General features: G+C 40.8%; 2 protein-coding genes across 2 annotated transcripts; both read left to right on the top strand.

Annotated features, from left to right (window-relative positions):
- Nucleotides 1-3,865: 3,865 nt before the first annotated feature.
- Nucleotides 3,866-136,296, top strand: AP3D1 (adaptor related protein complex 3 subunit delta 1). The gene is made up of 32 exons (XM_027853140.1): nt 3,866-3,984; nt 51,982-52,077; nt 55,494-55,574; nt 56,843-56,923; nt 61,061-61,168; nt 65,995-66,124; nt 67,297-67,436; nt 67,923-67,996; nt 73,885-73,934; nt 77,531-77,580; nt 78,094-78,142; nt 86,285-86,430; nt 87,204-87,352; nt 87,445-87,675; nt 89,249-89,480; nt 102,356-102,501; nt 102,839-102,980; nt 105,283-105,354; nt 108,321-108,396; nt 111,362-111,561; nt 112,380-112,453; nt 116,898-117,084; nt 119,000-119,062; nt 120,150-120,245; nt 121,750-121,899; nt 123,314-123,361; nt 124,326-124,515; nt 126,789-126,877; nt 127,619-127,704; nt 128,302-128,423; nt 133,673-133,752; nt 134,090-136,296. Exons 1-32 carry the CDS (start codon nt 3,889-3,891, stop codon nt 134,183-134,185), a joined length of 3,630 nt encoding a protein of 1,209 aa, XP_027708941.1. The 5' UTR covers nt 3,866-3,888; the 3' UTR covers nt 134,186-136,296.
- A 25,146-nt stretch (nt 136,297-161,442) lies between these two features.
- MOB3A (MOB kinase activator 3A) lies at nt 161,443-204,293 on the top strand. The gene is made up of 4 exons (XM_027853228.1): nt 161,443-161,558; nt 185,069-185,601; nt 197,931-198,133; nt 201,819-204,293. The coding sequence occupies exons 2-4, from the start codon at nt 185,181-185,183 to the stop codon at nt 201,846-201,848; spliced, it is 654 nt and encodes a 217-aa protein (XP_027709029.1). The 5' UTR covers nt 161,443-161,558; nt 185,069-185,180; the 3' UTR covers nt 201,849-204,293.
- The last annotated feature ends 42,494 nt before the right edge of the window (nt 204,294-246,787 follow it).

Here is a 246,787-nt window from a genome sequence, read left to right as displayed (position 1 = left end):
GTGTGTGTGTGTGTGTGTGTGTGTGTGTGTGTGTGTGTGTGTGTGTGAATTCAGCTGAGACATAAAAGATTTTGTTCCAACCTCTTATTTTAACTTTTTTTGAGTCTTTGTATTTCAAATGTATTTCTTGTAAACAATATATCATCAGATTTTGTTTTCTAATGCATTCTGGTAACCTCCCATTTTATAGATTAGTTTATCTCATTCACATTCACAGTTATGAAGTTTAATTGTTTGTTTCTCTCCGTTCTATTTTCTTAGACTCTTTTCTTCTGTATACTCTTTGTTTCCCATTTTTTTCAAGTCATAAACCTTTCTTTTTTTTTTTTCTTTTCTTTTTCTTTTTGGGCAATTGGGGTTAAGTGACTTGCCCAGGGTCACCCAGCTAGTAAGTGCCAAGTGTTTGGTCTGAGACCAGATTTGAACTCAGGTCCTCCTGATTTCAGGGTTGGTGCTCTATCTACTGTGCCACCTAGCTGCCCCCCCCCCTTTTTTTCTTTTTAATCTTTTCTTCACTATCCCTTCTCCATGCTTAGGCTTTCTTTTGTTTATGACCAATCCCTCTCTGAGTCTACCTTCCCTCTTATATTCCCCTTCCCCCACTTCCTATTTCTATCTGTATCTTTGTTTAGTTGAATATATATTTTTAATTAATTAATTTTTAGCTTTCAATGTTCACTTCCATAAGATTTTAAGTTCCAAATTTTCTCCCCATCCCTCTCTTCCCCCTACCCCAACATGGTATGCAATTTTATATAGGCTCTACATATACATAGTTGAATATATTTCTATATCACATTCTTTGTGTATCTATGTGTGTTTTGCCCTTTTTTCATCACTTTAGATGAAAGTGAAGTTCAGGTGATTCCTCTTCCCACTCCCTCAATGTTTATATATAGCTCTCCTAGCACAACCCAATTATACAGTAACAAATTCCCCTATCTTTTCTCCTAATTTCTCCTAATGTGTCCTTCTCTCCTCCTTCATTTTTCTTTTTCTTACAGCATCCTCAAAATATAACTATCCATAGGTCTTCTGTCTTAATTGACTACCTCTATGATTCTTTGTGACATCAAGGTTATGAAAGAGCTTTTTAAATACCTCTCCTGTTAGAATGTAAACAGTTTGTTCTTATAAAGTTCTGATTGTTCATTTGTAGTTACATTTTTACTTTTCTCATCCCCTATATTTGCATTTCAAAGTTTCTTTTCAATTCTAGTTTTTTCATCAGGAATGTTTGAAAGTTCTCTATTTCATCAAAGATCTATTTTTCGTCTTGCAGTATTATACTCAATTATGGTTGGTAATTTTTGATTATAAATCTTTATCTTTTGCAATACCTCATTCCATATTCTCCATTCCTGTGTTGTGATAGTTGCTAAATCTTATGTGATCCAGATTGTGGTTTCTTGATATTTGATTTTTTTTTTCTGGCTGTTTGCAGTGTTTTTTCTTCTGTTTGAAAGTTCTGGATTTTGACAATGACATTCCTTGGAGTTTCATTTTAAGGTATCTTTTGAAGAGTGATTAGTGGATTCTTTTTTTTTTTCTCAAGAACCTCTCTCCCTCCTCCCCCCTTCCTCTGTGCCCCAGTGACTAGCAAAATGCCTGGCACATAGACACTTAATAAATGATTGTTGATTAATTGAATGGAAGGAAGCTACAAGGATATTGATTGCCAGTTAGTCAACTAGCATTTTTTGTTTGTTTGTTTGTTTTTGCTTTTTGGTGAGGCAATTGGGGTTAAGTGACTTGCCCAGGGTCACTCAGCTAGTAAGTGCCAAGTGTCTGAGGCCAGATATGAACTCAGGTCCTCCTGACTCCAAGGCCAGAGCTCTATCCACTGTGCCACGAAGCTGCCCCTCAACTAGCATTTTGTTTTTGTTTTTGTTTTTGTTAGGTAATGGGGTTAAGTGACCTGCCCAGGGTCACACAGCTAGTAAGTATTATGTGTCCAAAACTGGATTTGAACTCAGGTCCTCCTGACTCCAGAGCCGTTGCTCTATTCACTGTGCCACCTAGCTGCCCCTCAGCTAGCATTTCTTAAGCACCTACTATGTGTCAAGTGCTGTGCTAAGCCCTGAAAATGCACAGAAAAGCAAAATCAATTTCTCTTTCTCTTTCTCTACTTCTCTATCTTTATCTATCTAAAACCTCAAGCAGAAGGAACAAATTTCTAACCGTTTGAGCTGTCCAGTAATGGTACAGGGTGCTTCTAGGTAAGGAACTCATCATTGGAGGGGTAAAAGAGATGACTCCATCAATTAAAAAAAAAAATAGAGGAGGCTTCTTGCACTTAGCAGAAAGTTAAAACAGGAGACATCTAAGGTACTTTCAATAGGTTCCCTGATTTAGGCTCAGAAGCCCTTTTGAGAGGCTTCATTGCTTTGCTCACTATGTAAGGTTCAGTCTTTTCTGTTTGGAATTCAAGGCCCTTTACTACTTTAGTTTCTTTATCCCTAAAATGATGGGAGTAGTGGGGGACAAGATGACATCAGACACCTCTTTCAGCTCTAGAGCTGTGATCTTATGACTTAGAAAGCCCCTTTTCATCACTTCAATTCCTGTCTACCTTTAAAGCTCAACTTAAAAGTCCCTTCCTTCCCCTGTCACTCCAAACAACCAGGCTGTCTGGCCCCTCCACCTTTTACAAATCTTGTTCCATTTAATCCTCACAACAACTCTGGGATGTAGGTACTATTATTAAGCTCATTTTACACATGAGGAAACTGAGGCAGAGGTTAAGGGACTTGCCCAGGGTCACACAGCTAATGAACTCACATGTTTCCCACATCGGATGGGGCCACCTACATGCCCCATCCCAGATAGCATGTGGTCTATATCTCTTTTATGTGCTTCTCATACAATGTCAGAAATTAGTTCTGTATCTTATCTTCCCCCCTCAGCCCGTGAGCTCCATGAGGGCACGGACCTTGTCTCTTCTAAACTTTCTGTTTTCTCCAGCCCTCACTCTGCACACAGTAGGACCTTACTCCATGTTAACTGAATGAAGAAGGGAATGAATGATCCAAAGGAAAGGAAAGCATCGGTTATTCCGGTAGCTCGTGCCAGGCTGATGGGCAGCAAGGGAGCCAGCTGGGCCTATAGGGGCTTGGCCTTCCAAGGTACGCGTGTCAACGCCCCCAGACTTTTTTACGTTTGCCCCCCAGCTGTCACTCAAAGAGGGGCGGGCCCACGGTGGGGGGGAAAGGAGTCTGGAAGAGGCATGGCCATTATTTCTAAGTTACCAATGAGACAAATTTTGGAGCCTGAGTGGGTGGGGCTACGCGCAATGGGGCGGGGCCCGTGGAGGAGAATCCAAGGAGGGGCCTGAGTTTGTCAGAGGGTGGAGGAAAGGGCTCTCAGCGCAGGGAGGAGGAGCCAAGGACGTTCTGATTGGGCGGCCCAGGGGTCGCTAAGGAAACGTGGCGCGCGGCCGCTAGGGGTGGGGGAAGCCGGATTCGGCGTCCTTGGGAACCAGGCGGGTCCAGTCTCCAGGAGAGGCGGGGCCAGGGGAGTGGGCGGGGCCTACGGGAAGCGAAGGGAGGAGGAGGGAGCGGCGAGAGCTGTCAGCTGACCGCGCCGCCATTTTGTCCGCCATTTGCAATCTGACTGGAGCGGGAGCACTGAGGGAAGAAGCAAGCAGGCAGCAAGCCGGCGCCGGTCCCGCCGGTCCCGCTGCCGCCGACCGCCCCGTGCCGCCTCCGCCTGGGATGTGACAGCCTCTGGTCCGGCCCCCTGCCCTTCCTCCCTCCCTCCCTCGCTTCGGAGCGCCCCCGGCGGCAGGCCCAGGCCGGCGACCCCCGCCCGTCAGCCCGCTCCCCACGCCCCGGCGCCCCGAGCCCCAGCCCCGGTCCGGCTCCGGCCGCCGCCGCTGCCGCCGCCGCGATGGCGCTGAAGATGGTGAAGGGCAGCATCGACCGCATGTTCGACAAGAACCTGCAGGACCTCGTCCGCGGCATCCGGAACCACAAGGAGGACGAGGTGAGCCCAGCCCCGCGAGCCTGGCCGGGAGGCCCGGGGCCAGGGGCTGCCCCCACGCCCCCAGTGGAACGGCCACGTCGGCTCCTGTCTGGCCGCCGCCTCCCTTCCTCCCGCGGCGCTCCGGCCGGCCTCCGCCTCCGTCGCGGGGCTCCTTCCTCATCCCCCCGCCCCATTCAAGGGCCTTCTGAAACCGGGTGTGTGTATGTGTGTGTGTTGGGGGGGGGGGTCACCCCGGGTGCTCTGTTTGGGGATCTCCGATCTCTCCCATTGTATAATTCAGGGCTCAGAATCTCTGATCTGTGCAGTTAGTGCAACGTGCATTTATTGAGCGCCTGCTGTGTGCAGGGCGCTGCTCAGAAGTGTGTTCAGGGCTGTGAAATCCTTCGCGGCCCCTCTCTGCCCCTCCGAACCCCACCCGTCCTTCCCCGCAACGCCCTGAGGTTTTGGATGGTTTCATTTCTACTCCCAGGTCTGGGGAGAGAATCTAGGCGAGTGCTCAGCTGAGCCTCATTTGGGGTGGGAGGACACGGGGAGTTTTTGGGAAGCCCTCCTGCTCTGCCGCCCGGTCTAGTGACCCTTTCTGTGAGCGCTTTCCCGTCCGTCTGGATGCGGGAGTTGTCCGTCGCTGGAGAGTTATCCCGGCTAATTAAATCAAAGTTGAAATAAGGAAGAAGACAGGTCTTGGCGCAGTAGGGCCTCGGGAATGGAAAAGTGGACATCAAAGAAGCCGAATAGGGTATTGGGAGGAGAAGTGTGCATGTCACTTGGGCCGTCCCTAAACTGTGCCCAAGAAGAGCTGCATTTTAAAAGTGGCTTGCACAGTTAGGGGCTCAGTAAACATCCATGGAATGAATGAAAAAAAAAATGGCAACCCTAAGTTTCATTGAATGTACACACGTCATGCATTTCTACCTTTTAAATTATTCCTGAATTGTGCTTAAAAGGCAAAACAGTTTTCTGTTCTCTGGATTGAACGTCTCGACTTTATAGTCTTACAGGGCTGTTGTTTAATACTTCAGAAGACTCAGATATTATCATTTCATTTTGTTTGCCTCTCTTGTTTGATTCTCATTTATGAGACAGTTACAAGCCCCTGTTACAAATGTTGAGAAACTGTTAGAATCCTGCTGTTGTGGTTTCGGGGAAAGGAACTAAGGATTGTTTTCAGTGGAGTTATTGTTTCTCAAGCACTGTTGTCTGAAATCCTACCACATTCTAAAAAAGCTCACTGTTGACTACGGTTCATTTTCCTCTTCTTCCCCCAGACTGAGTGAAGAAAAAGACTAGTAAGGAGTAGTCTATATCTGCAATAGTTTACAAGATGTGATTTGCTTTTTATGATACCTGCCTACCCTAAGGCTTCTTAGGGAGGGAAAAATAAGTAACAGGTATTTAATTTTTTTTAGGAATTATTGTTACATGTATAATATTGACAGATGGAAATTCCCTTGGGATATGCCACTTTGTTTCCATTTATGCTTGCTTTTTCATATTTTGATGTGTTTTAGAGAAAAATGGACTGAACTCAAACAAAATTGTTTTTTTTTTTTTTGCAGCTTGGGTAAAGTCTACATTTTAAATCAATGGATGCATTATTTGTTAAGGGATCAGCTACATGATGTACTTTAAAAGCACACTATCTTCTAAGTTTGACTGAATTGAAAGTATGTAGTGGGAACATCCCTCCAGAACCCCTTAGGTGCAGCTTACCTAATCTGCTTGCCAGTGCGCTCCATTGTAGATTCCTGACACCCGTTAGTTGATTGCAGGAAACAAGGCCAGCGTCAAACATAGTTTGAGAGTCCTTCCGGAGACAGACCTGTTGAGTCCAGATTGAGCAGAGATCATCATAGCCTCTTGAAGGCTAGAGTGGGAGAGACAGGTAGTTGAGGACAGAGGGGAGACTGCTTCACATAGGATAGGATGTAGCTGAACTGGGGGCTGGGGTGCATAGGGGGAAAATCCTGATGGAGCACAGAGCAAGCAGTAAGTGCCATTATCTAGTTGCTGCTCTTGATACCTGTCGCTGCAGTTGCAGCAGTAAGGACTTCCATGAACTCCTATTTGTTTTATCTAACATTGGCAAAGGGAGTGCTTTAACACTGTTCCATCCTATACTCCTCCAGCTTCTAAAGCAGTGAAAGAGCAGGACACTTGGAGTAGTACTGGCAGCATGGATTCAGATCACTGGAGGATATCTTTGGGATCATTTTGTTCAAGTCAGACATCTTAGTCTCCTTCCTGCTTATACGTCAATTAAAGCTATGGTTTTGGGATAGCTATTCTGTCTCATAAGTCTTTTCTTCAAGATAAACACTCAGAGTTCCAGTAAATATGAAAATTGCTGAGTTTCACAGATTCTTGAGTTGTTGTTATTAATCCCCCAGCATTAATCTGTGTACTTTTTGAGTTTTTCTAGCTGTGTTTGTATTTTTTAATTAAGGTAACAAAAAAGTAATGATTCCTCAGTCAAGAAATGCATATTCTGGTATTTGTGACTTAATCATTACCCTTCCAGACTTAATAGTGGCATCATGTAATGGAGATTTTTTCCCAAGCAAACTTAATAGACAGTTAGGGACAGTGAAATTGTGAGTTGGGGTGCAGGACTGAGTAAAAAGGTAAAGCATACTTAATCATTAAGTGACAGACATGACTTTGGGTGCCTCAAGAACATCAGGAAAAATATCTTTTTCTCCAGAATTTTTTACTTTTTTACTGAAAAATATTGTTTGGAAACATTATTTTCTACTTTGAAATGTCTGAACTATTTAGGTTTTGGTATTAATGAGGTCAGTGTTGTAGGTTGAGTTTTTATATGAGAAGATACAGCTTTGCATGGGGAAAAGCTCTTGTTGAAAGCCAACTCTCAATGAAGAGAGGACAAGAAAATGTGGCAAGCTCAATGTGAGCCTAGGTTTTTAATTCCAGAAATGTTTATTGAAAGACTGTTCTGTTCAAGACCTTGGACCCCTCCATAAACAAGATAAGAAACATAACTTGAAACATATGTGATAGTTAAGTGTTATCATTTTTTTTTTAAGCTGGAGGAGAGTACATTATCTTTGAACATTTGTGACAGTTTGTTTAACCTTTGAAAGAGGCTTAGGCTGAGTGACTCAAGCTAGTTTTGGCCATTTTTGCTTATAACCTAAAATTCGTTTAGTGGATAGAGTGCTAGACCTGAAGTCAGGAAGAGCTGAACTCATGTCCTGCCTCAGACACCAGCTATGTGACCCTGAGCATGTCACTAAACTTGTCTGTTTCAGTTTACTTATCTCTGAAATGGGGACTAGTCAGAACACTTACCTCCCAGGGTTATTGGAAGGATAAAAATGAGGAGGTGGTATTTGTAAAGCACTTTGCAAATCTTACAGCACTGTATAAAATGCTAGCTATTAATATTATTTTTTTAATCATTTTTTGGGGGGGGCTAAGCAGTGGGGTTAAGTGACTTGCCCAGGGTCACACAGTAAGTGTTATGTGTCTGAGGCCAGATTTGAACTCAGGTCCTCCTGAATCCAGGGCCGGTGCTCTATCCACTGCACCACCTAACTGCCCCCTAGCTGTTAATATTATTGAAAAAGTAACTTATGGAAAGACTGGTGCTGATCCATACATTCTCTCCATTGAGTGTGAATGCTTATTATTTTGTTTGGACATAATGACAGAATCTCAGTTGGAAGATAAGGTGTAGCCCAGGATGTACCTGAACAAACCATACAACATACTTCGACGAGTGGTCTTGTAGGTTTGCTCAATGACCTTTAGTCAGGTTGGCCATTTCACTTTTGGGTAGCTTTGTTAGGAATGTTTTCTTTTCCTTTGTCCTAAATATTCCTTTCTACACCTACCTCTCATTGCTCCTGGCCCTTGTCTTTGGGGCAAAGCAGAGCAAGTTGAATTTATGATAGCCCTTCAAATAAATACCTGAAGACAGCTGTTCTGTTCATCATAAATCTGATTTTCTTCAAGCTAAACACTCCCAGTACCAGGAACTGTGAGAATTGTTGAGTTTCACAGAATCTTGAGTTGTTGTGTTACTAAAGAACCACCTCCCACCCCAACCCTTTAAGTTCTGTACGTTTGGAGTTTTTTCTAGCCATGTTGATACTTTTGAATTAATACAATGAAAAGAATAAAGAAGAGACTTCCTATCTTAGTTTTGGCTCAACCACTTAGTAGGTATGATTTTGGGCAAGTTATTCAACCTCTCTAATACTTTCTTTCTTCTGTCTTAATGAACTTCCAAAATTCCTCTTGAATGGCCAGTGCTTTGTTTTAAATAGAGTTTTATTCATATTTTGTTTTTAGGTCACCTTGATTTCCCTTCCCACTCCTAAAGAGCCATCCTTTTAAACAAAGAATCCCACTAGGCCAGTGACAATTGTAGACTTTAGAAGTTACATATGTGGTGTAAAAAAAAAAAGCAAATATATTTTCCCTAAAGGTTGTATAAAGAAGCAAACAATATAAAAACCATTGCATTCCTTTTCATTTTCTAGAAAAAAGGGCGTGAAAACTATTTATGTCTTGGCAGCTGCTTGTTGTGTGCTAAAAACTGGCTGTTTGATTCCAGTATTCTTATCTTTAGCTTTAATTACTCTTCTGAGTTGAGGTTCTGTTATCTGTCATTGAAGGTACATTTTAAGTTCAGTTTTTGTGAAAATGTCGATTCACAGCTGGGCTCTTAAATTGCAGGAGATCCATGTGATTATTTTTTAAAATAAGTTTTTATTGATTTATTTTTTTTACCATCACTGTAGTTCCTCCCAGTATCATTCCCAGTGTCACTCTTCCCCTCGCAGAAAACCATCTCATATAATAAATAGTATTTTTTTAAAGCCAGAAAAAAGAGGAAAAAAATCAGCATAACTTTTCAGTGCATCCAAAAGTCTGAAAAATATGTTCAATGTACAACTCTTGTGGACCTCCCACCTTTGCAAAGGGAAGAGATGGGAGTTTCTTATCATATCTCTTCTGAGCCATACTTATTCATTATAATTTTGCAACATTCACTTTTGATTTTTTTGTGTGCTGGCTCTTTCCATTTACATTGTTGTAGTCATTGTGTACGTTGGGTCTCTTTTTCTTTTTTTTTTTTTGGCTTTTTTTTTTTTTACTAAACTCTGCATCAGATCATATAGATTTTTCTATACTTCTCTGTGTTTGTCACATTTATCATTTCTTATTTCACAGTGATATTCCATGTTCCACAGTTTGTTTAGCCATTCCTCAATTGATGGACAGTACTGGTAGAAATATTTTGATGAATCTGAGTGCTTTCTTATCAGTTGCTTCCTTGTGGTATGAGCTTAGTAATGGAATTTCTGAGTCAAAGGATATGGATGTTTTAGTCTCTTTATTTGCATAATTCCAAATTGCTTTCCAAAATGGTTCAACCAATTTGCAACTCCACCAACAATACCCACAACTCCTTCAACATTGACTATTTCCATCTTTTGTGGTCTTCGCAAATTTGTAGGGTGTGAGATGAAACCTCAGAAGAGTTTTGATTTGCATCTCCTTTTAGCAATTTGGAGTATTTTTTCCTGTAGATTGTTAATAGTTTGCAATTCTTTTTTTGAGAACTGTTTATTCATATCCTTTGACCAATTATTTATTGGGGAGTAGCTCATTTGATAATTAAAATAATTATCAATATACTTTCTTTTTATGTAACAGACATAATAATTACATAATAACACATAATTACATAATAATACATAACAGTAATAATAATTGACAGTTGCATTTGACCAGAGTTTTGTTGCATTGTTGTGTCTAACTTTGAATCTTTATGTCAGCTTTAAACAGTAGAACAGTTTTGTTGAGTTTTTTTAATTGTATTCATTCAATAGACATTAAGTGCCTACTGTGTGCAAGCTGTGATAGAATTGTAGGAGATACAAAATGTGCTTGCCTTCATGGATATTAGATACCAACACAGATAACTATAATATGTAATATTATATGATAAGTGCCTAAGAGAAGTGTTGAACAAATGCTATCTGAGATCTACGTTACCCACATATATATTGATACTCCCTGAACTCCCAACCTTCCAGTTTCTCAACTTACTCATTTCCTGAGGCCTGCTCCTCCACCTCACCTCATTTATGCACAGTGATGATTATATCCATAGTCTTGATACCATCCACAAAAACAGCACTTCCATATAAATGAACTATGAAATGCCTTTATCTTATCACAGTCTGTTGTCATTCCACTTTTCCTTTTGCCTTGCAACCCCAAACCCTGTTCATTATCCTCACCATGATCCTCCAATCCCTCATCCTCTTAGGTTTTTGTTTTTGTTTTTGCTTTTGGTGAGACAGTCGGGCGTTAAGTGACTTCTGATCCATAAACACTAAGTTTCTTGCCAATCAGAAACAGGAGAATAGTTTTATTGTGCTCAGCCACATTTTCTCATGTAGTGAGTCTTATCTCAAAGTTCTGGGGCTTCATAGATGCTAGTAGAAGCACTGTTGGGTATAGCAGCTCTGAAGGGACCTTCAGCATAGAGATAATTTCCTCAAGAATTGAAGATCTCTCTTGACTACATCTTCAGAAAAGATATGTTGGTAAGGCTTTGGCCAGGACTTAATTAAATGGGCTCAGAGAATAGAGACTGAAAGAGCTGCTGACACCAAGAGAATGTATCAGTTTTGCTGCAAGCACTACTTTGATTGATTTATTTAGACTCATTCATTCTTTAAATTATAACTGTACATTTATACATATTTTATACATTTTAATTGTAACTTGAATTATAATTTTTGTTTTCAGAGTGATCCTAGGCCTCAAAACTCTGACAGACTAAAAAAAGTCAGACAAGTGCTAAATTAGGGGGGAAGAACGACATAAAACTCATTAACGATTCAAAAACTGGAATCATTAGTACAAGGACTAAAGGTAAACAGCTGTCACTACTAATTTTTTTAAACTCATCTATCTAAAACTAATGTTTAATTGATAAGGCAATTATTAGGAAACTGTAGTAGAAAGAAGGATTGGCACCACTTTTGTTTCTAATGGGCTTGATGAAGCTGACCATATGTCCAAGATAAGACTGATTTAAAACAAAATTTTAATGAAAAGTTTTACAGTTATCCCTGTGAAATGTAAGAAAATGTTTTCAGATAAAGGTTATTTAGCAAAAAAGTGAATAACTTAAGTTTTGTGGAAAAGTCCACATTACTTTAAAAAAATGTATAGAATCGTTGCCAGGTTAAAAACCAGGAATGTCAAATGACGATCAGCTCTTGTTTTCCTCATAAGGCAGTTTGAGGACTATTGAAGACAATTTGTTTTAGTAAAAGAATCTGTATTTGATGTAAGTCCCCCAATTAATCACTGCACTCATCAAGGTCCTATCTTGGGTTCTGTGAGGGATATAAAGATGAAGAAGACACAGCCCCTGTCCTCATGGAATTTATGGAACACTCGATGGGACGTATAAACAACCTGGTGGGAATATTAGGCTGTATAAAAGCTACAAAATGTTGGCGTACAAAAGAGGGACAGGAGTCACTTCTGGCTGAAGAGATCAGGAAAGACCAGTGGCATTTAAATTAGTTCTTGAAAAATGGATAGGATTTCATTGCAGACAAGAGAGCATTCCAGGCCTGGTGAATGGTGTTAACTGAAATCATGGAGACTGGAAAAAAAAAATGGCATGTATTTAGGGAATAGTGGTTTGGCTATAGTGTAGGACAATGATGTTGAACTCAAATAGAAGCGGGGATCACTGAACTGTACATAAGGATCCTTGCAGGCCTCATGTTGACTTAATTTTAAAATGTAATATTATCTATGTTTTTTGTATCTTTATTTGTTAAATATTTCCTAGTTATTTTTTTAATCTGGTTATGATTTCTGTCGGGAGTGTTTTTAGGCTGCTCGAGGGCCTCCGGGTTTGTTTAACATCTCTGTCATAGACCGTATTAAGAGGAATAGTATGAGGTAAAGATGGAAAGGGAGTTTGAAGCCACATTTTAGAAGATTTTTAAGGCCGGGCTGAAGAGTTTGTACTTTGTCCAAAGGCGGTGGATGACCACTGAAATTTTTGATCTTGGGAGTGATGGGATTAGACTTGAGGTAGGAGTAATGCTAAGTCAGTGGGGGAGAAGTATAACTCCAATGAAGTATGAGAAGGGATGGAATGTTATCTCTGCCCCTCATCTAATTTCTGTTGTGAATTTCCCATGTGTGCACTCATTTCCCTTCAGCAGAAAAAGTGCTTTGTTAGTTTAAGTTGCAGAATTTTATCTAGCATCAGGTGGACAATTGATGGAAAAACATAGTTTCTAACTATGATGTACATGGTGCTCAGTCTCTTTGGAACTCATACGTGTATTCTTGTTTTTATCTCAAGTAAAATCATAGCTTGCCAGTGTGCAAAAGCTATCACAAGCTGTTCATTCAATAAAAGTGGTAAGTTGATTTCCCCGAGAGCAACCTAGATTATTGTTCCTTTGAGTTTTGAGCAAATTGCTTTTTCTGCCTACTACTTGAGAAGTTTATCTTGGGGGCACAGGGGGTGGGATAAAAATGAATTGTCTTGTAGAATTGAACCCTGAAGATAATATACCAAGAAAGTTAGATGCTGTGTTATTCCAAGACTTTGTTGTGGGAAGCTTCAGTAACAGGTCAAGGGAGATGATTATCACCCTTCTAGTAGAGATGATAAAAGGGCTCTAGAAATCCCTCCTCATCTGTCAGGTTATTAAAGGGGAATGATGTGTTCTTAATGGAAGAAGAGAATGTTGACTATTAGGAGGTTGGACAATGAAAGAATGACATGCAGGAAAAAGGGGAGGACTATTGAGCACTTGGAGTTAAAAAACATGTAAGGCTCATTTTGAAGAGGAGGGAAGGGTGTGCACTGAAGCAATACTACTTGCTTTTCAGGGAATGCTATCTGGTGGTTTTGATTCCCAGCCACAAGGTATTGAGCCAGCTATTTGTCAACCTTATGACAACAATAGAGTGGTCCTTTGTCTTCTGGAGTCATGTTTCTAAGATGTACAGAGGATGCTTAAATGATTAGTAGCGTTAGTCAGTTTATCTTTTATATTTTGCTTGTCATAGTTTTAATGTTTAACTTGTTAACAGAAATTGTGATTTTCTGCATTTCTTTCACATTTTTAACTTCAAGCATGTACTGAAAAATCTTCTAGAATATATATTTTCATCCTACTTGTTGGTGTATATCTACAGGTCATGTTTTTCCTTAATGATAATGTGTTAACTGACTCTTTACTTGGCTGATGATTTTTGAATATAAATAAACAGGTGGAAATAGTTCTGACTAGCATATTTTTGTTTCAATAACTGCAAATTAAAGCTTTTAAAAATTAGCAACAGAATTGCAGGCACTTGTCAGAGTGTGGAATAAATTTTCCATTTTCTTTGTCAAGTGGTACTCAGAAATTCCTGTTAAGTATCATAAGCTTCATAGAAACTATGTGATTAATATTAAAAATACTTAATTTGGAAGTTTTCTTCTTAGGAAAAAAACAACAACTTGTCTCTCTGTTTTGAAAAAGATTGTCCCTGCCATCTTTATTTTTTGACTTTGCTTCTTGAACTATGGGATTAGTTTAATAAATGGAAAAAAATTCCCTTGTGTATGGGTCAGGGTAATTATTGTTAGAATAGCTCAGAATTCTCAAATCTTATTACCTACCCTTTGGGATCAAAGTTTAGTTTGGAAAATGTTGGAGCTTTTCCAAAGAAATTCCCTGTAGCTTTTTCTGAATCCTTTTTGCTCTATCTGAAAGTACCCTTACTTAACGATAATATACAAACTAGTCTGCCTTTTACAGTCCTTCACAATCTGGCTCCATCTTAACTTTCTGGGAGTAATTATGTATTACTATCCTTTACAGATAGCTCCAGCCAAATTTGTCCATTTACTGTTTCCTGTCTGGGACATTCTATCTCCCTACTTCCATGCCTTTGCCAAGGTCCCCCAGGCTCTGGAATGTTTTCTACCTTCTGTTTTATTACGTGAAACCCCCTCCTCCCTTCAAGCCCTGAGCTCAAAGTGCTATCTCCTTCAAGAGGTCTTTTCTGATTCCGTAATGTCTTAGTCCTCCCTCCTTCAAATCACTTTGTTTATATCATATATTTATTAACTATAAATATATCATATACCCCCCCATAGAAACCTGGCACAATGCTGGGCAAATAGTAATAGTAGGTATTACTACTATATGCAGTATATTAAATAGGTACTTAATATACTATATATATGATAATATGTAAGCTATAGTAAGTTCTTAATAAGTGCATATTGCCTGATTTACTTTATAATTTAAAAAAATCTTAATAGCATATTTGGCTTGCTTTTAAAATTAAATTTTGTGGAGTTCCATTTCCCGTTACCATCTTCTGTACCGATCTTATAAATAGTCAATTGATGACCAATGTGTTAGTTATCAGACTCTAAAAAGATCTTGATAGGTTAGAATCATGGATCAATTATAATAAGGTAAAATTTGATAGGGGATAAATATAAAGTCCTACATTGGGTTGTAGAGGGTATATAGCTATAAAACTGTTCCTCTGAAAAAGATTGAAAGGGAGGGGTGCTGATATAATGAGGCAGAAGTACAAGTAAAGAGGGTAAATCATTACTAGATCTCAAGCTACATTGTAAAATAATAGTCATTGGAACTATTTGATGTTAGATGAAAAATAGAAAAGTAGATCATTGAAATAGATTAGATAAGAAAGAAAGAAGTAATCCAAAATAGTAGTAGGCCAGTGTTTGATAAGCCCAGGAACGAAGATGGACTCCTATTTTGACAACTGTAAAGCAGTTGGTGAGAAATTAGGTTTAGATCAACATCTTCACCATATACCACAATAAGCTCAAAATGGATATGCCATAAAAAAAGTTAGAGAATCTAGAGACAGTATTTTTTACAGCTATGGCTAGGAATAGAAAAAAAAATTTTAAGAAATCACCAAATTTAGTATTTATTTATTTTTGGCATTCTTTTTTTTTTTAATTTTGAGTTCCAAATGCTCTTCCTCCCTCCAACCTCACTCAATGAGAAGGCAAGCAATATATCAGTTATATACATGAAATCATACAAAACATATAAAAATATTGGCCATATTTTTTTCCTTAGTAGTATTTTATTTTTTCCAATTACATATAAAGATAGTTCTCAACATGTACTTTTATAAGATTTTGAGTTCCAAATTTTTTTTTCTCTCTCCCTCTTCCTTCCCAAGGTGGCATGCAATCTGACATAGGCTATATATGTACAATCATATTAAACGTATTTATATGTTAGCTGTGGTTTGAGAGAAGAATCAGAACAAAAACTACGAGAAAGAAAAAAGAAAAAAAAGAGAAAATAGTGTGCTTCAATCTGCATTCAGACTCCATAGTTTTTTCTCTGGATATAGATAGTATATTCCATCTTGAGTCTTTTGGACTGTCTTAGATCATTGTATTGTTGAGAAGAGCTGCTATTATTGTGTACAATGTTCTCCTGATTCTGCTCACTTTACTCAGCATCAGTTCATGTAAGTCTTTACAGGTTTTTCTGAAATCTGCCAGTTCATCATTTCTTATAGCACTATACTATTCCATTACATTCATATATCACAACTTGTTTAGCCATTCCCCAATTGATGGGCATCCTCTCAATTTCCAGTTCTTTGCCACCACAAAAAGAGCTGCTATGAGTATTTTTGTACATGTGGGTCCTTTTCCCTTTTTTATGATCTCTTTGGGATTCAGATTTAGTAGTGGTATTGCTGGATCAAACAGAATGCACAGTTTTATAACTCTTTGGGCATAGTTCCAAATTGTTTTCCAGAATGGTTGAATCAGTTCACAGCTCCACCAACAATGCATTAGTGTTTCAATTTTCCCATATCTCTAACATTTATCATTTTTTTTGCATATTTTTTTTAAAAAGCAAGAAAAAGGGAAAGGATTTTGGGAAGATGGTGGAGTAGGTCAGAACATTCCAAGCTCTCCACGATTTCCCCCACAAACAAGACGAAATAGCGCCCCAGGACAAACACATATCGCCAGAAAATAAACAGGAGTTGGGGCAGAACAGTGGTTCTCCTGGGACAATTGTAGAAGATCTGAAGAAAAATCCCAGGACTGAGGTTTGGTCCCTGTGAAGAGTAAACACCTCCAGACTAGTTCCGCATAAACAAGAAGCAGCAACCCTGAGGCTAGCTGGGTTGGGAGGTGGCCTCAGCCCCAGCCACAAGAACTGAGCCAGGGAAGATTGACGACACTTCTGCTGATAAGGAATGCCATCCCCAACTGTGCTGCCAAGAAGTGGCCCTAGGTGAGAAGGAACCAGCACATGACTGGTGCAGAAACAGTGGGGTGGGGACTCCTCTGGCTGTGGGCACTTAGAGGAGGGCAGAATTCTTGGTTTCAGTTCCAAGCTAGAGGGAGAACTGAAGGAGGATCTGAGGCCAGAGGCGCCATCTCCCATATCCCAGGCCTAGAGGTGATTACAAAAAAATAAAAAAAAAAAAAAAATGAGCAGGCAACGCAGAAAGAATACAACCACAGAAAGTTACTATGGGAATAGAGAAGACTAGGGTTCATCTTCAGAGGAGGATATTGAAGCAAAAAAAGCCTCTCCTACCCCAAAAAATAACATCAAATGGTCACCTGTCCAGAAAGAATCCATTGAAGAACTTTTAAAATAATGGAAAAAATCAAATGAGAGAGATTGAGGAAAAATTAAAAACAAAAACAAAAACAAAAAAAGAACAATCCAAGAAAAACAGGATTATGAAAAGAAAGTCAACCAACTAGAAAAGGAGATCCAGAATCTTAAGGAAGAAAATGATTCCTTCAAAATTAGAATTGGAGGGCAGCTAGGTGGTACAGTAAATAGAGCTCTGGCCTTGGAGTCAGGAGGACCTGAGTTCAAATCCAGCCTCAGACACTTAACACTTACTAGCTGTGTGACCCTGGGCAAGTCACTTAACCCTAATTGCCTCACAAAAAAAAAAGCAAGAATATTAGAATTGGGCAAGGGGAAGCCAGTAAAGTTATAAGAGACCAAGAAATAAGAACACAATATAAAGCATGAAAAAAATAGAAGAGAACGTGAAACATCTTATAAGAAAAACAACTGATCTGCAGAACAGATCAAGAAGAGAAAACATAATAATAGGACTACCTGAAAGCTATGATCAAAAAAATAACCTTGATACAAGAAATAGTTTCAGAAAATTGTCCTGAAGTGTTAGAACATGAGGGGAAAGTAGAAATAGGAAAAAAAAAATCTATCTATCACCACCTGAAAGATTCTGTGTGGAAAACCTACAGGAATATAAAAGTCAAATTCCAAAACCCCCAGTTCAAGGATAAAATACTGCAAGCAACAAGAAAAAAAAATTTTTAATATGGCGGTGCCATAATTAGAATCACACAAGACTTGGCAGCGGCTCTACAGCAAAAGAACTGGGGCTGCAGCCAAAAGTAGTATAACCAGCAAAGTTAAACATAATCCTGAAAGAAAAAAAAAAGAATATTTAATGAATTGTCAAACTTTCAGGATTTTGTTAAAGAAAAAAACCCTGAACTTAATAGAAGATTTGATATATAAGATCTAAGAGAAATATAAGGTGCATATCAAAGACTAATTGCAAGGGACTCAATAAGAACAGACCACTTACCATTTATATGAGGAAATGTAAAATATATGTTTCTTATTAGTAATTGGATAGTTTGTAAGAAAGATTGGGGTAGACATGAGCATGATATGATTTTAAAAAGTAAAACCGTTTAGGAACAGGTAAAAAGAGTAATTATTTTATACAAATGAGGTACAAGAGGAGCTGACACAGAGGAATTAGATGGGGGAGGAGGGCTGATAGTTCTGGAACCCTACTTTCATCGGAAATGGGTTTAAGAGGGTAGAAGGTTATAAAGTCTTCTAAATTCAGAAAGAAATAGAAGACTAAGGGGATGCGGGGGAGAGGATGAGGGAGAGATTTCTAGAGGGGAGGGTGAGGGATTAGGATAAGGGAGGGGTAATAGAAGGGTGTTTAGATTAATGGGAATGGGAGGGTAATGGAGGGATCTTTGGGAGGAGGGTAGGTTAAGTAATAGGAGGGCAAGGTAGTGGGTAGAAGTAAAGTGGAGGAGTTAGAAGGGATAGGAAATAAGAGATACACACAAATATAAAATAAAGATCCAGAGTAGAATTTATTATGGGAACATAAAAAAGGGATAGTAATCATGATCTCAGAATTAAAGCCAAAATAGATTTAATCATAAGAGAAAAATAGGGAAACTACACTATATGTAAGCCATATATTAATCAATATTGTTCTAGATGTTTAAAAATAACTAGACAGTATAAGGATGGAATATTGCTGTGGTGTAGGAAATGATGAGTTGATGGACTTAGAAAAATATGGAACGACTTGGACGCATGAAGTAAGAGATTATCCACCCTAAGAGAGAGGACAAATTAAGTATAGTACAGTGTTGCATAGATGCATATGAAAGTATGTGTCTGTATATGAGTATGATTATAGATATGTAAGTATAAGTATGTGTATGTACGTGTACACACGTGTATGTGCATACATGTCTGTATGTGTGTATACATGTATGTTTGCATCTGTATATGGAGATATGCATACACGTGTGTATATGTATATATGTATATGCATGTATGAGTGTATGTGTATCTGTGCTTAATTGTACCTTCTAGACCTCCCTCCCCAAGACAGTAAACAATCTGATATGGGTTATACATGTGCAATCATGTAAATAAAACATTTCAATATTAGTCATTTTGTGGAAGAAAACTCAGACTAGAAAGGAAGGAAAGAAAAAAAGAAAGAATTCAGTCTATATTCAGATTCCATCAGTTCTTTCTCTGAGGCAGATGGCATTTTTCATCATGAGTCCTTGAATTGTGTTGGATCATTGTATTGCTGATAATCGTTAAGTCATTCACAGTTCTTCATTGTATAATATTGCTTGTTACTGTGTATATACAATGTTCTGATTCTGTTCACTTCACTTTGGACCAGTTCATGTAAGTTTTTCTAGGTTTTTGTGAGATCATCCTGCTTGTCATTTTTTATTGCACAGTAGTATTCCATTACAGTCATATACGATAACTTGTTCAGCCATTCCCTGATTGATGGATATCCCCTCAGTTTCTATTCTTAGCTACCACAAAAAGAACTGGTGTAGATATTTTTGTACAAATAATTTCTCCTCCCTCTCCTTTTAAAAAAATCTATCTAGGGTTACGGACCCAGCACTGAATCAAAGGGTATGCGTAGTTTGATATCCCTTTGGGCATAGTTCTAAATTGCTCTCCAGAATGGTTGGATAAGTTCACAGCACCACCAGCAGTGCATTAATGTTTCTATTTTCTCACATCCCCTCCAACATTTATCATTTTCCTTTTTTGTCATATTGGTCAATTGATAGGTGTGAGATGGTACCTTTTAATTTGCTGTAATCAGTAATGATTTAGAGCATTTTTTTTTCATATGATTGTAGATAGCTTTGATTTCTTTGAAAACTGCCTGTTCTTAGCCTTTCACCATTTATCATTTGGGAAATGACTTGTATTCTTATTAATTTGACTCAGTTCTCTATATGGAGAAGTGAGGCCTTTATCAGAGGTAATTGCTATAGAAAAAATTTCCCCAGTGTTCTGCTTTCCTTCTAGTATTGGTTGCATTGGTTTTGTTTGTGCAAAAACTTTTTTATTTGCTTATAGATATTTGGAGTTATTCTCTTCTTTTGAGTGTGTCTTGGGCATTCCTGACTCCATAATCTTTATCATAATTTTTTTTCTTCCTTTTTCCACCCTTATTTCCTTAATTGGGAATTTGTATCAGGGCCAAGCTCTGGTTACTTCCGGAAGGAATGATGGGGCCTTGTTTAGACCTGATCTCTGTAATTTGGGGTCCTGTCATTGTTTCTTCTGAGTGCTGAGTGCTGTGTTCTTCAAGGACCTCAGGGGCAATTCATGTCTTCACCACCACAGTCTGTCAAGAGCATGACCTGATCATGGCCTTTCTGGAAGGAAGTCCTTGGTCTGTGTGCTGGAAAGCTTGCCTAAACTGGACTTTCAGGTGCTGTGCTCACAGCCCAGGCCTTTCTGGCTCAGTCCTGGCAACTTTAGGTTGTCTTTTTGGCAGGGACCTGGGCTGGAAAAATTCATGTATTGTAGTTTCTTCTTGGATTTTTTGATCATTACTTGGTCTTGGTGCTCCTTTTGCCTCTTTGCTAGAGTAGTTGTGTGAGACCTGGCTTGTTTGATTCTTATTTACTCCACTACCTTGAAGAGGTCTTCCTTGTTATCTTTAATTTGCAGATACTGCTGAGTTAGCTGAGACTCAGTTTAAATGACTTCCCAGGTTCACTGGGAACATTTTAGTAATTGTTGGACCTGTGATTCAAGCCCACTTGTCTGCCTCCAAATTTAATGCTCTTTCCATTGTACTGTGTTGCCTCTGAATGAATTTACCACTTTGCTCATTAACAGAGTACTATCAGTAGCCATAGCATAGCATCATATGAAGGGACTTTTAGAGGTTATCTAGTTCAATCCTCTCAGTTTACTAATAAGGACACAGGTTCAGTGACATCATATATTAGTGAATAGCTGAGTTAGTATTTAAATCCAGATCGTTTCCTAATTCAGTGCTTTTTACTCTATGTAATGCTGTGTGTGAATGGTGCTTTCTGGACATTATATATTCATGTATATATGTATATAAGGGTCTTCAAACATATTCTTAGCACAGACAAAGAGGGGTGTGTGTATCCATATCTGTAACATACAGAATAGTCTGGATCCTTGATTTTTATCCCTTTGGGGAACTTGAGTGCAGGAATTCTTTCCACCAATGTATATGAGTAATTTCTATCTTCCAGAGTTGCCTGGGGGGTAGTGAGAGCTTACGTGACTTGCCCAATGTCATATAGTTGGTATGTGGCAGAGTGAATCTTGCCCTGATGCCAGTCCCTTTTATCTATCTAGTGCCAGGCTAGCTCTTCAAAATATATAGTAGAAAACTCTTGTAGTGTATTCTCCCTTTCAGACTCTGTTTATAGTGAAGATGTAATAGAATATAAGCTAGGAACTCATTGTTTCTTCGTGTGTCTATGTAGTGCCTTGAATACACAGACACACACACACAATAAATATTTATTGAATTTCATGAAACATTGTCTCAGAACATTGTTTTTTTTGTAGAATAGATGAATTATAAGTCTTGGGCTTCTTCCTTGCTATAGTTTTTTTGTTTCATTTTGGAGGCAAAAATCAACAAACATTTTTAAAGTTCCTATTGTGTGATAGATAAAAAAAAAATGAAACCATTCCTGTTCTCCAGCAATCAGAAGAGACAGCATATACATTTATAAGTATATAAAAATGACAGCATGAATTATGACAGTATACAAACTTGCTTCCTTTATGTATAGGATGTGGAACAGTATTAAATCTTCACAGAGCCAAAGCTACTGCATTAAGCTAAGACTTTCAGATGATCATCTAGTCTCCCCAGTGAAATAGAACCTGTAGCTTCAAATTGTTCCAGTGTTTTAACTGACCTCTTGATTTTTATCTGATGCCTAGTTGAGCTAATGTGCAGAGTGCATTTGTGCTTGGTTTCTTCTTTAGGAGGGGCATGAAATGTGTAGTTGCCAGTAATTGATATATTTAATAAATCAGGTTAATAGAAGAAGGAGGGCAGGAAGTAGGAACAATAATAAAATCAAGCTGTACAGGACAAAATGTCATAGGTTGACTTTTGAATTTTAAATTTTGTTAGAAATTCTTATTAAATAGATGTACAGTAAAAGCTTGCTAGGAGCTAAGTGAATTATTCTTTAGGGTACTCAAAATTAATTTTTTTCTTAAGTGAACCAAAAATAAAGTATTCAGATTATAACATTTACAACTGGAAAGGATGTTTGAGGTCACCTAAACTCATTCTCTTATTTTATAGTTGAGGAAAAGGAGACAGAGACAAGTTAGTGATTTGTTCCAGGTAACATAGGTACATAGCAGAGCCTGGGACTTTGGCTCCAAATCTAGTACTCTTTTTAGTATGTCCCACTTCTACTCACAATGTCTCAGGCCCTTTTTTGGGCAAAGCGTGTTATTGGGTTATGTTTGAGATCATAACATAAACCTTGGGAAATACCTATAACTGTGCTTTGTGTCTGAATTTTTATTCCTTATTATAGTTGTTTGAATCATTTTTTTCCTGATTTGTAATATGCTTTTAATTTTTTCTCAATTACATATAAAAGCAATTTTTAGCATTCATTTAAAAAAATTTTGAGTTCCAGATTCTCTCCGTCCTCCCTCCCTTCCCTCCTCCTTGAGAAAGCAAATCATTTGCTATAGAGTCTATTTCCATATTAGCTATGTTGCAAAAGAAAACAGACCCCCAAACCCAGGAAAGATAAAGTTTAAAAAAAATGCTTTGATCTGCATTCAGACTGCCGTCAGTTTTTTCTTTGGAAGTGGATAGCATTTTTCATCATAAGACCTTTGGAATTGTTTTGGATCTCACTGTATTGCTGAGCATAGCTAAGTCATTCACATTCATCATGTAATAGTGCTGTTATTGTGAATCACCTTAATAACCATCAACAAAAAGAAATATTCCTTTGTGTGAAAGATCTGGGTTTGTGTTGGAACTATCTATTATTCAGTCTGTGGCTTTAGTAGAATAGTCCTAGGGGAAAGGGGAAAATAAGCAATTAATCATTAAGCACCTACCATATGCTAGCCACTGTGATAAGTGTTTTACAGATATCTTATTTGATCCTCACAGCTACTTTGTAGTTGCTGTTATGATCCCCATTTTATAGTTGGGGAAACTTAGGAAGAGGTTGACTTGACCAGGGTTACACAGCTAGGAAGTAGCAAGAAATCAAATTTGAACCCAGATCTTTCCAACTCTAAGCCCAACACTTTATCTTAAGTGTCTCAGCTACACCCCACCCCCAAGTGGTGACACAAAGTTAAACCTACAAAATAAGATAAAACACATTAAATCATAAGCATATACTACTAAGTAGAATCAAACAATAACACTAAACAAAGGTATGGTTTTTTATTTTTTTAAATACAGGAGGTAGGCAAAGAGATGGGGGGAAGACTCATTTACTGTTCAGTTCCTATTTATCTCAGTCTTCTAGTTTCTCCAACTATAAACTGAGAATGTAACCTGTTCATTGGCAAAAGATGGTAAAAGGTTAAAACCCTGTTTTTAAAAGCTTGGAGTTGTACAATAATAAGCCCTAAACCATTTTTAAGAATTGTTGTTTTGTTTTTTCTTTTCCTTGAAGGCTTATGTTTATCTCTTAGGCTTCAGATAGGGTTTGGACATTCTTTCTTCCCTCCTTGAAGTGCAGGAAAAGAAGGTGATGAGGCAGAGCAGAACTGGTAGCTGCTATTCCCTCAGTTCTTATCTCTGGCAACATACATGTTAGGTTAGTGAGAACTGCTTTAGAGGTTTATTTCAGTTCAGCAGGTATTTATTAAGCACCTGCTTTTGTGGGACATTGTGCTCCTAGGCATTTGGGGCAAAAAGACAATGCCCTAAAGAGTCTTTTTTTTTTTTTTTTTTTTTGGTCACTGAGCCTGTATTCTACTGGGGAGACCCACCAGTAGATCACTCATCCTTAAGGTGTGATCTGCACCTGTTAGTATGCCTCTTAGGACTTCATATCTACTGATATAGAAGACTAGGAGTCTTCAGAACAACTTCAGCAAATGAAGAAGCCCAGTTTCATCATCAGTAAAATAAGGCAGTTGGATGATTGTTAAAGTCCTTTCCTAGACCTCTTACTCTGTTTGCACTGTGTGCAAAGTACAGCATAGGGATGCTACCGTAGAGTAGCTGCTAGTCTACAGTCTCTTGTTTTAGCCTTTTATTTCTCCAAAACTAGCTTACATTTGTCTCTAATTTGACCCAATAATTTAATAAAATTTGAGATATCCTCTGTCATTGTTAATGTAAGTTAACTTCCTCAGGCTGAGGGGTTTGAAGAGACATATTAAAGGAAGAAAGAATAAAGACTTTTAGATCCAATTAGCATATGCATTATAGTGTTTTCTGCCCCACTTCCTTTTTCAGAACAAAACAAAACAAACCCCAAGCATTTATATGTGTATGCAAGCTTATGGAAAGTAACTGAGAAGAGTTAGAAGTAGCATCAAATCACTCAGCTGGTAAATTATGTCGATTTGATTCTAGTAATGGGAATATCCGAATTGACGAGTGTTATACAAGATGAAAGTTTTATGACCCTGAATATGAACGAGAGCAGGGAATTTAAAAGAAAATGAAGAGATACATACTTTTGGTAGGACTGGATGAGAGCCTGTGTTTACTTTTACTAGATATTGAATTCTATGCACTGGTATTCTGGATACATCACTGAGGAGTTTCACTACTTATTCCTCTATTAGGTACTAAGTATAGCCAAGGACATTATAATAGGTCATCTTGTTATAGAGCTTTGACTTGGAGTAAGGAAGATCCAAGTTCAAATCCTACCTCAGATAACTTAACTAGCTATGTGACGCTAAACAAGTCAGTCAGTGTTCTGACCTTCAGTTTTCTCATCTGTAAAATGAGGTCGATAGCGCATAAATTATAGAGCTAATGTGAGGATCAGGTGAAAGTGTATGTAAATGGTTAATGTGAAGATTTGCTTGGCATCACTGTATGTGTTTGTAATGAGCTTTGTTTTTCTTTCCTTCTCAATGGGTAGAGGGAGAGAATTTAAAACTGAAAATAAAATTGAATTATAGGAAAAGAAAGTATATGTAATGGATTATGAAATTTCAGTGCCCTTTATGTCACTTATTATTGTTGTTGTCATTATTTTAAGTTTAGAAAAATTCTGAGACAAGTTAATATTTTTCTATTCATTTTGTTATATTTGATATTCTATAAATTATTGCACAGGTAGATAAGAAAACCACTTGAGACCAGTGAAAGCATCCTTATTACAATTCCAGTAGCAGACAGGACAGCAGGGTTATTAATATGTACTTCATCTTGTTCCCACATGAGTTTCTGTATTTTAAAAGCTCGTCAATCCATGTAGCTTTAAGGGATTAAATATTTGGTTTGATGCCATTTATTAAAAATGTTTTCTTTTTTATGATCAGTGTTTTGTCAAAGTAGTTGTGGGCAGCTGTTGGTCTTTGATGAATACGTTTTGTGGCATACTTTTTCTGTCCTCTACTATGACTACCTTTGTGTTGAAGTCACTTAGTTTTAACTTAGTTGATTTAATTTGGAGGATTCTAATCAAATTTTTTGAGTTTCCCTATGAATTTCCCCACAACTAATTTTATGATGACTTTTTAAAAGATACTCATTATGAATACTATAATATCAAATGCGCAAGTGTCATAGGAAATGATGATTCTTATAGTCTCTAGACTGAGTTAGAATAAAACCTACTCCTTCACTTTATCTCCTGTGGCCACTTAGGTAAAATTTTACTTCAAACTCTATGCCTTGAATTCATTCCTTACTCCTTTCTTACCTTTGTCTTTCAAAATCCTCATCATAAGCCTTTCTGTTCCCTCCTGCTGGAAGCCTTTCTTCCCTGAGCCTTCTTATTTCTTAATCCTTTATACCTCCTCAAGTGATTCTACATTTACTTATCTAGGTTCCTCTTATTAAAAAGGGTTATTTCTCTTGTATCTTGAACTTTTTGATGTGTGGTTGGAAGGCACCTTTTTGGAGAAGCCTATAAAGTGGCTTTTTTTTTTTTTTAAGGCAATTGGGGTTAAGTAACTTGCCCAAGGTCACACAGCTAGTAAGTGTCAAGTGTTTGGTCTGAGACCAGATTTGAACTCAGGTCCTCCTGACTTAAGGGCAGGTGCTCTATCCACTGCGCCACCTAACTGCCCCATAAAGTGACATTTTCTACTGAGTCAAATGCATGATCAACAAATCATAAGCACCATGGGATGGTGCTTAATGAATTCTTATATTCTTAATGAATTGTGAAACATTAAAGATATCCATTGTTCTATCAGTCAGTAAACATTTATTAAGTGCCTAATATGTGCGCAGGCACTGTGTGAAGAGCTGAGTATACAAAAAGAGGCAAAAGACTTCAAAGTCTTACCTGCCTTCAAAGAGCTTACAGTCGAATGATTGCTAAATATGGCTTCTGAAAACTTACTTGTGCCTTACTACCCTCATTGAGGATGCCCTAGATTTATATATAGATGATTTATAAAGACAGCCTTCAGGGAATAAACATCAGGTGAGGCATAAAGTAAATATGCTTACCAAAAGTATCAGTCACTATGATGGAGAAGATCCAATATACAGTGCAGCTCAAAGAGAGATTCTCTGTGGATGATGAGGTCTCCCAGATGTTCCCGTTTGCAGATGACATTGTTGTGGTTGCATCAAACCCTAGACCATTGTAGAACCTCCTAGAAGATATCTGCAATCAGTCAAAGAAGTTTGTATGAGGAGTGTTTTGTCCAGATTTCTACATGCATTTGGATGAATAGCTTATAAAGTTTGTCTATCAGTATTTTTTATTTAGCACAGATAGTGTAGATGAATGATAAGTTGGGTTCAGATGTGAATAAGAAGAGTAGAGGGATCTGGATGCTTTGTAGAAATTGTTTCCCATGAAAGCAAAAGTCCATCTTTTAATTATTGATGTTTTGTTGATGTTGATATGGCAGTGAGGTGATAGAAACCATTATTAGCTCCAAAGAGTTTAAGCTGAGTGTCACACAGAAGGCAAGGGAGAGGCACATGGTGGGTGTGAGCAGGCTACAACTTCTAACCAATGCGTAACTCTGAAGAATAGGAGTAAAAGATGTCATTAAATAATTGTGTGATAGGAAGACAATATAGGCTGGTGACATGGCAAGAGCGAAGGATGACAGGTAGACAGTCGGCACACTCCCTGGGACCCTCCCATTATGAGAAAAGTGAGAAAGAGAAGGCCTCTGGTACATTAGGTGGACCGACCCTCTGTGATGCACTGATGGAAAGACAGAGACAGGAGTCAAATGGGATGGCCAGGTTATGAATGGCTTGAGATCTGCATCATTGGTTCTTTGTTTTGTTTTTTAAACAAAACACAACTGAGAGTACATAAATGTTTTTATAGTTTCAATTCAAGATAGAATGTAAAATATATTCTCTTGAACTTTTAGTGAAAAAAATTGAACAGAAAACATATAACATGTTATCCTTTACAACAAAGGTCATTCCTGATACAAAAGGTAACTTTCACTTATAAAATGTCAGTACTTTGGAACTTCCCTTATAATACTATTCACTGTAGAATAAAATTGAGGAAAATGAAAATCCATTTTGGACATTCCAAGGGGTTTTAGTATCTGATATATCAAATTGATGTCATTATTTCATCTCTGAGTGGTCCCGGAGAAGAGGAAAACATTATAGTGGGGGTTCAGTGTATCTAAAATGAAATGGGTATTACTTTAAAAAAAAATCTAAGTGGTATAGTGGATAGAGCACTGGCCCTAGAGTCAGGAGGACCGGAATTCAAATTTGGCCTCAGACAGTTAACTAGCTGTGTGACCCTGGGCAGGTCACTTAACCCTGATTGTCTCCCCCTGCAAAAATCTTCTGTATGTGATATCTCATAGACTAGAAAAAGAATGCTTTGAACTTGATCAGCTAGAAATCAGAATTGAAGTAAACAACATCATGGAGTAAATAACTTTGTAGGAGTGTTTTAACTTTCACATTTGGAACTACTGTACTGGTTCTAAGTATATATGAGAATGCTAAAATTTAAATCGATGTCATGCTTAATAGATACCTTTTTCTCATATTTATGTTTCTCATATTTATATTTATTAAAAAATACGCATTGTAAACAAAGCCTGCATTCCTCCCCTCTAAATATCAACTTTCTTGAGACTGTATAACAACATTCATGGAAGAAATTACAGCTTTGGACCCTCTTCCTCTGCCAGGACCACATCCTGGGTGGCATGATGGATAAAGCTCTGGGTATGAAGTCAAGAAAACCTGAGTTCAAATCCAGCCTCAGAAAGTTACTAGCTCCTCTGGGCAAGTTACTTAACCTGTCTACCTCCATTTCCTCAGTTGTAAAATGACGGTAATAGCATCTATCTTGCAGGATTGTTGTGAGGAGCAAATGTCGTATTTGCAAAGCACTTAGCTCTAGGGTAAATTTCACAAAAGAATTGAGTGCGTGTAGCACAGTGTACACAGTAAGTGCTATATAAATGCTAGCTATCATTATTAGGCAGCTAGGTGATGCAGTAGATAGAGTGCTGGGTACCAGTTTATGACTTGGAAATAAAATAGAAGGAACTGTTCTGTTGTTGTTTTTTTAACTCTAATCCAAGCCTATGTTTTAAAGTCTGTCAGTTTGTTCGTTCAGTTATCAGTTATCCTTTTCTAGATGTTTCTTTAAATATACAGCTTCTAGTTAGTGAAAGCAGGAGTGGGAAACGTGCCAGTGCAGCCTTGCGACCACATCTGGCCTTGAGGCCACATGTGGCCTTTTGACTAAGTCCAAGTTTTACAGAACAAATCTTTTTGTTAAATCGATTTGTTCTTTGAAGTTTGGATTCAGTCAAAAGGCTGCACTTAGGACCTAGAAGGCCACATGTGGCCTTGAGGCTGCAGGTTCCCCACCCCTGATTCTAAAGAGTTAATATAAAGGGATTTTTTTTTTTAGTAATTTTTAAGCAGATGTTGAAAAAAACATCATTTGTAATTTTGAAACTAATTTTCTTGCTCTAGAGTGAAGTGTGAATTTCACAAGCAAAGTGTCTGCATGTAGCAGGCTATGAAAGATTTGAGAAATTTAAGATCATTCTTACACCTTTAATTCTTTTTTTTTTACAAGTCTGAACAATGCCATTTTGACATTATATCTTTCACATTTGCCAAGTTGTTTTGCTTTATTATAAACACATTAAAAAAAAAAAAACACATGCCAGATCAGCACTCCCAAACTAATTTAGCCATGAGACTCATTTAGGTTTGAATTATTCTTGGCAGCATTTATATGCTGGTCTGGTGGTGTTGAATGTAAATAGAATGGGAGGGCAGAAATCAGAAATTTTGAAGGAAAATAGAACGGACAACCTCTTTCAAATATGTTTCAAACATTTATGATTTTATTTTTTTTTAAAGGAAAATTTTACTAGAGTTAGTTTTCTCTTGGATTATTAATAACATCCCATGAAGCAGCAGGGTTTTATGAAGCACAGTTTGGGAAATGGCTTTGAATTCCACGTGCTGAATTCAAACTTCAGAAATCATCAGCAGTTGTTTTAGCAAGAGTTCAAATAGGAAATTCTTGCCAATTTGGGCTAATAACATATGGTAGAAATATAGATTAGTGATATTTTACCTATAGTTTTATTTTTGCCCCATTTAGCTCTAAACTTTTGGTGCACAACTAAACTGCTTAAGTATGAAATTAAAGGAGCACTTAGCTTGCTTTTATCAGAGTTCTTTTTTTATAATTAAAATTTTTATTTTTAACTTAATTAACATACATGAATACTTCAAGATATAAAAAATAAGAAACCAAATTTCTGTTATATAATTTTAAAAAACCCAGAAATATATATGTACATATACTAAATTTAATAAGATAACAGAATTGCCCTAATTGTGTTCCTTTCTGCACTTTTTCCTTTTCCTTTAAAAAAAAGTTTTGTTGATATTACTTCTGTGTTTGCATATTCTTCTGATGTACTTCAATTGAATGAATAAATGAAACATTTATTAAATATGTTCTTCTTTGTACAAAACCCTGTCTTAAGCACTAGAGACAGAAATATGACAGTCTCTGTTCTCAGGAAAGGAAGACAGTACACAGGGAAGGTTTCAGCTGCAGTTCAGATGCAGAATGCCATGATTCTCAGGGTGCAGAGCTAAAGCAAATAATTTTATCTTTTACAACCATTTCTACTGAAAACTCATATTAGTTTCTGATGCTGAACCATTTGACAATACCAAGGACTTTAGTGACAAGAACTTTCTTTTCTGTGTCTCAGTAGATGTTACTATAGTACCTGCAGGAGTTTATTTCCATAGGGGTTGTTTCTTAAGATGATGGCTGCTGGCAGCGGGCTTATACCAAGCCCTGCTCCCTGATGCATTCTTGAGATTCTTGAGTTCTTCCCCCCCTCCCCCCCCAAATCCTGATTCCACTGACCTTGTTTATTTCCTTATGTTTGTGTTTCCAGACCTATAAGAGATCTGTAGCTTAGGATTTCAGCCTCTGCGGCAGCCCAACCTAGATGCTACTGATTTCAGGCTGGTCACTTGAAGTGACTTGAGATCCCTAATTGTGCTGGTCTGGTCTGTTTTCCTTGTACGGTCACCTACAGGGGTCCTTGCCTTTAGATTTCAGGCCCCCCAGGCACCCGAAACGTTCCCACAGTGGGTGATTTTAAACCTCAGAGTCTCCAAATTTCTGGTTATACAATCCTCAGATGGTAACATTATGCATTCATCCATCCTGAAGTCCATGGGTCCAGGATGAGACCCTCGAATGGCCTCCCTGAAGATGCCTCTGGCTGCAGGCTGGTCTTACAGAGCATGCCAGCTTTGGTTTAATTTTCATGGAAAGCCTTAGCCAATGGAGTTGTCTTTGTTTTCTTGCACCATTCTTTATGTGATTGAGGAATTTAGGGGTGTTTTAATTTGGTTCCCTGTAGTATTAGTGCTCTTTTTCTTCCCCTTCTCTTTGATTGGTTCACCCCCTCCTTAAGCAGCTTGGTGGTACCCTTCCTGGTCCCACCCACTCTCAGGGGCTCACCAATATTAGTTTGAGACTTAGTACGGACGTCTAATCAGCTTAATCTACTAGTCTTTCTGTATTTTATAACTCCTGAGCCTTAGCCTCCAGATTAGCAGGATTATAGGCATTTGTCACCAAGCCTGGCTCTTCTTTATTGGTAATAGATATTCTCCAGGGGGGCTTGGTTTGTCTAAAACCTTGTACATTGCTCCCTTAGTCAGAAGTCCCAAAGAGTTTTTAATAATTCTTTTTTTAATTAATTTATTTTGATTTATCAACAATCACTTCCATATGCTTTTGAGTTTAAAATTTTTCTCCTCCTTCCTCCCCACCCCCCTCCCCTAGATGACGCACAGTCTGATATAGACTATACATGAGTTTTTAATAATTCTGTGAATTGCAGTTACTCATCATTCCTACAGGGGAAACCTAGAATTCTCAAGATAATCATGCTCTCAAGCTGGGTACCTTCTTTCCCTTTCCAGCCTCCTTTTGTATGTTATCTTCCTCCATTAGATTGTAAGCTCCTTGAGGGCAGGAACCATCTTTCTTTTTCATATTTGTATCCTCGGCCCTTAGCACAGTTTCTGGCATAAAGTAGGCATTTAATAAATGTTTATTGACTGACTGAGGTGAGGCACCTGGTGGAGGGAGGGCAATGTCATTTTTCTCCTTCCATGGCCGGTCAGCTCAGGGTAACAAATCTCTTATTTTTGTAATTCATACCTACATAAGGAAATTTAACATTGGGTATTTTCTGATGAATGATTTGGAATAGTTGCACACAAGGGAAATCGCAGTATTACATATAGATTTATATAGAAAGTTGACTTAAATAATCCTACTCCTGCCGCTTAATTCCTGCTTGTGTAACCCTGAACAAGAGCCTTCTCTCTAGGCCTTTGTTTCTTCAACTGTCAAGTGAGGGCATTGGGCCAGATAATTTCTTTTTCAAGCCCAAGTCTGCGAGGTGTCAGTTTTATTTTCAATTCGGCGTCCAAATTCTTCAGGCCCTCGGTCTGTTCAGAATGACTTTCCAGGCTCTTGAGGTAGTAAGGAAGAAGTTTTGAAGGAGTCTTAAATCTTTAGAATATGGCTTGGAATTCTGATCAGAAATGCTGTACTAAAAGAGAACTTTTATATACGAGAACCATTCAGGCCTTAGGGACATTTAATTAGGTTATCATAATTATGCCTTCTTTTCCTTGTTGTTTTTCTTTTTTCCCCTAAAATAGTTTTTGATGTGGAAGCTACTTAGATGAAAATAAAACCCTTTGAATAAGTTGTTTAATTTTCTGTTCATGTCTATTCACTGTTCTGTAACTGATTTTTATTATTATCATTATGCTCATTATTATTATCTCATTATCAAAGTCCTTGACTTTGTTTCTGTTCCTTCAAGTTTCCATTCCTTCACTTTTCTATGTACCTTTGAATTGCCTTTTAAGTTTATTGGAGAATGTAATGGAATATTACTTTACCTTTGTAAATGATTAAATGGAGAGTTTTAGAGAAATCTGGGAAGACTTGTATGAAATGAAGAAGAGTGAAGTGAGCAGGATGGTGGAGTAACAATGGCAGAAGACCCGAAGTACTGCTGTGCTCTGTCCGTTAAACCCTCCATAGAGATGTAGAAAACTTCCCTAGACATAGATGAATTCATGCTAAGTGAAGCAAGCAGAATCAGGAGAATATTGTACACGGTAACAGCAATATTGTGAGGATAACCAACTATGAAAGACGTAGCTATGCTGATCAAGACAGTGATCCAACCCAGGATGACAAATGCTATCTGCTTCCAGAAAGAGAACTGATAAACTCTGAATGTAGATTGAAGCATACTTTTTAAAACTTTATTTTTCTTGTTTTTTTTTTGTCTGTTTTCTTTGATATGGAAATTCCTTTTTAATGACTTCATATGTATAATAGATATCAGATTGTGAGCAAGAGAGAAGGAGAGAATTTGGAACTCAAAATGTTAAAAAATGATTGTTAGAAATTTTTTATATGCAATGGGGAAATATTTATTGAAATAAATACAAATATTTACAAAAAGAAAAACTTCTCTGATCTAGAAATCCCAGGGGGGAAAATGACTCAATTTTTTCTAGCTTAGGTTGACAATGAAGACATAGATCTCTGCTGACATAGAGCTGGGTGGGGTGGGGTATATAAGTCTAGCCAGGAAGAGCTGTATGATGCATTGCAGAGCAGGAGAAAGCTGTGTGCCAGGGTAAGAAGATGTCCTAGATCTAGCATAGAGATGCCTGACCTTGTGCAGGTTGCAGGAATAAGTGCCAGCTTTGTTTTTCCCTTCCCAGTTCTGGGTCACAGTTCCAGGGCAGACTGAGAAAGGGACATGCACCTAAGGGTGATGTTCCAGGGGAAGGAGTGGACACAGGCCTGGCTTAGGCTATGTATTAAGCTAGGACCCAGTTCAGAAGCAAGTAGTAACTATGTGAGCTATGACCTCAGGAGTGGAGTCAGTCTCAGTTCAACCTCCAGACCATTCTGAAACCTGAAGTGAATAACCAACACAAGAATCCCAGACTAAAGAGGTGTTTACAGTTGGACTGTCACTTGAACTTTGCAGCTGACTGATAGTGACGTGAGTCCAGCAGCAATTTTTCCTCTAGAATTCTAACCAAACTAAGCCCACAGGTGTATTTAGACCTAAACTCAGATCAGGCACATGGAGAGCTTAAACTAGGGTGGGAGTGACCAAACTTCAACCATAATCATACCTCTTTGGGGACACTGAAAATCATAGGTCCCTAGCCTGAGATGTAATAACACAACACTCAAAACCTTAAGAAAGCAGCAGCAGAACCTTAGAGGGCACAAGTTCGGCCCAAACATTCTCTCCAGAAGTGCTGAGCCTGCCCCTTTCATCAAGTCCAAAGTTATGAAATAGGGTAGAAAAATGAGCAAACAAATAGAAAATCTCACTGCAGAAAGCTATTAGGGTAAAAGAGATGCATAAAATGCAAACCCAAAAGAAGATAGTGACTCCAAAATATCTGTAGGCAAAAACCTCAAAGAAAAACCCAGCTCAGATAGAAGTTCAAAGAGATGAAGTAAGAGTTTGAAAAATATTTTTATAAATAAGAGTACTAGAGGAGAAAATGGGAAAAGAAATAAGGATTATGAGAAAGACAGTTGAAAAAGGAAATAACACCTTGGCACAAGAGGTACAAAACATTACTCCAAGCAACAGACTTTTATTAGAATAGACCAGGGGTGGGGAATTTGTGGCCTCGAAGTCTGAAACTGAAAAAAATATCTCATAGCAAAAACAAACAACTGGAAAATAGATCAAGGAAAGATAGTTTAAGAATCATTGGAATACGTGAACTCCATGACCAAAAATCTAGACATCATATATATTATATATATATATATATAAATCAGAAAAGGCAGTTGGCCATATCTCTCAGAACCAGAAGGCAAAGTAGAAATAGAAAGAACCCATTGGTCCCCTCCAAAAATTAATACTTCAACGAACATTATATCCAAAATTCAGAGTTTCTGGGTTAAAAAAAAAATACTGCAAGCAGCTAGAAAGAAAGATTCAAGTACCGAGGAGATAGAGTCAGGAATAGACACAATTTAGCAGACTGGAGAGCTTGGATTATGACATTCCAGAAGGCAAAGTATATAGGCCTCTAGTCAAGAATGACTTAGCCAACCCGACTGCGTATAATCCATAATTCTATAGGGGGAGGGAAGTGTATCTTTTAATGAAAGAGAGGACTTCCAAGAATTCCTGATTAAAAAAAAAAAAACAAAGCTGCATAGAAACTTAGAAATGTAAACTTAGGAGTAAAGAGAAACATAAAAAGATAAAAAGGGACTAGATAAAGAAAAATCTGAAACCTATCATCATTAGGGGTCATAGAGTAAGTCTAATTAGAGGTTCTCGAGTGATTCTGTCATCTTTTGATCGTCTTAAAATAAGAATGGAAAAAGAGGAAAAGGAATACATTGGCAGTGAGGTGGAGGGAAGGGAAAGAAAGAATGGAGAAAATTCTCACATAATTGGAGTGCACAAATAGAATTCTATAAATAAAGAGGAAGGTGTGGGAAGAGGGAGTGACACTTAACTCTCTTCTGACAGGTCAAAGGAGAGAAGAATACACAAATACACAGTTTGGTACAGAAACAAATTTTATTCAGCAGGGAAACAGGGAATGGAGAGAAGGTAGAAGGAATAAGAGGGAGGGTACATTAAGGGAAGGATTAGTTCTAAGCAAAACAAATTCTGAAGATGTATAAAACTATAGCTCAATTTATGGTGGTAAAGAGTTGGAAATTGAGAGGATGCCCATAAATTGGTATATGACTGAACAAATTATGGTATGTGAACATGATGGAATACTTTTGTGTAATGAGAAATGATGAGGGAGATGGTTTCTTTCATTTATTTGTTTATTTTTAGTTTTCAGCATTCACTTTTATAAGATTTTGAATTCTAAATTTTCCCCCTCCCCAAGATGGAATGCAATCTGATATAGACTATACATGTACAATCATATTAAACATATTTCCACGTTAGTCATGTTGTAAAAGAAGAATCAGAACAAAAGGGAAAAATCACAAGGAAGAAAAAAGAGAAAATGGTATGCTTCAATCTGCATGTCCTTTCTCTGGATGTGGATAGCATTTTCCATCGTGAGTGTTTTGGTATTGTGTTAGATCATTGTGTTGTTGAGAAGAGCTGGGTCTATCAAAGTCGGTCATAGCACAATGTTGCTATTACTGTGTACAGTGTTCTCCTGGTTCTGCTCACTTCACTCAGCATTAGTTCATGTAAGTCTTCCCAAGTTTTTCTCAAGTCTGCCTGCTCATCATTTCTTATGGAACAATAGTATTCCATTACATTCATATACCACAACTTATTCAGCCATTCCCCAGTTGATGAGTAAGAGGGGAGTGGTTTCAGAGAAACCTGGGAAGACCTGTATGAACTGATACTGAGTGAAGTGAGCAGAACCACTTTTCCTTGCTGTACAACAAATTATACAATAACAATGTTGTAAAGAAAAATAAATTTGAAAGAGTTAGGAACCCTGATCAGGTGGCATAGTGCCCATCTGAGATTCCAGATTACTCGTAATGATACATACTATCTGCCTCCTGCTGTAGTGGTGATGGATTCAAGTGCAGATTAAGATATTTTTTCTGTGACCATTGCCATTGTGGGAGTTTGTTTTGCTTACATGTTTCTAAAAAGGGTTTTGTTCTTTGCTTTTCTTGCTTTATATATTGGGGTGGGGAGGTAGGAGAGCAAGAAGACAGATTTTTGTTGATAAATAAAATTTAATTTTAAAAAAGTGAATTGAGAAGAACCAGGGGAAAAAATTTAAACACTCAGCATTCTAAAATAAGACATTTTGGAGTGGAGCCAAGATGGTGGAGAAAAGGCAGCGACTCACCTGAGCTCTTCCCCAAACACCTTTAAATAATGCCATAACACAATTCCTATAGGAGCAAAAGCCACAAAAGGATGGTGAAGTAATTTTCTAGCCAGAGACAACTTAAAAAGTCAGCAGGAAAGGTCTGTCACACCTGGGTGAAAGTGGAGCACACTCCAGCATAGGCTATGCCGGTACAGACTCAGACAGCACAGACCTAAACCCAGCAAACCAGCAGCAGGACTTTGGAGCCACTGAATCATCCATCAGCTGCTTCCAGAGCTCTCAGCCCACAGATGGTAAGGGGGTAACTGGTCAGAAGGAGATTACAGGATTCTCTTTGCTAGCACTGAGGCAGGACCCCATTGCTTTGCCCATCCTCGGATCTGAGTCACAGTCCTGGGTGGCAGTCCCAGGGCAAGGAGGAGCACTAATACACTAGAGCTTGCAGTTGCAGTGCAGTGGGGACCCTCTTCACAGTTCTAGCGCAGAAAAGGGGGCTTGTGATTACTCACAGAGGAGAGCACAGGCCAGGAGAATAATAAACACCTCTCCTTAGATCATACCATCTTGGAAGAACTGAAAGCTTGCAAGTGCCCAGAAGTATCTCTGAAAACAGCTGTACAAAAGTCCTGAAGCTTGGGACAGTTCACTCTCCACCCTGGAAACAGAGCCCTACTTTAGTAAAGAGTTAAAAGTCAAGAAATAGGTTGGGAAAATGAGCAAACAGCGGAAAAAAAATTCTTACTGTAGAAAGTTACTGTGGTGACAAGGAAGATCAAAACACACACTCAGAAGAAGATAACAAAATCAAAGCTCCTACATCTAAAGCCTCCAAGAAAAATATGAATTGGTCTCAGGCCATGGAAGAGCTCAAAAAGGATTTTGAAAATCAAGTAAGTAGAGGAAAAATTGGGAAGAGAAATGAGAGTGATGCAAGAAAATCATAAAAAATGAATCAAAAGCTTAGAGACACACACACAAAAAAAAAAGACTGAAGAAAATAAATTACACCTTAAAAAACAGACTAGGCCAAATGGTAAAACGTCGAAAAAGCCAATGAAGAGAAGAGTGCCTTAAAAAGCAGAATGGAAAAAAAGGCACAAAAATTCACTGAAGAAAAAAACTCCTTAAAAAGTAGGATTGGCCAAATGGAAAAGGAGGTATAAAAGCTCACGGAAGAAAATAATTCCTTAAAAATTAGAATGGAGCAAATAGAAGCTATTGACTTTATGAGAAATCAAGAAACAATAAAACAAAACCAAAAGAATGAAAAAATAGAAGACAATGTGAAATATCTCTGGAAAAACAACTGACCTGGAAAATAGATCCAAGAGAGATAATTTAAAAATTATTGAACTACCTGAAAGCCATGATCAGAAAAGGATCCTAGACGTTGTCTTTCAAGAAATTATCAAGGAGAACTGTCATGATATTCTAGAACCAGAGATAGAATAGAAATTGAAAGAATCAGCTCCTGAAAGAAATCCCCAAATGAAAATTCCCAGGAGTATTATAGCCAAATTCCAGGGTTCCCAGGTCAAGGAGAAAATATTGCAAGCAGCCAGAAAGAAACAATTCAAGTATTGTAGAAACACAGTCAGGATAACACAAGATTTAGCAGCTTTTACGTTAAGGAATTGGAGGGCTTGGAATATAATATTCCAGAGGTCAAAGGAGATAGGATTACAGCCAAGAATCACCTACCCAGCAAAACTGAGTATAATCCTTCAGGGAAAAAAATTGACATTCAGTGAAATAGAGGACTTTCAAGCAATCTTGATGAAAAGACCAGAGCTGAATAGAAAATTTGACTTTATATTGATGAAAAGACCAGAACCCAATAGAAAATTTGACTTTCAAATATAAGATGCAAAAGAAGTATAAAAATGTAAACAGGAAAGAGAAATCATAAGGGATTTTTATTTGTTTATATTCTTACATGGGAAAATGATATTTATAACTCTGAAAAACTTTCTAATTATTAGAGCAATTAGAAGAAATATAGCAAGCAGAGGTGTGAGATGAATGTGATGGTATGATTATCTAAAAAAAAATTAAGGGATAAGAAAGAAAAATGCACTGGGAGAAGGAGAAAGGGAGAGGCAGAATGGGATAAATTATATGACATAAAAGAGGCAAGAGAAAGCTTGTACAGTAGAAGAGGAGGCAGATCAGGGGGAGTGAGTGAACCTTACTCTCATCAGAATTGTCTCAAAGAGGAAATACATACACACGCCGTTGGTTATAGAAATTTATCTTACCGGACAGGAAAGTAAGAGGGGGAGAGGGGTGATAGAAGGGAGGGCAGATTAGGGGAGGGAGTAGTCAGAAGCGAAACACTTTTGAGGAGGGACAAGATGAAAGGAGAGAGATAGAATAAATGGGAAAGGGAGAAAGATATATAGTTAGCAGTAGTAACTGCAGGAAAAAAAATTTGAAGCAAGTTTTTCCAATAAAGGCCTCTTTTCTCAAACACAGAGAAGTGAGTCAAATTTATAAAAATAAGAGCCATTCTCCAATTGATAAATGATCAAAAGATAGGATGTTTTCAGATGAAGTAATCAAAGCTATCTATAGCCACATTAAAAAAATGCTTTATCTCACTATTGATTGGAGAAATGCAAATTAAAACAATTCTGAGGTACTGCCTCATACCTATTAGATTGGCTAATAGGAAAGAAAAGGAAAATGAGAAATGTTGGAGGGGATGTGGGAAAAATGAGACATTAATGCAGTATTGGTACAGTTGTGAACTGATTCATTCATTCTGTATAGCAATTTGGAACTATGCCCAAAGAGCTATAAAGCCATGCATACTCTTTCATGCAGCTAGGTCTGGATCCCAAAAGATTTAACAAAAAAAAAAAAGAAAAAAAAGGAAAAGGACCCATATGTGCAAAAATATTAATAGCAGTTCTTTTCTGGTGGCAAAGAATCAGAAATCGATTTAGCCCATTAGACTTTTAAAGACTTACATGAACTGATGCAAAGTGAAGTGAACAGAACGTTGAACACGGTAACAGCAATATTGTATGAGGATCAACTATAAATGACTTAGTTATTCTCAACAACACAATGATCCAAGACAACTCTGAAGGACTTATGATGAAAAATGCTATCCACCCAAGAAAGAACTGATGGAGTCTGAATACGACTCAAAGCATACTTTTTTTTTACTTACTTTTTTTTCCTTGGGTTGGTTTTTTGGTTTTTTTTTTGGTCTGTTTTCTTTTACAACATGACTCATATGGAAATATGTTCTGTATGACTGCACATGTATAACTCTATCAGATTGTTTGCCTTCTCAATGAGGGGGGTGAGGAAGGAGAGAGAGAATTTGGAACTCTGAATTTTAAAAAACAAATGTAAAAAATTGTTTTTATATGTAATTGGGGGAAAATAAAATAATAATTAAGAATAAAGTAAGACATCTTCTGTTGTTTAGGCGTTTTCAGTCATGTCCAATTCTTTATGACCTCATTTGAGGTTTTCTTGGCAAAGATCCTCAGAATGATTTTCCATTTTTTCCACTTCCTTCTCCAGTTAATTTTACAGATGAGGAAACTGAGGTCAATAGGGTTAAGTGATTTGTCCAGGGTCACAACTATTAAGTTTGTGAGGCCGCATTTGAACTCAGGTATTCTTGACTCTAGGCCTAGCACTATGCCACCTAGCTGTCCTAAGACACCTTTTAAAGACTTCACAATTCTGATTAATGCCATGACCAACCATGACTCTAGAAGACTGATGAGCATGACTGGTTCAGAATGAGACTTTTTTTGGGGCCTGGCAAATGGGTGGATTTGTTTTGATTGACTTTGCTTAGTTGTATGTATGTATACACACATATATATGTACATAGGTGTCTGTGTGTACATACATGTGCATATATATATATTTGATAACTAGGGAGGTGAAGGGGTTTAAAGAAGAGGAAAAACGTGTGTATGTCTACACACACACACACACACTCTATTCCTCAGCTATAAAATGGGGATGACAATAATAGCACCCACCTCACAGGGTTGTAAGAATCAAATAAGATAATATTTTAAAACACTTAGCACAGTGCCAGCTGCATGGCAGGCACTTAATAAATGCTTGTTCTCTTCTCTCTGTTCCCACCCCTCACCTCCACCCAGCTCTTCCTAATAAGAGAGTTGGATCTCAAGTCATTTAAAACCAAGATCCTGGTTGGAAATGATCTCTTCCTCCTTTGAACTCCTATTACTTTTTTTCCCTTCCTTTTATGAACTTAGAACATTCTACTTTGTATTTTTTGTGTTTGTATTTATGTTTTATCTCCCGCACTTGATTGGAAACTCCTTCAGGCAAAAAATAGGTGTTTTATTTATCTTTATTTCTACCTCTTTCCCTAGCATTATGACTTGAGTAAGACTCTTAATAAAACTTGTTGGATTGAATTTTGTTACAAGAAGACATCAGCTATATAGAGGATTACTATCAAAGATTAGTATTGAGGAACTTGATGCACATTGGAAGGGCACTATGACATTTGTTCCACTGTGCTTCTACTGATTATAAAATATTCAGTGAATTATTGTCCTGCTAAAAGAATACTGGAATTTTAGAAGTTATGTTTTCCTTCTGTTGCTCGTATACATTTTGAAAGTTAAGGCTCTAGAGCACTGGCAGGGAATTTTCTGTCCAGGCATTTTATCCAATCCTTGTTATCATCATTGCTGTTACAGCCCAGAAAACAGTTTCTGTTATGGGAAGCTGCCAACACCATCCCTTTTAAAGGGGTGCTAGTGGAAATTTGTATAGGAAGTATGGGCTTTACTATGTTCAGATAAATCAACTTTTCAGAAGATAACATAACAAGAAATAAAGCTCAAGTTTACAACTTACCAAGTTAGCACTATAATCTTAATTAAATTTCAGTGTGGTGTTGTGGAAAGAGTATTAGATTTTAAGTCCAAGGACAAAGGTTTGGTTTCTGGCTTCTTGTTTAGAACCTCTGTAATCTTGACCTTTAACTTTTTGGACCTTGTTTTTCCTCATATGTAAAATCTTGGGGTTAAGTTATATTTCGGAAGTTCCATTATACTCTTTAAGTATTTGATTCTTCCTACTCCTTTCTCTGTTTTATTCCTTTTTCCTCTGTGTGTAGCTTGTTTCCCCACCCTCCTTCATCTGCATTCTCAATTTTTCTGTCTTTTAAATGTTACAAATCAGACTGTACTCATTATATAGAGTTTTATAATCCCTAATCTATATTGGAAAAGTAGGTTAGTTGAACTTAATGCATTAGGCTCAGGTATCTGAATAAGGCCTTTCTTGATTATTTCTGCTGCTAGGCTTTGCTTTTGCTTCCAAGATTACTTTATATTTGCATTATATGTATTTTGTATACACCTGTATGTTATTCAGTTATTTCAGTCTCATCCAATTCTTCATGACACCATTTGGGGTTTTCTTTGCAAAGATTCTGGAGTGATTTGCCTTTTCCTTCTCCAGCTCATTTTACAGATGAAGACACTGAGGCATACAGGGTTAAGTGACTTGCCTAGGGTCACTCAGCTAGTCAGTGTCTGAGTCTGTTTGAACTCAGGTCTTCCTGACTATAGGTCCTTCATACTGCCCCTTATGCTACCTATTTGCCCTTCCTTAAGCTACCTCCTTAATAATAATAGCTGCAATTTTTAATATGCTTTAAAGTTTTCAAGACAGCTTACATAACTCATTTGAACCTCAAAACAGTTCAGTGAGGTAGGTAATATTATTCTTATTTTACTAATGAAGAAACTGAGGCATCACTGATTGCTTATTTAATGTTTTGAATTTGACATGTAGTAGGCACCCAACATATCCCAAATGGAATTCATAATCTTTCTTCCATGCCCCTTTCCTGAACTTCCTTTTTCTGTAGAATTCACCAATGTTCAGTCAGACAGGGATCATCTTCTTTGGTGCCTCACTTTTCCCCTCACCCTACATTTCTAATCAGTTGTCAAGTATTCTTGATTCTACCTATACAACATTTCTCCCATTAGTGCCCTTCTTTTCACTCAAATAGCCACTACTCTAGCTTAGAACCCTCATTGTCTCTCATCTGGACTATTGTGATAATCTTCCTAACAAGTCTTTCTGACTGCAGACCTTTCCATCTTCAACCTGTTCTCCGCACATCTGCCATAGTGATTTTCCTAAAAGATAAGTCTGAATATGTGGGTAAATGTAAAATCTTACAGTTGGGTTCAAAAATTGAATTTAAAAATTAAAAGATACTTTGTTATATGGGGATAAGGCATTATGGCATAATCAATAGAGAGCTGGCCTGGGATCCAGGAAGATCTGGTTTCAAGTCCCATCTTTGATACATGTGACCCTAGGCAAGTCATTTAACTTTTTAAATGCTCTAGCAATGCTCCCAAGTCAAGTCACCAAGCATTTAATAAGTGCTTACTATGTTCTGGTACTGTGAAGTCTGGAAATACAAGCAGAAAGAAAGACATTCTCCACCCACAAGGACCTCACATTCTAATGGGGAAGAAAGTTGGCAAGGAAGTACTGACCAGCTTTGGAAACTTCCTTGTTTGGAAGTTCTAGTGAAATCTGAAATCACAGGTCAGTCCCTAACCCTGTATCACACTTAAAAGATGGGCAAGGTTTGGCTACACAAATTTGTCTGAAAAAGTTTTTTTGGCATTTCATTCAACTACCAGCTCTGTATGAGTCAACAGTATGTTTTTGGTTTTGTTTTTTTTGTTGTTGTTGTTTTTTGTTGGGGTTTTGTTTTTTTTTTTGGTGAGGCAGTTGGGGTTAAGTGACTTCCCCAGGATCACACAGCTAGTAAGTGTCAAGTGTCTGAGATCATATTTGAACTCAGGTCCTCCTGACTCCAAGGCTGGAGCTTTATCCACTGCGCCACCGAGCTGCCCCCATGAGTCAGCAGTATGACAGAGCATCCACTAAAGCCAATGCAATCTTTGATAACATTGAAAGAAGCACAGTATCTACACCTCTACCCTGGTCAGGACAAACTCAAGGTCGGGATGCTAGGACATTGATAAAGTGGAGAATGTCCAAAGATGAGCAGCCAAGAGGGGGAAGAGCTAGTTCATGCCATATGAGAGCCATTTGAAGGAACTGAGTATGTTTAGCCTGGGGAACGAGAAGACTTGGCGTTGGGAGATGATAGCTGTTTTCAGATACTTGAAGGACTGTCATGAGGAGTGGAGGGTTAGATTGCTGTGAGGGTAGAAATAGGAGTAGTGGTGGGCACAAGTTACAGAAAGGGAAATTTAAGTTTGATGCCAGGGAAAGTTTCTTATGATAGAGCCGTCCTGAAGTGGAATGGGTAGCTTCAGGAAGGAATGTGTTTTACCCCTTTCTAGGAAATCTTCAGACAAAGGTTGGATGACCACCTGTTGGACATGTTGTAGTGAAATTTTCCTTCAAATAATGGCAGGAATAGATGATCTCTGAAAGGCCTTCCTATTCTGTGATTTGTCTTGAACAGGATGTCCCCACATTGATTGTGTATGCTCCTGATCTGAGATTAACTGCCCTTCCCCCTCCTTGCAAAGTCCTGTTTTCATAAATTGGTTCGTAGTCAGTGATTGGGTTCACCTGTGAATGGCCTCTTTTCCATGTAATTGTTTTCCTTCTGCCATTCAGAATCATGTTTCTTTTAGTCTTTTTTTTTTTTTTTTTTAAAGGCAATTGGGGTTAAGTGACTTGCCCAGGGTCACACAGCTAGTAAGTGTCAAGTGTTTGGTCTGAGGCCAGATTTGAACTCAGGTCCTCCTGACTTCAGGGCCAGTGCTCTATCCACTGTGCCACCTAGCTGCCCCTTCTGTTATTCTGAAAACTCAAATCTGTGGTTATCTTTGTTCTTGGCTTTGGTTTATTTTCCATTTGTGTTCTTACTAGGTTTGCTTGCTATTTGAAAGTGAGACTAAAGTTACCATTTTGTATTTAATTGCAAAATCCCATGATAGGAGACACATGATGTCACTTGGACCATTCTAAAACATAGAGAAGATTTGATATAATTATTCTAGTGATGAGGAAAATGTCAACTAATGCTAGACTTCTGAATTAATCTATTGAGTCCAGAAGTGTCAAGCTGGATAAAACCATTGCATTCATGAATGCTCAGCAAATTTAATTCAGTATACACTTTTATTTCATTTCATTTATTTATTTATTTTTTTGTCTAGGCAGTGGGGTTAAGTGACTTTCCCAGGGACACACAGCTAGTGAGTATTTTGTATCTGAGGCTGGATTTGAACTCAGGTCCTCCTGATTCCAGGGCCGGTGCTCTATCCACTGCACTACCTAGCTGCCCCCAGTATGCACTTTTAAATGCCTGCTCTTTGCAGGATGATTCCACTGTGCTCAGCAATGGGAAAAAAAGGATAAGAAAATTGAAGGGATCATAGAAGTCATCTAGTTCATATTAGGAAACCAAGACTCAGATGAAATGACGTAGGTGGTAAGAGCCGGAGCCAGGGTTTGAACTGTCACTCCTACATTCTTTCCACTGTGTACTGCATTCTCTCAATTAGGGAAGAATAAAAGAATTATCTTGAAGTAATCAGGGCCCAGTTGAGATTCTGTAACCTAAATTTGTAGTGGACCCAGTGACACTGCATGGATATATGAGTTAATTCAGATAATGGGAACTAACAGGTTTGGATTTGATCAACTATAAGAGTCAATGCGTGAAAAAGAGGAAAGTGAGCCCAGAGCAGGAGGATCAGGGAAGGGTGGAAATATGGAAGTATGGGAGGTCGCAGTGAGAATGAAGGATAGATTTAGGAAAAGTGAGGCAAAAGGGGGAAATAGAAGCAAAAGGGATTATGAAAGGAGAGAAGAATTTCAGAATTCTGGATGTGAACATTGTACAATTATGGGCTGTCATGAGATATGGCCCTTGAGATATAATGAAGTTCAGAGTTTGATGAACTAGGAGGCCAAAGAGATTGAGAAGACATCAGCATATATGTGTGTATATGTGTATAGACACATCCATCTGTGAATACACTCAATACACAGTAAACTTTAGTTTTATTTTTTTTTTACTAATTGATTATTGATCAACATTCATTGTTTGAACTTTAGCTAGAGCATATGTAGATGTTTACATTCTTTTAGGACTTATAGATTACTTTTTTTAAAAATTAATTTATTTTGAATTATCAACAATCTCTTCCATAAGCTTTTGAGTTTTTAATTTTTCTGCCCCTCCCTCTCCACCTCTCTCCCCAAGACAGCAAGCAATCTGATATAGGCTATACATATATATTCCTATTAAACATATTTTCACATTAGTGATGTTGTAGGTAAGAATTAGAACCAATAGGGGGAACCATATGGATTACTTTTAAGCCATGTTATCATCAACTTATACACTTCCTCTTTTGAATTATACCTTTTCAGCTCATATGGGTCTGTTTTTCTTTTTCTTCCCCCCCCCCCCAATAGTATGTTTTTTCAAATTACATGTAAGGGTAGTTTTCAACATTTACTCTTATAGGATTTTGAGTTCCAAATTTTTTCTCCCTCCATCCCTCCTTCCCATTCCCAAAAAATCTGATATAGGTTATACATGTAGTCATGTTAAACATACTTCCACATTAGTCATGTTGTGAAAGAAGAATCAGAACACAAGGGAAAAAAACAGGAGAGAGAGAAAAAACAAACCAAAAAAAAAAAAAAAGGTGAAAATAGTTTGCTTCGATCAGACCCCATAGTTCTTTCTCTGGATGTGGATAGCATTTTCCATCATGAGTCTTTTGGAATTGTCTGAGATCATTGTATTGCTGAGAAGAGCTAGGTCATTTGCAGTTGATCATCATACAATACTGTTGTTACAATGCACTGTATTCTGATTCTGTTCACTTCACTCAGCATTAGCTCATGTAAGTCTTTCCAGGTTTTTCTGAAATCTGCCTGTTCATCATTTCTTATAGAACAATCGTATTCCATTACATTCGTATACCACAACTTGTTCAGCCATTCCCCAATTGATGGGCATCCCCTCAATTTTCAGTTCTTTGCCACCACAAACAGAGCTGCTATAAATATTTTTATACATGTGGGTCCTTTTCTCTTTTTTATGATCTTTTTGGGATTCAGACCTAGGAGTGGTATTGCTGGATCAAAGGGTATGCAGTTTCATAGCTTTTGAGCATAGTTCCAAATTGCTCTCCAGAATGGTTGGATCAGTTTACCACTCCATTAACATTAACATTCGTTAGTGTTCCAGTTTTCCCACATCTTTCTTCAACATTTATCATTTTCCTTTTCCATCATATTAACCAATCTGATAGGTGTGGGGTGATAGCTCAGAGTTGTTTTAATTTGCATTTCTCTAATCAATAGAGTTTTAGAGCATTTTTTCATATGACCATAGATAGCTTTGATTCCTTCATCTGAAAACTGCCTGTTCATATACTTTGACCATCTATCAATTGGGTAATGATTTGTATTCTTTTTTTTCTTTTTTTTTTGGTGTGGCAATTGGGATTACGTGACTTGCCCACGGTCACATAGCTAGTAAGTGTCATGTGTCTGAGGCTCAGATCTTCCTTACTCCAAGGCTGGAGCTCTATCTCCTGTGCTACCTAGCTGCCCCTGACTTGTATTCTTATAAATTTGATTCAGTTCTCTATATGCTTTAGAAGTGAGACCTTTATCAGAAACAGTGGCTATAAAAATTGTTTCCCTGCTTTCTGCTTTCCTTCTAATCTTCGTTGCATTGGTTTTGTTTGTGCAAAAACTTTTTAATTTAATGTAATCAAAATTATCCATTTTGTATTTCATAATGTTCTCTCTCTTTCTGTTTGGTCATAAATTCTTCCCTTCTCCATAGATCTGACAGGTAAACTATTCCTTGCCTTCCTAATTTGCTTATGGTGTCATCCTTTATGTCTCAATCATGTGCCCATTTTGACCTTATCTTGGTATTCGGTGTGAGTTGTTGGTCTGTGCATCCATACTATTGTCCAGTTTTCCCAACAGTTTTTGTCACATAGTGAGTTCTTATCCCAGAAGCTGGAATCTCTGGGTTTATCAAATAATAGATTACTGTAGTCATTGACTACTATTTCTTGTGTACCTAACCTATTCCACTGATCCAGCACTCTGTTTCTTAGCCTGTACCAAATAGTTTTGATGATTGCCGCTTTATAGTATAGTTTTAGATCTGGTATCTTCTTTTGCATTTTTTTTTTCACCAATTCCCTTGATATTCTCTACCTTTTGTTCTTCTAGATGAGTTTTGTGATTATTTTTTCTAGCTCTGTCCAATTATTTTTGGTAGTTTGATTGGTATGGTACTTACATAAATTAACTTAGGTAGAATTGTAATTTTTATTATATTAGCTCGGCCCGCCCAAGAGCAATTGATATTTTTCCGGTTGTTTAGATCGGACTTTATTTGCGTGAAAGTGTTTTGTGATTGTGTTCATATAGCTCCTGAGTTTGTCTTGGCAGGTAGACTCTCCAGTTTATGTTGTCTACAGTTATTTTAAATGGAATTTCTCTTTCTATCCCTTGCTGCTGGACTTTGATGGTAATGTATAGAAATGCTGATGATTTACGTGGATTTATTTTATATCCTGCAACTTTACTAAATTTGTTAATTATTTCAAGTAGTTTTTTTAGTTGATTCTCAAGTATACCATCATATCATCTGCAAAGAGTGACAGTTTTATTTCTTCATTGCCTATTCTATTCCTTCAATTCTTTTTCTTCTTTTATTGGTAAAGCTAACATTTGTAGTACAGTATTGAATAATAGTGGTGATAATAGGCATCCTTGTTTCATTCCTGATGTTACTGGGAAAGCTTTTAGCCTATCCCCATTACATAGAGTGCTTGCTGATGGTTTTAGGTAGATATTACTTATCTTTTTTTTTTTTTTTTTTTTTTTTTTGCTTTTTGGTGAGGCAGTCGAGGTTAAGTGACTTGCCTGGGGTCACGTAGCTAGTAAGTGTCAAGTATCTGAGGCTGGATTTGAACTCAGGTCCTTCTGACTCAGGACCAGTGCTGTATCCACTGCACCACCTTAGCTGCCCCCAATATTACTTACCATTTTAAGAAAACTCCATTTATTCCTGTATTCTCTAGTGTTTTTAACAGGAATGAGTGCTGTATTTTGTCAGAGGCTTTTTCTGCATCTATTGAGATAATCATATGATTTCTGTTAGTTTTGTTATTGATATAGTCAGTTATGCTGATAGTTTTCCTAATATTGAACCAGTTCTGCATTCCTGGTATAAATCCCACCTGGTCATAGTGTATTATCCTCTTGATAAATTGCTATAATCTCTTTGCTAATATTTTATTTAAAATTTTTGCTTCAGTTAGGGAAATTAAAGTTTCTGTCTCTGTTTTGGCTTTTCCTGGTTTAGGTATCAGCATCATATTTGTGTCATAAAAAGAATTTGGTACTCCTTCTTCACCTGTTTTTCCAAATAGTTTATAATTGACCATTCTTTAAATGTTTGGTAGAATTCACTTGTAAATCCATCTGTCCATGCAGATTTTTTCTTAGGGAGTTCATTGATGGCTTGTTCAATGTCCTTTTCTAAGATGGGGCTAATTAAGTATTTTGTTTTCTCTTCTGTTAATCTGGGCAATTTATATTTTTGTAAATTATTATCCATTTCACTTAGATTGTTAGATTCCTTGGCCTACAGTTGGACAAAAAAGCTCCTAATTCTTGCTTTAATTTCCTCTTCATTGGTGGTGAATTCACCCTTTTCATTTGGTAATTTGGTTTTCTTTCTTTTTTAATCAAATTAACCAAAAGTTTATCTCTTTTAGTGTCTTTTTTTTTTGCCATAAAACCAACTCTTAGTTTTATTTATTAGTTCAATAGTTTTCCTACTTTCAATTTTATTCATCTCTCCTTTGATTTTCAGAATTCCTAATTTGGTATTTAATTGGGGATTTTTAATTTGTTCTTTTTTTAGTTGCACGACCAATTCATTGATCTCCTCTTTCTCTGTGTTACTCATGTAAGTATTTAGAGATATAAAATTATCCCTAAGCAGCTTTGGCTGCATCTCATATACAATAAACTTTAAAGGAAGGTAGGATCCCTGAATGGTGGTGATCAAGGAAATATTGGGAAATTAGGAAGTGGTCAACAGGAAGTCTGCCGTCTCTTCCTTTGGTCAGCTGTGTCCAGGGGTATGAGAAAAGGTACATCCAGTAATGGAGAAGAGGCCTGGAATGTAGTTGTCTTCCAGTGTGACACAGGTTTCTCTTAGGGCAGTGTGGATTTATACTATTGAGGGTATTCCTTTGAGAAGAGAGACTACAATAATAGAAGAAGCCCTAGACTGGGAGGCAAGGAACCTAAATTTTCATTTTGTCTTTTCTACTGATTTGTTGTATAACCTTGGGAAATTTAGTTTCCTTCTCTGGGTTTCATTTTCCTCATCTTTAATATGAAAGGATTGGACTAGATGATCTCTGAGACACCATTGAGCTCCGGTATTCTCTCTTCTCTGTTCAAAGATCTCTCCCTTTTCTACCATTCTGTGTTCTACCTTGTAAGGTTCCCTTCTTCCTTTTATGTCCCATGAATTTCTTTTTGTATCAGTAGCTTACAAAATTTGTGGTACTTAAAAACACCTGAAAACAGAGGCTCATGACAGAAATTTAAAAAGTCATGTGATTTCCTGAGCCAGATCTAGGAACTGGTATGTCCTTCTCTGTGCCTCTGATCTTGAGATTCCTTAGAAATAGATCCTGGGCTTTCTAAATTGAGAGTCACTGCTAAACTGGAAAGACACTGTAAAGTACATGCTAGGTTGTCTCACCTTCTTCCATCACCCTAGCAACCTGCCTTCTAAGCAGTATTTCAAAGTCTGTTTTATTTTTCAAATGTTCAGTAAAATTGATTGCAGAAACACATAACTTAAATAACTAGGTCACAGCAAAAATATTTTATTCATACCATAACTGGACAATCTTCAGTAGTTTGATTTATTTGCAGTTCTGCCTGTAGAGGAATGAACTAGATGGAGCTATAGCCCTTAGCTTCTGTGTTTATTCATTTTTAGCAAGTTAACGCATTTAAGAAGAATGAGAAAATTTTGCCACCAGAAACAGCATGGTATAGTAGGAAAAGGACCAAATTTGGCATCAGACCTAGATTTATATCTGGGTTCTGATGTTTAGTAACAGTATAAAGCAAGAAAAGTCTCTTAACATCTCTGTTTCTGCCTCTACAAAATAAACGTCATAATATTTAAATTGCCTACTCAGAGAGTTTTTATGGAGGAAATACCCTGTAAAATTAAAAAAAAACATTTTCTAAACTTTAAAAATCTAAGTAAATAGAAGGTTTTAAAAATATATATATATATAAATGTGAGCTTGTGAAAAGACAAGGAAGCTGAAAAACAGCTGTTCTGGGAAATGCACATGACTAAGGAACTGTTGTCTTGTATTTGATTCTGATAATTTTTGTCTTTATGAGGAAAATGTTCTAAAAATATGATTCATTGGTCCATTGACCAAAATTGAACTTTGAAAGGGGGGTCACTTGTCAAAGGGTCACTTGGTTTCTAGTTCTATATAGGACTCCCTTAGAGCATCAGCCTTTTTCTTGGGAGGGGAAAGCATTCTTTTTTTCTTTTTTCTTTTGTATTTGGTGAGGCAGTTGGGGTTAAGTGACTTGCCCAGGGTCACACAGCTAGTAAGTGTCAAGTGTCTGAGGTCAGATTTGACCTCAGGTCCTCCTGACTCCAGGGCTGGAGTTTTATCCACTGCGCCATCTGGTTGCCACAAGGGGAAAGCATTCTTGTATCTTCCTTATATTGAAACGGAAAGAATATTTCCAGGAATCCTATTTTTTTCCCACATAATAGTATTTTATTTTTCCAATTACATGTAAAGATAGTTTCCAACATTCACTTTTGTAAGATTTTGAGTTCCAAATTTTTTTTCCCTTCCTCTCTCCCTCCCTTTCAAGATGGCATACAATCAGATATAGGTTATGCATATACAATCCTATTAGACATGTTTCCATTAGTCATGTTGTGAAGGAAGAATCCAAACAAAAGGGAAAACCACGAGAAAGGAAAAAAAGAAATAAAATAGTATGCTTTGATCTGCATTCAGACTCCATAGTTTGTCTGGATGTGGATAGCATTTTCCATCATGAGTCTTTTGGAAATTGACCATTATTTTGGAAAGTTTTCTCTTAACTGTTTAAACTTCTTAAATGAGATCTACTCAAGAGTTCAACCTAACAGGTATAGGAAGAATGCTTCTTTTTTCAGACACCAACATCATAAAATCATAGATTTAGAGCTGTAAGGGACATTAGAGACTATTTAGTTTACCCTCTGCTTTTATAGATGCGGTACTTGAGCTCACACAGGTAGTAAATGGTTTAGTTCTACAATCTAAGCAGTGGTCAGCTAACAGGTTAAATGCTTGGCTCAGTGTCATATAGTATGTGGTAGAGCTGAGGTTCAAGTTTAGGTCCACACATGCCAAGTACAGCATAATTGGAGAGACAGCCACTAAACGTAATGCATCTTTTATATCTGCTGCTGATGGACAATGCCTTGTGCATTCAAGAACGGCTTCCAGCAAATTGGGAAAACCATCCTTGGAGGATTTATGGGAGGCTATGGCTAAGAGCTCCAGAGAATGGAAAAGTGTGGATGAGTGGCTTTCTTGGAGGGTACCCACATCAGTTGAATCACAGGTGTTTAAGCATCTTCTGTTTTGTTTTGTTTTGTTTTGTTTACAGGCCAAATATATATCTCAGTGTATTGATGAGATCAAACAAGAATTGAAGCAAGATAATATTGCAGTAAAAGCAAATGCGGTCTGCAAGCTCACCTATGTAAGTACAGTGATTTGTGAACTACTTTAAATGGGCCGTACCACCTATTTATGCCCTATGACGTGTCCCACCCTCTCACTGCCTTTTCTGCATCCCTTTAAAAAAATAAATTTTATTGATATCTTTTGTTTTTACATCACTGAAATTTATCCTCCTTTCCCAAAGAATCATGCCATATAACAGATAATATTTTTAAAGAAAAAAAAAGAGGAAAAGAGGAAAAAGAGAAAACATTCAGCAAAACCTGATCAGTACATCAAAAAATCTATAATATAGGTCCAGTGACTATAGACCTCCCACATTTGCAAAGAAGGCCAAAGTGGATGGTGGGGGAATAGCTTCTCTTTTTTGGGACCATACCATGCTTGTTCTTTGGATTTTTGTCACATTTTCTTTTTAATTTTGCTTTATTTTAAATGTTAAAAATGTTGGAAAATATTTTAATTTTGAGATAAAAATTGTTTTTATAATAAATTATGACAGAGCAAATACTTTTGAACTAACCCACAAATATATAGACTTTCAACAAAGTAACATGATAGATGGTAGAAAAGTGGTGGGCTTGGGGATTATATAGAAGCATTCATGCATTCTCAGATAGAAGCAACACTGGCTTTTAATTATTTTGTAGTTTCTAAATTCTTGTTAAACTTTTTCTTCTGGATTATCCCTGCTAAAAGTTTTCAAGTTTGATTGCCAAGTCATGGTAGGGTAGGGGAGAGGTGGGGAAGGATGTCATCTGTAGTGTTGGAAACTACTTTCTTTAGGTCTGACAGTAGGCCAAGTCCATTACCTTTTATAGTAATGGTAAGTCATAGTAATGGTCCTTTCTCTTAGCTTCGATTGAGGCCAATTTCTAACTGTGGGGGTACAAAGTGTTTTTTTAATATTAAGATATTTATATAAATTGGGGAAAGGGCCCAAGCATTTAAGTGCCTACTGTGTACCAAGCACTGTGCTAAGCGCTTGACAAATATTCTTATTTAATCTTCTCAACAATCCCAGGACGTAGATGCTGTTATGATCCCTATTTTACAGTTGAGGAGACTGAGGCAGACAAAGATTAAGTGACTTATCCAGGGTCACACAGCTTAGTAAATTCCTTAGGTCAAATTTGAATTCGAGTCTTCCTGATTCCAAGCCAAGAGCTCTCTCCATTGCATCTAAGCTGCCTAGGTAGAAGGTGCTTTGCAAAACATAAAGTGGTATATAAATGTTAGGTCATTACACTGAAGTGGTTTACCTCCCTATTACCTCAAGGATCAAATATAAAATGCTGTGTTCAGCATTTAAATCCCTTTACAACATGGTCCCTTACTAATTTCCAGCCTTATACTTTACTCACTTATATTTACTCAGTGATCCACTGACACTGGCCTTCCTGTTCCTCTCACATGACACGCCATACCGTGACTTCATGCCTTTTCACTGGCCATCCCCCATGCTAGGAATGCTCTTAATCCTCACCTCTGTCTCCAGCCTCTCTGGCCTCCTGTAAGACTCAATTCAACTATCCCCATCTGTAAGAGACTTGTTCCCCTCCTTCTCCTCCCCCATCCACTTTACTGCCAGTGCCTCCCCTCTGGGGTTACCTTCCACTTAACTGCATAGTTATTTGCATCTTGTACCTTCCATTAAACTTTGAGCTCCTTCAGGGCAGTGACTCTGAAAATCTGGTGCTTAGCCCAGTGCCTGACACACAGTGTTTAATAAATGCTTGTTCACTGACTCACTGACTCCTGGCTTGGAGAAGCTCTCTCTATTCTTGTATTCTTTTTTAAAAAATTGAATATTATTAAATTTATTTTTTAATTTAATGTTTTATTGTTCTCCCACTTACAAGTAAAAACAATTTTTAACATTAATTTTTAAAAAAAACTTTTGAGTTCTAAATTCTTTCTCTCCCTCACCCCCCTCATTGAGAAAGCAAGTAATTTGATAGAGGTTATACAGGTACAGTCATGCAAAACATATTTCAACGTTAGCCATATTGTGAATGAAAACAGACGAATAACCAAAGAAAAATAAAGAAAAAGTATGCTTTGATCTGCATTCACACTACATCAGTTTTTTCTCGGGAGATGGATAGTATTCTTAGATCATTATATTGCTGAGAATAGCTAAGTCATTCACAGTTGATCATCATACAGTATTGCTGTCACTGTCTACAGTGTTCTTCTGGTTCTGCTCATTTCACTTTGTGTCAGTTCATGTAAGTCTTTCCAGGTTTTTCTGAGAGTGTCCTGCTCATCATTTCTTATAGCACAATAGTATTTCATCACATTCATGTACAACGATTTGTTCAGCCATCCCTCAGTTGATTTCCAGTTCTTTGCCACTACTAGAAGAACAGCTATAAGTATTTTTGTACTTATGAGTCTTTTTCCTTTTTGATTTTTATCTCTTTGGGATATAGATGTGGTAGTGGTATTGCTAGGTCAAAGGGTATGCATAGTTTTATAGCCCTTTGGGCATAGTTCCAAGTTGTTCTCCAGAGTGGTTGAATCAGTATATAACTTCACCAGTAGTGAATTAGTGTCTTACTTTTTCGCATATCCCCTCCAACATTTGTCGTTTTCCTTTTTTGTCGTATTAGCCAATCTGATGGGTGTGAAGCGGTAGCTCAAGAGTTGTTTTAATTTTCATTTCTCTAATCAATAAGGATTTAGAGCATTTTTTTATATGACTATAGATAGCTTTGATTCCTTCATCTGAAAACTGTCTGTTTATATTCTTTGACTATTTATCAATTAAGGAATGGTTCTTTTTTTGGCTAGGCAGTGGGGTTAAGTGACTTGCCCAGGGTCACACAGCTAGTAAGTGTCAAGTGTCTGAGGCCGGATTTGAACTGAAGTCCTCCTGACTCTGGGGCTGGTGCTCTATCCACTGCACCACCTAGCTGCCCCTATTTCTATAAATTCTATTCTTATATTCTTGAAGGCAGTTCAGGCAGAGTATAAGCTCCAGCAGAGCCTACAAAGCTGGACAAGCTGGAGATAAACAGGGTGTGTCCATCATTAGAAAGTTAACTCTTGAGTAATTAATTGGGGGGTGGGAGGGCCCTAGCAGCTCATAGAGTTCCTGTATCCTCTGTCTCAATACAGGGAGCGCCCATCTAGATGATCCCTTAGACCCTGGGGAAATGAAGGGCTGTGGTGTGGAATTTCATCACATTGGTACAAATATAAAGTGTAACACTCTTTCTCCTGGGTAGTTTTGTGCATTATCCTTTGAGTATAGTTTTTGTCAAAATTTAAGCAGATACCAAGCCTTAAAATGTGCACACATACAAAGTACATGCTGGTAATGTGGCCTTCCTCCACATTTGTAAATCTCATTCTTACTTTTGTTTTAGGGTTCAGGGGTCATTAAGAAGGAACTATAAAGTTATGGTGTCTTACTCTTATTTCTAACAGTTGCAGATGTTGGGATATGACATTAGCTGGGCTGCTTTCAACATTATTGAAGTAATGAGTGCTTCAAAGTTTACATTTAAGGTAAGAGGCCATTGTGTTTGTTTTTAAATATGACAATCTCTGTCACAGTTTCTAAGCCCAGTACAGAAATCCTCAACCTCTTTTTGTTGTTGAGGAAGAACCCATTTTAAAATTTCCTCCAAATTTTTAGATCTTGTATAGGAGGATTAAGCTGAAAGTGAGAGAGGGGTATTACCTATTGAGTTCCTGAAAGAATCATGGGAAGAGGAAGGACAACTGCTCCTACCTTCCCTTTCCTCCCACCCAACAAAAGTTCAGGGAAAGGGGACTGGGTTATTGGGACGTGATAACAAGCTTGGAGATGGACCAGGTGAGACAAGTTGGGGACATGTGGGCACTTTCCATATGACCAGAAAGTCCTGAATTGGATCTTTTGAATGTTGTTTGTCCAGAAGTAGGGGATTGTAGAGTCATTAGCAAGGTTTGACCCCCTCTAACAAATACAGTTGATTGAACTATTTCAAACCTGATAATTCTGCCTGTTGTTCTAAGTGAAACACTGGGAATTATTTTATTGATAATTGTCTACTATCTGTCTTAAGCCAAATTTAAATTCCCTACAATGTTAAGAAGGACTGAAGTCAACTAGGTTATTTCTGATATTGTGGAACCCAAGTGAGCATAGTGCTTTGGTTAGTGCCTCTAGAGGAAATGTTACTCCTTGTGACTTCTTTCTTTTACCACCAGGTTCACTTTTGACCTCAGTGTCTTTACAAAACACAATTATTCTGCCTTCTGTGTACTCTCTCTTAAGAGATGTATACTGTATTCCGCAAAATTTGAAATATTTTCAGTTGTTTGTTTAAAATATAATTTGGGATCCACAAGCATGTAGTTTAAGATACGTATTTGTTCCACTGTAGAGGCTAGACAGTCAAAAGCTGAAAGTAGACTGTAGCGTTGAGTTTAAAAAAAAAAAAAGTCACTGATTGCGAAAATGAAGTTAGTAGAAATGGGAAGAATGAACAACCAAACTGATAATTGATCTTCTGTGTCAATTTTAAGCAAAGCCTTATTGAGTGACATTTAGCATTTTAAAATCACTACCATTCTAAAACACTGAAATGCTAGGTTGGAATATTAAACAAATGTTTTGTTGTCTTGGCCAGCCAGAGTTAACAGCTCCCCATGTATCTAGCCTGTAGTTCTTTCATGACTACAGGTTTTGTTTTTCTTGGGACTGATGCTCCTAGAGTAGGAGCTTTGAGTTCCAAGAAAGGCAAGACTGGTGCAAAAAATTTAATGCTTCTGTTTTTCTGAATAAACAGCGAGTTGGTTATCTAGCTGCTTCTCAGTGCTTTCATGAAGGAACTGATGTAATTATGCTGACTACCAATCAAATTCGAAAGGTAAGTGATCAGTTTCAGCTGGAACCACTGTTTACTTTAGTCAAATTTCACTATTTCCTGTGTGTCTGTTTCTCTCTTCCAAAAAGCCATTTATTCTCATTTATAAGGAATATAATTAGGTCATGATCATCTCTATTAAAAGTGAATCTAATATAAAAGGGAAAAGACTCTTTTATAAAGTAATCTAGCAAGCAAGTTTCCTGTATAGTTGTTTACTTCTCCTCAGAAAAGACAAGACAAAAAGTGAAAACAGTTGCTATAGGAAATAATGGGGTGAATTTTTTTCTTTTTGCCAAGAGCTTGGAGGATTCTGGAAAAATTGTTTAATGTATATCGTTTTTTAGCTTTTTACGTGAGTCTCCATTTATTCATCTCTAAAATGGGGGATCTCAGAAGGTTTTTGTGAGGATAATAATAATAATGTTAGCTAGTAGTTATATAATGCCTTATGCAGTTATTTCATCTGATCCTCACAATAGCCCTGTGTTGCAGTTGCTGTTGTTATCCCCATTTTACAGTGATGAAGCTGAGGCCTAGAAAGGTTGAGTGATTTAGCCTGAGTCATACAGCTAGTAAGTATCTGAGGTCTGATTTGAACTCAGATCTTCCATACTCCAGCTCTAGTGCTTTATCCACTTTGTCATCTGTCTTCCTTTAATGAGATTATGTATGCAAAGCACTTTTCAAGCCTGTAAGCTCTATATGAGTGTGAACTCTTATTAATACTTATTGGGTATTTTGAGGGTTGGTCTATAAAAGCGTTTGCTTTAAGTGGTTTGTAATCTCTACTTAATCTGTATGTGAGATGATCATTGTTGCTTTTCCTTTTGACTTCTCCCTGATGACATTCCATCAGACTTTTTGGGGATGAAATTGAGCGTTAGTTTTGGGTTATATATTTGTTAAGGCTTATTTTTCGTTGCCTAACACTGAATGAGTTTCACAAGCAGATTACTTTCCCCTTTGAGGAAAATCAGAAAGTGATTAATTCAATAAAGTCCTGTTCATTCTCTACATTTCAGACAATGTTTTTAGGGGTGAGGCATTGATTTCACTCCTTAATTATATAATAATTAAGATAATATAATGGGTTAGGGATATGTAATTTACAAATCAGCAACTTGTAGACTTAACAACTGAAGGCAGCTACTTTTTTTCTAAATTGACCAGGGTGAGCTGAGGGTGGCCATTGGCCTTTATCTCATTCTGTCTGGCTATGCTTCTGGCCCTTCTTTAAACCCAAACGAGAAAAAAAGTTCAGGTACAGGGCCAAGAATGTGACTGTGTCCGGCTTTGGAAGTCAGATATAGACATGATTCATATACCCAGTGTTTTCAGAAGAGGTAATTTGGGGACATCAGAGTGGCTTGTTGGAGTTGTGGATGTAGAACCTGGGATGTATGACCTTGAAGGAGGACACAAGCTGGGTCTGACTCTTGAGTTTTTTGGAGTTCATAACAGCTCCCAAATTGTTTGCTAGAGGCACAGGTTGCTGACCCATGACGAAGGCTAGAATTCAAGCGAAATCTTTTTTTTTTTTGTCAGCAGCAATTATTGAATGCTTACTCTTTATATTCTCTTGAAGATACAGAGAGGTATAAGAGCCCTTGCTGTTTAAAAAAAAAATCTTGCAGTCTTGTTGGGGAGAAAGGACATATCTATCCATGTACACCCCAGCCCTCTCCAGTTCCTTCCCTGCACAGTGTCCTCCCCTCCCCCTCATACAGAGCAGTTATAACACAAGGTAGCATGTGCTTGGTACCAAATAAGTAGTCTTAAGATGCACAGGTGTTCCTAGGAGGGTGAAGTCACTAAGGGCTGGGATAGTCAAAGAAAGCTTGGAGTTGGGCATTCAGACAAGTGAGGGTAAAACTTAGATAAGCGGAGAGAAGGAAGGAGAGCATAGAACGGTGTGATTAGAGGAGGAGATGTGGAGTTGGTTGGGAGCGGGACTTATTGTCTTAGGGGTCATTGAGTTTGCCACTCTGACCATGGGCAAGAAACTTAATATTTTTAGGTTGTTTAATAAGTAAGTGAGAGTTCTTTATGAAACTGCAAAGGATTATCCACATATATATGGTGTTATGTAGTATGAGAGGAATAGTTAGAATGGTAGTTTGTGGAAGGCTTTGAATGCCAGCCTGAAGCAAAGTTTAAGTATTAAGCATTAAAATAACATTTGGCCTTGATCCTGTAGGCAGTTCGATAGGAATTGAATTGGAAGCTCAGAAAGAGGCCTCCTAAATGAACTTGTGCTTTCCTATTCAGTACAAGTTAGAGTAACCTTAATCATTCATTCATTCCTTTTTCGTAGACACTCCCCCCCCCCCCCCTTCTTCTTTCTTGACTGATCACTTTTACAGGGCTTTTTATATTCTCTAGGGACCTAGTAAAGTGCTGTAGCAATTTTCTTTGGCTTCCAGGTGACCTTTCTCTAACTATTCAGAAAAGAATACTATGGAAACAAGGAACTTCTGTCAGATAAGTTGCAGGTGATGTGGGGTGAACTCTGCTTTTGCTGCCTTCAGCCCTGAACACAGGCTTGTGCAAAATTAATATTTTTATAATTCTTACAAAGCCCCAAATGGAAAATCCTATGCTGCATATTCTTGTATCTCTTAAGTTGAATATTAAATTTCCTAGTGGGCTTAATGAATAAACTTCAACCCAAATGCAGTTCAAAATAATATACACCACAATACCTTTTCCCCAACCTGGGGAGCAAGAATTCAAAATGTATGTTGTAGTTGTAGAAGAAAAAGATATTAATACTGTACCCTGCATTTTCATCTGGCCAGAAACAATTTTATTTAATTTAACATTAATATCCAAGTTATTTCTGGCTTAATGAGAGAAATGTCCAAAATGACAAAGTGCCCTTGGAAATGTCTCCCCTCTACCCCACCAGGACTTGTGAGGTAACATTTATAAGAATCTTAAACAAGGAAAAGATCATAAGAAGTTAAAATACAGTTTGAGGTTAGCAGTCAGAAATAGTTGAGTAACAGTCACCATCCCATTCCTACCTGGACCACTTCCTTCAAGGAATCAATGTGACTTCTCCCAGAGGTTAACATTAAGAATCGGTTCTCAGTAGCAGATTCCCTTGCAATGAAATGTAGAGCACTGTCTTTGGCTAATCTCTTCAGGAGTTGTGGAAGACTGGAATTCAAGCTTCTGTTCCATCTTTAATCCATTTCCTTAGGAAAGGCCTTTTGTCCTTAACCTAACACCTGATAATGTTGGAGAGTTAGTAGAAAAGGGACTTTTTAGACTAGAGAAATATTGTTTCTTAATATTTCTAGAGGTACTAAAAATGTTGGCTTTTTTATGCTTCCACATAGTAATGTAGAAGTATATAACAGAAAGACAATGAGAACAATACAAAGGAAGGCTTCAAGACTGCAATCTCATTCTTTTCCTCTTGTTTTCATACTTTCTCACTAATTGGAGTCAATGAAGACTCAGGGTAAGTCATAGAACTGCCCACACTTAATGATCAGTTTCTGAGCCTCTTGATGAATTATCCATTTATACTCTAGGGGGAAAAATCCAACTGAAGGGCAAAAGAATTTTCCCTTATTCAGTTCTGAGGAGTTACCCAGCTGCTTACCTTTTCACTTAAACATATTTTACTGTCACCCAAAACTGTGTGTCACTGTCTGGTGATGTTATTTTAAAATTTGTGGTAATATTTTTTGTTGTTGGTAATATTTTAAACCTACTCTAAGCCAGGATGATTTCTTAGACCCATTAATTCTACAGACATGCAACTTTGCTACATGTGCTTATGATAGGTGAACAATTGCATCTGTGGAATATTTGGTATCCAACAATTCCCACCTGTGACAGTTTTTTTAATTCTTTTCTTTTTTAACAGTGTGTTCTGCATTCTCCAGTTAAAACATTGTGTTTTCCTACATAGGCTGTTTCCTTAGAAACTAATTGGATGAGATATTGCCTGGTTATAGCTTAGCCCATAAAATAGTATGAATGGGGAATTTTATTTCTCCTCAGATTCATGAATATTGTAATTTTCATTCATTCCATATGTAATACTTCTGTGGAAATGTAGCTCGTCATAAGTAGAGTGGATTTGTATGCTTTGTTAAATTGTTTTCCCCTCCATCTTTGCAGGACCTGAGTAGCCCCAACCAGTATGATACTGGAGTTGCACTGACCGGTTTGTCCTGTTTTGTTACTCCAGATCTCGCCAGAGATTTGGCAAATGACATCATGACTCTGGTGAGTTGGCAGAAATAACTAGACCTCTCTTTATGATTTCAAGTCTATGTTACCTCCTGTTTGACCCTCAATTTTCCTTATATATAAAATGGGAGATAAAACTTAGAGCACCTCTGATATAAAGATGAGTTGTGGGTTGTTGACTTAAAAGAGGTGAGGTCTTAAGAATACCCCAGTGATTTTTAGCTTGAGCTATTCAGTGTAAAGTAAATCAGTTTACATATCAGTGACAGGTATTTGTTTTATCCTTTTCACATATCCCTAAAGTTATGTTTTGATATCATGGCGTGGAGGTGACCCTGGATTTTCTAGGGTTTTGTCAGCAGAGAGGTCTGTAGTAAGGGTTCTTAACCTGGGATCTGAGAATTTGTTCTTCACATTTTGATAACTACATTTCATTATAATTGATTACCTTTATAATCCTATGTATTTTATTTTATGCATTTAAAAACATACTGAAAAACGTTCCAGCAGACTACCAAAGGGGTCCATTACACAAAAACAGGTTAAAGTCAATAAGCATTTTTTTGATAGTCAGTGATTTAATATTTTATTATTTTTCCCCAATTACATGTAAAAATAATTTTTAACATTCATTTTTTTTAATGTTTTAATTTTAATTTTGAGTTCCAAATGCTCTCTGTGTCTCCCTCTCCTCCCCCACTCATTGAGAAGGCAGGCAATTTGACATAGGTTATACGTGTGCAGTCATGCAAAACATTTCCACATTAGTCATTTTTTAAGAGCCTACCATGTGCCTGGTTCTGTACTAAGCAGTGGAGATACAAAGAAAAGCAGAAGACAGTTCCTGCTCTCAGGGCATCCACAGTCTAATGGTAGAGACAACATGCAAACAGTTTACAGACAAGTTCTAGACATGATAAATTGGAGATAATCTCAGAGGGTGGGCACTGGCCTTCAGCAGAACTGAAAAAGACTTCTTGAGAATGTGAGATTTTAGTCAGAGAAACCCAGAGGCTTACTCCTGGCTGTGTACTCTGGGATCAAGAGACAATGGCCTTCTCAGGTTCCTCAAACAAGATGCTCTGTCTCAGCTCTGGGCATTTTCAGTGGCTGGCTCCCATGCCTGGAATTCTCTCCATCCTCTCTGTCTTCTTCCTGGCCTTGCTTCCTTCAGGTGTCAGCTAAAATCCCACCTACTTCAGGAAGCCTTGACCAACCCCTTCTCTCCCCCCAAACCCCCCCAATGCCAGTACCCTTCCTCTAAGATTATTTCCATTTTATCTTGTATATATCTTTTTTGTATAAGGTGTTGGCATGTTATCTCCCCCATTAGCATAGTCAATAGTAAGTAAACATTTACTAGGTGCCTGTTATGTGTCAGGTACTGTGCTGAGCCCTGAGGATACACAAAGAGGCAAAAGGCAGTCCCTGCCCTTGAGGAACTTACAGTCTAATAGGGAAGACAACAAGCAAACAAATATGTACAAACAAGTTATATAGACGATAAATAAACAATTAAAAGAGACGAAGGCACGAGAATCAAGAGGGGTTGGAGAAGGCTTCCAGTAAAAGATGGGATTTCAGTTGGGACTTAAAGGAAGGCAGGGAAATCAGTAGTTGGAGCAGAGGTGAGAGAGCATTCCAGGCATGGGGGATAGCCAGAGAAATGTCCATAGCTGAGAGATGGAGTGTCTTGTTTTGAAACAGCTGGAAAGTCAGTGTCACTGGATCAAAGAGTGCATGTCAGGAGTAAGGTATAAGAAGACTGGAAAGATGGGAGGGAGCAGCCAGGTTATGAAGGGCTTTGAGTGCCAGAGAATTTGGGGAGAGCAACATGGTTAGACATGTACTTTAGCAAAATTACTTTGGCATCTGAATGGAGGATAGATTGCAGTGGAGAGAAACTTGAAGCAGGCAGACCCACCAGCAGGCTTTTGAAATAATACAGGCATGAGGTGATGAGGACCTGCGCAGCAACATGGTGACAGTATCAGAGGAAGGAAGGGCATATTTGAGAAATGTTGCAAACCAACATATTTTGGCAACATGGCAGGTCAGAGAGAGTAAAGAGTAAAGGACAGCCCCAAGCTTGCAAGTCTCAGGGACTGGGAGGGTGGTGTTGCACTTGGCAGCAATAGAGAAGTTTGGAGGCAGGGGAAATTTGGGACATGTTGAGTTTAAGAAGTCTACTGGACATTTAGTTTGAGATGTCTGAAAGGCAGTTGGGATGTGAGACTTAAGTCAGCAGAGAGGTTAGGGCAGGATAGGTAGATTTGAGAATCATCAGCATAGATCAATGGCAATAATTTCATGGCAGCTAATGAGATCACCAAGTGAAGTATATAGAGGGAGAAGAGAAGAGAGCCCAGGACAGAACCCTGAGGGACACCTACAATTAGAGGATCTAATCAGAAAGAGGACCAAGCAAAGGAAACTGAGAAGGAGTGGTCAGATAGCAAGGAGAACCAGAAGAAAGTGAAGTTCCCAAAATGCAGAGAGAGGAGGGTATCAAAGAGAAGACAGTGATCAGCAGTGTCGATTGCTATACAGAGGTCAAGAAGATTGAAGATAAGTTATACAGTGGGGATGACAGAGGGGGGATCTGTTGGAGGAGATGAAATGGAATGAGATTGCTTGAACAAGTAGAGGAGTGATCCTTGGGAAGGAGTAAGACACCTCTTTGTGTGAGACAGAGGTGAAGGAGCAGATAGTGACAGAGGGCAGCTGAGGGATAGAAAATGAGAAGAGGGAGCTCATCATGAATGACCACAATTTTTTCTGTAAAATATGAGATGAGAACTCTCGGCTGAGTGGAAGGAGGAGCCACGGGGGGCTTAAGAAGGGATGAAAGGTCTGGAAGACCTGTTGTGAAGAGTAAGATAGTGAGTTGATAAGAGAGAGTAGAATGATTGCCTGGGAAGACCCAGTTGAGATTGTGTAACTAATTGGTAGGAAACCCCAGTCAGAATTATTGTCCTCCACCTTTGTTCAGCAGCCAGTGTATAGGACTGAAGGTGGCAGATGGTGGGAATGATTTGAAACTGAGGCTGGGTAGGGAACAATCAAGAGGAATGTAAGTGGACCTTATCATATATGGAGAGAGAGAGAGAGAGAGAGAGAGAGAAGTAGAGAAGAACTGAGTCACCAAGGAGTTAAGATGGAGAAAGACGGACGGAGATGCTAGTGCAGGGGAGATGGTCTGGAAGAGACCTGAGGATTAAGGGATTGAAAGTCATGGTATGCACAGAGAGTAGAGGTTGGTAAGAGAAAGCAGAGGAGAGGTGGGAACTCAACCGATCAACATCAGGGGGATTTTAAAAAATTCTTAAACATGAAAGTGGTGCATTTGTGAGGGATGGCAAGATCAGAAGTATGACCGTCTTTGTGTGATACTGAGGAGTGCAGGAATAGGTCACAGGAAGTGAGTAGGTTAAGGGACTAAGGCATTAGGGTGTTTTGAGAGCAAGAGTTGGAGAGGAGAGAAAAATTGTGAGTTATGTACTAAACTCTTTGAGGAAGGAGACTGATGTGAATGTCTGTAGAAAATAGCTACCGGGATTTTGATTGGGGGGTAGATATAAATTTTGTGAACCTCAAAGGAGGCAAAGTTACTGAGTGACTGAGGTAGGGAAAGAACCTGGACATGGCAGTGGAGAGCAAGGATTGTTGCAACTCCCCTCCTCAAGCAGTGAGCTGAGAATGGGTGAAGGCATGGCCTGTACTAGAAAGGTAGGCTGTGTCATTGGGATGATGCAGGTTTCACTAATTGCTAGAAGATGGAAGGAGTGGGAGAGGAAAAGATTAAGGATGAAGGGAAATTTATGGTCTGTGGAAGTGATTCCAAAGGACACAGGGTGGGTCTGGCATTTGGTCAGGATTTTGGGATGGGATTTGAAGGAGATGGGAATAAATAGGAGCTCCTTGAGTTAGGGACTATTTTTGCCTTTCTTTGTATCTCTAACCTTAACAGTGCCTGGCAACTAGTAAGTGCTTAATAAATGCACATTGACTGACTTACTGGCATGGGCCTTGACCTCTAGGAGGGTTTGTATATCCTGTTTAGTTAAGGAGATAAAATATATTCTCTCTCTCTTTCTCTCTCTCTCTCTCCCTCTCTCTCCCTCTCTCTCTCTCTCTCTCTCTCTCTCTCCCCCTCCCTCTCTCTCCCAACCCCCCCCATCATCCATTTTAACCTCCTTTTATTAATGAAACAGTTAAGTCCAATTCAAGACGATAGATAAAATTATCCTAAACAGATGCCAGAGATCGTAAGCTCTTGAGTTAAGTGAGCACAGTAGATCATTAACTTTTGGGGATGTTTAGTAAGAGCCCAGAGGGAAATGGCAGAGGTGAGAAACTAGCTGAACCCTGAAACATGGTTAGGAATAGGCAGAGCCAGGAATGGGGATGGTATGCAGCGGGTATTGGTATTGTCGTGACTGAGCTCAGCCTCTTTGGACTGTGAAGAGACTGGCATCTCTAGGGGAAAGGTTTTTTGAGGCCTTGTGAGGAGAAAAGTTGAGGCTGGATTTGTGTGAGACAGAGGTGAAGGAGTAGATAGTGACAGAAGGCAGCTGAGGGATAGAAAATGAGAAGAGGGAGCTCATCATGAATGACCACATTTTTTTCTAGTTTGATTAGACTTTATTTTGAGAAATAAAATAGTTTGTGGAAAGAAATTATACCTCCTTCATGGCATGAGGGAGCTAGGGAGGCAGAAATTTTCAGAATTGGATCTCACCTATAAATTCCAAATGGTTACAACACTGTGCTTGCACTTTTGGGAGAGAGAGAACTGAAATGAACCTTTGCACAGACCTCCAACGTGGTATTTGCATCTCCTGCATTTGTCTGGTTCACAGATGTCACATACGAAGCCTTACATCAGGAAGAAGGCCGTGCTGATCATGTATAAAGTGTTCTTGAAATACCCAGAGTCCCTCCGCCCTGCCTTCCCTCGTCTAAAAGAGAAACTTGAGGATCCTGACCCTGGTTTGTTACATTTCTGTTGTCTTTGGTGTTTTAATAAAGCTGTTCATGTTCAGTAGCAGGGTGGTCTGTTACATTCAACATCTTGACGAGTCCATTTTCTGTGAAAATGTGATTAAGAGTGAATGTTAAAAATGGCCTCTTATTTGGGCTATTGTAGTTGGGATACTTTTTTAGGTCTAGGTTTGAATAGAAAGGCCCTTTCCAATTCAAAAATTCTACATTGCATGGGTTGAAAAGGAGAAAGAGATGTTTGGGTCTGTAAGATGATAGGATAATTTCACACTGAAATAGACCTGTAGATAAAGGTAAGCTGAACCTAATATATGGAATCTTGGTCCCATTCTAAATCCATTCAGGCTACTGCCAGTGACCAATCTCAGAAACAGAAATTAAAAAAACAAACAATCCTGTCCTCAAGGAGTTCTATAAGGGAAATAACACCTACACATATAAATAGACACAGATAAATTCAGGGTAATTTTGCAGGGAAGCAGTAGCAGCTGTGGGCAAAGGGGTGGTCAGAGAATGCCTCATGTGAGAGATGGTGTTTGAGCTGAGTTTTGATGAATACTAGGAATTGTGGGAGGTAAAGGTGAAGAAGGAATTGAGTCAGGCATCAAGGACGGCTTGTAGAAAGGCACGCAGATGAGGACAGGGCAGGTTGTTGGTGAGGAATAGCAAAAAGGCTAGTTTGGATTTGTGAGGAAGAATGATGTGTAATGCTGTAAAGGCCGGTCGGAGCCAAGTGTTCAAGGGCTTTAAATGTCAGGAGGACTTTGTATTTGATCCTAGTGGCATTAGGGGACTCTTGAAGATTGATTAAGAGAGCGACATGGTCAGGATTGTGCTTTAGGAACATCACTTGGACATCTGTGTGGACCATGGGTTTTGGAGAAGAAAGAGATGCCAACCAGAAACCAATTACAGTAGTTCAGGTGAGAAGGGATGAGAGCCCAGATTAGCATGGTCACTACATGAATGGACAAAAGTGTTACACAGAAATCTGGACAGTCTGTTTTTTTCCCCTCTGAGAAAAAGAGTATTTGGAGAATGAGGATACGAACAGGATGACTTGCCATATGTACCCTTGCTTCCAGTTACTAAGGTAGTGTTATATAACTGCTGCTGGTGTGGAACCCTCTCCTGATGACAACCTTCTCTTATATTCACAGGTGTGCAATCTGCGGCAGTGAATGTCATCTGTGAGCTGGCCAGACGAAATCCCAAAAACTACCTATCCCTTGCTCCACTATTTTTTAAGTTGATGACTTCTTCCACTAATAATTGGGTCCTCATTAAGATTATCAAATTGGCAAGTATTTCCATGCTGTGATTATTGCTTTTCGTTTTCATTAGGAAAATTGTCCATGACCCTAACATTTATTGAATATTTTCTTTACAGATTTTCTCTCTGGTAAAATAAGTAACCATCAGAAAAAAAGAAATTAAGTAAACTTAAAGAATAAGGAATAAAATCTTAGATGAAGCTGTTAACATCTATAAAAGCATAATCAAATGAATTGACAAAAACATGGAAACTTATTGTCCTTTTCCAAGTACCAGGTCCTTTGACCTTGTTATTATTTTTTTTAATTTAGTTGTAGTCAAAAGACTACATAGTGATATCCACAATAAATTAATCTAATGGAGTGAGGATATATGCTTCTGTAAGTCAGTATACTCAGGAAAAAAATAAACACCTTTTGCAAACTTGCTTTGCCTTTAAAAATGAGATGATCAGATGTAGTCTGTATCCTGCCACAAAATAATCTGTTGATTTTTCTTTTTATTTAAATAGTTTGGTGCTCTTACTCCCTTAGAACCAAGGCTGGGAAAAAAACTGATTGAACCCCTCACCAACCTAATACATAGGTAAGTTGGAAGGGAAAATTTTGTATTCCTAGGTTCCAAACAAATACATATTTTCTTTTTCTTAAATATATAATTACATACTTGAAATAAATTACAGTTTGAAAGCAAATTACAAATTTGAAAGCAAATACAATTACACAGTTTCATTGTACCAGTCTCCTAAGCAGTTAACGCATATCCAAATATTTATGAGTACATATTGGGTTATTTCTAGGAATACATATGGTAATTGGGCCATTCTGAAACACCCCAGGGCAGTAAATTTTAAAAACTAGATTGAACACACATTTCTTATTTGTCTAATTTGCCTTTAGAATTCTGTCCACTCTGATAGTCTGGAATTCTTAAAATTGTCACTGAACTTCTCAGAGGGTGGGCTTTAGGGACTAGCTTATTTTTGTCTCTGTATATTTTAGGCACTCAATAAATATTTGCATTGTTCAGTTTCATACTAATCTGCCTTCCAAGAAGATTCTGTAATAAATTGACTTGCTTTGTTTTTATGACACCACTGTTTTCAGAGAGATTGCTTTTGGTGCTATACTAGAGCTCCTTGGCCAGGCTTCTTTATTTAAGCCTAGAGTGTGCTTTGATTAGATAACAAGAGGGAGCTGGGCTTTCTTGACATACTTGTTGAGAAGGCATTTGGGTGTCATTAGAAAGAACATTTGAATAGGAGCCTGGAAACCTGGGTTCTAATCCTAGCTCTGCCACTAACTAGCCTTAGGCAAAGTACCTTCCTTCTATTTCCTCATTTGTAGAAGGGGCATAATAGTAGCTGCCCTGCTTGCTTTACAGGATTGTGGTGAGCATCTAGTGAAATAATTGTTGTGGAAAAACTTTGAGAACTATAAAGCCCCAAATGCCCTAAAACATTGTACTGTTATTTTGGCGTGAATCTAGGATATCTTCCCTGTAAAGAACTTTGGGTGTGGAGTCTCTGCTCCCACTGATGCACATCTGCATTCAGTGGAAAACTTGGGGCCTAGAAAGTTGCCTAGATCACTAAATTAGGGAGTTAAGGAATTTGCCAGTGAAGTCACAGCCCCATCTTCTGACTATAAGTCCAGCTAGCACCCTGTCACTATAACAGACTGCCATCATTGTCATTTATATTTGTATTGATATTATTATTCTTCCTGTGTTTTCTGCTTCCTTGAACTGGAGTTATTTTTAGCTCTAGAGTCCTTTGAGTAGGTATATGAAGAGCCGAAGGGGGTGTGTATGTGTGTGTGTGTGTGTCTGTGTCTGTGTCTGTCTGTGTCTCTGTGTATGTGTATGTCTGTGTGTGTTGCTGTACTCCCATCCCGTTCCCTACACCCCAGACTCCCACCCAGAATCAGGAATATCAAAATAAACCCGAGCCATTTGCCTCTGCTTAGATCTATTGCAAATAGACCTTCATTTTGCAGGTGAGAAAACAGAAGCTTATTAAGTTTGAGTCTTGCTCAAGGTCACAGAGCCACAATATAGCACCGTAAAGAAGGACAAAATATACTAATAACCATTGTGTTGTGCAAAATTGTGTAAAATCACTTGTCCTTTGACAAACAGATTTGTCTTGACTTAGGCAGGACCATTTCTTAAACAAGGGGTGTTGAGGCTTAGTAGGATGATGCCTTGGAATGGACCACTCTTAGGGAATAGAACATAGAGCTCTTGTCCTGCACATCCTCAGGAGAGTTTTAGTGTCCTTCCCATTTTTAGGTTTCTAAATTATCAGAGTACACGTGAAAATAATACTGTGTTATCTGCCCTAGATAATCCAAAAATTATTTGGCTTTGGAAATGAAGTTCGATTGTCTCTGGATAACTGACTTACCCATCTGGATATTTATAATTTTTTACATTAAAATGATTGTTCTTCCTTAAAGACACACACATCAGCTTTCATGGATTTAATTATTGTCTCTATGGTAATGATTCTCAAATCTATGTATTCTGCCTAACCTCTGTGCTAACGTCCAATCTCAAATCTCTTTTTAAAGTTTTTAAATTTTTTTTGAGAGGCATTTGGGGTTAAGTGACTTGCTCAGGGTCACACAGCTAGTAAGCATCAAGTGTCTGAGGCTGGATTTGAATTCAGGTCTTCCTGACTCCAGGGCCAGTGCTCTATCCACTGCACTACCTAGCTGCCCCAGTCTCACATCTCTAATTGCTTTTCAGACATCTCAAACTGGATATTCAGTAGGCTTCTTCAAACTCAACACATCCAAAACTGAACTCCTTATTTTTCTCCCTAAACCCTCCTCACTTCCCTATTGCTCTCCTTCCAGTCCCTCAGGATGATGTAGGAGTCATCCTGGGCTCCTCACTATCTCTCCCTGCCCTCATATCTGATTTGTTGCCAAGGCCTATCAGTTTCACTTAACCACTCTCACCTTATTCCCTACAGCCACCCCTTTGATGCAGTGACCCTGGCTTCCATGAACAAGACCCTCCATCTCCCTTCCGTGCTTGGAACAGTTTCTCTTCTCAGCTCCACATACTGACCTTGATGGCTTCCTTTAAGTCCCAGCTAAAATCCCACCTTCTACAGGAGGCCTTTCCCAGTCCTTAATTCAAGTGCCTTCCCTCTGTTAATTATCTCCTGTTTATACTGTGTGTAGCTTGCTTGGGATATATTTGTTTGCATGTTGTCTCTCTCAAGGGCAGGGACTCTCTTTTGCCTCTCTTTGTGTCCTCAGTGCTTAATACAATGCTTCACTTGACGATGGCTGTGAGGGGTTCATTGGGAACAGGGTGCATCCTCTGCGTGGGGGCTGCCGCTCTTAGGGCTCCCATCCCTGTGTACCTGTTTGTGGCAGCTCGTAGTTGTTGCTGATGATTAGGAAAGTAGGTCCCTTCTCCACAGCAGGACTGATGGGCGTCCCCTGGATCACGGTAGGGCATCTTCTGAGGTGTGCTTGATCATTTGGCCAGGTGGCTCTTCTCCATAAATACAACGAGCCATGTTTTCTGTTGTTAAGATGAAAGATTTAAAGAAGGGTTTTATTCTTAGCTCACTAACTAAGATCACAGATATGAATCTCAGAATCATGTTCCCCAAGTTTTTTCTCAGGTAGATTTATGAATCAGACAATTTTAATCTCATTGCAGAATGAGAAAGCTCTGAATCCGTATTGCATGTGTTAGTCATAAGAATAGAATCACAGACTATTAGAGGTGAAGAGAACCTTAAAACTTACCTAGTCCCATCCCTTATTTTACAAAGAAGGAAACTAAGAGGGTCTTGCTCCAGATGTAACAGTTCATGTGAAAGCTGATCCTAGAACCCTCATCTCCCAGCTCTCTATCTTTCCACTATACCTGAGGTTCCTTTAAAATGCTAATATGACTTCTGTGTTGGATGCTCTCCAGAATGTTAAAATAATAAGCCGGTATTGAGTGAGCAAATTGAGTTTGTTACCTGCTTGCCTAAGAAAGTGAATCTATTTTTAGGTACTAGCTTTAAAATTGTTTTCTTGTTTTTCATTGATGTTTAAATATGGGTTTGTTAAATTCTATGGCACATTTGGAGACTTATCTAAATTTTTATAAATATCAGTGTGATATAGTAAAGACTAAGAGTCCTGATTGCTAGAGTCTAGTCCCTGCTTTGTCATTAACTAGCTTTGCCATATTAAGGCAAGTTATTACTTAACTTTGCATTTTCTTCATTCTTTGGAAGGACTGGATTGTCTCTAAGGTAACTTTTATCTCTGAGATTGTCTTCTGATCTTATTGCTTTTTTTTCCACCAGTTTAAGCATTTAAAGCATTCTCCATTAACATGCAAAATGGGTATTTGGATTATGGACAATTTCGATTTTAACTATACTATTAGGTTTTTACAGGTGGAAAATATTACTGTAGCAAAATACTGTCTGTATTTTCAAAATAAAGGCAAAGAAAGATGTCTGCTGTGATTTATCCTCTCTAGTACAGCCAGAGAGCCTGTGTCCAAACCCTCACAAAAGGGTTTCAGTTATTTTCTGTACTACTATTCAAACTGAGTACTTCTTCAGGAAGAATATCAAGATGGATAGCATTTCTTTTTTTCTTTTTTTAAAAAATTATTTATTTATTTTTAGTTTTCAGCATTCACTTCCATAAGATTTTGAATTTTAAATTTTCTTCCCCTCCTACTCCCCCGATAGCATACACTCTGATATAAGCTCTTTTTATATATTCATATTAAGCATATTTTCCCATTAGTCATGATGTAAAGAACAATTAGAACTTATGGGAGGAATCACATGAATGAAGCAATAAAACAAAACAAAGGAGAAAGGGAGCAAATAGTATGCTTCCATCTGCATTCAGACTTCATAGTTCTTTCTCTGGATGTGGATAGCAATTTCCACTGTGAGTCTTTTGGAGTTGTCTTGGGTCCTTGCATTGCTGAGAAGAGATCAGTCTATCAAAGTCAGTCATCACACAGTGTGGCTGTTACTGTGTACAATGTTCTCCTTGTTCTGCTTATTTCACTTAGTATCAGTCCGTACAAGTCTTTCTGAGTTTTTCTGAAGTCAGCCTGTTCATCATTTCTTATAGCACAATACTATTCCATTACATTCAAATACCACAGCTAGTTCAGCCATTCTCCACTTGGTGGGCATGATGGATAGTATTTATAGGTTAATCTTCTGTGTATTCTTCTTGTTCTGTCTTCATTATAGTTTTTCATTTTAATGCACTTAGAGGATTTTTAACTAGAAAAATTAATTTTTGTCATAATATCAAGATTTAGCAACGCTCTCTGCCTCAGATCCAGAGAATGGATACAAGTGACTTGCCCAAGATGTGACAGTTCATGGGGAAGCTGATCCTCCAACCCTTATCTCCCAGATCTCTATCAAGTGCTATTTCTATTGTACTTTAGTTACTTATAAATGCTACTATGACTTCTGTGTTAGATGCCTCTCAATGGTATTTATTTTTAGGGAGGACATGCAAAATAAAAAAATACAGTTATGTATTTCTCCCTTCCCTCTTGCCCGATATGCAGGTTGCGTTAATATTTCTAGGGAGTTACCATGTTGAAGTTAAGGAGAAACATGCTGGTCTGTTAGATCCTTTTGGATCATTGGTCAAAGGTATTTGTTGGGGGAACTTAAGACTTATTTGTGAAGAAACCAAAGCTTGTTTAGGTAAAAGATCTTAAACTTTAATAAAAAATAGGAAAAATGCATAAAGATTTTTGTTTCAATGACAAACAAGTTGGCCATATTGTGACCCAATCTTTTCCACCCTTATAGATTCTTATCTTCAGGATGATTTGGTTCTTAAGCGTAGTAGGTAATGAGCTCAAAGACAAGGGACAATCAGTCACCAAACTCAGGTCATGGATGTATCCTTTGAGAAGACCCACAGTGTCACAGAGCTCTGGATTAGAAATCCAGGGTGCAAAGTTCTCATCTTTGGCAAGCCTCTCGAGCTCTGGACCTCAAAATTCAAGTGTCTCCAACAAGAATACTTGCCACCTGCCCCTGACTTTGCCTTCCAGAGTGTTGGCAGGTACACCTAGGCTTAGAGGTTGTCCTCACAAGCAGGGTCATGTGAGATGATGAATTTGGAAATGCTTTGAAAAGCAAATTGTTGCATGAATCCAAAGTGTTGCTGTTATTCTTGCCAGCAGATTTTTCATACATAGAAGCTTGTGTGATTTTCCATTTGTATGGATGGCATCATAGATTGGTGGAAATTTTAAGAAACAGACATTTGTAACTTTCCCGAGGTTGAGTTACACTGGATGGAAACAAGCACACATTAGGAATTTGAGTATACCCATTTCACTGAATTCACAAATAATTTGCTGCTTTCTGAGCAGTGTTTTCCTTGAGCTTCAGAGATGTTTAAAATTTGTAAAGGGCCCTTGGTCATTTTGTTGCCTCTCTCTCTTTTCAGCACTTCTGCCATGTCTCTCCTCTATGAATGTGTGAACACAGTGATAGCAGGTGAGGACCAGAATTCACATTTCATGCCACAGAGGAGCTCCAGTGTGCCACTTCTCTCTCAAGCACAGATCAAGGCGACTGGGAGACCTCCTTATTCTGCTTTTTAGTGCCTCCTTCCCCTCAAAGCCGCACTCTTGCCAAAGCAAGTGATAACAGCCAGTAGGGAAACTCTGCGTGGCCTAGGAGCAAGGTCCCGTTCACAGGCAGAGCATGAGTGACTAGTATTTGTGGGTGCCATAGTGGAAGCTTTGAAGAGAAGTCAGGTTAGCATTCAAGTCTGATGACATCTCTTCTGAGGTACAAGTCGAGGATTCCTGACTCTTCTATGTGGTTTGTTCCGTTACCCTTAGTGTTCACAGACTGGTCAAGCCCTTTAAAGAAATTCATTTGTTTAGCTTCATTTTTAGACATAATATCCACTTTTACTACTTCATTCTATTGTTGTAATGTTACTTTACACCCCAGTACCAAAGTGAAGCTGACCTTTTGTCTTAATCTAATCCTCTAATTGTATGGTGGTGTTTGAAAGCACACCTGCCCATTATCTGCACTATGGGCTTAGGAGTGACCGTGTTCCCATTAGAGAACAATGTTCTTCTCAAGCAGTGTGAAAGTAAAGGGAAGCTAGTGTTTCTGGCACACACACCTGGGCACAATTTAGTTCATTTTTTCTGCCTGCTGCTCCAGATGTTATCTGAAACTATACCCTCATTGATGAAACAGATGCTTTTTAATTTTTGCTTGAAAGGATATGGTAGTACTGAGTCCCTGCTCTAATTACATCAGATCTAATCAAATTAGTGAGAGCCCCAGAGGCCAGAAGAAGCCTTTTCATTACCATGTGCATTGATGTGACTGTGCACTGAACTTGAAACCATTCACCTGCTGCTGCTTTGCCACTTAGAAACTAAAAAAGAGCCTTGGTGGAACAAAGAGGTTGAAGGTCCTTTTAGGAATGAGACAAAATAAGATCTCTTTTCTGAAAGACCTTTGAAAAAAGTAAAAAGAAGCTTAGTGAGCAAGGTGTTCCCTTTAGCCCCATTCTTTGACCTGTAGATGAGACCCCAGGTTGCTGAGTGGAACTCACTGGGCTTACCCAGGAAGTGGGGTGAGAACGTTTCCACCCTCAGTTGAAGAGTCCTTTTCCTTCCCTGTTGCTTTGAGGATTTGATTATTCTACTTTGTAGAACATGTGAAACAGAATCAAATTATTATCTGAGAAGAAGGAGTAAAATTGTGACTTTTGAAAACCAGCCATGTTTTTTTGTTTTTTTTTTAAGTTCTGCTTTATATAGAAGACAGTAAAATCTAGAAAATGTGGAACTGATAGTACACCAACCCAGATGAGCTAGCAATTTTGGAAGATGTGGAGTTATTGTTAAAAACTGGTCAATTCTAAAGAATCCACAGACTTAAAAGTGGAGGTAAAGGAAGACAATAACCTGTTAGGGACAGGCCCTGCCTCTGGGTCACTGCCCCCGTAATTTATAATATAGCCTGTCCTGATACCCGGGATTTACGTGTTTGTATTCAGCAGATGTTCATTAAGTACCAGAAGTGCCCAGAGCACTGAGCTGGGTGCTGGGAAGATTAAACAGTTTAGTAAAGACTGGAATCTTGCCTTCATAAAATGAATAGACTAGTAGAGAGATAAAACAGGGACAAAGATAACTCTAATGTTAACTGCAGTATTATAATATCCAGGTTGTAAAGCCTATTCTTTTACATGACTGACCTGAGTCATATTATCATACCTTTTTCTTGCCATAATTAGACTAAGAATGTGAGTATCTTAAAAATCATTTAATTTGCCATGGAGGACAAATACAGTCTTTGGATGTACACAGTGAAAATCACATATCCAGTCCTTATTCCTATTCCTGTCCCCTGCCCATAAAGAGTACCCTAAAGTAACATTTCCCATATTGTTCCATGTAACCCTACTATTCTGTGCATTGTAAATAGGGATTCTGTGAGAAAAATTTCAGTGACAGTAATATTTTCCCATCAAAATAAATATTGAATTGTTGGAAGCCACTTGCTGTTATGGAAAAGTCATCAGACTGAAGTTGGAGAAGCTGGCTTCAAATACTGATTCTTCTCCCTGTTTTTGTGACTTTGGACAAATCAGCTAACCTCCCTGGGCCTCAGTTTCCTCATTTGTAAAACTGAGGGAGTTGCTCTGATAATCTCTAATACCCCTTCCCCCTCAAAATCTTATGGTATCAAAAATACATATATTTTATGTATGAAAGTAGATGAGTGGCACACTTTCCCTCCCCCAGCCCTTAGCCTGCTTTGCTTTGGGCAGAAAAACACAAGACTCCAGCCTGGCTGACTAACCCCAATGTCATCTGCTCCAGTCAAAAGACTGTGGGATAGTTCCACTCTGGGCAGGGGCAAAAACTTGCAGAAAAGGATGGAAGGATGAAATAAAAGGATGAAAAATCTCTTATTCTCCATTCCCTCCTGCCCCCAAAGTTTTAGCGTCTTATTCACAACTACTGTGGAAAGGCAAAGTTCAGGCATTAAACTTCTCAATGTATTTTAAAAATAATGCAAACTTAATTTCTTCTATTTTATTCCAGACTGTCCCTTATGTCCTTTTATTATAAATCTAAATTGTCCAATATTCTTTGGGATGGCATTCCATACTTCCAGAATCCTTTAGCATTTACAGGTCCCATTTGCATCTTAGAAGATTAAAATGTTTCATGGTCAGTTTGATTTAGGATGTGATTCCTTAGATCCATGAATATTACTTTGTAGTCTAGAGTAGAAGTGAGTGAGCATGGGTATTAGAGTCATGGACTAACAATAGGGAATAGGCACCACATAACACTTGTTTTTAAGTTTTGACTTTTACATGAATATATCTCCACTGAAGTAGTATTCAATTTTTCTTAATGGTGTAAAGATAACCCTGGGATCTTAAAGGCTGTATCAGCTGAGCAAACACTGGTAGGTTCTCTTAAAGGCCTCTCAAGAGGGACAGTGACTTAATGTCTAGCCCAATTCAGAGTCTCAACAGGTTGTTTGAAGGGTGATGAATTTCTTAGGCCACAGCCTGAAAAGTGAATCAAACAATCTCCACTGAGTCATAAAAGAATGATGCGCTATGCATTGATGCAAGGAGGAAATCACAAGTCTTTAAAGTGAAGTATGAAAATAGAGCTAGTTCTTAATTATTTGTGCAAATCAGCAGGTGCAGTGATGTTTATAGCAACACAGACTCCACTAGGTGTTTCTGTTGGGATTTTTGAAAGTGTCATAACTAAATCTTGGCACATTTACCACCTTAATTATATTTGACTTGCACTTTTAAAATCATTTTGCATTTATAACATGGTGATAGGGAGCAATCTGGAAATTTCTTAAGATACAAGGAAGCTGATTCATCTTTTAAAAATTTGCTACGGATAATTGAAAATTGTGCTGAGGGGTGTCTGATGCTAATGGTTTTGCATATTGGTACACCTGTAAAGAAGCAAACTATGAGGCTCAAATTAGAGGCACTTCTGCTATTGTTTGTATTTTTTGAGATTTGGTTCTTGGTTTGTCCGAGCTGAAAATTTAACTAGTGCTGTTTGTTTCAGTTTTGATTTCTCTGTCTTCCGGAATGCCCAATCATAGTGCCAGCATCCAGGTATGGTCATTTCCTTCTTTGCATCTGGGTTGTAATGAAAGAAATTGGATGGATACAGAGTAGTAGATTATCCATAGAAAGAGATAACCTGTTATCAGTTGGCTCATTGTTTTCTGGTTGGTGAGCCACAGTGGAGTGGACAAAATTAGCTGAAGTTAAAATTAACAGTCGACAGTAGAGAAGATTTGAGTTGGCCCTAAGAGCTCTTTGGCTGTTATTTATTGCAGTCAGCTACCCTAGGAATTGCATGTTTGCCTGTCTCTGTAGGAACCCTTTTTTCCCTAGTGCTTATCTCTGTTGTTGGGGGGTGGGGGTGGGCATAGAAATGACTAGAGGGGGGCAAGCTTTCTTTAAATTATCTGCGATGGAGAGGAAAGAAATGCTAGGGAGGATGGAGTGCTGAGAAGTGGGCAGTCACCCTTGTAGGACTTGTGGGTTGACTACTGTCTCGCTAAAAATTACAGCCCTCTAATTTTAGAAGCTATAATGAGTGACTTTAACTTTTCTTTTCAGCTTTGTGTTCAGAAATTAAGAATATTAATAGAAGATTCAGACCAAAATTGTAAGTTATTACACTTCTTCCTCTCTAATCCTCCCTTCTTGGTGCTATTCCTTTATTTTTACCACATTGTTTTCTTTATATATAACTTTTGGGTGACCAGTTTGAGACACTTTCCAGAATCAGGTAACAGGTGGCTTTTTAAGATAATTCGTGGCCCATTTTATTGAAGGAATGACATCTCTTGCTGAAATTTGAGGGTGGATCCAATTCATTTGTTGAATAGTAGCTCTGAAAGGAAATCTAAAGGAAGATCTATTTGGACAGAAGATGATGAAGAAATTTCAAAATGATATCCAACATAGAATAATATTTATGCCTTGTAGAAACATGCTTTTGTTCTGAACCTTAATGAATATGGAAAAATCATAAAAATAATTACTGGAAACACAGTTTTAATAAATTAGGAGGAACAGCAGATGGCATTCCTCGTTATTTTTCTAAGCAGCATAAAATATCTTTTACCCACATTTGCACGCATATATTTTTTCTTTTAAAAATAATCTCTTTGCTAAGGAGGTACATCTCTTTGATAGCAGTCAATGCATAGACTTAATATTAAGGACTTTTGGAAACCAGATATAATAAATTTAAGCTAAATCTTTCTGAATAAATTATCACCATTTAGTAACAAGGATTCTTTTCCTCCCTTATGCCCTTATCTTTTCCCCCCATGACATTATTACTGCAAAGAATTGATGGTCAAATAGAAAAAAAGTTTGTTAAGTATCTAATATATGCAAGATAGTCTGCCACATGGGGCAGCTAAGTGGTGCAGTAGAAAGAGTGCTGGGCCTGGAGTCAGGAAGATCTGAGTTCACATTTGGCCTCAGACACTCACTACCTGTGTGACCTTGCTAGGCAAGTCACTTCAGTTTGCCTCAGTTTCCTCATCTGTAAAATGAGCTAGAGAAGGAAATGGCAAACTACTCCAGTATCTTTGCCAAGAAAGCCCCAAAAGGCATTGCAAAGAGTCAGACAGGACTGAAAACGACTAAACAACAATAACATCTTTGTCAGGTGTTAGGTAGAGTATGATCTGCAAGACATGGTCCCTAGTTGGAGAGAAAAGGCATAAATATGTATAAAGTTAATAAGTGCCTAGTTAAAATAGCAGGTTAAGACAATAGAAATATCACAAGATAATGGGAGTAACTGCCTGTTAGATTGAATAATTACCATAGTACTTTGGAGGTAGGAAAATCAGTTGGGTGTAGTCAGGAAAGGTTTTCCAGATTTCTGAAACATACAGATGAAACGATTCTTAAGTTTAAAGGTTCTCGAAGACTTCATCTCCTCTATTTTCCTACAGAATTTCCAGAAATCTTAACCTTCAAAGTGAATGAGTCAGGGTGATTCTCTATGATGTAACTCTCCTATGGTTTCATTCTTCAAATACCATTTTACTATTTTAAATTTATCCCTTGTATAATCCCTGGAAAAAGCTTCCTCTAAGCAAATTTATACCACCTGGGCCACTGATAACTGTAAGATCATAGAATTGGGGTCAGCAGCTTGGTTTATGCAACCCATGTTTTTTTTCTGAACCAGGACCATATGACACATCAGTATTCTTCCCAGATATCAACCTTAAAGGTTAAATGTATCCAGCTTCTCTGAGCCAGTAAGGGTCCTATTATCCATGAAGTTATACAGATCCTTTCTGCTGTCATTTTTATTTCCTGTCAGGACCACCTCTTGGAATGATGAGTTTCACAAATATTGTACTTGTTATTGATGATGTTCTTTTTATTCTCAACTTACCTGCTCAGGGTTCAGAAGATGTCCTATGTTCAGGGTTCAGGTTCAGAGTATCCCATGTCCTGCAGAATAGTATTGGGTGATTACGTTTGTTTGCTGTTGATAATTTTATGGATTTCATTTCTGTTCTATTTAAGATTATCTTTCCAAATTTGAGTGTACCAGTCTTACAATCAGTATAAAGCAAAAATAAATCTACCTTCCACTTACTGCCTTGAAGTGTGAATACTTTGACATCCTCCTTTGAACTTAGCATTTTGTTGGTACCTCGCTTTTACACATCTATTTCAAAGTACTTTCATGGATCTGTGGCCTCATTGATGTCTGCACTCTTTTGAATGGTAGTTTGCCATTAGTCTGAGCCATCTGATCTGTGAGAATTCTGTTCATGATTTCCAATAAATCCTTTGCAAGGAATCTACCCAGTGAGCCAGCAGGATGGGAGAGTATTCCTCTAGGACTCTTCACATGATATGGTTATTTTTTCAGCATTTGGTTAGCCTTTGTGCTCTCTGCATGACCAGTCTGCTTCCTTTTGCAATTATACATCTTTGTTGATGTCTTGAATATGTCACTTTTTGTATTCCATTCATTGTTGGTGTTATGATATAACTTTTTTATTCCCACCAAACATCTTTCCATTGGCCTTAAGGTGGCCAATAAAGTGTTAGCATAGTGGGATCTCTACAACTTTAAGTCAGCTATATGTCTTATAACAATGTGAACTGTTGTTTGAGAAAGCCTTTTCCCTCATGTTTTTATCAAAGATATCCTATGTATTTTAGTATTTTGCATAAGGATTTTATAAGAGAGAGGAAAGCAGTGACTAATTTCCTCTATAGTTTTTTTTTCCAGTAGTATCTTTTTTTCAGTGATTTTTTTTCCAGTTCAGATATCTTTTTTTTTTTTTTTTTTTTTTGCTTTTTTTAGGTGAAGCAGTCAGGGTTAAGTGACTTGCCTAGGGTCACACAGTAAGTGTTAAGTGTCTGAGGCTGGATTTGAACTCATATCCTCCTGACTCCAAGGCCAGAGTTGTCAACATCTTTGCTCTTCCCATTTTAAAAATACCATTTTTTTTTTAATTTTAGTGAAGCAATCAGGGTTAAGTGATTTGCCCAAGGTCACACAGCTAGTAAGTCTGAGACCGGATTTGAACTCAGGTCCTCCTAACTTCAGGGCCGGTGCTGTATCCACTGCGCCACCTAGCTGCTCCTAAAAGTACCATTTCTAATTCTTGCAATACTTTGGGAACTATGATGTTAAAGTTCAAATGGTGTGGCTTCAGTGGAATTTTTGGCAAAAACTTATACGAAAGCCAAATTTAACAGATCTTTCCCCATTTTTTTGTTCATCTCTTTTTCTCCTTCCATTTTTATCCTGAAATCTTTTTTTCTGATAATTTGGCTTACTTGCGTCTTTGCCAAGCTTTCCACAAGCTTGTTTTCCTTGTTGACCTTGGTTGCCATATTGCCCTTCACTTGGCAGGGAGATCAAATGCCAATCAGGTGAGGCAGTTTTATGCTCTTTCAGTCTCCTTGTTGTGGTATTTGCATTACCTTGGTTAAACTTTATAGGAAATAGTTATAGACTGTGCCAGTGTCTGTTTCTTTATTCATTTCTTGTTTTTTAATATTAGCATATTTAAATTCTGGTTTCAGTCAGTCAGCTCGAATTTATTAGGTGCCTCCTATGTGCTAGGCACTATACTAAGCACTGGGGATACAACAAAAGGCAAAAACTTAGTCTCTGCTCTCAAAGAGCAATCAAAAAAATTTTTTTAAACAATCAAAATCAAAGAGTTCTCAAAGTCCAATCAGAGATACAATATACGAACAACTTATGTGCAAACAAGATATATCCAGGATAAATTGGGGACTAGACTCAGACAGAAGCCACTAAGATGAAGGTGGACTTAATCAGCTCACTATCCCACTCCCCACCAGAGTTCTTCCAAACCTTTTGAGCCTTCCTCAAACCTCATATAGCTCCTTCCTTCTACCACTATCTCAGCTGAGGTCCTTGCCTCATATTTTGGTGGGGTGGAGGTGTGTGTCTGACACAATCAGACCTGTGCTTTAGAAAAAATCACTTTGGGGACTGGAACAGAGAATGAGCTGGAATGGGGAGAGACCAGACACTAGCAGACCCACCAGTAAGCTATTGCAGTAATCCAGGCATGAGGTGATGAGGGCCTATACTGGACTGATGGCAATGTTAAGAAGAGAGAAGGAAGTGTATTTGAGATGTTGCAGATGTAAAATCTATAGGCCTTGGCGACAGCTTAGATAGGGGGAAGGGGTTGGTGAAAGATAATGAGGAATCCAGTGAAGCAGCTTCTGGGTTGCCAGCATGAGAGACTCTCCAGTAATAGGGAAGGTAGGTGTGGGGGAGGATTTACCAGGGGTGGGAAACTTGCAGCCTTGAGGCCATAGGTTTTGACTGAGTCCAAGTTTTACAGATCAAATCCTTATATTAAGGGGACTCTGTGAAGTTTGGATTCAGTTAAAAAGCTGCACTTGAGGACCTAGAGGGGCACATGTGGCCTTGAGGCCATAGGTTCTCCATCTCTGGTTTAGGAGGAAAGATAATGAGTTTGGTTTGGACATGTTCAGTTTAAGATGTCTACCGGACATCCAGTTTGAGATGTCTGAAAGGCAGTTAGACATGTGATATTGGAGGTCAGCAGAGAGGACAAGTAGATTTGAGAATCATCAGCATAGAAATGGTAATTTAAATTTAATTTAAATTCGTGGGAGCTGATGAGATCACCAAGTCAGGTAGTATAGAGTAAGAAGAGAAAAAGGCCCGGCACAGAATCCTGAGGGATACCTATAGCTAGAGAATGTGATCTGGATAAGGATCCAGCAAAGGAGACAAAAGATGAATGGTCAGATGGGTAGGAGGAGGGGCAGCTAGGTGGCGCAGCGGATAGAGCACCAGCCCTGGAGTCAGGAGGACCTGAGTTCAAATCTGGCCTCAGACATGTGATCCTCACTAGCTGTGTGACCCTGGGCAAGTCACTTAACCCCAGTTGCCTCGGGGGGGGGAGGGGAGGGAAGAGTATACAGATAGGTAGGAGGAGAACCCAGAGAGTAGTATCCTAAAAACCTAGAGAGAAGAGAGTCTTAAGGAGAAAAGAGTGATTGACAGTATCAAGGGCTGCAGAAAAGCTGAAGATTGACAAAAGACCACTGACTTTGGCAACCAAGAGACCACGGGTAACTTTGGAGAGGGCAGTTTTGGTGGAATGATAAGGTTAGAAAGCCAGATTATAAGGGGTTAAGGAGAGAGTAAGAGGAGAAAAAATGGAGACATCTATTGTAGATAGGCTTTTCAAGGAATGTAGCCACAAAAGGGCAAAAGAGATATAGGACAATAGTAGGAAGAAAAGGATCAAGTGAGACTTTTGTCAAGATAGGGGAGATGTGGACATGTTTGTAAAGAATGAGCTAACGGACCAGGAGAGACTGGAAAAAAAAATGATGGTGGGGGCAATCTGTTGGAAAAGAGGGGATGGAATGGACTGCTTGAACAGTTAGAGGAGTTAGCCTAGGTAAGAGGTTCATCTTTATCATTTGGAACAGGGGTGAAGGAGTAGCTAGTGACAGAAACCATCTGATTGACAGAAGATGAGAAAGAGGGAGCTCATGGCAAATGGCCTCACTAAATAAACTCCCATGGCTCCCAATTGCCTCCAGGATCAAATACAAAATGGTCTGCTTGAAGGCTGTGCCCTTCATTAGTTTACTCTTACCTCGCTAGCATTCTTACACCTTACTCCCTTACATGTAATCTTCTATCCAATGACACTGGCCTCTTGGCTCTTCCATGAATAAGACAGTCCTTCTATTGGCTCCAGGTATTTTCTCTGGCTGTTCCCCATGCCTAGAACACTCTGCCTACTGACTTCTTTGGCTTTCTTTAAGTCCCAACTAAAATCCCATCTTTATCAGTAAGTCTTTCCCAACCCCTCTTAATTCTAGTGCCTTCTCTCAGTTAATTATTTACTATTAATTCTGTATATAGCTTGCTATATATCTATATATATATCTATATAGATATAGATATATAGATAGATATATATTTGTCTCTGCAATTAGATTGTAAGCTTCTTGAGGGAAGGGACTATCTTTTGTCCCCTTTTTTTCATCCCCAGCACTTAGCACAGTGCACTTAATAAATGATCATTGATATTGATTGACTAAATTTTCAGCCTTCGGAGTTTTTTTGGGGGAGAGATGATTTGTGGATTCTTTCTATTGGAATTTCGTTTCCTATGTTCAGAAGTTCTAGGTAGTTTTCTTTTATTATTTCCTTCATTATATTGTTAAGGTTTTTTTGTGCTCTCTTGTTCTTCTAGGAGACCTAAGATCTTAGGTCTCTAAGATGGCTCTCGATGTCTCTAAGCATCCTGTCTTCAAGATCAGTATGTTTTGTTGGTATTATAAGCATATTTTCTTTTATTGTTATTTGTTTTTGGCTTCTCTTCTTGTTTGTTCTTCACTTTTGTGTATTTGATTCTCAATCTAGTGTTTTCTCTCTCTCTCTGTTTTTTCTGTTGAGGTTTGCCATTACAGATTCCAGTTTTTTTGTTCTACTCATTATTTTTGATGTGTAGGACATAAATTCTGCTCTCATATTTCTCTTTCTCTTTCAGATAACTCAGGAACAACATGTTGTGTAGTTCCATGCTCTCAAATTCCACAGGGTCCTCTCATTTAGTGTTGAATCATTTTCTTTTATTTTGCAGTATTTGTTCATAGGTTCTTGAACTGGTTTATCAGATCTAGAGGACATATTTCTATTTGTTGTTACTGTTTTTCCTGTTGGTTTATCTGTTTATATTCAGAGTCTTTGAGATTTCTTCTTCCTAAAATCTTTGGTACTTTCAGCCTTTTTTCCTCCCCTATTTTCCTTCTCACTCTTCTTGACACCCCTAGCCCCTGGAACTTTCTAGACCCCCCAGCTAATAGATAGGAAGCAGTTGAAGATTAGTGAGGGAGTTCAGTTGCTCGAAGGGGCAGTCTGATGGAGAAGACAGAGTAGAATGGAGTCATGTATGCATATGGAGGGCCTTACCTTGGTTGGGAAAGGATCACCACTTTGTGTGAGACAGGGCCGAAATAGTGGTGGAAAGTGTCTGAGTGAGGTGAGATGAAGAACTTCTCAAGCAAATGGTCTCAATTTTTCACTGAAATAGGGGGCAAAATTCTCAGCTAAGAGGGTAGAGTAGGGGGGAGCCATGGGAAGTTTGAGGAAGGATGAAAAGGTTTGGAAGAGCGACTGCAGTTAGTGGGAAAAGGATTGCCTTGCCACAGTGAGGGCCCAGTTGAGATAATATAACATAAATTTGCTTGGACTCTGTGAGCATGGTTTTGTGATTTTCTCCAGCTTTTTTCAGCATCATGTGAATAGGGTCAAAAGAGGCTGATGATATTATAACACCAACTCTCAGCTCTTTTGTTTGCCTTTCCTAGGAGAATTGTTGAACAGTACTTCCATTTAGCTAAAAGTTTGTTATATCTTATGGTTTCATTTATAACAAGAATATTAATATTGATTTTATTTAATTCTTTGAGGCTTAATTTGACTCAGTCATTGAAATGACATTTAGAATATCAATGATTTATAGGTGATCTAAAACTTCTGGCTCTTTTTCTGCCAGCCAGACACAGTCATTGCAGAAACTAAGGGAAGTTACACAGGATTGAGAGCTATTTTATACTTGGGAGGGTGAGGTGATGAGTGTCAGGTTCATTGAATTCACCACCTAGCGGCCTGCTTAGGAGTGATGAATCTCCCCATATTTGACTAGTATGGGCCTTGGGCAGCATTCACAGTCTGTTTCGGATAATATTCAGAGCCTCTTCAAAATGGTAGAACTTTCTAGACTTTGTACGGCACCAACATGGACTTCAAGAATTCAGGGTCACCTCTGCCGTAGTGAAGTATTTGAGTAGGACTTTAATGTAGAGCAAGGTAGTGTTTGAGTTTGTACTTCTCTGCGATACTAAATGGTAAGCTCCTTGAGGACACAATGTCTTATCTACTCCCCGGAGATGAGCACAGTGCCTCTTGCTTCAGTTTACATTGAGTATTAGACATCCATTCTTGGTAAGGTTAGTCATTAGCTGGTTGGTTGTTTTTCATTTTATCTTTATGTTCATCTCCATGGTAGTACTTTGCACATTGAAAGCTCCTAAATGTTTGTTGGGTAGGTTACTGTTCTCATAATATGTAATTTGATTATAATCGTGCACAAAATTGTCTGTTTTAGCTTAGGAGATTCTAAAAGTTAGAGACTACATTTTATTCCCTCTTTATAGTGCTTACTACAATTGTGCATACAAATAACAGAAATTATTTTGTGCTTTTTTTCACTAGTAAAGTATTTGGGATTGCTTGCTATGTCCAAAATCCTGAAAACTCATCCTAAGTCTGTTCAGTCCCATAAGGATCTCATTCTCCAGTGTTTGGATGACAAGGATGAATCTATTCGGCTTAGAGCATTAGACCTTCTTTATGGAATGGTAGGTAGATCTTTTTCATTCATTTTCTTGAATGCGTTAACCTATAATATTTTATAACTACCAAATTACCTGTTAATGTGTGGATCTAATGTGTGCCAGATTTTTCCTGTCACACATTTCCTGTGTTCCATATATTCTCTGCTTTTGTTGTGTGAGTTTAATATTTTCAAGTTATTTAAAGAAAGAATGATAACTCTAAAAATCGAGAATTTTCCCGAAACGTCAGGTAAGCCTCTGAAGAGTTGTATCACTTTAAGGCATATTTCATTACCCAGAGAAATTTTTTAATATAGCATATCATACAAAATACATTACTTTATCCTTACTAGCCTGTCTTCAAAATGCTGAAAAATAATAGGAAAATATTGCATTTATTTTCATACAGTTGCTGTGTTGGTTAATTGTGCAAAACTGATTTTTTTTCCTTTTTTAAAAAAATCTTTATTAAAAGAGACAGCTTACTGTGTAGGAGAAGGAGAAGAGATTCAGAAATAAATGTGATATAAAAACAAAGGGTACTGATAAAAATAAGATTTGTAAAACCCATAATTCAAAGATTTTTCTGTCATAAGTATCTTTTTCTCATTAAACATAATCATTCTGGTAAAGCACAACACATTATGAAAGCTGGCTTCACATGGTAAATCTTCCTTATACCCGAGTGGTCGTTAAAGACAATTTAAACAGGAATTCAGCCAGGGCTCTCAGGGTATCCAGATACTGAGGAGGTTCTTATTGGAAATCCTGGTAGTTGATGCATTCTCTTTCCACAGGTATCAAAGAAGAACTTAATGGAGATTGTGAAGAAACTGATGATTCATGTGGACAAAGCAGAAGGAACAACTTACAGGGATGAGCTGCTGACCAAAATCATTGACATATGTAGTCAGGCCAACTACCAATACATCACCAACTTTGAATGGTCAGTTTCCTGATTTTTCTTATTTGGACTTTTCAAAAACCTCTCTGTCTTGTTGGAGAACTTAGACTCGGTGGTCCCCTCTGCCTCCATAGGTACATAAGCATTCTGGTAGAGCTTACCCGCTTGGAAGGAACTCGGCACGGTCACCTCATTGCTGCCCAGATGCTGGATGTCGCCATCCGAGTCAAAGCCATTCGAAAATTTGCTGTTTCCCAAATGGCCATGCTTTTGGATAATGCTCACTTGATAGCCAGTAACACCCAAAGGAATGGAATCTGTGAGGTGCTTTATGCTGCAGCTTGGATCTGTGGAGAATTCTCTGAGTAAGTCAGTTACTTAAAAAGGAAGTTGTGTTATAAGGGGAAGTATTCACTTCTGGTTTCTAATCACAGCTTTGCTTACAACTTTTGGCAAGTTTTCTTCCTCAGTCCAAGTACACAGTTCTGAATTGGCACCTTATCTTAAAGGGCCATATGATCCCTTCTTCTCACTTCTGTTGCTAGTGCCCCTCCCTCTGTAACCTCTCTTGGCAACTTAGCAGCTTCCAGGAGTTTGTCTCTGTTTAGAGGACTCCAGATCTGTGGCTCTAACCCTGGCTCGTCCCATACACTTGAGTCCCACATAACCAAATGCCTACTGGAGATTTAAGCTCTATGTCCCATAGACATCATAAATTCAACTTGTCTAAAACCAAATTCATTATCTTGCCCTCTAAATCTTTCTTTCTTCCAAATTTCCCTATTTCTGTGAAGGAACCACCGTCTTTCCAGTGTTTTAGGTTTGTAATTGCCATGTTATCCTGTGCTCCTCCTTCTTCTTCACTCTGCAGTTCCTCAGTTGCCAGATCTTACTTTTACTACCTTCCCCGTAGTATCTTGCATCTGACCTCTTCTCTTCCCTTACGTAGGTACCATTTTAGTTCTGTCTCTCCTTCTCCCTCCCCAATCACTTCTCACTCAGATTATTGTACCAGCTTTCTAAATTCTTCTCTGCCTCAAGTCTCTACCCACTCTAGTCCCTCCCACTCATTGCTGCCAAAGTAATTTTCCTTAAATGCAGATCTGATCATGTGACTCCTCTACTCAATCAACTCCAGTGGCTTCCTGTTGCTTCTAGCATCAAATATAAGCTCCTCTGTTTAGCTTTTAAAGCTCTGCACAACCTGGTGTTAACCTGTCTTTCTAACCTCATTGGACTTTACTCCTCCCCCACTGAAGTCCAGCCAAACTGACCTTCTCTCTGTTCTTCACACGTAATACTTGATCTCCTGTCCCCATGTCTTTGAACCCTGACCTTTCTCCCTCCTCATAGTCTCTTCCTTTAAGATGCAGCTCAGGTACCATTTTATGCGTGAAGCTTTTCCTCATTCCCCCAACTGCTAGTTCCCTCTCTCCCAAACTTGTTTTAATTTTTATTTACCCCCTTTAGAATGTAAACTCCTTTTGAGTAGGGATTGTTTTATTCTTTGTACTTGTAACCTCAGGACTTAGCACAGTACCTGACACGTAGTAGAAATACTTGTTGATTGATTGACTCCTTGTGATGGGAAGATGACTCATTTCTGGAAGCCAGTGCCTCATGAAGCACAAATTCTGGCTGGTCCTACCAACCAGGAGAGACTTTGGTTAGGGTCTCATTCACAAATTTTGTCATTCAAAGACCAGCCTCGCTGAGTATGGAGAGACTCATCGTGACATGGAGACCACTATGCGATTTTTCTTTTCACCTATAGCAACTAATAAAGATTGTCTTGGTGAAAGGAGGACCTTTATTCATACAAGTATGAGTCATTGAAGTGCCCACACCTATGCAATTAAAGTATCATAGATGAAGAAAACCAAATCTCTTCAACAGTAGAATTTTAATCACAGACCTTTTCTTTTTCCGTCATTTCAGACACCTTCAGGAGCCTCATCAGACTCTAGAAGCCATGCTGAGACCTAAAGTCACCACTTTACCAGGTCACATCCAAGCAGTGTATGTGCAGAATATGGTGAAGTTATATGCATCCATTCTGCAGCAGAAGGAACAGAGTGAGGAAAAGGAAGCAGCCCAGGAGATCACCCAGCTGATGATTGACCGACTTCCTCAGTTTGTGCAGAGTGCTGATCTGGAGGTTCAGGAGAGGGTAATGGAACCAGAGACGTCGTTTAGCTTTCCCTCCCTTTGCATTTCATTGTAAATTAAGAAACCAAATATCTATGCACTTTCAAATATTTGTCTGTAAAATATTTTCTGCATACTATGTAATAGGTCTGTAATAGCTTTTTAGCTACTCTCTTTTGCCTTCCATTTTCTCTTCATTCATTCTTACATTTGTGTGTAGTTTTTTATTATTTAGACATGTCTTCAGTGTTCTGATATTGCTTCTGTATCATCCATGTATTTCCAGCTCTTTTTATATTTCTCGTTATAATTTTTGTTGTCATTCCATTGAAGGGTAGCATGGTTAATGGATAAAGGTCCATCCTCCATGCCAGGAAGACCTGGGTCCAAGACCTACCTCTGACATATCCTGATTTTGTGACCCCGGGCCCGTCGCTTAACCCCTCACTGAAAACTCTTGAGATTTTGGTCTGCTGAGAAGATGCCAGCCTTCATTGCTAAGAGGCAGTTTCCTCATCGAGAAGTTTCTTATACTAGTGAAATTACAGGGCCAGTCTCTATCTCTGTAATATTCAGTTTCATTGATTTGCAATCAATCTGTTTATTAATTAGTGAACATTTAGTTTGGTTCCTGTTCCTTACAGTTAGAAATAATGCTGTTATACTAACTTAGATCTACATATAAATATGTTTAACAGAGCTGTTTTTCCATAGTGATACTCTTGGAATACATGCCAAATAGTGAGAGGAACTGTGGGTTAGAAGGTAGAAAATTAGCCTTGGTGGACCAGAGTTTGATTCCCATCTCTGACACATTCCATAACCCTTGGGGCTTAACCTCTCATTGTCCCAAACACCTTTGTCAGACTCTGAAGTTCCATGGTTGTTGTAGATCTGCTTTGGTAGAGGGAATTTCCTCATTGGGAGCTCCCTGTAGTGAGGAAATCACAGGTCTAGAGCCCCAAAACAAAGTATTTCCAATGATAGGATCATTGGTCAAAGGGTGTAATTATACTAATGACTTAGAGGAGGATAGATCATAAAATCTGGAGCTAGAAGGGCTTCTACTAAGAAGTCATCCAGGTAGAACCCTGGTTTTGTTTGTATTTGTTTTTTATCAGTGAGTAAAGTCGAGCCCAGAACAGTTAAGCAGGCTTCACAGAGACCCTGACAGCCACGCTCGGACTCCGGTGCAGCCCCTGTGACTCTGAAGCCCAAGCTCTTTTTCATAACACCATACATTTGTGTCCAACAAGATTCTAGCAGTTTTCTGTTTCACCATTAATGTATTGATGTGTTCCTCTTGGTGGAAGAGGAGACCAGATGACTGAATTTTAACCCTTTGCCCTTCCTCTAATTCTAGTTCAGGATTCTGATCATTTTCTGAGACTTTGAAGCTCAAAAGAGACTTTGAAGAACTCAAGAACTGCAATTTTCATGGGAAATTTACAATCTTTTTTTAGTGGAAGAGCTTTTGTTTAAGCATTTTTTTAAACATTAGTTTTCCTTTTAATGGTACATCGGATTTGTATAGGGGGATGTTTACCTTTTCTCCTTTTTAAAAAATTTTATCCACTGAATAGGGTGTTAACTTTATTAATAATATAAACAGAACATAGGACTCTCTGCTTCTGTCCTTTACTACATAGATACCTTGGGGCAAGGACTGTAGGTGGGGTATGTGATCCCCAGTATAAGGTAATAGATATTGGATATGGTCTCCCTAGTGGTCTCTCTCTTTTGCCTGGAGATAAAGATCCAGGTCTTTCTACTTACTCCCTGTGGGCCATATAGATCATAAAATGTACTACTTAATTATTATAACCATACTAATTATCACACCAGGAAATGAGCTTGACAGAATATTCATTAAGGGCAATATAACTGCATTAAAAGCAGAAGAGTGGATATTGCTATTAAAATTACAGGATGTATCTTAGCGTTCTGTGTAGCCCACAATGTCCTTCAATCGCCCCTCATGTCCTTGTTACTTCCCTTTCTTGATTTCATTGTATTTGGCAGATTTCTTTGATCATCAGATCTAGCTCCACAACAGATGTGATGAAAGTAGTAAACTCATTCAGCAATGGCCTTGTCCACCAAAGCCTTAGCAGCACCAAACCCTTCAGGCCATCACTTGCCAAAGGAGCCATCTACTGTCTTCTGGTAGTGTGTGGTCACAAGTGCTTCTCCAACCCTTAGTTGCCATGGATGACTTTGGCTGGAAACCAAGCAGTTGGTAGCGCAAGAAGTGTTATTGATAATCTTAAGGGAAGTATCATATTTCTTGTGGTACATTCCCTTTACAAACCTGGAGGCATCAGCAGAAAGTCAACAAGGTTGATGATCCTTCAGGAGAATCCCCAACCTTTTCTGCAGTGGAGAAGATCTTATGACCTCTCTAGCATCCTCCACCTCAGTGTCACCAGCTTTCCATTCTCACCCTTGGCAGCGCAGTGCCCAAGAACTTACTATTCACATTGAAACATAACAGCCACAGAGTTGAGGTCAGTAAGGGTTCATTGATGGCCATAGCATCACTGTGTGTGAGGTGAATGCAGCCCAGGGCACCAGTAATCCATGTGACCAAACCCATTGAGTCCAGCCATCCTTACCAAGTCTCAAGGTTGTCATTGCAGCAGAGTACACCTGAACCAAGCCTGAGAAAAGAGCTGAGTGGATACTTTTCCAAACCACTTTGATGACCCATCTCATTTTATCCTTGTAGCAATCTTGGCAACTAGTAGGACAAGATTGTGATATCTCCCTTATGGTCAGGTTTCAGCATACTGTGGAAGAGTACTTGATTTGGACTCAGAAGACCTGGGTTTAAAATCTTGCTTGGCTTCTTACTAACCATGTCCTTAGGAAAATTACTTTCCTTCTGAATGAGCCCATTTCTTCATCTATAAAAGCAGAGGTTCAACCAGATGATCTCTAAGGCTCTCTCTAATTCTAAAATCCTATGATCCTGTGATTTTCTTGATGTTGCTTAGGTCTCTTTGCTTTATGGGCTTAAAGGATCAGTGATTTAGAACTGGAAGACTAAGAAGTCAGTTGAGTAATTTTATAGAGGAAACTGAGACCCAGAGAAGCTAGTGATTCAACCTAGGTCACTAAAGTGACAGTTTTTGAATCCATGCCCGAATAGATGCCCAGATCCTTAATTTGTCCTTTTTTATTAAAGAACTTTGCCTAAAACATTGAGCAAAGTCCCAGGAATGAAATCTGATGTTTTTATATCATCTTGTGAGAGTGACTATTTATTTCTCTTCACTAGCCTCTTCCAGAAAGTAAGGGAGTTTGACTGTTTCAGAGGTTCTTAACCATTTTTGTGTCATGGATCCCTTTGTCAGTCTGATGAAACCTTTGAATCCCTTCTTAGAGTATTTTTAAATGCGTAAATTAAAATACATAGGATTCCAAGGGAAATAAATTATATTGAAAGAGTTATAAACAATATTTTAAAAATCAGTTCACAGACCTGAAGTTAAGAATCCCTAAGTATTCCCTAAGATAGCTTCTGGTTCTAACATTCTAGAATCCACGGTAGTTTGAAACTATGACATTCTTTGTTCTAGAGTCCCTTCTTGTTCTGACATTCTGTGGCTAAGGTACTCCCGCCTTTAGTCTTTGTCCTACAGTGCCTTTCAGTTCTGATATTACATGTTTTAAGCTTTGATAATCCATGAGGTCTGTAGTTACTATGCCCAAAGTTTGTTTATTCTAATTTAATGTTCCCTCTGATGTCTCATTTCAGCTGAGTAATCATAATCAGGAAGTATTTGCTTTTTCAAAAAGACTTGTTTTAATCAGCCAAAATATGCCTTCTGATCTTTCCACTGCACTCTTCCCCCAGTTGAGAACACAAGAAAAACAAAACCTATTACTAATATGTATGGTCAATCAAAATAAAATTCTACATTGGCTGTTTCCAAAAAATTGTGTCTCATTCTTCATTCTGAGCCCTTCACTTCTCTATTAGGAAGTGGATAGCATGTTTCATTATTAGTCTTCTGGAATCACGATTGATCAATTGCACTGTTAAAAACACAATAATAATCCATCACATTTATATATCATAACTTGTTCATCCATTTCCTGATCTGTGGACATCCTCTCAGATTCCCATTCTTTGTCACCTCACAAAGAGCTATAAATATTTTTGTACATCCTTAGTTCGTTTTGCTTAGGGCAAATGCTTCTCTGAATCTGCCCTCAAATTCCCCTTCCCTCCTTCTCCTCTTTCCCTCTTATTTTCCTGTTGAATGAAAAGCATTTTTGTAACCAACTCTGTGTGTGTGTGTGTGTGTGTGTGTGTTTGTGTGTGTGTATTCCTTCTTTTGACTAGAGAGTGAGGTTCAAGTGTCAGCCACTTCCTTGTTTGTATAGATGTCTGCTTGCATACTTTGATTATGAGATAATTTTCCCTAACCTTCCTTTCTCGCCCTCTTTCCTTCTCCCCATGTATTCCTCTTCCCCTCTCTTTCTGTTTTTTTCCTTAATATTATTAAGACATAAGAGAACTATATTCCAGGCCTTGTCTAATTGGACTGTATCTGTGGTGCTTGATGATAGGACCCATGTATCATCTCTTCATATTTGAATGTAAACAGTGTATCATAATTTAGTCCTTTATACCCATTCTTTTGTGTTTACTTTTATGTCTCTCCTCACTCTTATGCTTGAACTTCAGTATTTCTACTCAGCTCTGGTCTTTTCATCAGGAAGGCTTAGAAGTCCTCTATTTCAGGGGGCAGCTAGGTGGCACAGTGGATAGATTACCGGCCCTGGATTCAGGAGGAGCTGAGTTCAAATCCAGCCTCAGACACATAACACTTCCTAGCTGTGTGACCCTGGGCAAGTCACTTAACCCCATTGCCTAGCCAAAAAAAAAAAAAAAAGTCCTCTATTTCATTAAAGGTTAATTTTTTTCCCCCAGTAGGATTATACTCAGTTTTTCTGGGTAAGTTATTCTTGGCTTTGGGATGCTATGTTCCAAACTCTTCTTTATAGTCTTCTTCATAGTGGAGGCTGCTAAAAACCATGTGTGATCCTGACTGTGGCTCCTTTGTAGTTGAATTAGTTCTTTCTGGCTGCTTGCAGTATTTTTTCTTTGACCTGGAAACTCTAGGTTTTGGCTATGATGTTCCTGGGAGTTTTCATTTTGGGGTTTCTTTTAGGAGGTGTCTGGTGAATTCTATTTCTACATTGTCCTCTGGTTCTAAGAGCTATAGGTAGTTTTGAAATATGATGTTTAGGCTCTTATTTTGGTCATGGAGTTCATATAGTCCATTGATTCTTAAGTTTTTTCTCCTTAATCTGTTTTCCAGGTCAGTTGTTTTTGCTATGATCTACTTTCCATTTTCATCTATTTTTTCAGTCTTTTGACTTTTATTTCAATATTTCTTGTTGCCCCATAAAGATCTTGGCTTCTATTTAGCTCATTCTAATTTTCAGGGAGTTTGTTGCTTAGGACAGGTTTTATACTTTTTGGGCCAAGCTATTAATTGTCTTTCCAATTCTTTCTTCTATAGTTCTTATTTCTTTTCAATTTTTTTTCCTTAAGCATTCTCATTTCATTTGTCAACATTTTTTAAATTCTTGCTTCATCACTTCCAGGAATTCTAGTTGAATTTCTGCCCAGGGTATGTTTTTCTTTGAGTTTTTTTGCTTATAGATATTTTGTAGTCATTCTCTTTTTCTGCATTTATGTTTTGAGCATCCCTGCCACCATCAGCAGTTACCAAGAATTGCTTTTTAACCTTTTTTTTTCCTGACATCTGTTTGGTTTGCAAAATTGCCTCTGTCTTTGATTATTCTTGCTATGGAAGAAATTATCTGTGGCTATTGAAGAAACCTGCAACTCAATTCAATTTGAAACACATTTTAAAATCACCTACCATGTGCTGGGTTCAGTTTAACAAATTTATTGTCTGCAATTTGTAAACGCCCATGCTGAGTGCTGAAGAATGCAAAGTCAAAACACAAGTAAGGAGCTTTAGTTCTCCTGTGAGGGACTGGAGTGGGGGGATGGTACAGAAATAAGTGGATGTAAGATAATTTGGAGATGGGGATAGTACATCCTGAAAGAAGAAAATTAGGAAAGGCTCCCTGTAAGAGGCTGAGATGAACCTTGAATGAAACTAAGAGGCCACAGTGAGAGAGTAAGTACATTTCAGGTGTACTTGCTTCAGGACTCAAGAGGTGACACAGACTGAGTTTTGGGGAACACCAGGTGAGTTGGCTTAGCTTGGCTTTTATATGTAGAGTGTGTGAAGGGGAGCATAGTGAAATAAACCTGGAAAGGGATGTTGGGGCCAGATTGAGAAGGTCTTTAAATGTCAAATTGAAGAGTATATGTTTTATCTGAGAGGCAGCAGAGAGCCCTTTGAATTTAGACCAGAAGAGTAAACTATTGAGACCTGACTTTTAGGAAGATCATTTTGTCACCTCTGGTAGAAGCTGAGTTTTAGAGAGGCAGAGATGGAAGCAGGGGAATCAGTGATAGGGATATTGGAATAACTTAGGTGAGAGATGACGAGGGCTTGAATCAGACTAATGTAAAAGGTACAGAATCTCAGAGGTAAAAGGGAGCTCAGAGACCATCTACTCCAACCCGTACTTAAGTAAGACTCCACCATCTACCTTTTGTTTGAAGATTTTCAACAACTCATTCCATTTTTGAATGGTTTTAATTGTTAGGAAGGATTTTCTTACGTGAAGTCGTGTTCTTTCTCTGCACCCTCTGGGGCCAACCAAAACAAATCTAATTAATCCCCCTTCAACAAAGCTATGTCATGTTCCAGAAAGCGCTTCACTATCCGCGTTGTTCTACAGCTTATTAATGTCCTTCCTAGAATGTGACACCAGAACTGTACAAAAGGCTGCAGATGTTGTCTGACCAGGGTAGAATGCAGTGGCACTCTCTTTGCATTAGACCCTGTGCTGCTATCATTGGAGCCTTAGATTGTGTTTTTGGCTGCCTTGCAAATGGTGTTGATTTTTTCAAACCTGTTGCCTACTGAAGTGCTCAGGTCCTTTTCAGAGAAATTGCTGTTTAGCCATACTTCTTCCATCTTATACATGCAAAGCTGTTTTTTGGTCCAGGTGTAAGACTTACCATTTATACCCATTAAATTTCAATTTACTAGATTCAGCCCGAGGTTCTAGTCTGATAAGATTTTTTTTGGAACCTTTTTTTGGAGCTAGTAAGTGTCTGAGGCTTAATTTGAACTCAAGTCTTCTTGATTCCAAGTCCAGAGCTCTGTTCACTGAGCTGCCTAATTAGACTCCCTCTGTGACGCCTGATGACAGTAGAATTCAGAGAGGACACATCTGTCATCTTATATTAGAATATGAACAGTTTAACCTTGTTTAATCTATGATTGTTTATTCTCATTTAGCTTTTTATGTTTCCCTTAAATTCGGTGTTTGAACGTCAAAAGATTCTACTTAACTCTGTTCTTTACATCAGGAATGCTTAGAAGCCCTTTATTTCATTAAAGATACATTTTTCCCCTATAAGATTATACTCAGTTTTCTGGGTAAGTTATTCTTGACCGTAAGCCTATATATATCCTTTGCCTTCTCAAATATTATATTCCTACCTCTGTGCTCCTTTATTGTTGTGGCTGCTAAATGATGTGTGGTCCTTATTGTAACTCCTTGGTACTTGAACTCTTTCTTTGTGACTGCTTGACAGTATTTTTCTTTAATCTGGAAACTGATTATTAGCAGTAGTGTTCCTGGGAGTTTTCATTTGCAAATTTCTTCTACTTTTTTATTTTAAATTTTGTTTTAATATTTCTTGTTGTTTCATTGATTTCTATTTGGTCCATTCTCATTTTCAAGGAAGTTTGTTGCTTGGGCAAGTTTTTATGTCTCTTGGCCAAGTTGTTAATTCTCATTCTAATTCTTTCTTCCATAGCTCTCATTTCTTTTCCAGTTTTTTCCTCCAGTATTCTCATTTCATTGATAAAAACATTTTTAACCCTTTTTTTAAAAAAAAAATTCAAGCTTCGTCTTTCCTAGGAATTCGAGTTTAATTTGTGCCCAAGCTATATTTTCCTTGAGGTTTTGTTCCAGACGTTTTGGAGTTATTCTCTTCTTCTGAGTTTGTGTCCTAAGCATCCCTATCATAACAACTCCTTATAGTCAGCTTTTTTTTTCTTCTTATTCTTCCAGCCTACTTCTTGACTGTGGACTTGATGTTGGGGCCAGGCTCTGTGCATTTATGGCAGGGATGTCTGGGCTGGCCCTGTTGTTGCTTTTTGGGGGGTATTGAATGTTGTCTTATTGTATCTCACAAACAGCTCAGGCTAGAGATCTGCAAGTTTTCTGATCTCCCAGAGTGGTCTGATCCAGGGTAAAATCTGATTACTTTCCTCTGGTCTGAGCTCTACAGGTTCCTGACAGGTTGGGGCTGAGCAGTAGTAGACTGCTGATGAACTCAACTAGCTGGGTGGCCCTGTTGGTTCAGAGAGAGAGAAAGCGGTAGGTTTCTTTCATGTCTGCTGATCCTGCCCTCTTTATTCCTCTGTAGGCTTCACTCCGAGCTAGAAATGGAATCTGGGATCTGAGCCACAAAGCTACTTATGACTTCTGACCTTATTCCTCTTTCAATACGCAGCCCAAGGCCTGCAACTACTTCTTATCCCAGAATGCTACCCCTACATGCAGATTGCTTCCTCAACCTACCCTAGACCAACAACACCACCAATTGACACCTGTTTCTGCATCCTCCATGAGGCTGTGGTTTCCCAGTGTGGATCTGGGACCTCCTTTTGCCTTGGTTTCACTTCCTGAATTATAATTCTCTGCATAGTCTTGTGTCCTTGGCTAGACCCCTGTCTCCAGTGTCTACAGACCTCTGCTTTCTCCAATCTGAAATGGAAAAATAACTCACTGTGGTTGTTTCTTGGATTTCCCCATCATGTTTGGTCTGGTGCATTTTCTAGATCTCTTTAAATGATTTAGGGGTGGAGAGGCTCACTGTACTTCTTCCTGTTAGTCTGCCATCTTGTCGTACCCTCGCCCCATAGCCCTGGGACCTCATTTTTTAAATCTTGTACTTCATTCATCTTCATGTAGTACTTATAAAAATATTTTTTCCTTTGAATCTGTGCTTGTAAAGTTTTACAAAATTATTTTCCATTTGAGAGATCTGTAGATTTGCAATGCTTTTTGATACTAGTTGGTATTTTCTTTAATTTTACTCTTCTGTCCAGCTTTAGTTTCTTAATTGAGGTTTTGTCCTTTGCTGCAGTGGTTGGTGCTCTTGGTCTTGCCCTGGTTCCCCTGAGTTCTTTTGCTAACTTCTACCTCCTGGGTTTAGGGTTCTTTCCTCTTTCCATCACCTTCTCTCCTCTCCTCCCCTGAACTTGAATCTTTGAGTTCTGGATCTTCACTGTTTTCTGTGGCATCTTGGCACAGGATATTAGGGACCTTAGAGCCTCTGAGTGTCAGCTGACCTGGTATGAGTACTCTCTGCAATTTCCACTGTCTCCACTGTGGGACTTTTTGATCACCCCATTGCTTTTTCCAGAGAACCGTTCAGTCTTGCTGTCTCCAGACCAAGAGACTTGCAGGCTACAACCAGCTTCTGGTTGCACTGATGTTTACTTTGCTGGAGGAGCACCTTTACCAAATTGCCTTTGGGCTTCTGGTTAACTTTGTGTAGTTCTTGGGTGTCTGAAGTCACTTGGGAGCTGTCAGGTTGGTGACCCGTTTAGGCTACCATTGGTTTCCTTCCTTCCTTTCCCTCCCTCCGTCCCTCCCCTTGTCATTGGCTTTGTTCACCAACCTTGATTTAGTCCAGTATTCATCTCTTTCACATATCCCACACTTTCCTTATATCTTGTATATATCTCCAATTTATCCTGTTTATATCTTGCTTATACATAGTTCTTTGTTTATTGTCTCCCACATTAGACTGTAAGTAACGGGGTTTGGGGGTACTGGGGCCCAGAGAATGCCAAGGCAGAGTTACCTGGAATGAATTCACACACTCAAGCCTTCTCTTAATCAATTGGCAAAGAGTTTATTGTAATGCTGTAGCAAAAGCGGGCAAAGGTCCTTACAGGAACCTGTGAGAGACTGAGGTTGGTGCTGGGATTTATATGGAAAAGGGGCATGGGAAAGGAATGCCATGGATATTAATTAGGTAATCTAAGGGTCTGGGTGTCTTTGGGAACTGTGGATGGGAAAGCGTAGGGAGTATACCAGCCATTGAGGGAGTTGTCGGAGGCATGGACCTTGGGTATCTGGCAGAAAGAAGAGTCCTTGGGCCAGCCAGAGACAAACTCCTTGGGCCAGGTACCCCTCTTTTCTGATAAGAGAATGTGTTCTGCAACAGGAGGGAATTTTCTCACAGGACAGGAGCTTACTGAGAAATTGGGAGACTTCCAGAGACATGATCTTAGGGCTGGGGCCCAAGTACCCCATCATAAGCACCTTGAGAATAGGGACGTTTTGCTTTTTTTTCTATCCCCAGTGCTGAGCACAGTGTCTGGCATATGTTAGGAACTTAATAAATGCTTGTTGACTTAACTTCACTTGTAAGTCCATGCTATTCTCTTGTATTCATCTATTTCCTGCCTTTGTTTCCATCATTGTAAACTTTTTTAGGACATAAAGTAGTCAGCGAATTTCATGTGCATCTACGTTAGTGGTCTCTTTAGGCAACTTAACCTTTTGTCTTCATCAAAATGGTTTCTCTTTATGTCTTCCAAATCTTATTCTTGAAAGTTTATAGAAGTTTACTCCATAGAATTCTACCTATCCTTTCTGTGGACCCTTTGAAATCTGCTCTCCCAAAATTTAAGCTGTATATGAGCCTATGTCTGTCTTTTTTCTGCACTCCTATCACAAACTCTAAAAGAATCATGATCTTTCCAAACAGTCAGTCTCTTCTTGTTAGTGAAAATCAATTCCAGAATTACAAGTTCCCCTCTTTTTTCTTCTAATTTTTAAAACATGAAATTATTATTAAGATAAGAAATTAACTGCTCTTATTTTTGCAGAAATGGCACTAAAAGATAACAGAATTTATATTAATGTAATGATACTTCTTGATTACAGATGATGTACGATGAAACATTTCCTTCCTCTTGATACAGGCTGTAGACTGGCAGATGTGATTGATGTGTTGGTGTTTTTTTTTAGACTTGCATCTATATTATAGTGGCTCAAAGATGGTTATTAGGAAGTGACAAAGTGTAAAAAAAAAATCATCCAAATATAAAAAAACAAATATTCTAGAGTGTGTCTGGTTAATTCATAGTTTCTCATCGCTACCATATTGTACCTCTCTACCTGGCTTGCATTCTGTTTCCTGAACTCCTCATGTATTTTCTCTTTTGGTTCAAGATCCTAATTGCTGTCATCTATCGTCCTCCCAGTCTTTCTCCCTCCTTTCTGTGTTTTTAAAAATCGTTTTTTATTGATGGCTTTTGCATCACCTAGGTTTCCTCTCATACCCTATCGCTTCCTCTTTCCCAGGGAGCCATCCTTTATGTGCCACCTCCTTCAAGAGGGCGTTCTTGATTACTCTTGTTGTTCCTGCATATCAGTGTGCATTTATTTGGCTTATGGAGCTTCTACTTATCTGGGAACATGTTCAGTCTCCTAGTATTATGGGAGCTTCTTGAGGGTGGGGCCTGTCTCACTTTGGTTTTTGTATCCCCAGTACTTACTAGCACATGGAAGGCGTGCAGTATAAGTGATCATTGTTTAATGGGTACATTCTGTCAGGATCGTTTTTGTGCATGTGAATCACAAAAACGGAAAGGCTTTATCCATGTTTCACTTCCTGTATTAGGAGGCAAAGTACAGAGTATGAAGTAAAGGGGACAAGGGAGAGAGAAAGAAACCAAGTGCCCTTGGATATTTGAGGTGGCACCAGACATTCACAACTGGAGGGAATCAAGCTGTCTGTCATCTGGTTTGAGGCTGAAAGAAGCCTGGAGAGAATTTCAAGTCATTCCAACCTTTACTGATGCATTTCTCAGTATGTGTGGAATTCCTTCCTTTGTCATCTTTCTCTCTCACACTCTCTCTCTCTCTCTCTCTCTCTCTCTCTCTCTCTCTCTCTCTCTCACACACACACACACACACACACACACACGCACGAGCCCACACACACGAACTGTGAATATGTATATATGTATATACATATATAAGGTAGTGTGTAGTGCTGTACACAGATAATAGTGAATATATATATATTTATAGATAAAATTATACACATATGTACGCTTATAAGTATGTATATAGTTTTATGTGCATATGACTGATAAATATATACAGTTATAAATTTGTATGTATATGTATGTGTGTGTATATGGGAGATATGCAGTATAAGCGCTTGTTGTTTAATGGCTAGATTCTGTCAGGATCACTTTTGTGCATGTAAATCACTAAAAATCATTTTTAAAAAAATCACTATTTGAGTAGAAGAACCCCATTAGTAGACATAATAAACATTAGGAATTCCTTTTGAAGCAAATAATGCATGTTGAGTTTTATACTCTCTTCTTCTTCTTCTTCTTCTTTTTTGGGGGGGAGGGTGAGGCAATCAGGGTTAAGTGACTTGCCCAGGGTCACACAGCTAGTAAGTGTTAAGTGTCTGAGGCCAGATTTGAACTCAGGTCCTCCTGACTCCAAGGCTGGAGCTCTGTCTACTGTGCCACCTAGCTGCCCCATCCTCTGTTTTTTAAGAGTCTTTTAGCCACATATCTTAAGACAGGAATATTTTTCAGCACCATTATTCTTTGTTCGGGTATCAGAGCAAAATATTGAATGCTATAGGGTGGTTGTAGTTGTTTATGCGCCTTCTCAACAAACATATAAATATTTTGGCAACTTCCTTATGATATTGTGGTTATTGTTCTCTAGGCATCTTGCATCTTGCAGTTGATTAAGTACATTCAGAAGCTACAAACGAAGGAAGTACCAGTGGCAGAAGAAGTGATTGCCCTGTTTGCTGGGGAGTTGAACCCTGTGGCTCCCAAAGCCCAGAAAAAAGTTCCTGTCCCCGAAGGGTAAGTCTGCTCTATCCAGTCTCAGAGTATATACTTAGGTTATCTTGGAAGCAATAAAGTAGATATTTGTGGTGGTGTTTCTTCTGTGATTGTTCCTAACCTGAACTGAGCTCACCAGCCAGTCAGAGCAGAGAAGATAGTAATTCAGAGCTTCGATTTTGAGGAATCCGTCTCTGTTAATTAACAGGAGGTAGAAGAGGAAGCTGTTCTCTTCGTTGGACTTGTCAGAATATTGGGATCTGTGCTGGGAGTACTTTTTGTGCCAGGATATTAGGTACTCAGATATCAGAAAAGGTGTTATTTTTATGTGTTACATAATTCTATTTCTCATGTTTAGTCTGGACCTCGATGCATGGATCAATGAACCTCCTTCAGATAGTGACTCTGAAGATGAAAAACCCAAAACCATTTTCCATGATGAAGAGCAAAGACATGCTAAGCATCGGCAGCCTGAGATTGATGAAGAGGAATTGGCTCGGGTAAGCAAGCTACGAAACTCTTGTTCATAGGATTATATTTCATTACTTTAATTTAACAACTCATATTTAATTTATTTCTTTAAAGAGCCTGTGGAGTGATAGTGCTGGCAGTCATTCTCATTTGATCTGTAGAGGCATATCACCACCATCTTTCCATGCTCTAAGCATCAGTTTCCCATCTTTAAAATGAGATGGATCTAGATGAACTCTCAGACCACTTCTAGCTTTCATAGTTCTGTAGTTCTGAATTTAACAACTAATGTTCTACATTTGATGCAATTTTATATTCTTGTACCAATCGAGTAATTTTCTTTGACATTTTCCTAAGATCCATTTTGTTACCATTTCTAAAAAGGATATTGCATCCTCTTGCTTTTAACTGTTAGGTTCATTGAGAAAATTTATTTGTGACAAAGCCGTTTGCTATTCACAGGCCTGGCTCCTCTTTGAAATAACCAAAAAACAAATCTTTTTGAAAATTTCGCTGTTCTTTTATAACTAAACAGATGCAGTAATCATAGTGCAAATATAAGGTTTTGTTGGGTTTTTTTTTAATCTTTTTAAAAAACACAACTCTTTTTATCCTGGCAAGAATTTACATTGATTTTTTTTTTTTACACTTGAGTTTAAAACCCAGTGTGAGGTTTTGGTATGCTATGAATAAAACTTCCTAAGGTAATTGTGAAATCAGAAGCAGTTATTTCTTTAGGTACAGATAGCCTTACCTAAGTACTGTATTAATCATACTTTTTAGGATTAATTAAGTTCAATATTTCTAGAATCTGATTTTATCAGAGTGAATATTCCTTCTGCTCTTGTAGATCCCAACTTTTCTATCCTTTCTCCAGTTCAATTTTATAAGCATTTCTGCCTTTTTTTTTTTTTTTTTTTTGGTGAGGCAATTGGGGTTAAGTGACTTACCCAGGGTCACACAGCTAGTAAGTGTCAAGTGTCTGAGGTGGGATTTGAACTCAGGTCCTCCTGACTCCAAGGCCAGAGCTCTATCTGCTGTGCCATCTAGCTGCTCCCATAAGCATTTCTTAAGTGCCAATTACATACTAGGCATTGTGCTAGGCACCAAGGATACAAAACAAAAAGAAAACCCTCCCTTTTATTCAGTAAACATTTATTAAGGGTGTACTATGTGCTAGGCACTGTTCTAGGCAGTGAGCTTACATTCTACTGGAGTGAAACAACATGTACACAGATGAGCACATACAAAGTAATTTGGGTGTGAGAAAAACCCTAATGAGTGTGGCAATCAGGAAAGGCCTCATGGAGGAGGAGGGAACATTTGTTTTGAGTTTTGAATAGACTTAGAGATACCCAGAAGTGAAAGTGGGAAAGGAGAGCATTCTAGATATGGAGGCCAGCCCTTGTGAAGGGACAGAGGGACATGGTAGAATATCAGGGATGGAGAGTAGTCCAATGGAGAATCTCTTAAGTCAACTGTGTCTAGCGTTCTGGAGATGAGCTACTCTGAACTAAGCCCTGTGCTCAGAAGATGAATAGACAGGCCTTTTACTGTAGTAAAAGCCTTTCCAGTTAGACAAGCCTGCCACTTTTTTTGCTAATCCCTCAAGAATCCATGGTCACCTTCGCACCATAATGAAGCAACACAGTAGGACTCTAATGAAGGATTATAGATGAAGCCAGGATTAAATTGATCTCTTCCAGATGACCATTCTGCACTGATGTCGAGAACCTTACAGGGTTTCCACATTTCCCTGTTTCTGTGTGTTTTGCCTCAGCTTCCTTCCTTTCTAAAATAAGTGAGGAGCTCTACCTCTTCTTCTGAAATAATTGGTCCGTTTTATAATGCTTTTCATTTAATAGCATGTGGAGGATATTGTGCAAGGATTATTATTCCACAGTCTACAGATAAGGAAACAGGTCATCCAGGTGAAGTGACTTAACCACAGTCATAATTGAGACTCAGCCTTAGGACTTCTAGATCTTTGATTCTCAGCATATTATACCACCTCTCCATGAGAGAAAAGGTTAGCAGACACAAAAGCTGTGTCTTCATGTAAGCATTTCGTAAATGTTTGTTAGACTGAATTGAACTCTTCAGATTTTTCTTCTGCCTTTTGTGAAAAAAGCAAAGACCAGAATTGTAAATTTAAGTAGTTCTGATTATGCTGTTCTTACATCATACTGAAAATTGAATTGGGATCATAATAGTTCATATCCAAATTAATCAGGCAAGAAGTGTTTCAGGTATACTTTACTGTACCCTGCCACTAAACTGAGCTTTCATTTGTTTGTTCCCTTATGCCTCATATTTAATGTTCTGTCTCAGCGTCGGGAAGCACGGAAACAGGAACAGGCCAACAATCCATTTTATATCAAAAGTTCTCCTTCACCTCAAAAGGTAAGTAAGAGACTGCTTTGTTAACTATGTTTTCTGCATGTGAGGCAGTAGCTGAAAGTAACTCTCAGTAGTGGTATGAATATTATCCTATACATTTTCTCTTCATAAGCATTGCATTTCCATCCATGTTGCATTTGGCTTTCAAATGTTCTAAATAAATTAATAGCCTTTTCTTGTTTAATTTAACAGAAATAAGGTGGCAGTTTTGTTGTTTTAAGGCAAAAAACCAAAGGAAATTTTGCTGAATAGAAGCATTTTAACAGTGTTGCAACTTTTGTTTTATAATTTTGTGTAAAGTTATACCCAACCAATGTTATTCCATATAATCTCAAATAATTTTCCTTGTAAGAAGGGAATATGGAAGAGAATAAGACAATCCATATGGTCTTCGAGCCTGAGTAATTGGTTCAAGGTCTGCAATGATTGGAGCTTCTACTTTAGCCCCAGAGGGCAAATTCCCTTTCACATCAGCTTCTAACTTTCCCATTGATGATATCATTCCCACAGAAGTAGTTGCTGTTTTTAAGTTGCTTTAGCTGAAGGTAGTTCTTTCAGGAGCATGAAGCATGTCTGGGATTCTTAACCTGAGGTCTTCGTTTTTTATTTTTAGCTGCTAACTGTATTTGAATAGAATTGGTTTCCCTTAGAGTCCTATGTGTTTTATTTTATGCATTTAAAAACATTCTGAGGAGAGGTCTGTAGATTTCACCAAAGGACTGCTAAAGGAGTCTGTGACAGAAAAAAGGTCGAGAAAGTCTGATACTGAATCTTCATTCCTTTGCTCAAAGTACCTTTCAGAATTATTCCTGTGTCTGCATTATCAGTAGTAGTAGATGAAATTGAGAGTCGCTGTGGTGGCCCACAAGATAACTGCTGTCATGCTAGTTGGCTCCATTTATCCCTATGCTCGCTAGTGTTTTTAATAGGAATGAATGTTGCACTTTGTCAACAGCTTTTTCTGCATCTATTGAGATAATCATATGATTTCTATTGATTTAGTTATTGATATGGTCAATTCTGCTGATAGATTTCCTAATATTGAACCAGCCCTGCATTCCTGGTGTAAATCCTACCTGGTCATAATATATGATTACTCACATATTTTATGTCAAAAATGGCATACACGTTGTCCTTGGAAACAGCAGACAGCATGTTGATGTGCGGCGTTCATCTCTGTTCATTGACCTGAAATTTCGCTCCTTTGGAGATTGTGATGCTTAATTATTCAGAGCCATCATCAGAAGATTATTGGTATTTAAAATATGGGGTTTTGCCTTAGGGAGAACCTGAGGCTCATTAAAAGCACTCTGCAATTACACAAATGCCGTTCAGTCTGCTCTCCTTATTCAGATCTGACCCCAATCCTTGTCCACCTGCATTGTCTGCTCAAGACATGTTCTGATGAACCCGTTCCATAGGCCATCAGGCTGACCATCCAACTCTCACACACGATGAGGACAAATGATCTTAATGATATTGTTATTCAACACAATCATCTCTGTTGTGTCTTTCAAGGAATCTTTTGCAATCCCAGTCCATGCAGGGCAGTTGTTTCATTGGAGGAGAACCTTTCAGGATTCATTTTGCTCTACTCAATCCAGTACTCGCTTATAGTCTACATATTATGTGCATAGTGGGGTTGTATTCTCTGCATCTTTTAGATATTTGTATAAATGTTGAAATGTGGTCAGTTGTAGAGTATCTTTTGTAAAAGCTTGCCTGTTCCCTTCTTACGTTGTCATCAGGGATGCTCTTGTTATTTGTGTGAATTATTCCTATAAAGATTTTATAGAAATGAGAAAGTTAAAATATGAGTTGTGGTTATTGATATCTTATTGGTTGTCTCCTTGAGATAGTAATAATATCTACAATTTTTCTAATAATAACAGTCATCTTCAATAAAATTCACGTAACTCATCAAGGTTTGCAAATCTTAGATACAATCCTATGTACATTATTTAATTTGAGCCTCAGTGCGGGAGGGACAGCACGGTGCAGTGGTGTGATGAATTTTGAGACACAATAATTGGGATTGATTTCCGGCCCTGCCACTTTACTGCCAGTGTGACCATGGGCAGGTTACATAACTTTTCAGCCTTAATAAAATCAGTCCAGTGCTCCTCCTCAGTAAGATCAGGGATTGTGTGAGATAATCCTCAAGGCTTCTTGTAGCTCTCACTCTGGGGTCTGGGAACCACCTTATGTGACAGATACTCTTGGCAAGTGGTTTTCATTCTTACATGTTTTATGGACAAAGGGATGGAAGCATAGAAAGGTTGAATTTTCTTGGACATCAAGAGAGTGTCAGAGATTGTATTTGAGGTCTTTTTCATCCTGACTACAAATCCAGCTTTCTCCATGCTCTGGAGATCCTTTCAGAGAGCTTGAAAATAGTCAGACCTGAGGAGATATGCCCTCCAAGTGAAGGATACGACGTCCTCATTACATTTCTTCTTGTCCGATATGGATCTCCATTTGTGACTTAGTTATCTTTTCCAGCTTTGAGCTTTGTGAAGATAAGCATGCTTTCTCTGCCCAATATGTAAAAAAGCTTCATGATGTACATTTACATTGGGTTTTGTGACTGTCACCTTTTCTCTAAACAAAGCTATCAATACATTCTGACATCATTAATTCAGATTTCCTTTCTGGGTCAAATTAAGCCACAAACTCATTCTTGGTGATGACTTTTGGTCAATTCTTTTAGGTTTCAGCTTAATCACTAAAGAATATACTCCCTCTGATCATCTATGTGTGATCAGCTGTAGGTAAAGTTTCTGTGGCTCTAGATGTAGAGGGAATAGTAGACTTGGGTATGCAGATTATAATCAGCTATGTTTATTTGATGTCCTAATGACCATCAAGATTTGTCCTAAAATTCTTATAGTCAATTAAGTCATATTATTACTTGCTGCTTAATCAAGTTTTTTTCAGTAATAATGCTTTTGAAATTTTAACTTTTCTAGCGGTATCAGGACACACCTGGTGTCGAGCACATACCTGTGGTCCAGATTGATCTCTCAGTTCCCCTGAAGGTTCCAGGCAAGTGTGTGCTAAAGATTTATCTTCATTATTTTCAGAAACTGGAATATCTATTTCTTCCTTGATGTCAAAACCAGAACAGTAGGCCTTCAGATTCATGTGAAGGTTCCTGTCCTATTGTCAGGGTCATAAATGAAACTTTGCTTTAGAAGAGTTGCTGATATGGCAATGACATCAAGAATGGCCCAGACTAATCAACTTATTTCCTGCAAGGTGAAAGAGGAAGGGAATTATATAGCAATATAATGTCTGGAGAGACATCATAGATAGTGAGCTGTTTGCCTCAGAGTTAGAAAAATCTGGTCAAATCCTACTCCTGGCATGCTGGCTACTTGATCCTGGCCAAGTGATTTAACCTCTCATTCACATCCTCCCACCCTTGCCCCCCAAACTTAAGACTGTCAGTTACAGAGCTGCTACAGATATGTGTTAGTAGGGAGTAGACTTACTAGGAATTCCCTACACCAATGAAGTGGCATAAGACCACTCTAAAAAGCTTCCAGTCAACAGAATTTCCCCCTGAACTGTCACCATTTGCATTCCTGGGCCACTGTCAATTTCAGAATGCAATGAAGTATGCCTCAAATAGAGGTTAAACCTCCCCCCCCCACCAGTACAATTGTAGAAGACCGATTTTGTAGCTTTTGTTTTTATTTCTACGTAAGAGGAAAATTACATTTCTCTAGAAATGCTAAGTTCAGTAAAGAAACAAGTTCAACCCAGAAAGGAATTTCCCATCTGACTCCTTTCTTCAGTATATTGTCAACAATATACAGAGAAATATAGAAAAATTTCATCATTAGGAATTGAGACTGAATACCAGGGGCCTTCTGTGCCAATTTGTGTAAAAAGAGGTTAAGGCCAAAATGTACTTCTCCACTGCCCAGAAAAAGGAACAGTGAATAATCTTTGTATCTCCTTAAATCTGGTATAGTCCTTTTTGTATGTAGCGGACCCTTAATGAATGATTGAATTAATAATCCACTAATTGATTCTCATTACCAGAATTTGTTCAAGTGCTAAAAATCATTTCACAAATTATAGTGAGTAATAAATATTATAACAGTATTGATTTTTAGAAAAATTTTTTTAAAACCTTTACTCAGTATGATTTTTGAGCCATGTAAATTTTTAACAAACCATGAGGTCATATATATATATATATACACATATATATATATATATACACACACATATAGATGAAATCCTTTTTTTCCTGTAATTTATGTGTGGGTGATAACATTCAGCATCTTTTGATGATCACTGTTAGAAAAATGAATAAAGACTAAAATAAGAGCTTGGCATTGATGAATATTGATCTAATTCTTTTGAATCTTGATTGGATTTGAATTATAGGCTCGTATATTTACTGGCTTTATGTCATAGAAGAATTTTGTCTGGAAAAACTACATCTTAAGGTCAGAATGGTGTTATTCTGGTAGCCAGGGCAGGATGTAAGTGATAGATCCATAAGATTTCCTTTCTTTCCTCTTACTAAAAAAGTTTTGCCCTTTTTAAATTGACTTCTTTTCTATTTGCATTTCATTTCCAGATATATCTCTCCCCTTGCCTCTTTTCAGTGAACCATAGCCAGTAACAAAAAGATTTTTAAAAGAAGAGGAAAAGGCAGTTCAACAAAACCAGCACATTAACTAAATCTGATTGTATATGCAATATTTCACTCCTATAAATCCCTGCATCTAGGTGGTGCAGTGGATAGAGACTGGAATCAGGAAGATCTGAATTCAAATTTGGTCTCAGTCACTTACTAGCTTTGTGACCCTAGACAAGTCATTTAGCCCTGTTTGCCTCAATTTTCTCATCTCTGAAGTGAGCTAGAGAAGGAAATAGCTGGACTCCAGCCATAACTCCATATAATAACTCCAGCGTCTTTGCCAAGAAAACCCCAAATAGGGTCACAAGGAGACCGAACTACATAATACCCCTACCTCTACAAAGAAGAAAGGAAGATAAATTTTCTCAGCTATTCTTTGGAGCCAGCTTGGTCATTATAATTCTTGTGATTTATTTTCAAGTGTAGAGTTTTGTAGTGGGGAGCCTATAGCTCAGTTTTTCCTGAAATTGTAAAGAATGTGTTAGATACCCAATGACTGTTTTGTTGAATTGATAACATTCCAGATCAGGAGTTGTTAAAATCTGACCCGAGGACCAAATCCAGCCCACCCTCTGCTCCCCTCCCCCATTGATAGATAGTACCTTGGGTTCCTTCTAGATCTAGTATTTATGAATGTTATTTGGCCAGCTACGCCCAAAGAGGCTGAGGATGAGAGCAGCTAGCAAACATAACAAAAATAACAGGGCCTTATCACTAGACATGCTTTCCTCTGCGTCCTTCAGCTTTGAAAACGAATGCCTTTCCTGCATTACCAAGTTGTGACTGAGAGCAGATCTTCTACATCTTGACTGGCGGCAGGGAGGGAAGTTCAGCAAACCTGTCGTCAGCACCTGGGTTAAGCAGTAGTGATACAAAGACGAGAAGGGCACAGTCCCTTCTCGAAGGTGTCTGCAAGCTAGCTGGAGCAGTGGGGTGAAGAATAAATATACAATAACTATGATACCAGGGAGAGGAGGTCTGCTTCAAGTTCCGGGAGATATTGAGGAGGGGGAAGACACTTTCACCTGTAATGGTGGTGTCAGAATATGATTCCAGCAAGGACTTGGAGGGAAAGGACTTAAGAGGGAGGAGGGGGTCAGAGAGGGGCCATTCCAGGCACTAGGGTCAGTGAGCAAAGACAGACCAAAAGGAAGGGCGGCAATGCCATGCTCTTGGTTTACTTCTCCCCCACCATCATGAGAGAAATTGGGAGCTGGGGATGAGCCCTTCTGTACCATCTCTGTTTCTTTCCTTTGCCACTGATGCCTTTGAAACTTTGTGGCTCTCTGTCCTTGAGTTTAGAGTCTTAACAGGCTTTGGGCCCCAATGCTGTAATTGCACCCTCTGTAGGTATTCCGATGTCAGACCAGTATGTGAAGCTTGAAGAAGAACGGAGACATAAACAAAAACTTGAGAAAGACAAGAAAAAGAAAAAGCAGAAAAAGGAAAAGAAAGGCAAGCATCGCCGGCACAACTCGCTTCACACCGAAAGTGATGAAGACATAGCCCCTGCCCAGCAAGTGGATATCATCACCGAGGAGATGCCTGAGGTGAGCATCCCACACGCCTCTCCCCTCACCACACTCCCCTCTCTTTTCATTCCTACATACTGTAGTCTTTGCTGGGTAAGGCATAAGGCATAGAGTTAACCCATTCAAGGTACGGCTGGCTTTTCCCCGGGTCTGTGTTTCCATAGCCTCCCGAGCCACCGTAGTCTGAGGTCCTGACTTCTCTTCTAGAACAGGACCCTGCTGAATGACATTGTCCTGCCATTCTACTTCCTTTCCTATTTCGACATCCTTAAGGGTCACACTTTATGGGGAGAAAACACCAAACCAGAGGCAAGAAACCTAACAAGAAAGCAATGAGTCAGTTGTGATTGGTAACAAACGCACATCACACCTTTTGGCTAAGCAACATAGCTTCCTCATCCGTTACCTTCTGCTGCATCACTATTGGTTTAACATACATTTTACTCAGTAGTCATTTTTACATAGAAGGTCTATAACATATGTGGGGCATTGTTTTAAATGACAATTTAACTTGTTTTTGGTAGAATCCTCTCCTAAATCATATAGACAGAGTGTCCATCTATGGGCCCCAGCAATAAATTCTGCTGCCCTAGTATGTGTTGGTTTCTTGAGCACCATAGTGGAATATTTCCTTCTTAGTGTGCCTTTGGAAATGTGAGCATTAACTCTGTAGACAGCTTTCAGCCTTTTCATATAAAACTAGAGTCTGAGGCTATCTTTTCATTGGGGCTCCTCGGGTTATGAAGCTATACCCAGTTAGAATGGATGGTTTCAATATAAACAGATTGGCTCTCTTTTATTTCTCTCTCCCTAACCCTCCCTCCCCCTACCCCCAGAATGCACTTCCAAGCGATGAAGATGACAAAGATCCCAATGATCCCTATAAGGCCCTGGACATAGATTTGGATAAGTAAGTAAATTGAATTCTTTAGCCTTTTGCCTATTGGTTGAAATGCTTCTGAAAATGTAGTAAACAATTCCATTATTTAGGAGCTTTTGTGGCCAGAAAGGTTAAAGCGTTTTTGAATCATAGACTCCCTATAATTAAAAGGGTCATGAGGGTCCATCTGGTTCAATCTCTTTCTTCATGCATGATTCCCCTCTGCAACATCCATAATACTCAGCCTATGCTCAAATACCTCTAAGAATAGGGAGTTTACTACCTAATAAGGTATACCCTATTCCATTTTCTGACATTCTCAGGGTTAGGAAATCTCCCTATAATTTTCACCCATTGCTCTTAATTTTGCCATCTAGAGCAAAGCAAAATAAGCCTCCTCATTCTTCCATGTGCCAGCTCTTTATTTAAAAATCAAGATCATGAGCCCACTAAGTCTCACCTTTTAGAGAAGGAAATGGTAAATCATACCAGTATCTTGGCCAGGAAAACCCCCAAAAAAGGGTCACGAAGAGTCAAATTCAACTGCAATGACTGAACAGCACATGTGTTCTCCAGGTTAAAACAGCTTTGGTTCCTTCAGTTAGGTTTCACAGGGCGTGGTTTTGAGTCTGCTCGTTTTCCTAGTTGTCCTTCTTTGCACGTGCTGCAACATGTCCTAATTCTTTCTAAAAATGTCCCCAGAATGAACCCAGGTGTCCACCCAGTGAGTTAGAAAATTTTCATGTTTTCCGCATTATCTGAGATCGTTAATTGGTTGCTTTATTTTTTTTGCTCCCGTTGCTTTATTTTTTTTGCTCCTTCTTCACTTTTAAAACATACACACACACACACACACGCACACATGCACACACACACGCACGCACGCACACACACATGCACGCACACCCCAGAACAGCCCTCTGGTTGGGGATTTTCCTCTATACAATATAGGTTTATCAACCAGGCTACCTTAGGGCAGACCCAGCAGAATGAAACTGTGAGGTTCCCCTGAGGCTCTGCTGGCTGTCCTAGATCCATCTCCTAAGCTATGCTCCTCCATTCTACTATCTCAGAGAGAGTTTGGCGTGAGAGAGAGCCCTGACTGACAACGTCCTTTCCTCATTAGTTCTGCTCCTACAGAGAGAGCTAGATAAAGCTCATTCCTTTCTGCACTGGAATGGTGTTATCCCCCACCCCACCCCAATTTCATCCCCTTGAACTCTTGAGCAAAACAGCTACTTCACATATCTGAAAATCTTGAACAGTTAAGTCCCAGTGGAGCAAGTGCTTAGGCCAGCCATGGACAGAATCACAGAGTCAGGGAATTGTCTTGAGTGTTCTGTCCGTGCTGCTTGTAGTGATAGCCATCGTGGTTTCTAACAGCACATTTTGATACCTCACCTTCCATCCAGCCAGCATGACCTTTCTTGAAATGAAGGTCAGAATCTTAGGAGGCCTCAGAGTTTTTAAGCAGCTGACATCCATTCAAAGTGCCCGCTCCCCCTCTCGTCTTTGTCTCCACAAAGGTTAGGACATCTTCCTTCCATTTATAGGGCCATTTCAGACTTTTGATTTTATCATAGGATCATAGCTGTAGAAGCTCGAAGGTACCTCCTCAGCCAGCCTAGTCCAAGTACCTTAATTTATAGTGGAGGAAGATGAGACCTGCCTCTTAGTGACAAGGTCAACTCAAGGAGTGAGGTCTTCTGGCTCCTGAGTTCAGGCTCTTTACGCTGTAATAATAGTAGCTTGCATTTGTATAACACTTTAAACTTTGCAAAGCACTTTGATGTGTTCCCATTTGATCTTCACAGTAACCTTGATAAATAGGTGGCATTATTATTATTCACATTTTACAAGTGAGGAAACTGAGGCTTGGAAAGATTACGTGATCTGCCCATGGTCTTAAAGCTAGTGAATGTGGTTGTAGAGAACTCCAAATATGGAAACTCCCTCCACCGATCCAGATCAGCACCTCCTCTGTAACTTGTCTTAGAGGATTCCTTAGGAGGACTGAGAGGCTAAGTAACTCACCCATATACAGTGTGTCAGATGCTAGACTGGATTCCACACCATCCCGACTTTTAGGCCAGCACTGCATTCCCTCCAGCATCCTGCCCCTTATGCAAACCTTAAAGCACTGAATAGCTGTCAGCTACTATGGCCACGGAGCACTTTCTGGATTATTGGCATTGTTCTTCTCCTGCCCCTTTTTGTTCCAAGAATAGATACAAGTCATTGTCAATTTTGGCATGGGCTATAAACCAAGAAAGAAATATGAAGCTCACTTCCCATAATAGTTTGGAAAACTATTCCTTTTAAATTTGTTTTGGTTCTGTGTTCTTCCTAAAAAATTCTCACCCACTCTGACTCTAGCTGCAGGGGAATCTGTGATAAATAGCACTGTCATTTTCACTGTGTCATTTCTGATAGTAGCTTGATTACTGCACCAGGGGAAATGAATAGAAGTTTTTCCATCTTTTATTAATAACTGGTATTGCTTTGCTAGGCTTAAAAAAATGTTTCCCTCGCAACAATAGCTTTGGTAAAAGCCAGAGCAGTTTTACTGATGAGATATTTCTTTGAAATAACAAAGCTCTTATCAACCATTCATTGAAAAATACATGTTTGGCATTCTAGTGGGTAGGAAATAAGTCATGGACCTATTGGCCAATTTTTGCAACTGCAGTTGAAACAAGATTGCAGGTTGCTTCAGGCCACCACTTTTCTATTTGTTTAGAGTGGATAAATTTATGGAAAATCTTGGTTTACACATGGGAATGAGTAGGTCCAAGCTTTACCCAGCTTTTCCATTTAAAGACAATTCTGCATTTCTGGTTTTCTGCCAAGCAGTGTAGAAGGGAACTCTTTTTTAAGCACTCTTTAACCCTAAATGGCTTGTTCATAGTCATAATCCTTTCCTACTTTCTAGTTGCCTGCTGTGGAAATTACCAGAAAGTCATAGCTTTGGGTTAGATATTAACAGGAGCAGCCAGTAAGATTCTTAAACAGCAACAAGACTTCAGGTGCTATACAAAAGGCTTCTAAACCAAAGCAAAAGATGCATTTATGGGAAATTTCATATTGGAATTGTTTCTAAATTAAATGATGTTCCCAGTTGAAGATGCTTGGTTCTTCATACTGTGTCTGTCCATTCTCTTCTCACCTCTTCAGACCCATTGGCCCCCGTCTGTCCGTCACTTGTTCTCATAACCTCTGTCCTCTCTCTTTCTCTTTCTCTCTGTGCTCACATTGCCATGTCTATCTCTCACACCCACATGCAGTCTGGTTTCAGGGAAGCCTCTCAGGTAAGATATCCCAGTATTTCAGCGTTCTTTGAAAAAATCGGTTTGTTGTCCCCAAAACAGTGTTGTATAGCTTCCTAGGATCACACATGGTGTCATCACATCAAAACCTAAACTGAATGGCCACTTTTTCTTAGTGACTTTTCTCATGAGTCATGATGTCAGGCTTCTGGGAAGCTGAGTGTATTACAGTCTGTTACTGCTTATTAGCTAAACCAGCAAGTGATCCTTGGGAGTTTACAATGTTTTGTTTTAAAGTAAAATTAGAATAGGCTCCCCTCTGCCATCTTTACTAGCTGACAACATACTAAAGCAAGCATTTAAACTATATTAATGCTATCCCAGAAGGGTTAACAATTTGAACTGGTCAGCAAACCTGGAAAGTACTAAATGGGCTTCCCCCAGTTTTGTCTTTATCCTAAGATGCAGGCTGTCTCAGTGTTTATTTTTAAATGCAAAGCCCTAAACTTACAGGGGAAAAAAAAAGAGTGTAATTCTGAGTATCTGCATCTGCATGGTATATGGAGTTAGATTAGAATACCAGCTGGTGATTACCACCCCCCACCCCTTACTTCTACAGACAAACAGTTGCTTGGTGAGGAGGGAATCTTGCTTCCAAATCACTAGAGTCCCCAGTTTCCAGGCTTGAGGAAAAGAAAGTACTAATCCCTCCTCTGATCTGTGGACGTATCTGTCTTATCCACCTGGTAAGACCTGAGGAGTTGTCACATAGCTTGCTTTGTATGGCAGTTTGTGTTATCTTGAATTTTGAGTTTTTCCTCTTCTTGACCCTCAACTCTTTAAGGATAATGTGGCTTGGGAGGATCTAAGACAGGGTGTGTTTGTGTTCCCACACTGTTTTTCTTGAAAGTGTTATTTAATCTGCACGTACTTTTGTTATCCTCAAGTGAGCAGATAAGGTTAGTATGTCTATAGTCAGTCAGTCTATAGTTTTTAAAATGCATGCAAGAGAAAGTGATCTCTGGCTGTGCACAAAAGATTCCCTTTGGAACCCTTAAAGTATGCACACATCACAAGCTTTCGTGCATCAGTGGGGTTTCTAGGCAAATATTTATTTCTTTAGAGCACACACTTTGGGGAAATTAGTGAATGTTCTGGGATTGATATGGTCTCTGTCACCAAATATTGCCCTTCTTTTTTCTTTTAAGGCCCTTAGCAGATAGTGAAAAACTACCAATCCAAAGACATAGAAATGCAGAGACCCCAAAATCCCCTGAAAAAGAAGAAATTCCTGTGATAGAAAAGAAGAGCAAAAAACCCAAAAAGAAAGAGAAGAAACACAAAGAAAGAGAGAGAGAAAAAGAAAAGAAAAAAGAGAAAGAAAAAGAGAAAAAGGTAATTCTTGCTAGTTTCTTGCCACCTGGGGCACTAACCAGCTCTTTGAGAGCGGGAGCTGTGACTTCTTGTTTTCTCTTTCTTCCCAGCACCTGACAGGCCTGGACTTTCCACAGGCTGAGACATGGTGGCATGGTGGGTGGGGAGTGAGGGCAGGAGGCTTATGCTCTCTGGGCCTTGTCTCCATCATCCATAACATGGAGAACCATAACATGCATTACCCGCCTCAGAGGGCTATGGTGAGGAAAGTATTTTGTAAACATCAAAGTGTTATAGAACTGGGTGCTGCAGTTATAAATCTTGAATATTTTGTTTATAAACCTTGTCAGACCGCCTCTGCCCCCTAACTCATATGTGAAGAATCAAGCCTTGGCTGAAACTTTTCTTATTGTTTTTGACTCAGAGGTAAATTTGTGGAATTTGCCTTAGTTAAATCTTTGTAGGTCTTTCTGGTTTAAATAACCGAGTGGAGCTGGTAGGGAATTGCCCCTTGCCACATTCCAAAAGGCTGGAAAGACTTCAGGTAAAGATGCAGAAATAAATTGTGATTCCTGTCCAAGGAAGCTCATCATCAGAAAGGTGGCCATTGGGTTCTAAATTTAGGGGGATGATGGAAGCTCAGGAAATAAATTTTTAAAAATACAAACGTTTTATGTCGTCCTCATCTCTTTCTGCAATGGCAGGATAGTAGAGAGAGATGGAAGGTCATGGGAGTTTGAGATGGATAAGAGCTTAGAGGCCTTTAAGTCCAACCACCTCTTTTTACAGTTAAGGAAACTGAGGCCCAGAGAAGAAAAGTGACTTGTTCAGGGCTACCTAGGAAGTAAGCAGCATTGAAATTTGAACCCAGGGTCTTTTACTCCAAATTTATTGCTCTTTCCACCGGACCACAGCGTGGTATATGCTGGCATGCCAGAAAAGATATTCATGACTAAAAAGATTGGGCTAGTCATGTAGTTGAAGTTGAGGGATAATAATTGGACAGCCTAAGTGCTGACCTGATCATCACCAAAACATCACAGGAACCAGAGGAGGGCTTCCAGCACAGTGAGTGACTCTTCACTCTGGAGTATGTACAGAAAAAAATTGGCAATTGCCCAGCAGAGGAGTAGCAGTCTACCAGTGAAGAGGGTATATCCATACCACTCAGATCATAGACTCATTAGGGCATCCACCATGTTTCATGTTTCACTAGATGTTGATACTCCGTGAATCACTGAACTATCATCTCTGTGGTCACATCTGTCCTAGAAACTTGTATGACTATAATCTTGAGAAACACCATGTTTGAAGCCTTTAAGACTATGTTTTGTTCTAATGACTAGCTAAATCCTATTTTAAGATGTACTTTTTGTTTATATGTCAGTGAGTTAACACATTCCTGGACAAACTGAGCCAAATCCATATTGACAATCTCATTATTAATTAAATTAGAAGCTGTCACGAAGTTACAGCTAAGTGTTTTTGTGAAAAAATGCCTCCAGAATTACAACCTAAGTTACTATAGAACAAAACCCTGGCATTAAAGGGGGGATTGGCTGAGTTTTTCCTCTTCTTTGCCCTCCTTCCTCCTTTCCTTTGCCAGCCAGAGCAAGGGGGCAGGAACCACTTCTTGAGTCTGCAACACCTAGGAAGAGAGAAGGAAAGGAATATAGGAAAATCTTTAGAGATAATGGGCAGCGAAGGGGAAGATTGCTCTATTCTGCCAAGGATTCCAGATGAAAAGGATATAAATTAGGAACTGGATAAGAACATAGTCACACAGTTCTCGTCTGCCTTTGTCTTCATGATGGTAATTATGTCTTAACAGGATGTGAGAGAGAAAAACTGAGTAACTTCTTATTCCATATGTTTAAAAAAAAAAAGCCCATGACCTTGTTTTTTGTGCTGAAACCTCATCTCTCCTTTATTTAAGGGGGAAGACTTGGACTTCTGGCTTTCTGCTGCTCCACCAGCTGCCTCCACAGCACAATCACCTGTAAGTGCACACAGTCCATACAATGGCTCTTTAGAGATATAAGAACATACTTTCTCAGGCTTAAGAATGAGTGAAAATATAGTCCTCTCTGGAAATGACTGGCAGTGTGAGCAACTCCACTGAGTTGACAGGAAGTTCACTGTATTCCCCTGGGGCAAATGTCCCACCAGAGTTGTGTGGCTTCAAGAGGAAACCAGTCTGGTGCATGGTGGTGACATTGGCATTGAGGATGGTACAAATCATGTATCTGTAGATGAGCATCAGTGCTGCCACTTATATATTATATAGCCTTTCAAGCTAGACACTTTTGCCTGGTTATCTTTGTTCCATTGGTCACCTCCAAATAAAGTTCTTTAGGGTATTTGAGGGACTTTTTCTTCCATTTATGATCCCTTTTTGAGAAAACCCATGAGCCCTTGGTTTCATACTTCAAGTCTTCTTCTAAAGATTAAAGCCTGGGACAGCTAGATGATGCAGTGGATAGAATACCAGCCCTGGAGTCAGGAGAACCTGAGTTCAAATCCGGCCTCAGATACTTACCAGCTAACTGTGTGACCCTGGGCAAGTCACTTAACCCCTATTGCCTCCAGAATTAAAAATTAAAAATTAAAAAAATTTTAAGAAGATTAAAGCTTTTTTGCCATCGAGATGCTTTTCCTCCAGAATTGATGTTGGCAACAGGTCTTTGAGAGGAAAGAACTTGATCATCTTCTTTTGAATTTCTTCTTGGTATTTCACAAGATGATGGGCACATAGATGCTTAATAAATGTTTATTGAATTGAATCGACTATTTCCACCACTCCAGCCAAAGAGAATCACAGTTGGGAGAGGTTTGAAAACCTGACTGTTTCACATTAACTGTTAAAAGTGGGGCTGCTGCTAGCTTAGAAATTATTTGTAGTATATTAGACTAGAGAGTAAAGCTCCAGCCCCTTAATGGGTAAAGGTTAGCTTGGTTTGCAGCAGGAATTAGGGCTTCAGACTACATTAGCCCTATAGATCCATTAGCCACACACATACACTAACATGGGCTTGTTTGTATCCAGTTCACTTCAGTTAAAACAAACTGTTTATCCTCTTGTACAGAATGAATCTAATGTAAATACAGTTATAGCTGTGCCTGAAGACTATGAGGAACCTAAAAAAGAAGAGAGAGAAGATGAAGAGGATGATGAAGAAAAGGTAAGCAAATATCAACAGTGCAAATAGAGGCAGTTGTTTCTTAATAAATGTTGGTTGGAACGTTGACTTAGGAATTCTGATAAACACAATAACCAACCACAATTCCAGAAGCCCCTTGAAGAAGCATGCTGCCCACCTCCTGAAAGAAGTGATGGTCTCAGGGTGTGAGACATGGATTTTTTGTATATAATTAATCAGAAATTTATTTTGTTTGATTATATACATATTTGTTACATTCCCCCAGTGGAGGGAAGTGGGAGAAAAAAGAAATAATTTTTTGTTATTTTTTTTTAACTTAATTTAAAAAATTAAGGATGATGACCTCAAAATAAATAAATAAATAATGGTTGAATAATAGGCTTCTATAGCTCTTGCAAAAACAAAACAAAACAAAAAAACTACTGTTGATAATAGTAATCTTAGAAATTCAAACAACCTAAAAGCCACGCTGCCTTGGCTGCGCATACTTCCCAGAATGGGAGTAGTCAGCAATTACAATATGGCAGTCCCCAAAGCTAATGCAATCTTAGGCTGTGTCATGTCCGATAGTAAGAGGAGATAGTCCTGCTACCTGTCTTAGTCAGAGTTAGTGTAATGTCTTCCATGCTGGGGGCCACCTTTAGGAGGGTCATTGATAAGCAAGCTAGAGAATGTCCAGAGAAGGGCACCTAGGATGGGACAGGGTCGTAAGATCACACCATAAGAGCATCAGCTGAAGGAACTGGGATGTATTATCTACAGTTATACAGTTAGGGGGAACGTAATTGCTGCCTTCAAGTATATGATAGCTGTCTTAGATGAAAGAAGCATTAGACCTGTTCTGTTTGACCCCAGAGAGGAAAACTCGAAATAAAAGTTGAAATGAGGGAAATTTAATCTTGACGAAAGGAGAATTTTCCTAACAATTTGACGTATTAAAAAGTGGAATGGGCTGCTTCAGGAGATATTGTGAGTTTTTTCTCACTGGAGGTCTTTAAGGGAAGGCCATGTCAGATATATTGTAGAGTAGATTTTTGTTCAGGTTAGGGTTGAGCTTGATCCCATTTGAGTAAGGCCTCTTCTTTACTTGGAGATTCTGGGAGCTGGTAGGTGTTGGCCCAGAAGTGGGAAAGTGCAGTGTTTTCTACGTCATCGTTCAGTCGTGGAGTTCTAATCTGGCTGAGACACAGAGCAAGTCTAGGGGCATAGAATGAGATTAGGCTGGTGAAAACCTTATCAGATAAAAGGATTGATTATTCTGGAGGGAGTTTGGAACCACTGAGGGATTTTGAGCCCAGGAAGGGCATGACAATATCTCAGGATGAGGAGGTAGGGCTCTAATGTTGTAGGGTGAAAGATGAAGTCAAGGGGTTCTCTTTGCAAAATTTACTTTGGAATTTGATGCTTTAAAGTTGTGTCAGAAGTATAATTTATAGAGACATTAGTCACTCTTCCATAAATATTGAAGCCTCAACTGTAAGGAACCATTTTAAGAATTTATTGTTGACTCTTTTTTTGTTTCTAGAAATCCTCCAAACATAAGAAGAAAAAGCATAAGAAGGAAAAGGAAGAGAAGTCCAAGGACAAAAAGAAATCCAAAAAGAAGAAGCCTGCAAGTGAAGATGAGCAAGTGGAAGCTATACAAAATGGCACCCTTGATGATGAGCCCCTCCCGGTAAGGGAGTGCTTAAGATGGCTTTTTGGACCCTGAAAGAAGTTGGGAATGGGCATGAGCTCCCCAGTTGGAGGGGAGGTGGTATTGGGCACTTAGAACCAACCAGAATTTACTCAGCAGGTTCCCACAGATATGATCTGGTTTTGACTTAGAGAAAAGAAGGGACTTTGGCCTCAGCAGATTTTATCCTCACAGGGAGTTCGGAGGGCTAGCACCTGCCCAGAATGGTTACCTGGGCTGTCTCTGCCAACTTGGTTTTGCCTTGCAGAGACAGTTTGATTGTTATTGTGATAATTTGTGCTTCAGTAGTCTTTCCTTCACAAAAACCCTGGAAGGCTGAGTAGAGCGGGCATTGTTATCCTGCTATGACACTTGAGGACATGGAGATGCCAAGAGGTTAAGTAACAATAAATGAAGGAGCCAGGATTCAAACATAATCCGCAACTCTTTCCTCTCTCTTCCCGTGCTTCTTAGTAGCTTGTGGTGGTTTGGTTAACAAGTTCCCCAGTGTTCTGTGGAGCAACAATAAGTAAGCTTTTATTAAGCCCTTCGTACGTGATAGGATGCAAATGAAGTAGACATTGCCCTCAAGGAGTCATTTCTAACAGGACAGACAACTTCTCTATATAGAGGTATATACAAAATAAATGGACCAGAAGGCCCTGAGCTGGGGGATGGGGAAGACCAGGAAAGGCCTCCTGCAGAAGGGCCTATGGGAGCAGAGGGCAGAGGTGGCCTGTTGGGTTGGAGGGAGGAAGCAGTTCAAAGGCTAGCTTGACTGGATGTAGTGTGTGGAAAGGCGAGTAAGGTGTCATAATGCTGGAAAGGCAGGAAGGGCTTTAAATGCTAAAAAGAGGAATCTCTATTGGTCCTGGATGTCACCATTTTAGTTGGGGGTGATTGTCAGACACGTACTTGAAGAAAGCCCCTTTGTCTGCTGTGGAGTGGGCAGAGGCATAAGACAGGGAAAGCCAACCAAGAGGCTTATTGAAATGGTGCAGGAGGGAGCTGAGGAGGGCCTCAACTAGGTTGGTGGCTGTGGGAGGGGAGACGGGGTGTCTGCAAGTGTTGTGCATCAAGAGGGGGGGTTTCTGTTGGGCCTCTTGATCCCAAGCTAGGATTCTTCCTAGTTTTCAAAGCAGCCATATAGCTCAGGCTTATTTTGTTTCCTAAGAGTAAAAATTAACCCATTCCCTTTAAATTGTGATGCAGCATCCACCCTTTTAGTATGTTTTGTATGGTTGGCACTTGCTAGTGCCATTCTTGGGGCTAAGTTGTATTTATTACCTTGAACTCCAAGATCATCAGCAAGATTTGTTAGCAGATGATAAGGGTCTCACTTACTCAGTGACCAGATTTCTTTACCTTCCATAAGCTTTCTATACTGAAAATGTTTTTTTTTTTTTTTCTCCAGCCTATGTCCAGTTACTGCCTTCTAGCTGAAAATTCTTTCATTAAAATGGTGAGTAACCTGGTCTGGAGTGTACCAGTGTGGCTTAGAGGAAACAGTCTGATATTAAAGAGTGCCATCCTTCCTGCTGAGGTTGATGAGCATTAGTTGGGATGAGTCACCAGTTCCTCAGCAAGGGGATATAGTTGTCTTCTCATTAAAAGTGTCACAAGGATGTATGTTGTTAGTAAACCCCGCGCCCCCCCCCCCCAAAAGTGATTAGGCCACAATTTCCTTATTGGTCTTCATATAGCCTGCATCTTTTTTTGCAAATGAAACCTAATTATCATGTTTAATTGGCGTTATTTTTCTGTGGAAATGTGCGTATTTTTCTTTTCATAGATCTCATTTTACAGTGAGTGGACTATTTTTGAACTAATGGTACATATTTCCAAGCTGTTCTTTAAGTGAATAAGACAGGAAATGACAATCAGTGTACTCTATTGGGAGTATAGCATATCCCCTGATATTTGCTTTATCTCTAAAATGATTTTTAAAATTTTTTAGCTTATATTTTTTATTTACTTTATTTCACAAACAGAGAATTTATACAAACCAGATTAGATTTTGAGGGGGAAAGTACAGCTTGTATTTGGGCAGCTAGGTGGCACAGTGAATAGAGCGCTGGGCCTGGAGTCAGGAAGACCCATCTTCTTGAGTTCAAATCTGGCCTCAGACACTTAGTAGCTGTGTGACCCTGGGCAGGTCACTTAACCCTGTTTGCCTCAGTTTCCTCATCTGTAAAATGAGCTGGAGAGGGAAATGGCAAACCATACCAGTATCTCTGCCAAGAAAACCCCACATGGGGTCACGAGGAGTGGAACATGACTGAACTACAGCAGACAGCCTGTATTTAGACCAATCTGTTAGGATTTTTTTCCCCTTATTTCTGCTTATCTGACCTTAACCTTCATTCTGGACTTAGCACGTACTGAAGACAACTTATACAACTCCTTTCTGTCTTGGCTATTTGCAGACATATGACATTCAAGGCAATCTTCAGAAGGATAGTCAAGTGACTGTGTCTGTGATTTTTGAAAACAAGAGTGATAGCTTCCTGAAAAGCATGGAACTAAACGTTCTGGATTCACTGAACACAAAAATGTCTCGGCCGGAAGGCACCTCAGTGCATGATGGAGTCCCTGTGCCTTTCCAGCTGCCCCCTGGTAAGCAACCTGAAGCCAGACTAGCACATCTCTCTGACCAGGGAGTGGGGGGGGGGGGGGGAGGCGCACGCACATGAGCTGTAGCTGAGGAAACACTTTGATCTTTCATCCCAGTCTAAATAGCAAAATATGGGTGAAAGGACTTGGAAACTTGAAAACCCTGGCAGCCAGTACCCTCCAAAGATGACCCACTGAAAGGCATTTCATGACACTGTAGCAATAGATGATGGTGATTCCCATGGTAAAATCCAGAGATCCCACTGATGTTCAGCCAGTCTTTCAGTTGCAGCAGGATTCCTCTCTGGCCAGCTGTCCCCTGTAGCCCTATTACAAGACTCTGTATCCCAAGTCTTTAGCACAACGCCTCACGTGCAATAAGCGCTTATTGTATGTTCATTGATGGATTGACCATGCAAATATGCAAATTCAAACTGCTGATATTATAGTATCATGAAAACATTCAGCACTCACATGAATCTGGAATAAACTCATCATTACAACATGATAACCACATATGCTAATTACATTTTAGTTCATATTTTCATAATACTTTAAGGTTTACAAAGTGCTTTCTCTCACAACAAGCTTCTGAGGTAGGTTGTACAAGTATTCTTATCCCCATCCTACTAATAAGAACACTGACTCTGAAAGGGTGAGGGATTTACTCATGGTCATGGAGTAAACATAGGAGCCAAGGTTCAAATCCAGGCCTGCTGACTCCAAAGCCAGTGTTCTCTCTGTACTTGCCAGTCCAGGACTGAATAGATTTTCTTTAGATCTAGAAGTTATCTCCAAAATATAGGAACCAGATTTTTTTCTTCCAGTTTTCAAGTGAAGAAAAACAAGAAGACTTACATCTAACTTTAGGTAAAAATACAGATGAGGGTTTCCGGGGCTCAGAAGGCCCATAGGACTTGAAGTTGGAAGGGACTAAAGAAGTCATTTATTCAAATCACTTCATTTCACAGATTAAGAAATTGAGGCCCAGTGAGGGGAAGTGATTGCGTAATGTCACACAGCTAGTAACAAAGCCAGAATTTAAACCAATTCCAAATCTGTACAGTGCTTGCCATATAGGGTCTCAGTCTTCTAGAAAGAAGTTTTGCTGAAGTTATTCTGATTGGTTTGAATATGAAGTTAGGATTGATTATCGTGATGAAAATGATATTTCATTTTTATTAATATCAGCAAATTCATCATGTTTCATGGGTGGCCTGTTAGGTTAATCCCATAAGAGAGAAATGTATTGAAGAATCATCATGTGAAAATTCATGTTCCTGAAGAGCATAAGGTTATCTTGTGATTTTTTTTTTTTTTTACAGTCCCACCATTTTTACACACACACACACACACACACACACACACGCACGCACGCACGCACACAGTTGTTCTCTACTGGGGTGCAGTCTGTCACAGTGTCATAGGCCCAGAAGGGACCTTTCAGCTCATTTAGTCCAGCCTGCTAATTTTGATAATGGGCATGAGCCCTCAGACCATAGCATGCCAATGCCGTCCATGGGGTTTTCTTGGCAAAGATACTGGAATGATTTGCCATTTCCTTTTCCACTGGATTAAGGCAGACTTGCCCAAGGTCACACAGCTAGTAAGTATCTGAAGCCAGTTTTGAACTTGGGTCTTCCTGATTCTAGCACTCTACTCACTGAGCCACTTAACTGCCTCCATTACCACCACCACCCCCATCTCCCCTCCTTCTCGGGAGTATTTCTGAAATGTATTGTCTGGTGCTTCTTGAAAGCCCCAAAATATTATATAAATGTAGCTTCTCGTTATTGTGTTTAGATTTAACTAATGGGGTAATCATTAACAACTAAGACTTGAGACATTTGATCTAGGCCCCGAATGTTAGTTTTCTAGTTCACAAGAAAATAGGATAGTTGGGGCTGCCTCGTGGAAACGACAGCAGGACCAACAAAACACCCCAGAACTTACCTTGTTCAGAATTACCTGGCTCTTTTCTTCCTCACCAGCACCTGTACTAAATGGAAGGCAGCTTTCTGATCTCAGAAAGAAGGCAGGGATGGTGTCTATAGTGAGAACAAATCAAGGATGGGCATAGTGGAAGATGAAGGTGCTTCCTTCCTTCTTTCTGTCCCTCTTCCCTTTAAGGAGCTTAGTCTCTTGATAAACTCATTCTGCAGATGAGAACCACATCATTAGTACATTCTCCCTATGTCATCTTCTGTGATTTTCATGTACCCTGCTTTTCTTGGCGTCTCATTTCTTTCTCCCTCACCCATCTCTCTCCATGTCAGGAATCTCTAATGAAGCCCAGTTTGTGTTTACTGTTCAGAGCATCATCATGGCACAGAAGCTAAAAGGGACGCTGTCCTTTATAGTCAAAGTAAGTGCAACTTTAAACTCTGTTTTTGCATTGAGTCTGATCTGTGGGCTTTTGAGTTTGCACATAGAAAGCACTGCTTTAAAGGGCTTCTCTGGAGCAGCATTTCACCTGTCACATTTCACTTGCCAACTGAACGCTCCAAAGGGACCGCCACCTTCACAGCAATTGTCCTAAAACCAGATTGTTTGCACTTTCATTGTTCAATGCTTGACCCTGCCTTAAGCTGAGCAGATCAGCTGTGATGGACTCACCTGCCAGCAAGAGAACCAGTTTGGAGCTGCTGGGTTCCTCCTTAAAACTGGCATTGCCTGAGGTAACTGGGGTCCATCTTCTTAACATAAAAAAAGAGAGGAAAATCTAAATATATCTGTATTTAAAGGAGTCCAGCAGTCTTTAGCTAGAGAAAAGGTTCAAAATGGATTTCTGAAGGTGTTATGGTGATTTTACTTTCTAAAGCTGTTGTGATTTTTAGCCATGACATAATTTTTAAAATGCAGAGCCCAGGGAATGAATTTTAAAAATATAAAACCTGCCCCTCCTCCCGTATTCTCCCTTCCCATAACTTCAGTGGAATCATGGGACTGAGCCTGCCCCTGGGCTGTGGGCCTCCTTCATTTGTTCAGGAGGTCTAGCCTGCTGTGGGGATGGTGCTGGAACCTGGGGATCCTGAGGGCACTCCAGGGTCTCCCTTCTGCAGAGCCTCTGGCCTCCATTCATCTCATTTCCTTTGGCCTGTTGCAGAATGACGAAGGCTCCACCCATGAAAAGCTAGATTTCAAATTACACTTCAGCTGCACCTCATACTTGATCACCACGCCTTGCTATAGGTAAGTAGGTAACAAAGGCAGCAGCTCCGACCTCCCCCACAGCTTCCTGTTCTGCGCTCCTCACGCAGGCTCTTGCTTTGGCTATGTACGTCCAGCTGAGCTTTGGCTGTACATACCCTGGTTGTTACCTTGCTAGTCACTAAGCCCTTTTTTTCTCTAATTCATTTGTCTCCCATATTGTTTTGTTAAAGGAAACACAGTGGTTTGGGGTAACATTCATTTGAAGTTTCTCATGAGCTTACTTAAAAATGACATTTTGATCTAAAAAGAAAGTGTCCCCATCTCTAATATTAGCATGAAAGTCTGTGACTTGTCAGCAGGAGATTTTGAGCCAGTAATGTCTTAAAGGGGACACTTGGGCATACCGTCCTGCCTCCAAGTCTGTTGTTGCCTTACCTTGCTAGTAAAGGTACTATTATTTTTTTTTAATAAAAGTACTGTATCTTTTAACATTTGATCTCTTGCTGCCTTTAGTTCTTGCCACAGTTCTTTTTTTGGGGTACGGGGTTGATTGTGAACTCTCTGGGGAGTCAAGAATGTTCATTCAGTGCAGTCTCTGGGTTGTCCTTCCCTCCCCACTTTTTATTTTTGGAACAGTGATGCTTTTGCCAAGTTGTTGGAGTCTGGTGAGCTGAGCATGAATTCCATAAAAGTTGATGGAATTAGCATTTCTTTCCAACACCTGCTGGCGAAGATTTGTTTTCACCATCACTTTTCAGGTAAATTTATTTCATCTCTTTTACTAATTGAGGCTTGAGAAATTTTTTAACTTCTTCCTACCAACATTTAATAAAAGGGTTCCCACATCATAGTAAGTCATCCATCTGTCTTCCTCCTTTGGAATGGTTCCTGTTTTGGGGAATGCAGAATTAGAATACACTGAGGCACAGCCTGCTAGTGAGGAAATTTGTATGATTTGGGGCCGTATGTCTAAACTAAGGATCACAGAGTTATGGATTTGGAGCTAGAGGGAACAACAAATGTCATCTGATATAACTCTCATTTTACCGATGAAGAAATTGAGATTAAATGACTTGACCAATGATTTTCCTTCTGTCAATCTAAAATCTGCCTCTCCTTGACTACTTCTCATTGGGCCCAATTCTACCTTGTAGAGCTAAAAAGAACAAATCTAATTCCTCTTCTTCATTACAGGCCTTAGTTGAAGACAGCTAACATATGTCTTCCCTCTGAGTCTTCTCCTAACCCAGCTTTCTTCTCTCTAGGCTAAAGATGCCTATTGCTTTAAAACAATCTTTCTATGACAAGACTACAGTTGGAAATACAATTGACGATAGTTGATCCATGGTGTAATACTTTTGGTTCATCTTGAAATTAAATCCAGTGAGCTTACCCCAGCCAAGTAAAGCATCTTCTTAGCTCTTGAGCCTGTGTTTTTATCATCTGTCCCTATTAATTAACTTTCTGGGGTGGTGTCTTTTTACCTACCCATAGTACCCAGCTCTGTGTTCTCCCCACCTCCCTAGTATATTGTGTGAGTGATTTTTTTTTTAAATAAATTTTTGTTGATGACTTCTCTTTCTTAAATCATTCGTTATCCCAAGTAGCCCTCACTGCCCTTACAGAGAGTCGTCTTATATAGCAAATAGTGTTGTTTTAGAGAGTAAAAAAAAAGTCAGCATAACTAGTCAATGCACTAAAAAAGTCCAAAAACCTGTTCATTGTATAATACCTGTAGACCTCCCACCTCCATGAAGAGGTGAGTTGGGGGTGTTTTCTCATATCTTTTCATTCAAGTTGTACTTGATCTTTATAATTTTGTTACAGTCATTTTTGATTTTTTGATGTATAGTTCTTTCCATTTATGTAATTATAGTTATTGTGTATGCTGTTTTCGTGGCTCTGCTTGCTTCACCTTGTATACATTCATATGAATCTTTCCATGTTTCTCTGTGTTCATCACATACATAATTTCTTAAAGCATAGTAATATTCCTTTATATTCTCATACCACAATTTGTTTAGTCATTCCCCAAATGATGGGTATCTATTTTGTTTCTAATTCTTTGTTATGACAAAAATTGCTGCCATAAATATTTTGGTGTATGGGAGGACTTTTTCCTTAGCAATGGCTTCCTTAGGAGATGAACCCAGTAATGGAGTCTCTGATTCAATCTGCACAGACATTTTAGTCACTTTATTTGCATAATTCCAAATTGATTTGTATGGTTGTACCATTTTACAGATCCACCAACAATGTATCAATTTGGTTATTTTTCCACATTCTGTCCAGCACTATTGCCATTTTTTGTTATTTTTGCCAATTTTCAGGGTGTAAAGTGAAACCTCAGGGTTGATTTGATTTGCATTTTTCTCTTAATATTTGTAATTTGGAGAATTTTTTCATATGGTTGTGAATAGTTTGCAGTTCTTTTGAGAACTGTTTGTTCATATCCTTTGATAACTTATCTATTGGGGAATGGCTTAGTCTTTTATATATTTATTGTTTATATATCTTAGATATCAAACCATTATCAGAGAAATTTGATACAAAGATTCTTTCCCAATTCATTCCTCATTCACTTCCTTTCTTATTCTAGATGCATTAATTTTGTCTGCAGAAGCTTTTCAATTTCATGTAATCAAAGTTATCTATTTTATCTTTTGTAGTTGCTTCTGTCTTGTTTCATTCATTGACTGTTTTTTCATAAGAGACCATGAGAATGCTGAGAATTGAATTCACACTGTGATTATTTTTCAGAATGAACACTTCAGTTTATACGTTAATAACATCTAGAGTAAGAATAATTGTAGACCAAACAAAAGATAAAGAACATTATGAAGTGCAAAATGGATAATTTTGATTACATTAGATTGAAAAGTTTTGGCATGAACAAAGCCAATGCAACCAAGATTAGAAGGGAAGCAGAAAGCTGGGAAACAATTTTTATAACCAGTGTCTCTGATAAAGGCCTCATTTCTCAAATATATAGAAAACTGAGTCAAATTTATAAGAATACAAGTTATTCCCCAATTGATAAATGGTCAGGGTATTATAAACAGGCAGTTTTCAGATGAAGAAATTAAACCTATCTGTAGTCATATGAAAAAATGCTCTAAATCACTATTGATTAGAGAAATGCAAATCAAAACAACTCTGAGGTACCACATCACACCTATCAGATTGGCTAACATGACAAAACAGGAAAATGATAAATGTTGGAGAAAGATGTGGGAAAATTGGAACACTAATGCATTGTTGGTGGAGTTGTGAACCGATCCAACCTTTTTGGAGAGCAATTTGGAACGATGTCCAAAGGGCTATAAAAATATGCATACCCTTTGACCCAGCAATAGCACTTCTAGGACTGTATCCTAAAGAGATCATAAAAATGGGAAAAGGACCCACATGTACAAGCATATTTATAGCAACTCTTTTTGTGGTGGCCAAGAATTGGAAGTTGAAGGAATGCCCATCAATTGGGGAATGACTGAACAAGTTGTGGTATATGAATGTATTGGAATACTATTGTTCCATAAGAAATGATGAGCAGGTGTATTTCAGAAAAACCTGGAAAGACTTGTATGGACTGATGCTGAGTGAAGTAAGCAGAACCAGAAGAACACTGTACACAGTAAACAGCCACGTTGTGCGATGACTTAACTTCCATAGACTTAGCTCTTCTCAGATGCAAGGATCCAAGACAGCTCCAAAGAACTCATGATGGAAAATGCTATCCACATCCCAAGAGAGAACTACTGAGTTTGAATGCAGAGCATGCTATTTGCTCCCTTTTTTTTTCTTTTGTTTCTTCTTTCTAGTGGTTTCTCCCATTGGTTCTAATTCTTCTTTACAGCATGACTAATGAGAAAATATGCTTAATATTAATGTGTATGTATAGCCTATGTCAGATTGCACACTGTCTTGGGGAGAGGGAGAAAATTTAGAACTCAAAATCTTACAAAAGTGAATGCTGAAAACTAAAAATTAATTTTTAAAAAACCATCATTGTAGAATCTAAGGATATTAGCTGCAGAAAACGATTTCTCATCCTTGAAGCCATAAAAAAATACATATTTGTGTGTGTGTGTATAAAATAATGGCCCAAGACTTAAAAAATTACTCTTATAACTGCTTGTTGTAATATTTGCCTATTGTTTTGTTTGATCTTTGGGGAATTACTGGAGGCAGAGGGAGGAATAAGTTCAACCAGTGTCTTTCTGATTTCTGTTTTTTAATAACCTCGTCATCCTTACATTCACATTATCTCAAAACATTGGTGTCACATTGGGCTCTTTCCTCTCTCTAACTCCTACCATGTCCAGTCACTCACCAAGTCCCATTGATTCTTTTTTCATTCTTTCTTCTCCTTATTTCTGGATCACCACAGTCACTTCTTCATTCATCTTCCCTCTTAGCCTCGGTTCCTTCCTACTCTCCAGCTTTCATCATGTCAGTGCCTCTCTCCTAAACCTCCTGTGGATCTGCACAGTCCATAGCTCACTCTTGTCTCCACACTCTGGCCTTTTTCCATCTTCTCCAGAATGGACTCCCAGTATTTCCCTTTTCAGACTCCTCCACTGCAATCGAAAAAGACATGTGCTAACCATCCTCCACACACACTGTGGGCTTTCTAGGTTCCCTGCCTTTGTACAGTTCATCCTGGTGTAGTGGAAAGAACACTGGATTTGGAATCAGAAGAACTGATTTCAAATCCCAGCCGTTGTGACCTGCCAGCTGTATTACCTTGGGCCAGTCCTTTCACCTTTCTTTTCTGGAAAATTACAGGATTGGACTAACCGATTAGAACATCTTTTCCATCTGAAACTCTTACGACTGTCAATGATATCTTCCCTCCCCCTGCCCCCAGTTTCTACCTACCAAAATCCTACCCAATTTTCAAGGATCATTTCAGATCGCCACCCTAGTCAGAATTTCATATGCCACCTTATCCTTTTTGGTGTATGTGCTTTCTAGCCCGTCCCAGATTGAGGGCAGGGATTATGTGTTAGCCATTTGAGGACCACCAGAATTCCAGTCTTGTACGTAGCAGTCATTCAGTAAATGTTTGAATGAGTGAAAGAATAGAAGCAGTGCTTCTGAGAGATTTCAGGGCACAAGGACAAAGCTCCTATGTAAGGCTTGAAAACTGGAACACCACCATCTTCTTCCCCCACCCCACCCCCCCCAAAAAAATTTTTTGAAAATTGTTTGTCCCTGTGTTACTAACCGCTGGAAGTTTTTTGCCTTCATTGTAACCCAGATGATTTGATTTATCTCCTATAGAGCTTGGAGAATGGGATATTTTCCTCATTTAAAATGTGCATTTATAAAAAACACTGTTTTGTGCTCAAGGGGGCTGCCAACTTTGGCTCTAGTGGTGAGAATTGTGTGTCTCATTCTTGGTGTATTTCAATTAATTGTGCATTGAAATACCCCAAATGTCCACCGTTACTCTTAAGTGAGTTTAGCATTCTTCCCATGCTCCTCAGAGCTCAAGTTTAGGCGAAGATTTTTCATTATAAGTAATAATAATAATAGTGTTTGTATAATGCTTTAAGGTTTGCAAAGTGCTTTACAAATATGATCTCATTTGATTCTCACAACAACAGTGGGAGGTAGGTGCTGTTATGACCCCATTTTATAGATGAGTAAACTGAGGCAGACAAAGGTTCACACAGCTAGTTAGTGTCTGGAGGCAGATTTGAACTCATTTCTTACTGACTCCAGGTCTAGTGCTCTATCTACTGTGCCACCTTGAAAAACGTGAAAATTCTTCTTTCCTAATTGAATCCAGAAGCTGCTTCCAGCCCCCACTTTGGGACCTGGACTTGTAGTGCTCACAGTTATCTCCAGATTGGATACTGCATCCCCCACCTCCCTCGCCTCCCATCTTCCCTGAACCTTGAGTATTGTCAGGGACGTTGACCCTAGAAAGACTATGTATCTAGGAATCAAGAATATTGTTTGATGAAGTTGACTATGGTGGCTGTTTAATGTGTTGTAGTTGTGGAACGAGTTGATTCCTGCGCCTCCATGTACAGCCGTTCTATCCAAGGACATCACGTCTGCCTGCTCGTGAAGAAGGTGAGGTTCCCTCTCCTGCAAAGAGGGTGAGAGAGGTGGAGGTGGGCTGGAGCTGAAACTGGAGCACAGAAGCAGCCAGCTGGGCCCTGGGGGTGCCCTGGCCTCTCGTGCAGCCACTGCCCCTTCCCCAACCATGACCAGTCTTAGTGCAGGCAGGCCCAGAGTCAGGGTGCCACTCCAGAGATGGTCCTGCTGCTCACAAAAAATGCAAGGAGACCCTGGAACATGGTGCTTGTGCTTTACTGAAGCCTTTCTTCCCAACAGCTCCAGGAAGCCCCATTTAAAAGCTCTACACTCTTAAGGTGTGGTGGCTTACAATTTTTCTTTTCCTTTGCAGGGAGAGAATTCCGTATCAGTGGATGGGAAATGCAATGACCCCACCCTACTCAGCAATTTGTTGGATGAGATGAAAGAAACCTTGGCCAAATGTTGAATAGCCCCTTACGCCCCACCTCTGCAGAAGATGCACCAAGGACAGCTTTCAAGTGTTACATTTCTCCCTCATCCGCATGTACTAGACTGGGCACGTGCTTTTCATTTAACGTCACAGTCACCCGCAGGTTAGACGTCCCAAGGCTGTAGGTTACGTTGGTTTCTTTTATTTTAAAATTTTTTCACTTTGAACCTTTTTACCGACTGTAGCAATAACCCTTTCCAGCCTCGAAACCTTCTGAAGTCCAAGACTGCCCAGAATCTCTGTATCCAGCTATTTCCCATAGTCTAGTTGTATCTCTCCCCCATCCTGATTTTGGGTGCTAGAACCCCTGACTAGTCACAGACGGGTGCCGATGGCAGTAACTGTGTCAGTCAGTTCTTAAGAAGGGAACCCAAGACAAGTCTGCAGAACGTCCCTTCAGGGCAGTGCGGAGGAGCATGTATGGAGCCAGCTGGTGTGCAGGCCAGATTCTCTCTGAACCCTTTGCTGTACACATACTTGATTTTGACTTTTGAGTAATTGGAGGATGGGTTGGGGGGAGGGGCGGCAGGGAATGGAGGAAGAAGAAGGGGAGATTGAATTCAGCTGACTTGGACTTCTACTTTGGAGCAAAGCCCGGGGGCTGAAAAGAGTTAAATTCCCTTTTTCCCCCTTCCTTATTCATCTCAAAATCTGCACAATTACATATCCCCTTCTAGTGATTTCTTGCTGATGTGCTCCTGTAAAATCCACCAAAATCTCACATCATTGAAAGATAGAATGTGGCAAAGGAACTGGAAGTCCAAAGGGATGTGTGGATGTGGATGTGGGGGAGTGTCTCTGTCTGGGTGTGGATATTTCTGTGTCCTTGACTGGAAAGACTCTTTGACTTGTCAGATGAGGTTGGCAAGTACTATTTTAAGCTTCATTGCCCCTCTCTCCCCACCCTTGAAGTTTTCATTTGCCCCCAAACTCAGTGCATAAAAGATGTAATGGTGTGTCACTTTCCCCTTGTTCCTCATAAACTTTGTCACAGTGCTGATGGTTCGTCGGAGAGTGGCTAGTAAGAGTCCAACAGAGTCCCAGAAATCTCAGTTTTTGCTGAGGGGAGCTGTCTGGGGACGAAGGGGCTTAGGATTGGGTTTAGAGTATGCCACTACAGAGACAGGAAGAGTGGTGGTGGTAGTACCGGTAACCAGGGGAAGTAATCAAATACAATCATTGATGGTAAAAAGGGATTGATTGTTCTGGCTCTGGATAATGACCCCGTCATACTCTGTTCAGTTTTATTTCAGGGAGGGGTTGAAATTTTGAGATTTGATGCCAATTTTAGGAGTGTAAATTGGAGCCCCTTCCACTCATCTCATTACTGGAACTGTGGTTTTCAACATGGTGCAACTGCAGCTGTCAGAAGGGTGTCCAGAAAGACAAGAGAGGGACAAACTCAGGTTGTTTGCACTTAAATGTTCTTGGTAATACTTGAAATGCCATTCCAGAGGCCTAAGTATTACCAACCAACCTCCAAGTGGAAATTGTGAGGCCAGGAGGCCCATGTAGTAACTTCCCCAAGCAGGGTGTATGCTGGGAAGTAAGCCCAGAGCCTCTTCATAGGCCTCCTCAGTGTGTGCACAATGAGGGAAGCCCTGGGATTCTTTGCAATAAGCTCCTGGCGTGAAATGGTGTGTCTGCAAGGACCCCTTCCTTAGCAGCATCAATGAGATGGGCATTGGGATCTAAGAAGCATTATTTGTTGTCTGATTGCACTTGTCTATTCCAGGGATTGTGTAAGCAGCAGTTCAGTTGGCTGGTACAGTGTCATTTTGTTTGGGACAGCCAGCTTGTGTTAAAGACTGAGCGTATTGGAAACTCGTCAGAGATAATGGTCCTTAATGAATGGAAATTCACATTTTCTTTTTCATGGATAAAAACTGTCACTTTAGCATGTAGAGTATTCTCTATTACAGAATCCTGTGCAGTGATTCTAGAATTTTGAGACTGTATGATGTGTTATATTAAAGAATTTATTTGCTATCAACATTCCCTTACAAAGAAAAGAAAAACATACCACAAGCTGCTGTAATGATTTTGTGTCAAGATGATCCAATAAAATTTCAAAACAGAAGTTTAAACTTGGTGTGTCCTCCCTAGATTTTATACTCCTCCCAAAGAGTTGCAGAATCACTGAGTTTTAGAGTTGGAAGGAACCTAAACAGCCTCGAGTCCAGCCCAAGTCACAATGAAGAATTTCCCCTATGGCGAATCTGATGAGTGTTCGTGCAGCCCCCGTTCACTGACTGAAAGTCCTCAGAGTTAGCCTCATGGACAAATCCACTCAGTTAACCACCACTCCTCTCCCATTCTCCTAAAGTTCCATGCAAACCGCCTTGCCCTGGGAAGAGCAAGAGGGTTCAAATTAGGAGACCTGGGCCCTAAGATTGTAAGACTTAAACTTGAAAGACATCTTAGAGAGAATATAGACCAGCCTCTTTATTTTATAGGTGGGGAAATTGAGGTCTGGAAAGATCTATAATTTGCCTAAGTTCACACAGGTAGAAAGAAATGGCTAGAAGTTTTGAACCTAGTTCTGTCTCTCAATACAGTACTTTACTCACCTTACCACACTGCTTCCCCATTTTGGCTGTTCCAATAGCTGTGCAACTCTAGACAAACCACTTGACCCATCTGGGCCTTAGTTTCCTTATCTTTATAATGGGATACTGACTTGCCCTACTTATGTCATGGAAATTATTAGATGTCTAGGTGCTTTGGCAACATGTGGTAGTATTTATTCCCTACACACACACACACACACACAGCCTTTTCCTTCAAGATGCAGTTTAGCAGACTATTCCCTTGATGACTCATCGTGGGAGGCAGACAGAAGGGAAGAACAGGAGATCCTGTTAGGCCCATTAAGATTTCATGTCAGATATGTCAAGGCAAACGTCTCTACTCTTACCCATCCCTTTTTCGTTGGTTCTGCTCCCTCTCTTCCATCTTCACATGCATCTTCCTCCTTTCCTCCAAGTTCAGAGGATAAGATGGCCTTTCTTCTTGCCAAGACTTAGGAATCCTGTGATTTTATCCCATCCAGGACCTTGCCTCTTCTGTCATTCCCCTTCCCTCAGATCTCCAGTTTTTCCCTATTATGACTCATTCTTCACTGCACAACATCCTCAGTCTGGCCTTTCAAGCCCTTCACAGCCTGACTTCTTGGCACCTTTCCATTCTTTTTACACATCATGGACTCTGATCCAGAGACACTGTCCTTGCTGTTCCTTGCATGGTGACGCAGTGCCTTTGCACTAGATGGAACCCCGTACTGAGAAGGCTTTCCCTCTTCATCTCAGCTATCTCATACCCCATTAGAATGCAAGCTTCTTGAGAGCAAGGATTATATTTGCCTTTCCTCAGGTATCCCCCACACTTAGAGCTTAATATATGCTTATCAGCTGACTCACCCTTCAGGTATCTTCTCGTCCCTGCCATTTCTTCAAGCTACATCCAGTCTCTCTCCTCCCTTTCATTACAGAGCTCTAGAAGGGGTAACCTATATTCACTTTCTGCATTACACACACACACGTGTGTGCTCAGACCCACACACATTGGGTGCGCACACCTACATGAACTCAGCCCCTTACAATCTATTGACTTCGCCATTATTTGAAACTGCTATCACTATTGAAAATTCTTAACCGCTAAATCTAATGACCTTTTCTTGGTACCCATCTTGACCTTTTTGCCACTTTTGTTACTGCCAAAACCCACTTCGTACTCCTGTTTATTTTCTTTTCCCTTGACTTCACTGACACACTCTTTATTTTTAATTCACTGATATATTTTATTTAGACAAAAGAAATTTTCAGCAAACACCCAAGTGAAAGTTTCTCGTGTACTACAAGAAGGAAGAAGGCAAGATGGCACAGTGGTTAGAGAGCTGGCTCTGCCATGCTGTGTGAAATTCTAGACAAGCCACTTCACCTATCAATCAAGTACAGGGGCTCCTTATCCCTCCAGGTTCAAACAGAAAATTATCTGTTCCCAAGCCCTTCATAACCTGGCCTCCTCCTACCTTTGCAGTCTTTTTACACATTGCTCCACCATGTGTTCTGGGGTTTGGTGACACTGACCTTGCTATTCCTCACACAAACATTCCATTTCCAGACTGTGCATTTTCTCTGTCTGTCCCTCATGCCTGAAATATTCTCCCTCCTCTCCTCGTTGGCTTGCTTCATGACCCAGCTAAACGCTTACATTATACAAGAAGTCCTTCCCAACTTCTCTTAATGCTAGTAACCTCATTCTGTTGATTGGCTCCAACTTATTCTGTATATATCTCATTTGTACATAGTTGTTTGCTTTAGACTGTGAGTTCCCTGAAAGCAGGAATGATCTTTTCCCTTTCTTTGTATCCCCAGCCCTTAGCACAGTGCCTGGCACACAGCCGGTGCTTAATGAGTGGTTAAAGTGAATGTAAATAATAACTGTTTCTCTTTTGGCCAGCAACCCTGAGGGTCTTCCCTTCCCAGTTTGCTTTTTATTTTTATTTTTACTTTTTTTTATTATTAAAGCAGCCATCCCTTGGCACACTTCTTAAATAGGGCTATTCACCAAATGGGCATTGCCTCACTCAAAGTGAGACCTCGGAAAGACCTTAGCTTAAAAAGGCCATGGTCTCCCATTGCATCCTGGGCCATTTCCAGTTGTCACCCAGATGGCTCTGGAGGAGAAAGTGAGGCTGGTGACTTTGCACAGCCCTCCCTCCCTCAAATCCAATTCAGTTACCAGCCATGTCATCATCTTCCTGATGTGGTGGTTCTTTTAGAGGATGAAAAACAAACCACACACGGCTTGCTGACTGACTTCACGATACCTCCAGCAACTCCCTGAGATGATCGAGTTATATCATAGGTGCCAGCCTACATTAGGAGAGGAAAGTCCTCACCAGGAAGAACGTCCTCTAAATCCAATTTTGGTTGAAAGGGCAGGAACTCACTTTGAGCTCTCCCCCAAACCCCTCCAAATACCTGTAAAAAACGACTCTGAACAAATTCTAGAGCAGCAGAACCCACAAAAAGACAGAGGGAAACAATTTTCCAGCCCAAGACAACTTGGAAGGTCAGCAGGAAAGGTCTGTTGCACCGGGCTGGGAGAGGAGCGCAGTCTGGCCCGAGGGGACTGGATCACTGTCAGCTGTGGCAGTTTCCAGACTTCTCAACCCACAAATGCCAAGGACAACCTGAGTGAGAGAGGAGTGGAGTCTGGCCCTGGCTCCAGCACGGCCCTGGGTGGTGGTGGTGGTAGCTTCCAGGGCTCTCAGCCCACAGATGGTAAGGGGATTGAACAATTGATCAGAAGGAGATTACGGGGGTCTTTTTGCTGGCAGGCATTGAAGCAGGATTCTGTTGCTTTGCCCATACTTGGATCTTTGTTGCAGTCTTGGGGCGAGGAGGAGAACTGGCGTAGCAGAGCTTGTGGCAGCAGTGGAGATGGAACCCTCCTCACAGTTCTGGGGTAGAAGAGAATTCTTGTGGTCACTTACAGACCAGAGCACTGGCCAGGAGAGAAGTAAATACTTCTCCTTAGATTATACCACCTTGGAAGAACTGAAAACTTACAGGTCCCTAGAATTATCTCTGAAAACAGCTACACAAATGCCTGAAGCTTTGGATAGTATGCCTTGCACACTGGAAGCAGAGCCCTACCTTAACGAAAAACTTAAAAAGTCAGGTAATTGTCTGGGAAAATGAGCAAATAATGGAAAAAAACTCATAGACTGTAGAAACTTACTTTGGTGTCAGGGAAGATCAAAACATACAACCAGAAGAAGACAACAAAGTCAAAGCTCCTACATCCAAAGCATCCAAGAAAAATATGAATTGGTCTCAGGCCATGGAAGAGCTCAAAAAGGATTTTGAAAATCAAGTAAGAGAAATAGAGGAAAAGTTGGGAAGAGAAATGAAACTGATGCAAGAAAATCATTAAAAAAGAGTCAGCAGCTTGCTAAAGGAGACCCAAAACAATACTGAAGAAAATAACACCTTAAAAAATAGACTGGACCAAATGGCAAAAGAGGTCCAAAAAGCCAGTGAGGAGAAGAATGCCTTAAAAGAATTGGCCAAATGGAAAGGGAAGTCCAAGAGCTCACTGAAGAAAATAGTTCCTTAAAAATTAGAATGGAGCAAATGGAAGCTAATGACTCTATGAGAAATCAAGAAATTATAAAACGAAACCAGAAGAATGAAAAATTAGAAGACAATGTGAAATATCCCATTGGAAAAACAAGTGACCTGGAAAATAGATCCAAGAGAAATAATTTAAAAATCATTGGACTACCTGACAATCAAAAAAAGAGCCTAGACATCATCTTTCAAGAAATTATCAAGGAAGACTGCCCTGATATTCTAGAACCAGAGAATAAAATAGAAATTTAAAGAATCCACCAATCACCTCCTGAAAGAGATTCCCAAAAGGAAAACTCATAGGAATATTATAGTCAGATTCCAGAGTTCCTAGGTCAAGGAGAAAATACTGCAAGCAGCCAGAAAGAAACAATTCAAGTATTATGGAAACACAATCAGGATAACACAAGATTTAGCAACTTCTACCTTAAAGGATCAGAGGGCTTGGAATATGATATTCCAGTGGTCAAAGGAGCTACAATTAAAATCAAGAATCACCTACCCAGCAAAACTGAGTATAATCCTTCAGGAGGAAAAAATGGACATTCAATGAAATAGAGGGCTTTCAAGCGTTCTTGATGAAAAGACCAGAGCTGAATAGAAAATTTGACTCAAATACAAGACTCAAGAGAAGCATGAAAAGGTAAACAGGAAAGAGAAATCATAAGGGACTTATTAAAGTAGAGCTGTTTACATTCCTACATGGAAAGATGATATTTGTAACTCATGAGACCTTTCTCATTATTAGGGTAATTGGAGGGAATCTATATAGACAGAGGGCATAGGGTGAATTGAATATGAAGAGATGGTATCTATAAAATGAAATTAAGGGGTGAGAGAGGAATGTACTGGGAGAAGGAGAAAGGGAGAGGTAGAATGGGGTAAATTATCTCACATGAAAGAGACAAGAACAAACTTTTACAGTGGAAGGGGGAAGAGGGAGGAGGTGAGAGGGAATGAGTGAACCTTATTCTCATGGAATTTGGCTTAAGGAGGGAATAACATACACACTCAGTTGGGTATGGAAATCTATCTTACCCTACAGGAAAGTAGGGGGGAATGAAATGGGCGGGGAGAATGATAGAAGGGAGGGCAGATTGGGGGAGGAGTGATCAGAAGCAAACACTTTTGAGGAGAGACAGGGTCAAAGGAGAGAATAGAGTAAATGGGGGTCGGGATAGGATGGAGGGAAATACAGTCTTTCACAATGTGACTATTATGGAAATGTTTTGCATGACTACACATATATAACCTATATCGAATTGCTTGCCTTCTTAATGAGGGTGGGTGGGGAGGGAGGAAGGGAGAGAATTTGGAACTCAGAGTTTTAAAAATGAATGTTAAAAATTGTTTTTACAATGCAACTGGGAAATAAGATGTACGGGCAGTGGGGTACAGAAATCTATCTTGCCCTACAGGAAAATAGAAGGGGAAGCACATAAGAGAAGAGGGGGATGATAGAAGGGAGGTCAGATTAGGGGAAGGGGTATTCAGAATGCACACCATCTTGGGGTGGGGGGAGGGGAGAGATGGAGAGAAATTTTGGTACTCAAAATCTTGTGGAAGTAAATGTTGAAAACTAAAAATAAATTAATTAATTAAAAAAACAAAAATAAAAACATCCCACAAAAATAGGAGGGCTATGTCCTTCAACTTCCACAGTAGATGGCCCCTAATTTTGACCATTTATTGATTTTACATTATTACTGTCATTGTCCCTGACACTTTCTCTTGGCTCTCCTACACGTGACTGCTCCTCAGTCTTCCTTGCTACACCATCCTCTCCCCTACCCCCAATGTCCCTTGAGCTACATTGTCATATTTCCCAACTGCCTGCCAGACATCTTTACTTGAATGTGTCATTGTCACCTTAAATTCAGTGTGCCTAAAATGGAGCTCATCATCTCCCCTAGCCAGGCCTCTGCTCTGAAATTCCCTATTTCTGATAAAGCATTTGCAGGAACATCATCTGTTTTATGAAGGTTGGGATGGCCCTCCTTTAAGCAGACAGGGATCCCACCTCTGACATTACCTGTGCGACCTTGGACAAGTCACAACCCATCAGCCTCAGTTTCTTTAGCTGTAAATGCAGGACATTGGACTAGAAAGCCTTTGAGCCTCTTACAAGTCCATGAGTTTATGAGACCATCCTTGGGATGCACTTAGCCTAGTAGGCTAGGGCCAGAATTTTTGTTTTGACTTCCTTGCCCCTCCTTCTTGTTTCCTCTCTGAGATCCTTATCTGGCCTAGGGTTGTGGGTCAATGTGAACATGGAAAAGGAGGAGAGTACCATTTTATTTGAATTAGCATCCTTTTTAAGCTAAGGAATTGTATCCTTTTTTATCCATTATTATTAGTAAGGTTATTTTTTTACTTCTTTTTATGAGTGACTCATTTTCATGAGTGTCTCCTTGCACTCCAATCCTAAACCTGTCACCCTGGTTCCCAAACTTGGTGTCAACCTTTGCACTTCTCATTCACCTCATCCCCATATAGAAAATTTATTACAGTTGCCAGATCATGTGGATTCTCCCTCCATATCATCCCTTGCATCTGTCCCTTCCCTTCTCAGCACTTTCACACACGTCTGTATACACGCATGACATAACTATATGTATGTGTATATATGATCATCTGAGGCGGGGGGGGTGGAGGTGAGGAAGCGCCGACAACAAGCATGGTCAGTAAAGGCTTCTGCTATCTGACTGATCCTTAAAGGAAACTAGTAACTGACAGAAGCCAAGTTGAGGAGGTAGTGCATTCTAGGCATGGGACACAGCTTATGCAAAGGCGTGGAGACGAGATGGAGAGCGCTGCCTTCAGGGAGCATCCCATATCTTACAGATACAGAAACTGAGACCCATAAAAGGGGAGTGGCTTACTCATGGCCAAAGAGATTATAAGGAGCAGACTTGGGATTCGAACCTAGCTTCTCTGATTCCAATCTCTACCACACCAAAGCTGCTTCTCCTGACTTCAGATCCGTTTTGAAGTCCTTCCACAACACCAGAGCTTGCATTATCATGAAAAGGGATAATGTCAAATAAGTTGGCTGTGAAGAGCTGTATATGCCGCAGTGAGGAGGTGCTGCAAAAAGGGATGAAGGCCTGCAATGACAGGGATCTCCTGGAGAAAGTTGTGTGTCCCTTGGTAGAAGGATTCAGAGGAAGATTGCCTGGCCTTCTAAGATTAATCACCTATGCAACAAGGCACTCTAGAGAAATTTTAATGTGCCCACATGGAAAAGGACAAGGCAGCCAGGTGGTGCAGTGGATAAGAGTACCTTGCCTGGAGTCAAGAAGACTCATCTTCCTGAGTTTAAATCTGGCCTCAGACGCTTACTAGCTATGTGACCCTGGACAAGTCGCTTAACCTTGTTTGCCTCATTTTCCTCATCTGTAAAATGGAGAAGGAAATGACAAACCACTCCAGTATCTTTGCCAAGAAAACCCCAAATGGGGTCGTGAAGGTTCACGCATGACTGAAGTGACTGAACAAAATGTGCAAAAGTACACTTAGAGATTTTGTCTGAACCCCAGTTGGATGGCTCTGTGCCCTGAAGGAATCATAAAAGAGTTTTCACCCAGGACTGTTTGGTCCTTGAAAGTGGAGTGACTTCTAGTTGCCCCTAGGTCCTTAATCCCTGCATGGAGAGTTCCAAATGTTCACAGAGACTTGTAGGGACCTTCTGAGATAAGAAACTTGATTTTCTTCACCTTTTTCTTTTCTTTATTGCCTTTGGGTTAGGGAAGGCCAGTTAGAACACCAAGACAAGCCCTTTATGAGTGCTAGGCAAGTTGTAAAATATTTGTCATTTGCTAGATCTGCATAGCTATATTTGAGGGGTAATTATGTAAGTTTGGGGCAGGATGAGATCTGTGCTACAGGAACTTTTCTGAGATTCTTAGTATAAAGCATGAAAGAAGGCAGTCAGAAAGGACAATTCTTCCTGGGACCCCCGTGAGCTGTTGGGATTGGGGATGTGGCCAGTGAGGTCAAAGTGTACTCCCATCAATTTGTTAAAGACACTACGTTTTTAATGGGATAAAAGATATCATGGGGAGAGGTGGAGCCAAGATGGTGGAGTAGCAGAAAGAAGTGCAGCAAACTCCCCCTCCAAACTCTTTAAAATAGATCTAGAAAATGCGCCAGACTGAGTGGAGATGGGTAAAATTTCACACACACCCTCCCAAAAAAGTACAGTGAGTCACTTTTTTCCCAGCCCAGGTCAGCCCAGGGAGAAGATCTAGGCTCTTACTATGATACCACAACAGGAACAGGTGCCAACTGACAAGCTTTGTCACCCCCCCCCCCGCCCCACCAAGTTCCAGGTCACAGATCCACAATGGACTCAGGAGGGGACCTGAACCTAAGGGTGGCATTGCAAAGTAAGGAGCAGTTGTGAACCCCAGATGGTGCACTGAGTAAGAAACAAATTGAGAAGCAAGTAACAACAGCACTAAGAACCCAGGAAGAGAATGGAGTCTCAATTCCAGCTTTTAGCCCAGTCTGAAGCTTGCGAAGGAATAACCAGGTCAGGAATACTAGACCAAAGGAGAGCCTGCAGTTCTATCACTCTAGACTGGCATAGCTCCCCAGCTGGCTAATAATGGAGGAGTTAAGCAGCAGTCTATTACTGTTCAGCCCCAAACTCTGATAGATAACTAGTTGGACCCCTATTTTCTTCCAATCAGTATTAATCAGTTTGATAGATTCCATAGGGCTAGTGATTATAAATTCTGTATATTAGGCCCTTGAGCTATGAACTACAGATTGCATATTCACTTGCTTAATCATAGGACGCTAACTAGAGGACCTCTACCCTTGTTTTTCTTTGTTATGGTAACCAAGTCCAGCATGGCGGAGGTTACTCAATTACATGGAAAGTCCTCTAGCTATTTTTGTTGCCTCTCCATCTTTGCCATCTCTCTATTGCCCAACATAGGGAGATGACCATGAGCACTTGACCAACAAATGGCCTTGGTGGTTAGCCTGTGGTCTGACTTTCTCCCAGTCCATGGATGTGCTCATCAGGACCTCCTGAAAGGTCAGGAGAGGTCTGTCGAGGTCTCATTTGTCCATTTGTCAAGCAATGGGATTCTGTACTTTGTGTAGACCCTTCTGGAGGGTCAAGGGCAAGATCTTTGAATCAGTGAGATTCTGTATTTTTAGCTTGCTTCATCTGTATCATCATGGTATCAAGTACTATAAAACTAAGGCCCTGGAGGAAGGGGGCATCTCAGATGATGAGGAAGATCTGAGGTCCACTTCATAGAGGGGACCAGGGACCCTTTAATAAAGTGCCATTGACTCAGAGCTCTGCCTCAGTTCTTTTATTGTAGGTTGGGCAATTTTGGAATCCCCACAAAACTCAGGTTAAGAACTTGCAAAGTTCAGATCAGGTTGGCAGCAATCAGACTTTACCCTGAATCAGACTATTTTGAGAGCTCAGAAGGCTTTGCAGATCCCCAGCCTGAGCTCTTCCTGAGATAACAGAATAACAAAATACTAAGAATTATACGAAAGAAACAATAGAACCAGGCCAGACATTCTCTCCAGAGGTGCACAGAGCCTGGCCCTACTATCAAGTCCATAGTTAAGAAGTAGTCTGGAAGAATAAGCAAACAAACAAACAAAAAAGAACTCACAAAAAGGACATGATTTACAAACCCAGAAGAAGAGAAAAAGTCCAAAACATTTACAAGCAAAGAAAAGTCTCGAAGAACATAGCTTGGTCACAAATTCAACTAGAATTCTTGGAAGAGATGAAATAAGAGTTTAAAAATGCTGAAAAATGTGTTTAGTAAATGAAATGAGTGCGCTAGAGGGAAAAAATGGAAAAGAAATGAGAACTGTGGAAGAAATAATTGGAAAGGGAATTGACCGTTTAGCCTAAGAGGTATAAAACCTATCCCAAGGGGCAGCTAGGTGGTGCAGTGGATAGAGCACCAGCTTTGGTTCAAATCCGGCCTCAGACCAAACATTTGACACTTACTAGCTGTGTGATCCAGGGCAAGTCACTTAACCCCAATTGCCTAAAAATAATAAACAAAACAAAAAAACCCTATCCCAAGCAACTAACTCCCTGAAAATTAGAATGGGCCAATTGGAAGCCAATTGGTCCATGATATGACAAGAAATATTAAAACAAAATTAAAAGACTGAAAAAACTGAATGAAAATGTAAGGTAATCTCATCGCAAAAACAGCTGACCTGGAAAACAGATCAAGAAGAAAAAATGTAAGTATCATTGGACTACTGAATGTGATGACTAGACATATTTTACGAAATCATAAAAGAAAATTGTCCACATATCTTAGAACCTTAGAATCTTAGAACCACAAAGCAAAGTAGTTACTTTTAATTACCACCAGTTACCTCCAAAAAGAAATCCCCAAATGAAAACTCCCAGGAACATATCTGCTAATATCTAGAGTTTCTGGGTTAGGTAAAAAATATTTCAAGCAGTCAGAAAGAAAGAATTCAGGTACTAATGAGTCACAATCAGGGTTACACATGATTTAGCAGCCTCTACTATGAAGGAGCAGAGAGTTTGGTATATACAGTATTTCTAATATAAGCTTATAGTTAAAAATAACTTTGATAACAAAACAGAGTATAATCCTACAGGGGGAAAATAGACATTTAATGAAATCAAGGGCCCAAAGAGGGGAAATGAGTTACCCATGGGTAGAGACATAATGTAGCAGATGTGGGATTTGAATACAGGGTCTCTGGCTTCTCTTGACTGGCTACTCTTTACATTCCACTGTAGCCTACGTTGCCTACCCACCTTCAGCAGCTGGAGTTGAAAAATAGGTTGATCCAAATCCCCACAATATGGGCAGCTGTTTCTTGGCATGATGCAGTCAGTAGTAATGACATTCAGCTAGGAGAAAAGATGCTTGGGTTCTAGGCCCTGGCCCTGCCACTAACTTGCTGTGTGATTTTAGCAAGTGCCTTCCTCTCTATAAGCTTCAGTTTCCCCATTTGTAAAATTACCACTCAACCCCCAGTCAACTCTGACAGTTTATGCTCTAAGGTCCTTCCCAGCTCTGACAATCTTCTTAGCTCTGACATTCTCTGTTCTAAGGGTCCTCCCAACTCTGACATCCTGTATTCTAAGGACTATCCAGGATCTGATACCCTATGTTCTAAGAGCTCTCCCAGCCCTGACCTTCTGTGTTCCAAGGATCCTCCCAGTTCTGACATTCTGTGTTCTAAGGGCCTTCCAAGCTCTAACATTCTGTACTCTAAGGGCCCTCTAGGCTTTGAGATCATGCGTTTCTATGGTCTTCTTAGGTCTGACATTCTGTATTCTAAGTGTCCTGTCAGTACTAACATTTTATGTAATAATTCCATTTCTTGATGGATTTAAGTCTAAATTACTAAATTACAGTAAGGATGGACTAGATCAGAGGTGTCAAACTTGCAAAACTTCTGAGTGTTACCCAAATCAGATTAAAATGTAATTGGGAGGGGCAGCTAGGTGGCCCAGTGGATAGAGCACCGACCCTGAAGTCAGAAGGACCTGAGTTCAAATGTGACCTCAGACCAAACTAGCTGTGTGACCCTGGCCAAGTCACTTAACCCCGATTGCCTCACACCAAAAAAAAAAAAAAAAAAAGGAGGCTGGAAGAATGAGCAAGCCAAAAAAGAACCGCACCATAGAGAACTACTATAGTAACAAGGAAGCTGAAGAAACAAACACAGAGGTCAGTGATTTGAAAATATCTACAAGTAAAGCCTGAAAGAAAAATGCAAATTGGACACAGCAACAAGAGTTCTTAGAAGTATTAAATCAAGAACTAAAGAAAAAGATTTTTTATAATGATTTTTTATTAATTTATTTTGATTTATCAATAATCACTTCCATAAGCTTTTGAGTTTTAAATTTTTCTCCTCCTCCCTCCCCATCTCCCTCCCCAAGAGAGTGCGCAATCTAATATAGGCTATACATATACATTCCTATTAAACATATAAGAAAAAGATTTTTAAAAGGGTAAAAAAAAAGATTTTAAGAACTAAATAATAGCAATAGAGGAAAAAATGGGGGAAAAAATGAAGGTTATCCATGAAGGTTATGAAAAGAGAATTAGCAGCTAGGTAAAAGAGGTACAGAGCTTTACTAAAGAAAATAATTCCTGAGGCAGCTAAGGAGACGAGGTGGATAGAGCACTGGCCCTGGAATCAGGAGGACCTGAGTTCAAATGCGGCCTCAGATACTTGATACTAGCTGTGTGACCCTAGGCAAGTCACTTAACCCCAACTGCCTCACCAAAAAAAAAAAAAAATCCTTGAAAATGAGAACTGACCAGATGAAAGCTAATGATTCCATGAGACATCAAGAAATAATAAAAACAAAATAAAGACTGAAAAAGAAGAAAATGTGAAATACCTGATAGGAAAAAACATCTAGCTTAGAAAATAGATTGAAGAGAGAAAAAAATTAATCTTATTTTTTCCAATTACATATAAAAACAATTTTTAACATTCATTTTTTTTAAATTTTGAGTACCAAATTGTCTCCCTCTCAGCTTTCCCTCCCTCCTCATTGAGAGAGCAAGCAGTTTTATGTAGGTTACCCGTGCAGTCATGTAAAACATATTTCCATTATTAGCCATGTTGTGAAAGAAAACACGGACCAAAACAAACAAAAAGAAAAAGAACGTTAAAAAAAAGTCTGCTTTGGTCTGCATTCAAACTCCATCAGTTCTTTCTCTGGAGGTGGATAGTATCTTTCATCATAAGTCCTTCAGAATTGTCTTGCATCATTGCATTGCTGAGATTAGCTAATTCATTCACAGTTGACCATCTTAGACTATTGGTGTTAGTGTGTATACTGTCTCCTGGTTCTGCTCACTTTTCTTTGTATCTGATCATGTAGTGTAGTCTTTTCAGATTTTTCTGAAAGCACCCTGCTTGTCATTTCTGATAGCACAACAGTATTCCATCACAATCATATACCACAACTTGTTCAGCCATTTCCCAGTTGATGGGCATCCCCTTAATTTCCAATTCTTAGCCACCACAAAAAAAGTTGCTATAAATATTTTTGTACATGTGGGTCCTTTTCCTTTTTCTTTGATCTCTTTGGGATAGAGACCTAGCAATAGTATTGTTGGGTCAGAGTATGCATGGTTTTATGGCCCTTTAGGCAGAGTCTCAAATTGCTCTCCAGAATGGTTGGATCAGTTCACAATTCTACCAACAATACTTTAGTGCCTCAATTTTCCCACATCCCCTCCAACATTTGTCATTTTCCTTTTCTGTCATATTAGCCAATCTGATAGGGGCCATCTCCCGTCATTCCGACCTATATCTGGCCACTGGACCCAGATGGCTGTGGAGGAGAAAGTGAGGCTAGTCACTTTGCACAGCCCTCCCTCACTTAAATCCAACTCACTTGCAAGTCATGGCATCATCTTCCTGATGTCATGGTCCTCTTCGAGAACGAAAGACAAACAACAGCAACAAATCTTTGATGGGAGGGAGCCTAGAATAAGCCAACTATTACCTCCCTTCCAGGCTCAGGCAAGACTATAGGTAAGCGGGCTTTTACCCTCAGCTCCCAAAAGAGTTTCATAGCCCTGCATTGCAAATATCTAATGTATAGCACCTCCAAGATCAAATCCAAAATGTTGTTTGGCATTCAAAGCCCTTCATAATCTAGCCCCCTCCTACCTTTTCAGTCTTCTTACATCTTATTCCTTTAACACATACTCTTTGTTCCAATGACGCTGGCCTCCTGGCTTTGCCTGAACACGACCCTCCGTCTCTCTGCTCTGGGCATTTTCTCTGTCCCCCATGCCTGGAATGTTTTCTCTCTTCCACTGCTACTACTGACCTCCCTGGCTTCCTTTACGTCCCAACTAAAATTCCACCTTCTACAGGAAGCCCTCCCCAGCCCTTATTAACTTAATGCCTTCCCTCTGTTAATTATTTCCAATTTATCCTATATGTTGCTTGCTTTGTAAATATTTGTCTGCATGTTGTCTCGGCTCCTGTTAGCTCCTTGAGGGTGGGGACCGTCTTTTGCCTCTTTTTTGTATCTCCAGCACTCAGCACGTTACCTGGAACATAGCAGGTACTTAATAAATGTTATTGGTTGATCAGATATAAATTTGATCTGATTCTAGTTTTAATTTTAGCCTGATATACCTCTTGGAAATAGGGTTGTGGAAGAGTGAACAACCAGCCAGCTACAGCCCTCCTCTTGCTCTACCCATTCGAAGGTGGAAATTCCGGAATGGGGCTTTCCAGATCCTAGATCTTATCTACCGAAATATATCTCAATAATTCTGGACAATCCAAGTCCCTACTGTGAAAACTCAGCCAAGGCAGGATTTGAACAAATTTAATTCAATTCAACAAACACTGTTAAAGTACAAGGCTCTTAGCAAGATACTAGGAAGACCAAAATGAAAACAGCCCCTGCTCTCAGGGGATATTTTATTGGGAGATAAGCAAAAAAAAAAGTGTTGACAACTGGGAGAATCAGGAAAAGGCTCTAGTCTGCCATACTGGTGCTCGAGCCATGCCTAGAAGGAAGTGAGCCAGAATTTGAGTATCTTGAGAGACCAATCTATGTCAATGAGTGAAATGTTTTTGGTTTTTTTTAAAATCCATCAGGCAAAGAAAATAGGATGAAGGCATGATGAAAGTTCTTCTTTCCTTTTTTTTTTTTAAGGCAATTGTGGTTAAGTGACTTGCCCAGGGTCACACAGCTAGTAAGTGTCAAGAGCATCTGAGGCCGGATTTGAACTCAGGTCCTCCTGACTGCTGGGGTGCTCTATCCAATGAAAGTTCTTATTTCAAAGTAAAAGTATATCTGCTTGTAATTATGTGTATTTAAAGTGCTTTTGCATATATAGGAGAAATTACATTAAAATTATAAAAAATTAAATTATTTAAAAGTGATTGTATCAATGAACACAATTGATTAATTAACCTGGTCCTTCTGTGTTCAAAGACAAGCAGGGGAGAGTTTGAACCTTAGTCACACCTGTCACTCTACTTGACAGTCACCAGGGAGCGCTCATGAGCTTCGGCAGGTACCCCTGAACCTGGTTGACCTACCTGCTTCTGGCAGGAGAGGGAGAGCCTAGGGTTCAGAGCAGAAAGGGACCTCCGGAAGTCCTCTATCCCAATCTCCTTTTATTACAGATGGGAAGTCTGAAGCCCAGAGAAATGAAATGGCTTATTGCCAGTCATACAGTGGCACTCGTATAAGCGAATAGTCTTGTTTGAGCCTCACAACTGTTCTTTGAATCAAGCGCTGTAGGTATCATTAGCCCCATTTTACAGATGAAAACACTGAGGCTCAGAGAAATGATGTGGTTTGTCTAGGGTTGCACAGCTAGGTAAGTGGCTAAGGTTAGATTCAAACTCAAGACTTGCCCATCCTAAGTCCAGAACTCCATCCTACCAGGTTCTTCTTCTAGGAAGCAGCCAAGTCAACAGATTTATTTGGAGTAAGCCTGCTAGAGCAAGGCTTTCTGAAATGAGATGCTGTATTGAACACCCTTTGCATACCTTAAACGCTAGCAGTTATGAGGCAGCAAGGTAGCAGAGAGAATATGCTGGCCTTGGAGGAGGGAAGATCTCAGTTCAAATCCTGCCTCAGGGACGTGTTGCTTCAGCTCATATTGGCTGCAGAGCTGATTGTTAAATTTTCCGCGTGAGTATCTACACCTCAGAAATCAGCAAATGCTACAAATCAGGGCTTGATTTACTGTTATGTTGATTGTTTATATTTAAGAAAGTAAAGGAGAAAATATTAATAATGAGATTAAATTTAAAAGTGTGTCCTACCTACACATTGACCAGCACATCCCTGCCTCAGCTATTTATGAGATGGGCAAGTCACTCAACTTCTCAGAGCCTCAGTTTCCCCATTTATAAAATGGGGATATACTTTGTATCCACTGTGAGGATACAAAGAGAGGCAAGAGACAGCCCCAGCCCTATTGATCCCACTTCTGTAGCACTTTAGGGCTTACTAAGTAATTAGCTCAAGAAATCTGTTGAGGTAGACAGTGCAAGTCTGTTTTACAGATGAGGAAACTGAGGCTCAGAGAGGCCATAGCCCACATCCTCACAGCCAGTAAGATTCAGAAGAGGGATTACAACCCCAGGTCTTCTGTGTCTAAGTCCTGTTCAAAGAGGAGAGGTGACACCTATAACAGCCAGTTTGGGGTGGGGGTGGGGTGCCAGGGCCAAATGTGCCACCAACTGCATGTCCTTAAGCAAACTTCACAATGTGACAGCTTCAGAAACAGAAATACACCCAATCAGGGACACCACCCAGACACCCTTAATACCCCCAGAAGCAGACATCCCCAAAACACAGAAACCCTTTCTGTACTCCCCTACATACCTCGAAACTTCCAAGAACAGTCATACCTTGATAGCATGGTGGTCTACCCATACATGGTAAATACCAGAAGTTACCATAAATAACATGACGTTATTCCCAGACAGGCCCCTGGGGAATACAAAAGCAAAGTAAGTAGAACTTTGGTCTTGGTGTTAGGAAAGCCTGGCTTCAAATCTCCTTTCTGACAGTTATGAGCTGTGTAAGTCCTAGGCGACCCTCTGACCCTATTTCCTTATCTGTATAATGGGGATAATCATACCCATAATTCCTACTTCATAAAGTTGTTATAGGAATCCAATGAGCAAATGTATGTAGACATTTATAAGCCTTAGCATGCCTGTAAATGCCAGCTACTGTCATCATTATTATCCCATGCCTACCACAAAATGCCCAAAAAACACCTTCAAAGCAGCACAGAGATGTCAGTGATGGTGGGACACCACCCAGAAACACAGAAGCAGCAATAGTGAGGCATAGATACCCACAGAAACATAGACACAGGGTGAGCAATAAGGTAATATCTCCCAGAGCTTTAACTAGCAATCTTTCAACTGATGCAATCAGTACATATTATGTCCTCAGTCTAGTTGTGGGTGGGGAGCCCAGAGCAGGTTGGGATCAGACTCACCAGGGATGTGGAAGTCTGATCTAGTAGTTTCCTCACCTAATTGATAATTCTTTTTAAATTTTTTATTAATTTATTTTGATTTATCAACAATCACTTCCATAAGCTTTGGAGTTTAAAATTTTTCTCCCCCTCCCTCCACAATCTGATATAGGCTTTACATATCCATTTCTATTAAATATATTTTCACATTAGTCATGTTGTAAGGAAGAATTAGAACCAACAGAAGAAACCACAAGAAAGAGGAAACAAAACAGAAGGAAAAAAAATAGCAAATAGTATGCTTCCACCTGCATTCAAACTCCATAGTTCTTTCCATCATGAGACCTTTGGAGATGTCTTAGATCCTTGTATTGCTGAGAAGGATTAAGTCTATCAATATAGCACAATGTGTACAACATTCTCCTGGTTCTGCTCACTTCACTCAGCATCAGTCTGTACAAGTCTTTCCAGGTTTTTCTGAAGTCTGCCTGCTCATCATTTCTTATAGCACAATAGTATTCCATTACATTCCTATACCACAACTTGTTTAGCCATTCCCCAATTGATGGGCATCCCTTCAATTTCCAGTTCTTTGCCATCACAAAAAGAGCTGCTATAAACATTTTTGTACATGTGGGTCTTTTTCCCATTTTTATGATCTCTTTGGGATACAGCCCTAGAAGTGCTATTGCTGGGTCAAAGGCTAATTAATTATTCTTGATAACTAGGTGCTAAGTCCAGTTGTTGCTAGGTTGTTTAAAAAACAACAACACTGAAAGTTCCATCAATGCCCCCTGGAAATTTCTACATCCTGTGGCAAAGCCCCATCACTTTACCCTTGTTACACTTGTCTTTTCTAACTCACTCCAAAACTCTGACTCCACTCTACCCCAACTCCCTTCTCCAGGCTTCCCTGTGCCTAAGACACCAGACACCAGCATGCTCCAGGGCCTCTGCTTACCTGGGTATGATAGATCAATCCTTCAGATCTTCTGGGCTCTGAGAATGAAGAATCTCTCCAATTATTCTCCAGGTGGGCTTGAGGGGGCTAGGGATCAGGTGAGTATTCTGTACAAGCTTCTAATAAATATCTGACTTGCTGTTGCCTTCTTTTGTTACTGTTGTTCAATTGTTTCAGTCACACCCCACTCTTTGTGACTCCATTTGGGGTTTTCTGGACAGAGACACTGGAATGGTTTGCCATTTCCTTCTCCACCTCTTTTGACAGATGGGGAAACTGAGGTAAACAGGGTGAAGTGACTTGTCCAGGGTCACTGAGCTAGTGCCTGAGGCCAGATTTGAACTCAGGAAGTTGAGTTTTCCTGACTCCAGACCCAGAATTCTAATCACTGCATCGCCTAGCTGCCTTAGTTACCCAGAAATAAAAGCTAGGAAGCTACCAGACAGCTTCCTTCCACATTTCCGTACACTTGAGCCAACCTAGCCCCATCCCTACTTCAGATCTACTGGGGGATCCCTAGTAGTGGCCGCCCATGACCCCATGTCCCCAGTGTCTCTGGAGTCCAATAGTTCTCTCCCCATGGAGCCTGATATCCCAGGTTCCAAGGTCCGTCCTTACTGTTTCTCCTCCACCCCTCAAATGAATTTGCCTTAAGTGGCCCGGAGGGCACCTTCCCTGCTGCTAGTTTCATCAAATTTCACACTGCTGGCTCTGGATACTAGAATTCCTCATTAGGGCCCTGACCTCCCTCTCTTTTTTTTTTTTTTGGCTAGGCAATGGGGTTAAGTGACTTGCCCAGGGTCACACAGCTAGTGAGTGTTATGTGTCTGAGGTTCGATTTGAACTCAGGTCCTCCTGAATCTAGGGCTGGTGCTTTATCCACTGCGCCACCTAGCTGCCCCCTGACCTCCCTCTCTTTCCACTTCAACCTAGTAGTCTCAGCTAAAGGAAATCATTGTCTTGAGGCCATGAAAGACATGGAGCCGCCCTCCTGGGGAGGCCCACAGACATATCTAGATGTTCCTTGGGTGTTCCAGGCCAGCCCCTTCTGGGGCTATGGGGAGACTGAAACCAACCTCTGCATTTGGTGCCTTTGCTGGTGGGTATTAGATGTGATTGACTCAGGCTTCACCTTCTATTTGTCTCCTACTGGAAGAGGAATGGGAATGTTATCTTTTGTAAATTTTAAGTGCCTTAAGGGTGAAGGCTATTTCATTTTAATCTTTGTAGCTGGGGTGCCTAGCACAGTGCCTGGAACACAGTGGGAAGTTAATAAATGCTTATGGAATTAAACTGCACTGCATTATTGAAAAGCAAGCCTTCTGTGCTGGGCTGCCTATTAGATATCTCAAACTGGATGTCCTTAGCTCGATATCCCACGTCCCAGAGTCAACTCATTATCTTTCCCCAAAACTCTGTCCAGCGCTCCCACCCAACTTCCCTATTACTGCTGTGGGTAACACCATCCTCCCAGACTCCCAGACTCACAACCTAGGAGTCATCCTCCTATCTCTCACCCTCCATGGCCAAGCCATTGCCAAAGACTATCAATTTAACCTTTGTAATATCTCCCCAACACACCCTTTTCTCTCCTCTGACACTGCCACCCCGATAATACAGAGCCTCATCACCTCACGCCTGATTCATTGCAGTAGCGGCTGTGGGTCTGCTGGCCTCAAGTCTCTCCCCACTCTAATCTATCTTCCATTCCACCACTAAAATGATTTTCCACACACATCAGATCACATCACACACATATCCCTACTCAATAAACTCCAGGGGCTCCCTGTTGTCTCCAGAACCAAATCAAAATGCTCCATTTGGCGGTCAAAGCCTTTCATAACCCAGCCCCCTTCTATCTTTCCAGCTTTCTTACACTTTACTCCTGATGCATACTCTTCTATCCAGTAATACTGGCTTTGTGGTTGTTCCATGAACAAGACCCTCCATTGTGCAGCTTGGGGCATTCTCTCTGGCTGCCCCCCAAGCCTAGAATGCTCTTCCTCCTCCACGCCAACTACGGAGCTCCCTGCCTTCCTTCAAATTCCAGGTAAAATTCCACCTTCTCCAGGAAGCCTTCCCCATCCCCCAAATGGATTCCTGAGGGGCCAATGCCCTGGAGACTTCTTTACAAATTGACCCTAATCTATTCCATGACTATCCTTTGAGTCTAGATATTCAGCCATGAAATAGCACAATTAGAAAGTTTGCAATAGAACATTAATTAATTTGCAATAGAACATAAACTTGGGGTACATATTCTTCCACGATATCTACACTATCAATGAAGAGAATGGGCATGCATAGGAAATCACAATGAGGGGCCCATACATGGGGAATATATGTGGTAGGACAATTCATATCTCCACCACTTCAGGACCCCAGGTGAGGTTCTTGTGATGCCCTTCCTGAGCTGGTCACCATGTCTCTGCTGGCAATGCCACTACTAAGTCTGTATCCCAAAGAGATCCCCCCAAAAGGGAAAAGGACCCACATGTACAAAGATATTTATAGCAGCTCTTTCTGTGGTGGCAAAGAATTGGAAATTGAAGGGATGCCCATCAATTGAGGAATGGCTGAACAAGCTGTGTTATATGGATGTAATAGAAGACTATTGTTACATAAGAAATGATGAGCAGGATTTCAGAAAAACCTGGAAAGACTTATATGAACTGATGCTGAGTGAAGTGAGAAGAACCAGGAGAACATTGTACACAGTAACAGCAACATTGTGTGATGATCAACTCTGATAGACTTAGCTCTTCAAAGCAATACAACAACACAAGACAATTCCAAAAGACTCATGATGAAAAAGGCCATCCACATCCAGAGAAAGAATTATGGAACCTCTATGCAAATCAAGAATACTATTTTCACTTTTTTAAATTTTGGGGTTTTTTTGTGGCTTTTCCCTTTTGTTCTGTTTCTCCTTTCACAACATGACAGTAATGTGTCATGAAATATGTTTACATGATTGCACATGCATAACCTATATCAGATTGCTTGCTGTGTTGGGGAGGGGGATGGGAGGGAGGGAGAAAAAAATTTGAAACTAAAAATCTTATAAAAAATGAATGTTGAAACCTTATCTTTACATGTAATTGGAAAAAAATAAAATACTATTTACCAAAAACAAAACAAAACAAAACAATGTCTCTGCTGGGATCCTCTTTATCAGGCTGGTCAAGTCATTTCCTTTTCAGTCTGCTAAAGTAAAGTTGCTAAAACCTCTTCCTGATGAAGGCATCCTAATGGGGGAAACCACACATGTAACAAAGTCAGCTGCAAGTCAGATAAAAGACCCCTGGGTGTTTGGGATGCCTCAGCAAAAAACATGGTAACAATATCGTCTTTTATATTATTTCTACGAATAGAACCATATCAGTTTCTGAGGCTGAAGCATCTAATGTTTAGGCCCTCATCATGGAGCTGGGACCCTTTTCCATGAGGATTTCTTTTTCCCTGAACAATGGCTATGAATCTTGATTAGAAGCAGGGCGCCTAGAGTGGTTGGGTGGAGGTGGGCTGCTGTTCCTGGGGTTCTTAGGCTTATCCTCTGTGTCAGTTGGTTTTGGTCAACCAGTCAATCAACATGCAATTATTAAGCACCTACTATATGCCAGACCCTGGGCTAAGCTCTGGGTACACAAGAAAAAGGAAAAATATGGTGAGGCCTTGAGGAGATCACATTCTAATGAGGAAGACAGCATTCAGACAACTATGTACGCACAGGGTATATGTAGTGTAAATGGAAGGTAATAACAGAGGGAAAGTTCTGAGAGAGGAGAGAACATGGAAGGGCCTCTTGCCTGTTAAAGATGGGAAGCTGGACAGCAGATGTGAGGAAAAAGAACATTCTACTTAGGGGGACAGCCAGGGTGAAGTCATAGAATAGGGAGATAGTGTGTTGTATGTAAGGAGTAGCAAGCATTGGTGTTGGTGGAGGTAGGGATGGTGGGCCTCTTCTTTAGATGGGTAGCTCCGATGGATGATGGCATTGGTGGTCAGGCTGGAAGAAAAGTCAGTAGTCTGGGGCCACCACTGTTCCTTCAGTTTAACGACTCATTGATGGCTATCTGTCAAGAGACCGGGACTGGAATCGAGACTCTTCCAACTCATTGACTGTGCCTTGGGCAAGTAAATCCCTTCCCTATGCTGAGCCTCAGTTTCTCCCTCTGTACAATGAAAGGGCAGATGAGATGGGCTTTATAAAGGTCCACCTTCCAGTTTAGAGGTTCTGTGTTTCCTGATCTGTCACTGTACTGTGGGGAAACTGAGGCAAGGGAGTTGTTCTCATGCTCCATAAGAAAGAAGGTTGCCCAGGGTAGGTCCCCATTCATTGACCTGAGCTGGGACAAGAAAGTGCAAATCCTTTAGCCTGCCTTTGACCAGTTGTACAGCACAGACCCCAAGACCAGGACCACCTGGACACATCATAGATTGCGTTTAACTTGGTGTTTAAAGGTGTGCTCACAGCTGTTCCTGTACGGAAAGAGTTATGCATAAATTCTGGCAAGGTTCTACCTAGGCCAGAGTGGTTAAGGGTCCATCCCGGCCCCTCCCCTTCAGACCCGCCCCTCTGAGACAACAGCTCTGCCTCCAAGCTGAACGGCCCCGCCCCTCCCTGATGGCCCCGCCCCCTCGGCTGCACCTGCTCGCACCTCTGGCTGTCAGTCCCGCCCCTAGGGGCAACAGCCAATCCCAGGCTAAGAGTAATGAGCAGAAATTGGTAAGGTGCCTTAAATAAAGACTGGCAAAGGGCTTTACCTGAGTCATCTCATTTGATTTTCATGTTGACTTTGTGAAGTCGGTGATATCATTAGTCTCATTTAACAGATGAGGAAACTGAGGTGCAGAGAAAATAAGTGATGGTTCTGAGGCAAAATTCCGCACTCAGGTCTTCTGGACTCCAAATCTAGCACTGTATCCACTATTCCCCCTTTCCCCAACAACCCACCGCTCCCAGGATAAGGGGTTGCCTCCTGGGAACTGCTTCCTCCTTTGTCTAGCCAAATCTACTCACCCCCTTTGGGCCTTGACTTTAACGCGTCGGAAGGGGCACTGGATTCAGAGTCAGAAAGTCTTCCTTCAAATCTTGTCTCTGCGCACTGGCTGCCTGTGTGACTCTGGGCAAGTCACTTAACTTCTGGGCCTCATTCATGTCATCCATTCATCCCTCCTTCCCTCCATCCCTCCCTCCATCCATCCATCCATCTGAATAACCAACCTTGGCCTAGAATGTGCTTAGATTTGGAGTTGGAGGACCTGGATTCCCAATCCCAGATCTCCAGCTTGGTTAAAATACTTAATGTCTCTGAGACTTAGTTTTCTCATCTATAAAATGAAGGGGTCGGGGAGAAGTAGGGGCTGTGGTTGAAGCAGCTGATCTTCAAGGGCCTTTTCAGCTAAATGTAGGATACTCACCACCTCCCAGTGATTCAGGACCTGGGAGAAGAGGCAAGACCCGACAGTCGGTCTAATCTGAGACTGCTCTGAAGATAAACCCTCCTTGGTTTTCTCTGGACAGAGTCTGAGGGGAGTTCCCTGGAGAGAGGCAAGAAGTGTGGGTAAGGGTGTTAGAATCTTGGGTGGGGGGCCTGCTCTGGGGGATGGATCTGAAGAGCTCTCAGGGGCCGTGGTTTGAGGAAAGTTACTCTGAGGATAGAGCAGGGGGCAGCAGGTCTGAGATGAAATAGCAAGGAGAAAGCCTGGGCTGTGGGATAGGCTAGTGGGGTGAGTGGGCCAGCAGGGGATGGAGAGGGCGTGTTAGAATCTCAGAATTGGAGGGGAGGGGGCGTTCTCATAGTTCATCTAATCCAACCCATACAGGAATGGAATCTCCACTGTACCACACCCAGCAGGGGGTCGGTCACCCAACCGACAGGGAGGAATCCACCGCCCTGTGAGGCAGCTCCCTACACTTTGAGACTTTGCTAACGGTTAGGAAGTTTCCCCCCCCAGCCCAAGCCTAAACCAGCCTCATTGAAACTTCCATGCACTGCTCCTAGGTCTGCCCCCTCGCCCCTCACCAAACAGACCAAGCCTCCACAGGACAGCCTCCAAATGCTTGAACACAGCTTTGCGGGCCCCCCCCCCCCCCCCCGAGCATTCTCTCCTCCAAGGTAAACGTAAACATTTCCAGTGCCTTCACCCCTTCAAACGATGCACTCAGACGACCCTTCACCATTCCGGTCACCCTCCTCCAGATCAGTTCGAACTCACTGTTGCGACCCCAGAACTGAACACGAAACTCCAGAGATCTGATGAAGGCGGGGGACAGTGGGACGGACTGTCGCCTCCGTCTGCCCGGGAACTATGCCTTTCTTATTGTTGCCCTAGGGATGGGGTTCAAGGGAGAGGGGAGTGTGAAGGAAAGGGGAGAGTGGACAAAGGTGTGTGTGTGTGTGTGTGTGTGTGTGTGTGTGTGTGTGTGTGTGTGTGTGCGCGTGCGTGTGTGTGTGTGTGGGCGGGGGATGTATTCCAGACAACTGCAAACCCATCTCAGACCCAATGCCCCGCATCTCTCATTCCAGGTCCTTGCTCCATTCATTCCTTCAATCAACCATTCCATCAAACAACCTTCGCTAGACTGTGCCAGCCCCTGCGACTTTGAGCCAAGAGGAGAAGCCGGGGACGAGGGAAATGCCTGGGAGACAGAGAACTTGGGTTTAAATCCCAGCTTTCCCACTGACCAGCTGTGTGACCTTGGCCAAGTCATTTCACTCCTCTAGCCTCAGTTTCCTCATCTGTAAAATGGGGAGGGGCGGACTAGGGGGGCCTCCCCCTCCCTCCCCAGTAGGCGGCTGAGGAAGTAGGAGGGCTGGGAGGCACAGCCCTGACACTAATTAGCTATGTGACCTTAGGCAACTCATTCACTTCCCTTCTCTGGCCCTTTGTAAAAGTGGGGGGAGGGGGAGTTGGGCTGAACTGGGCTGGATGGTCGCTAAGGGTTTTTTCTAAGTCTAGACATCTTCAGAGCCTCGTTCCATTTCAGAGAGCGTGTTGCTCCTCCCCTCCCAGCTCTGACTGGCGGGTGACCGGAGGGCGGGCCCTTTAAGAAGAAGTAGATCCGGCTCCGGCCTCCGCGAGGGGAGGGGGAAGGGGAAGGGAGGGGCGGTCTCCGGGAACTCCTCTCGGAGCGGAGCGGAGCGCTGCGCGAGGGTCGGAGAGTCCCGGAGAGTTGGGCCGGAGCCTCTGAGGCGCTTGCGCAGCTGGGCGGTGGTTGGTCTGCGAAGCTGAGGGGCGTCGCGGGGCTGGAGCAGGTGAGAGGGGCGAGGCTGGGGCGTGGGAGCGCCGGAGGCCTGACAGCCGGGTTGGGGGGGGCGGGGAGAGAGGGCACGCGGGGTCCCGCCTTTGGGGAGGGGGCGTTTGTGTGTATGGGGGGGTTCCTCACGGCGCGTCCCTGTCACGCGAGGCCCTCTCTGAGGAGGGCCTCGAGAAGGGTCAGCCCGCTCCGGAGAGAGGGGGAGGGGAGGGGAGACCCCCGCTGAGTTCGAGGCCAGGCTGGGTCGTCATAGGCCGTTCTTTCCGTTTTCTGGCCCTCAGTTTCCTTGGCTGTAAAACGAAAGGGTTAATTCCTGGGCCTCAGTTGCCCCTGTTTGTAAAAGGAGGGAGAAGGAGGTGTGAACTAAATCTGTGGCCCTGGAACGTGGTTTTTAAAAAAAATATTTTGAAACTTTTACTTATTTAATTTTTTAAAAAAATACTGAATTTTAATCCAAACTAAAATAAATGGTTTCCTTTGTAATCCTGCGTGTTTTATTTTATGCCTTTAAAAACATCATTCTGAGAAGGCTTTACCCAAAAGGTGAAGAACCCCTGGCATAGGTGGTCACCCTCTGGTGGTCATCTTTGAGTCGTGGCTTCCCTTCCCGAGCCTCAGTTTCCTCATCTGTAAAATAAGGGGGGGTGTTTAGATGATTTCTAAGACCCCCTTCTAGCTCTGGGTACTCAGATCCTCTTAAGTTGGCTTCTCTTACTGAGCCTCAGTTTCTTCATCTGTAAAATAAGAGGAGGAATTAAATGATTTATAAGACTTCCTTCTAGCTCTACGTCCTAAGTTCCTCTTAAGTCGTTTTCCTTTTCTGGGCCTCAGTTTCCTCACCTGCAAAATAAGGGATTGGGTTAGATGACTCCTAAAGCCAGTTCTGCTCCAAAGTTGGCATGGCCTCAAGAAAACCACTCTCTCGGGGGCCTCAGTTGCCCCATCTGTAAAATAAGAGGCTTGGACTAGAGACTGATTTTTATTTAGAGTCCCTTCCAACTCCTTTGGCCAAATCCTGTGATCCTCTTAAGTCTTTTTCTCTTCTTGGGCCTTAGTTTCCTCATCTGTAAAATAAAGATGATGTATTAGATCATCCTGGGAACACCAGGATATTGTCATAAATCTTTCCTTTGTCTGGGTCAAATGTCAAATGAGGTATCTTCCAGCTCAGTGAGTAACTGGTTCCTCCTTTTTGGGGCTCCCAAGAGTGGTCTTTGCTCCCTCCTTCAAAGAGGTGGACGTTAATAAGTGAAGGGGAGAACACAGCCTCAGGGCAGAAATTTTGAGAGCAGCCTCAAGTCATTGAGAGTTTGTTGGGGACTTGGGTGAAAGCTGTCCCTGTTGAGGGTATTCTGTGACCTCCTCCACCTGTCTCTGATAATTTAAATTGTGAAACACTAGAAAATTTCACCAAGCACTCTGAACATGAACTTTGGATTTTCTTGGTGGTTGACTTCATTTAAAAATACTTATACGTTTGTTGCCTTTTTAAAGCTTAAAGCTACAGATGTTATATTTTTTAAATAAAAGCCCTTAGGAGGGTTGGCTGTTGGGGTAAAACAACTTTGGTATGTGCTGTGAGATTTCTGAGAAAGGGGCAGTTATCCAGTGTATGTCCTGGTAGTGAAAATAAGCAAAAGTCTGTCCGTATGACTACTAGACCAAGACTTTTATTTTTGAGGAGGGGTGGCATGAGTTCCATTCTCCCTCAGGAAAGCCCTATGCCAGAAATCCCCATGTTGGAAATCCCCACTGTGTTGGCATATTAAGAAGCATCTTGATGTTTTTCCCCCTTACAAAAATAATTCGAAGTGTTTTTATGGCGACCCTAATTTTCTGAATTGTGTGAAATAACTTTCAACTTCCTTCCCTATTGATTCAGATTAACTAGGTTTTTTTTTTTCAATAATTTACTAAAGGCAGTTAGAAACTTAAAAACTTGAAATGTCAGGCTTTTAACATGAGAGTTAATATAAGTTGGTCAAGTAATCACAGAGCCTCTAAGAGAGTGAATCTTAAATTTTACTTTCAGCTTTGACATAGAATAAATGTCTCAGTTTGTCACTTTGTTAAAGTAGAAATAAGATTCAACAGCAACTTTTTCTGAGACTTAAATGTTTAAACTGTATATTTTGGGTACTTTAAGAGATTGTGGAAATGCTAATTTAGTACATTATATTTTTAGGGTTTTTTTTTTTACATTTTAAAAACAGATCTTTATGGATATCTTTTGTTTTTATATTGACTGAATTTCACCCTTATCTCTTCTCCCCCCTCAGAGAACCTTCACATATAACAAAAAACTTTTTAAAAAAAGAAAAAAAATCAGCAAAATTTAGCAAAACCATCCTCTTACCCCACCTCAGCAAAGGAATTGAGAGGGTGTCTTCTCGTGTCTCTTCTTTGGAGCCAGGCATGTTCTTTATAATTTTGCATGAGTCATGTAGATTATTTTGTGGTTATTGTTCACATTGTTGTAGTCTTTTGTGCATAGTGTGTTCTTTGTTCTACTTATTTGACTTTGCATCAGTTCATGTATTTCCATACTTCTCTGTATTCATATTCATCATTTCTTTGAGAAGAGTGAGATGATTTTCTAAACAATTTTAGTGATATTTCTTTATATAACATTGTTTAGTTTTTAAAAAGTAAAATTGTCTTCTGAACTATATTCTTTTTGAAATTTTAGCAATAGGTAGCTTTTCGGGACATTTTTCCATTGTAATTGTTTTCTAAAGTAGAGGGTTAAAGAAACTTCCAACATCTGAATTTAAAATAAAAAAATTTGTATAAATATACATATATACACATATATTTGTGTACACACACACACATATATTTTTTTACTCTTGCAACGTTAAAATCTTAAGAGTGTGTGTGTGTCTTCCTGTTTTCCTGGAATTTAGAAATTCAGTTACTAAACCAGACAGAAGGTGAATCAGCCAGTTGACTGATAGGTGGAAAAAACTGGAAGTTGTGTCTTTAAAGGAAATCTTCACTTACCGCCCCCCAAAGCATTCTAGCCTAACTTGAGGGGTTAAGTAGTCTCTCTAATCATTAATTACCTTTTCTGATTTTAGAGTACTAGATATCTTTTTGTGATTTATTTATAACTAAACACTAATTTTGTCCTGCTATATTTGAGATGTTTTCCTTGAATATATAGAAGTATCTTGTTATTTTCCAGGTAGATGGCTTCAGACCTACTTTTGTCAAAAGGAGTTTTGATCCCTTCCTGTTAGGATTAAAAAGCAAAGTCTTTTTCAAAATTATCTACTAGATCAGAACTAACCCCCCAACCCACCCCTACTACCCACCACCCAGTAACACTTGATGTTTTGTGAGACCTACCTCTGACCTGATTTGTTAGGCCATTTTGAGGCTAAAATAGTTTTAAAATATTCTTCTATCAGTTCTCTACTTAGTAGTACTTTGCCAATTAAAAATATCCAATTATTGTTCTCTGTTAGAATAAAGGGGATAAGAGATTTGTTTTTGGATAGATATATTAGGGCAAGAACCAAGAACTTGAATTTTGGCAGTGATGAGAACTTATGTGACCTTGGGTAAATCTTTTCTATGTGCTTCCATGATTTTTCTACTTTAATAGTAGAACAAAACAAATAATAATAGGAGCAGCTAGGTATCATAGTAGATAGAACAGTAGGCCTGGAGTCAGGAAAACCTGAGTTCAAATTCAGATCCAGACACTACTAGCTGTGAGATCCCAGGTGAGTCAGTTAACCTCTGTTTGCCTTAGTTTTCTCATCCGTAAAATGAGACTAGTAATAGTACTTACCTCCAGAAGTTGTTGTGAAGATCAGATGAGATAATATTTCTAAAGTGCCTGGCACATAGTAGGCACTATATGTTAGCTATTGTTATTATAATAATCCTTGACCTGATGTGAAGATTGTTGGTTTTATTATATATATTGAGTTTTTCTTCCTTCCCCAGATTGTTGTTTATATATGCTTAATTAATGGTTTTAAGTGGTTTTAAAAGTCTTTAAATCAAACTTTTTGATTGCATTACCCCTATGGTAAAAAAAAAAAAAAATGAGCAAGCACTCCTAATGTATGAATATTCTCTTTTAAAATTGTGTAGATTAACTGGGGTGTGACTTCTGTCCCACCCAAATCAAAAACGGTGGAGTGTACATGAGGCTTTTATTCTCCCTTCCCCATTTTTTTGAGACTCTTATTTAATACTTTGTTTTTTCCCAATTACATATAAAAACAATTTTAACATTCTTTGTTTTTCAGATTTTGAGTTCCAAATTCTCTCCTGCCCCTCTGCCATTGAGAAGGCAAGCAATTTGACATAGGTTATACATGTGTAGTCATACAAAACACATTTCCATGTAAGTCATTCTGTGAAAGAAAACACAGACAAGAAAAAAAAAAAAGAGAAAGAAAGTAAAGAAAAAGTATCTTTGATCTGTATTCAGGCTCTACCTGTTCTTTCTCTGGAGATGGACAGCACCTTTCATCATAAGTCCTACAGAATTGTCTTGGATCATGGTATTGCAGAGAATAGCTAAGTTATTCATGGTAGATCATCATACAATATTGCTGTTACTGTGAACAATGTTCTGCTTCTGCTTATTTCACTTTGTGTCAGATCATGTGAGTCTTTCCAAGTTTTTGTGAGAGCATCCTGCTTGTAATTTCTTAAAGCACAATAGTATTCCATCACAATCATATACAATTTATTCAGCCATTCCCCAATTGATGGACATCCCCTCAATTTCCAATTCTTTGCCACCACTAAAAGAGCTGCTATAAATATTTTTGTAGACATAGGTTCTTTCCCTTTTTGTTTTTTTATCTCTTTGAGATATAAAACTAGTAGTAGTATTGCATAGTCAAAGGGTATGCATGGTTTTATAGTGCTTTGGGTATAGTTTCAAATTGCTCTCCAGAGTGGTTGAATCAATTCACAACTTTACAAGCAGTACATTAATATTTTAATTTTCCCACATTCCCTCCAACATTTGTCATTTTCCTTTTCTGTCATATTAGCCAATCTGACAGGTGGGAGGTAGTAGCTCAAAGTTGTTTTAATTTGCATTTCTCTCATGAATAATGATTTAGAGTGGTTTTTTTTCATATGACTATAGATAGTTTTGATTATTTTGTCAGAAAACTGCCTGTTCATATCCTTTGACCATTTGTCAATTGAGGAATGGCTGTTGTTTCTGTAGGTTTGACACAGTTTTCTATATGTGTGAGAAATGAAGTCTTTTTTGTTTTTGTTTTTTTAGGCAATTGGGGTTAAGTGACTTGCCCAGGGTCACACAGCTAGTAGAGAAATTAAGTCTTAATCCAAGAAAAACATTTTTTTTTGCAGTAATGATTACCAACTATGTATTTCCCTCCATCCAATTTTCCACCTGTTTATCCTACTTTCTCTTTCCTTTTACCCTGTCCATTCTCAAAAGTGTTTTGCTTTTGACTTTTACCTCCCCCAAACTGCCCTCCTTTCTATCAGCTCTTCCCCTCCCCCCAGTCCCTTCTCTTATCCCCTTCTCTTCCTACTTTCCTGTAAGGTAAGATAGATTTCTACACCCAGCTGAGTATGTATGTTCTTCCCTCTTTCAGCCAATTCTGATGAGAGTAAGGTTCACGTGCTCCTCTCCCCTCTTCCCCCATTTTTTGCCTCCACTATATGTGTGTGTGTGTGTGTGTATATATATATATGTCCTCTTTTATGACAGATAATTTATCCCATTTTACCTCTCCTTTTCCTCTTCTCCCAATGCATTCTTCTTTCTCATACCTTAATTTAATTTTTTTTTTTTGTAGATAATCACACCATCACACTCAACTCATGCCTCTGCTTTCTGTCTATGTATAATACTCCTTCTAACTGCCCTAATAATGAGAAAATGTTTAGGAGTTTAAATATCATTTTCCCATGTAGGAATAAAAACAGTTTAACCTTATTGAATCCCTTATGGTTTCTCTTTCCTGTTTACCTTTTTATGTTACTTTTACATCTTGTATTTGAAAGTCAGATTTTCTATTCAGCTCTGGTCTTTTCATCAAGAATGTTTGAAAGTCTCCCCAATTGATAAATGGTCAAAGGATATGAACATGCAATTCTCTGATGAAGAAATTAAAGCCATCTATAGTCATATGAAAAAATGCTCTAAATCACTATTGACTAGAGAAATACAAATCAAAACAACTCTGAGGTATCACATTATACCTATCAAATTGGCCATATGACAAAACAGAGAAATGATAAATGTTGGAGAAGATGTGGGAAAATTGGAACACTAATGCATTGTTGGTGGAGTTGTGAACTGAGCCAACCATTTTGGAGAGCAATTTGGAACTATACCCAAAGGGCTGTAAAAATGTACATACCCTTTGACCCAGCAATAGCACTTCTAGGACTGTATCCCAAAGAGATCATACAAATGGGAAAAGGACCCACATGTACAAAAATATTTATAGCAGCTCTTTTTGTGGTGGCAAAGAATTGAAAATTGAGAGGATGCCCATCAATTGGGGAATGACTGAACAAGTTGTGGTATATGAATGTAATGGAATACTGTTGTGCTATAAGAAATGATGAACAGGCTGACTTCAGAAAAACCTGGAAAGACGTGTATGGTCTGATGCTGAGTGAAGTGAGCAAAACCAAGAGAGTGTTCTACACAATAACAGCCACGTTGTGCTATGACTAATATTGATAAACTTAGCCCTTCTCAGCAATGCAAGGATCTAAGACATCTCCCAAGGCCTCATGATGGAAAATGCTATCCACATCAAAAGAAAGAACTATGGAGTTTGAATGCAGGTGGAAGCATACTATTTGCTATTTTTTTTCTTCTGTTTTGTTTTGTTTCTTCTTTCTGGTGGTTCCTCCTATAGGTTCTGATTCTTCCTTACAATATCACTAATGTGAAAATATATAGGAATGTATATATATAGCCTGTATCAGATTGTACACTATCTTGGGGAGGGAGGGGGAGAAAAATTTAAATCTCAAAAGCTTATGGAAGTGATTGTTGATAAAATAAATTAATAATTTAAAAAAAGAATGTTTGAAAGTTCTCTGTCCCCTGAAGGATTATTCTCAGTTTTGCTAGGTAAGTGATTCTTGGTCAGCTCTTTTGCTATCCAGAATATCGTATTCCAAGCCCTCTGATCCTTTAATGTAGAAACTGCTAAATCTTGTGTTATCCTAACTGTGGCTCCATGATATCTGAATTGTTTCTTTTTGACTGCTTATAGTATTTTCTTTTTGACCTGGGAGCTCTGGAATTTGACTGTAATATTTGTGGGAGTTTTCATTTTGAGATTTCTTTCAATTTCTATTTTATCCTCTGGTTCTAGAATATTAGGGCATATCCTTTGGCCATTAATTGAGGAATGGCTCTTATTTCTGTAGATTTGACTCTGTTTTCTGTATGTATGAGAAATGAAGTCTTTATCCAAGAAAAAAGTTTTCCTTGATAATTTCTTGAAAGATGATGTCTAGGCTCTTTTTTTGATCATGACTTTCAGGTAGTCCAATAATTCTTATATTATCTCTCCTGGATCTGTTTTCCAGGTCAGTTGTTTTTCTAAGGTGGTTCACATTTTCTTCTATTTTTTCATTCTTTTGAGATTTTATTTGTTTCTTGATGTCTCATAAAGTCATTAGCTTCCACTTGCCCAATTCTAACTTTTAAGGAATCATTTTCTTCAGTGAGCTTTTGTGCCTCCTTTTCCATTTGGTGGATTTTACTTTTTAAGGAGTTCTTCTCTTCAGTGAATTTTTGTATATCTTTTTCCATTTGCCCAATTCTGCTTTTCAAGGTATTCTTCTCTTCATTGGATTTTTGTGTTTCTTTTACCATTTAGTGTATTCTGTTTATTAAGGTGTTAGTTTCTTCAGTATTTTTTTATGCCTCCTTTTCCAAACTGTTGACTCACTTTTCATTATTTTCTTGCATCACTCTCATTTCTGTTCCCATTTTTTCCTCTGCCTTTCTTACTTGATTTTTAAAATCTTTTTTTGAGCTCTTCCATGGCCTGAGACCAATTCATATTTTTCTTTGAGCATTTGGATACAAGAGTTTTGGCTTTGTTGTCTTCTGATTGTGTTTTGAGCTTCCTTATCACCATAGTAACTTTCTGTGGTCAAGAGTTTTTATCTGCTGCTTGCTCATTTTCCGGCCTATTTCTTGACTTTTAACTCTATGCTAAAGTGGGGCTCTGCTTCCCAAATGGAGGGGGCACCATCCCAAGCTTCAGGTTTTTTGTGCAGCTATTTTGAGAGATAATTCTGGGAACCTGTAAGTTTTTGGCTCTTCCAAGGTGGTATGATCTAGGGAGAGGTGGTTTACTACTGTTCTGTACTGTGCACTGGTCTGTGAGTAACCACAAGCACTTTTTTCCACCCTGGAACTGTGACCAAGGTTGCTGCTCCCCTGCAGCTGCTCACTCTTGCTGTGCTAGTGTTCCTTCTTGCTCCTTAGGACTGTATAGCAATGCAATAGAGTCCTGCCCTTGGTACCAGCAAAGGGACCCCTGTAAATTTCCTTCTGACCTGTTGTCCGATCTCCTTGTTGTCTGTGCTCTGGAGATCTGGAACTGCCACTGCTGCCACTGATACAGTCACCCCAAGGCCTGCTCCTGGTTTGCTGGGGCCAGGTCTGAGCTGGCACAGCCTGTGCCGGGCTGCACTCTTCTCTCACCCTGGTGCAACGGATCTTTCCCTCTGACCTAAGTTGTTTTGGGCTGGAAAATGGTTTCATTCCACCTTTTTGTGGGTTCTGCTGCTCTAGAATTTGTTTATTATTTAAAAGTATTTGGACAAATTTGGGGGAGAGCTCAGGTGAGTCCCTGCCTTTACTCTGCTATCTTGGCTCCTCCTCCCTCGAGGCTTTTACTCTTGAAGCCCCTCTGGGAGTTAAGCCTGCTTACAGCCCTGAGGTATAGGTTAGTGGGAGAGAGTTTTCCCATTGGCACCTTCATGGCTGTTGCTGTGAGTACCTACCTAACAGTTGAGTTATAACTGTTCTGAGGGACTTCATGAGATGGATGATGTGTTGAGATAAAGAAGGATAGGAGTAGATTTGTTGGAGACCAGCCATATGATTGGCTATTGAAGGAAGGGTGGGATTCAAACTCTCTTTCTACCTTCTGATTGGTTTTGCTCTTGGACCATACCTCCCCCGCTATTGAATTATAAATCTCAAAAAAAGATGATTAAATTGGGAACCGGAATGAGCAGCTTTCGTCTGGTGCAGTGAAAAGAGCACTGAGCCTGGAATCAGAGGATCTGGATTCAGCTCTCACCTTTGACTTTGACCATGGGAAAATCACTTAACTTACTTGAGCTTCATTTCCCTCCAAAGTAAAATGAAGGAGTTTAACTATAACTAGATGATTTTTGAGGTAGGTCCCTTCCAGCTGTCCATCTATAATCCTATGAAAACAGCTGGGAGTGGTAGCTAATACTTTGGGAGACAGAATGGGGAAGATCATCACTTGTAAGCTGACCCCTTGGTGATGAATTCTTTGGCTTTGGCAATCCATGACACAAAGAAAAATACAGCATGGCTCTCAGTTCTATGGGGTCCTCTTCAGCTCCTTCACTGAGGTAGCAAATTGATCGATAAGGGTGTAGATGCTGCTGAGTATCACAGAATTTTAGATCATCCATAATCATTATCTTTGTTGTGAATACTCCAAATGGGAGATTTTTTTTTGTCCAGTGATTAGCCAATGGACAACTTACTAGAATAAATTAATCACATCAATCTGACATTTTCATAAATGAAATCAGAAGATGAGGAAGTTACTAAGTAGAAAGATGGCTCATAGGTTCTCTTTGGTCAGTCAGCTAGCATTTATTAAGTGCCTACTGTGTGTCAGGCATCCTGTTAACGACTGTGTATACAAAGAAAGACAAAAAATAGTTCCTGCTCTCAAGGAGCACAAAGTCTAAAGGGAAAGAACATGCAAACTACTACATACAAACCATCAATCTAATATCTATCTTTGTATCTGTAATAAATTGGGGTTAGTCTCAGAGGGAAAAAGAATTAAAGGGAATGAAAATGGCTTTTTATAGAAGGTGAGATTTTCGCTGGGATTTGAAACCAAGGGGTGGTGAGGAGGGAGAGCGTTGCAGTCATGGAGGACAGCCACTGAAAATGCCCAGAGTCTAGAGGTGGAGTTTCTTGTTTGAGCAATTGATAGAATTGGTTTTATTGTTCATCCAAAGGTAATAATAGCATTTTTGTAGCACTTTAAGGTTTAAAAAGCACTTTACAAATATTATCTAGTTTTATTCTCACAACAACCCTGTGAAGCAGGTACAATTATTATCCCCATTTTACAGATGAAACTGAAACTGAGAGGTTTGATGACTCTCCCAGGGTCACATAGTAAGTGTCTGAGGCTGGATTTGAAATTAGGCCTTCCTGATTCCTAAGTCCAGTGCTCCATCCACTATGCCACCAAGCTGCCTTAAATAATTTTTAAAAATTTATAATAAACTTAATTAACATGAATAAGAAATATAATTTCATGTGACATTTAGTCATTTCATATCGCACAGATCGTGAGTATTTGCAAAAAGACTACAGTGAAAATAATTACAGTTTATGCACTGTTGCAGGGTATGAAGAGGTAGAGGAATTTTGTGGATAACTCAGACTGTCCAAATTGGATCCACATGTATTTTAATATTCAGTGATTTCAATACAAATGTGGGTATATCATGGATGGCCAAAGAACTTATTTTGGAAAATGTGGCCCAGAACCCAAGGAATGATGAAGGTTAAAGACTTTCAACAGCCCAAAAGATTCATACATATACATCATGAATACTTGGCTCTAGAAAAAAAATCATAAGATGCTGAACATAATGAAGACTGAATAACTTCACAAAAAATTGAAATTGATTATATTTAAATAGGTGGAAAACAGCTAATTGTTGATAAAGGAGTTATTCCTGAATCAGCTGTCTTGTGATTAGTCAGTTCACTAATTTGTTAGAGCAAAGGTGAAAAATGAGCATCAAACCAACAATCAAGAAGCAGTTATTGGGGCAGCTAGGTGGCACAGTGGATAGAGCACCGGCCCTGAAGTCAGGAGGACCTGAGTTTAAATCCGGCCTCAGACCAAACACTTGACACTGGCTGTGTGACTCTGGGCAAGTCACTTAACCCCAACTGCCTAAGCAAAACAAACAAACAAACAAACACAAAAAAACCAGGAAGCAGTTATTAACTACTTGCTGGGTGCTAAGTACACTGTGCTAAGACTGAATAAAGCTAGGAGAAAGAGTAAAGGTGAGAATTAAAACAATTCCAGTGTAACTCATTTAAACAAATTATTGACCTCAAAAAAAAAAAAAAAAGAAATGGGCAGAGGAAAGGACATTGACACTGATTATAGCACTTTGACACAAAAGGTGTTAACCACTGTAAATCAGGAGACCAAAAGAGCCAAGACACCTTAGCTGGCATACACTTTCCTTCCCAAGGGTAGAGAGATGGCAGCCAAAGTCTGCCACTTCAGAATATGAGCTGTAAGTAAAATCTTAAGGAAAAGGATAGTGGGAGATGATGAGCAGTATCACCTTCTACCACAACAAGAAGCTTTCTGTGGAGACCAATGAGGGTGCACAGGAAACTCATTCATAAACTTATATTTTAAAAAGAAATGTATAGAAGATGGAAGGTTGGCCAGATAAATAGGAGGGTGACATGGTATTGTAAACGTAAATGTCAGGGGCGCTAATATTAAAATGAACTAATGAAGGAAACAGGACAGCAAAAAGTTTGGGTCTTTTGAATCTATGTTGGGAGAAAAAAGAGGATCACAGAAAGGAAAGGACCTTTGCTTGAGGTGGAGGGATGGTGAGAATTGGATCTGCTCAGTTCTCCTTTTTCTTCTGTTTTCATTGCCATTGAGATAATATCTGTGAAATGCCTGGAACATAGTAGGCACTGTTTAAGTGCTTATTCCCTTTCTTCTTCCTTCCCCTTCCCCCATTGCACTAGAACAAAATTTACTAACAGGGTTGATATCTAAAAAATGTAGCCATAGTTAAGATAGCTTAGTTCATTAACATATATTATATGTACAATATATACCAACTCTACTAACTTATTTAAAAATATTTCAATAACTCATTATAAAAAGGTTTACTGTGTAACCCTGTGTATTTTATTTCATGTACTTAAAAACATTAATGTGAGAAGGAAGGGGTCCATGGATTTCACCAGGCTGCCGAAAGATAAGAAAAAGGTTAAGAACCCCTACTTTAGAGAAAAATGATAAATTGAATAAATAAAGTACTTTGTTGCTTTTTTAAAAACATGTTAAGTGTTTTCAGAGTGGTGTTATTACATTATACACTTTACATTTTGTAAAATGTTAGGTGATTCTGGATCCTTCCCCCAAGAAGAAATCATCAAAGATGTACTTTTAACTGACACAGTCAAGGAACATAAAAGAAACTTGATATAATTTATTAAACATTTGTAAATATTGTGTAATTCTATTAGAACTTTAAACAATTTTATACAGTTTTATCAAGTCAAATGATTTTTATAGGTGTTAGTGTTACGTTGAGTTAGAAGTTCCCACTATCTTTTTTTTTTTAAGCTGTTCCCCTTCCTCCACATGGGGGAAGAGTTAAGAAAATTGTCTTACGATAAATATCTTATTAGAGTGATTGCTTTAGTAATTAGTAATTTAGAAAAATAGCCATCTTTGTTAATATCTGACAGAATTGCAGCTTTAAAATCTAAAAATTATAATCTTAGTGAAAGGATAAAATCTTTATAAATAAATTCTAAATTACTTGAAGATTGCAATCCCAGAGGATTACATTTTTTCAAATAGGTCAGATTCTGGTGCACATCTTTTTTTTCTTGCTATTCTCTGTTGGTGCTCTGCTTCAGGTAGTCTTTGTTGACGTACCATAGAACATAACAGCTACTTCTGTGACTTGAGTTTTGTAATTAATTACTTTTAGGCCACTTGGAGTGATGGCTTTATTTTTTCTAAGCATTTGAGCCCTTGTGTAAAATTTTAAAACCTAACAACTAACAGCCTAAAAACTAAAACATTTTACAAGTGGTCCCTTTATTGGTTTGCAAGCAACAGGATATAAAGAGCATAGCCAACCGGAAGGAAAGGGATGAGTTTTTGTGTGTATCTCTCTATTTCTGAACCTCAGTTAGGGAGGGGTCATTGTTGGTTTGCTTTGTAAAAACCATGAGAGGAATTACTTAAAGAAAAAGGGGAAATTTGGTCATACTCGATTTAGTTTGGTTTCTTAGCACTACAAGTACCTTTCAGATCTCAAAGGGTATTTTTAAAAGGTATGGACAGGAAAAGGAAGGTAATGGTTTTGTTTGTAACTTGTTTAGAAATTCATTTAGCACTTTGTTTTGCCTTGGGAAGGTATGTATCTGAATATTTGAGTCTTGCATGCCTAATTCTTCACTCATAGTTTGTTCTCAACAGAGCAAGAAAAAAAAGACACTTTGGAGTCAGTGTGGGGTGACAGTTTCCTTTTTGAAACCTTGTACCCTTTTATCGGTGACAATCAGCTGAGTCTTAAGATAATAGAATTTTAGAGCCTACTTGATTAGGCTGAGCCCCTTATTTTACAGAGAAAGATACAGACACCTACAGAGAAAAAAACCTGCCACTTACATTAAATAGCCAAGCTGGGATTCAAACCCAGTTCAAATATACTACTTTTTTTTCACTCCGTTACTTGTAAGGTAGCAGCAAAAGCTAACATTTCCATTCTCCTTCCCCCCCATCACACCATCCCCTCCCTCATTTCCTATAGTTTTCAAAGGAAGAGACACCTTCCATAAAGTAGTTGCTGCATGAGATGAGATGAATGCTTGTTTACTTTTAGAATGCTCTACTAGGAGCCCAGAAGTTCTTCACAAAATTACTTCCACTTAAAAAAAATTTCTTCCCCTTTCTGAGAGGGACTGTAATAGAAACATTGCAAATGCTGAACTTTTATTTAATTTGGTTTAAAAAAAAAAGCCCCTGTTTTTAAAAACCTATATTTTTAAAAATTTTAAATTTTAAAACCTCTATTTTTAAAAAAATATACATTTCAGTGCTACAGACAAAGGATACCCGATGATACCGATGCGTTCCAAATACAGAAGGCAAGGAAAAAATTGCTAACATTTATGTGATGTGTTGGTAACAGGATGATCTGGTGAAAAGGAAATTGTCCTGAAAGTAAAGAGAACTAAATTCTTGTATAGGTTCTTTATTTACCTTGGGCAAGTCACTTACCTTCTCTGTACTGTTTCCTCATACCTGCAATAAGCATAATAGTTCCTATCCTATTTACTGAGTGCTGCTAGAGAACAGAAAGGTATAATAGAAAAGATAATGATTAGACATAAATAGAATTAGACATGATATTAGCATGGAATGACTGTGCCTTTTCGAGTTGTCTTTATTGGTATTGGACAATAGCTGAAGATTTGGGAGCAGGAAGCATTCTTTGTCATTTTTCTTTAAGGGTTTTCTTCCTGATTTTTAGACATTTTAGCCTGAACATTTCACCTCTGCTTCTTGGCATCTCCAGCTTTCCATAATCTGGTTCTCACCTACCTTCCCCAGCTTAGTTCCTGTTCCTTCATACATTTTACATCTTAGTCAGACTGGCCTTCTAGCCATCCTTGAATTTAATTTACCTTTGTCAGTGCCTTCAAACAGACTATTCCTGGCATCTGCAAAACATCTTCATAGCGTCCCTTCCCTTATGCCCGGTATGCACTTTCCTCACTTCTGCCTCTTGGAATCCCTAGCTTCAGGGCTCAGCTCTGGGGCCACCTCCCACTGGAAGCCTTTCCTAATCCCACAAGTCACAAGTCCTTAGGAAGAGTAGATTCTTCCCCCTCAGCTTGTCTTGTTTACATAACTATGTATGTGTTTTATCTCTAGTTCCATGAAAGCTCCTTGAATACAGCAACTGTTTTTCTTTTTTGTATCCTTAGTGTCTTGGGGATGGGAGTGGGGATGGGGGTGGTGAACCTTGGGCATGGGGGGTGTGAGCCTTGAGGCCACATGATTCAGTCAAAAGGCTGCCCTTGAGGACCTAGAGGGCCACATGTGGCCTTGAAGTCACAGGTTCCCCACCCCGGTAGACCCTAAAACCTAGCACAGAAGTTATTTTTCTTCTCCACTACATCTTAAACCCCTTGACGTTATCCCACATTTTGTCCTTCCTTGCAAGACATAACCTTTCTCACCAAGTCCAGTTCTACTCGTTCATTTGATCCCTTCTCTTGTCCTGTCTCTTGCTATCTTGTCCCTGAAATCAAACTCGCTCTTCCACCCCCTATCTCTCCCCGTCTTTTGGCTCTTTTCCAAATGTCGAACTAACTCTCCTACATCCTTAGAATCTTATTTGACCCTATTATCTCTCTCTTCCTTTTCACAGCCAAATTCCCATTAAAAAAGCTGTATATAACCCCATAAAGTCTCATCTCTCATCTTAAACTCTTCTCTCCAAAGTTACCTGCAGTGTCTTAATGGCCAGATCCAGTGGTCTTTTCTCAGTCCTCACCCTGCTTGTAGCATGTGACACTGTTGACCACCCTCTTCTCCTGGATACTCTCTCCTCTCTGGGTTCTCATAACATTGCCCTCTTCTGATTCTCTTAACCAGCCTCTTTCATTCCCTTTGGCGGATCAGGTATGCATAGCTCACTCCAAATCTCAGGGCTTTGTTCTAGCCCCTTTTACTCTTTGATCTCATCAGCACCTATGAGTTTAATGATCCTCTCTATACATAGAACTCATATGTGTGTATAGGCATATATACAACATGTGTATACATATATGTGCATGTATACATGTGTGTCTATACAATGCATATGTATTTCCAGCTTTACTCTTTCTCTTGAACTCTAGCTCCTCTGATCACTAGCTGTCTGTTGGACACTTTCATTTGTATATCCCATAAGCATTTCAAATACTTCATGTCCAAAACAAAACTCATTATCTTCTCTCCCATCTCCTCCTTACTAATCTCTCAGTTTCTTTTGAGGGCACATAGTTGCTCTTCCAGTCATTCAAGTTTGTAACGAAGTCTTGTTTTCTACTCTTCATTCTCACTCTCCCCACATATTCAGTCATTTACCAAGTGTTCTTAGCTCTGTCTCTACATCTCTTGCTTCCACTCTCATGTAATCTGACACATACAATGTCCTGATTAAACCATAGTGGTTCCCTGTTGGCTCCAGGATCAAATATAAAAACTCTGCTCTTTCGCATTTAAAACTCTTCACAGCCCACCTCCTCCTGTCTACTTTTGTCTAGTCATATACTTTGACTTCTAAACATTTTTGCTTCTGTTACTCCTTTTGGTTCTCTATCACTACTCAGTAAATAGAACAGGCACTATTAACCTTACTGTATATATGAGGCAGCCAGTTCCCAAGAAGCACACTAATGACTTTGCATATCATTAAATATGCACCCAGATTAAATTAGTACACAGTTTTGTTTGGTTACAACAATAAACTCCATGCATATAATGCTTAGTCTTAATAGCTTGGTGCTTATATAGCATGATTATCAGTTCACATATCCATCTGGGATGGGAGGAGAAACTTAACGTAAAAAATGATGCTGTTGGTAAAGATTGCAAATTAGGGTTATAAATCACTTATTTTGTAGAGCAGTTTCTGCATGTTAAAATTGATTATGGGAGTATAAAAGATTCAGTTACTCAAATTAATTTGTATTCTTCTGCCCCCTTCTCACAGTGCTTTCTCTTAATCACTTTGAGAACTTTTCAGTCACACCAGAGATTTCGAAAACATACATTCCGAGGGTCTGATGGCAGTTTTAGTCATAGACCTGAATCTTTGGTTTGGTTGGAGGAACTGAGGATATTATAGCTGTCTTCAGGTTTTTGAAGGGTTGTCATGTTGAAGAGAATTTAGACTTGTTCTGCTTCAATTCAATACACATTTAAGTATTTGCTGCTGTAACAAATATTTATTAAGAAACCTGCAAGGTACTGGACTAGGTGCCGGGGATGTAAGGACCTACTCCCACCTCTCCTCCCACCCCCCAAAAAAGAACAATCCCTGGCCTCAAGGAGTTTACTTTCTACTAAGGAATGTGTGAGAGGTGGGCAAACCCCAACATTAACACCAGTAAATGAATCACTGATAGTTTAAAGCAGGAGAGAGTATTAACAATTAGGGAAGATCAGGGAAAACTTTAGAGGAAGTCCAAAACTTCAGAGGAAGTCAAGGCTGGGCCTTGAGGAAGGTTAGAGTTCACGGAGGGAGTGTGTTCCAGGCTTTGGGTTAGCCTATGGAAAGGACTACACAAGAGCTGGGAGATGGGAGGTTGAGTTTAGCTAACAGTGTGTAATTAATCCACTTTGTCTGGAGTGGAGAGTATGTACAGGGGACTGTAGTACAGTGTAAAGAATTGTAAATTTCGAGAAAGATGACATGGGTTCAGATGCCATCTCTATAACTTAGGGACTTTGGACATATCTGGCCTTCAGTTTCTTCATCAGTAAAATGAGAGGGTTGGACTAGATGTAGATGTCTTCTAAGATCCCTTCCAGTTCTAAAACTGTGATCATATGATGAATGTAAAATAAGGCAAAAAAAAAAAAAAGGTAGCCTGAATTTTAGAGGATCTTAAATACAGAGCTAAGGAATTTGTATTTTAACCTAAAGGGAAAACAGATTTCAAAAAGTTCAGAGAAAGAGTAGGTAATCATAATATTGGCTGATTTTGAGATAGCGCTTTTAGAGTTAGTGCTTTATGTTTTAAAAAATGAATGTTAAAAATTGTTTTTATATGCAACTTGGGAAAAATAAAATATTAAATAAAAGTTTAAAAAAGAAAGAGTGCCTTATATACCTGAATCACATTTGAGGCTCATAACAACCCTGTAAGGACATAGTTGTTACAGATATTATCCCCACTTTGTAAGAACTGAGACTTAGAGACTTAGACTTGGCTATAGTCATACTACTAGTGTCACCGTTGAGATTTAGGTCTTCTAGATTCTGAGTCCAGCACCCTTTCCACTACACTATGCTCTGGCATAATGTTTTACGGGGGAAGAGTAGGGCACTCTTAGTGATGAATTTTTTTAAGTTTTATTATATATTATGTTTCTCAGTATGTATTCTATCCCCTTCCCTCCCTCAGAGCCATCCCTCAAAAGAATAAAAAAAAGGAAAAATAATTTAGTGAAACTAATGCATCGATTAAATCTGACATTATATGTAGTGTTCCATACCTATTAGAGTCTTCTACCTCTCCAAAGAAGGGAGGGAAGTGCAGAGAATATTCTGAAGGTATGAGCAGAAATGATTCAGACAAGATGGAATAATAATAGCAAATGTTTATATAGCATTTAAAGGTTTGGAAAATACTTTTATATACACACTTATAACTTATTTGATCCTCATAATAACCTTGTGAAATAGGTGCTATTTTTATCCCCATTCTATGGAAGAGAAAACTGAGGCTGAGAGAAGTTCAAGTGACTTAGGTAGCTGGGTGGCACAGTGTATGAGACTCTGCACCTGGAATCAAGAAGACCTGAGTTCAAGTCTGTTTTCAGATACTTGTGAATATAAAATGAGATCATGTTTGTAAAATGCTTTGCAAACTTTAAAGTTCTATATAAAATTCTAGTTGTTTTTGTAATTATCATTACTATGTCCAGGTGTCTAATGTGGGATTTGAACACAGGCTTCCCTGACTCCTGAGTTCAACAACATTTGGCTACACCAACATATCCTGAAGAGACTGATCTGGATGCATAAGAAACTTATGGACAAACTCAGATTTTAAAAATATATAAACAAGTAACTGAGAATAAATACAGCAGACTAGCCCCATTCTATAAAAAATTATATCAGGATTACTGAAACCTCCGTCGGTATCCACAGTTGTGTCAGTCAAGAGCACAGGGTGAAGGCTCAGCACATCAGGTGACACTCTCTCCCCCATCCCACCCATGATCTTATGCTTATGGTCATGCTCAGGATATACAGAATGGGCAGGTAAGGTTTCAGTCTGCTTCATTAGAGGATCTATTCAAGATCATAGATTTATTGGAACAGAGGTTCTTAACCTGGGACCTATGAATTTGTTAAATATTTTGATAAATGTATTTCCATATAAGTGATTTCCTGTATTATATTATGTGTTTTATTTTTATGCATTTAAAAACATTATTCTCAGAGGGGGTCCATAGGATTCACCATGCTGCCAAAGACATAAAGGTTAATCTTATGCTAGAGTACTAGATCTCTTAGCCTCTTTGTATCTCATTTTGTTTATGTGTAAGAGGAAAGGATTGGAGTAGTTGAACTCAAAGGAAGGAAACCAACTCTTCTTAAGCACCTACTACTTGTTAGACACTGACACTCAGGAAAGCCTGAGTTTAAGTGCTTTACAATTATCCTCATTTGATCCTTAAACAACCTTGGGAATGTAGGTGCTATTATTATCCCCATTTTACAGTTGGGGAAACTAAGGCAGGCAGAAGTTAAATAACTTTCCCAGAGTCATACATGTAGTAAGTGTCTGAAGCCAAATTTGAACTCAGGTCTTCCTGACTCCAGGCCCAGTACTGTATCCCCTGAGCCACCTAGCTACCCTGCAGGGTGTCTCTTCATCTTTCAGGGATGGTTAGGGAAGGGTCTGGTCTGAAGTTAAGATAATGGAACAGACTTCCTGACCTTCTTTACATCCCAATGAGTGTATGTATTTCCAGTTCCTGAAAAGCAGGGATGTGCTGGAAACAGCTCTAACTAGTGAACAGATTATTAGATTTTCAGTGAAACCCACAAACACTGCAAACCAGGACTTGATTTATTGTTGTATTGATTGTCTGGACTTAAGAAAGTTATAGAGAAAATGTTAATAAACTGAGGCAGACAGGTGATTTGCCTAGAGTCACACAGGTAGTAAGTGTCTGAGGTTCAATTTGAACTTAGGTCTTCCTGTCTCCTGTCAGGATAGGCCTGTGCTCTATCCACTGTGCCACCTGTTTCTAATGTTGTCCCTTCTGGTTCTAAATTTTATGATCCTTTGAATCCAATATTATCTCCACACTATGATTAGGTATTAGAGTAGTACTTAAGTGGATTTTAAAAATGGAAAATAGCTAACAGATGAGGAGGGAGTCATTGATGGAGATGAACAGTTGACAGAAAAACTATACCTTCAGTTTAAGGGTTCGGACTTGAAGCCTGTCCTGGTAAGAGACATTCTCTTTTATTTCATTCCTGGGTAGGGCTCTGTTAACATGCCAAATACAGGAATTAAGAATTAATGGAATGGAGTGTTGCAGATTTGCAGACAACAAAATCTAGGATGTTGGAGTCAAAGAATAGTTTTTTTCTCTTTTCCAATCATTCTCCATACCACTGCCAGAATAATCTTCCTAAAATGCCACCTTAATCATGCCACTTTACTATTAAGAAAACTTTACTGGTGCCTCATTGCTTAGAAGATAAAGTCCAAAATCCCCATTTAGGGATTCAGGGGCATCTATAGTTTTGCACCAGCCTACGTTTGTCCCTGAAGCTAGATGGCACAGTAGATAGAGCACTGGGCTTGTAATTAGGAAGACCGATCTTCCTGAGTAGAAATCTAGCCTCAGACGCTAGCTGTGTGACACTGGGCAAGTCACTTGACCATGTTCGCCTTAGTTCCTCATCTGTAAAATGAGGTAGAGAAGGAATAGCTCCAGTGTCTTTGCCAAAAATACTCCAAATGGAGTCATGAAGAGTGAGACACAACTGAAATGACCAAACAACATTTGTCCCTTACCTCTCATAACTGTGCAAACCCCTTAGTCACCATAGACTTGTCTCTTTACTGTACCCCAGAATAGTTGTGCATTTGTGTATGAGTCCTGATGCTTATACCGTTCCCTTTGACTCAACTGTTTTAACCTTTTCCTTTCCTCCCTCTGGAAATCTGTACCCTATACGGTCAATGCCAGTCATTTGTTATTTAATCATATAGTTCCTTGTATATTTAGCCAGTTCACCTGTGTCTCTCTTGTCTCCCCAGCTAGATTGTAAGTGCCTTATGGGCCAATATTGTGTCATATCTCTCACATTGCTATGCTTATAGTAAACATTCAACTAATTATTAAATGAATAAATAAATTTTCTGAGTACAGATCTTCTAACTTGGCATTTCCCTTTTTTGACTCTGGACTTTGAAAGGTTGGGTTTTGATAGAACCTCAGTTTGCATCTTCTTGAAGGAAAGGTACCCTGGGACAATCAGCTAGGCCCTCCTCTTCCCATTCTCTTGTATCTACGCTCAAGAAAATCAGCTTGGCAACTGCTCGGTACTAGAGTGAGTCTTTGTCTAAACCATGAACAGCAACTTAGACACAGGAAAGCCTCTGAGGCTTGTTTTATGCCATTTTCTGTGCTGCTTGGATAAAGATAATTAAGGACTTTGGGGTACAGGATGTGGTAAAGTTATGACTTGTTTCTCACTAACCATACATTGAAATGCAGAGGAATGTAGATGCTAACTGTTTACCTTTGCAAAAGCTTGCTACTTTTTCAAAATCTTTTTGTTGTTGTTATGGGCTTAGTAACGATATACACTTATGTCTCAAGTACACTTGTTTTGTCCTATTTGCAGGACTTTTAAACCTCAAACTGGATTATAGTGTTGATTATTAGTCATTATACTTCTTGAGTTGGGCCTTGTTTTGCCATATTTGATGTCACATTTGCCATTCTTCAACTAACATAATACAGATATAATATCATTGTTCCTCAGTTTCCTCAGCTTTTAAAAGAGAAAATTGGGTGGGGGGAATCTCTAAGACTCCTTCTAGCTCTGAAGTCCTATGATTCACTTGGATTATTGCCTAGCCCATCCTTTCTTCTATACTGCTGAAAGAGGGAGAGAGGTGTTGAGACTGTATTGGAAGTTATACTGAATTTGGGGGCAGAAGACAGGTTTGGTTTCTGGCTTTCATTTTCTGAGTGACGCTGGGGAAATCCCTTTTCCTTTCTTTGGCTCAGTTTCTTCATTTCTAAAAGGAGTGGCTTGAATAAAATGATCTTCAGGGTTCTTTCCCTCTGTAATAGTCCATGAGGTTTTAAATTTCAGCCTTGCCTCTGAGTTGGAACAAAATCAGGAGGCTCCAAGTTGAGGTTGTATGATATTTCTCAAACTCATGAAAATGATATATAGGTGTTGTGTAGGATTTTACTCCTTATCTTTGTTTGATTTTTTATGTACAGTTATTCATTTTATAATTTAAAATGTTTTTAAGGAAAAACTGCCATCCTTACATAGAAAGTCAGCCTTTGTTCAGGCATACCAAAGAGCTATGGTGGAATGCTTGGAAGGCATGCTCATCAAATTTGCAGATGACTCAGAGCTGGGAGGAATAATAACACAGTAGATGACAGAGTCAGGATATAGAAAGATCTTGACAGGCTATAGAGCTATCTTATAAGGAATAAATATATAAAGATTTGGACTTGGGTCCAAACAAATTAACTTCATAAGTATAAAATGGGGGATACATGGAGAGACAGTTCTGAAAAAAATGGGAATGTCTTAATGGATTTTAAGGTCAAGCAGTATAATGTGGTAGCAGAAAAAAATCATGTGATCCTGGACTGCATTAAGAGGGACAAAACCTCCAGAAATAGGGTAGTGGTAGCCCCCATGTGATCTTACCTCATCAGACCTCCTCAGGAGCACCATGCTCAGTTCTGAGTGCCAGGGTTTGAGGACAGCTAATAAATAGCCCATCTGGAGGAAGGTAACTGGGATGATACAGGAGTCTTGAGAAGACTCAGAGGGGACAAGTATTGGAAGGGCTGTCATGTGGACATGGAACGAGGCTTGTTCTGTTTGACCCCAGAGTGGAAGTTGTCAGGGGGCAAATTTAGGTGTAACATCAGGAAATGCCTAACAATTCTTTCTGAAGATTCAGTCAAAAGTGGAATGGAATACCTAGACAAGTGATGAGTTCTCCCTCCTAGGAGTTCTTCAAGCAGAAGCTGAATGACCTCTTGTTGAGTATGTTATAGTTGGGATTCCTTTTATGTAGGAGTTGGACTAGATGATGACTGAGGTTCCTTCCAACTTTCAAATTCTCTGATTTGTGGAAAGGAAATTATGGCCAAGGATAAAGTAGATAAACCTCTCTCCATTTGACCAGACCCTTGGAACGTCTTTGAAAAGAAAAGAAAAATTAAGGTTAAATTTTAAGGACCCATGGTTTCCCTCATGACCACAGTTCCAATCTGCAGGTTTTCTGCTGAGCAATAGGGTGTGTCACTGGGGAGCCAGGGAACTTGGACCATATTGTATGGATTTGGAATTTCTGTATTAAAAACTGGCAATACTCTTTATTGAGGAAGTTCAGCTAACTTCTGCTTTGACAGTGGAGAGCTAATGCCAAGGGAGAGATCCCTAACTTGAACATACGTATTATTTAATTTTGTATTACAGATCTCCACGGGTCCCAGTGAATTTTCAGAGTCCTCTTTCAAGTCAACAGGCATCGTGCTTTTTCTTTGAAGAATTGTAAAGAGAGAACAAAGCCATAGCAGAAGGGGGGAAAATGTCCAACCCCTTCTTAAAGCAGGTTTTCAACAAGGACAAAACCTTTCGGCCTAAGCGCAAATTTGAGCCAGGCACACAGAGATTTGAACTTCACAAGAAGGCTCAAGCTTCCCTGAATGCAGGGCTGGATCTGAAGTTAGCTGTCCAGTTGCCATCTGATGAGGAACTAAATGATTGGGTGGCTGTGCATGTAGTAGACTTCTTCAATCGCATCAACCTCATTTATGGAACCATCAGTGATAACTGCACCGAGCAGTCGTGTCCAGTGATGTCTGGGGGCCCTAAGTATGAGTATCGATGGCAGGATGAACAGAAATACCGGAAGCCGACTGCTCTGTCAGCACCCAAATATATGAATCTTTTGATGGACTGGATTGAGGTTCAGATCAACAATGAAGACATCTTCCCGACCAATGTTGGTGAGTTGTGGTCATGCGGCTCCTATCTAAGAAATAAGAAACTAGGAAAAGAAACTTTTGCTCTCTCCTGCCTTCTCTTTCCACTTGCCACTTCTGCAAGCATTGACAGTGCTGTCTGTCCAGGGCACTTATTTCCAGGACTGTAGAGTACCGAGTTCCTGAGGCAACAAGACTTGAGACTGTGATCTTTGTAGTCAGTTCATTCCAAGGCTGGTGCTTCTCTTAGAGAAGTTGGAAAAAACATGTAGACTTCACTTCATGAAGTTCCTGGAGCTAAAGCAGAGTTGTGGTAGGGGAAGCAATGAAAGGGAGTATGTTGGAGGACAGAGCAATATTGATCTCTGATTGTCTCTGTGTTCTTCTGTTTTTAACATGCTTGTGCTGCCGGGGTCCAGCTGGTTTCTTATTCAAGTAACCAGGTCAGTTTGGGACTGGTCGCCATTAACATGACCTATTCCCTATGAGTCACAGAAATTTCAGGTAGTGAGGGGTTATACCCACTTGGCAGCTGCTAACGTCATCCCAACCATCCTCCTTCTGCCCAGTTAAATCAGTAATTTAAAATAAAATGTCAAGTATGGCAGGAAGGCTAAGCCAAATCTCCCTTTCCATTCACACCCAGACTCCCCTTCTATTTTCTCATTTCAGGGAAATAAAAAATAGGTTCATTACCAAAAAGACCTATGCTCTCTATTTAGCTTCCTTGAGTGAGATTCTCCAGTAGTTAAAGATTTCTTATTATCTCCTGCTGATGTATTGAGCCATGGCATGGTGTGCTAACACAAACCTTGGAGGTCTAGTCCTTGCAGTGTGTCCTTGAGTCCTTCCTTCTGGGTCTCAGTTTTCTCATCTGTAAAAGGTTAAGGTAGGCATCCACTCACATTTTGTGTGTCACGAGTTTGTTCAGTTCTATCTCATGAGTTAGGTAAGTAGTCAGAGTGGCAGAGCAGTGATAGCAGCATGGTAATAGTGATGGCAGGTGCTCAGATGTGGGCTCTGGTGTTTGAACAGTAGCTTACCTCATTGTTGTCCTTCTGTTACAGTACGTATTTTATCCCCCATCCATTGACTTGTTTGCTGGTCCATGCTATGATGAATTACATTAGATTTCTACTTTTTAGACGTCTCAAGGGTTTCAGGTTCTTCTGTAGCACTTTTACAATTTTTTTAAGATAACCATTAACTGCACTTCATGATCATTTCCTTTGTAACCTTGTGTATTTTATTTTATACCTTTACAAACCTCATTTTGGGGAGGCTTCACCAGACCAACTGCCCAAATTGTAAAGCACTTAGCACAGCGCCTGGTTTGGCTTTCCAAAAATAACTTTGTATCGATATCTTTTGTTTTTATAGTAACTGCATTTCCTAATGTGTCTATCCCTTGTAACAAATTATAAAACAGGAAAAAAAACTCAGCAAAACTAACCAATATATTGGAAAAATCAGATATTTTATGCAGTTCCACACCCATATTTCCCCACTTTCTCAAAGAAGTACGGGGAGGTTCTTTCTCATATTTCTCCTTTTAATCATTTAATTTCAAGGCATTCAAGTTTTGATTATTTTTTTCCTTTTTTTAATTAATTAATTTATTTTGATTTATCAACAATTATTCCATACAAGTCTTCCCAGGTTTTCCTAAAGTCCACCTTCTCATCATTTCTTATAGAACAATAGTATTCCATTACATTCATATATCACAACTTGTTCAACCATTCCCCAATTGATGGGCATCCCCTCAATTTCCACTTGAATTCCAAAGAATTCTTTGACACCACAAAAAGAGCTGCAATACATATTTTTGTACATGTGGGTCCTTTTCCCATTTTTATGATCTCTTTGGGATACCGCCCTAGAAGTGCTATTGCTGGGTCAAAGGGTATGCCCATTTTTATAGCCCTTTGGGCATAGTTCCAAATTGCTCTCCAAAATGGTTGTTATCAGCTCACAATACCAACAATGCATTAGTGTTCCACTTTTCCCACATCTTCTCCAACATTTATCATTTTCCTGTTTTGTCATGTTGGCCAATCTGATAGGTATGATGTGGTACCTCAGAGTTGTTTTAATTTGCATTTCTCTAATCAATAGTGATTTAGAGCATTTTTTTCATATGACTATAGATGGCTTTAATTTCTTCATCTGAGAACTGCCTGTTCATATCCTTTGACCATTTACAATTGGGGAGTGACTTGTATTCTTATAAATTTGACTTAATTCTCTGTATATTTTAGAAATGAGACCCTTATAAGAGACACCGGTAGTAAAAATTCTTTGCCAGTTTTCTACTTCCCTCCTAATCTTGGTTGCATTGGCTTTGTTTGTGCAAAAACTTTTCAATTTAATGTAATCAAAATTATTCATTTTGCATTTCATAGTGTTCTCTATCTTCTGTTTGGTCATGAGTTCTTCTGTTTTCCATAAATCTGACAGGTAAACTATTCCTTGTTCTCCCAGTTTGCTTATGGTATCAGCCTTTATATCTAAAGCATGAACCTATTTTGATTTTTATTTTGATACATCAGTTTTGATTATTTTTTTTGTTGTTGTTCTTTCCATTTACATTGTTGTAGTCAAGGGTTTATCAAACCCTGGGTGACTGTATTTACTTCCTTTTTGATGTTTGTCTATTTAATTGGTTCCACTGATTTTCTTTTCTAATTTTTTAACCAGTACCAAATAATTTTGGTGATTACCATTTTATAATATAATTTGAAATCTGATCATTCTAGGTCTCCTTCATGCCTGCTTTTTATTTTATTTTATTTTTTCATTTTTTTCCTTGAGAATTATATATGACTTTAACAAATTATTTTGAACTAAAAGAAATGCAGTTCTTGCTGGTTGGCCACGAACTGTCATTTGTGATATTAGCCTTCATGCAGGGTTGGCCTCAAGAAAAACCAGGTAAGTGGGGGTCACCCTTCAGCTAAGTAGGGCTTGCTTTGTATATACCTCCTGAAATGTATCTGTCATGTAACCCCTCTCATTTCAATGTCTTCAGTGCCTAGGGTTACATCTAGTTGCCTAATCAAATGAAAAATGAAGTGAGCATGTTGTGCATTAAAGCATTGCTAAGGGACAAAGCAGTGCCAAAGGCATTGGACTAGATGAGGTCGGAAGGAGCTTGGGGCTCCTCCGCTAGCCCACCGTGTGCCTTTAGGTGCATCATTTGTAGTCTCTGGGCCCATTTCCTCCTCTGTAAAATTAAGGGATTCAGCTGGAAATGATAGCTGAGCTCTAGTGTATCATCAACATTCCACTATCCATGTTATGAAGTTTCTTCCAGTTCTTGCATTGAATTATTAAATGTTTTAAGTCCCTTTGCATCTCAGTTATTATTCTTATTCTTTAAGCTGTGTTCTGAGGGTCCTAAAATTCTAGACATGGAACACTGGCCTAGCCCTTGAGGAACTTAGAATTAAGGCAGGAAGGGTTAAAAGCACTAAAAGTTGGGGGCAGCTAGGTGGCGCAGTGGATAGAGCTCCGGCCTTGGAGTCAGGAGGACCTGAGTTCACATCTGACCTTAGATACTTGACACTTACTAGCTGTATAACACTGGGCAAGTCACTTAACCCCATTGTCTGCCCCCCCCCCCCCAAAAAAAGCACTAAAAGTTTTAAAAAACAATACAAGTTCAAGAAATGGCCCAAGGCAGTACATGATTCATTTTCATGTTCAATCGTTTCTGTAGTAGCAGTATAGAAAAACTATTGTAGAGAAAGAAGGTGGGAGAAAGATCTCTGGGATCTGGTAATACACCCTAGCTTTATTCTGAATGGACAGGGAGAATTTGGATAGTCAGAAAGGAATGGCCAGCATTTATACAAGCAATGGAAAAAATTCTGGGTTTAGAGTCAGAGGACCTGTTACTTAATACCTTTGTGACCTCAGGCAAGTCACTTAATCCCTTTGACCTCAGTTTCCATATCTACAAAATGACGGGGTTAGACTAGACAATTTCTGTAGTTCCAGCTCTAAACCTGTGAAACCACATGATAAAAGGCATGGAAGTAAGAAAGTAGGAAGAACGCAGAAAATTTTGCAGAGCAAATTGTTCATGTAGGACTACTTGTAGTGTGTGATAAGATTAGAAAGATAGAGACATTATTGTAGCAGAGTTCTAATTCTCGACTAAGCAATTTGGACTTTATCTTGAAGGTACTAGGGCAGCAGTTAAGGTTTTTGAGAAGAGGAAAAACATGATGAAAATGTTTTTTGAAAAAAATCTGATTATGCTATATAGAGACTCAAATCATTGGTATATTTATTTCTTGCCAAGTTATTTAATCTTAGTTCTCTTATCTGTGAAATGACGGAAATGATGCTTGTACTTCCTACCTCACAGGTTTGTTGTGAGGAAAGTGCTTTGTTCGCAAGCCTAAGAGCACTGTATAAATGTAAGTTATTATTATTATTAATTATCTTTATACCTAGATAACTGCAAACAGCAATACATTAAGGGTCTGTAATTTCTTCCAGTCTCTCTACTCACATAAATTATAGCCATTTTTTACTTAGCTAAGACTCAGAGTGGCCTGAGATTCAGAGAGCTTAAATCCCTTGCCCAGAGTCACAGAGCTAGTGTCAAGTGAGACTGGAGCCCAGGTCTTCTAGACTCCAAATCCAGTATTCAGTTGGCTGTGCTACATTGCCTCTCTACAGAGGGACATGAAGATGGGTATAATGGTGTAACTGAAGGAGTAAGAGTCAGAGAAGCTGAGGTCTAATCTGACATTCTCTATTTGCTGTGTGACCTGGGAAATTTACTATGAATCTCTGGGCCCAGTATCCTCACCTGTAAATTATATGATTTCTTAGGTCCCCTCTTCCTTGTGATCCTATGATAGATGTAACCGTAATTTTAGAAAGGTCATTTCGTACCCTCCTCTGATTCCTTCATCTGTAAAATGAGGGTATTGGACTTGGTTTCTAAGATCCCTTCTCACTCTAACCTAAAAACATTTGTGTATGGGTATGCGTAGGCATCTGTAGCTGCTGGTGCTCCCCCCTTAAATGATCTTGTAGTTATTTTGTATATACATACAACACACACACATACATACATACATACATACGTATACAGTCCCCCTAGTAGATCATAAGCTCATTGAAAGTAGAGACTGTTTTCATTTTTGCTTTTGCATTACAAGCACCTAGCACAGAGCCAGGCACATGGCAGGGACTTCGATGCTTATTGATTGACCCTGGGTTCTCAAAAGCTACCGCAGCACAGTGTGGGGTTTAGCAGATTCCCCCAGGCTGGAATGCCTTTGAGTACAGTCTAGTGAAAGACTGTCATCTGGGAACCAACTTAAATTTGAAGAGGCTTATTACTAGAAGTTTGGCTGTGGGATAGTGAACTTTTTCTGCCACTGCAACTTCTAAAGGCATGGAAGAGGTTGGAGTCTACGTCAAGGAAAGGAGTGCCCATACCCATAAAATCATGGACCCTTGAAGTAATCATTTTAACAACAAAAATAGATGAATATATAAGCTTAAAGTTTGTAAAGCATTTTACATACATTATCTCAAGTCTGATATACTTAATTTGTTCATGTAAAAAAGCTTAAAGATTCCTAAGGTGATGGAGGTGACTGTTAGAAGTGCCTTTGGCAAACAGTGCCTTTGTTGTCTAATCCATTAATGATGGAGATTTTAGGTGTGGCAGGAGAGCCATGTGATGGCAGTATTTGGAGAATAGAAATGGGGCTATGGTCTTTGCAGGAAGACAGTCCCTAGGAATGGAAATGAAAATGTTCATGTTTTGTGGTTTAGACCCATCTTTTATTATCTATGGGTCTGTCTCCCAGGGATGTCATGACTTTGAGTCATGCAGATCAGAAGATCATAGCATTAAGACCTGAAAGGGACCTTAGAGATAATCTAGTCCAACACCTCCATTTTACAGATGAGGAAACTAAGGTCCAGAGAAGGGAAATGACTTGCCCAAGGAGAAGTCAGTGGCAAAGCCAGGTCTTCTAGCTCCAAACCTAGAAAGACAAGGTAGGTATAAGCAAGTTGCATCATGTTACCAATGATGATTTGCATGTTAGAAGTGAAGTAGAAGACGTCATCAGTGCATAAAAGACTGGGGAAAGGAGTTAAGCCAGTCTTGTAGTGAGACTGAGGGACAGTGGATATAAATGGCATTATATTTCATGGTATTCACAAAATGTCAAACAAGCCAGAGGAGGACATCCTCCTTACTTTGGGTATATCCTTTATATAAGATTTATGGAAAAACGAGGATAACAATCACACAGATTGAATCTCTTTAGATTGGTAGAGAGAGTACCCCAGTAACTCTACGGATGAGATTATGGATCTACTGATAAACACAAATATTAATAAAACATTTTGATATTTAAGAAACCATTGCTAATGGTTATGAAGTCCTGAATAAAACAAAACAAAAACTGAAGGCCATAGGCTCACAGGTAGTTTTATCATTTCTACCCAGTGTAGGTGATTTAGAAGAGAGTGGCAGATTTGAAAAATGAGTGAGTTGCTAAGAAGATAGTGTCAGAATGGAACTAGGGCTTAAATATTGCAATAATAGACTCTTACAAGGGATGAACTACAGCTAACGTATTTGCCTAGAGTCTTCAGAATCTACTCTAGAGACTTTAAACTGAAAAGAAAAGGAGAAGGGAAAAATTGCCCAAATAAATCGTAGGAATGGTATTTTAGTTTTATGGTATTTACATTCATTGTGTATATTTCAAGCCCCCTCCCATTTTATCACGTCCTGAGATCCTTCCCATCAAGAGCAGCAAGTACAGCATAAAAGAGTAGAAGTGGGGAAGAACAGTACTTTATAAGAGATGATATCCAGGGAAAGAGCCAGCAATAATCCTTGTGACTTCATATTTCTGTATACAGAATGCACAATGTATGACTAATAGGGTGGACTAGAGTTCCTAGAGAGAACTTTGACCTTATAAGAATTACTGAAACTTGGTAGTGTGGGATTCATGGCTGGAAGATGGCTTTGGAGAGGTATTCAGAAGAGATTTAAAAAAAAAAGGAGGAGTGTTACATGCTAAGTTAGACTCATGTGAGGTCATTTAACAACCTGATTGGAGAAACATGAAGACCATTTGGGTGGGGATCAGGTAAGGAAAAACAGAAAGCAGTTGCCATGGGAATCTAATATGGACCACATGGAGTAGATGACAAGTTAGACAGGGGCAGAACTTGGACAAGTGAATGGGAGTCGAAAAGAAGTCAAGTTAGGCTTGATATAGGAAAAGCTTCCTAACCAGAAGAGCTAGAATGAGCTTCTAGAACCTGTGGGGGGGGGGGGGGGGGGGGGGATTACCTCTCAAGGCAGGTCTTCAGGAAGAGTCTAGGTGTCCACTTGTTAGGTTGTTCAGGTATAGGTTGGATGAGATGACATGCCGGAGAAAGGAAAGTGAAAGTCCCACTGTACTTTGCCTGGTCAGACCATGTATGGAATATTATGTTTCCTTTTGGACACTGCATTTTAGACACACATTAACAGGTGCCAGTGCCAAGCGCCAAGCTCCAAGTTCTTCTCTGGCCTGGGCAAATAGAGCATTTTATGAAAGTTTCTTAGACTGAATTGGGAAGATGAGACAAGTGAGGGTGACAGTAACATATTAACTGGATGTGGTTGCAATAAGTTGAATAAAAGCAATGTTTCCCAAAATAAAAGAAAATTTCTCAAGACTCCTTCAAGGGTTCATTATTTAGCCCACCTTGTCTTCTGTGGTCATGTCAAGCTCTCTAGAATCACTGCAGACAAGAATGCCAAAGATCCTGATTCAACAACACATTTAGATTTGATGTAGGGAAAGACTTGGTAATAATGAGAGCTCTCCAGAAGTGGGGTCAGCCTTAAGAGGTGGTAGGGTTTCCCCATTCTGCCCACTTTGAAGGTATATGATAAAGGGGGTGGTTGGACTAGATTTTGGTGTCCCTTCTAGCTGTGAGATTTTGTGATTCTGCCTCAAGGCAATTTGGCATACATTTGGCACAGAGACATAGTATTGTCATGATGGAGGAATTGAGCTACCTGCATATCTGCCAGAAGAATAGCTGAAAAGTGTGTGGCTTGCTTTAAGGGTAATCTCGTTCTTCTAAAGCTGGAGAAAGTAAGAATGAGAACTGTGTTAGAACTAATTCTGATAAATGGGGTTCAACTAGTTGCTAAAGTTTTTAGACTATGTCACTCTCCTGTTGAAGAAGCTTTTGGTGGGCTCTTTTTGCCTCCAGGATAAAATACAAACTCCTTTCTTTGGCCTTTAAAGCCCTTCACAGTCTGGCTCCCACGTCCTTCTAGATTGATTTCACATTGCTCTTTCTTACTGACTGCCTTCCAGCCAAATTGCCATTCCATATACATAACATCTTTTCTTCCTCCATTCTTTTGCACCAACTGCCTTCATACCTTGAATTCATTCCCTTTTCATTTCTTCCTTGTAGAAACTCTGGTTACTCCCCTCAAGGTTCAGTTTAACTTTCACCTCCTATGAGAACACTTTCCTATCTCCTCTAGTTGCTAGTATTGCCCCCTTCCTCCCAAAAATTTGCTTGTGTATTATGTGTGTATATTTATTCTCTTTGCTTATTGATGAACACTTTGTTTCTTCCAAATAGCATGTAAGCTTGAGATCAAGGATAGTTTTGTTTATTTCTTTGTATTCTCAGTGCCTTGGGCATAGATTAAATGCTCATTGTATCGAATTATATAATAGACGATATACTTTGTCATTCAGATTTTTAAAAAAAATTTTTTAATCTCCCCAAAGTTTCCTTTACCAGAGAATTAAAGGACTGGAAAAGAGCTTTATAAATTATCTAATTTATTTCAGACAGGTCTATATTTAAATAGATCCTAACTGATGAAAATCTGTATCTAAATAAAGGATCTCCAGAGGAAGATTTTCCACAGCCCCTCTGGTAGCCTATTGCAATATTCAACAACTCTCCCAGCCAAGAAATTCTTCTTCCTCTCTAATCTAAACCCTTCATAATGTTATTTAAACATGTTTCTTCTTACTCTATTCTGGGTAGCTATGGAGAGCATTTACGTTGGTCACTGTCCCTCATGTGACTCATTCAGATTGCCCCTCAGCTTCTTCAAGTTAAATGATGCCTGTTCTTAATCACTTTTCCTCAAATATTCTTTATTAACCTTTCAGTAACTTCTCTGGACTTTTCTCTAATCTCAGTGCAATGCTAGTGCTGTAAATAGAACTGGCAACTCCACCAAGCATCACCACCACCTGGTTGTGTGATCTTGGGCAAGATGCTTCACTGCTCAGTACCTCAGTTTCTTCAGTTGGAAATGAAGTTGATGCCTTTAAATTGAAATCAATAAAAAGATGCAGTTGGGTGTGGTAGAGTTAGAAGACCTGAGTCCAACCCTGGCTATGCTACTCATTCCCTCTGTGACCTTTGCAAGTCACCTAAACTGTCTGTGCTTCCATTTTACAAAATGGCAGCACCCCGCCTAGATGATATCCAAGAGCCTTTTCAGCTCTACATCTATGATCCTGTCTTGCCTGCTTCCTAGAATTGTTGTGAGGATTAAATGAGATATCTTATGTGAAAATGCTCTTGTAGATTGACAGATGCTATATAAACTGAAGATTGAAAGAAATAATGTACATGAAAGTACTTTGAGAAGCAATAAGTCTCTCATAAAACAAATGTTGAAATAGGAAGGACATTTATAGGTTACTTAGACTAACATCCTTATTTTACAGAGGAGGAAACTGAGGAGGCCTAGAGAGGGCAGTACTTGCTCATGATCATTTGTTAGTGGCAGAACCAGTGCTAGATCTTGTTTCTGATGCCTCTTCCACAGCTCTTTGTCTCTAAATGCACTGCCATCTTTCTAAGCTTGTTACTCTCGTTGGTATTATTGAGGTATTGAACTTAACTGGAAGACAGTAAAAAGCTGAGTGCTGCGTATATATAGCAATCTTTCAAGAGGCTATGCTACTATATGTGTAAACAGGCTAAATTCCATTACATTTATTGCCAATTCGTTCAAAATACTTGTTTAACAAAATTATTGTGGAGGCCCAGGTGGCAACTTGGTCAAAAATATTTAGACAGTCTTCTAAAGATCATTGTATTAGGTTTTTAAGTTTGTTTGTTTTTTTATTTTGAAATTAAACCAAAAAAGAACATTTTTCATACACACAGCAAAGTGCAAAAAGAGGTTCTCTGTGCCACCTGTGAATCTCCATTTCATACTGCTTGCCTTTTTTGTTGTTTTTATTTTTTTATTAATTTTTAATCAGTAAAAAGTGCCTCATTACGTTTCCGTCCCCTCTCCCAATTGAGAAGGAAAAAAAAAGCAAAATTCCTGTTAAAAACGTTTCTAGTCAAGCAAAACAAATGTCCTCATTGGCCATCTCCAAAAAAAAAAGTCACATTATGTAGTCTTGAATCTTTTACTTCTCTTTCTAGAGTAGCATGTTTCATTGAGCCTTCTGGAATTATAGTTGGTCATTATAATAATCAGAGTCCTTAAGTCTTTCAGAGTTGTTTTGTCTTTACAATATTGTTGTCGTATAAATCATTCTAGTTCTGCTTACATCACTCTGCATCAGTTCATACAAGTCTTCCTAGGTTTCTCTGAAACCATCCTCTCATCATTTCTTATAACACAATAGTGTTCCATCACATTTATATATCATAACTTGTTCAAGCATTCCCCAGTTGATGAGCACCCCATCAGATTCCTCTTCTTTACCACTTCAAAAAGAGCTGTAAATATTTTTACATCCTTAGTAGTTTGTTTTGCTTAGTACTAATGCTTCCCTTAATCTACCTACCCTCTACATCCCTCTTCTCTCCTTTTCCTTCCTGTTTCCGTGTTGTAGGTAATATATTTCTGTATCCATCTGTGTGTGTGTGTCCATGTGTATTCTCTCCTTTGTTCAGTTCAGATAAGAATCTCAAATGTCAGATTCCCCTCCTTTTCCATTCTTCTTTTAAGAACATCGAGATAGAACTACTATAAACCTTTTGTCTAATTAGACTCTCTCTGGGACCCCTGATGATGATAGAATTCGTCGGGAACACACGTATCAGCTGCCCGTATTGTATTGTAAACATTTTATCCTGTTTAGGCTCTTATGAGTATTCATTCATGTTTACTTTTTTGTGTGACTTCTTGAAATGTTTGCACTTCAAAGTTTATATGCAGCTCTGGTCTTTTCATCAGGAATGTTTGGAAGGCTTCAGTTTTATTAAAGATCCATTTCTCCCCCTGTAGGATTATACTTGGTTTTGCTGGGTAAATTGTCTTTGGCTATAAGCCTATTATATCTTTTGTCTTCTGGAACATTGTATTTCATAGTCTCCACTCCTTTATAGTAGTGGCTGCTAAATCATGTGTGATTCTGACTGTGGCTCCTCAGTCCTTAAATTCTTTCTTTCTGACTGCTTAGATTCTTTCTTTTCTTTGACTTGAAAGCTCTGGGTTTTGGCACTAATGTTCCTAGGAGTAGATAGGTGGAGCTTTTCTAAAGCCCTCAGGCTTTTGGCTGATATCTAATGAAGTTCTGTGATGGAAGTCATGATTCGCACCGGTTTCTTACCGGGTTTCTTGATCATTATTTGGTTCACAGTTTTGCTGGATTAAGTACATGGGAGCTGGATGGTCTGCCTCCCATTCAGGCAGCCATCTTGACCTGAGGTCTTATGTTATTTTTACCCATGACCTTAGGTGAGGGCAGTGGTGCAGAGTTACAGAATCGCAATCAGAGGTGGCAACTAAAATAGTTTTTAAAATAACAACAGCTGACATTTTTGTACAACTCTTAAAGTTCTAGAAAGTGCCTTCGTCACAACTCAATGAGTACAGCAGGGCTATGATTATCTCCATTTTATAGATGAGGAAACTGAGCCTTAGAGAGGATGATGACCTGCTTACTGTCACATAGCTAATGAGTTACAGTTACAGCTGTTATTTGAACCTGTTCTCTTGACTCTCAAGTCCATCATACCTTCCACTCCACCACATGAACTACAGTAATTAATCTAGTCCCGTAATTAACTCCCCAAGTTTTTCCTAAAGCAAAACCAAAAGTTTAAAACAACATAAAACCTACAGGACTACTTTGATTAAAAATTAAACCTTTATATAATTATTAAATTTTTTGAACTAGAATAAAACTAGAATATTGAAATATATTTATCCTGTCAGTTGACTAGTGGATGTGTGTTGTTAGTTTAGAAGAGATTAGCAGGCTTTCACTGTCACTTTAGTCATCTAGAGCACAAGATAAATGATTTTTGAAAAAATGTAGTCCTTCTCATTCTTGGTCCTTCTCTTTTAGGTACTCCATTCCCCAAGAACTTTCTGCAGGTGGTAAAGAAGATCCTGTCCAGGCTTTTCAGAGTTTTTGTTCATGTTTACATCCACCACTTTGACCGAATCACTCAGATGGGCTCTGAGGCTCATGTGAACACCTGCTATAAGCACTTCTTCTATTTTGTGAAAGAGTTTAACCTGATAGACACCAAAGAGTTAGAACCACTGGTGAGTAGAGGCAGAGCCAATGGGGGCAGGGCAAGGGGTGAGGGTAACAAATCGTGACTTGCTTTGTATCCTTCTAGCTGTCCTCACCACCTCAAGCCTTCAGGGAAGGCTTGGAGTCGGGGACTGGCAGAGTCTCTCCACGGCTTTAATTGAATCCATTAGTAAGCAAAGCTCTGGGAAGTCAAGATGACCAACTTCATCGTGAAGGGTTATTACCAGGAGATGGACCCTGATTCTGGCACTTAACCAGCTGAAGCAGGAGTCCCCAGCCCAAAAGACCAAGTATCTGAAAATCATAATTAATAAAACAACTTAGTTAACTTCCAAAATTGCCAACTCTGGAGTAATAGAAGAACCCCGTTTTCAGGTACTAGTGGCAATGTCTGTTTTGCCCTAAATGGAAAGAAAGTACCCTTTATTGACAGAGACAATTCTTCCTTAGCTAAGGCTTGACTGATAATCGGTAGCTCTGGCAGTACTGGAGTAGGAATAGGATGTGGTCTGGAAGAGGACGAGGGTCGTCTGCAAGGAAAGTCATACTGGTACGAGGGAGTGAGACTTGCTCGACTTGGGAGGGCCACAGCTCTCTCAGAAGTTCACATTCACATCTGATACAGAGATTGTCCTCATCCTCAGAACATTTTTTATTAAAAAACAAAAAACTATGCCCATTCAATTGAACAAACCTTAAACATCTACTATTTTCAGGGCATTGTACTAGGTTTTGGGAATACAGGGGTGAAAAAGACAGTTCTTGTCTTCAAGGTTCTTATACTCTATTGGAGGGAGTAGAAGAGAGATGGGCAGATATATAAATAAATATAAATCAAGTTAGCTGATGGTTAAGTGTATAAGTGATATCATAGGTTAGAGACAGGAGGCCAGTAAGGTCCTGAACTAGGTGGTGGCAGTGTGGCAATAGGAAGATACTGCCCCAGTAGATTTCATAGAATCTAACATCTAAATGTTTGTAAAAGGTGAGAAAAAAGGAGAAGTCAAAGATAACTGTGAGATTTCAAGTCTCATAACTGGGAGAAAACAAAAATAAGAAAGTTAGGAAAAGGGGCTGGTTTTAGAGAGAAAGAGAATCTTGAGTATCAAGCTTGTTGATTTTGAGGCGCAGCAGTGATGTCTGGTTGGAAAGGTCTGCTGTGCAGCTGGAACTTTGGACCTGCGGCTTAGAGGGAATTTGGGTGGTAGATCTGTGCTCTTGATAGATCTGTGCCTAAGGAATGAGAATACCCAGAGACTGCAGTGTGAGACGTCTGAGGCTTGCTCTGTAGGGCACGTGGAAGGGGTTCAAAGAGGAAAAGGAAAAAGCAGTGGAACCCAGGAATGATCAGAGAAGTACAAGGAGAGGCAAGAGTAGTGTCCCAGGAAAAAAGGGAGGAGAAAGTATTGAGAAAGGAGGAGGAGTGGTCAGTTAGTCATGTAAATGTCTCCTGTGTGCTCGAAACTGTTCAGGATGCTGAGGATACACATGCAAAAGGTCAAATGTTAGAAATATTAAGGGTAGAAGAATTAAAATAAGGCACCTGGGTGTGACGGCTGGGAGGCCTGGTGACTTTGCCCAAGGCAGCCCAGTACATTAAGGAGGATGGAAGCTGGGCTGCAGGAAGTTGAGAAGTTGAGTGAGTGGTAAGGCTGTGCAAGCAGCAAGTGTGAAGGAGGATCATGATGTGAGAGGGGAACAGGCAGGTCCTCTTCCCTGGAGAGGTTCTGCTCTGCTTTGTCCATTTGCTCCCTGATGCTCAGAAGGTTCATATTATCATAGAGTCTCAACTAGGAGGGAACCTCAGAGGTTGGCTCTTTCACTAGTACCTAAAAGGAATCCCTTCTACAACATTTCGGACAAGTGGCTGTTCAGCCTTTGCTTAAAGACTTCCAAAGGTGGAGAACTCGTTTAGCTTCTGAGCCAGCTAATTACGCTTCTGGACAGCTCTAATTGTTAGGAAGTTCTCTTTATATTCAGCCAAAATCCAGTAGTTGCACTCCTCACTGGAGCCAAACAAATCAAGTCAAATCTTTCTGCCACATGACAGCCTTTCCTGTATTTACAAACAGTAACCGTGTTATCCCTAAGCCTTTTCTTCTCCAGACTAAACATCCCCAGTTGTGTCTGTCAGACTTCTGTGACTTGGGAGTCTTATCGCCTTAAGGACCAGCCTATCACCCTTCTCTGGATGCATTCCAGCTTGCCAGTGTTCAGCCTAGAATGTAGCACCAATTTTTTTTTGGTGGCATACAAGTAGTTGCTTCCTGTTGCCCATGAATAGTGGCAGTGCTGAATAGCACCTCCTCCTCACTACTTACCAGTCAGCAATCATTTCTGAAATTCAGCCAACGCTAAGTGCATGCTTGTGTGCAAGACTCTATCCTAGGCACTAGGGATACATAAATGAAGACTTATGAAGAACGAATGTCCCAGCTTTTCCATAATAGATGGAGAAGATGTGTATAATGAGAGAAGAGGCTCATGAGCAGAGAAGATATCAGTCATAGCTGGCATGGGCAGGAGGGTCAGGAAGGACTTGAAGGAAGGGAAAGTAGAGGTATAGGTGAAATTCTGTTCTAGGCATAGGAACAGAACTGTGTAAAAGTGGGAGAGGGTGATAATTAGATGACCTCTTTATTGGTATGAAGGGTAGTTTGGAAAGGGAAGAAACTAGAGGCAGAGAGAGCAGTTACGAAACTTACTTAATCTAATAGGGGATAATGGAGCCAGGACTGTGGTAGTACGAATGGAAATGGGCAAAAGCTCTTTGAAGATAGAACGCCAGGAAATCCAGTATGGGTCCTCATTCGTTCATCAGGCATTTATGACACTGCATGTGGAACTGAGAGAGAGAGAAAGAGAAGCAAGTGTGGCTTACCATCTTGAAGGAGCTTACTGCAGTCTAGTCGGGGAGATAAGACATGAGCACCAATTGCTGTCATGCAAAATTGCATGTGAAGAATCCATCAGACAAGGGAGAAGGATCGCTATTTGGTCCTTTGGGCAGGTTTACAGGACAGAGTAGCTATTGGACAGAGTATGATCATAGAGTAAACGATTGAAAGGGACCTTTGGCTCATCTAGTCTGACTTCCTCATTCTGTAGTGAAGAAATTGAGGTCCAGGAAAGTCGAGTGCCCTGCTTAGGTCATTCAGGTAGCAAGAGACAGAGCAGGGGCTTGAACCCAGACCTCTGGCTCCGGATGGAGCACCCTTTGCAGTGCACTGTATGTCAGGTGAAGTTACCTGCCTAAGGTTACCAGCCATGGCCAGAGCCAAGAATTAAGTGAGCCAGGGCTTACCTGGCCTGTGTATCCTGGGTGAAAGAGAGCTCCCGTTAAGCTTTCTTCTTTCCTTTGGGTCTTTGTATCCAGATGAAAGCGATGAAAAGGAAAATGATCTAGGGTAGGATCATAGGATGGAAAGTTCAAAATAGTTACCAATCTCCTCCCCTCCACTCTAAGTAACAGAGAACCACGATACTCACAAAGTGCTTTTTGCGCCTCTGTGAAATGCTGGAATAATTTACTGGCTGGTTGTTACTCTAGTGCCTTTTGTTGTTCAGGAGACTAAAAATAAATTCACAACTGGCACCTACAGTAGAATTGTGATCTGGGTCTCACCTCTTACAGTTTTTCTGATTTCTGTAATTTACTGTGTTGTTTGGGTTGGGGGGGCTTGTTTTTGACAGAAGGAAATGACCTCCCGAATGTGCCACTGAAAGTGGGGCCACCTCTCAGGACTGCTGAAACCCACCTTTCTGCACCCAAGAAGATGCCATCTAGAAACCAGAGACTCTGATACACACATAAAATCTCTATTTTTTTAAACAAGAACATCCCCATGAAAATTCCTTATACCTTTTCTTAAGTACTGTGACATTACAGTAATCATTTTTAAGATGCTTCATATAGTTGAAGATTATTTTTGTTTTGTTTTTTAGAATTGATTTCTAGAGGGCAGCCTGCTAAAGTGGAAAGAGCACTAACTAGTCATCAGATGTAGTCTGTATCATGTCTCTGCTGCTTGCAAGCTGTGTGACCTTGGGCAAGTCATTTTATCTCTCTAGGCCTCAGTTTCTTCATCTGTAAAATGAAGAGGGTTGGATTAGATGACCTTTAAGGTCTCCTCCTTCTCTAAGATTCCATAATTTTATGATTCTAATTTTGCTTCCAGCTCTTAAAAATCTATGATTCTCAGTGAATGGAAAAGCCCACTTTGTCCTTAAACCACTTACTTTTGCCAGGAGGCAGAAGAATTTTGTCAGCAAAGCCACCTGACGCTTCATTGTTTCGTCTGTGGCACCGCAGATATCTTCGTCTCAGAGACTTGATGCTATAGCCATATTAGCCTTTACCTGCCTTGGAACTGCATTGGTTGCCTTCTCCTGGACACACTATGCGCTGATCCCCTCAATGTGCGAGGGGAACGATTGTTATTTGCTCTTGAGAGCCAGATGGAGAACTTTCTGCAGAATGAGGGGTGGGGGAAGCAGAGTGAGAGTTTATTGAGTCATAGTTATTAATAAGAGCCCCTTAGTCTCACAAGTAGCCACCAGTTTTTACCTCTAGTTTTATTTTTTAATGTAAGGTACGACCAGTACACAGACTGCACTCTCTGTCATCTTTATTTTAACCCAGATTCTTCTCTAGCTAGCCTCCCTGGCTAGTCAAGATGTGCGTTTGATTGAAACCCAACTTCTTATTCTTTCTAAACCAGGGTTTCCCAAATCAGTTTAGCCACAGAACTATTTTGGCTAAAAAGTGTTTTGATTGAACCTTTAAATTCCTGTCCAGGGAACCCCTAGGATAAAGGAAGTTGGAGAAATTTTGGAGTAAAACAGAAGACATTAAATCTGTTTTCATAATGGAAAATTGCTATTCATAATTAGCATTTTAATAATGTACCGTTTCATATTTAATGTTTTAGAGATGCTATCACTAGCATCAATTCTCTCATGAAATCCTTATTCACCTGATTTGGAATGCCTGGGTCCCACAGAACATAGTTTGGGAAACACAGACTTTTAATAACAAACCTCAGCACATCACCATGTGTTTCTTCTGAGTTGGAGATTGAGTTTTCATAGAGATCCATTTATCTCAGACTGAGGTACAAGGAACAGTCCCTTATAATTGGTGAACCCTAAAGGATCTCACCTTTCCATTACCAAGAAAGCTGAGCTAAATCTTCTCTCATATACATATTTTTAGTTGAGGACTTGAATTTTGTTTTTGACGTCTTTTGCTTATGTTTTAGCTGTTTTGAGTTCAGCTTTCTCGTGATGTGGAGGAATCATTTGTCGGATACTGACTTTTGGTTGATGAGAATTATTCTTTGAAATATAAGTCACCCAAGGCCAGTGGACCAATTCCCTTTGTAAATCCTTCTGGTCCTGGGGATTTTTTCTTAGGGAAATGCTTTTGTAGGACAGCACAAACTATAAGTAACCTCATGTGGACTCTTCCCAAGTGACCAAAAGAAGCCACATCCTTTTCTCCGGTACTCCAGAATTAAGCCTTCAACTGCTGAACATTTTTCCTATGCTTGGATCATTCCTGGAATCATTACTATTAGGTTTTTCAAACTGTTTTGGTTGTGTCTCTTTTGATGATTCTGAATTTCTGATGATCATGTTTGAATTTGATATTGCCCACAAATCATTCTCTGTTAGCGCACAGCTGCATTTACCATAAACCTTCTCTGCGGAGATAACAAGCCTGTTGAGATTGGCTGAGATCCATCCACTGCCCTGGCTGTTAGACCACCCATCTTCAAGACTCCTGGTGCAAAGAACTAAAACTTGAGCCCTTTCTAACCATATCGAGCATTTCCTAAAATTGAGAAAGGTCATATCAAGTAAAATTTTTTAAAAAAATGTTTTTGTGTTAGCAGTGATCCAGCTACCGCAGCCATCTCTCTTGTGTGTTTAACAATTCAGGAGCCAAGCAGAACCTGGAGATAGCTTAGAATGAGCCCCACGTTCCCTTCCACTGCTTGCTGAATAAGAGGGGAAACTGGAGAAGTACAAATCCCTGTGGAATTCTGCTTTTGCTGGGTGGACTCTGTCACTTAGAGTCATTTGAGACATTCCCTTCCCCTCTCCCACATATCACTATCATTCTTGGAAATGAACATAAAAATGAATTATGCTGTCTCTGTCTGAGTCCTATGGTCTGTCACTCTTTACGCTTCCCTACATAGAAAAAGGGTATTTGGTGGTTTGCATGAGGGATGTACTGTACTTTTTAGCAGTATTGGAAGCGCTACATCTCCTTTCTTGGTTACTTCTTTCCTGTAGTTGGTCTCAGTAATTCCTAAACAAGAACATTAGTATCACTTGCTTTTTTTAGACTGTTGAGTAAGTCTAAGCAGATTGAGGTAGTGGAAATAACAATATTTGACATTTAGATCACACTTGAAAATCTGAAAAGTATTTTGTATACCTTATCTCATTTAAGCCTCTCAGCAGCCCTGTGAGGTAGAGCTTACAGATTTTATCTTCATTTTACAGATGGAAAAATAAACTCAGAAAAGGGCAGTGACTTGCAATAAACAAGTGTTAGAGGTGATATTCGATAGCTCTTCCAGATTTCCTGAGAGGCAACATGATATAATGGATACAGATGGCACTGGACTTGGACTCAGGAAGCTCTGGGTTCAAATCCTGTTTCAGACACTAGGTGTATGATCCCAGGCAAGTCAGTTTACCTCTGCCTCAGTTTCCTGATGTGTAAAAATAAGGGTAGTTAGACCAAGGTTCTAATTCTAAATGTCTAATACTGTGGCTCGGAATCCAGCTCTCTATCCATTGCAAGACCAAGTCAAGCGACTTAGGGTCCAACTGTGTGACCTTGGGCAAGTCACACTCATCCTCTCTGGGAGAGAGGATTGGACTAAATAATCTCTTGAGTTGCTTCAGAACTCAAAAGTGTTATAATTCCAAGTAGAGAACAACTCTTATTGCTCAGGAATTTGCCCTTTTCCACTTTGGATTATAAGTTTTAGACAGATGTACAGTTGAGCAGGACCTTAGAAGTGATCTAGTTCAAACCTGTCATTTTACATATAAGGAAACTGCGGCACAGAGAGGTTAAAGTGACTCATGAGAGCCGCACACATAGTAAATGGTAGAGCTGGGATGTGAGCCCAAGGCCTCCGACTAAATCCCGGGCTCTTTCAACTGCACTGTGTTTTGACTACATCATCAGTTTTTTTCATTAATTAGAATTTCATCTTTCAAAAGTTGCAGGAACCAACAAGGAAAACTACTTTCTGGGCTCAAATCTTATCAACAAGGAGGAATTGGTTACTAGGGTGGGAATGATGGGAAATTTGGGAAGTGGCTATTCCATCTTGGAATGTGTGATAGAGAAGAGGAAAGCCAGCCTAGTGCTAATGCACCTGAGATTCTAAGAAAGCAATTTAGTTCAATGAGCACATTTCAGAGAGTTTAGAGAAAAGGATAAGGGGAATCTCATTGACCCATAGAAGAAGACAGCCCAGGTGGGATGGGAAACTTTCAGAAATAAAATTGTGAAGACAATACTAGCGAGAAGGAAAAGGGATAGTTGTCTAAAGAAACTAAATGCCAAATGCATAGGGAAACTAACCAGCTTAGATTTGTAAAAGACAAGGACAGGTAAGTAGAAATAACCAAAATGGCCTTAAAAAAAAAAAAAAAACAACACTGGGGAAAAGAGAATCAAAGAAGGGATAAGAGTAATGTTCCAAGTGGATGGAATGATGATTAAGGATGACTCTTCATGTCTTTGTTTCTTTTTGCCAAGGAGAATGATCTTTGGATATGAAAAGACAGAACAAAAATCACTAGTAATGAATGAGTGATGTCTAAAATGAATAAGATGATGGTAAGAAAGCACTCACCTGCCCTTGCTGAGCCCAAGACTGAGCCCCCACAGGCCGTGTAGAACTAGACAGTTGCCAAAGGGCTGGGGAAGGACAGAGGTCGCAAGTACCAGAAGAAGTGGATGAATTCTATAAATTAGCAGCCAGTGAGCCTGGTTTCCATTTATGGTTGGTTTATAAACATCTGGAAGGAGAAATGGTGGTCACAGAGACCCAGGATGGCTTCATGAGGCACATATCATGCCGTGCTAACTTTATATTTTGGAAAGGATATATGTAATAGTGGCTCATAATCCCTAGGCCTTTACAGTTTGAAAAAGCAATATATATTTCTCTTATTTGATCCTTAGAACAACCTTCTGAAAGACAGGTGTGATTTTCTTCACTGAGGAAACTGGGTCTTGGAGGTTCGGGATCACAGGATATAAGGACAGATTTTAACTTAGGACTACCTCATTCCAAATATGCCATGGTGTCTTTCAGTCTATGTATTTTAACTTAGTCATGTCTGACTCTTTGTGACCCCATTTGGGGTTTTCTTGGCAAAGATACTGAAGTGGTTTGCCATTTCCTTCACCAGCTCATTTTACAGATGAGGAAACTGAGGCAAACAGGATGAAGTGACTTGACCAGAGTCACGCAGCTGGTAAGTGTCTGAGGCTGGATTTGAACTCAGGTCTTCCTGAGTCCAGGCCTGGCGCTCTATCCACTGCACCACCTAACTGCCCTATATTTTAATTAGATTTTAGCAAAGTAGTTGACACAGTCTTATGTTATTCTTGTGGTTAATCACGATGATAGCATTTATATAACACTTTAAGGTTTGCAAAGTACTATCCCTATAATATCTCGTTTCGTCCTCAAAATAATCCTGTGAGGTAGGTGCTATTATAGCCATTTTACAAATGAGGAATATGAGGCTGAGGCAAGATTGGAATTCAGCCCTTCTTGACTCCAAATCTAACACCATAGCACCTCCTGGCCACCATAAAAATGTTGCAAAGGATTGAGTGCTGTCAAGCAGCACTTCTTAAAACTCTGGATCTCGACCCCGTATGGGGTTGAGAAAATTTTGGCAACATTAAAAGGTTTCTGATTCGAAATCAAACACGTAAGGAATCCAAGGTGTTTCTGGCAGCGCGTGCTCCATGTTGCATCACTGCAGTCTTGGTTCTGAACACAAAGCATGCACACTTTGCACCGAGCATGCCCTCGGGCCACACAGTGCCAACCAAGGCTGCGGGGAAACTCGAAAAGGGGTCGCTACCAAGTGGAAAAAGTTTAAAAAAAAGCCCTGGGCTAGACAGTGGTACAGTTAAAGGAGTGGTAAGACCCAAAGCATAGCTGTTAATGGTTCCATGTCCACTTGGGGTGTGATCTCTAATGGAGTCTCAGGCACCTGTGCTGTTGAGCACTTCTCAGTGACTTGGATAAAGACATAGGTGGTGGGCTTGGCAAATGTGCAGATGACCCAGAGCTGGGAGGGAGACCTAACTTAATGTACTGAGTGACATACTGGATTTAAAAGGCTGCAGGCTAGGAAAGGTGGTGTCAAACTCAAATAGAAACGGATCCCTCTGGGCAGTATATTGACTTGGAAAACCTCAAACTAACATCTACGTTGTGTTTTTGTTTGTTTTGTTAAACATTTCCCAATTATATTTTAATCTGGTTTGGACCACACTTGGGAGTTTCATGGGCCCTACCATGGATTTACCTTTGAGCTAAAAGGTCAGACTGAATGTAATAAAGTAAAATTGAGTAGGTTCAAAGGCAGCCTTAGATTCAGAGCAACCAGGTGACACACTGGCTAAGTGTGTTTGTAGTGTAAAGTGACAACCCCAGAAGTTAATGCAATTGGGCTTCAATACAAGAGGAGGCTGGGACTAGGGAGGTGATGATGTGGATGTGACCATCAGGAGTCCTGTGTTCGATTCAGGGCCCCAGAGTTTAGGGAGCACATGACCAAAAGACTACCAGCATAGTGAAGGGACCAGAGTTCATGCCACCTGGGCATCGGTTGAAAAACAACATGAAGACACAGTGAGAGGGGACGTGATCATTGGCTGAGAAAGAGGCATCAGAATGGTTCTGCTTGGTCCCAGACTACAGGGGTAGAGGTAATGGGTGGAAGCTGCAAAGACGACAAGTGCGGATTGATGACAGGAAAAAATTTCCTTCAATAGAAGAGCTGTCTCAAGGTGGAATGGCTGGCCTCACTGGAGGGATGCCCATAAGGGCTGGATGACATCCTGTTGGGTATGGCATAGGGGGATTTTTATTCAGGTATGGGTTGAACTAAAGGTCTCCTTTTCGATCCTGTGATTCTCTGGTCCTATAGCAGGAAGGAAACTTGCCTACGTCCCCCATCATCACCTCTTTGTTTATTGGTGGTTAATGTTTCTTCAATGTTCCCCTCCCATTTTCTTTTTTTTGGGCACAATGTCCTACTGAAAGCTATTGGGCGCTGACAACTTCTGGCCCCTAGAGGGTGCCACGTGTCTATGTTGAGTGGAGACTTCATGATTGTCCGTGGTATGCAGAGTTCACAAAGATGTTTAATTTTCCCTCCCCAAAAATCATATGGGTCGGAAATTCCTTCTGAAAAAGCCACCTTAACCTCTGAAGTTAATTATTTTTGGCTGTCTGAATGCACAATTTAGATTAACCTCAGCTGCTGCAACAGTCAGATTTGATTTCATTTTTTAGGATTTGTGAGGCCAGAAGCCTAGAAGATTTTCAGGAGATCTTTGATTTATGCAGCATTGTGTGTGGGGAAAGGTTGCTTCGGGCTCCTCGACTGGGACCATTCTAGAATCATGAGTGTTGAGAGCGTAGCCATCCACAGGTGTCTTCTACCTGTCCCCTCCTCACCCATCTTCACCTGCCCTCCTAAATCTCGAGTCCTACAACTTCCTCTCAAATGAATTATGTCACTTTTGTCAGTGCTCCATGAACTCCCCAGTTGCCTTCCAAGTTTGAGGGTTTTTTAATAAGTAACATTTGTGAACCCAAAGGTCAGTGGAACACAAGTGCCAGCAGGTTCTACTGCACTGGAAAAGCTTTGAATATAGTGCTGACTCCAGGCTGTTTGCTAGATGAGAGTCAGCTTGGCCTAGTGTGGAAATGCTAGGGGGTGGCTTTTTTTTTTTTTTTTAAACCACAGCAGCCTTTGGAAAGGTTATGGCAGGAATGGTTTGTGATCTGTGCCATTTAAGAAGTACTGTGGATACAAGAGTGCAGCTCTATTGAGGGGTCAATATGAGGAACCTTGACTTAACCTTAACATATCCAGAGGAAGATAGCCTAGAAAGGGCAGAGGCCTGGAAACCATCTCATTCAAGGAATAGAAGCAGTGGAATGGTCAAGCTCCAGTCACCAAACTGCCATGTGACCTTTGACCAAGAGGAAGAAGAACTGGCCCTAGAGTCTGAGGACAGGTTCAAACCTGGCTTTTGACGCTTAGGTGACCTTGAGCAAGTCACTTCACCCTGGACCTCAGCATCCTCATTTTGTAAAATGGGCGAGCCTTTTTACTCGATAGCTTTAGAAGTCCCTGCCCGCTCTAGATACATGACGCTTTTGCAGGGCCTCACCTTTTAACTCTATGTGCTCTATAAAGTGCCTTCCAACAAGTATCTGTTCAGCTGTTTTTCAGTCACGTCTTTGGTTTGCCATTTCCTTCTCTAGATCATTTTACAGATGAGGAAACTGAGGCAGACAGGGGGACGTGCCCAGGCCAGATTTGAATTCAGAAAGATGAGTCTGCCTGGCATAGAAGGCTTGGGTAAGGCTCAAACTGAGCTTTAGAGAAAGGGCAGGAATTAGATTACAAGGAAAGAACAATGAGAAGAGGGCATCCCAGGTAGCGGGCATTCAGAGCAAAGGAGATCAAGGAACATGCGTGACTTAGGCTGACCTAATGCCCTGCCTGGAATGCTCCTCACTGGTGGCCCAGTGGATAAGAGTTCTGGGCCTGAAGTCAGGAAGACCTGAGTTCAAATGTGGCATCAGTCATTTACTAGCTGTGTGACCTCGATCGAGTCACATAACCTTTGTTTACGTCAAGGTTCCTCAACTATAAGATGGGAGTAATAATCGTACCTACCTTGAAGGTATTGTGAGGATCAAATGAGACAGTATGTGTAAAAGGCACATGGTGTCTGGCACATAGCAGATGCCATATAAATGCTTATTCCCTTCCCCCTCCCCTTACCTCAGAGACCCGTAGTGACCTTGGAAACTCGGCTCATGTCACATATTAAATTTTCTGTGTACGTGTTGTTTCTCCTCAGTAGAATGTAAGCTCCTTGAGGGCAGGGCCTGTTTCCTTTTTGTCTCTGTACCCCATGTCCTAGCGAATAGAAGGCACTGAATAAATACTTGGTGAATAATTGATCGAATGGCATTTGGGGTAGCTGAGGCTCTGAGCTTCCTACCCCAACTCCCCTAAGCCCTGGCAGGTCGGGCCCCCAGGCTGTGGGAGCACACTCTCTCCTCCACACACTGGGCCCTTTGGGAGAACAGCTGCTACAAAGCATTCCACCTTCCCTTCGGTCATTTCTGAGTGTGGCAGAGGTAAAGGACAAATCCTTCCCTTGTTGTTGGACATGGTATCTTGGCTGCTGGGTGGGTCACCCTGCTGCCCCTCAGGACTGGTTCCTCACCGGACTCCGCTCCATTGGCAAAGGGCACTCTTTGAAGCTCGAAAAGTCAGAACTTGCTCATTTACCTAAGACAGGTGGGGCAACAAACATTAATTAGTTGATTATGAGGTACCGGGCATTGTGCTCAGCCAAAGGGACGGTGGGCCTTCCTTCTCAGAGCTTCTATCCTAACAGGAGGAGACAGCCACCCAAGAGGGGTGGGCAGCTGGTAAGGAGCCTGTGCCAGAGCTCATTCTTAAAGTCCAGAAAGCAGAGTGAGGAAGAGAGAGAAGGGCTGCCCAGCAGGGCCCCTCTCCAAACGGGAGCCCCACGAGGCATGTCACAGGGATGGATGGGATGGATGTGTGTGGGGGATGAGGCCCCAGGTGCTGCAGGGAAAGGCAGCAGCTGAGGCTCGGTGGCAAAGTTAGCAGGAAAAAAGGAGACAAGAAACATGGCCCTGCTTTCAGAGCTTCCTGACGCCAGCCCGGCTCCTGTGCCTCCCACCTGGAGGCCCACAGGAGGCCTTGCAAGGCCGCACCAGTGTCAGGGAGGGGAGGGAGCGCTCATCACTTAGCACCTCTTACTTTACACACTCGGTCAGTTCAAAGGCTCTTCCATTCAGTTAGCAGGGAGCAGCCCGAGGATTCCTGGGCAAGGGAGCTCTCAAGTGGGGAGAAAAAAGGCCTCTCCATCATGCATTCCTCATCAAGCATCCATTGGGTTGGTGACAGGCAGAGCATCTTACACAGGCTTTAAAGTCTGAGCCCTGATCAGTCAGTCACATTAAGACTGTTGGGTCAGTCTGGGTCGTAGCAGCCAGGAGTGACCTGGTTGACCTTGTGGCATAGTGGAGACTGAAGTGGGGAGTAAAGGACTGGGCCTGTCCGAGCCACTGAAAAAGATGGAGGGAGCCTTGATGGGCAGGAGTGGAAGCTGGAACCAAGGAAATAAAAGCAGAATATCAAAAATGACTCCCTTCCTCCTGACCTTCACTAGGAAGGCTCCCATGGAGATAAAGTCTCTTCCTCCGTGATTCTGTTCGTCCAGGCTCTACCCCATTGGCCAAAGTAGTTCTCTGTTCTGGGCTTCAGTTACTTCATCTGTAAAATGAGTGGGTTGGAATAAACAATATCTAAGTTTCCTTCCTGTCTAAATCCCATTATTAACAGTTTCATTAAGAGGAACAGATTTGCAAATTGGGAATTCTCTTGATAAGAATCCCCCCCTTGCTGAAGTGAAGACAGAGATTATATACTTAAATCACAATGGGAAGTGGAGGGGGGGAGGTGAATTGCAAACAAACCTTCCCAGGGCCAGAGAAGTTTCCCACTACCAGCCCACAAATCCCACAATCCTAAGGTATAGGCGTCCTGAAGTTCTGTGGGAGCAGCATTGTTCAAGTCTTTGGGGGTTGTCGTTACTGGGTGGGTCCCGGGACCAGAGTTCTGTGACGGGAGCAGGTTCTGTATTCTTTGATTCGCTTCACTTATGGTGCACAGCCACAAGGATGCCAGTGATTAGGAGTGGTGTCAAAGTTTGATCATTTTAAGCTGCATTGTGAGCTCTTACTCACAAGCTGGAAAAGGCAGTTCTTGAGAATTCTAAATTATTAGTATATTCGTTACACGTATATCGATTAATATAAAAATCACAATTACCTTCTCACCATCATCCTCTATTATAGAATTGAAAGGGAGATAATAATATTTTATAGTGTTTTAGGTTTGTGAAATGCTTTGCATGTGTTTTCTTATTTGATCTCCACAACAACCCTGTGAAGTAGTTGCTGTTATATTATCCCCATTTTACAGATGAGGAAATTTAGACTCCAACCAACATTAAGTGACTTAGTCTTGATCACAGAGCTAGCAAATGTATTAGGATTCCAACCTCAACCTGACTCTAGCCAACCACTGCTCCACACTGCACAGCATGATATCAGCCCAGAGAAGCGATGGCAAGAAAGTTCCCGGAATCATAAAGTTGAAGTCACTCATCCGCTGCGTCTGTACATCTTGCTACCTTTGTGGTCTCTTCTCTTGCTAAAAGACCCCAAACCCCAGGAGCAACCTCTTAAACCTTTGTTCCATGGCCCTGTCCATCTTCTTGATGGAAGATGATGAGCAGAAGTTGAATGGGTCTGAGCCAGATCTCCCTTCACCCAGGACTTGGGATGTATTCTGGGACCCTTTCTGTGGGAAGAAGACTGAACTTGATTGAGTCTGAGGCTCCTGACTTCCAATCTAGCTTTGTCTTTCCAGCTTCCTCATCCGGACTCCTCATTCAACTCTTCACAGTTCCAAGTGGACTTTTCATGATCAGCTCTGAAAGTCTTTCCCCAATATTCATCCTTCTTGATCTTTCTTCATCATTTGACAGCATTTGACTACTACATGGACAGTGGTACATTTATGTAATTTATAAGTAAGTAAATACACATACACAGGAGGATGTAAAAACATTCTTTTTAGCTGATAACAGTGCTTGATCAAGAAAGTTTGGAGGAAACTGAGGCTCAGAAGTTAAGTGGTGACCTCCATAGAAATAGGAAACAGAAGAGGGGTGGTTTGGTGGGAAAGATAATTGGATCACAATCCATCCATGCCTGCTCCACTAAAAAATGAAAAGTATGCTCTTTGCCAGCCTCTGCCCCTAAGAGCAGAGTTATGGTGAGAGGGGACTGGGGGTGGGATACTGGGAATGGAGAGAGGGTAGAAATTTGCCTGTGTACCAATGCCACTGTGGAAGGGGTAGCAGTGGGATGGGACTGTTGAAGGGGGTAGTGGATGATTGACAGTGGAGGGGAAAGATGGGATGTGACCAATCTCACTATCTGGTTGGTTGGAACCATGGTCCCCTTGGCATTATGCCATTGCCCCCACTTTAGAGACCACTGCCTATGTAACTCTGTAAGTTGCAGAAAGATGTGCTGACTTGCATTATCTCATCCAGGAATTTTTTATGCCACATGGAATCACAGGTCCAGTCTTTATTCCTATCCCTGTGTTATTATAATTCATATTATTTATAATAATGTATGTTATGTATAATTATGTATTAGGTATGGGAATTGGAGCTGTGATTTCATTGGGACCAGGTTATTCAGCATACTGGGTGGATGACCTTCACTAAACTACTTCCCCTGACTAAATCTCAGCTTTGTTCTGTGTAAAATGGGGAGAGTAATCTTTGCCCTCTCTACCTCATAAGGTTTTCATGAGGATCCTGGGCTTTCGAACTGGGAGGGATCTTGCTTCACTTTACAGAGAAGGAAACAAGCCGAAAGAGGCTGCACAGAGGAGTGAGCAGCAGAGGTGAGACTGACTTTGTCTTGTTTTGGTTTGTTGTTGTTGTTGGATTTTCTTGGAGGCAATGGGGTTAAGTGACTTGCCCAGGGTCACTCAGCTAGTAAGCGTATGAGGCTGCATTTGAACTCAAGGTCCTCCAGGGCTGGTTCTCTATCTACTGCTCCACCTAGCTGCCCCCCCAGAGCTGAGATTTGAACCCAGGGTTGTTGTTTTTAAGTAAACTTCAGATTTATAAAATGCAGGATGTTATACCAAGGTATCAAAGAGGCAAGCTGGTGTAATAGAGCCCTGAATTTGGAGTCAGAAGACTGAATTTCAAATTCTCACATTCCCTCTTAATACCAGTGTGACCTTGATCAAATCACTGCCTTCTCAGGGCCTCAGTTTCCACATTTGTACCATAATCGGGTCGGACTAGATGATCTGTAAGGTCCTCCCAATGCTAAGTCCTATGATCCCCCCAAAGTAAACAGAGATCTACACATACAGCAGATACATAATGAATCCTTGTTGACTTGACCTCTGACGAAGAATAAATACATATGTCCAGGATTCTTCAAAGGGAGGGTTTCCGACCCTGCCTCAGTCCCAGCTGAGCTCTTTCCCACGTAAGGGCCAACAGAACAGCTGCGAGCGAGCGCCGGCTGGGGATTTCCAGCCCCATGCTAGCTCAGCTCAGGTTCGGCTTCTGGGAAGGGGGCTGATTCTGAGAAAGAGCCCTAAACAGGGTAACTGACCTAATGCCGGTCCAGGTGTGTATGAGGAGAAGGTCATCTGCCTGGTCTCCAGTAACAGTCCCTTGTCTGAAATTTGATCTGGGAAGAAGAAAACACAATCAGAAGGGTTCCGGGAGCAGAACAGGCATAGACCCTGAGCTCAGGATTCATGGATTCTCCTCATCAACTACTGATACTTGGCCAACTGGCTCACCGTCTCTTCAATTTGAATGCAGTAGAAAGAACCCGGGAGTTGGTGGTAGTGCTGAGACCCGGGTTCAAGTCTTAGTTCACCCTTCCCCAGCTGGGTGACTTTTGGGGAAATAACTTTCCATCTTCGTACCCCACATGCTAGGTTAACAGGATCTGGAGGTGGAAGGAGTGAAGGGGCTAGGCATGCACCTTAGAAGTTGTCTGGGTCAACAGCCTCATTGTGCGGATGAGGAAACTGAGGCTTGTGTAACAGATCCAAGGTCACAAAGGATAACAGATCCTGGACCTTCTAACACTCGTTACAGTGCTCTGTCCACCACACCAAAAGCCTAGAGCTACAAAGTTGGAAAGGCCCTCAGAGGCCAGTTAGCCTAATCTGCGCACCCAAACAGTAGCCCCAGCCTTTCTTTACCTAAAGACCTTCGACAGAGCACCCACTACCTCTTCAGGCAGCCCATTTCACTTTTGATATAAAGTTTTAGGAAGTTCATCCTATCGTCAAAATTGGATTTGCCTCTTTGAAACTTCACCCCGTTGTTCCTATTTCAGACCCTCATCCAGGCCCCCACAACTCCTCCAGACAAACTACTTTCTATCCACAGCTCCCCATCTAGTCCTTGTAAAGTCTGTCTTTGAAGCCAAGGATATTTACATCTATCACTAGCGAATGTTATCTTTAACTGGTTTTGCAGAATGTCAGTTCTGGCCCACCAGGTTATTTCTGGATCCCTGGCTCTATCACACAGGGTGTTAGCTGCCTCTCCCAGCCTTGTGGCATCTGTACGTTGAATAAAGATGCTGGCACTGCTTTTGTTTGAGTCCTTTTTTAAAATGATGAGCAGCCCAGCCCAGCCCAGCACCAAAAACAGATACCTGGGGCACTCCGCTGGAGACTTCCTTCCAAGAGTATATCAGAAGTGTAATAACTCCTATTGGCATTTGAAATGGCACGCCCAAGCCTGGAATGCCCTCCCTCCTCGCGCCTGACTGCCTCACTGAACCAGTCCCTCAATTACTTCAAGATTCAGCCTTAGCACCATCTTCTTCACAAAGCATTTCCTGATGTTCTTAATGACTAGCGCCCTCCCTGACCACCTTGTATCTAGAACAGTGCCAGAGATACACATAGCAGGCGATTACTAAATGTTTGTTGACTGATTGGTGATGGATTCCAGTCACTCAACCAATTCCAGATCCATCCAGTGGTATGACCATCTAGCCCACATACCTCCATCTTTTCCACAAGAATGACATGAGAGACTATCAAATTATTTGCTAAAATTGAGCTAAACTATGCCTTTGACACTGATCAACCAGTGTAGTTTTGGAGTTTCTTTTGGGGTCTGTTCCTATGATTTCATCAGTGTAGGGAATTCTTGGCATAGAAATTCCTTTCATGTATAGGGATTACCATTCATCCATAATTTATAGTTGTAGTAGCCTGAGGCGTTAAGAGGTTAAGTGACTTGCCCAGAGTCACACAGCCAGGATCTATCAGAGGCAAGACTTGAGCTCCTTCTTAACTCCCAAACCAACTCTTACGTGACGTGCCCCACTGCTTCTTTCCAGTTTAGTAACTCTGCTAGAAAATAAAAAATAGAAAAATCAGAGGACTGTGTATACGGAAGCATTAAGTTCAGAATTTTTTTAAAGAAGATCACGTTAATCCAGCATTGACTAATTTTTGCAGACGCCGTGCTGTCTCTTTCTGGTCGTTGTTTCCATCTCTAGACGTTTACTGACCTCCTGTTTAACAATACATTCCAGAATTTTACCACAGATTGAAGCAGATTCTTTATGGATCTTTGTGACCGTTGCTTCCTTTTCTGGATAGCCACTGAGTCCTTAAAAATATGTTCTAGAATTTTCCAAGCAATTGAAATCAAGCTCACTGCCATATAGATTCTGGTCTTTTAAGTTTGTTTTTTTTTTTTGTTTTTTTTTGAGAATCAAAACATTTGCCCCTCTTTGAATTTGTGGCACATTTCATGTTGTCCGTTATCATTCCACTATCACTATCATTGACTCAACAGCCATATCCCTATGGTTCTTTCAGTACCTGAGGATGTAGTTTATGTAGGCCAGGGAACTTGAATTTATCAAGGGCAGCTAATTATGTTCTTACTACAGTGATAATAGCTAACTTATTATAGTACTTTAGAGTTTGAAAAGCACTTCACATGTTATTTCATTTAATCTTCACAAAGCTCTGTGCTTTTATTATCCTTTATCATATAGAAGAAGAAACTGAGGCTGAGGAGGGTTAAGTGATTTGTCCAGAGTCACATAGCTAATAAGTGTCTGAGGCTGGATTTGACCAGAAAGGAGCCAATGACTCCATGAGACAACAAGAAATATGAGAACAAGTCAAAAGATTTTTTTTAAAAATTGAAGAAAATAAAAAAATAAGAAAAAAAATTAAAAGAAAATCGAAGAAAATGTAAAGCATCAGGGGCAGCTAGCTGGGTCAGTATATAGAGCTCCAGCTTTGGAGTCAGGAGGACCTGAATTCAAATCCAGCTTCAGACACTTGACACCTACTAGCTATGTGAACCTGGGCAAGTCATTTATCCCCATTGCCTAGCAAAAAAAAACAAAAAACAAAAAACAAACAAACAAAAAAACCTAAGATGAAAATGTAAAGCATGTCATAGCAAAAACAACTGCTGTCTAAAGCAGATCAAGGAGAAAAAAAAGTATAACAATCATTGGACTAACTGAACACTATGACCAAAACAAGAAATGTTTCAAAAAATCTTAGAAGAAAACTGCCCAGATTCTTAGAACCACAGGGCAAAGGGGACATAAAAAGAATCCACTAGTTACCTCCTGAAAGAAACCCCCTAATGAAAACTACCAGGAACATGATGGCCAAAATCCAGAGCTTCTGGATTCATCCTCCACTTTGACTAAGTTCAAATGAGTGTGAGAGACAAGTGGCAGGCACTCGACCTCACCACTCCGTGTTTGTACATATCTCTACTTGCACATCCTGATCATCTGAAATAATTTCAGCCTATCCCCAGAATCCAGAGCTTCCAAATCAATGAAAAATTACTGCAAGCAGTCAGAAACAATTCAAGTACCAAGGAGCCACAGTTAGCATCACACATAATTTAGCAACTGCTACTATAAAGGAGCAGAGAGCTTAGAATATAATATTGCTATAGTTTTATAGCTAAGAATAACTTATCTAGCAGAACTGAACACAAAACTGTAGGGGGAAATTTGAATTTTTTTTTACATTCATATTAAACATATTTTCACATTAGTGATGTTGTAAGTAAAAATTAAAATCAATAGGAGGAACCATCAGAAAGAGGAAACAAAACTCAACAGAAGAGAAAAAAAATAGCAATTCAACTTCCATAGTTCTTTCTTTGGATGTGGATAGTATTTTACATCACAAAGCCTCTGGAGATGTCTTAGATCCTTGTATTGCTGGGAAGGGTTAAGTTTATCAATATTAGTCATCACACAACGTGGCTGTTATTGTGTACAATGTTCTCTTGGTTCTGTTCACTTCACTCAGCATCAGACCATACAAGTCTTTCCAGGTTTTTCTGAAGTCAGCCTGTTTATCATTTCTTATAGCATAATAGTATTCCATCACATTCATATACCCCAGGGAAATTGAATTTTTAATAAAATAGAGGACTTCTAAGATTTCCTGATGAAAAGACCAGAGCTATGTAGAGACACAGAAGTTAAGATAAACACAAAAATAAACCACAAGGAACCAAAGATAAACTGCTTTTATTCCTATATGAGTAGATGAACCATGTGTCCCTTCAGAATCTTATCATCATTAGGCCTTGACCTCCTGACTCCTCAATTCCCCATCCTTAGGTGGATCCTTTCAAGGTCATAAGAAAATCTGATATCTTATAGGGAGGCTTGAAAGGGGTGGGGACAGGGTAGTGGAATGGCATCCCCAGCCTATCAGCTAGAGAGAAGAGAGCCGGCTGGTTTGGGGTGTCCCCCTGGGATTATAGTTTCTGCCATCCTGGACTGTACAGTCCTTGATAGTGAAGGCCTATTGGATTTCTTGACATTTTAGATCAGATTTCTGAGCAATAGATGTCACTAGGTCTTCATCATCCACAGAAGTTGTATCACTTGTCTGGCACTCAAAGCCCTCCATAACCTGTCCCTCACCTACCTTTCCAGCTTTACCTCGTGCTGCTCCCTTCCCATGACCCCTCATCTCCGCTTGACCTCCCACCTCATGGTTCTCTGCCCACATTGGGATCATTCCCTCCTGCAATGTAGCTAATGCTGTCTTGTGCTTTAAGACACTATTCAAGCCCCATGGCAGCCCATAGGGGAACCATTAGAAGTATTATTATCCTCATTTCATAGGTGATGTTCATCATTGTTGTCTTTTGTACTGGAAGAGGTCCAAAACGACATCATGACATCAGGGTCAAGGTACAGTGTGTCCGGCTGGGGCTGATCAGACCAATACAAGCATAGAAGGCTCTATTACAAGCCGGGCACAAATAGTCTGTGTCAAAGGTGAGTAAAATGGTATGGATGATGACTTTTGACTCACACGTAAGGCAGAGTTACATGAAATCATCGGCTTCGCTCTCTTCCTGAGTCATCGAAGTCCACTGGCAAGACAAAAGTTAGGACGGCTGGCAGCAGCGGCTGACCTTGGCATCTTCACGTCTGACCAGGTTCCAAGTGCTTCTGCCGCCTTCATAGCCCATTGGGACCAAATGTTCACATCCAGCTATGCTTTGCGTGCTTGGGGTAGACATCCCCCTACCTCACTGACGGTCTGAGGCCTTTGGGTTACCCTCAGCCTGGGTTTAGCCCGTCTGCTGAGACAGTTTCACTGGGCTGTAGCCGCTGCATGTGCTACAGCTTCTTGGAGGCACAGGTGAAAGCTGGGTGAAGGTGGACGTGAAAGGTGGATGAGCAGCCCTGAAAAGGGCTCAGAAAGCCCTCCCACCAGAGGTGCTCGTCCTCCCTGAATACACTCTCCTACGTGATGTCCGGAAGGTTCAAAGAGATGCCTGCTCTTTGTCATGAAGTGAGTGTCAGAGACAAGACTTAGCCCAGAGCTCCCTTGATCCCAAGACCAGCCCTCTTTCCATCTCATCACTTCTGCCTCATCCTGATGATTCCCCTGGAATGCCCTATCGCTGCTTCTCTGCCACCTCACTTCCTAGATGACTGTGTTGATCTCTGCCCTTTTGCATTTATGCCACTAAGTTCATCTAGTCCCACCCCCTTATTTTACAGATGAAACAACTGAAACCCATACTGATGGAATGACTTTCCAAAAAGGTCAATAGTAGAAATAGTAAGTAGCAGGGGCAGGATTCAAACCCAAGTCATCTGATGCCAAATTCAGGGCTTTCTGTACACCAACTGAGACTGTTGTGTACTGCACTAATATCACATTCTGTCTTTTCTCAAATTGTTTCACATGAACAGCATAGGTCTAAATGTGTAACACTCTTTTTCCCAAATCTGGCTAATAGAAAAAGCTGTATGGCCTGTAATTAGTTTTGCTTTTTAGTGTTCATCTACATTTTTTCCCCTTTTTAAAGTGATTGTTCTGGGAAGCAGCCTGTGTTTCATCCAACTCACATAGGTGACTCTCTCCCCAATTTGATCATAGGCTTCTCATGGACAGAAGTCTCCTTTGCCCTGACTGACCCTATGCTGTCCAGCCGGCACTAGGTGGAGTAACTGAATGTTCTGGCAATACATTAATGATATGGTTTTGTATTAACGTCTGGAGAGCTCCTGGGACAGTGTGACAGTCCCAGAGCTTGGCTACGAATGACTTGTAGACATCTAAGTGGAGAAAGCTTCCCTCAGGGCACTAAGGGCAGGACTTGACCCAGGGGCTTTCAAGAGCCCCTGATTCAGTGGCCAGATCCAGTGCTGCCTGGCATGTCTTGGCTGGCAGCCAATGTTTAGAAATACAGGAGGAGAATGACAATCAGGTAGGTACAGCATGAGTAGGGAACTGAAGTGAGAGACCATGAAAGAGAGTTCTAAGGATGATTCCAGGGGCAGCTAGGTGGTGCAGTGGATAGAGCACTGGCCCTGAAGTCAGGAGGACCTGAGTTCAAATCTGACCTCAGACCAAACACTTGACATGTACTAGCTGTGTGACCTTGGGCAAGTCACTTAACCCCAATTGCCTCACCAAAAATAAATAAATAAATAAATAAATATAGATGATTCCCAGTTCCACAACTGTGCTGACCGAGTATACCACAGATGTAGGTATCTAACTCTTTAACTGGGCCTTGGTAGCATCAAAACAGTCCTTTAATTCCTCCCTAATTGATTCCTTATCTCCTTCTCTACAGAAGCCTTCTAAACCTTCTCTTCAAGCCTCTCACACATCTCCTGTCCCCACACTCCCTCCTGAGGACCTCACTTTTATTTCGTTGATAAAATTGTGGCCACGAAACTCCATCTTCTCCCCCTTCTTTTCTCCCCAAAACCTCCTGACATCATCCCCTACTCTCTTTTCCTTTCCTCTGGTATCTGATAGTGAAGTGGGCCTTTGTGTCAATCCCTCTATATGTGCCCTTGATGTTGTCCTTTCCAGTTTTCTCTAAGAGATTACCTTCTCAATCAGCCTCTCCCTGTCTCCTCGTTCCTTCTCTGTTGTCATAAAACTTATCCAAATCTCTCCCATCCTTAAGAAATCTTCCATTAGAATCTATCATCCCATCAAGTTGTCATCCTAGATCATTCATAGCCAAACTCCTAGAAAAAAAACCAACTGTCTATCTACATTACCTGCACTTTCCCTCCTCTCCCTTTTCAATTTGCTTCTCACTGAATAAATTGAAATTATTTTCTCTAAAGTTACCAATGATATATTTTTTTTAAAATAAAATTTTAGTGACATCTTTTGTATTTATGTCACCTAGCTCTACCCCACTATTGATCTCTTAGTTGTCAAATCTGATGTGTTTTTTTTTTCCTCAGCCCTCATCTCTTCTTGGTTGATATGCCATATGTCCTGGCAGTCACAGTACCATTCCCAGGCCCCCGTCCTGTTCCCAGCTCAGCCCAACTCTCAGGCTATCATCCTAGGAAGCTACTCCTGTGGAGAAGGGACCAGGCATCTGTACCAACCACTAGTCACCTGTCACTCACTCGGCAGACAAGCCCTGGCTGGCCTCTCTTGGGGAGAGCCAGGAGGCAGCATGTGCTAGGCAAGTCAAACCAATATGACCACCATGACCTGGTGCCACCTCCCTCAGACCTGATGGAGACAGCCCAGGACCCTGAAACTAAGAGCCTTGGGAAAAGCAAGGCTTCCAGCCCTCTGCCTGCAGCCACCATGCTGGGAAGTGAGACCTTTGGGGACGTAGCCTGGGCCTCCTCCTGCAGGGGCTGCAGCCACAGCTACTGAAGACCCAGGAAAGAGGGCTCTTGTCTCCCAAGTCCTTTGTATTATTGGATGGTCCTACATCAGAAACGGATAGGATTTTATCAGCGGAAATGACAGTAAAGAAAAGGCGTTAGTATCTGCTTTGCCACTCTACCCAAAGAACCATGGGCCTGTTCCATCTGGCTTACAGCTGAAACAAATATCTGTTGTTTCTTCCATTAGAATGTGAGCTTCTTGAGGGCAGGCACTGGGGGACTATCTTTTCTATTTGTATCCCCATTGCTTTGCACAGAGTAAGTACTTGTTTTATTTTTCATAAGGTAGTGAGGTAATGCAGGAGATAGAGCACAAAATTTGGAAACAGGAAGACCTGAGTTCAAATCCTACCTCAGACACTCCATAGGTATGTGACCCTAAGCAAATCTCTTCTGTGTCTCAGTTTCCTCATCTGTAAAATGAGGATTGGGGCAGCCAGGTGGTGCAGTGGATAGAGTGGTGTCCCTGGAATCAGGAAGACTCATCATCTTCCTGAGTTCCCAACTAGCTGTATGACCCTGGGCAAGTGTTTGCCTCAGTTTCCTCATCTGCCAAATGAGCTGGAAAAGGAAATGGCAAACCACTCTAGTATCTTTGTCAACAAAACCCCACGTGGGGTCACAAAGAGTCAGACCCGACAGAAACAACTGAACAACGACAAAATGAGGATGATAAAAGCACCTGCCACACACAATTGTTGTGAGGATTAAATGAGTCAATAAGTCAAGTGTTTTGCAAACCCTAAAGAGCTACATAAAGGCTAACTATCATCAGTCATTGGACAATGTTGACCACCCTGTCCTCCTGGCTACTCTCTCCTCTCTGGCTTGTCACGACACTTCGGTTTCCTGGCTCTCCTTAAACTTTTCTGACTGACCTCCGTAAGTGGGAATTGTGGAAACACAATTGGGAACCTCGCCGACTCCATCTTGTGATTCTAGCTCAGTTCCCTTTCCATTCAATCATGGGTCTCGTCCTGTTTCTGCCTTGTGAGAAAATGTTTTTCAGTTACAGTAATTGTAAACAAAAAACCAAAAAACCCAACACCTTCATTGCATTGTTTGACCCAGTCCTATGTGTTTGGGAAGCTGGACACCTCCGCCTGTGGCTTTGGTCATTTCCATCACGTCCCATTCTCCATGACCCCATTTGGGGTCTTCTTGGCCTGGACGCTGGAGAGGTTTGCCGTTTCCTTCTCCAGCTCATTTGGCAAATGAGAAAACTGAGGCAAACAGGGTTTTAGAGACCCTTATCTAAGAAGGATCTAGGTTACGCTGACCAGAAACCCGATGGGATGCAAAGATTGATACAAGGAGTTTTCTCACGATTATACATCTCAAGTGACCCATGTAACTTATCTGAGAACCATGCTGGTCGATCCTTGCCCTGTCAAAAAGGTCTCGCTCTGGTGTGTGTGTCGTTAAGTGGCCTCTAAGAGGAATCCTCAGAAGGTTCTGAGCAGGAGCAAAATGTAATAGCTTTCTAGGACAAAGTTCCGACTGCTTCACCTGTCATGCGAGGCCTGTTATAGCCTATCCCCGGCCCTGTCCCAGCAATCACCGCCTGTTCTGATACTCTGCCACTCCAGCCAGATAAGTCCTTTCTGGTCACCTTCCCCCTTTGCAGCTGATTCTTTCCTTTCCACAAGGCCCAGCTGCAGCCCAGGAAGTCTCCTCCAGGAAGCCAGGGAAATCACCTTCCGCACAGTCCCTAGAAAGCGGCCCAGATTTGGAGCCAGAATCCTTGGGTTCAAGTCCTGGCTATGACACTAAGCCGTGACTATCAGCAAGTCCCCCTGCCCTCCTCAAGCATTGGTTTCCTCATTTGTAAAAGTAGTTCAGCAACAAGTAAGCCTCATAAGGTTGTGGTAAGGAAAACATTTTAGCAGCAGAAAAATGCTACAGGGATGGAAGCAGTGGGAATCATTTCAGCATTTCTTATCTATTCCTTATCTATTCCTTTTATTTGCTATGTAACAGGTGTAGCCTTGAAGTTTTAAAAAAATTAAATTTTTTATTTTTAAATTTCATCTTTTTAATTAATTTATTTATTTATTTTTAGTTTTCAACATTCACTCGCATAAGCTTTTGAGTTTTAAATCTCTCCCCGCTCCCTCCCCAAGACGGTGTGCAATCTGATACAGGCTCTACATATACATTCCTATTACACGAATCTTCACATTGGTCATGTTGTAAGAAAGAATCAGAAACACTAAGAAGAATGTATTTTTTTTAATTTTTCGTGTGTTTTGTCTTCTATCTCCAAGTGGACTGAAAGCCCTGTGAGGGCAGGGACTGTGCTTATACATCTCTATATCCCCGTCAGCATAGTCTCGCATGGGGCCTTATACTCTACAGACGTTGATAAATATTTGTGGATTGATTGATGGGAAAGGAGAGGACAAAAAGAAACTGATACGGGGTGCTGGGAGGTTGATTGGGAGCAGACAGGGTCACGCAGATGATTGCTGCGGTTGTCTGGGCACCCAAATAGGGGAACGGGGCCAGACCCTGCCCCTCCGCCTCCGTTGGCCGGATGACCTCAGTAACAGGAGAAGCGCAACATTGCAGCTGCTCATGTTTTGATATGTCAGAGCTGGACAGTCCTTCCTCTGCCCCTTCTCCCCACACCTTGAACTCTGTCCTGGAGGACAAACAGAGGTCCTCTCTCCTCCCTGCCCTCTTTAAAAAAATCCACTCAGAATCCTAAGCCCCTTTAAGAATAGCTAGGGGTTAAGCGCCTGCCTTTCAACCAGCTGCTTACCAGAGAATGCCACCCCTCTCCTGTCCTGTCCTGGGCTGAGGCTCCCACTAAGAGGAAGCAGTTGCGGCAGAGTCTGTTGACAGAAGCGGGGCACCCCGTCCCCCCTTCCTTCCTGGGCTGGAGGGAGGGGACAGAGGCGTTGAGAAGTCCAGGCCTAGGAACCTGGAGGTCTCCTGACTCCCCATCCAGAAGTACTTCCACCAAACCATAGAAAAGGTGTTCGAAGGCAGTGCCCCTGAGGATGCCCCTTGGATGCCAACTTCAGGTTGGCACCATGGTGAGCTGAGGAAGTAGTGTGCTCTATTTCCCCAGAGACCTAGAAAAGCGTGGTTATTCTTATCATCATTAGCTTACATTTATATTGCAGGTTCAAAGTGCTCTACCTACGTTATCTTACTGACCCTCCCGACAACCCACTGAGGTCGTGTCCGATTCCGTGACCCTATCTGGGGTTTTCCTGGCAGAGATACTGGAGTGGTTTTCCATTTCCTTGTCCAGCTCATTTTACAGATGAGGAACCGAGGCAAACAGGGTTAAATGACTTGCCCAAGGTCACACAGCTAGGAAGTGTCTGAGGCAGGATTTGAACTTAGGAAGATGAGTCTTCCTGATTCCAGGCCCAGCACTCTGTTGCACTATAACAACCTGGTGAGGTAGGAGATGCAAATAATGCTCTCATTGGAAAGAGAAAGGATGGGGGACAGCAAAGGGAAGGAGAGGAGAGAGGAGGGGAAGGGACAGGACAGGACAGGGTAGGACTGGAGAGAAAAGGAGAGGAGGTGGGCTCATTCTGATTTCCCAAGTATTACATATGACAGGGGATTAAGACCCAGAAAAGGGATGAAACTGTCAAATGATTCGCTAACTGACCCTATTCTCTGCCTCCGAGGGACGGGCCAACAGTCAGTATTAAAGTCAAGGGCACGTGCCCCTGCAACCTCGCTGGAGAAGCAGGATCCCCATGAAAGCAATGAACACAAAGAAACGTGCTTATTTCTCCTTGTTGCCACATGCATCCTGTCTCCCCAGCTAAGACGCCCCCAGGACGGGCGCCGCTTACACGGCTGTGTATGCCCCCACAGGGCTGGGCGCCCATCGTCGCCTCTCTGCCACCTCCCGGGGGGCCTTGCACACCGCGGGCATTCAGTATTTGCTAGCCACATGACCCTAGTGAAAGTTTCTTCCCTTTCTCTGAGCCTCAGTTTTCTCATCCGTAAAATAGGCACAATAATACTTGTACCACCTATCCCACAGGACAACTGTGAAGATAAAAGGAAATGATGGCTCTAAAGCACTTTGTCAGCTTTTGAGCTGTGGGTTGATATAAAGCGTGAGATTGAGACAGAATAACACAGTGAAAAGAAAACTGGACTTGGACTCAGGAAAGGCTTCACTGCCTTCTCTCTCAATGCTTCAGTTTCTTCATCTGTTAAATGGGGACAATAAAAAATAAAAATATACTAATATATGGAACAATATAATATATAAATAATATATAAAACAATACAATATATAGTATGAATAATAAAATAATATAATATGTAGTATGAATAATATATATAATAATGTAACGTATAAATATAATGTACACATTATGTATAAAACAATATATACATATGATAATATATTATTATGTATGAATATATAAAATATAAATAAATAGTAGGGACAGACCTCTCTGGCCTTTTGTGAGGCAAAGTGTTTTGTTTTTGTTAAAGGGTCATCAAAGGGTGAGCAGCTTGTTTTTCTACAGTTTCCCAAAGTGGATTCTGCCCTCCCTCTGGACAGGGGTCTTATCTGATTTTTCTTTCAATCCTGCATGACCCCTAACACGGTTCCCTGTACACGGCCGACTGCAGGACGGGTTGGGAAACAGAACCGTTTCGTGGAAAGAGCCACGCAATAGGGATGGGAGAGGCCTGGGCCTGGCTGGGCGGCTCACGGCCGTAAGCTGAAGGGAGGATGTGGTAAGTCTCTTCCCCAATCTGGACTCGTTTCCCATTTCCAAAATGGCGGCGTTTGAGGTCCCTCCCAAGTCTGCAGTTCTTAGCGTCATCTTGTTGCGCCTGGCCCCAGACTGGTAGGCAACGGGCAGAAAGTACAGGGTGGCAGATGGAGGCTTGAGAGAAGAGGAAACATCAAAGCAGAGCCGTCCAAAAGGGAAGCTGGACTGCACAGGTCGGGGATGGGGGAGGGCAGGGCCTACTGGAAAGACCACGTAAAAGGGATCTTTGTTCACGGAGGGCCTGAACCCAGACTGGACAGCCTGGGAGTTGTCTTGTATCAGCCTGACCCTCCACTGTCAGGCACCAAGACTGACGGATTGTGCCTCCATAGCATCCCTTGCTTTGGTCCCTTTCTCTCTCCTCAAACTGCCTCCACCATAATTTAGGCCCTCATCACCTCCCACATATATTTATGTCCATATGTGTCATCAGTTAACATGCATTTTGCAAGTGCTTTCTGTCTGTCAATGTACTGTACAATGCAAATAGTGTACAAAAGTGAGACAGCCCCTGTCCTCAAAGAGCTCATGTTCTATAGGAAGGATACGACATGTTCACAAATAAGCAAATACAAGATACAGTAAAAATAAATATAAAGTGAGTGATATGACTGGGGAGTATTCACTGGGAGAGTCAGAAATCAAAAGGAACCTCTTGAAAGATGTAACACTTGAGCTGAGCCTTGAAAAGGAACTCCAAGAGGTAGAGATGAGAAGGGAATGTGTCCCAAGTATGGGGGTACACAGCCTGGGCAAAGGTTCGGGGGGAGGAGATGCATTGTTGTGTATAGGTAATAGTGAGTAGGTGAGTCTGCTCATGACCCTATTTCTATTGAAGGCACACTTTCTTCCAGTCACTCGGGGCTGAAATCTAGGGGTTTATCCTCACCTCTTCACTCTCACTCAGTGCCCATATCCAACCCGATGCTAAATCTTTGTGGAGCTGACCTCCCAGCATCCTTCCCCTACTTCCCCTTCTCTCTATTTATTACAGCACAACTTTAGGGAACTTTTTTTTTAAGGGCAAGGTAGATCAGGGCATATTTTTAGGCAGCTGAGAAGGAACCAGTGGATAAGGAGAAGATGAAAAATGGGCATAGAAGGAAGCAAGCTCCCGGAGATGGCAGGAGATGGGATCAAGGGTGCGAGGGCAAGGGCACCTCATGCCTTAAGATTGGATCAAAGGAAAGAAGGGGGGTGGGTAATAACGAAGTTATCTGAAAGGCAGAAGTGGGGAGGAGATGGAACTGGTGATTTCTTTTTGTGAACTGTGGGGTCCTCAGCTGAAAGGGAAGTGGGGAAGATCTTGGGTAATGTAAATAAATGGCTTTAGAAGGGAACAGAAGTTTGAGAACAGACAATATGAGAAGCAGGATATAGAATCACTGGGGGTGAAAGAGTGGGAGGAAAGGATTGCCATATAAAGGGATCCCCCCAGTAGAATATAATCTCTTGGAGGACAGGACAGCATTATTTTTAAAATTTGTATAGCTCCAGTACCTAATAATAGGAACTTAATAAATATTTATTGATTTGAATTCTATGGTTTAAAATCTCTCTGACTCTGACATGAGTGGTTAATGACTGATTTATGATTTTTTAAAAATTTTTATTTTCAGTTCCACATTCTCTTCCTTCCTCCAGGCCCTTTGAGAAGGCAAGCAACATGATACCCATTATTCATGTGAAGTCATGCAAAACCTGTTTCCATATTACCAATGTTACCCCCCCAAAAAAACAAGAAAATTTTAAAAAGTGAAAATATAATGCTTCAATCTGCAGTCAAACAATTCTCTCTGCAGTCTGCAGTTTTCTCCCTAGAGGTGCATAACATTTTTCATCATGGGTCTTTTGGAATTGCCATGGCTCATTGTCTTGATCATAGTAGCTAAGTCTTTTGCAGTTGATTATCCTTACAATATTGCTGTTACTGTGTACAGTGTTCTCCTGGTTCTGCTCACTTCACTTTGCATCAGCTCATATAAGTCTTCCCAGGTTTCTCTGTGACCATCCCCTTCATCCTGATTTATCATTTCAGTGGAGACCTGTATGGCTCTAAGTAGCCGAGTCAAAAGAATGGGAAGTTCCTTTGGTCACTCAGGCCTGTCTAGGACCTGCTGAAAACGGCCAGTCTTTAAATCCATTTCAAATGCAGCCTCTTCCAGGAAGTCTTCCTAGACACTTCCCTCAGTCCTCAAGTTCATCGGTCTCCCAAGTCTCTCCAACCTGTGTATTTTCCTCCAGGACACTTAATAAGTAGTTTGCTAAATGCCTGAAAAGAGCTCCTTTGAAGGGGCACGTAGGGGTAGCACGCCCGTATTCCACGTCCCACCCAGCCCCGATGCAGGTCGACAAGCACCACCCACCCGGCTCATCAACAGGCCGCCAGGAGCCGCTAGAGAGCCGGTGACGTCACCCACGCGGGAGGCAGGAGGCGGGAGGGGGCGGGGCCCGCCTCCCCCTCTCGCCTCTTCAGCCTCGCTCTGTTTTTCCTCGCAGTCAGCGGCCCGGATTGGCTGATTGTAGAGGCCCCGCCCCCACCCTCGGGGTCGTGCCGTAGGTGGGGGGGGCTAGAGCGCGGGGGAGACCAGCCCCGTGGGCCGTAGAACCCGAGCTCACCGCGGGCCTCCGCCTCCTCCCCCGAGGGGTGACGCAACCCCGTTGCCGTAGCAACCACTCCCAGCCTCTTCTGCGAATTGTACCCAGGAAAAGAATACTGACTGCCCCCCAGCCTTCTAGGAAGAGAGATGGGGACGCGCCAGCCCACTCCCTGCACGGCCCCTTCCCCTTTCTCCTCCCTTCCCCCCACCCCCAGCCTCAGGGTGTGCTGGGGTCAAGTTCGTGGGGTACTTGGGGCTGTGGACCCAGATGTCCACCTGCAGAGGGGCTGAGGCTGAGCACAGCGCCATATTCTGCCCATTTCACAGGAGAAACTGAGCCGAGCCATCCGCGTGCTTGCCACTGACCGCCCAGTAGGTCGGCGGACTGAAGTGGGTGCAGGGTTCCGAGTCAGGGCACACCTTCAAGCAGGAATTCTGGCACCCGGGGCAAATTCAGTTGGGTGGGGCAGGGTGTCGTAGCTTTGACCCGCTCCTGTTCATGGAGTGGAGAAACTGGTTTGGTTGAAAAGTCGGGAGACGTGCAGAGGAGGTGAGAAGTGGGGTGGAGAAGAAGTCGGAGTAGCCAGGGACTGAGCTGAGTGGGGAGGGGCCGCGGACAGGCCGGAGTGGACATGGAAGGCGCTGGGGAGGGGTCAGGAAGGGACGGGAAGGGGTCGGGAAGGTCCCAGCCCTCCTCGTCCCCCGCCTGTGTCCGCTAGCCGGCCTTGGGAGGGGGCCAGGTGTGCTGGGCCTCGGCCCCGGAGGATGGTGACGGGAGGTGAAAAGTTAGCTATAGACCAGCGCTGCGAAGGGCACCGGGGAGAGGGGGTGGAGAGGAGAGGAGGAGGAGGAGGAGGAGGAGGAGGGTCGGAGGTTTGTTTATTACGGCGAGTCGGGGTAGTGCCAGTTAGAGCCGCCTGGATCTGTGAGTCCCGGCCCGCCCTTGTTGATTCCATGCCAGGCCAGAAAACAGTGGGGTGGTAGCTCCCAAAACTCACCAGCAGGAGAGGCCTTGGAGGGTCAGGGGGTGGCCAGTAAGGAAACAGCCGGTTGGAGGGAAGGAGAGTGCCCCTTCACGCACACCCTGCTGGCACTTGGCAAGCCCCCAGCTATCCTGGCTCAGTTCTGACTCTGTCTGCCTGGCTCTGCTATTTGACAGGGCCCCAGCATTTAGAGCTGTGGCCGGGGGCCATACTCTTAGTAAGATATCCAACTAGTGATCATTCAGCCAGGCTATGAAGACCTCCAGTTCTGGGGAGCCCCCCATTTCCCAAGGCAGACTAATAGATAGGACACTAACTCCCTGTGTAAAAATTGGGGCCTCAACTTCCCCATTTGTAAAATGAGGGGACTGAACTTGCCTCCAGAAACTGACACCAAGCATGTAAGCCAAAAGATTTCACTTCTTTAAAACAAGGGGAAACAGAGGGAGATTGCCCAATTCTACCTGGCACAGCTTCCCATTCTTACAAAGGGGGAATGGATTAAGAAAGAATGAGAAAATGTCAGGGATGTTAGAACATTCTGTGGTTTGTATGTTTCTGTTCTCAAACAAATGTTTACATTGGAAAACATTTTGCCTCATTTGCATCCTTGTGATTTCATAGAAATATGCATGCCATATCAGTTCTAATGACCAAGATTGCTCCAAGATGAAGTCAGTCTTATGCTTCCTCTTCAGACTAGATCATTTCCAAGGCCCCTTTCTGTTCTGATTCTGTGTCTAGATTCTATGAAGTTATTCACCACCAAGTGGAACCCTGAGTGTTTCTCACCTTCCTAAGGCTGTCATTCCCAGAGAAGTTGTTTCATGTACATTGGGAGGGGGAGTCACCCCAAAATGTTGGGCACTGTAGGGGATAAAGAATTAATAATAATAATCATTATAATAACTCAGGGTATAGAGCTGGTCAGGTTAGAAAGCATTTTATACACACTTCGTTCTTCATAAGAGGCGGATGTTCTCACCATTTTTAGGTGATAAGCATCTTACACACCCCTCATGTATATGGCTCAGGGAGCAGAAACAAATGGCTTAAAGCCACACAGTAAGTGCCAGAGCCAGGCTCTGAACCCAGGTCTGCTGACTCTGTAACCCCACCCCCATTTCCTCTCCCCTGCAGCAGGTGGGATCCCCATCTTCAAACAGCTTACTGTTGAGGTGGGGAGATGTGGAGAAAGCTACAATTAGCAGACAGTCTATAATTTCAGGCCCAATACTGATAGTACCACAAGGATCTAGAGGTGGGAGAGACTGTGGGCTGGGGTCACAGATCCATCGGATTTAGAGATTTTCTCATACCACCCTTCATTTAAAAGAAAATGAAACCAACACCCAGATTGGTTCTATGTTCCATAGTCAATGTCTAGCTCAGGACTTTCCAGTCACTCCTCCCACCCACTGCCTCCCCTGTCCTCTGGCAGCTGCCCAAGACACGAGGGGCATCCTGAACCCCATGGCACTGGGGCAAGAAATGAGGAGGAGGGTCAGGGAATCCAGGCTCCACCCTGATGAGACCTTCAAAAACAATACGGGGTGAGGGGGTTTGGTTTCCTCAGCATCCCCCTTTGACATCATAGTCCCATGCCTAGTGCCTGCAAGATCCCTAAACACACTTGATGATCTGAGCTGATCCATCAGGGCATTCACCTTAATCTACATAACCCAATGGTTAGCGTAGCAGTCCCAGGGTCAGAAGAGCCCTGCCTGCCTCTCCCGCATTACTTACCCCTGCACCAGCTCCTGTGCCCTTAGCTCTGGCTGACCTCTCTTCCCTGGGCCCAGACTCTCCTAGGCCTTTTCTGTCCTTTGCTCATTCTATTCCTGGTCCCAAAGACACTTCCTTTCTTTGCTAAATTGTGCTGCCTCGCCCCCAAACCTTCCACATCGAGCAGATATTCCACCTCCTCTGGGCAGCCTTCCCGCACTGCTCAAGCTCTTTCTGAGCTACCGTATTCCTTGTCATCTCTGTCTTGGAATTCAGGGAGGCAGCCTGGCATATGCAGTGGTTCCCAACCCTTCCAAGTATAATGGGCTTGTAGCTGTTTCTTCAGCTGTGTCTTTTGAGGTGGAAATGAGGAGGTAGCCACATTCCAGGAGTGAGACATGGCCAGGGCAAAGGCACAGAGATGGGAAGTGGAGTTCCAGGTGATGATCAGTAAGACCAGCTGGCTAGACCAGAGAGGGTTGGGAAGGGAGCCTGGGGCCCAGCTGGGAAGGGCTCAAAGAGTCAGACAGAGGATTTATAATTGATTCTAGAGGCAATATAGAGACAGAAGTTTATTGGCTGGGGAGTGACATAGTCAGACCCAGGCTTAAAGAAAACCACTTTGACAGCTATGTGGAGGATGGTTTGAAGTCAAGTGAGAATCAAGACAAAGAAACTCGAGCCCATTTTAGCAGTTTAGTTGAGAGATGATGAGGATGGTGCCCAAGAGTAAGTAGTGAGGAGACAGATGCAGGAGAAGTTGTGGTGGTATGAATGGCAATTAGAAACATCTAATTGGGGAGTTTTATTACTTCAAATTGTCTTCTTTGTCTTCAGTGTGGGTGAGTCCCTTCCTTGAAGCACATCTCCCCCCTCTCCCCAAGTTAGAAGCCAGGTCTTCTTCCGTCACTATAGCCCAAAATAATTCAGCACCCTTTGGCTACCCTTCTGGCCAAGAATCTTACCCTCCCTTCTCCCCCCGTTGGCCAAGTCAGGTCCAGATGACAAAGATACAGTGCCCATCTCTTACTGGGCTGGTACTTGAACCCTCGCCAGCTTAGGGCTGGCTAGAACTTGTGGTCTGTTTTCGGAAGCCAGGGTTTACCGCTCCAGCACGAGGATGCACAGGAGGAAGGCTGGGGAGCTTGGGAAAAGAATTTGTACTGCTTTCTCCTTGGGGGATGGCTGTTCATCTGTCTTTGCCTTCCCTGGGAACCGGCTCACAGTGATATGGTGTTAAGGGTCCACAGCAGGCCCCTTTTCTGTCCACTCGCTTCCTGTTTTCTTTCCATCAGCATCTGCTGTGTTTATTAATGACTTCTGCAGCAATCAAGGTGTGCTAGTGAAAATCAGTCTGATCCCTAGCCCCTGTCCTGAAGGAACTCACATTCCTTGTGAGAATAAATTCATACCCAGAATACTCCTGTCTATGAAAAAATACCACAGAAGCTCCGCAGGAAAATGTAGAGAGTTAAGAGATAAGGAGGAGGACGTCACGGGGTGAGGCTGATGTGTGCAAAAGCGATGGGCCAGAGATGACTAGGGCGACAGGACAGAGTGGCTCCGGGAAGAAGAACTCGCAGTGAAACTCAGTGGTCAACTTCACAAGATCGTAGAATTAGAACTCAAAGCGCCTGGGGTCACTTTCAGATCCAGCTCCCTCATGGTGCAACTGGAGAAAAGGAAGCCCCCAAATGCAGTGACCTGACTGAGGCTCCCCTTGAGGATAGAGGGAGCAGGGTGGCCCAGCGCCCTGCCTTCTTGTAAGGAAGGGAGGACTCCAGACTGGTTGAGAGACAGCTTACCCTGTGGACCTCTGTAAAGGAGTTATGTTGGCCACCCACTTTAAGGAAGAATCTGGAGAGGCCCTGGTCGGAAAGATGAGATACTGACCTAGAGCCCCAGACATGAGGGAAGCTGGCCCCTATCAAGGCACTTTGGGGGAGATAATGCCCTCTCTCCTTGGCTGAGCTGAGGTCTTTTAGCTTCCAGCTCAAGAATTCATTTTTTAAAAATCACTTAACCAAATTTCAGCTTCTTAAGGTTTTAATTTGAAGTGGATTTTCAAAATCATATATGGGGATTTCATCATTTTATTGACATGCATTTCTTCTTCAGAAGCTGATGAGCCATTACAGACCATGATCTCAGAAACCAGATTTCATCCCCTACGACACAGGCTTCTGAAGCCTAAATTTTAAATAATGACCCTCTTCCAAATGCACAGTTGTAGACAGATACCATGCTCTTGTAGACAGATTCTCTCCAAAAATAACATAGCAAATCTGAACATGACTAACTTAAGAACAGCAGTGAAGGAAAAGGCAATGATTAAGGGCCTAGAAAATGGACATTTATATTAAAAAAAATAATAAAACAGAGCCAGTGTTATATTTTCACACACACACACACACACACACACCCCAAACCAAACAAAACCCTAAGCCAAATCCTTGTGTAGATTTTAGAAACTTTTAATTTCCTACAGAGCTCTCAATCCTTTAAAAAGAAATCTAATTAAAAATTCCAGTCAATGTCATATCAAAATTCTATGTATAATCCCATTCATAGGAACTGAAATATACAACTTGGAGGAGGAATGATTTTGGAGATGTAGGATAGATTTTTGGAGGGGGATAAACAGCCACCTTTCTTAGCTTTCCTCACCACTTGGCTATATGTCAATGAATATTGACATATATTTATATATATAAATACATATATATAGTTAAATATCAGAAACCTTTTGTGTTCTCCATGCTGAATGATACTTAAAAACAACACAAAAGGATTTCAAAGCTTCTTTTTCGGGTCTCAGGGCCTAAATTATCCCTCTCTTTCTCAGACTAGCCCTGGACAACCACTGTCTTTCTTTTTAACACTGTAGGATTTTTTCCATTTTTCATTTCCAAAGAAGGCAAACATTTTTAGTCCCTTGACCTTTCCAGCCCATGACCATGAACAGCTCCACCGGGTCAGTGCCTCCAAAGTGGCCCCATTGGCCACAGCAGTAAGGCCACTGCACAGGGGTGGGTGGACTTCTGAGACAGGTAGAATTCCCTCTTTTCTCTGAAGGTGAGGGAGCCTTTAGCATGGGAGCAGCATGCCATACTGTTATTGCTGGCAAATTCTCCAATGCAGGGTGCTTCTCCTTAACAGAGAGAGAATTCCTCTATTCTAGTGTATTCTAATCTGTGTAACTTCTCTGGTTTCTATTTGCTGCTTTATTTGAAAAAGAGGCCTAAGAGATACTCATGATGGTCTTTTGTGTAACCAGGGTTGGGTGGGAAGGGACCAGGCTGGTGAGTATATAAGGTGAGTATATATAGCAAGGAAGCAGCCTTTCGTTCTGAGCGTGGACTCTTAGCCCTAGACTGGAGATATTTTGAGGGCTGGCAGACAGATTTGCCTGGCCCAGTAGCTGTCTTGGCAATAGATTACCCAGGCTGGGCCATCCCCCCAGGTAGGCCGCTGGAGGGGCCTGCCGGGCTCTCCTTCCAGCCACCCTCTAGTCCTGTCTATGGATTTAGACAGCCCCCTGCCCATATCTCTCTTAGACGTAAATACTGAGAGGCCATCGAAGGTTTTTGAACAAGGGAATGAGAGGGTGAATGTGATGCCCTAGGCAGCCTAACCTTGAGGACTTCTCCTTACCCAAGGCACTTCCCCCACGTTCTCCTCCCATTGCCCTTTCTTTTACTGATCTCTGTCTCTAGTATGTAGAAGCAGTCCCCCATGACCCTGGGAGCCCAAGATTGAAAGCTGGAAGGTAGCCTGAAGATCATGTGCTCCAGCCCTTGCAACCAAGATGGAGAGCTTTCCACTAAGACAGGATAAGTGACTTGACCAAGGTCACACTACCAGTAAGCAGGGAGAGCCATCTGCAGACTGTTTAGCCTCATTTCCCCTGCCTGGCTGTGAGCTCCTTTAGTTCAGTGACTGGGTTTTCTATTTTCCTTTGATAGAGGCAGTTTGGAGCAGGAGGAGGTCAGAGGGCCTGGGATTGAGTCCTAGACTTGTCACTATTTCACTGCCCTTCTCCATCTCTGGGCCTCCGTTTCTTCCTTATCAAAATGAAGGAGTCAGACTAGCTGATCTTTACGGTCACCTCTAACCTTCCAATTGTCTGATTCTCTCTGACTTTCCAGAGATTGCCCCCAATGTGTCAGTCTGAGGCTAACTCTTAGGCAAGGTGAGAATTCCAGGAAGGGAGATCTGGCATACCTAGAGAAGTCCTGCCTCTGACTATGGGAATATATGCAGGTACCTCTTAGTGCTCCTAGACAAAAATATGGTGAAAGGAATTTCTACACCTGAAATTCTCCACACTGATGAAATCACAGATTTCAATCCCATGCCTCCCTCAAAAAAAAAAAAAAAAGATTCATTAAGTACTTTCTGCAAAACAACTTTATTATGTAACTGTGCAAATACTTTTATGCCCATATTACAGATGAGAAAACTGAGACTCATAGAGGTAAAGGGACTTGCCCAGCATCACACAACTAGTTGTTAGAAATGGCTTTTGACTCTAAAGTCCAGTCCCAGGCCTTGAAATCCGAGAGAGGAGAGTGGATGGAGGTCCAGTGGAGTCTTGGTCATTCTTCCTCTTCTGTTTTCCCTTCTCTGCCTTTGCCTCTTCCTGGCCAGCCCTCCAGGGTGAGAGAAATAGAAATTGTTCTTCAGATTATGTGACTTCAGCTAACGTCTCATTCCGAGTGGAGGAGTCAGTCCCTGAGCCAGGGAAGGGAGGGAGAGAGTGAGTGAGTAAGCAAGGAAGGAAGTTTCCGTGTTCCATCAGGCGCGAGTGTGACCCTTTGAAGTTAGGTGAGAGGCAAACATGGCTAGTTGCCAACCAGTTACAAAAAGCACCTGGACTGCTTGAGCTCCAAAAAGTCCAATCCCAATAAACCACATCCCTCCCCCTACACACACCCTGTAAGGCAACCTTGAAAGATAAGTAAAGCAAGACTTTTTTTTTTTAATCTCTCCTTCACATATGATGAAACTGAGGCTCAGAAAAGGGTAGTCACTTGCCCAATGTCATATAGCAAGTTAGTGGCAGAGCCATGCCTAGGATCAATATAGGATCATGAGAATTTATTTTATTTTATTTTTAATTTATGGAATAAAACAAGCATTTCTATAACATAGTACAATTAAAAAGATGATTACACATGAAACTGCCAATCTACTCTGCAGAACTTGCTATTCCTCTCAAATATACAACAAAATTATCATGGAAATTTTTTCTCCCTCCCATCCTGGAGATGGCTACCATTAGACACAAATGTATATGTAAAATTATTGCATACATCTATCAGTTCTTTCTCTGGATTCAGATAGCGTCTTTCTTCATGTGTCCTCTGTAGTTAATTTGGGTATTCATAATAGTCAAAATAACTTATTTGCTCCAAGTTGTTCTTAAAACAAAATTGCTGTTACTGTATACAATGTTCTCTTGGTTCTAGGATCATGAGACTTTGAATGAATGAGTGAGTGAGTGAAAATACATTTATTAGGACTTAATTTTTCTTAAGGACTCACTGTGCTAAGTGCCAGAGCCACAAATAGAAAAGTGAGCCTGTCTGCTCTCCAGGAGTTCACAGCATATACTGGAGAGGTATCCAGAGATAAGGCCCTCCTGGTCTTTAGGGTTCAGAGGGAGTGTGGATGGCAGTGCCGGAGGGGTGGGGTCTAGAGGTGGTAGAGGCCAGTGGGCTGGATGGTGGAGAGGCAGAGTAAGACCTTCCTCCCTCTTGCCAGAAGGATTCTAGTTGGTGAGAAGTCTTTACAACCTATGACTAGGAGGGTCAGGGATGGAGGGGTCCAGTCATTGGAAGGTGGGGAGTAGGCTCAGGGGTTAGAGCTGAGTAGAGGTGAGGATTGGGGGGTAGTTTTCCTAGATAAGGTAGAATTGATGTAGGAAAGTTGGAGGGGCCCTTGTTGTACCTCTTTGGGCTGAGGCAGAGGAAAAAAAGGGAAAAGATCTGGGAAAAAATCTTAAAGGAGAGTCCATCTACTAGTATTTTAAAACTGAGGAAACTGAGAACTAGAGAAGAGATATTGCTTGCCTGTGGTCTTGCAGGACTGGATTAAAACCCTAGAACCTGGTTCTCTTGCCAGGCAGCCCAGGGCTGCCCCCTCCATGCAGAATTCCCCATGTAGCCCTGCCTTCTCTGCCCAAGGGATACCATCTAGGAAATAGGGCCCCTGGCTCCTCCCTTGACTGGGAAATGGAGGGGGGAAGGAGCAGCTGTTGGAGGGAAGGAAACCACCTCCCAACTCTGGGAAGAAAGGAAACGGAGACATAGCAGCCGCACAGCCTTTCTGGGCCCCTTGCCCAAGCTGCTGGGGTCAGCACAGGGCCAGGCCTTCTCAATTACCCATGGTCAGCCACTGCCAAAACCCTGCCTGCCACCTCCACCCCCACCCCTGGTACTCTGACAGTCCACACTCCCCTCCCTCTTCCCCCCTTCACTTCCAGCCCCACCCCAGGCAGCATTGGCCGCCCTGGGTGAGCAGGGAAGGGCCACAAACCCCGGGTGGGGTCCGTGGGCTCCATGCCCAGTGGTAGCAGGAGATGGGAACAACCAGGTAGGGAAACTTACAGGCAGGTTGCATCAGATCACTCTCCCTCCCCTGTCCTGTGACCACAGCTGTCCCACTGTGCGCCCACGATGAGTGTGAGGCAGCCGGAAAAGGTCCGGGGAGCCGGGACTGCTCATCACAGGGTGAGTCACCTCACTCCAGGCTGTGTTCGTTTATTTTGTTTCACAGCATCACATAAACCCTTAGTGAGCTCGCACTTGAAGCGGCCCAGTGTGCAAACACTGTGAGAAGGAAGCCCAGTTAGATGGTATGCCTGTGTTTTCTAAAGATCTGAGTTTTGATTCACACAGCGGGGGTGATCCCATAAATTGTTATTTTGATCCCGCTTAGTTCACTCTGCATCACTTCTTACCCATTCACATAATTTCTCTAGGCCTCAGTTTCCCCAACTATAAAATGGGGAGGGAGGAGGGTTAGACCAGAGAATCTCCAAAGATTTCCATACCCAAATCCTCTGATTCTCTGGACAGAGACTGGCCAAACCACAGACAAATGGTGCCAGGCAGGTTCCTATTACAGAGTTTCTCACCTTTTAGGGCAGCTGAGTGGTGTAGTGGATAGAGGGCCTGGCCTGGAATCAGGAAGACCAGAATTCAAATCCTGCCTCAGACACTTATTGCTGTGAGACCCTGTAACTCTGCCTCAGTTTCCTCAACTGTAAAATGAGCTGGAGAAGGAAATGGCAAACCACTCCAGTATCTTTGCCAAGGAAACTCCAAAATGGGTCACAGAGAGCTGGACACTACTAAACAAAACCTTTTAGGAGGCTCAGGGTGCCATCTGTGATAAGGACTTATGACTTCGCTGACCCAGGGAACTCCTTATATCAGTGCCAATTGGTGCCTTTTCTGCAATTTCCAGCCACAGAGAGTTTCCTAGAGTATGGAGCAGTTAAGTGACTTGCCCGAGGTCACACAGTCAGCATGTGTCAGAGGTGGGAAAAGGGCCCAGGTCTTCATGGCTCCAAGTTAAGCCTTCTCTCCTACACTGATCTGCCTCTCGTGATAGTGAAGAAGAAAAAGGAAGAGAAGGAAGAGGAGGAGAAGCTTCCACAACAACATTATTCATGGCTGACCCCTCAGGGATTTCTTCCTCTGAGGCCTCACTGTGGCCCAGGACTCTCATAGCCCAGGCCTAAGCAGGTCCTCTGAGGTTAGGAAAGTTTCGGGCAGAGTGGCGATGAGCAGCTAAGTCCTGTCTGAAGACCAGTGGAGCAGGTGCGGGATGGCTCATCATCCCAGAGCCAGCAAGAATGAAAGCAGCTGTGGGGGACGCTGTGTCACGCAGCACGGCTAGGACGCGCTCCCACAATTCCGTGCACATTCACTCAGTCCCCGCTGCATGCGAGGCACGGGTGGCCTCATCCTCGCCCCAGCTGCGTGACATGGTAATGGGAGCAGCATCGCCTCCGGCCTGTGGCGGGGGACCTGCAGACTCAGAGAGGGCAGGGGGCTTGTCCCGGGTCACACAGACTTGGTCCTTGGCAGAGGCCACCCTCAAAGCTGGGTCATGCGTATCAGTCATCCCCTCCGAAGTAGTGAGGCTTTCAGAAAAGGCCTGGGCCCTGCCCCAAAGAGCTGCTGACCACAAGAAGCAATCCCTACATCGTCATTTCTTCTTTAGCCCTCCCAAGTTTAGAGAATTGCTGTCCTCACAGCAGTACTGTGGCAGAAGGCGTGCAAATACTACTAGCTCCATTTTACATATGAGGAAACTTGCCCAGGGTCACACAGCTAGCAAGGGGAAATGACGGGCTCCAAGTCAAAGAAATACTCTGTGTGGCTCTCTTTGGTGAAATAATAGCAGGCAGCATTATGTGATGACAAGTGAGCTTATGTGGTTCTGGCAAGCCTTACAGAAGAGGCCAGTCACTGGTGGGTGGGGTGATCCGGAAGGCTTCCTGGAGGAGGTGGGGCTGGACAGGGAGAGAAAGGATGAAGAAGAGCGCTGGATTGGGCCTCTCTCCTCACGGGCAGGGCAGGTGGCCAAATTAGGGGAAGACATCTGTGCCTCTTCCCCATCCCCTCCCAGACTATCAGAAGTCTTTGGGGTCACGTGCCCCTCAGGCTTCCAGTGCGGGCCGTTAGAATAGGTTCCTAGGACTTAGAGCTCTGGTAATCTCTTTTACAAAGGAGGAAACCGAACCCTGGAGAGAAATGACTTACCCAACAGAGACAGTGCTGGAATTGGAACCCAGGACTCTGCATCATGCCATCCTAGCCCTTCAGGTGGGATCCAGCAGCCAGAGACGTGGCAGCTGTCCTTCCATCCCTCAAGGGACCACACTGGCCACGCGTGACTCTGCGTGGTAGAGACACACCTCTCTGGCAGCAGGACACACCTCGCTGTCCCAGAGGGGCCCAGCCCTAGCGGGGGTGATTTGCTTGGGATTCCTCAGCCCAGCTGATATACTTCTCAGAGCTGGAATTCCCCGTGGGCCTCCAAGTGTATTTCTCATAAGTGTTGCAGGCCAACCTTGGTTTTCTGAGGGGGGATAGGTGATGGTGCTCCTTTTGGGTATCTCGCTGGGTTGTAACAGGCACTGGGGTGGGAGGCAGGGAGGAGATACAGAGAGCCCTTGGGTTGATTTTCCAAGTATTCTCCAGGGAGGTTCAGCGTGGTCAATTGACTTGCCCAGGGTCATACAACAAGTAAATAACAGAGCTGGGATTTGAACTCAGGTCAACACACTGATTCTAATCCTGTACTTTTCCTATGACACCACATTGCACTCCACCCTCAGCCCCACCACACCATTTATATTTGTATGTTTCTTTGGGTGTCTGTCTACCTGAGCACATTTGGTGGCAGAGGGCAAAAGGAGCTTGGATTAGCTCTTCTGTAAATTCCCTTCCAGTTCTGAATCTATGACTCCGTAGATATTTGTGTAGTCCATATGCATACATATATACACATTTATATATATATGTATACATACATACATACATACATACATACTGTCAAGATATTAGGAGACACTGTTATCCAGAGCTAAGGCCCAGCAAGCAGGCTGTGCCCTCAGCTTGGCATAACAACAACCCTTTGCACTCACCCTCTGGATGAGCTCACCCTCTGGCAAAATTACATAATTAGTGTATTGGTTTGACCAGTACCAGGTGTTCTCTGAGCTCAGACAAGTAGGGGCGGGGGCCCTGGCACACGTGTCTAGATCCCCTCCTTACTTCCAAGACGTTTCCCTTACTTTGAAATTAAACTTTTGTTTCATTCCTGACTCTCCTGTCTCCAGCCTGCTTTGTTCACTCCGGCCATCCACAGGTCAGAAGCTGGTTTGGTCCAGTTGACAATAAACAGATATGCTTATGATGGGGCAGCTAGGTGGTGCAGGGGATAGAGAGCTAAATCTAGAGACAAGAAGACCTGAGTTCAGATCTGGCCTCAGCCATTTACTAGCTGTGTGACCCTAGGCAAGTCACTTAACCCTGTTTGCCTCAGTTTCCTTATCTGTAAAATGAGCTAGTGAAGGAAATGGCAAACCACTCCAGTATCTTTGGCAAGAAAACCCCAAAAGGGGTCACAAAGAGTCAGACATGACTGAAACAAAAAAACAAAAACAAAATGCTTATGATACTGTATTACATGTGTCAGTGTATTTTATGTGTCTGGCTGCAAGAGTGGTTATGTCTGTGGGTGTGTGCTTATCGGTGTATTTGCACTTTGTAAGGGTGTGTATCCCAGCATAGGCCATCGGTGTGTCTAACTGTGTGTGGGGTGATGCTGGTGGTAGATGTGTGTGTGTCTGTGTGTAGCAGAGTGTCTGGCACTAAAGGGTGTGTTCATAACTGTGCCTTTCAGCCAGCCCTTGGAACCCTGGAATTCTTTGAACAATAGCTGAGCTCTGCCTGGCTATGGGACATGGGTTCATTTCCTGTTTTTTCCTCCCTTTCCTCCTGAGCCTTGGTCCCCAGAGAGCCGCTGACCTTCCATAGGCCCCTCCATTGCCATCTCTCATTCTCTCCCCCAGACTGGGAAGGCCTGGGCACTTGAGTTCTTCCATTCTGGTGGGGGGGGCAGTTGGCCCCCCTCTCTCATGCTTCGAAAGCTGTCTTCTATCCCCACAGACTTATAACACTTGCCAAGATCCAGCTGTGCTTATGAAGGTGAGATGGGGAGAGGATGGAGGCCCGGCTATTCTTAATCCCAGGACTGAACCTTAGTGTTCTCCATCCCTCTGCCCAGGAGCTCTTGGCTACCCAGAAATGCAGGGACTAGAACAGTTGGATTAGCTCGGGGGTCCGTGGAGAGATTTCACCATGTATTTTATTTTATTGCAAATATGATTTTGAGAAGGGCCATAGGCTTCAGATTAAGAAGCCCTAACTGAGATGATCTCTAAAGTCCCTTCCTTATAAAGTCAGAAAACCCTGTCTGGAGTACCATCTCTATCCCTTAGCACTCTGTGTAACCTTGGACAGGTGACTTGACTTCTCTGGTCGTCGGTTTCCTCATTTGAAGATAGAAGCAATGATGGTACCTCTGTACATCATAAAGCACTACTGAAATGTGAAATTTTATGATGTTCTACAAGTCCATCAGAGAAAAATACCTCCCTAACTAACCTGGAAGGAGGCTTGAAATTTCCCCCATTGGCCTCACTGATTTGAATTAAGACTTTATCTGCTGGGGGCTCTTGGTAGAAGAATGCCCTGGCTTTCATCAGCTGAAGGCACAGGAAAAATACAGGAGGAGGGGAAAGCGTTGGCCAGAGGCAAGCTGCCAGAGGTAACCAGACAGGAGCCAAAGGGGCAGTTGCTCTCGGGTCCTTGGCTTGAGGCCCTCCGAGGCAAGTCATTACCCTTTGCCAAGGTGTCTCCTGACGTGATGGAAAGGACACTGAACTAGGGCGTCAGGACCCCCAGTCTGAAGTCCAGCTCTCCCTCATACTTATTAGCTGTGTGACCCTGGACAAATTACTGACACTACCTAATTCACAGCTATTGGGAGAAGAGGGCGGCGTAAATAGTGCAAGAAATGTGAGCTGGCCATCATGTGATTATAACCGAGCAGTCCCTGGGGAAGGGGCCCCCTCGTCTCACTTGCTGTTCAAGTTCCCTGGGAGGCGGGGTGACAAATGACAAATTGAAGGGGACGGGAAGCTGTCGGTGAAGGGAAGGCTGAGGGCTTTCCAGAAGGCCTGGTGCTCTGTCCCTTCTTAATCAGGAACACACATGACTCCCTGGATTCTTTCTGTCTGCAGTCACAAACCTGCAAGTCTGGGCCCCACCCACAGCCATTGGGTGTATATAAGTCTCAAAGGCTAGATAGCTTCTGAGCAAAGATCACCATTCCTGCTTTCTAGTACTTTCTCCCTACTTCTAATTTGCAGATCAAAGGACCCTACCTGTTTGAGTCTTCTGGAACCCACCCGACTGGCCCTTCCTGCCTTGTCTGACTTGGATTGAATTCCAGGCCAGCCTGGACCTATGGGGTGCTTGCCTGATCACGCTGGCCCTGCCTGTTCCTGGGCATCCGCCAGGCTTCCTGCCCTAGCCCTTCCTAGCAGGCCTGACAAGGCCCTTCAGATCTCTGGACCTCTATAAAATGAAGGCTTTGGAACTGATCACCTCCTAGGCACCTTCTACATCTGCTGTTCTTTGTTCAAAGGGCTAGGTAGGGCCCCTTACCGCCGGGACATTCTATGAATCTGTGAAAAGGGAGGCTTAGGGGCAGGGGTGAGTTCTGGTTAGGCAGAAGAAGATTAATCAAATAGTGACCAGCACCGGGAATGGATCTGAGATTTCTAAGTAACTCCCCCATCTGTCTGCTCCTTCTTTTCAACTTAGTGTCACTGAGTTGCCTAGAGCAGATTAATAAAACAGCCAAAAGGACATTTTCCCCAGAAGCACCAGATTGTTTCTAAGTAATAGCTCAGACTTCAGAGATGCCTAAACCATGCCCTCTATTCCATGAATAATGAAAAGCAGGGCCGGGAGGTCAGCCAGGCTGCCCAAGGTCACGGAGGCAGCAAACAGCCAAGCTGGGGTTCACACTCTAGTCCCTGACTTAAATTCCAAGCCCTTTCCTAGACCCAGGCCTGTCCTTGGGAGAGGCCTCTTGCTCCAGACCTGTTCATAATCTGCCCGAGGGGGAGGTGGCCTCAGTGCAGTCCTAAAATCCCCACTGTGCTCACTCAAAGCAAACTTCTGGACAGCCCGCTAGGAATATTCAGGAATTTGGAGAGAGTCCTTCTGCCCAGACTAGTAACCTTTCCCTTCCTGCTGCCCACGCCTGGGCCTGAGCTGAGGGTAGAGCACAGCAGAGCACCTACATGTCTCACTGGGGCTACTTCCCTTTCGGGTCCCTGAGCAGAGGCTGCAGGGGATCCCCACCCCAGGAACTATCTGTGGGTCCTCCCATTGGCAGCAGCTCCCAGACGCTCCCAGGATCATGCTTGTAAACAAGATCCAAAAGGAAAATTACAGGAATCCGTCTATGGGCTTGGCCGACAGCCAGCTGGGAGGACCAGGGCAAAGCAGAGAGACACACAAGTGTTGTGGGGTGGCTGTCCCCTCCCTTCCCCCAAAATACACATACCACAATACCCTGCCCCGCCCCACCACACCATCTACATAATGTGCCCTAGGGAAGTGTGCGTAAGCCCCCTGGGGTGCTGGCATCTGGTGCTCCCGGCCCTCTGTCCCCCAGGCATACACTCTAAACAGAGCCCTATGATGTAGGAGACCCGTAAGTCTATTCTGCATATGCCGTGGCTTGGCTGGCTGGCCGTCATGTGTAGCTGTACCAACAGGCTGCATCCCCCCATATGGAACTGCACACAGCATTCGACTTGTGGCGCCCATCAGCCCCGCACGGATGCATTCCTGTGTGTACAGTGTGGCCACACTGGCAGAGCTATATGCACACCCATGCACATCCATGTGCATTGTACAGGCACTCACAAATATGTGCTTGCAACATACAGACACAGAGACACACTGTGCAATACCCATGTACATACATGCACACACACAAATCATGTATACACAAGCACTTGAAAATATTCATGTATATATATTTTTCACTTGCAAAACGAGCAGATTAGACTAAATGATCTCGAAAGTGTCATTTCCCCTAAAAATCCTATGATCCTAGGATTTTTATAATCCTATGAACTACACTGACATATACACAGATTCCTGTCCAGATATGCTCATGAACATTTGCACACTTAATATGCACAAACATAAGTGCATTGCTAGACATGAAAACATACTCACATGTATACACTCACAGAGCTCCGTCCCCCCAGGAGCCCACAGAGGCAAATCAAACCATGGCAGGTGGGGAGTGTGAGTGCTGGAGGGGGGGCAGGGAGGGGGCGGGGCAAGCTGAGAACAGAAGGAGCTATATTTAAATGTTTCAAAATAACCAGCCCCAGAACTCCAGGGGGTGGGGGGTGGGGAGTGGAGGAAGTTGGAAGACAGCGACTGTTGGGTTTATATGCTCTGGGCACTGCCTTAGAAGTGAGAATTAACCGGGTCTTGCACACAATCTGCACACCCACACCTCATGTACCTAGATGTATTCTCATACATGTCCATGGACATAGGTGGCGCAGTAGATAGAGCACCAGGCCTGAAGTCAGGAAGATCTGATACTCACTGGCTGCGTGAACCTGGACAAGTCACTTAACCACTGTTTGCCTCAGTTTCTTCATCTGTAAAATGGGGATAATAATAACACCTCCCTCCCAGGGTTGTTGTGTGAATCAAACGAGATAACTGTAAAGAGCTTAGCACAGTGCCTGGCACATAGTAAGCGCTATTTAAATGTTAGCTATTACTA

The sequence above is a fragment of the Vombatus ursinus genome, unplaced genomic scaffold (assembly GCF_900497805.2).
Source record: "Vombatus ursinus unplaced genomic scaffold, bare-nosed wombat genome assembly UNPS02009918.1, whole genome shotgun sequence".
Lineage (NCBI taxonomy): Eukaryota > Metazoa > Chordata > Mammalia > Diprotodontia > Vombatidae > Vombatus > Vombatus ursinus.
This window is presented reverse-complemented; position numbering and strand designations above follow the sequence as displayed.

What these genes read in the sequence shown, in the direction of transcription:
- AP3D1 (XM_027853140.1), top strand. Translation starts at nt 3,889, where the DNA reads ATGGCGCTGAAGATGGTGAAGGGCAGCATCGACCGCATGTTCGACAAG. An exon ending in AAGAGGATGATGAAGAAAAG is followed by an intron (nt 120,246 to 121,749) that starts GTAAGCAAATAT and finishes TTTTGTTTCTAG; the next exon opens with AAATCCTCCAAACATAAGAA. An exon ending in TCTGCCTGCTCGTGAAGAAG is followed by an intron (nt 133,753 to 134,089) that starts GTGAGGTTCCCT and finishes TTTCCTTTGCAG; the next exon opens with GGAGAGAATTCCGTATCAGT.
- MOB3A (XM_027853228.1), top strand. Translation starts at nt 185,181, where the DNA reads ATGTCCAACCCCTTCTTAAAGCAGGTTTTCAACAAGGACAAAACCTTT. An exon ending in CATCTTCCCGACCAATGTTG is followed by an intron (nt 185,602 to 197,930) that starts GTGAGTTGTGGT and finishes CTTCTCTTTTAG; the next exon opens with GTACTCCATTCCCCAAGAAC. An exon ending in CCAAAGAGTTAGAACCACTG is followed by an intron (nt 198,134 to 201,818) that starts GTGAGTAGAGGC and finishes TGTTTTTGACAG; the next exon opens with AAGGAAATGACCTCCCGAAT.